General features: G+C 35.9%; 4 protein-coding genes and 1 non-coding gene across 8 annotated transcripts; 2 read left to right on the top strand and 3 right to left on the bottom strand.

Annotated features, from left to right (window-relative positions):
• Positions 1–29,654: 29,654 nt before the first annotated feature.
• On the bottom strand, positions 29,655–197,785 carry Ptx1 (pituitary homeobox homolog Ptx1). 3 transcript variants are annotated; one of them, XM_074169238.1, is made up of 5 exons: positions 197,407–197,785; positions 115,755–116,107; positions 78,005–78,124; positions 64,185–64,420; positions 29,655–38,413 (listed from the first exon to the last, which is right to left on the bottom strand). In XM_074169238.1, exons 2-5 carry the CDS (start codon positions 116,023–116,025, stop codon positions 37,823–37,825), a joined length of 1,218 nt encoding a protein of 405 aa, XP_074025339.1. In that variant the 5' UTR covers positions 116,026–116,107; positions 197,407–197,785; the 3' UTR covers positions 29,655–37,822. The 3 variants fall into 3 exon arrangements, with proteins under 3 accessions (XP_074025339.1, XP_074025338.1, XP_023019686.1); XM_074169237.1 differs by lacking the exon at positions 197,407–197,785 and adding an exon at positions 126,950–128,003; XM_023163918.2 differs by lacking the exon at positions 197,407–197,785 and adding an exon at positions 126,950–127,991 and having other exon boundaries at positions 115,758–116,107.
• LOC141479923 (uncharacterized) lies at positions 102,937–104,379 on the top strand. The gene is made up of 3 exons (XM_074169239.1): positions 102,937–103,375; positions 103,435–103,656; positions 103,714–104,379. The coding sequence occupies exons 1-3, from the start codon at positions 103,325–103,327 to the stop codon at positions 104,254–104,256; spliced, it is 816 nt and encodes a 271-aa protein (XP_074025340.1). The 5' UTR covers positions 102,937–103,324; the 3' UTR covers positions 104,257–104,379.
• TRNAQ-UUG (transfer RNA glutamine (anticodon UUG)) lies at positions 149,220–149,291 on the bottom strand. The gene has a single exon. It is a non-coding gene; the product is annotated as a tRNA-Gln (tRNA).
• Positions 197,786–198,867: 1,082 nt separating the features above from the next.
• Positions 198,868–226,600, top strand: LOC111508428 (uncharacterized). 2 transcript variants are annotated; one of them, XM_074169221.1, is made up of 19 exons: positions 198,868–199,055; positions 202,251–202,356; positions 203,631–203,778; positions 205,903–206,226; positions 208,503–208,705; positions 209,553–209,811; positions 211,441–211,698; positions 211,812–212,090; positions 212,149–212,371; positions 213,506–213,648; positions 213,833–214,016; positions 214,130–214,266; positions 214,435–214,618; positions 214,967–215,106; positions 219,723–219,917; positions 222,811–222,948; positions 224,973–225,110; positions 226,252–226,329; positions 226,386–226,600. In XM_074169221.1, the coding sequence occupies exons 1-19, from the start codon at positions 199,016–199,018 to the stop codon at positions 226,452–226,454; spliced, it is 3,246 nt and encodes a 1,081-aa protein (XP_074025322.1). In that variant the 5' UTR covers positions 198,868–199,015; the 3' UTR covers positions 226,455–226,600. The 2 variants fall into 2 exon arrangements, with proteins under 2 accessions (XP_074025322.1, XP_074025323.1); XM_074169222.1 differs by lacking the exons at positions 219,723–219,917; positions 222,811–222,948; positions 224,973–225,110; positions 226,252–226,329; positions 226,386–226,600 and adding exons at positions 217,364–217,529; positions 217,651–217,873 and having other exon boundaries at positions 198,870–199,055.
• A 395-nt stretch (positions 226,601–226,995) lies between these two features.
• LOC111514464 (saposin-C) lies at positions 226,996–231,220 on the bottom strand. Its single transcript, XM_074169223.1, has 4 exons — positions 231,060–231,220; positions 229,585–229,697; positions 229,324–229,492; positions 226,996–227,138 (listed from the first exon to the last, which is right to left on the bottom strand). The coding sequence occupies exons 1-3, from the start codon at positions 231,097–231,099 to the stop codon at positions 229,331–229,333; spliced, it is 315 nt and encodes a 104-aa protein (XP_074025324.1). The 5' UTR covers positions 231,100–231,220; the 3' UTR covers positions 226,996–227,138; positions 229,324–229,330.
• Positions 231,221–231,518: the final 298 nt, after the last annotated feature.

Here is a 231,518-nt window from a genome sequence, read left to right as displayed (position 1 = left end):
CCTCGTACGTGAGCTCTCCAGCTTTCTCAAAAACCTTTCCTCACAAGTGGCCATTGACTGAATTGTTTCGGATACCTTCATCACCAATTATGGTGTTCTTATCTCCAACCTTTTTTTTTTTACTGTAGTCCAACTGAAAACGTTCATGGAAATGAAATAATTCACTATGATAGACCTGTTTTTTCCATTACGATGCTCAAATATCAGCTGTCAATACATATTTTTGGAGAAAAGATCTTATATCTGGATGGAGATCTGGAAAAAAACAAACCCAGGCATCAGTTTTCTCTAAGGAGATGAATGTGGTGGAAAAATACATCAAAATATCAGGACACACATGTTTTCTAGCTGCTTTGGTTGATTTGTTGAGTGTCAAATTGGAAACCAAAATGTTTCGTTATGATCACGTAAGTAATTGCTTTGATATTCATCATTGTGGGTTGAATGCATTCCTCTAAACATCTGTGTATCCCGATATGTCGCATGAACCATTCGTACAATCAAATAAATACCTTTTATGGTTTTTCTGGAGTTTCAAGAGTTTAAACGGCTGCCATTAGGGCTACTAAGTGACCTTGGAAAATTCCAGAAGATGATAATGATTAAGCGTCTATTTTTTATGTGATGAATATTGGTTTTTGAAGATTTGAGAGCGACCAGGATTCAGTTGTCCAATAAACAAAACATTTCCACAAGGAGTTTGTCTTACTCAAATATTGCCTGAGCAAGGAACACATTCAAACTTGATTTACGGAAAAATTAACAATCTTAGTAGTACTTACAACGATTTACATTTACATCAAGTTCGATAGAAAAATCCACAGATATTCATTATTTGATATTTCATTTAAAATTTTCTCATAGTTCTTATAGGAATGGAACTTCTTGCTCACTTCAACAAGTGTAAGGTAACCCTAAAGACAAGAATTGGGAAATTAGTAATCGGGGAAAATGAAATGAGCTGTGAGGACTGTGAAAAAAATATATTGGTCAGATTGAGCGAGCTATTGAAAGTCGGTTGTGAAAACACATGGCACAATTGATTTCAAATACTGGAAAATCTAGTGACTGTGAAATTAATGAATTGAACGCTTAGCTTCCAACGTCCCAACGGCATTCGTTAAAATCGCAAACTGTTTCATAACATGAATATCAAATAACAATATTCTGAAAAAAAATCTGTTCTGTTTAAAATCTGTTTTTCCGTTAACCAGCTGTCGCACCCCTACGAACGACAACCCTTGGAAGTCGAAACTTGTGCGAGCTGAGGATTAACGAGGTCTTACCTTTCAACGTGTGACACAGAGGACAAATAAACTATGTCGTTACCGTCGCTAGAAAAAAAAGGAAGAAAAATAGAATACCTTCAAACACTGCTCAGATGCACTGCATGCATCGTCCTTGTTGCTCATTTTACCTCGTTTAAACTTGATAAACCACTTTTCAATGGTTGATTTTCCTGGTGCTAACTTCGAATAATGTTTATCAAGCTGAGCCTTGGCTTCAACATTATTTTTTTGGCAAAAAGCAATGCTTTTCAACACACGACATTCCTTTCTATAAATTTTCTTCAAACTAACAAAAGTTGTTCTACTCCAAATGTTCTATCCCACAAACTAATAGTCCGACAGATGTGAAACTTGTTCACGTATCTTTTGAAGGTTAGGGTTGACTAAAAATCATGTGGATTCAATACTAGTGGCACCATCTATGTCTTAGCCAACGAACTTGTCAGTCTACCTAATATATAAATTGTGGTTGAGGAAACTCCGCCTCATTAAATGAATGAAATTTATCATTATCATTATTATTGATAGTCACAAGCTGATGCTTGGTGACAAATAAAATTAGGCAAAATGGCATATTATGCTCTACTTACCGAGTCGCGTCCCTAGTTGATTTTTTTAAGAGATTGAACGGGGCGCGAGACAATTTTTTTATACTATTTTTCTCGCTACTATACACCGTATTTCACATCCTGTACGAGCGGGAAAACAACCAGATCCTCCTAATACAAAATAAAATCTCTATCTCCGTCAATATCGCCATCAAAAGCATGTAAAAAGCAAGCCGGCGTGCAGGACACAAATTTTCCTGAAGGATCAAATGACTCCGAAGTAAAGCTTCAGGCTAAGCCGAGTAATACGCCCGACGTCTCTCTCGCTCGCGTCGCGACGCCGCTATGCGTCTCGCTCCCATTCTCGATGCCTGATGCCAGGTGCCATCCTAAGCTGGCTAGATTCTTGCGGATTTATCTTGTGTCGTTACTAGATCTCGTCTCAGCCAATTGATTTAGAGGAAATGTAAAAGAACGGGGAGAAATTAACGGGGGATTAGTGACAGATACGTCGACGCAAAGTGTGGCGGACGATTAGGTCGATTTCGGTCGCGGTTTCTAGTTGGAATATGGAGATTTTTCAATTTCGTGAGATTAGAATGGAAACTTAACTGGTTCGGTTTTGGGCTAATTCATTGGTTGCACTCGGTTTATAGAGTACAGTAACTAGTATTCCTTCACTGTATGATTCAGTTGACGCATACAAAAAAAAGATTTTGAAGACAGTCATGTATAGGGTCTTTCATTGAATTGGATTTGAATGAAAGAAAGTATATGTGAGATACCATCGAGATTTATTCATTTAGAAGACCTGTTGACGCCATTAGGTGTATGATAAAACATAGTTCAAATATCAAACAACACAACTGTCAAACTAGACAAAACAATTTATATTTGACGGTGGTTTAGAAGCTTTTAAACAAGTTAGTCCAAGGGACGGCAGCCGATTTACCACGTCAAAGATATTCCTGTGGGGTAATTTTACGGCAGTAAAAATATTATCAGTGACAAATATTCATAGAGCAGATGAAACACATAATTCCATCATTTGTTTTTTTGAAAATTCCGGCTCAAACGTCCAATTTCGAAAATAAAGTTGAGTTTAATTCATGAGTTTTTCAAATTCACTTCGAAAAGTATTCAAATTGATGTTTCAAATGTTGGGTTTCAATTTTCGAAGGGATTTGTTTCTAATTCACATATTGGCAACACCGCCTATATCAAGTTACTAACCTAACCCAACCTAACCTAGATATTCTACTTTAAAAAAAGAAAATTATCTTTATAAATCAACAATTCAGGCAAAATATGAATTATAGTTCAATACCACCTCCACAAGCCACATAAACAACAGTTGTTTTGTTATTTATTCATATAGAGGAAGATAGGTTAGGTGCACAAAATGTCATATGTCACAGAATGTCTCGGAACTTGGAACACAAGTGAACAGCACAGCACACCTCTGAAATATATCATCTTTGTTTGTCTCATACAGGTAACAGATTCATTGTCCTTTATTAGCTATAACCGATTTTGCCAAATGGTGAAATAGAAACGAATCCCTTTAAATGTTGAATGCATTATTTCATTCCTCTTTTTTAAGTATTTAAATAATTTTTTAAAGAAAAAGGTTGAAATGATAAGTTTAAAATGCGTTGTTTTTGAGCTCTTTTATGAAAACTACTTGATTTTCGTCAGGAGGAACATTCCCCATTTTTTGAAATCGATAATAGCAAATATTTGAGTCAAAAATTTTAGATTATATGAGAAAACATATGTCCCAGAAGTGACGGTAGTATAATTGAAGTTATTATTTTGAAATCATCTTGGCAAAAAACACCAATTACACATCGAATTTCAATAAAACGAAATTATTTTTTATTATTCATTACCTGACAAATATCATTTAGATTTGCAATCATTTTGAGATTCGCATGTTTGATTCGAAAGGTGGGCAAAAGTTGAAAAAAAAAAGATTATTTTGTTGATCAATCTTAAACCACATCCTATTGAAATATTTTTTTCCAAGAATATATCTTTGATTCTATCATAATCTTAGGTGTACAAAGTTGAGGTCTTTTGTATTTTCAATTTCATTTTTTTTTTAACAGAATGTAGTTCTTGGGAAAGGAAGATTTTGGCTTCATACATCTCCATTTCTATACCAAAAAAGGGAGTCTTCCAAAGAAAAGAAGAAAGCAATGAACTCTTCATGAAGATTTTTAGATCATGCAAAGAAGTAACTTTTAGACACAAAACTGCAAAAACCCCTCTCAAACAACTATACTTTTGTGTAAACATTCAATAACATGAAAAAAACATTGAATTATACATAATATATTTGGAATACAAACTCAGCTTGTATTCGTAATGTCACAAATGTCACAAATGAGTTTGATATACTCATGTTATCGATGACAAAACGCTCATTTGATTAAATCCCAGCCATAGGAATCTTGTTTAAATTGAAAGGGGTATATCTTTAGGAGAGGTTTTGGCTTTCTTCTTCTTCTTCGAAAGATTACCACATTTTTTGTATAAGAATATACCCCTTTCGATTTATAAAAATTATATTTCATTTTGTAACCAGCTATTTCAGAATGTAAACCATCTATATCGTCACACGAATTTCATGACGCTCTAGATCATCAGTAAGGATCAGTGTTACTAAAATTAGCTCGTTTTGCACCGTTCAAATTATTCAAAAATATTTTTGACTTGAAGCCTTTTCAAACATAACTTTGTCGCTTCAACTGATTTAATGGACAATTAATTTGTTAAAATGCTTTTATGTTGGCACTAGCGAAAATAAATATGAAATATGACCATATATACAGGGCGTCCTGTGAAAGTCCTAGGTTGGCTTAAATGCCTTTGACACACTTAGTCTTTGTGGATAAACCTGATAGTAATGGTGAATTAAAAAAGAGTTAATTGTTGATAGAGAATGAAACAAATTTCATCAGTTATATATTAGGAACCCATTCTCAAGACTCAATACTTTAAGTTAATTCGTTATCGTTAACGTAACATTTTTTCAGCAGATTGTACAAGAAAATGAACTGTCAAACGTGAATTTTTTCAAAATGTGATAATGTTTCTTGAATTTTCTTCAACAAAAGTTCTTTCAGAATTTTATCGACACCTGAATACAGTTCTTGTTAGTGACGAAAAACCAAGCAGTTGATCTAACGCGTCTGAAGCAGCTGCAAGAATGTTAATTTCGATACTCCTTTCAAGCCATGGAACGGAGATTTGTAGTACACAAACTAATGAAAAGTTCATCATATTACTGTGAAAATATAACAAGGCAATCGATCAACTGAATATCAGGTTTGCCAGCGATGAGTTTTTGATAGTAGTTTACGTATGGGTAGGGGAAATACCTACTAATTTGATACTGAAATGAGCAATATGCCATTCTCAGCTGGGATGTCCTCCAAAGAAGAATTTTGAAAATAATCTATACCAACAAAAACCAATAACCCCTCCAATATACTATTCCAAGAAACATGTACACCCGACCTCAAACAGCTGTTTATGTATCAAATAATCATATACATACCCTTCCACGCATACCAAATCGGTTTTAGTGGAATTCATCTTGCCCTTGTTTATTGTCTGATATAACGTAACGTTCATTGTATTTTGTATTTTGAGATTACCAATTAATAATAATAATAATAATGTTCATTTCAAGAAAATGTATGAAAAGATAAATGATGAACATATAACAAGCACAGAAATAAACATGAGAAGTCACTGCAGCTCATAGAGCTTGTGCGTGACATTTATTGAGTTTACAAATATATACAAAATACAATTTAAAATTATAGAAAAATACAATTTAAAATAATTTTTTTTTCTGAATGATTGCGGTTGTAATGAACTAAATGAATACAGTTGAAGTAGTTTCTGAATAACTATTGGAATATTACTGCCTGAGAGCTGAAATTATCAAAATCGGTTGATGTCAATTTTGAGAAGTTTGTTTTTATCGGGAAGTATGTCAGAATTAGGGAAAATTAAAAACTCGGTTGGATAATGTCAATTTCGGGGTTTTATGTTCCTTTTTTCTTATAATTCATACAAATAATATTTGGCTGATGTATGTTACTCGTAGGTTAGCGTAGTAGTTTTAAGTCCACGAGATCGTTGAAAACTTTCCTATGTGTACACTACAACCACTTTTTCACATGTAGTTTATAGGATGTATACGATTTAACATTTTTTATATCATCAGGAAGTAGATTATAAACGTTTGGTGCTAAAAATTCCACTGACCTTTTACCGATAGTTTTTCCACATGTCGTTTCATTGATATATCTACTTTTTGTTCTCGTGTTGTGATGATGATCAATTGCTTGTAATTTTATTTTGTTTCTGTGGATATTGATTAGAATCTGATAAGTGAAGATTTGTCTTATATCAAAAATGCCATATTCTAGAAATAATAAATCACTGAAATAAGTAATATTTTTCCTGTAAATTATTACAGATTACATAAAGCTACGCCACCCTATCCTAATATTCCACATGATAACTGGGAGTGTATTAATGCGAGATATAATGTTTTCAAGGTCTCTGTACTCAAAAAGTCAGCAAGATATCTAAATTTGATAAGCAATCGCCTTAGCTTATTTTCAACATGATTAACGTGAAGGTCTCATCTTAAGTGCCTGTCTATAATTATTTCTAAGTACTTCGACCTATCTTTTTCTAGAATGTGTGTTATATTGCTCACCACCAAAGGACCTAATTCTGGTAAATAGTTGGCATATGAAGTGAATGGTAAATAGTATGATTTTTCATCATTCATTGTTAAACTGTTGAATTTGAACCAGTCACATATACCATGTAAGTCTTGTTCGGCTTTACTTTTTACATCTGTCCAAGTTTTGTCCTCCAGAAAGTACTGCCATATCATCAGCAAAACTGATGATTTTACCTGTAGATCGATATGTCATGAGACTGTTTATGTAAAAATTGAATAATAGACGTCCAAGAACCGTTCCCTGTGGAACTCCATCGGAAACTGCCCTTGGGGAACTCACTATTCCATCGATTTCTGTAACTTGTTTTGGTTCGTAATTAAAATTATTATTATATAATATTATATTCATTGTTACTACCGTTCATTCGGGTTTGAAGGCCATCGTGGTTTGGAAGTGTTCATTCATCTTGATGGTGAACATATCTGCCAATTTATTATTATTATTATTATTGAAAAGGGACCACTTGACAAAATCCTTGTATCAGTTTCGAAAACTTGTTTGCCGATTCAACCTGCATATATTTCGATATAATTGCCAGTAAATTACTTGGGATTCGGGTCGAGTCCGCGTAAGGCAGTTGAAATTCGGAAATTCCCGACGCATAAAGGGCCGCAGCGTTCGCCGGGGCTAAAGTGGGATTAACGAAACTCGAGCCAATCAAGACTGCCAGCGGAGGGTTGTTCGTGTGTTGTGCCTTTGATTATTCTGACAGCGAACGCTGGAAACCGCAAGGAACTTCTGATGCTGCCCCTGCCCCTCCCCTTCCTCCCCTCGTCACGTCTCAGCGACGTGTTTGCGTCACTGCAGACTGAGGGGGTTGCGGGGCGAATCTTAATCGGTTTCTTGTGGAAAGGGGCAAAGGACCTGAACGTATATAAGATGAAAAGTTTTCATATTCTTTCGAAATCACAATCACATTATACCGTGCGATGAAGGTTACTGGGAAAATTGAAAAAGAAATGACAATATAATCAAAATTGTACATCCTCCTGAGGAGTTGTTCTCCTAGGTCATCGTCCATCCTGTCCCTTCTAGGAAGGCGGACAGGTCAACTAGGAGACATCCCCTTTATATCGGCAGGTGTAGGCAAAGACTCGCCGAACACACACTCTCTTATTGACGATAACTTTGGACACTCGCATAGGACATGCCTGACAGTTTCATCTTCCTGTTCACACATCCTGCATGGAGGTGTGTCTACTAGCCCCATATTATGTAGGTGTTTCCTTAGTTGACAGTGGCCAGTCGGAAATTTTACTGTTGAGCGTAGGTCTTTCCTGGTCATCGCCATATATTTCTTCGGCGCCAGCTTCCCAGGGTCGCCCAGGGTTCAAAGTCATCAAGCTGTAAGTGTCACTGGGTCCTTAAATTCTTAGTCCAGCCGCTTCCTTGGCTGAAGAGTCGGCAAAGCAATTACCTTCACTCCTGTCATGGCCTTTAACCCACCTATCTACCGAGGCTTTGGCTAAATCTTGGTGGCACTCTAGTACTAGCTCTGAGGTAACACATTGTCTGTTTGAGGCTGATAGGGCTTGTCTGCTATCAGTGCAGATTGTTATGTTTTGCCAGATTTTTCTTTCCTGAATATCCCTTTTGTGGCAATAGAGATACCAGCCAGATGTGTTTGAACCATGCTGGTATTCTTTTCCATTTCCAACTTAATCCTTAGGTTACACTCCTGAGACTTCTTTGATTTTTAAGCCGCCTGTATATAGGGTGTTCCTTAAACACCCTATATACAGTTTTTTAATAATAACTGAGATAATTTTGTAGACATCTTTGGCATATTTGGTACATATGTTTTATGCCTCAAGGCGCATTTTCTGATGTACACAAATTTGTATTTTTTCAAACAGTGGCATCCCTACGGGTTTCGCATTGAATATTTTTGGGGAAAAAGTACTACGCCAATGCTTTCTTTTCAAAATAAAATAATTTTTGAAATCCTCATTTTTTTTGAGAAAATTTGATCTCTTGGTATTTCTTTGTCCGACGCATGATTTTCACTCAAAAAAATAAAAATCGACAGAAAGCAAATTATGAAATTAGATCAATTCTAAAATGAATGAGAATCTGAAAATTGCTTCATAACGCATTACCAATTCCCTAATAATATTTGAAAACATAATCTGCAAAAAAATAAATTTTTCACAAAAACGAGTTTAATTTTATTTTGTGACAGTAAGTCTAAACGAATAGCACAAATTTGTTAATTAGTAATAATGCCAAAACTGATTATAAAAATTGTTGGAAGTGGCCACCTGCACTTAGTATGCATGCTTCCGCCCTTCTACGCATGGAATTACGCACCCGTTCAAATATTCCCGGCGTATTTCGTATAGTTTCACACGAGGCAACTATTCGCTCTCTTAAATCTTCTAAAGTATTAACGGGAGTTTTATACACAAGAGTTTTAAGGTGACCCCATAAAAAAAATCTAAACTGTTGAGGTCGGGGGATCTTGCTGGCCATTGCTGAGGTCCTCCGCGATCTATCCAACGATTAGGATAAACTGTATTTAAATGGTTTCGGACAATTACACTGAAATGAGCAGGGGCGCCATCGTGCATGTACCAAATTCGATTCCTTAACGCAAGTGGCACATCTTCCAATAACCCAGGTAAGTCTTCTTCGAGAAAGTGTAAAAATAAGAACGACCATCGAGGCGTCCTGGTAGAAAAAATGGGCCTATTAGATGATCACCTATAATTCCTGCCCATACATTAACCGAAAATTGGTGTTGGAAATGGGTTTCGGTTATTGCATGGGGATTTTCTTCAGCCCACACATGATTGCTATGGAAATTTTGAATGGCATTCCGAGAAAAATTTGCTTCGTCTGTGAACAAAATTGTCTCAAACTGCGGATTTAGTGCAATACTTCGTAGATACCACTGACTGAAGTTCACACGCTATGGAAAATCTCTGGGGAGTAATGCCTGTACTATGAAATTTGGTATGGGTATAACAAAAAATCAACCAAAATACGCCAAACAATTTGATGACAAATATCCAGAGTTCTAGCGATTTTCCTCGTACTCGTCTCAGGATGTTCCTCAATTTCTTGCAGTACCGCTTCCTCAATTTCAGGAGTTCTTACTACACGAGGTCTACCTTCCGGAGCCCCCCTTTCTTGAAACTACCAGTTTCCCCAAGTCGACGATGAATATTTGAAAAGGTTCGGCTATCTGGTAAGGCACGATTGGGATATCTTTCCTGATAAATGCGCCTGGCTTCTGTTGCATTACCATCGGCAAGGCCATATACGTAATGCATTTGCGCCATTTCCGCATTCGTATAATTTACCATATTTACTGATATTCAGAAAAACAGCGGACTACCAAAATAACTTCAATAACGCACTTCAAAATCAATCAAACCGCGCTGTGACAGTTTTTAACACCAACACCTTACTTTAAACCAACATCAATATTAGCTACTGACGTTTGTACATACAGATAATTCGTTTTTTATTGCTATGGTGGGTACGCTGTTTTTTCTGCTTTTAATCTTTAAAAGAAATCACATATCCACAAAATCCATATTTCCAAGAGGTGCAGTAAATAAATTCTGCTACACGTCATTTATTCCAGGATAACTAAATTTATGTTTTCAAAAATTATTAAGCGGTGCTGCGTTATGACGTAATTTTAATTGAGAACAGTGCATCTGACAACAAACAAATAGCTTAGTTTGCTTTCAGTCGATGCACGATACCGCATCAGATTTTTAAGGAATTTATCCTCAAGTAAAGCGATTTTTAATTTTTTGAGCGAAAACCATGCGTCGGACAAAGAAAACCCAGCAAATCAAATGTGCTCATAAATGTATGGAGATTTTAAAAATAATTTTTAATTCAAGATAAAGCAGTGGCGTAGTATTTTTTTCGCCAAAAATATACATTTCAAAACTCGTATGTACGCCACTGGCGGAGAAAATTAAGAAAATTGTACATCAGAAAATGCGCCTTGAGGCATGGAACATATGTACCGAATATGCCAAAGATGTCTACAAAAGTATCTCAGTTATTATTAAAAAACTGATTATTTTTGAAAACTTTGCCACCCTGTATCTCAAAAGTTAAGGCGTTTAGGACATACGTCCATAGGACGTTTTTTTCTTAAAATGGGTCTAAGAATTACCTCCTTAAATATTAGCATGTGTTTAAGGAACACCCTGTATATGCGTACTGAATTTGTAGCATCTGACTCTGTGTTCTGTTTCATTTGTACTTTGTAGGGTTGATTAAACACAAACCTGGGTTTTAACTACCTGGGTAAGATGACCATAATAAAATAAATAAAACAATCAACCATAAAATATTAAACACTTTACTTTCAACAGAAACATGGAAAAGTGTCTTGTCAGAAACGGACTCTCAGCAAAGCTGTGACATATATATTAGTAAACTTGAAGATCACATAACATCATCTACATCTAAAAATAAATCAACTTTCAAACTTATCAAAACCAAACTCTGGATTACTTTAGGCCTGGCGAACTCCATAAAGCATCGTGATAATCTGAAAAAAAATTACTAAAAGGATATTCAACAGTTTTAGAAGCAGAATATAAAGGATACAGAAATAAATTGAATACCTTGTTAAAGAACACAAAGAATGATTACTACAAATCCCAAATAAATAATGCAGGTACAAACTTTAAAAAAATCTGGAATATAATAAATAATATACGAGGTGAAGATAAAAAGAAAGATATTGACATTCAACAAATTCTTTGTCGATATAGGTGAAAATATGAGCCAAAAAATACCAAAGACAAACTTACCCGAAAACTTTTTATGCGATACTAAAATTAATTAATCAATATTTTTGGAAGCAACAACTAAAAATGAAATTGTCATGATAATTGCATATCTAAAGAATAACTCCGCACCAGGACCTGATAAAATAAACTCGTAGACTCTGAAATCAATTCATACCAACATTTTAGTCCCCCTTGTCCGCATCATCAATCAAACATTCTCAACCAGCGTTATACCTTGGCAATGGAAAATCAGCAATGTAAAATCAATTTTCAAAGCAAAAAAAACCCCAAATTATTAACTAAAGACCTATATCAATCATAAATACGCTAGCCAAAATTTTTGAAAAATGTGTCAAAAAAAATAACTTGAGTTTTTAGATAAACATCATTTAATAACTGACAGGCTAATTTGGATTCGTGAAAAACTCAAACACGGAGAATGCCATAATGGATTTTCTCGAAACCACTGTGAAGGCCATGGACAGGACAAGCAAATGCGTGGCCGTTTTCCTGGACCTGGCCAAGGCCTTCGATACAGTTAACCATGAACTATTAATGAAAAAATTGAACAACTATGGTATTCGAGGCAATGTTTTGGCTTTGATGAAGAACTACTTATCAAATCGAATGCAACGAGTGAAAATTGGAAATGAAATAAGTAGCGAACTGACTGTACAAATTGGTATACCACAAGGGACCGTTTTGGGACTGATACAAAAATCAACAATTTCATAGGCGATATAATATGGCTATGCCGATGATTCGGCTCTAATTTAAACGGGAACATCTTGGGATGAAATAAGAGAGACAGTAGAAACAAATTTACAAAAAATATATATGTGACTAAATAGTACGAAACTGTCACTGAATGTAAACAAGACAAAGTATCTGACCTTTTCCCCAACCTTCGTGATCAACCCAAAAACTACAAAATAAAAATGCATATACCGCACTGTAATAATCAAAATACTTGCCACTGTCAGACCATTGAACAAGCCACATCTGTAAAATACCTCGTAGTTATTTTAGATCAGCATCTAAAATGAATTTAAAAGATATAACATCCTTCAAACTATTCAAAAAAGAGGCGAAAAAGTATATACATACTCACCCAGAAAAATTTCCAACTTCATACTGAAATAAATACTTCCTTATGTTTTGTAAATATTGTGTATATAAGCACTACACTTACACCACCGAATTTTAACAATAATACCACAATAAGCGGTTGTACCCCAATCGAAATAATTCAAATTATCCAATCTCATTTGAACCCCAATTTTAAATTCTCTCTTTTATCGTCTTTCTATAAAAAATGTAAGAAAGCTTCACTTACCATGTTAATACAATTTTACAAAGGACATACAATTGTACAAATGCCACGCTGATTTAGACATCACAAAACAGGTTATATTTGCCTAGCGTGAGTCCACTTCAGTGAGTCATTAAAAAAAAAACTCAAACAACTAATTAATATCCATTATTTTATTCATATAATTTATTTTCACATTATTGATTGTGTTGATTCTGATGATTGTATGTAAAATGGTTCTGAAAATAAAATTGAATTGAATTGAAATTGAATTACATCACTGGTTGCCTGCAGCAGAGGTTGTGCAGTAAGCATTTCTTGTCAGCCTCAATTGATCCATTCCTACTTCGAGGTTCCATTATTGTTGAGGTGATTGATCAGGGTATCCAGAACTATGTTCCAAAGAAGAGGTGATAAGACCCCTTCCTGTGGACATCCCCTCATGATCAGTCCTCTTATCGTGGTGTCTTCTACATTGATACTTATTGCTCTACTATTATATTGTGTTATTTCAAAAGGTTTATCCGTTTATATGAGTGTACTTTGAACTGTATTATCTTAGTGAATACACCTTTAATTTAATGGAAATATGCGGCATTTGAATCTGCTGTGATGCTACGCCTGCTGCTGATTCAATTTTCGGTACATTTAGTCGATTTCCCCACAATAGAACTCTGCTGTGATGGCTTGGCTAGGTTGCGGAAAGTTATAATGTTTTTAACATTTGAACTGTCTCAATCCATATCGAATCTTCACGTCCTAAATGATTGACTCATCCACATCGACAGGAGCGCTAATACAAATAAAATTTCTGTGAATTCCGAGACAGCAATTTGGAAATAACGCTGAAGAAAGACTGGATCCAGCGGAAAACAAAACGAAAAATATGTATAGGGGTAGCGTTAGTTTATTTTATATTCCTATCCAAATGTTCAGAAGGGAAGTTCGCTTACAGTCGTCCAGTTTATCCGAAGGAAATCTGCCGCTTGATACGTGGGACAGAGTCAATAAATGGATCTTGTTGATTGGCATTCTGTCATGAAGTGAAAAAACTTTTACAACGTCTAATATATGAAGAAAAAAGACGTTTTTGCTAAATGGGTGAACATGTAGAATAGAGGGTTATCGAATGCCGATGTTCTGTTTCATGAAATAGTAACAATGGAGAAACCGAAACAAAATATCAATATTGGATATACGCATGCTTTATATTCTTCTCAATTCAGAACAGAATTGTTCAAGTTCAGATTTGACAAATATATAACCATACCAACTCAAACCCACGACTATTTGAAATTTTAAAGGCTGTCGCCTCAATTGATGGCCTCGTTTATGTTTATATTCATGTTAAATTGTGTTTATAAATAAAAATAAATCCCTTAGTTTTGCCCACTCGTCTATTCCAATCAGATATTTGAAGAAATGTTTTGAAGTGAAAGAACAGTTTAGTTTTTCCACTTCCAGATAAAAATGAACTGTACTTTGCCATTCACTTCCCTTTCTTTGAAACATTTGTGTACTATGATGTTATTGAAATAATTGATGTTAATGTACTTATGATATTTTTCGAAAGTTTAGCTGGTCGTGTCCTGTCTTTGAAGCCCCAATGACCACTCCTCACACCGTAGGGTAAGTGATCATTGTGTCCGAAAATCATATGTCCTGAGCAGTCGCCATGAGCCAAGTATGACAGCCTTCTACATTTGCCATGATGGGGCATGATCCTGAGATTCGAGAGTCGTGATGCCGTATTGGTGGGACGGTAGCTTGGTGGGTTGACGAGGGTGGTTTGATCTACTCACTCAATCGACCACTGTGTGAACCGGTGGTTCGAACCGCAAGGCCTAACGATCAATTTTCACTTCTTATCGTCCGACCCGTGTCACAAGTTAAAAGGTGAGACCTCGTTAGCCCTTCGCTCGCATAAGTTTCTACTTTTGAAAGTTGTAGTTCGTAGGGGAAAGACAGTTTTTTCAACAGATTATTTCCTCAAGGACTCCAAGTCTGGATGGTCCGAGGAGTTCAAAGAGAAAATCTTGATATTTCTAACATTTTCCCCCTCTTTTCGTAAGATATTCGTCTGGCCAGGAGCTGAAAACTCCACGACGAATATCGTTTTCCTCTGTTGGCTTCAGGCTTATTAGATTGTATGAGCCTGAGGATGGAGAATGAATAGTTCCAATTAATTCAGAACTCCTCATTTCCCACATTATGATGTCTCGTATATCATCAGTGGCATAGGGAGTAATAAAGCAGCGTTTGTTGAAAACACCATCCTGGCAAGCCATGACGAATTCCCTAATTTTCGACTACAGTCCACTCGCCCTGAGGAAAACTCTGTGAGAGTTGTGATCATCTCGTGGCTCGGGTACCACCTCAAAGAGAAATGCTCGAATTCCAGCTCTCTCATAGTCTTGGACCAAACAGGGAAAAGAATGCAAACTCCTTCATATGGTCCCTCTAGTACCATTCTGTCATGTAGATTCTGTGAGCTCAAAAGTCCACGGTCAACTTTCATAATTTTCAGATCTTTACGTACGACGAGTTGATACAGCTCCTCTCGAGTTCATTCCACCATTCCAAAGGAGTAGAGTAAACGCAATACATATTTATAGCAGCTACTTTTTTTTCTGACAGTTTCGATGACCGGATCTGTCTGAGTTGGTGCGGATCATTTTATATTTGCCTCAGAAAGAGTTCCTTTCTGACCTTATCTCTTGTGAGGGTCGTTGTTCCACCACGGAGTGGGTTAAGGTTTGTCCCACATCCAGATGGTGCAGGATTTTTCGTCAACAATATCCACATATCCTCTTTGGATGTGTGGATCATACCGATAGCACAAGTGTACTCTTCCACAGCCCTCAGAGGCATAAAGTTCAAGATTATCCATATGAAATAAACGGGTAACCTCATACCTCCGGTTTTTAGGGTTGCCACAGTTGAACCCTCGAATATTTGTGAACGCAACAAATATTGGCAACAGTGAGATGCATAAGAGAAGGTGACTGAGGAATTCTCTCTGCTGTAACTAACCCACTTCATTTAGACTCTAGCCCGACCAGAATATATGGATATCACCAGAGTGGTATTAGTTTTCCAATGCAGGAGCAAATGTAGGATAAGCAGTAATCTATTGAGACCATTTTAAAATACCTATAATTTTTTGTTTTCAAAATACAGTCCAGTCAGTAACTGGAATAAATGAATTCGCGTGAGTTGAAGCCATTTCATGTTGCCTCCTTCACTCCTCTAGAGACCTTGCCCTCGTACTATTTCCGCTGCTTCCGGAAAATTCGCTTGGTCCGCTGGAAACACACCGAGAGAAATAACATAGGATTACCTCAGTGCGTTCCCCATGATTAGATTGTAAAATACTGAAAGTGACGTGTGCAAGGGTGGATAAATAAGACACATAAAACTGAAATGAAACAGATATAAAAATCGGAAGAACGCCGTCATAAAACTGTCTGTATTCTTTGTTCGTCATATTCGGATTGGAATTATTATCGACGTTTACGGCTCTGATCGGTGTCGGATGGGTACTTGATTTCTAGAATCACGAAGTGCATAACCCGACACATAAAAGGTGATTTTAGTGGTTGCGATTTGATGCTGATATTCTTAGGGACAGAAATATGTAGGACGTGAATTGGGAAAACAACTTCTTGAATTTAAATAAGAGATTGTGGCAAACTGGAAGTGTGATGTACTATGGAACATATTATTCAAGACATTTGACAAAGGGCGTTCTTTAGTGGAATAGAGAGCTGGCTAAGTTCAAGGGACAAATTGGACATGAGAGTCTTGGACAATGAGAGGGCTACAGAAAAGCTCTGACCAATTATAACGAAAAACTCGAGAGATCCAAACAGATATGTTGGAGGCAAATGCGTGTGCAGATCTCTGGATGAGCCCCTTCAAAAAGTTGTCTTGGAGAAATATTCTACTGATGAGAACTTCCAGAGACACCTTTTCCTGGCTTTGAAATGTTTCGTGAAGTGCTCCATAAGATTTAGTAGGAAAATGGCAGAAAGTATATTCATAACTCGAAGAATGAAGTATATCATTGAAAGCTCCAAACTTCTCAAAGCACTCTTTGAAGATATACTTTTTTGCACTATAGTACATGATTTGAAATAGTAGCGCCTCTACTAAAAAGTTATTTGATGTCATTTTCATCCTCGGAGTAACTCTAAAGATATGAGAGGGAGGTGTCGTGGGGGTTAATATAAAAAACTGATAGATTTTTAAAGAACGGATCAGCCTCACTTTTTTTTTTAAACAATAGATAAAATATCATACACCGTTTCAAAGCAATCAAATCCATTATGTTCAACATTGCCACGTTCAAGGCTTTGAAAAATCTTCAGTGTCAGAATCATTAGATTTCTTGAGGTATGAACAATATATCCTTCATGGATTATGTGAATCCAGTTGATGCTCAGAAGTTGACATGTTGATAAGCTCTAGGAGGACATAATTCAAGTGACTTTGTGGGGATTTTCCCAAAGAAGGAGTAGTGCCCCCCATTATATGGTCGTTGAAAACTATGATGGAACGAGTAAAGGTTATATAGAGAAAGCATGGCGTTGTTAACTGCTATCTATTTGGAGTGTCTCAAAAGAGAATCAGCAGCTCAGCAACACTGAATGCTCTGTAGAGTCAATAACTTTCTTGGGATAACTTGAGATAACTAGTAGATGGAAATGAAGTAACATGGGTATGGGTGATAAGCCATGAAGAAATAGGGAAAGTGCCAGTACCATTTTTTCAGAACAATAAGCTAGTATATTTCGCAATACTGTTGGTTGATCTATTACATCGTTCATATAATGCTACGGCTGAAAACTTCCGCTTATTGAAATAAGACTGTTTTTGAGGACAAATTTTTTGGAATTCAACTTTTTTATTATTTCACTGCTCAATCCCGTCATGTCCCGGCCTGTCCTGTCCCGTCCGCTTCGTCTCATCCCGTCAGTACCGTCACTTCCCGTTCAGTACTGTGCCATCTTGCTCGTCCCATTTCATACCGTATCTTCTCGTCTCGTCCCGTCTCGTAACATATTCTCCCCTCCCGTCTAGTCCAGTGACGTGTCGTACCGTCTCGGATGTCTTATTCGGGACTCCACGACGTCCCGTTCCGCCTCTTTACGTCTCTTATCTTTCCTTCCCCTCCTTACCTTTCCTTTCCTTTCCCTTCCTTTCCCTTCCTTTCTCTTCCTTTCCCTTTCTTTCCCTTCCTTTCCCTTCCTTTCCCTTCCTTTCCCTTCCTTTCCCTTCCTTTCCCTTCCTTTCCCTTCCTTTCCCTTCCTTTCCCTTCCTTTCCCCCCCTTTCCCTTCCTTTCCCTTCCTTTCCCTTCCTTTCCCTTCCTTTCCCTTCCTTTCCCTTCCTTTCCCTTTCCTTCAGTGCCGTCTCGTTCCGTCAAGTCCTCGTTTCGCACCTATTCTATTCCCGTCCCGTATTGTGTCCTGCCGTCCTTTTCCGTCTCGTCCCATTTCATTCCGTCCTGTCCCTTCCTTTCCGATTCTTTTCATCCTGTCCCTTTCTGTCCCGTCCCGTCCCATTCCATTCATGTAAATAAATTTTCATTGACACTTGACCCAATTAGTGCTGCATTTTTCCGCTTCATAGGTTTTTTACCCACTATATTAGCAAATCGAGACATTTTTCTGTACAATAACATATCCGTTTCAATGTCAAATCCACGATTTTGAAGATACTCTTATTAAAAATAATCTCTTCATCATGAATCTCCTCTAAGACTTTGAATCTCGTACTCCTCCCAATATGTCATTTACAGTACTGTAACAATTCAACAAGATCCCGTTAGCAAAATCTTCTCAGTTGTCTTACCTCATTGTAGACATGAATCTTGCACTTGTAAGTCATGTGCTAGTGATAAATCTTCCCACGTCGCTATATCAGTATCGATTATTTGGTCCATTTGTTTCAGACGATGCGGCAAGAAATAAATCTTTCACTTCTATTGACTAACCGTGGCACAGTTCGAGTGGCCCAAAATGAAAACTAATGTCTCTTTGGAACGAACGTGGACTGGATAGCTATAGTTTCCAGAATTTACAGTGCACGTTCGATTCGACGGAGTTGGTATTTTGCTGGTGTAGACAATTATTTCCAGAGGTTCATTCTTTCGGTCGTGTGGAAGAAATGTGACTTGAAAATGTTAGATTGGAAAGAAAACTTGATTTTGTATTTCGCTGATATTGACAAAAATGCAGTTATTGTAAGAAAAACTACATTATACCAAAAAAATAACCCAGGAATAATAATAATGATTGAAAATAATGATTTTTTTATCATCCAAGTACACATCAAAAAATTAAATACATGAATACACATAGACTCTGTAACATATTGTAATAGAAAGATTTCAAAAATCCACGGCCTTCAAACCCGAAAAATGGTAATACTGAAAACCTCGGCCACGAAGGCCTCCTTTTGACTCCAGTGGTATCTGATCCTTGGGATTACGAAGCATGGACCTTATTGTCCGTCGTTGTAGTCGAGCAAACACAGGTAGTGGCAGCAACACAGGTAAAGGGAAACATCCATCCCTATAAATTGAGACACAGAGTTCGTACTAATCAGTCTGGTTGAAAAAACCAGACATCACCAGAAGATGGCAAATGAGACTTTGCCGAAACGTTGTGAAATTAATAAAATAATCCTTATGGGGATAAAATACACAGAACACGGAGCGAAACCCGAGAAAACAGCTCATCATATATATATATATATATATATATATATATATATATATATATATATATATATATATATATATATATATATATATATATATATACAGTGTGTCAATTTGAAAACTTCCCACCCTCAATATCTCCCTTCCAGTACATAATATGAAAAAATGGTCAGACAGGTCAACTTTATTTGCAAGGGGGACACTCTGAATGAATATTTTCAACCCTCGGGGTTCAACCCCCTAGGAGGGGTGGATGTTACCCTCAGAATTTCAAATGGAAAGGGGGGTCAAGTGGCACATCATTTTGAAGGGCATTCAATTCTCTTGCCAATGATACCTTTTTCATTAGTTTTTGATGAGCAGTTTTTGAACAATAACGTTCCAAACGAACGGTGATTAGAAGTGAATAAGAATAAATGATTAAAACTCGCCCGCACTAGATGTTTGGTATTCAGGTTGGTATTCAAAACAAATGATTGTAATGGACTATTGGAAAAGGTGAGCATCGTACTAGGTAGCATCGTTCCAACCCTTGAGTAATATTCGAATTCGTGGATGTGAGAGGAATGTAGAACTACTTAGTTAACGAAATACGCATCGAGTGCAAACAAAAAATACTAAATTGCAAAAAACAAATTTCAACCATCTTGTTACGCTTTATCTGATAATATGTTCAAAATGTTGTCCATTCTGCTCTAAACAGTAATACAGTCTGTTTTCGAACTCCTCTCGAACATTTTGGAAAACTTCACCACTAATTGACCGGCATGCTGCTGTAATTCGTCCTTTGAGGTCATCCATATCAGTGGGCTGTGTTTTATAAACGACAGATTTGAGATATCCCCAAAGAAAAAAATCTAATGGAGTCAAATCCGGTGATCTCGGTGGCCACTCAATTGATCCCCTTCTGCCAATCCATCTCTCCCGGAATCGCTCGTTCAACCATTGTCGGACGAGGCGAAAATAATGAGGTGGCGCACCGTCCTGTTGGAAATGTAACAAATCTTCCTGCAACAGTAAATTACCGTGTGCATCAATTTGAGTTTCGAGCTCGTGAGTTATAAGTGGATCGATAGGTGCTTGAAGCATATCTAGGTACAGATCACCATTCAAGTTTTCTTCAAAAAATAAACGTCCGATAATGGCATTTCCAAGAATACCAGCCCAAACATTAACTTTTTGTGGGTGTTGTGTATGTCCTTCTCGATAATTGTGAGGGTTTTCGTCACTCCAATAGCGACAATTTTGCCTATTAACATTGCCATTCAGGAAAAATGAACATTCATCACTGAAACAGATATTGAACAGAAGATTAGGTAAAGCATTGATTCGAAGAGTCATGATTTCACAGAATTCTATTCTTCTGTCATAATCATCCTCATGGAGCTCGTGGAGAATCTGCATTTTATATGGATGAAATTTGTGCATTTTCAGTGCTTTCCTTACAGTCTCGTGTGACATTCCCGTCTGTTCTGCTACTGATCGTAAGGAGCTAGTCGGCTCTGCAGCAAATGTTCCCAACACCTCAATTTGAGCATCCTCATTCAGTACTCTGGGGTTATTCCTTTTTTTATTCTTCACCGAACCAGTTTCGGAAAACTTTGTCACCAAATCAAGCACATACCGGTGACTTATATTAAGATTTGGATTTCTTTCATTAAAAAGAGATGCCGCCCTTCGTGCGCACTTGCCCACCTCTCCATAAATAAAAATTATTTCAATTCGGTCTTGGATAGTGTAAACCATTCTTACAATTTATACACTTTCTAAGGTATCGCTGATCAGCTCAACAAATGAAACTGAAATGATAGTACTACCAAATGGCTTGAATGCGATGAACACTTTTGCTCAAAAAACGATACTTTTTATAGCAGAAGTAACAAAAAAGGGATAAGAGTTTTAAATCCGATAATAAACCCAAATGAAAGTCACCGAAATCAGATAACTAATTAATGTAAATTTTTTGAGGCTTGTCTAATTTTACCCCTGATGGAAAGTTGAAAAGCTGACCCGTCATCACAAGTTTTACTTATAAGAGAGTCAATAAATTGTATTTCTTTGCATACTAACTTGATAACCAGGCATTTTAGTATAGGCCAATTCTAATTACTTCTATTAGTTTAGAACTACATTTTCGGATACTGCTGATCGGAAAATAATAAATGAGGGCACCGTCGGCAAGCGAATTGAATGCCCTTCAAAATGATGTGCCACTTGACCCCCCTTTCCATTTGAAATTCTGAGGGTAACATCCACCCCTCCTAGGGGGTTGAACCCCGAGGGTTGAAAATATTCATTCAGAGTGTCCCCCTTGCAAATAAAGTTGACCTGTCTGACCATTTTTTCATATTATGTACTGGAAGGGAGATATTGAGGGTGGGAAGTTTTCAAATTGACACACTGTATATATAGAAGTTTGGCATATTCACCAATGTAATTATTTGTTGAGGAGTTCAGACGATTTGTTTTAGCCTCATTCAACTTCAAGTAATTAGCAGAGAACCAGTTTTCCGCTTTTCTCTCTACTCTCGCGATGGAAACATTTGGGCACACATCTGAAGGAGTTGAATGAATCAATGTTGAATCGTCAGCAAATAGTATGCACCTAATTGGTTGCATGTGGTAAAAGAAATCATTGATATATACAATAAACAAAAGTGGACCCAGAACGGAGCCCTGAGGAACACCATGAGTTATAGGCTCTAAGTTAAAAATACTTCCATTTGAGCTAACACATTGCTTTTTATTTTGTAGATAGTATTCAAAAAGTTTCAAAGGTACCCCTCTGATACCATAGCGATGAAGCTTTTCGATCAGCAGTTCATGTTTGACACAGTCAAAGGCCTTGCTAAGATCGCACAGGCTTATGGATGTCTGGCGACCGCTTTCAAGGCCCTGTACCTTGGGTCCAGGATATTTGGTCGAATATCCTGGGTACTTTAGAATTCAGAAGTAGTAGACTCGAGATAAACCTATCAAACAGACATACACATTAACTAACAAACATTTTTGAAATCTATAAGTTCATTCTGATTCATATAATTAACGGAAAAACAGATTTTAAACAGATTTTTAAACAGATTCACTATCCTTCTTGGCGTCTCGATCATCCATTTTTTAAATTTTCAAATTGGATTGTGGAATTCAATTGAATACCTAACTAGAAATGACTGGATATGACACCATACATATTTGGTATATTCAATGAATTCATTTTATACCAGGTGTCATACGAGGGTGACCTGTAAAGTTTCCAACCTAACTAAGTAACAACATGCAAAATAATTGTTCCCGAGGGCGATTGCCTCTTCATTTGACGCAATTTTCATTGAGTGCAATTTTCAGATCAGGTAAAAAAAAGTCGCTTGTGGCTAGATCTGGTAAGTAAGGTGGATGGTCCAGCAGTTCAAACCTCAATTCGTGGATTTTCTCCATGGCAACCGCTGAGCTGTGAGACGGGGCGTTGTCTTGGTGACACATGATTTTTTTTCTGCAAATGTGGCTGTTTTTATGCAAATATGACCGTTTCTCTGCAGACAATTATACCATACAACAAGAGAGTTGAACTTGCTGACTGCATATCTGAGAGATTTAGTCAGATTGGTAATGTGTAAGTTCCATTCAAAATGATTATCTTATACAATCCCTAGGTGTTTCATGATTTCTGAAGATTTCAATTGAATATAACCGTCATCTATTGGAACATCTATAGTATTGTAATTCTGTAGATTAGTTACGTAACTGGAAAAGGTGTAAACACAGTTTTTGCAGAACAATCGTAATTAATTTTTTGTTGAAATACTACAAGATAGCAAAACATGCATCAATAATTTTATCTTTGAAGTTATTTCAACTAATATCTTCTGCGGAACTGGTGATCTCAGTATAAATAGCTATACAGGATGATCAACATATGCCCAAGTACTGTTTCCTGAGGCACTCCGTAACTAACTACTCTGATTTTACTTATTTAAATATCGATGATGACAATGTTTTCTGTGTCTCAGGTAATTTTCCATCAGATGGTATGATATTCCGCGTAACCCAATATTATCCAAAGTTTCTAACAATTCTGGGTGGCTGATAGTTCCAAGGGTTTGGTGCGATTAACGAAGAGATATATAGCAAGTTTTTTACCAGGCATTATACTCAAGTTGACCTGCTTTGCATGAAACCAAATTGATTATCGTATACCAAGTTGAATTTTTCACAGGAAAATTTGTATAATCAATACAATATCGGCCATAATATGTTATGTTATGTTCTTTTCGTTATACAGCTGTCGCACCCCTATGAACGACAACCCTCAGAAGTCGAAACTTGTGCGAGCTAAGGATTAATGAGGTCTTACCTTTTAATGTATGATTCCTAAGACGGTTTCGACCATAGCAAGTGAATAAAATCAATGGTACTATTGGAATATTTAGGTAACACATTGTCGGTTATGTTGAATTTCACTTTTGAAGATCGATGTGGTGAAATATTTATGACGGATAATCCCAGATATGGTATTCAGATTATCAAACTGCGATAATAGATATATTATTACAGTTACATGCCGCGTTTGTATATCCATCTGTATTTGAGTGATTTATGGTAGATATCAGAGCAACGAAGATCTCATCGGCTTCCTTCAATGACAATAATGAATCGATTTTCCAAAAATGAAAGTAACATTTGAACAACCACCTTATTTTTTGAACAGCTGACGTATAGTTGCAAATTACTCACACTGCTGCTGTGGTTACTTTTTACTTTTCCTTCATCTTCGACCCGACTATCTTTCAATATTACAGATGAGTTCAGCCCTTCGGACATCAAGTATGGAGGAAGTGAAAAGGTAAATAGAAGAACACGGATTTTCTGTAGTCCGGAGTTCACTCTGAGATCGTAAGCCACACCGGAATCCGCCTAAAGCCCTTCACGGAAATAATGTGCATTCGAATAGAAAAGGTCGCTTCCTCACACTCGATCAAAATCGCATTTCGTTAACATAAACACATTTGGGACACTAGGTGGACTTTTCAAGATTCTACTGGGTCTAAGGTGGGTAGAGTTATCATTGTTCCTTTCATGAAGTATCTAATGACTGGCACCTGCTATAAACAATGATATGATTATGGGGTTTGATTGTTTAATTTTTCTTTCGAATACTTTTACTTTTGTAAGGGTTTTTGATCTGTCACCAATACCCATCAAACGAAAACTTTCCCAAAAACTAACACATTATTTTTCTGTGAAATAATTGCAAAATCCAAATCGAAAGTGTACATTGTACTTTCCTATTTTTCACAGCATCGTTCTTCAAGTTCGACCTCATTAATGTTCTAGCACAGTTACAATCAAGAAACAATTTTAACATTATTCTCTCCACCACCAATAAATATAGTCGCTTATATGGATAATACTTACCAAATATAAGATTAACCGAAAATAATGATTTTATGAAACGAAAAACTGAAAGTACGAAGAAATAACATACAAGCAACAACCAAACAAATAGAAATTGAAATATCAATGAAAGCTGAAAAAATAAAAATTGAAAATTATTATTAACAAAAAATGAAAAATAAAAATTCAAAGATTTCAAACCAAGTTATGTCACGACGTTTCGATTGTTAGTATCCACAATCGTCTTCGGGTGATACCCGTCTTCACTTTTTCCGCTTCATTGGTTTTCAACGGGAGATGACCGTTTGGCGGGAATTGGTCATTTTTCGCTTGATTAGAGGTTTCCGTATGTTACGTATCTCTACGCTAGCTTGACCAAATGCGTTGATGGACAAAATATACGCGGCTTCTTTGAATTTTCTCCTAAACCAGTGTTCCTCTTTGTGGATGATTTCAGTTTGAGCCCACTTGATGTTATGTTGATGAGCCCAAACATGCTCAGCTATTCCGGATTTGCTGGTTTCTCCTCGCTGTGTGTATTTCTTGTGCTGTACTTGGACCCAATCCTTCTTATCCTTTCCGATAATCCTCTGATGTAGGGATTCCTCTCTTAGTTGATTGATGGTGGTTGGTCTTCTGGTTCAGATACTGTCCTGTGTGAGTGGGTTTTCGATATACAGATGTTACCCATTTAGTGTCGGTTCTCTTCACTAATACGTCTAAGAAAGACAATTCGTTGTGGACTTCCTTCTCCATTGTGAAATTGATGAAAGAACTTACGTTGTTAATGTACTTCAGGAAGGGGTCTAGTTCTGCATTCCCATGGTTCCATATTATGAAGGTGTCATCTACGTATCTTAACTAGACTTGGGGCTTCTTCAATGGCCAGAGTTTCAAACCACTCCACATATATATTGGCTATAACAGGTGAAAGTGGCGATCCCATTGGCAGTCCCTCATCTTGCGTAAAGAATTCGTCCTTCAGTTGAAAGTAGCAGTTTCGTACGCAGCATCCTAGTAATTGCATTATTACTTGTATCGGTAAGTTTGTTCTATCTTTCAGGTCCCCATCTTCGTTTAATTATTGGTAGTAAAAATCTGGACAATTTTTGAGTGGCTGAATCTCTGGATCTAATGATCGGTCTGAGCGGAACATCCTTTTTGTGGATTTTGTGTAGTTCATACAGGTGAGGGGGCTTACTGTGGTGCGGTATTAGCAATGATCTCTCTTTTTCCGTAAAATAGACTTCGTGTTTTTTCAAAGTCTGGTACAACTTCCTTTTAATTGATGCAGTAGGGTCCCTTACGATCTTCGTGTATTTTTCTTTCTGAAGCACCTCTTCGATCTTCTGTTCGTAGAGATCAGTATCCTTCATAACAGTAGCGTTTCCCTTATCTGCAGGTAAGATCTTGATGGTAGCCCGATCAGAGCTCTTCGTTCTTTATTGCTGATGTTAGACGTTGGAACTGGTTCTCGATCTAGCTGTTCTCTGATTTTCCATCTGAATTCTTCTGCCTCGATCTGATCAATAAGGGAACTGGTGGATTCTACTGCAGTTATAATTTCCAAAGTGGGCACAGACGTTGGTGCAATGGCGAAGGTTAGACCTTTCTTCAGCAAAGATTTCTCTATGTCCGTGAGAGCGGGCGGGAACTCATGTTGATGACGTTGGCGGCTTCATAGCTTGCCTGTTCTCGTTCTGCATTAGGGCATTGTTTCTTTACTAAACTCCCCCACTTCCTGTTGTGGGTATTCTCCATATCTTGTCTGTCTTAATTGTTTTTTCAGGGTTTTCAAATGTTCTCATGAATGGAGCTCCGCCCTTAAGCATAACCTGAAGCTGGAAAGCTTTGTGCTCAAGCTTTGAATTTCACTAGCTATTTCTGAATTACTCAGCCTAGGTACGATAAAACAACTGAAACATGTATAATCTTATATATTTGTAGAACCAAATAACAACTTCTAATTTTCCTTCAATCTATAGGAACTATTTTTTTTGTGAAGCATAATCCCAGATGGAAAATAATTCAAAAGTTATCAGAGCCTGAATAACACTATAAATTGATGGATCTTGATGAAACAATCCGCTAGGAGTCTATCTATTTCTGCAATTGAAACTCCAACTTCCATCTCCCATACTCCCCATTCACGTCAACATTACTGCGGCCCTACCATCATTTCAATTATCTCGAACAAGCATATCTACGCGAACAAACTGTCGGTGGGGTAATGTTATTTCTTGATATTTCAATTATTACGCAAGATTTACTAACCGGATCATTCGGTTGCTTGGATACAAGCGGGTGGCGCTTTCCCTCTGCTAACGTCCTTTTAACGTTTCCATTCCGTTCTGATCTACCGCCTCCTTGCTTGTTTGCTTCAAGGTTCGCTGCGTTGATATTACAATTCACCATTTCGGCGATGTACGAGGATGAATAGTTATAACGGATACAAGACACGATCTTCTTGGTCCTTGAAAGTGGCGTTTGAATTTCGGATAGAATACAAATGTTAGATGTTACTGATAGTTAGTTTACTTGGCGTCTTTGACATTAGAGAAGTAGATTTGCGAGTGTGTGAAGATGAACTTTTTATCTTGGCAAGTAACATTTGGGCAGAGTAGTCTGTAATGTCTTCCAGAGGTCAAAGGAAGCAAGTGTCTGAAAGTTTCCTTCACCAGAAAGAGAAATCTAGATTATATAACTCTACTTTCCTCCATTGCTGAGGTTATTCCATTCGCAGTCGAAGTGGAATACATGGCTAGTATCCTCGATTGAACTCTCCTGGAACGATCACTTGGAAAAGGTTTTTCATGAAAATGTCGAAGTACCTACAGAAAATCTTGGGCTCCAGGGTTTAAATATGTGATGATTGTCAGACAAATGTTCACATCTGAGGCAATCACCTTAGGAGGTTCCTAGTGTACAGAAACAGGATTGCCTGGCTAAATATGATGCCATCTGCAAACCATCGTCTATTGTTGTAGACCTCCCTTCTTTCCACATCATTCTGACTAGAAAGGCAAGTTGAGCAACATACAGAATTATGAAAATTGCTAACTGCATAAAGGATTTGCAGAGCGTAGCAGAATCTAAACGTTACTGAAAGTCAAGGACCAAGATATACGGTCGTCTTGGTTCTTGAAACTGAATTAATTTTGGAGAGGATACAAATGTTAGATCATTCACTTATGGCCAATTTTTTGAAGCCTTTGTTACTAGAGTAGTAGCTCTACTAGCATATGAAGATGAACTTGTCATATTGGCAAGGAACATTCGGGCAGAGTAGCCTCTCTTCCTGAAGTAGCCTAATGTTTTCCAATCTGCCAGAGAAAGGAAATGTCAGATAGTTGCCTTCACCACAAAGAGAAATCTAGATTATATAACTCTTCTCCAATGCTGAGGTTATTTCATTCCCAGCCGAAGTGGAATATATCACTATTATCCTGGTTAAAACTCTCCTGGAACGCTCATTTGGAAATAGTTATTAATGAAACCAGACTAAACCTACGGAAATGACGAAGAACCGATAGAAAATCTTTGGCCTCCGTCTATTGTTGTAGACCTCCCGCCTTGCACATCATTCTGAAGAGAGAGAACAGTTGAGCAACATACATAATTATGTACGTTGGGACTTCTGGGAAACTGTTAATGCTAGATTATGAATTACTGATGAAGAGTTTGCTAGATATTCATTGATTGAAAAGAGCTAGATCTGCAAGCTCATGTAAAAAACAATGCCATCTTGGCAAGAAAAGCTAGCCTGTTTCGATCTCCAAAGGAGTTTGGAGTTTCAGTGGAAGCACATGTCTATACACCTCAGCAAAACTTTGATAGTTTGGATAATGTTCATAGTTGGTGTCAGAGGATATAGATGTCTATACACCCCAGCAAAACTTTAATAGCACCCTTCAATGGTCACCGGAAGTGAAACTGATAATGCTAGATTATGAGTACAACCCATCCAAGAGGAGTTTTACTGGCTGCAACCCCATGCCAAGGGCCTGATATAACTTGTGTACTCAACAGTAATTGCCAATTATCCTGCTTAATCAAAATTTTCGGTTGAGTGTCAACTAATGGTGGAATTGTTCTTTTTATTTACAAAACTACTTTTATGCTCCTCAATTCTTTGAGAAAACGTTCTCCCTGTTTAGCCAATATACAGTTTTGGGCAAGAGCAACCCAAATATAACAATGTCCTTGACTGACGTTATCGCATCTTGAATTTGGGTAGACCTGGTCCATGGCTTGCTCTTTTAGTTTTTTGGAAAGAGTGGAGTCTATAATATCTACCCAAAAACCGTTGTTGACCGCTACTTGTTTGAATAAACTAAGCTCTCTCTGGAAATTACTCTCAGACAGTGGAATATTCAAAAGTCTGTAGAGCATACTATTGAATGCAGCAACTTTATGCTGGTAAGGGTGTGTGGATGACTATGTATGACAAATATCCTTTGTTTAATACGTTAGTTATGGATTTTCATGAAGTAATGGCCAATTCCATCATATAACAAAATTAATACTCGACAAAGAATGATTTTCCACTTTTCAATAATATAAAAATTCACTTCATTTCAAATAAAGTTTAATTCGATTCCAAATGATATAGAAAGATGCAAACCACTATACAGTTTTTAAAAAAGCTCTGAAAAACTACTTCGTTGAATAAAATTTACAAAAAACAAAATGTTATCGTACCTGTATAGGTTTTAATAAATAAACATAAAGTTATTTGTTGTAAGGCTTTTTTTATTTTTTATGTAGTTTTATGAGGAATCCATTACGATTTTTGTATGGTCTGATGGCAAATAATCAAGGAGTGGGACAAGAAAACAAACACCTCAATATGCTGATATGGATATTTTTATTGTGACTAGACGGTTGAAAATGTTTTAACAGTTACAAACGATATGCAGAGTATAATTGAATTAAATAGGTACAACAGAATTTTAGTTTATCACTATGGGTCGCTTGTACCCACAAAAGTTCAGTTGGTACAACTGGACCTATATACACCATGTCCCTGTCAAGAAAATCACTATGCACTTCGATGTGGAAATCTTTCTCGCGTTTCAAAGTGCAAAGAGACTAATCTTGGGCGAGACCTATATACTTTCTAATTTAGATATCTTATATAAATAATCAATTAACAATTTCCATTCATTCAACTTTTACATTATTATAATTACATTGCACGTGCAGCCTTCGTACCTGAGGCCTACAAAAATGGCCCAATACAATCTCAATGAACCTGCATTTATTTATACAGAACGGCAGAGAAACCAGTTGAGGTATTGAAGAAACATGTAAGGTGTGCTGAGAAGTTCGTAGGCTAACACATAGATGACGCTACCAGTATGAAATCCATATGATTCTTAGTTAACCTCAACCTTCAAAAGACACGTGTACAAATTTCACAGCTGTCGGATTATTAGTTTGTAGGATAGAATATTTAGAGCGAAGCAACTTTTGTTAGTTCGAAGAAAATAAATTGAAAGGAATTTCGTGCGTTGATAAAGGTTTGATTTTGGAGAAAAAACACTGTTGAAGGCAACATGTTTCGCTAGAACAGTAGGTTTGAATACTTGAAGTTGTTTCTTAGTTTGATATTCATATACTACAGGTAACCGTAATTGAGACTACCTCAAAAAAATCACCTAAAGAATATTACCTCATTATCTCTATGTGCAAAATTTCGAACGTTAAAGATATGATTTCCTTTTAGAAGATGACTTGAATATGTTGAATTTGTTGTCTTATTTTCATAGCTCGTATGATGTTCCTGGATTCGATTCCTGAATATTCTGCCCGTTTGACCAATATATACCTTAGGGCACGTTCCAAACTTTAATTCATATACTCCTGATTTCTCGAATATGGATGTTTTTTCTTTATTATTTTCAACTGACATTCCCAATATATTGCTTGTTCTATATGCAATTTTAATATCTCGTTTCCTCAAAAATGAAGCCACTTTTTCCGTTTGTAAAAACAATTTTTTTACTTTGCTGGCCTATTAACTTTTCAGCACAACTGTTACATGGAATACAAAAAATGTAACACAATTTGAGATTTTGTCAATACCGACTGATGGAACTTGGAATTAAAAAAATCTAAGGGTATTCATGAATTGACAATAGTATATGAGAAGAATGCTAGCCGTTCTATATGCCCTGAAAGTTAACCAAAGTAAATAAATTGATTTGGCATAAAATCTTTGGACAATTGAATATATTTGGCACAATAACAATGGTTATTTTATATATTTGTACTCGATTAAGGTAGTACAAGAAGTTGTGACAGTTCAGTTCATGCTGAAAATATGCTCAACACCTGAAATATTGAATAAAATGGAAAAGACTGGTTGGGACAAGAATTGCAAAAAATATTTTTCCCCACGTCTGCATTGTCTGTGGTTATGAATAGTGAATTTTTTTAATGTCTAGGTCATTCTTCGAAAACCATTTTGAACAAGTGAATTCATTAAAAAATAATTGTACAAATGAATAATTTCATCTCGAAATATGTTTCTCTCCCAATTACCTACACCGTAGGTTCTGGTAAATACCTGCCTGAAACACTATTTCCCCGGCTGATACCACGCTGGATATTGAACCATTTTCGACACATATTCATGTAAGATATCCCACAAACGCTAGTATCCCATTAATAATTTTTTCATCCATAATTGAAATTCATTGAAATAAGAATAACCGATTTAAATTTTTTTATAGAGTAATAATCAGGGGTTCAGATTGAGTATTTCAGACCCACTCATTGACGGTATTTTTCAATCACGATTTCAAATATATATATTTCAACAAAATTGAAAGTTAACATGAATTCAAATAGCAAAAACATCACTTGAACTTTTTGGAAACCCTATCCGAGAAAATTCGTTTAGAAAATATTTGTTGAAGCTCAATTCATCCCAGAAATCATGTCGCAATATAGAGATATCCATTATAATTTTTTTTCTGACTGTGGAAGATGAAAATCTCCAGACAGCTCGATAAAAAACCAAAATATCCAAATCGACCCATACTAGTATCTAGCTTGCACGAATACCCAATATTAGCCACCAAAATGTGCCATAATGAACTGAATTCCAATGGTTTTTAGAAACAGTATATGGGACAAACTAGTAGATACCTGAAAACACAAGTATCTGAACATGCTACAATTTTGCTCACTTACAAATGAATATTTTCCAGAATGTATGACGTTTTGAAATAAAACGGTCAACAGCATTCTATAACTTGACAAAACAGTTACCCAAATAAACATTACAACTTCGTATTTTCTTCTCTTCAAAATTCGACAAAAGCAACGGTAGACTTTTCAGAAGGCTCACTCATTTATATCATGTTATATTTCTTGTGTACTTTACTTTTCAATTCAGGCAAAACTATGTATCTACAATATCTGCTTCTACATTGGAATTGAAACATAAAAGTTCACTTATCAAAAAATTTGACGTGAAATTGTTTTGTGCAGAAAAAATTTGAAAAAATATTGTTTTAGCGCTTTGATGATTGAATAAATGAATTCTGAAATACTTAGAATGATTTTTCTCTCAAATTGATATAGTCCCAACCAATCTTTCCACATAAGCCATGTTTGGCGAGAAAATATAACAAACTAAATTCAGTCCGTTTGAGCTATATTTCACTCAGCACATAAAAACTTCAGAACTTTTTGCATTATCTTAAATTAATAATAAATCAATTTGAGCAACTAATACTCCAAGTGAGTTAATGGGACAAAAAATCGTCTCCGCAGAGAAATATGGCACCTTATACATTGGGAACAGAAAAATAGTCGTTTGGGAAAAATATGGGGCGATTCAATTTAATTTCTACAAGGTTTTTAATAGTTTAACACACCCCAGTACTTCATCTAATTTACAGTCGACACAAAATCTATAGATTTATATACATTTTGTACAGTTTCCGACCAAGACGGATTTTTTTTTGTTGAGAACGGGTTGGATGGTTTTTATTTGTATTATTTTGTAGCGTTTTTAAACATTCAATGTATTGTTTTTCAATGAATACTAGAACTATACGTTTGGATTTTTATTTACGACAAATTCTTGTAAAACGTATCTCAGAAAACACATCATTTACAGTTGGTATGCATGAGAACAATTCAAAATTTCTAGTTTGTTCATAAATAAATCTCAAAAGGTAATTTTTTTCTATTATTTTCCACATTTATCACATTTAATGTAAGTTTTTACTATTAGGCATTGATGTTGATACTAGGTATGAACAAAATGAAAAGTTCTTAATTCAAACATTTTAGCGATCAAATCATCCACATTTCATGGAATTTTGACACTCGTAGGAATTTAGTAAGAAACAAATGCAATGATTTTAATCCTTCATTTCAATGGAAATGTGGAGAAAATCTTTTTTTATTTCGAAAATACTTAATTTGTTACTTTCCACAAAAAAATTAATTATTAATTTAATGAAATTCCCTTATTTTGGCAAAGCATTCTCCTTCATCAGAATTTCAAGAAATAATTGCTGAATGATATACGAAGTTCATCAGTTTTCTTGTCATATAATTTTGACTCCTCAGAATGTACACATTTTCTCAAGTTTATGAATTGAAACACAGAATCATTGTGTCTTTTGGGAGTCACAGATTTCATTCAATATGCATAGAAATAATAATTCATTTCAATCGATTCTGTTCACGCTGCACAAATCCTACCGACTGCGCCAATTTGCCAATTGGCTGACAAGGCCTGACAAGGCATAAATACGCTTTACGAAGCCTAAAAGGTAGTCATCGGACAGCAAGCCATGATGGTTAAACCTCTGAAGAAGCTAGCTACTCGCGCCAGTGAAACGTCAGGAAGAAATTCCAAAAATCCACGGCTTTCAAACTCGGAAGAGCAATGATACTGAAACCATAACCTGTCAATTCCTCATTAATTTCAATGAATATTCCTGAATATGCACGAAGTTTGCTCTCTGTGGATATTTGAATGTATTTTCATGATGGATAATCTGGCAATTTTGTACACATTTGAACTCAGCGTTTGTGATGATATGTTGAAAAAAGTACGACAACTGGCAACAGTACAGTCCGTGAAAATGATTATCATTAACTTATGCTTATTTATATTCCCATTAACTGATTCGATATTGTACTTTGTATCATAATCTTACATTATTCAGAATGATACAGTGTGGAAAATATACCCCATAATCCCTAAAATCCCCTAAAACTAGTTAAACAAAATCACCTCCCCTTTCTGTTTTGATTCCTCTCGAAGCGACTTAACAGAAAGTGCAGAGAATTAACAATTGAACGGGAAATCTGTTTACCCTTCTCATATGTGGAATAACCAATAAATGTAGAGTAATGGACAATTTGTGTTTTCTAAGCACCTTATCGCGAATTATTTAAATTTGGAACCTTATCTTCGTCACGTTACAAGGCTAAAAATAAATTTATCAGATAAAAACCATGACACTCGTTTCCAACAAATTACAATCGAAAATTTTGCGGCCATTTTGGAGGCTGCTTATCAGCGACGTCTGATTGGACAAATGCGGGAATATTGGTCCTTGCTCTGTATGTTGAGATCGTGAAAAGTTGAGGGCTCAGATATTTTACGATAATAACGGAAGTTTCTGGAAATTACTGCACTTTTTTTTTCATTATCCAGCGACGGCAGTTTTCAGTTGTTGTGAAACAGATTTGAAACCTACAGGGTGAATCAAATTATCTGAAAGTCTCAAATTACCAACACTGTAGGTTAATGGACTGACACCTATTAGAAAACAACTACTCCCCTGGCTAATACCACGAAGGGCGTTGGATTATATCCGACAGATGCCAGTACAGGATTCTTCACTGAAGTCATTCCTGCATATGTTGTTGGCATTACAACTTCCGGAATCGATTTTGAATTATTGGAACACACTTGCAGACCGGTTTCGGGCTGTTTGGCCACTCGTCAGCGCAAGGTAGTATCTATCGTCATCATGATGTCGATAAATGAAAATCGATTTCCTTTCGAAGTATCATTCCTCGAACTAGGCTAAAGCGAACGACAAACACCGTGTTTGTCATCGCCCCATCTGCCTGTGAACGAGGTAACAACCGCATATCCGAAATTTTTTCTGATAGATGTCAGTCCATTAATCTACAGTGTAGAACGAATTGTTCTTTCAGATATTTTGATTTACAGCCAGTCTCCAACTATGTCCACTCAATTTGTGAACCTACAGGGTGCTCCACATTTGAATTATGTTTTGGAACATTGATTACCATCAACAGTAGATCTAGCTCTCTATATTGAATCGTGCTGGGTTCAAAAAATTCAGTTTCATGATTGAAGAACAAAAGAACATTGAAATAAAAACTGAAAGAAGTTTTGGAAGTACAAGATATTCAATTGCTGGGAATGTACATATATCCGTAAGAGTATCACTGTCAAAGACATAGACATATGAAATATTTTTATTAAGACTCACTTTAAATTTAAGCAATAATGATATGCACAAACAGGTAAATTATATTTTGTCTGAAAAAATACAGAATTTGTATTTTTCAACTAAAGTTGAAAGCTGTTTCTTACGCAACTTTATGAGCCTGTTTGTATATAACAAAATAATGAAGGCTATGCTTCAGGATGAAACTAAAATCAGGAAAAAAGTTGATATAGGCAATCCAAATTCACTTTTCTGAACCACGAAATGAACATTCGTGATGGAATCAGGTTCTAGTGATCTGATGCAGTACAAAAAATGTTAAATTTTTGAATTGAACAGGGAGCATTCTGTAAATTTTGGTATCCGTATCAATATGATCGGTTTCAATAAAGAACTGAGTTATGAAAATAATTTCTAATCGAATGGTTACGTTGAATATAATTCTGTACAATAATTTCTTGAACTCACGAGATACAAATCAGTGGTGTTTTATTATTCGAATAATTTAAAATTCCTGTGGTGGTGATTCCCGACTTCTACCGATAAGAATCCAATAGAGTGATGTGATTCAATAAAAACATTCAATAATATAGTGTGGCATACTTGAGATGAAGACAATTCTGTATTTTAGTCATTTTTTAAAGCATATAATCGATTTTGGTTACAGTCGTAGACCTTTATGTGCCGCACTTTTTGTAATACTTAGCCCGAGTGACAGCCTCAAACTTGGAAATTGATTTTGACACTACATACCGAATTTCAACTGAATTTCAACCTGAAATTTGAATTATTTTTGTAATTTTCATATTCAAATCCGATTTTCAATGAATGAATGAATGTATTGAAATAATTTGGAACTCACTTCCAATATTAATGTTAATTTCTTTTCCTGTTGAATTCGCTTCATTAATTTTCATTTATTTTCAACCGATGTGTCTGTGGCTTTTTAGTATCTAAATAATCAAAATTTGAAATTTTCCATAACGAATATCGGGTTTTTCATTCTCATTCCTACATTATAACGAATTTATCCTTTTTTTATCGTCATATTTAGAACCATTAACAGAAAATCGGACATGAATATGAAAATGACAAAAAATAAATAAAATTCGAATTTTGCGTTGAAATTTGGTATGTAGGGTCAAAATAAATCTTCAAGTAACTTTTTCAAATAACTAATTTCGGTATCATCAACGCGAATTAATATACAAGGACCGAAAAACAGAAGCCACGTATCAATCTCAAATTTCTCGTTGAATTGAGAAAAACTCTAACTGAGTGCTATAATTTTCTCGTGCGCATGTTTTTGAGCGGTGTAATCGTAAGAGCCAAGAAGACCAGCGCCCAGGTCGCCCTGTCACTGCTTCAACTCCGTAAACAGTGACTAAAATCAACCAAATTGTTCGTGCAGATCGTCGATTGAGCATCCGGATGATTGTCAAGGCTGTAAACGCCGATAAAGAAACGGTTAGAAAAATTTCACGCGAGGAATTACACATGACAAAAGTCTGTGCAAATTTGGTGCCAAAAAACCTGACTCTTGCGTCAACAGGTCTGCTCAGATTTCCTTGAAAGGTTAGAAGAAGATCCCGGACTGATGAAAAACATTACTTGCGACGAAACGTGTATTATTCAATACGATGTTGGAACATTAACGGTATCGTGATGACTGAATGGGTTCCATAGGGTCAGACTGTCAACCAGACTATTTGCCAGTTTTGCCAACACTACGAGAACGAGTTCGTAAGAAACGGCCCAAGTTATGGAGGAACAACTCGTGGATTTTGCACCTGCTCATAACACGCTATCTTTTAAGCGGTATTTGGCCGATAAACTCACTCCAGTGCTCGAACACGTGCCGTACTCGCCAGATTTGGCACCGTGCGACTTTTTTTTGGTTCCTAAGATAAAATCTGATATGAAAGGGACCCGATTTGAGTCGATGGAAGCGGTAAAGCAAAAAAGAAGACTGCCAGCACTGCTTCGATCAATAGAAGAAACGTATGGCAAGGTTTTTGTCAAGGGGAGTATATTGAAGGGGAGCCTTCGAATGTAGAATCCTTTTTATGATGAAACCCTTTTTCGTAACCAGTCTCGTTATTTAATAGCAGTGAACGCAGTAGGCTAGGCTTAAGGCTGTCACTCGAGCTAAAGGATGTCTTCATTTTAAGTGTGTCACCCTGTAAATGGAAATATTGAATAAAAGTTGTCCTACAACTGTTTCTTGTTGATAAATTTACTGAAAAATTTTTGTATCACTGAAGACTAAATTCAATTTCACATAATGTTTTTTTTGTCATCGAAATGAATCTCCTACGGTTTATGAACCTATATATTAATTAGTTCTTTATGGATCTTCGAAAGTCGTCAGTGACTCTGAATTTTTTCATGAATTGTTCATTCCCAATTGCAACTATGGAGCACCGATAGAAAAAAGAAAGATCTGTACTGCCGCCCTCAAAATTCCACTACGACAGCTCCCGACCAATCTCCCTTACCTCGTCAATCGTCTTGGTCTTCGTTCTTCAGGTGCACCCCTAGGGGATGCTCCTGGTCTCAGCCAGGCCTGTCCCCCACTCCCAAGCCGCTGCTTGCGTACTGGCAAGCGGACAGCCCCGCCGAAGAGGACCTCACCGGGCTGACGCTGGAGTACCCCACGAATCCCGTGTGCTGCTTAGCCTTGAGCCTTAAAGAGGCTATACTCGAAGACATGGCCGCGCAGGGTTCAGCTGCGCTCCTGTGGTGGTACATCGAGTAGGGGTTCGCAGGGGTGGTGTACGGACACGGCTGGGCTGAAACCGCCCCAGGGGAGCTAGTCATGACGGAGCCCATGGCCCCCGGAAGCATGGAGCTCACTGCCCCAGTCATTGAAGCACCGGCTCCCGCGGCATTGAAGCAGTTCACTGGGCTCTGGTGGTGGTTGGTCGGCACCACGGGCCAGAAGGGTTTCGTACCCAGGGGGCTGGGGACTTTGGTGGCCCAGTTGTTGTACGTCGAGTAAGAGTAGAAGCTGTCATCGCTGATGGTGGGCATGAGGGTGTTGAATTGGGTGCCGAAACCTGTCTTGAATTCGGCGGCGGCGTTCATGGCGTTCATTGCGTTTCGCTCACGCTTCCGCCATTTTGCACGGCGGTTCTTGAACCAGACCTGGAACAAAGAGAAAAGAAATCAGAAAAATAGATAGATAAAGTACCAAAGAGCTATATATGAATGAACACGTAATAATTTGGGGTTTTTAAGTGAGCGCTTCCTATCATAAAATTTATATTGGGTTTGAGAACCGCTGTGGTTTCTAGCTGATTCGCAAACACCTGCGACTTCACAAGATGAAGGCTACCGTGGCAAATTGCCATGATCACGGTGGTCATTTCATATCACCTCCACGTGAGATGCAGAATATTCAACACAGCTGTGAGCTGTGAGGTACGTAGCACCATCCTATGAAACCACATGTCGCTGGTGTACATATCATCCAATTCAAGCAAAAACAAGTTGGTAATCATCAACCTATAGTTCTCGTCATTGACAGCAATGGCCTGACCAATGTCGTTCTCAAAGAAATATGGGTCAATGACGCCGCCAGCCCAAAATCAACACCAAACAGTGACTTTCTCGGGATGCATTGGGCTACATCGCTGAAAATTATTTTTTGATGAAAACTAGGCCGAGCTCTTGTGAGTAACGCAGAATCGACTGCCTTTGATTCTCCTGCACACTCTTACATACAGCGGCAGATCTTGCATTTCATTGGCGTACGGTTTGTAGACGTGTATGGGATGTACTAATTGAAGATGTATGTGTAAGGTTTCAATGTTCAAACTCTACATAAGTGTGTCTTTCATTACAGAACCCCTAAATGGTGAGGTCATTCCCTTTGGAACGGAGGTGAAATATCTTGGCTTTGTCTTTGATAAAAAACTCACCTTGAACGCTTACTTGGAAAAAGTTTTACACAAAAGCACACTGTTCTTATAGACCTGCTTAATCTGCAAGCGCGGCCATGAGAACAACAATCTTGGAAATAAGAAAGCTAACGAGGAGGCAACAAAAAGTATGAGGAACGCTGATGGGAAGTAGTGAGTAAGAATGAAGAGAGGAAGAGGATTAAAGAACGAATCAGGACAGAGTGGCAGAGGGAATGGGACACGGGAGAGACTGGGCGGCTGTTCTACATATTCTGCAGGACAGTCAAGAGTGAATCACTGAATCTGTCGCGGAAGGCCACCCAGCTGCTTACGGGACATGGTAACTTTCCGGGATACCTTGTCAGGTTTAACCTGGGCCCGGAACTACCATGTTTTTGCGGCTACGGTGAGCCCGAAACGGCGGAACACGTGATAGAAAGATGCATGGAGGGAGATAGGACTGGATGGCGTGAATGGAGAAATAGCAAGGAGCGAGAAAATGGGGAGATATCATTGAGAGAAGAGAATGGGCGAAAAGTGTGATGAGGGATGAAAGAGAAGGGTAAAGGGCAGGCTGTTAGTTTGGTGCCAAGGATCTGGAGTGCTGGCGGCGGTCTCCCCCAATGGTGGCGGCCAGGGATATTGTTCGGGCATCGGGCCATGTACACAAACAACAGAAGACATGTTTATTTATTTTGATCATTATTCTTATTTAGTATTATTGTAATTCACTACATATGTAATAGAATGTAAAGTTTTATTTTGGAAATACAGTGGTGGCGATGGATAGAGGGAAGATCCTCCATTGAAAGGTCTCCGGCCAGGACAATACCGAGCGATGGCACTATTCATGTCCTTAAGGACATGTCGAAGGTTTTGCGGTAAAACTTGAGATTTAGGTCCCAAACAAATCCATTGGATTTATGTGATGATTGTCAGACCAATGATCACTTATGGTGCAGTTGCTTGGTGGCCGAAGGCTTCACAGAAAACGGCCCAGGCGAAGCTCTCTGGCTTACACAGACATGCTTTTCTGTTCATCAGTGTTGCCTTCAGTACCACTCCGTGAGCAGCCATGGAGATCCTCTCCACATTTTTCTGGAGAGGAGGGCTAGATGGACTGCATATAGACTTATGCACATTGCCAATTGCACAAATCAATTCAATGCAGAGTGCAACGGACTGTTGGTTTGAAACTGGAAGTCGCAGCATTCTGGAAATAACCTCTGACTTACGGATCTGATGCAGGTGTTTTTATTCGCAGACCCAGGACAGAGATATCAACCTGTTTAGCAAGCTATGCGACTGTATTTCAAACGGAAATTTACGCTATTGAACTGTGTGCGGAAAGATTTGAAGAATCCAACCTCATACACAAGTCAATAAAAATATTCTCGGACAGACAAGCGGCGTTGGAGGCTCTTGGCTCCCACCAAGCAACGTCTAAATTGATAGCAAATTGCAAAAAACGACTCTCTTCAAAAGAAAGACTTAACAGATTATCTCTAGTCTGAATTCCTGGCCATACTGGCCTGGATGGCAAGAAGAATTGTAGACTTCTGGCAGAATCTTCCAGAATTCGCTCACTCCAAGGCGTTTATTCACCCTCCGAAGCTTGATAGCAAACAGTTGTTGGACTACGTTAGGGATGAACTACGATGTCTAACAGTCTAACATTTGACGTGAAAGACCATTCACCATATAAACTAATCGGCTTCGTTAAGAAGCTTGGTTCATTTGGTCGAGTGTTGTGACAAAACACATCTATTTGATTTATTTCCATTTTAACTTGTATCGTTTCGCCATCTGGTGAATTTTCTCGGTAATTTATCCACTTAACCTATCGGCCAAGGGGGCCGATAGGTTAGGTGGAGTACCAAGTCGATTCGATGACGTTTCCCCCCACTCCCAAGTGTGCCAGAATCCGCCTTGTTCATCTACTGGAGCCGATTCCTGTTGTTTACAGTTTTCTACCACTCTTAATCATAAGTAGCAACGGCTCTCATGCCCTCCGGGACAGGCAACCAATATTTCACTTTGACGGGTTTTTGCATCTGCAAAGTATTTTCAGTGTCGGGTTTTTTATGAACGACTGTCGAGATTCTTTTTTGTCTCTAGAGACCTGAGTGAAAACGTTTTTGATGCGCTATATTTGCTCGATTGTTCGAAGATTTTTCTCGCTTGCTTTTTTTAAGTGAACTTCGTTCTAAATTATCTTACTGTGGTCCTTAAGGACAAGATTCATCGTCGAGTCCCGTGCCTGTAATTATTTTAGGTGGGTAATGATTTTTATTACTATAAATGATGTAACACGTGTGTGAAGTTTTTATGAACTACTTTTAACAATTTTATTGAAACATTTATAATTATTTTAGAACTAAGTCAACAACCAAATAAGTATTCTGTCTCCCCCTCGAACCGAAAATAGACTGTTTCGCACCCTATTCTGTGTCTCATTGGATCAGCAGCAACCCCTTTCAAGAAATCCTGAGATTGAACCCTACATCGTGAATAGGTGTGAGCCGCAATAAAGCCTTGTGGGTTGCGGTGGAGGGTCGAAAAAACTCACTGACTTTGGATCTAACCTAATCTAACTTAAACATATGATTGGTTTGGAATGAATACAGTCAAATCCTTACTTTCCACTAACCTAACCTAACCTAACCTAACCTAACCTAACCTAACCTAACCTAACCTAACCTAACCTAACCTAATCTAACTTAAACATATGATTGGTTCGGAATGAATACAGTCAAATCCTTCCTTTCACTAACCTAACCTAACCTAACCTAACATAACCTAACCTAACCTAACCTAACCTAACCTAACCTAACCTAATCTAACTTAAACATATGATTGGTTCGGAATGAATACAGTCAAATCCTTCCTTTCACTAACCTAACCTAACCTAACCTAACCTAACCTAACCTAACCTAACCTAACCTAACCTAACCTAACCTAACCTAACCTAACCTAACCTAACCTAACCTAACCTAACCTAACCTTAGCTAACCTAACCTAACCTAATCTAACTTAAACATATGATTGGTTCGGAATGAATACAGTCAAATCCTTACTTTCCACTGGTTCTTCTGAGCTTACACACTATTTCCAAACCACCCCTCGTATACAGTAACGAATCATCTCCGCTTTCAATGAACGACGAATGAGTAACGAGTTCGCACACCAAAAAAGGCATAATCGCCGGTAGATGAGGCATGAGAATGCGGCAGCATAGCCAACGTGATTATCGCGGTTCGAATTGCTAGTAGAAGGCGCGTGCCTGTACGCCTATCGAATGCCTATCCCGACGAGTTTTTTGGGCTGATTGAGTCGTCGGAAAGCGGCGTTTTGTATTCCCATGAACATCCATTTGTTTACGGCTAATAAAAATAAAGTTAATGGCGCGGGATTGCAGTGTTATATGCTAATGAATTTCGATCGTGTATTTTTTGACGGAATTGATTCTGTTCGGGTATTTTGCAAACCGTGAGAGCATGGGAAGCGATATTTAGTCGACAAATGAATGTAATGTGGTACATGTTTAGGGGAGTATCTGGAAAGAAACATTTTGGCTTTTAACTTCCTCACATTCTAACAAAAAAATGTGCCAAACATTCACTTTTGAAATAAACTCTTTCTGAAGATGTAAATAGATGTGACAAAAGCTATTTATTGGCCAAACGGAACGAATGTTCTCCCAAAGAATAAAGGAACATAAAAGTGGCAGAGCTCAGCCATAACTTCAAAGTATTACATTTGAAAGAGAGAGGTTTGGAACTCAATATTTTGGAATGCTTGGAAAGTAATAGACTCGACACATCTGAAAATTCTCCGGATGATTGAACAGAGTTGAGCCTTTACTTTTTTGTACCCTCAGATGTCTAAATTGACCGTATAATAAGTTTTGAATAGGCTAGTGAATCAGCTGTTTTGGATACTGATATCAGTATTTGCCAACAGGAATAAAAACCATAATATTCTGTTCAAATTGATTTATAGTATAATCAACAAGCTCAAAAAACATGAAAAACAGAGATAAAGGTCCTAAAAATATGAGCGATAGCTCATTCGATTCGGAATCACCCCTAGAAAAATGTTTTTGGAGGATTTTGGTGCAGGTAAAAAATTACAATTATTGATAAATAAGATTTTAAAAAAATGGTATTCAGTTTTTCGTTAATAACTCAAAAAATATCAATATTTAAGCAATTTTGAAAAAAGCTCTTCAAAGAGGAGGATATTTCCGATAAAATAGGGTTACGCGCGGTTGTTACGACATAAGCGCGCTGCCGCTACAGAGAGTTTATCAAAAGAAATAATTTTTTTATAACATAAAATGTCATTTTAAAAATTTGAAAAATCTAGTATCTTCTTAGCATTTGAATGAATCAAGTCCCGTAGAAAAAAAGTTTTATCGCCATTTTTCATAAAGTTAATCAATTGTTAACTAACAAATTCTTTCCCAATCTCCACTGGCATAAATAATGGAATAGAAAGTAAAAATAATTGGCCTATAAATATTAAACTTCGTTGAGCCCTTTTGATATATATACTTCATAAGATCCTGCCATAAAAGTTCATAAAATTCTATTATTTTATTAATTATGATTTTTTATAACTATTGCAAAATGAAATATGTAAAAATTGTTGATAAATTTTTTATTTTCAATCGATATTCAGCTATGTCTGTTTTTACATTGAACAATGGCAGTTATTAACATAGGATATGAATTTTTCACGTAATTTGTTTATTAAATTGTTTTAAACAAATAGAGAAATTCAATATTTTTGAGAATTTTTTTTTGCTATTTTGTTGTCTAGAGATGATTATGATTTAAAAAATGTTTACTTAATTTTAATTTTTAATTGTTTAAAATCGATTTTTTTTATATTTCAATTGTTTAAAAGAAATAATTTTGCTTTTAAAAATCATAATTTACACTTTTAAATAGTTTGGCAAAAATCATTTTTCTAGAGGTGATTCCAAATCGAATGAGCTATCGCTTATATTTTTAGGACCTTTATCTCTATTTTTCATGTTTTTGAACTTGTTGATTAGACTATTAGAGAAAAAGTTTTCTCAAACAACGTTTACGTTCCAGGCACTCCGATCAATTAGGGGTTGTTTTCGATGTTCCACGAACGCAACGGGAGAAACAACCCCCTCATAACGTTCCACCAGTTTCCCCTCTGACATAACTTCGCGCCGTCGTGACCAATGGCGTACCTCGTCGATCTTCATTCCGCCGCCGCAATTAGATGGGTCGTTGGCCACGTCGGGGACGCACCACCCCCGGGGGCAGACGCTTGCACACCGCAGATTGAAGACGGATTTAATGGAAGATGACGGCACGAATTCGAGGATTTTTTCCGAGAGCACCGGACTGGAGAGTTCTACGAGGGCGGTTCTAGAAGAAAACACAAAAATTTTGGAAAAAAATGCATTTATTTTCCAATATAATCTCCTTGCAGCTACATACACTTCTTCCGGCAACATTTGATAAGTTCGATATCGTTTTTATAGTAAAAACTGTCTTGCTCCCCAAAATTTTATCCATTTTATTAAATTCAACGACAACATTTGCTATTTATGACTGCCAAACAAATAATAAACAACGCAGCGTCTTCAAACTTGAAACATATGCTTTATAGATTGTGTACTTTCTAACACAGTGATATTTTTTGAACAACTGCCGCCATCTCTAGGCCAGGCCGGGCATTTCCGGGATTAATCTGGGCTGCAGTAGTTGATAATGTAGCGAAATGATGAGGGTTGAAAAATAAGTATAATTTAATTGAGAAAGGAATATTTTATGAGTTTCTACTTGTCCATAATTTTAAGAAAAATGTGGGAACTTTTCAAAGACAGTAATCAATGAAGGATAAGCACAATTACAAGGAGATAATTTTTTCTCAATCAGCTAGTCATTGATTGAATTGGCCTATGCTTGAAAAGAATCCATATATAAATGAAACTTCATTGTGAGGTTTTCACGGGGTAGTTTACAAAACCACACCAAGTTACCACCTTCTCACTACTGATTAGCTGAAAAAAATATTTTTTCAGGTCCATTTTGAAATTTTCAACATTCAAAAGTAATGGAAGACTGAGGGTAGGCTATCGAAAACTTGACATGGAGGTTTTGGGTACTAATCTTGCAAATCCGAAAAAACCCTCAGACAGGTCGTTTTTTTTTGGGAGGGGAACAGTTTCTTTTCCCATTTTCCCATTTACGATAGCAACAAATTGTTGTACACCACTGCTCAGTTGGAAGGTATTTGGAACTCTTTCATTTGTTTATTACGCTCCATTTTTGTTAATTTCTTAGTTCTTCTCTGATAAGAGGACTATTACAATTGAGAAATGATTAAAAATGCTGTTTCTATTTCTCATTTTTATGTTAAAAGTGATATCTACATTATTACTAGTAGTGAGTGCCGTAAAGTGTTACTGATAAAACAATGGTTTACACAACTGTAGAGAGGGTTGAATTAATTGAACTGTACTATGGAAATAGACGTTGTGCTGCGGGAGCCGCTGAACTGTTCAATCAACAACATCGGAAGAATGTGTCGCGATTTGATTTCAAAATTTCGCGCAACTGGATCTGTAGCAAATAAAAAACAGCAAATCGAACTACCAGTAACAAATGAAGCGACACAAGTGGCAATTCTGGGCCATGTTGAGCTTGACCATACACAAGAAAGATAGTTGTTTTCGTGGTGTCACGAACTAGCATTCGGCGTATTTTAAAAACCCACAAAATACATCCTTACAGGGTTAAATTAACACAAGAACTGCATGAAGATGATTTGGATCGACGCTTGCAATTTTGCGAGTTGGTTAGTGAACGAGCGGTGGAAAATTCACATTTTGTTTTCAACATTTGCTTCAGTGTTCTTTTTTTCTAAATGGCACGGTTAATCGCCATAATTATCGCTATCGGGCTGATTCAAATCCTCACATTTTTCATGAAGTGTATACTCAACGTCCACAATAGATAGAGGTGTTCTGTGCAGAAATTAAAAACCTGAGTGATAGAAAACAGATTGTGAAAATAAAAAACCATTTTTCTACTACAAGGCAGATAAATATAGGTGTCCCACAAGGTAGTGTAATTGGACCTTTACTATTTATACTATACATGAATGACATCAACTGCTCTGTTAATTGTGAATTTATTAATCTTTATGCAGATGCAGTGGTGATTGTGTGGAGACCCCTGTTCAAAAAATGAATGAAGAATTAATTAAACTTGAAAAATAGTTGAAGGGAAATAAGTTGAAACTTAATGTACAAAAAACAAAAGCTATGATCATTTCTAATTACAATAGGATAAAAAATATAGATAAAGATAACATAACTTTAATTATAATTATAATTCAAATACCTTGGGGTTGTATTGGATGAAAATTCAACATATAAGGAACACTTTATATCAATATAGAAAAAAAAATTTAAAAAACTCTTTTTGTTCTCAAGAATAGCTGCTCACATATCGTTGAAAGCAAGATTGACAGTTTTTAATAGTATCATTAAACCACATTTTGACTATTGTTCTACAATACTATTTCTGTTAGACAATAACAGGAAATAATCCATATGTTAGAGACTTTACAGTGGCAATCAGTAACCAAAAGGTTGACTATCTTAGCAATGACCTTCATTTTTAAAATTGTCAAAGGTTTGATGCCAACTTATTTCAAACAATTCATCAAGTTTAATCATGAGGTCCACGAACACTGTGTTAGAAATACAAACAATTTTCATGCGGATAGAGGTAATACCAGAAAAGGTATGAAATCACTATTCATACGAGGTTTAGTTGAATATAATTCCCTTCCAAATGAAATTAAAAAATGTGATACACTTGTATCTTTTAAGAAAAAACTCTCAAAATATCTGTGATTGTTATGAATGTAAGTTATATTGTATTATAGATTTTTAGCTGAATTGAGTCAGTTATTGTATAGTTTTGATATTTGTATTATCTCAATCTCACGTTGTTTATTGTTAATAATGTATTTTGTTATATATTTATACATATATTCATTCATTGTATTATGTTTTGATATAGTATTTACTCAATAATCGTTTATTGTAGAATTATAACTTCGTATTGTGAATATTAAGATTATTCCTAATCAATAAAATAGTACTTTTTTACAAAAATTAAATGCATGGGCCGGTATTTTTGATGAGCGTATTGTTGGACCATTGTTTTTAGAAGGCAATTTAACCAAACAAATGTATCTGGAGCTTCTGGAAGATATTGTTAATCCCCTCCGCATTATGATCTGCCTGTTCGGCAGTATTTAGATCAGACTTTTCTCGATCACTGGATTTGGAGGCGGGGCACTATCGAATGGCCACCACGATCACCAGACCTTCCACCGTTTGATTTCTTTCTAAGGGGTCATTTGAAAAGCAGAATTTACTGTACTCCTCCTGCATCAATCGAATATTTACGGCAACGAATCACAAATGAATGTCGCCGAATCACTCCAGAAATGCTCCACAATGTTCGAGAACGTTTCCAGCAGAATCTTTATTATTGCATGGAAGCTGGAGGTGCCCATTTTGAGCATATGCTAACGTGAGAATAAAGTAAGTAACTTCAACTCTAAATTTGACATGGTTCGTCCAAATTAAAAAAAATGTACACTGTTGTTTAGAGGATTCCAAGATCTTTCAAATAATGTGCGACTCGCCTCCAGTTCCCTATTAAAATTCCAAGGGTTGTTCACCCCTCTGCTCCAGGGTTGAAGAGACGACGTTGTAAATAGGGAAAAACTGCCCCCCTCCCAATTAAAATCGACTTGTCTGAACGTTTTTTAGGATCCTCAAGATTAGTACTCAAAACCTCCATGTTATTGTTACTGTTATTATTATTGTAGAAGAAAATTCTGCGAGCAGAATATTTAATATTCTTTCAAACTAATCTAAAACTTTTCGCCAGTATAAAACTCATAATTTATTTGATGAATTGTTTTTTCACATCAGTTAGTCAGGTTTTAATAGTCGCGACATGAAATTGGTTGATTTAAATTAATTTTCAGATACACTGAATTAAATTGAAAAAAAAAGTCACTTCAATCGAAACACTGCAAGTTTCCAATTCGTTTATATCAAAAACTCCATTTTGCAATTATGAATTGTCGAATTCATATTTGACAATTTTCCTTTGTAAGATTTGCAAACAAAAGTTTGGATTTAATGTCTATTCTTTGGAGGTGCTTTCATAAATGATCTTTTATTAAAATTGAAACGGGAATGTCTTCTTTTAAAACAAACTTTTCAGCTTTCTACTTCTTCATCATCAGATAGAAAACGTGGAAAATTTCCAAAGAAAATAAGAAAGAAAATTGAAAGTAACCCTTCCAAACTGCTTTCACATGAACATTGAAACACCTACACAAAAGAAAAAAGTGATTCCATGTGAAAGCAGTTGTTTTTTTTTGAGTTTGTATCTGAAAGAAATGTCTGCATTTCATTACAAATAGTTTTTATTGTAGTTACTCTCGCGCTTCTTCCGTAATGACGCCAAAAACCTTTTTTTCCAAATAATCCCTCAATAAATTGAACCATAAGTCTGTAGCTGAATATACAAAATTGTCTGATGTGTACATTTGAATCAATTGATTGTTCCAATTGGATGATATGGTAATAGATATTGAGGATCCGAATAAACATATTCATTGTAACAAGGAAATCTGTAATGGCATGTGTGGTTCGGAAACTAAATCTCGGGTATGGTCCTCCTAATTCCATATTACATATTTGCACAACGCTTCGGCCATTTCGAAATACACTAAATCGAAAGATAAACATTCAATCCCTCTAACTACCGGATAGAATTGGTTAACGCTACCAACAATAAATGTGTCATTAGATATTGGAACTTTGCGGCAAACGCATTGTGGCTCCAAATTTTAACGAGATACGTGGTACAACTTTACGATTCGCTGTAATTTTAGTCTCTTTATTTACATTCATAAACCAAACCTACTTGACCAAAAACATTATGTAGCATCCAAGTATTGAAAAGGTTAAAAAAATCAAATATCTCGGACTGGTTTTGGACCATCACATGAGGTGGGAAGAACACATGAAAATGTATAGTCTAAGATGTGTTTTAAGAAAACAAAACTCATTAATAATATATATATATTTCACTGTTGAATCAGTCATTAGATAGTTTATTACGGTATGGGAGAGAGCGATAAAGAATATACTGCATAACATACAAAATCATTCAAAATTCTCTGATTAAAATCATTTTGAAAGAATCTAGACAGTGTGATACAAAACAGTTGTATAACGAAACCTTATTACTTGAAGCTAAACTCCTGTAAGCATACCATTGTCTTGTTTGGATATTTTCTAATAAATAAAAATATTGCCCGGCAAAATCAAAAAATACTAGATACGCCATAAATTTATCACAACTGCGATTCAAGAAAAGTCATTCATACGGAACAATGTATTATTTTGCACCGAAATTGTGTAATATACTGCCAAAAGAAGATCAAGATCTTCTGATGATGTGGTGCTGCAGGTTTTTCCGGGTTTTCCTGCAGCTGATAAAGCAAATGCGCCACTGGCATCAATGAAGTCGCCCCGGAGCGCCAATTAATTTTTATTGTTGTTTTTATTTAACAAGGGATATGTCAAACTTCAAAATATATGAAACAATTATTAAAAAATGTATCACCACAAACGATACATTTATTATGACTCTACACCAAAAGAAATATGTATAATTCTCAGAACTAATTTTATGAGATATCTAAATACTGTAAATTACTAAGTAACTATCTTGGTTCTACCGTCTTACAGTATTATATTGTCTGATCACATTATGTTTCCATGTTGATAAAATAACCTACTATCAAAAACACAACAATTTATTTCACCAACTTTCTCTGCTTTTCATGTTGTCTATCGCTTTACTCTTCTTTTTAATCAGTAGTTGATTTTTCTTTTTCCGTTTTCACATCTTTAATGAAATAATTCACATGTCATACTGTACCAGTTATTACTTAGAGTGTTCCGTGGAGAGAAAAATGAAAAGCACAACATACAACCACAAGCGCTTAGTTTGCGAACCATTTTTCTTTGAGGGGCTAAAATGAACTGACTATCAGCAATGTATCTTCCTTTTGAACCAAAATAAACTGAAACTGAACTGACACTGATTTCCTTCAAACAGATAAAATTATAAACGGAATGTTGAGGCCACCAATCGGTGTGGAATATTGAAATCGAACAGATTAGAATTTCTTAACCCTTATCTCGAAATATTAGTCAGTGGAATCATAAGAAAATCTGAATGGTTCTCAAAACCCAAAGTATCCTATAAAAAGCGTTAAATGGTGGAGGTTTCACATTTTAAGTGAAAGGCATGCATTTGGAGTCATGAAGGCTGACAGGGAGCTTTTAGATGGTTCTAGAACAATTCAGAACTTGAATGTTTGAGAGAATTCTACAATAGCTCGGAATATTCTGGAATATGGTGGAATGTTCGCGGTATATCCCAGATCGAGAAACATGCAGGGTCAAGAGCTGTTGCACTTGATATTTCAGGCCTTTAACCGTATTTTGAGGTTCAACTCAGTACACCGCAACTCAGTACACAACTCAGGTATAGTCTATCCATTCCCAATTGGAACGGCAAAAAAATAAGAGTACAGTCATAAACATTTTTTGTCTGCGGCCCCTAGTCGCCCAGATAGTTAGTAAACGTGCTATCAAATGTAGTTGAGGAGTAAAGGCTCGGCTAGCTGGACTGGCTGAATACTAATTTTTTGTCCGTTTCACAATATTTCTTCATCAGTGCCGTGTGTTCGTGGGGTTAGGTGAGGTAGTGAGTGGTTTCGCAAACCGATTTTTGAAAACTTTTTCTATAGATCAATTACCCTAACACCATACTGATATTTTTGCACTCGACGCGCGTTTCGCTAACAAGGTTAGCATCTTCAGGAGGAGCAAATTGATACTGAATCTAAAGACAAGGGTTAGCTGTTTATATACCTAGAGTTTTTGGTCCATCTCCTGTCCAAGATGGAGGATTTAGATTGTATCTAGAAAGAGCGCTTTTCAAAATATGAAGACTGGAAGTTTCGTCTACTAGAACTTTCCAGAATGAACCAGAACATTCGAGAGTAGCATGCCACAACATTTCAGAACATATCAAAATATTGTGACATCTATAAACTTTCATCGACTTATATAAGCACTACCACAACGTAGGATAATCACTCTAGTTCGGAAAGTGCAGTACGAATTTGGATAATAAGGCGATAGACATTCGAGCATTATACTGAAGTTTGGTGAGAGATTTGTCTGCTGAGATTAATTATATAGTGTGGTCAATATTTGTAGAACCCACAGTGAGATGGCATTTCTGAATGCAGCACCAATCCACGCCATTCTCGTTAGCAATAAAAATTGTATGAGTCCTCGGTCACTTCCAAGTGTCGACCTCATTGTGGAATCCCATTAATCTGGAAATCTGGTACGCGGACTTAATCTAAGTCTATTTATTGTTCGCAGGCGACGTTCGATCAGAGAGAACTACAACTTCCATGACAAATATCTCAATTTATATTCCGTTAAGCGCGGTTCATTGGCTTGCACGCTTGACCGTTCAATCAGTACGGACATGACCAAATGGCAAGTAAACGATCTCACTCGCTGCCCACCCCTCTGTTTATAGAACTGGTGTCAGTAATTGCTTTTGGAAACATGTACGAGGGTCAGCGAAAATATACATCGATTGTTTCCTTCAAACCGACGAATTGATGAAAAAATTGAAGGTCGCGCCACCAAAACAGAGTTTAATAGCGATTATTTCCTTTGAAACGATGAAATAATGAGAACATTGAGGACTTCGCCACCAAAGCAGAGTTTTACAGCGAGTATTTTCTTCATACCGATGAAATGATGGAAACATGAATACTAAGCCACTGAAACAGAGTCTTACAGTGATTGTTTCCTTCAAACTGATAGAATGATGAAGAATTGATCACTTCTCACAGAAACAGATTCTCACAGCGATTATTTTCTTCAAACCGATAAAACGATGGAAAAAATGAAGGCAAGGCCACCAAAACAGTGTTTCACTGCGGCGATTATTTTCTTTATACCGCTAAAATGATGGAAAAATATGGATGTTAATCCACTAAAACAAATTCTAACAGCGATCATTTCTTTCAAACTGATAAAATAATGAAAAATTTATCATTTCGCTACAAAAACAGAGTTTCACAGCAATTATTTCCTTCAAACCGATGAAATAATGGAAAAAATGAAGGCAAGGCCACCAAAAAAGTGTTTCACTGCGATAAACCGATGAAATGATGGAAACAATGAAGGCTAGGCCACCAAAACAGAGTTTCACTGCGATTATTTTCTTCAAACTGATGAAATTATGGAAAAATGGAAGGTTATACTACCGAAACAGAGTTTCACTGCGATTATTTACTTCAAACCAAAAATAATAATAGAAAAAATGATGCCAAGTCCCACCAAAACAGAGTTTCACAACGATTATTTCTTTTAAAACAATAAAATTATGATAACATCGAGGGTTTCGCTACAAAAACAGAGTTTCACAGCAATTATTTCCTTCAAACCGATGAAATAATGGAAAAAATGAAGACAAGGCCACCAAAAAAGTGTTTCACTGCGATAAACCGATAAAATGGTGGAAAAATTGAAAGCTAGGCCACCAAAATAGAGTTTTACTGCGATTATTTCCTTCAAACTGATGAAATTATGGAAAAATGGAAGGTTATACTACCGAAACAGAGTTTCACTGCGATTATTTACTTCAAACCAAAAAAAATAATAGAAAAAATGATGCCAAGTCCCACCAAAACAGAGTTTCACAGCGATTATTTCTTTTGAAACAATAAAATTATGATAACATCGAGGCCTTCGCTACCAAAACAGAGTTTTATAGCGATACTTTTCTTTATACCAATAAAATGATGGAAAAATGAATGCTAAGACACTGAAACAGTGTTTTACTACGATAAAATGATGAAAAAATTGAAGGCTATGCCACCAAAACAGAGTTTTACTGCGAGTATTTCCTTTAAACCGATAAAATGATGAGGACATTGAAGGTTACGCCGTTAAAATTGAGTTTTAATGAGATGAAATGATGGGAAAACTTCAAGGCTTCGCCACCAAAACAGAGGTTTACAGCGATCATTTTTTTCAAACCGATAAAATGATGAAAAAACTTAGGGCATCGCCACCGTAATAGAGATTTACAGCGATTATTTTTTGCAAACCGATGAAATGAAGGACGCTTCGCCACCGAAATAGAATTTCACAGAGATAATTTTTTTGTTCCGATAAAATGATGGAAAAATGAATGCTAAGCCACTAAAACAGAGTCTTCCACCGATCGTTTCCTCTAAACTGATGAAATAATGAAAAATTTATCACTTAGGCACCAAAACAGAGTTTCACAGCAATTATTTCCTTTAAGCTGATAAAATAATGGAAAAATTGAAGGCTACGCCACCAAAACATAGTTTCATCGCAAGTATTTCCTTCAAACCGAAGAAATTATGGAAAAATTTGAGCTTGAGGCTACCAAAACACAGTTATACAGCGATTAGTTTCTCTAAACCAAAAAAATTATGATGCCAAGACCACCAAAACAGAGTTTTCAAGCGATTATTTTCTTAAACCGAAAAAAATATGGAAAAAATTATGGCAAGACCACCAACACAGAGTTTCACTGCGATTATTTCCTTCAAACCAATGAAATGATGAAGAAAATCAAGGCTACGCCATTGAAATAGGTTTTCAATGTTGTCCTTTATTTCCTAACTCATACGTGAATTTTATTGATGGAAGTTTGTCATTAAAAAAGGAAACAAAGTCCTCAATATTAAATTCTTTGTTATCGAATATCGCAAAAAACATCATCCTCATATCTCAGCCTTATCCTAGAAAAATACTTTGACGTTTCTTTGATTTTCATTTCAAATTTGCTTATGAACAGGTTAGCCAGGTAGGGGGACAAGAGGGAAGGGACCTGCTTCTTGGAAACACAAATTAGTGAAAGGGACGAATTCATAATTTTCCTTATTAATGAAATATTTTTTCTCTAGTAATTTCGTGAAATATTGTAAGATTTGTGGAACTGGGACGCTAGGAAATAAAGAACTAACTTCAAAGCAAACCAAAATCTCACTTCCTTGCAGAACGATGTTTTTTGAACACTAGGGAGTTTTTGATACTGAAACCTGGTTCCGCAATACCCAAGCTTTCAAGTTCCTAAGTGAGCCATTTTGCTTCCGTGGTTACTTTTTTTCTAAAAAACTAATCTCTGCAAAAATATTTCTTTTTCAATTTGAATATCTTCAGTTTTTTCCGTACTGATACTGTTAACAAGAGAGGGAATTGGTAGTAAGATGGAAAAAGGTCTTCAAATCTGAACTATCAAAAATGGCCAGTAAAGCAAACCGTTTAAAATAAATTCCTCGTCACTTTAGCAAATGACAATTATCCAAACCGTATCGAAATCCTTCATTCATTATTATTCCATACACAACCTCCTGAAGATTTCCACAGCCACCACGATCGCCGTATGCACTTTGAGGTTAGAATTCGCGAAACGATTTCGCGTTCAGCGCACAGAGCTCCGGAAATGCGGATCGACCGCACTTCATTAAAAATAAATTCCGGCGAAGAGCGCGGAGGCCGTTAACGGAGGCCCGGAGGATCTAGTGGGATTTCCCGGATCTGCGAAGTAACGCCGGGACTCCGGGAGTATCGCGTTTGGCTTTCAGATGTGCTCCAACTAATATGCTCCGGTTGCTCTGGAACAAATCAGCTGCGGGATGGAAATTATTCATTTCGCAGCTGGAATGTGTCGAATGAAAGGATAGTTTTCAGTTGAAGTGCGGGGAAGTGAACCAAATTGAGGTTGGAGTAGAGAGGTTAGAGGTGGAAAGCCAAAAATTTTGCTTTCTCAAAAACTAGTCCCTCCCAGAATTATACTCCTTTCAATGTATATTTATTCGTATCATTTCAACATAATACATACGTGATAACTTCTTCAGGCATGTTCAACAAACACAAACCGATGGAAATCTCACATTGTTGTGTTACTTTTAAACGTTATCCTGGATTTTCATCGGTCAGCATAACGTTATGCACTGCTACTTGAGAATAATTTTGGAGTTATATAGTTTCTTTGAGTCCTACCCTATAAATAGATACCAAACTGATTCTGAAAGCTCTAGCACATAGAGTGCTTCGAAGGTCTATCCTGGGGCCCCAATTTATATCATTAACGTTAATAGTTAATACAGATTGATGCCGTCACACAAAACTAAACTTTTTGTTTGGTAATACTGTGTTTTGGTATCGACAGGATCAGCTTAAGAAGTAATCCAGTAATCCATAATGTATTCTCGTTTATGAAAAACTAGATCGCTATAACTGGCACATAGTCACTGCAGAATAGTAACCAACTAGTTCTAACACCGAAATCCTCATCTAATCAATCGCTATTAAATTCATCGCCCGACGCAATAACACAAGATCGCAAGGGTTGGGCGTAATGAAACCTCCACTGATTAACAAGTCATACCCCCGGCGGCCCGGGGGTGCTCATATATTGCGGCGCCCCGCGAAGGGCAATAACTGCCCGGCCGGGCCGCGGACGGCCAAATCCCGGCCGCATGCATCTAGGCGATTATGCAGCCATTCAGGCCTCCACTGATGCTGCCCGGTAAATCACTCTGCATGCTTATTTAGCAGGAATCAGTGGCGGCGGGATTTTGGGGTGCAGGGGAGGCACACTGACAGGAACTGTACGTGAACGAAACGACAAATAACCACACTGCTTCATAAATATTCCGTTGAGAACATTGATCAAACAAAATATCAGAAAGGAAGAAAGTAAGTTTAGAACCTCACATGAAATATATGGAACCAAACACTCGAATACTCCAAACCCAGTCTCAAGACATGATTAAACACTTTGCGTAATGGTTCAGGAAATGGCGAATCAACGTCAACTCCATCAAAACACAAACCATCCATTTCAACCTGACTTACTCAGCATCGGATTTTGAAATTGTTTTCGCAGATGATACAAACTTTCCTCAAAAGTCCTAACAGCTCAAAAGTGTTATACAAAGGCAAATATAAGTCCCCAAGCATTTCATGTTTATTGTCACCATCATGTTTTATTTATCTGTCCATGATATTTCATGACATTTTTTACCGAAATAACCTATTACGATCCCAGTTTAACTCTAGAAATGAAAAAAATAATTCAACAAACTGAATCAATGAAATTTTTAGGAATTTCAATAGCGCATCAACTTGGGAACCACACATTGATAAATTGGAAGCCAAATTGAGCTCTGTTTGTTTTTTATTGAAGCAATTACGAAAAACAGTTAGTTTTGTTATTTAAAAAATGGAATATCCAAACTAATCATAGATTTTGAACAGAAAGAAAAAATATCCCTAAGAATCAAAATATCCACCACCATGACACCAGAAATAACAACAAAATATATCAGTCGTTCTTCAAAATAACTCTTGGCCAAAAATAAAATAGATATTAACAAATAAAATGTTACAATATCCTGATCAAAGTACTTGAAACAAATTAAAAAGTGAACTATATGCATTAATAATGCATTTGGCAGCATGAGGATCTTACTATAAGTTACTACATAGGATTTTACTATGAGTCTCAGAAAATTTCTGAAAGATAGGCAGCTCCATTATATTTCACATGTTTTTTGTAAATATTTCTTCTTCATCACATGATTCTTTCAATATTAGAATTTTATACTAGTATGAAAATCCATATTCGACTAGTCTGATGAACATTTATGTGTTCACCTGCAATGAATTGTGAAAAAACTTACAACTACCATTACTAATAGTACTACTACCATCTCAACACGAAACTCTGAACAGAGCACAAAAGTTAATCTTCCAAAAGCAGTGAGAGATAAACTCAGACACAACACTTCAGCCAAAAAACAGCTTTGAACCAGCCCCCAAGAAGAAATTCTAAGTCACCAACTCAAGAATAGGTAGGTGGGTAGGTCCAAAGTTACTGGGGCTCTTCGAGTCTCTAATGCAACCCGCTAAGGTTTATTGTGGTCCACATCTAACCAAACTAGGAATGTTGAGCAAAGTAGGTCATCCCAGAAGTCTGAAGGTTTTCTAGCAATCTAAGGATCCAGCATTTGTTTGGAAAAGCCTAAAGTGACACCAATAACATGTTCTGGTCCTATAAAAACGACTCCAGCATTCTTAGTTGCAAGGATCTCAGTACCATTATTACTTTACAGGCAAGAGGAACATAGTGTATCATTATCATAACCTTTCGTTCACCCAGAAATAAATTGAATTAACAATTGCATCAACACTAATAACAATTTCCGAACTTTTTTCAAAACTGTCGTTGGAACTTCTTCTTTCCACGCCAATGAGATTAACTCCTGTATTGAAGAGGGAAAAATTGGCGCCGAGATTTAATTTGAAATCGACACGTGCAATTTCAGCCAGGCGACCGTAATATTTTCACTGCATTAGATCAAGAAGCAAATGATTTATCGGTTTGAGATTGGCCATTGGGGTGGAGGAAAATTAAATCACCATTTCGAAAGATCCCTACCAACTTCATTGTGACTATTTTTTATGTGACAGAAAAAATGTCATCTCTTTTTTTTATGGAATTTGCTTCCCTCATGGCGCAGTTAGGTTAGGTAGGGTTAGATTAGGTCCAAAGTGAGTGGGTCTATTCTACCCTCCGCTGCAACCCGCAAGGGTTTATTGTGGCTCACACCTATTCACACTCGACCAAATAAACCCAGATTCTTAATGAAGCCGATTAGTTTGTATGGTATTTCAGGTCATATGTTAAGAGTACGGCTCTGCCGAACTATAAAAACCTGATTCGGTCCCCAGCAGGGCAGACACAAAGTATATGCTCTGCTGTTTCATCGGTAATGAGGTAGTCGGATAGTCAAGGTGCAAGATTCTCACTTTGATACCGGCGACAACTTTTCCATATGAGGGTTTTTGCACGTCAGCTACACCTGACGATGTCTTAGATTCCACCACTTGAGTGCACATGTTTGCTAACCCGCTCATGGGAGGTTTGTTCCTCCACCTGAGACAGATTCTGCGTACGCTGCTCAAGAATTTGGTGCAATGCGGTTTCAGAAACATCACGTCGTAAGATTTGGCTCAATTTGAATTCGTAGAGAAAATAAAAAGAAAGGAAAATAAAACGAAAGGAACAGCATCAACTTTTCCCTATCGTTCTAGACTCTATTTGTGATTAACTTTATAGCATCATCTCTTGTCACACTTAGTTTTTCATCGGATCCAACATGATGAGAAAATTATCTCTCTTCATTGAAAAATAATCCACTTTTGTAACTTTTTGATTGCCAATCATGAACTCCTTGAACTTTATATTATCATTCAAATTGTTACTCAAAGAGTGAAGATCACAAAGGGTAAAATCATGTTTGCATTTATATCAGTAATATTCGACACTAAGAGGACCAATATGGGGCGATTTGGATTTCTGAAAGCTCTAGAACGTAGAAATATTTCCAAAAATCGATCTATAAAAAGGTGATCTTTTGAGCAGGACTATAAAACAACAAACTCATTTCCGTGTTCGAGTAATACGTTACCATGAAACCGTTTTTCTATTTTTACTCAGTACCTTCATTTTGGAATCTGTTAATAAAGATTGACGATGGAATAAGCAACTCATTCTGATTTAGAAACTCTCTAAATGAGACCCCTGTAATCCACTTCACAATTGTATGCTCAAGCCAGAGCAAAAATCAACACCTCCAAAACACTGCACAAGAAATCGATTTTACATAAAGCTCAAACGTGATCCTGTAGAGCTTCGCAATGGCTGAAAAGAGCATCATCTTTCACGCCAGACTAGACTTTATCCAGTGGTCAGCGTATTTATGGATTTCACTGGAGAATTTCTCTCCATTTCACTTTAAGGGACGAAGTGAATAGTGAAAATGGATATGTCCAACATTAACAGGTTTCAACCGAAAGATATCCCTTTTATTAAAATAACGATAATGTTTCTATTTCGATTTGGTTCACATCCAATCACAGGAAGTATATGATAATATATCCCTAACGGAAATATTGTCCAAGGTGTTTTTGGTGGTCAGCAGTTAGTTCCAAAAAGATATAACGTAGATAACACTGATATTAGAAGTTGTAGAGACCAGTGATAACATTTACCACAATAAGAACATGTATGTCAACACAAATCAAGGATAAAAGCGGACTCAGATTCGACTCCTACAGAATACCGAGCTCAATCTTAACTGTAGAGGATGAGCTAGTGTCCAAGACAACTTGATGGATAGATTTGGAATACTTTTTCCACACCAGAACCATATCAATGTCTGTTGACGCGAGTTCAACACGAGACATTGCTTTGTTCTAGTGTGGGAAAAAACTTAGAACTCATACCTTGAAGAAGGACTAGGTTGAAAAAAGGGCTGAAGGAAATAGCACTAGAAGCAGAAACTCAATTCCAATGAACATTCAACCATATATTTCGAAAGAGACCATCTGGGTGTTCATCATATCGTTGATAAAATTGATAAACAATAGACGTTGCTTCTGCGGTAAAGGCTTTTAATCGAGTTCAGTCAATTACGTTATCGCCTTTCACAATTCCATAAATGAGATATTAAAAAGGCTACCTCACCACGGTAATAATTTTTTGTGATTTATGGCCGTCCACATACCTCATAACTGAAATTAATATTAGGTAGCAGAGTGTTGAAGTATCTGAATGGATCTCATTTGCATAGATCTCTGGCTACCAGTTGTTTGACGGTGGGATTAGTTCCGAAATATGAGTGCAATATTGGGGTTTTTGGTTATCTGTGAATAATTACTTCCATAATAAATCAAGAGAAATTTCTGTTCTATCACATACAATCCTGATCAGTTCATCATTCACCAGTCCCTTCAAACAGGCACTCACAATGAAAATATCAGATGGTAGAGGTTGATGAGGAATCACGAAAATGATCTAGCTTTTCGCTGACCAAGTTAGCAAGTTGTCATCTTCTGATGGTCTAACTTGGTAAGGACATCTCACAAATCGGTTTTGAATACTTTGTAATCTCATCTTGTTGAAATTATAATGTGGATTATATATATTTCTCCCCAAATTCAAGTATTGAATTCATGAGGTAATCAAAAGCTCCTTATATTTTTTGTTCAATCAACTCTGTTAATCGCTGTGTACTGTGGAATTAAAGGAATTTCAATTCTGTGGATTGAAACACAAGTAAGAATTGAAGGGGTTATATTTTTAGAAGTAATTAATTTTTGGGAAAGAATGTTTTTGGATTTCTAATACTCCTTTATGATACAATAAAAGATGAGGGGGTCTTCCAAAGAAAGGAAGGAAGTAATCGATTTGAAAATAAGTAACTCTATACATGGATGTGTAGATCATGCAAAGAAGTAACTTTCAGACACAAACTGAAAGAAAGTCCTCCTGAAAAAATCGTTATTCATGAATGAATTATGTGTATTTTCTATAATGTTATCCAATTTGGTACTGACGAGCCTTAGGGCAAGCGTCTTACGGCGAATCATCGATGTATACCAGTGAGGATGACAGTGTTCCATGTAAGTGCAATTTGTTACCATTCTTTTAAAGTAGAACTCATGTGAATGATATCTGATTTTATTCCACAACGAATGTTTGAAATACAAACTGAGTAGAGAAAATTATCTTCTGTTTAATTCAGTGTTTATATAGAAGTATTTGTTTCGAAAGATTTTTTTTTTCTTGTAATTCAATGTTTATATGAAAGTAGCTGTTTCAGGAGGACTTTATTTCAGTTTGTGTCTGAAAGTTACTTCTTTACATGATCTACACATCCATGTATAGAGTTACTCATTTTCAAATTGATTACTTCCTTCCTTTCTTTGGAAGATCCCCAAAAATCAAGATGGAGTAGTAGAAAGTCGAAAACTTTCTTTCCCAGGAAACATGAGTACATTTGTTCATATCAAGTTCCAACTTGGTAAATATCGTATACTAAGGAAACCAAAGGATGTTTTTTTGAGAACCAACATTTTATTTATACCAGAAAAGTAGCCCCAGACTTCTATATTGTTGAAAAAATGGGAATGAACAACGGCACGTTCATTGGGAACTGGTTTTCAACGTCTCATTGCATACTTCCAACCACAAAATAGGGGAGTCTAATCATAACTCGCTGCTTTTCAAGGAAACAATCCATTAACACAAATATTGGCGAGTATTGCACCAGATACAGAGCCTTGGGAACACCGTATTCAACCAACTTAAGAATCAATTTTGGATCATGTAACAAAGTTTCGCTTTTCCAGAATGCTATCTCGAACTTCATTTCAATATTGGTCCTTCGAGCCGGATCCATTTGAAAGAAAGCTACAAGCATTCTCTTGTCGCTTGGGACCCCGCCAATGGGGTCGAAGCTCGGGCTTCCCGATAACTCATTCAGCATAAACACCTTCCATGCAGTAACGTGTCACTATATCATAACACATTAATGAGATATGCATGCAGGCAGGTGTGATATAGTGGCCTGCGTAATTCTGCAGGGCCAGCTAGCCAGTTACATGCACACACAGAGGGAGCGAGCGACGCTAATCCCTGCATGATTAACACCATAAATCTGACGAGGATTAGCGAGATGGCCATCGCGGACTGAGGCCTACACGGTGGGATAGAATTGTCGTGTAAATGTCAGGTGTGAGAAACTGTCGAATAAAACTACAAATATTGTCTCCATAAAAGAGTTTAGGAGTCGAAAATGAGTCGAACTACAACAGCAGCTGATCCGTGAACATTGTAATTCTTCTACGAAATTATTCGGCCACCTCATTAACCAGATTTGGCCCCCTGTAACTTTTTTCTGTTTCCTAGATTGGAGAGACCCATGAAACAATGGCGTTTTGCGTCGATTGAGAAGGTAAGAAACGAATCGCTGAGAGCGATCAAAAACATACTGAATAGTATATTTCAGAACTACTTAGAGGATTGGAAATAAATCTGGCACAAGTGTATTATTTTTGAGGAGGACTACTTTGAAGAGGACAAAATAGAAATTGATTTGTTGAGAAAAACTAAAATTCACGTTATTTTTTGAACAGAGTAGTTTATTTATAGTTTTTTTAGTATGAGTAGTATTGATAGTATTTTTATATTTTTATATTAGTGGTATTTTTATATATTTATTTCATATATTTTATATCATATATATATATATATATATATATATATATATATATATATATATATATATATATATATAAATGGATGTTTGTTGGTTGGTTGGTAAGTGATAAACTTACATGTATAAGTAATTTTTCATAAAGAAGGTTTTCAGGCTATCAATTATCCTGTAACTCGCCACTAGATGGCGCTTTAGAACAATTTTTTGAAAGCACTGTTCTATAACGCTGCGCATGCCTAAGTTCGTTGATTCTGATTCTGTCAAAACATTGAAACAGCAGCTATACAGGAACATAGTACTAGTATTTTATATATTTTATATTAGGAGTATTTTTATAAACTGTGTTTTAATGATGTTACTAATATCTAAGGTGAATAGGTGAATACATGAAAATTTAACAACGCTTCCTCTTTCAAAATGAAAAAAAATCAATATTCAACTGCATGTACAAACTAAATTATCTGCAGTACTTCGTACTTCGAGTTTTCCCAAATTCGTCTATGAACTCTGGAACATCCCCAGTTAAACGCGGTCAACTCTGTAAAGTATCATGTTGCATGTTCTTTGTAACGATAATTATAATGTTAATCGTTTTGTCCAACATATTGCCAACACAACCCAAACCCGACCTGTGTTCTTTGAAACGCAAACTGACATGTTGTCCATCTTGACCGACATACATCCTCAACCCCAATTGTTGACACACAATTTTTCCAACAATCGAATGGTCGTTATCAGAGTAAATAAACATTTCGATAACCGCTTCTTCAAAGCGAAAGCTGTAGCGATCCACTTCTCCGGTGTTGTGTTTACCCGGGCGAAGGAGCGGCGAAACGTCAAAGAAGTCGAACACATGTAAACATGTGTTGGAGAGATAACCAGTGGTTGTTAGCCCTCGTGTTGATTTTCTTGTCAGACGATAAGAAAACACGTAGTCGCATTATGTCCCCACAAAAAAATAAGTGTCTTATTTGTTATCGGTAATTTATTGAAGTTAGCCGAGGAAGCCATCGATCATTCCTAGAGGTGGATGTGATGAAATACAGATATAGATCGTAATGAGTTCATTACGATTAGAACGATCCCTTAAGATAAGGCAATGAAGACAAATGCTCTCAATTAAAATCTGCAGGTGAAGAAAAATACAGTGCATTTTTTTATGTCTCCCCCGTTTAATTTTTTGAACGAGTCAACTCAAAAAATTTAAATTTGGGATAATGAAATTGATGCATGAATACTTTATTTTGAAGTGAAATTGACAAAAATATATATGAACTTGGAATGCGCCAAGAAAACATTGAAAGCTTCCATTTCAACATTCTTCTTTTCCTATGCTGACTTGTAAACGATCTTTGTTGGATTTTCAGAACATTATTAAGGTTGAAAATGAATTATTTTCTACCTTCAATCCATGATCTTACATTTGCATATGATATGAGACAATACTTTAGCCACTTGGTTCTTAGTAACATAAATTTACAGTCTCAGGCTGAACCCTTTCAATAAAGCAATTTATTATTTCGTTCAGTGTATCAAATACATTAAAATGGAATGAAATGGTTTTTTACCGTACCACTTGTCGTTCCTCTTCATCTAAAACTCAAGCGAGCTAAGGTTCACCCGATCAACTAACTAACTAACCAGTTGCCGCCTGTTTGGTGAATAATTTCAATCTCAGGACCAATTGATCTATTTAATTTACTCACCCTGACCCGAGCCTCTGTTAGATTCGTCCACATGGCGATTTCCTCCCTGGTGCTCATATCGGGGTAGCGATTCCTCGCGAATGTAGCTTCTAGTTCTTGTAGTTGCTGACTAGTAAAATGGGTACGTTGTCTTCTTTGTCTTTTGTTTTTCTTGTCGTTTTTTCCGTCGTCTGCTTCGTTTGCCTCCACTGACACTCCAGACTCAGTCTTGATCGGGTCCGACAGAGATCTGCTTGCTGAAAGAAAAAATAAAGTAGTTTAGTTTTTCTGACGTTTGTGTCGATGAAAAACGTATTTCACCTCTTTGTACAATTACGAAAGTGGACATTTTGATCAATATGTTGTGGCATTTACCTTTAGAAACAAAAAAATTACATACTTCACATGATTTTACTAGACTATGACAAAACACAAAAAGAAGATCGATCACGTGCTATTTTTCAGGCATTAAATTAGATCAACTTTTTTTCCAATACACACTGTTGATTTTCTAAAGTGACAGCTCTGATATCATCAATCCATTATCTATGTAACTGAACTTCTAAAGATGTTGGACCCTAGTGGGTTTCTTCTAGTCGGTGGTTTAATAATAGTCTATTATTTTAATATCAAACAATGAATGAGAACATGAATTTTTTGAGTTCTTGTTACTTCATTTTGTTGAAAAATGGTTTCCTCGATATGTTTTTCCTCAAATGAGGAAAAGGATGATATGTTTAGAAGAATCAATTCAGTTTCAGTATTCAAAAACCTTAAATGATATTCAGACAATGAATATAGACAAACAAAGGAAAAGACTCAGCATCTCAAAAAGTAAAGCATCAAAAATGAAGTAACTAATCTTGATGTGAAAATGATTAATTCGAAATGAGTTCGAAAGTTATTGAAATCAAAAATAACTATTTTTTTTAATGGAAATTTTAATAACTCAACATGTCACATATAGTTTGTGTTTAGAATTAACAAAAGAATGCAACTATAGTAAAGTTTTTATTTATTTACCAATATAGGGGTTACAAATAGATTAACAAATCCAATAGAAAACCCACTTTATAATTTTAGTCCAAGTGGGCTTTGAGAAAAAAGAAATTTTTATTAAATTTTTATTTTTTGTATATTACATTGGACAATCGAAGAATAACATAATTCTTATAAGAGTGACAGAGACTACAGAAATGATCACAACTTATCAATGAAAATTTTTTTCATCCTGCGTTTAAAACAGTCTAAAGAGATTTCAAAATTTTCAATATCATTGGAAATTTCGTTGAAGGTTTTAAGCATTCTATAAAGTCGTGAATTTTGAGCAGCATTTGTCCTTGTGCAAGTTAACTTAAAGAATTCTGTACGCCTCAACGTTCTACTCTGAACATTGAACTCGATTTTGGAATAAAGCTTTGGGCAGTGGACTAATCCTTTCCTAATTGAAAAATTTAATTTGTGACTAATGTTGCTGAGAAATTTGTTTTGGATCTCTCAATACGATCTATGTTTATGTAGTACTGAGGATTCCAAGCAACCGATGCAAAGCAGAGCCTACTATGTACATATGCATAATATAAATTGAGGAGAGTTTTTGCCGTTCTGAAACTTTTACAGTTTCTTTTGAGGAATCCAATAATACTATTACATTTATTGACGGTTTTTTCTATATGTGAATTAAATGACAACTTCAATCCATAATTATTCCCGAATCTATTTTGTGGATTGAGAAACGAATCATTATCATCACAGAATTTTTTTAGCCACTTCAAGTCCTCCTGAATTTCTCCGCTGTCATACGAATACTTTACGGTGTGATAGATTTTCAAGTGATCGGCATATAGTAAAAATTTACACTAATTAAAGCAACTAGAGATTTCGTTGATGTATATAATGAAGAATAAAGGACCCAAATGGCTGCCTTGAGGAACTCCGGAGGATACCGTGAAGAAGAGTGACGTAAATCTATTTATGGCCACCATTTGTGACCTATTACTCAAATAGGACCTTATCCATCTCAATTAAGTCATTCACAGCGACTTCAGCAAGTCTCTTTAATAAAGTTTTGTGACTAATCTTATCAAAGGCCTTACTGAAGTCGTTGATTCAAGAGATCGTCTTAGATATACGGTGTCTCTTCAAAAAATAAGGTGAATGTTAATTTTTCTGAAAAAATATTCATTTATTCATCAATTTATATTTTGTTCCCTTCATAGTAGTCTCCTCAGACATAACACACTTGTTTCAGTGTTTTTTTCACTGTGTTTTCCAATTGTAGGTATTTCCTTGAAGTCTCTCAGCGAATCGCCGTCCTCTCATGGATCTCTTCAATCTTGAGAACAGGAAAAGTCGCAGGGGGGCAAATCTGGGCAGGGGGGCAAATACGGTAGCTGAGGCATGATTGCGGTGTTGTTTTTGGTCATTATTATTCGTTAATTTCATTATTATTGTTGTTGTTTCATATTTATTGTCAACTTTTCACAATTACACATTACTATGCATATGACGTATCACTCGAAACATCATACGAGGACCTGGAGTTTCGTGTACTAATTTTTAATCACATTTTGGGGTTAAAAGCAAACTCGTTGCAACGCCCTATAGATGAAAGCTTTCCAGTGCCTCACTTCCCACATCAAAGCGAGTTGTAGAACAAAGTGGAACGTTAAACTCACGCTGTCGGTTCTCGATTAATTTAAGTTTTACAAAACTTTGTCTCCTAATCCCCACATGTCAGACTAATTATTTAAGGCAGAACCGAAATAGCGCTCTTCCTCTACTTGAGGATTAACTTTATAGCATCTGTAACTTTTTCAAATGCTAGTTATGTCGAGATTCTTAGTTATAAGTTTTCTTTCCAGGCGTGGGCTACGAAATCAATTAGATAGCCACTAAAGAGTTTAATGCGGGAGTTTTGGATAATTGGTGGCATCAGCCTCTTTATGTTCATCACTATGTTTTACTTCAGAAAATTTTTGATCACCTGATATTGATGTAGTTGAAAGTTACTTATTTTATAAGTTTTATCATACTTAGAATCGGTGGACTTTGGGTATATTTCTGAAGGGAATAATGTAACAGGTGGTAGAATTGTCTGAACTTTGAACCGATACCGAATCTGTGTGTGAAGGATGAAATTTCAAAAGGGTGCCTGGGTTTTTATAGTGTGGTGATTCAAGTAAAATTTTTGAGTATCATCCATAAGAATACATTCCATTTTTTTAAAGCATTTATAGATATTGATTCAAAAGTGGATTATATAAAATCAAATTTTGAAATTGTTAATTTCAACTGATCGTAGAGTCATAAGGATTTTCTACAACAGTTTTTTTTTGTATTATAGTTCTGCCAGGCGAGATCTTGAATCATACAGAATCGTAAAATCGCTAAATCATAAAATTATCAAAGAAAATCAATTCGGATTCCAAGTTGAGAAGAACATTCCAGATGCAATTTTTCCTTTGCTGTATGAGGTTTATTGAGATATAAATGCCGGAGATATAGCAGCAGCGGTATTTTGAGGCCTCAAAAAAGCTGTCGATTGTGTAAACCACAAAATACTTTTGCGGAAACTGCATCGTTACGTCTGCGAGAGAGTTACTTTGGAGTGGTTTGAGTCCTATCTAACTGGGCGCAGTCAAGTCGTAAAAAGCGATACTATTTTAAAATATATTAATATTGACTATGGAGTGCCACAAGGATCGGTTTTAGGACCCACTCTTTTTCCAGTGTATATAAATGATTACTGAGTGGAAAAATTACTTGATTTGCAGATGACACCACCATTTTTTGGCATGATGAAACTGTTGACTATTTAAATAATAAGATAGAGGGATAAATGTAATGAAATCTTGGTTCGACTGGAATTTCCTTTCATTTAATATAAGAAAAACAAATATAGTAACTTTCAAGTGTATTCTAGAAGATATGCCTCTAGAATATGAGATGATTGAAAATAAAGGTTGCAAATTGAAGTTTGAAGCACACGTTAACCAACTGAAAAATAGAACCCCTCAGGGTGCTAAGCAATGAGAATTATTTTAAGAGAGCTTGGTACTGTCTCGGCTTCGAACGCATATTATACATTAACTGAATCTCAACTGAGATTGCCATACCTTTCTGGAGGGAATGTAACTCCAGTCTGCTAGATTCTGTACTTAAGCTACAAAAGAGAGCCATTAGGTATGTGTTCAAACAAGGACCAATCAATTCTTGTAGGTAGTTATTTGCAGAGAAAAAGATATTGATAGTTGTGGCTCTCTTTGTTATGGAAACGATGTGTCTTATAAAGAAACATAGTTCAAAATTTGAAAATATTTCTTCAATACTCTCCAAAAATCTAAAAATAACTTGAGATTATCCCTTCCTCATAAATGATAAAGAACTCAATTTTCTATAATGGCGTCTCCTTCTAGAGAAAGCCACGATAGTATTGAAAGCTTCAGAAAATAAACAAAAAAACTTCTCGTGAGCGTTTAGTTTATGCAACAACAAATTGTGGTTCACTCGGTAAAATGCCTTTGCAAGAATTTTACAATGACAACTTTTAATGAAAAATGTGAACTGTCTATTTTTTGTTATTTTATTGCTGTTATTGTGTGGGATACACGCTTAGAGCGATAACTTTTGAATTGAAAAATTGACAAATTCGTCTAATAACCTTTTAATCGATATTTCATTAATTTTTTTTAAAATTCATAACATTGAATATAATTGTATCAATACATATACACGAAATGTTCAAATAACAATTTCTATAGGTGCATATTTATTTTATTTATATTTTACATGCTTGTGTATACTTCTGCCTATATATTATTTCTGTACTGTGGAGCTTTTAGTTCGTCAACAAAACTAGACTTTTCGACAATGAAATATATGAATATAACTAAGGTTTTTCCTACATCAAACCGTTATTTTAACACCTCAACACGTGTTTCGATCACCAAGTGATCATCTTCAACAGGAAGATCAAACTGAAGTAAGAAACGTTCAGTTACACAAAAATATCAATATCTTTGAAAAATGTGCCGTTTTTTCCTTCACGAATGTTAGCACCATCAGCAATTCTAGTCTTCATCGTGAACCCAGCAGAAGCAGCGATAGCTCCTCGCTCAGTTCCACGTGCTGCAAATTATCGGGGGCCAACATTACCGAACAATTTCGCTTCAACGCCATTGGTTATCGCGACGTACGTTTTAATGGCATCCGAATTTTGCCCGGAATAATATTTGCTCTTTCCGATAAGGCGAAATCGTGTCTTTATCGACGAACGCCTTTGAAGCGGTACCGCCCCAATCGATCATCCTCCTTGTGTGACAGCTCGGCTATTTTGTTTTCGCCGACATCTTCACCTGTCAAATATTACAAAGTGATCCATTATAATCGCGCTGACGCGTTTTCCATTATTCTATTACGAAAACGATTCTGATCGATAGCTGACGTTTTTAGAGTCTGCCGATACGCGGTAACCGATAATATATCTTTGTTCGATGAGCTGCAATGATTGTTTCCAAAGAGATAAGAACGTCATATTTTTCAACTACATTCAAGTGTTTCAACTAAATTATTGACAAATATTTGTCAGACCTACAATGGAAGTGAAAAACTGTACGCTATATTGAGCATTTCAAATGTGGGCTAGGTTTACTTACTTTCCGATAATGTTCGTTATCGGTACAATTGATTTATTATCAAATTGAACTGAAACGAAAGCGGAATTTTTGAAATGATACTTCAGTGAAAAATGGTATCCATATCTGGGTTGGGTGGAAGATGTAAACTATTCCAAAATTAGCCTGATTCATTTCAAAGGATAACAAACATGTGATATGCCCAAGTCCAATTAACTCACCATAAACGGGTCACAACAACTCACGTAGGATAGGTTAGGTTAGGTCCAAAGTGATTGGGTCTATTCGACCCTCCACCGCAACCCGCAAGGGTTTATTGTGGCTCACACCTATTGACACTCGGCCAAGTAAACCCAGCTTCTTAACGAAGCCGATTATATTGTACGGTGAGTGGTCTTTCAGGTCAGATGGTAAAAGTACGGCTCTGCCGAACTCTAAAACCCTGATTCGGTCCCCAGCAGGGCAATCACAAAGTATGTGCTCTGCTGTTTCATCATTTCCCAAACAGAGGGGACACACACTATCTTCCAACAGTCCGAGTCTCTGCATATGATGTTTCAAATGACAGTGACCTATAAGAAGGCCTGTTAGGCATCGTAGTTCATCCCTACTATTTGGTATCAAGCTACGAAGGGTGAATAGACGCCTTGAAGTAAGCCAATCCTAGAATATTCTGCCAGAAGTCCATAAACCTTCTTGCCATTCAGGTGTTCAATCTTTGTTTGACAAAGCCTAAAGCGATATCAATGACAGGTTCTGGTCCGATGAAGCTGCATGCAGCCCCTGCTTTGGAGAGGAGTCAGCAGCCTCATTGCCAGGCCAATATGGCCAGGAATCCAGACCAGAGACAATCTGTTGAGTCTTTCTATCGAGGAGAGTCGTTTTTGGCAATTTGCTACCAATTTAGACGTTGCTCGGTAGGAGCCAAGACCTTTCAACACCGCTTGACTGTCCGAGAATATTTTTATTGACTTGTGTATGAGGTTGGATGCCTCCAATCTCTACGCACTCAATTACATGGGGTAAATTCCCCCTTGAAATACAGTCGCATAGGTTCCTAGGCAGGTTGATATCTCTGTCCTGGGTCTGCGACTGAAAACACCTGCACCAGAACCGGAAGGTGTTTTTGATTCATCTGTGAACCAACAACTATCTGCTCCTGATATTTCCTTCTCCTGTAGGGAGATAACGAGGGATAACCCACGTACTTTCCTGAAAGCAGGTCTAAATGGATTTGTAATTCATGAATGGTATCAAAATGACTATAGCTTTGGCATGTAGCCTACAAACAAGGTGATTTCCACCAAAGGATCAATATAGCCAGCAAACGTGGCTTCTGTTTGGAAGTTTGAGAGTTTTTGGGAACCATTCGAAAATGAAACTTGTTCTGGCAAAACAACCCCACACTTAGGAACATTTTAAGTCAATACGACTCATTGAAGAGGAATCCCAAATTCGAATTCATGTTTAGGAACCACATAGAGCCCCTACAAGTCGAATTGATTATGGAATATAACTTTCCATATTGTAGGTCAATGGATACTCAATATTTCTTCATGACAAGCCTTTCAGTAAAGTTTCAAAATGAAACCCGTCGTGCTAAAATTTCTCACTCAATAACATTGCCACTCAGCTTCTCACCTAAGCAAGTTATTACAAAAATATTCCTGGGAAATAACCTTAAACACATCACTAAGAATTATTTTAAATCGACAGAAAATACCGTCTTGAGAACAAACATGCGCCTCAGTAACCCTAGAATAAAATCATGATGAAGCTCCACACTTAGTAACACTGTTGCTGCTTAGGTCTTCAAATATATCGATTTGTTTCATGATTTCTCACGTGAGCAAATCGAGGTTAGGTTGGTATCGACCAAACTTTCCTAACAAGAAATCTGAAACCCAAGCACGTTCTTGAATCATCCCAAAAAATATGTTCAAGGAGCAATGCTCCTTGAACAGTCACTATAACAGTTGAAACTCATGATAATTTCAATGAACACACATAAGTGAGATGACATTTATTCCAAACTCGTATTCTTGTATTACGTTTTCTTACATGCAACGAAATAAAGTTACACTGGAACGCGATACAAAGAACCTCAACATGTTAAACTGATTGTTTATGGATTTGATGATTATTTCAGCAGTGCCTTCATTCCAAGTACATAAATACAAACTATTGTTTTTTTTTCAGAAAACAACTTACCTACTTTAGAATTCACTTTATCTGACACTGAATCAGTCCTATATAGATTCTAAAATATAATGACTGGTGGTTATGACCTCTTTTATAATTTTTCAGGGATTGTTTCAGAATATATTCTGAACCATTTACTATAATTCTCATGATGGGTTCACAACCCTTCTGTGGGCTGGCGAAGACGTCTATCAATTCGTGGATGCAAGACAAATCGCTAAATTGATTGGGCTTCCAGAAATGAGAAACCTTTGCCCAAATTCACCAAAACTTTAGCCGCAGTTTTATGTGGGACATTATCGGCTCATGAAATATATGAGCCCGAGTTGCCGAGGACCTTCAACTGCTCTCAGGATGAGATTCTCATCCAACGCGTTCAGTGCTGTAATATCGAAGGATTCGACGGTCCACGGGCATCGGATTAGTTATAATAAACGGTCGGAAATTGATATTTTGTTTAGTTTATTCACTGTTGTTATTATTGCTTTTAGTTTTTGTAGTTGGTTATAAGTAATTTACCACAAAATATATTATAATAACCTTAAATTTCGTTTTTATGTGAGCGAACGCCTATGATCAAAGAACAAAATTGACTCCACACTTCGTTTGGGATGATAGTAGTGGGAGTGGACTTACTGGTTGATTCTTACTATGGCTAAGGCATGAGAAATGCGGCAAACCACTTCTCAGCGGTTGATTTTCTTGGTACAAAGTCCAGTTCATCAAGCCGAGCCTTGGCCTCGACAGTATTTTTTTTTTGCCAAAAAACGAATGCTCCATTTACTCACGACATTCTTTTTTATTTTCTTCAAACTCGCCCTTCATTCAAATTGTTCTATCCCACAAACTGATAGTCCGCCAGCTGTCATATTTGTACACGTGTCTTTTGAAGGTTATGTTTAACTGAAAATCATATGGATTCGATTCTAGTAGCGCCATCTATGAGTTAGCCTACGAACGTTTCTGCCCATCTAATAGCTCAAGTATCTGTCTCTTTTTCTTTCTTTTAAAAATATTTTTCAATATAGTCTATACGAAGTCAATTCGAATTGCATAAAAACTTAATAGTTACCAAAAGTTGGCAGTTTCTTTGTATGGTATAAGCGTGGTATAATTTACGAGGTCCAATCATTAATTTTATGTAGGAGACTTTATAGTTGTTCTGTTTGACTTCGTATGGACTATATTTTTGTATATCGTTGTCAGTTTATTGTTAAACTGTTGTTATTTTTAATTTTTGTTTTGTCCTGTAATGGAGTAATCTGTAAGTCAATTAAAACATTTTCTTTTATTTATTTTATTTATTATTATCTGGTTATTACAAGATTGAGATAGAGCCCCCAGCAAATTTTCTTCAGAATATTGAAACGTTATTTTCAATAATACTTTTCATGAAATATTCATCACAGTTTTTCTTTCACTTCTACCGTGAACCGGAAAAAACAAAAAATCAACCGAGGCTTCCTCGAACTTCCGTAATTTCAGCAGCTCCACCGTGACGTCGTACTCAATACCATAATCCTTGCAACTAGGATAATCGAGTAAAAACCCGGAAAACGTATGCGGTTTTCCATCTATCTACATGTTGAATGAAAAGAAAGAAAAATAATTGCGAAATCTTCCGATCAGGTTTCGCGGCACTTTCCGGGGCTTAGCGCTGAATTTTTAATCAGTTTCTCAAACACGAACAGTTTTAGATGGGCGTCGGATATTTCCTCCATTTATTTTTCCGCTCTCGACAACGGCTGTTCAATTTTTACGTTTGCTCAACTTGAGTACGGATTACGCCCTGTAACGTAATATATACCGACATGGGAGAGTCCATAGGGATTTTCGTGGAAAAAGGAAATAGAGAGTAAACTTATTACCAGTGTAGTTGCGCAGATAATTAAAATTCAAAAAAACATTCTTGAAAAGCAGAATTTTTTAGGAAAATGCCCTGTCTCTCGAGTAACATCGATATTAATAACTTCAACCGGGCGATGAATAAACGGATTGTAATTGATGTTATCATCAGTGATATCTGAAATTAGCTCAGAGTTAAAGGTTGAAATATGAGTACCACAAGGAACGGCATTGGGTCCAATATTGTTTTTTTTTTAACATAAACGTATTGCTCTGATAAATGAATTCATGAGACATCTAATATGTTATGCAGATGACAGAGCTCTAATTATCACAGGTGGGAATTTGGAAGAAGTAAATTATAAAGCGGGGTAACTATATTGAGGCATAAATTCAACGATATATGCAATAGAAAATAAAGAGACAATTAAACACCAAATGACCCTACAAACAGCAACCCCACCAACTCAAGAATAACCGACTCAACATCCACCGACCCCTTTCAGGACTATCTGACAAACAAATGACTTTCAATTGATAAATATCAATTAATAAAAAAAATATTTGAATAAACAATAATCCTACGGCAAAAAATTGTATGGTCATTTTTATTTTCATTATAATTCTGTTTATCAACATTTTTCAAGTTAAAGTTTCACATAAAAAACATTGATAATTTTTGAAATTGAAATCTGAAATTTTTTGGAGCTATTCTTTGAAGGCTGTAGAGAAAAGATCCATGATGGATTTATGAAAAACATAAATGAACCAACATTCGCCATTAATATTTTCCAGTTGCGAGAGAAATCTGGGGCTCATGCTAGATATTCGATTTGAATTTAGTAATCATGTGTCCTTTGTCGTAAAAAAGCATTCAGTAATTTGAAACTTATTTACTCTAATAGACATTTATTAACAAGAAGAAAATGTAAGATCCTGTTATGCGAATCCCTTGTTCTGTCGTCACACCTAAACTATGCTGACTGCTTATATAGGCCTGCTTTATTGCAAACTTATAGTTGCCGACTTCAGATGATACAAAATTCATGTGTCAGGTTTATATGTGGTCTCCGTCAACGTAGTCATATTTCGTCTACATTTTCTTAATTGGGCTGCATATATATGAGAAAAATGCGTTTACTTCATTGTTGTTCTCTTATACACAAAATTTTGTTGCTCAAAACACCGCGATATCTTTACAGTAAAGTGAGATTTCGCTCACAAATCCACGATGTAAATATCCGTCTTAAAAATCAACTTACAATTCCTCGTTTCAAAACTTCTCTTATCAAGTAATCTTTTTTCTACAATATGGCTAAAGTTTATAATTGTATACCTATAGAAATCAGAAATCTTTCTCCATTTGCAGTTAAAAAATCAGTCACCACTCTTATTGCAACTGACAAACTGATTTATAGATTAGTTTGTGTGGTATGATATATTGCATTTTTCTTTATGGTAATTATAATCTTTACTAAATATATATTCTGTATCTTACATAAGGTTTTCAGTTTTCCTGTATGATCCGGGAAAACCTTTGGAAAATTATTTGTTTCCAGGTTGAGTGTAAGAGCGCGTCTTTTCGATAACTCACCTCACCGTCAAGACCGAACTCTGCCTTTTGCCGGATTACCATATAAGTTTGTATTCTATTTTGTAGTCTGGGGCAATAAAATCTATTATTATTATTAATATTTTTATTATTATCTGTTACATAATAACTGATGAACAACGAAATTCACTAGCTTTTATTTGCTAGTGCTGCTATATTCATGTTTAGGTCGGGAACTTTTTAGACCACCCTCGTAGGTATCTTTGTAAAGAGTTCATTTTGAAGTCAATTCCTTTCTCACTTTCTTTGGAAGATTCCCACTATTTTTTTTATAAAGATGGGGAAGTAGAAAGCAAATATTTCTAAAGCTCCTTCGAAAAAGTCTGCTGCTAGTAAACTATAGCCCTCAAATACCAATTTTGATTTCCAACCATGGCAAGTCGTCAAAAATTTCTGACTATAATTCTTTGTCCGTAACATCGCCAGCTAATGTTCTTGTTTTATTTACGAATACCATTCAGACATTTAACATCAAATTTATTCATGGAGCATCTGTCCCGTTAATAAATTAAATTCAAACGATGACAGAGCTTCAGGATTCGAAAATAATCTTTGTTTATATTATGTTTATTAAAAGGCTTTGCTGGATTTGCGGTCGGATAAAATTCACTTAAAGTACAAAACCCTGACTTAAATTAACACATATTTTCTATATCTGAGCTCTTGATGTTTGCGAGATCGCATCTGACTTAATAAATATTATAAATCAACTCAACGTTTCATAATAAAAACAGATGGAACTTCTCGAGTTAGTTCTTCCACACGTATAAGAGGAGTTTTTCTAGAACTCCAAAGACACCTAACCAATTCTATGTTTAAATAAACTCCTGACTGTCATAATTTAATGGTGCAAGAATGCGTGTCGAGAAAAGTGTTTCACGTTTCTGGTGTACAGCATTTTCATAAGAATTACCTAAAGTTACTGAAGTTACATGACATAATGAACAAATGACCCATTTTGTTTATTTATACTATAATTGATTCATATATTAGTTTTTCCCTTGATTATACAATCAAATATACTACTACTCTGTGATAAAGAAGATTAATTTTCGTTTTTCTCAAAATATATTCATTTATTCATCAATTTCTATTTTGTCCCTTTTAAAGTAGTCCTCCTCAAGACTTCTGCTATCGAAATTGTACAGGCACGGCTTTTCTCTGACCCTTATTCAACTTTCTATATCATATTTCACTGACAGGCGTCAGTATGTTATATTCAAAGGCTTAAAGTCTGTGGAATATGTAGCTACCTCGGGTGTTCCACAAGGAAGCCATCTCGGTCCACTTCTCTTCAACGCATTCATAAACGACATAGTTGAGGTCATTGACATCAACTGTTTAATGGCATCAAGGACTGTCTTCAACTATCCCTCGATCTGAAACGTGTTGAGCAATGGTGTTTTCGCAATAATCTTCCTTTAAACGCGAGTACATGAAATGTAATGACGTACACACTGAAAAATCATCCATTTTCATATAAATATTCAATAAACGATATTCCACTTCAACGGCCTCCCACATTCACCGATCTAGTTGTTTTGGAAAAACAAAATGCATGTCATGATACAACCGATATGATGACATCCTCAGCAACTCCTCTAATAGTAGTTTGATGATTCTACATTACAATTTTCTTCACTTTCTCAACATTTTCATTGGTTTTTATGTGCTGGAACGTCCAAGGCCGGCGTCGTTATTCATATCTTCTTGATTCATTTTGATCCATTTTTTCCAAAGCAGAAAATTGCTGTGCAAACCAGTTTTATGCCTCAGTTTTCGTTGGATGACGGTTTTGGTTAATATCTACAAGTGTGTCAACTGCAACTACGGCAGTCATTTTCAGTGCTAATGTAACATCTGGTGTTCCTCAAAGATACCATCTGGTACCATTACCAGGTTTATAACAATCATTGCAGCTGATAACTTGAAGCTACTTACAAATACTAAACTGAAGCTCAATGAACTGATAGATGTAGCCTACATAGTAGGAAATCATAATGAAGAAAAGAGAAACGTCATTTAAAATTAACTCATAATTCAACTAAGCTAATGGCGTTTTGAGAAACAAATTATTTGCGTATAAATACTTTTTTTGATTTGAGTTTGCAATATCACTCATCAAAAATATTTACTTTTCAATTGTATTATTATCTATAGACATAAAGAAACATTTTCAGTTGGTTGACAACTGATCATTGAAGAGTACTTCAGTTGGTTGGAATCGAATTTGAAGAAGCAACTTTATAATTTCTCAAATTATTTCAGGAATGAAGAGGATGAATTTTAGAATCTACAAAAACTGTAAACCAACAAATACTTATGCAAGTAGTTTAAATGTACATTCTATCCATAATAATGATAAGATGTATTTCTGGAATGAAGAAATTTGGGGCACGATGTATACGAATAATAATTAATAATTAATTAAATTAATAATAATTAAAAATGGTTTCCATTGGATAAGTCTAAATTCGTGACAATAAACACATCATCCATGATAATCTTTGAAAGTATCTCAACAAATCAATAGTAATATAATTTACCTTTCCTGTCTCTTGTTCGACTCCTGACTGAAGCAGGGAAAGGCAGCTGAGGATGGTCCAAAGTTGTCGAACCAGACATCCCAGTATGGGCGTCCCGAAAATCGCCAGTTTCTGCCCAAACTGTAACAAAATATAAAGTTGCTCGATGTTTCTGACAATCTAAAAACAACATCAATGATAAAACGATATAGGCGGCCTACCACCAGACTCTACCAGTAGACGTCTGTCTACTGAAACAGCTTTAGAAATAGTGGAAAATTGCTTATTCTATCCAATGATACTTGTAATAATGAGAAAGAGACACTAAAGGATACATACTGGTTTTCTTTGGGGAAGTTGAACGTAAGCAAAAACTTAAATCGGTCTAACATCGATGGAACAGAATAAATCAAGGACTAGGAAAGAATCATTATTCAATAATTACTCTTGTTGATCATGATCCCTTGTTGTGTGACGAGCACCTTATTTGAAATTTAGAACAAGTCATCAATTGGTGTGGATGAAGTCTCTACTATATTATTAGAAATATGTCTCCTATTATTATCAAACCGTTGCCTTTTTTTTAGATCAGTCTCTGCTCTCTGACCTCCAAAAGCAATTCTTGTGATTTCCCAATACAAAAAATTAGCTTTCATTAGACTAGAATAAAACCCTTCAAAATGGTGTCTCTTAGTTCTTAGTTTTCTGAGTTATTGATAAAAAAAAGTTCTTAAAGAAGGGTTTTTCAACAAGACAAGGTGTCACTGGAACAAATAATATGTCAGTATTTTGTGTTTTGTATGAATATTTGAGTATATCAACAAATTCATATCATTTTATATTTTGAAATGCCTCCTTTCAGTTATAACGAAGTAACAAGCAAATCCCCCTCATTTCCCCTCCCTGCAGTATGAAAGAAAGTTTTTTTTTATGAAAATAAGTGGAACAGAATCTTTTAGGACGATATCAGTTCTGAATTTCACAGATTTTCTGTTCACAAAACAGTGCTTTCTTCTTCCTGTCTCGTTTAGCATATCGAAACAGAACAAACAGGAATATTAAATCCTTCACAGCTGCCCTATCCGGTTGCAATTAAACCATTATATAACACTAGGCGTGTAAACAAAGTGGATTATTATTTATTTACTCATAGACTCATTGCTATAATATGTTAGGATTAGTCACCGATTAACTCATGATTGTTTTGGCTTAGCACTAACAATACCTTATACATAATTCGTCACAGGGAATGGCAGAGCAAGCAGCAGGTGATTCTTCTCTTCCAAAGGGTAAGATTCTTGTGAAAGGTTTTTGGGTGGTGTAGTCAGAAACAGGTTTGAAATAATAATGATAATAATAATAAATGTTCTTTATTCATCGTACAAGTTACAAGATTTCCGATGAAAGACGAAAATTAGCTTAGGCTGTTTCACAACTCAACCTATCAACTTAAAGTGAAAAAAATGATAGGTATATAAAAAGAGAAAAAAAAAAGTAAGTTAATGATTACAAATTACAAGTTAGCTCTGTAGGATATTGCTATACAGGGCTTTTCATGATGAGCGTTAATTAGCCGTTTCTGGCAAACTATTCAACGGATCAACCTGAAAATTCCACAGTATGCATAAGTCAATATGACCTACACGCCTAAAATATTTTAGACGAATAGGCGATGTCGCTTCTACTATAAAGTAGCGGCTTCTTTGATTTTTCAAATGGAACACTTCGTATATAATATCATATTATGATTCATTATCACTTTGTCAACAAATTCATATACTATTTCTCTATAGAAGATATAAATTAATTTCGATATTTTTTTACCAAACATGAACTTTTATAAATGCTGATAATCTTGAACTCTCTTGCACTAAAACGATCAAATTTGAAATGGAGTGGAGTGATACTATGAGGATCTTCACTCCGAGTCATATTTTCATTTGCCTCATACAGGGTCTTCAAAAAATGCAGATACTTTGATCTCATGAAAAAATGAGTGGAACTCAATTTTTTCAAATGGAACACCCTGTATATTTCAACATTTTTGAGCTCTACATCCAATTTTAGATTAACTTTGTTCAGATAATACTATTTCTATTTTGAACCGTTTTCGAGATAAACTGTTTCAAACGGAAACTGACGTGGTTTTCTTGCTCGTTTTTTTGAATTCATCACTTATTTTGGATATTCAACATTTTTTTTATACTTAGTAATATTTCTTTTTGATCCAGTTTTTTAACTGTCTCATATCAGTCAATTCGAAATTGGTATGTACCTACCTTAGAAAAAGTTACAATTGGTATACATTGAGGTATTGGTCTCTAACGTACAACAGTACACCTTAATATTTTTCAATAGTGTGCTTTGGAAAAATAAATAAACCAATTATTTTACGTCAGACTTTCGTTGGTGGTTTTGACTGATTGTGATAGCTATCAATTATAATAGAATGATCTCATTTCATTATAGACAGCAACAAATTCAGAAAACGATGTAAATCTTTCTCCGGACATTGATCACAGATTTATTTAGGTCTTTAGAGCATCCTGGAATGTTGGACTGAAGCACTAATAACTCTCTCAAAACTTATTGACAAAAGATAAAGTCACAAATAACATACATTCTTTTCGATATATCTTCAACAATGTTTACATTTTCGGTAAAATTGTAAACGAGGTTATCGATTCACAGTTGGGTGTTACTTTTCTTATCATTTTGCTATTTATTTCCAACTCGGTAATCGATTGGACGAATCTGAATATTCTGAACGAACTGTGAAAATGTTTCCCAAACTGTGAGATGAAATTTCTTTTTATTCTTCTTTAGGGACTTATTATTGAAAGATTTGGAGCCGTGATTTTCCTATTTAATCTATTATTATATCAAAATAGACATTGACATGAATAGACACTGATAGACAGACAGTTTAACCAAATTGGTCAAAATGAAAGTTTTTGTTGTAGCAGTCTAATGGGTCAGTTCTAAGTCTAATTCTTTGATACTCACATACGGAATGACGATTACAGATATTTTTGGTAATTTGAGACTACTTCACGACAGGTTCACACATTTTTGGAAAATTTATTGTTTCTAGTCAAAATATTTTCTACATATGTGTTTCATTGTTCACAAGTTAGTAGCTCATGAGATGGCCTAATTGTAGTTACTTGTTTTCATCATTCTAAAAGGGATTCTGTTGCTTTGGACTTTTTCAGATCAGTTGATGGAGTGAGTTTCGAAAAAACATCTTTATTTGTATTCCCATACAACATATCTCCATTGGAATTGACAAATTTAAAAAATACTAGCTGTTGCCGCGGTTTCTTTTGCGTGGGTTTCAATTTTTAGATTTTTCCAGATTTTCTATGAGCAAAAACTTCTCAAGTATTCGCCAACCTTTGATTTAAACGAAATAGTTTTACATACTGTAGTTATAGCAGGTATATGCGAATGAGCCACAGTTACACTTTTACTATACGTATCAATTGGGCTGCCTAAGAAGAATCGAAACCTTTGTCTAATAGATTAACACTAAAGATATTTTTCTCAAAGTAGTGCGAATAATTAATTGATATTTTAGAATTTTCTCCGGAAATGTTAAGCTTAAACTTAATTTCGTAGTGTTGAAATAAGTTCAATAGCTATAAATGATTTAAACTGGAATGAAAAAAAAATACGACGGTTGCCTTTCATGTTTATGACATACGCGCGCTATTTGTGTTGTTTACAGTAACTTAAAAGATTCATCCCGGCCCAAAAATGGAATTAAATCGTAAACATTTTCGTGGGTTTATTTTTTACAATTTTCGACGTGGATTAGGTCAGCAACAGTGCATGGATGAACTTAATTGAGTTTTTGGCGATGAAGCTCCATCAAGGACCATTGTTTATCGATGGTATCACTACACATCCATGTATAGAGTTACTTATTTTCAAATTGATTACTTCCTTCCTTTCTTTGGAAGATTCCCTCATCCATTTTTATATCAAGATGTATCAAGAGTAGTAGAAAGCTAAAAACGTTCATTCCCAAAAATTAATCACTCCTAAAAATATAACCCCTTCAATTCAAACCATCGATATATTGTCGTTTCATGAAAAATATCACATCCAAGGGAATATGCCCTCCTGTCCACAATATCCGACATATTCTACTTATGGATCAAAATTCCAATTGATTTTTCAACATTTTGTATTATCATGGACATCTTTAATGACTGTGAAGTTTCTATACACTTGTTCTATCCATTGATCAAAAAACGTTTCCAAATTTGATATATTTCGGAAGACGAAATCCAGCTCATTGTTCAACGAAAGCGTTGATAAAAAAACTGAGATTATGAAAGTCATAGTTACATATTTAAACGTAGAAACAAATATACCACGATAATGAGTATTTATTCAAATGTTCGTAATGTTTACAATGTGTACACTACAGCACGAGGACTCATTGTTACTCGATATTTGCTTCACTAAAACGGATCTGAACAAACACAAATTCTGGAGAAAGGACATTTTTCTCAAATACTCAGTATTTGTTCATTTTAATAAACATCGTAAAAGAATTCATCTACTTGCCCAAATACTGTAAATTAAATAGTCGTTTTACAGCACTCGCTATAAAATATCTATTTACAATTATTTCATTCCGCCATTGGTGTTTTCTTGACGAAAAATACGTTTGTTATCAGTATGTATATCAATTCAAGGATTCTATCAAGCGAGTGCTACAAATGGAAGAGATTAAAAATTCACAGAAGTTCATAAATTCATTAAAAACATTTTTACATCGGATTTAAACCACGCCCTTCAATTATTATTTATAGAATATGAAGTATCCTAACAAGAATCTGAAAAACAAAGTTCATACTTTGGTTTTTGTACTTATAATGGACCTTTGGTGTAGTAATGAATATTACTGGAGTTTTTCACAACACCAAATCGTTATTTTTAACACCTCGACACGTGTTTCGATCACCAAGTGATCATCTTCAAAGAGAAAGATTAAAACTAGAAACTAATGCGAGCTAATAAAGGTAACCCATACAGGTAAACCATCCAGGCGTACCAACCATACAGGTATACCAACCTAAATTAATTTCACAATTTTGCCTTATCTATTATTTTACAATATATGTTTATATAAAACAATTTTCAGTTATATAAAAATCAAAAATCAAAAAGAAGTAGTGACTTGTGTGTTACCACAAAAATGTGTTCTAAAGTCATCGACAGAATAGAAGCAATGCCTCAGCAAATCATTTTTCAATTTTCTCTTGTAAGTGTTCAGACTAAGTTCTTTGAAATCTTGGGGTAAAATATTGTACAGAGAGTAATCTATGAACATTTTTGCGATAAGTGAAGACGAAATCGATTTATTTTGAAGTGGTGAGTGTTTCGTGTGTTATGTTCGTTGATATGACATTGTTTCGCCAAGGATGGTTTCTTCTTATGGATTTCAATCAAAACGTAATAAAGAAATAAATTTCGCAATGGCATAATTCAGAGTTTTTTAAAATATTCTTAACAGTGATCCCTGTATCCAATATTAGCCAGCACTCTCAATGCCTCTCAATGCCATCCTAAATATTTGAATGGAATGACATGAATTTTCCCAAAGTTGTACACCATAACCAATATGAGAGTAAAACAGTGAAAAATGTGAGGTTTTCAATATATTTGCACTAGTGATGTACTTCAATTGGCGAAGAACAAATAGAGAACCCGAGAGTTTTCTCTTCAATTGAGGAATATGTGCAGACCAGTTGGGTCTATAATCTAGTAAAACGCCCAGTAATTTAACTTTATTAGTTTTACAATTAGAGATAATTTGATTATTAGCAGAAATCTAGATGTATTGTGTTTTCTGACAATTTAGTTTCAGCTTATTAGATAGAAACCACTGTTTAGCACTATTAGATATCTCGTCGAGATGAGACTGTAACATATCATTATTTTTATCCGACAGAATGAAAGTGGTATCGTCCGCAAAGAGAACCGATTTGAACGGCATCATATATTTGCACAAGTCATTCACATAAATGACAAATAAGAGCGGGCCCAAAAAAGACTCTTGCGTAACGCCATGCTTGATAATTTGAAAGTTTGATAAGGTACCGTTGAGCATCACTGCTTGTTGACGATTAGTAAGATAGCTTCTTATTAAGTGAAGCTAGACACCCTGTATGTCCTGAATCACCACCATAAAGTTGTAGACAGCTGGGAACTCCGTAAAAAAGTCTAGCAGTATCCTCCCTCAATTCTTGGACGCTCATACAAACGTCTCGACGAGCGTCGCTTTCAAAACACTAATAACGTCACGTTTTTTGAGGCGCACCTGACGCTATTCCCGTGACGGGGGTCTGAGAGGGGGTGAAGGGTAGCTGCGAGGGATGATTCTTGCCGTCAGGACCGCGACACGTCCACTAAGCTCTTAATCTGGCCTTCCTTTGGGATTTTAGGAAGTCATTTATCAGTCATATATTAGACCGCCAGGTGGCGTGCCCATAAACCTACACTCTGCGACGGATTCTCCGGATTAACGGGGAAGATTATGAAGTGTTATCGTGTTTCGGTGACTATTTTGGAGTGCGGAATGGCTGATATTCAGTTCAACCGGATGAGATGGGGCAAAATATACGATTTGATGTACAGCGTGTGTCACACAGCACAGAACGAATGTTTAATGCGAAGGTGAGTTGGATGGAAACGCTCCTTTGTCCGATCCTTATAACTCTCCAAAACCTCAAGAGCTAGTTGGACGCTGAGGGACAACAAACAAAACAAGAAAATAGAAAAAGGATAACGAATCTGATGTCGACAATCTTTCCATAAAACTAGGAAGGAAAAATTCACAATATTTTGCCGGAACTGGGTAATGACCTAGAAGCCAAACCCAAAAGCCAAAAAGAAGAAGAGACAACTGGAAAATTATTGTTTTCTGAATGTTTTCAATAAATGACGCATTTTGGCCTACCAACTTTTAAATAAAGTCAGTTATCACTGAATTCATTTCTGAAATGGAGGTGAATAATTTCAAAAAAATTCTAGATTCGACTATTACTAAAATCGGCGATAATAGTCTTTATTCGATTATTTCAGATAACATACAGTATGATAAAGGATACGCTACAAATGAAAACCATGAGATGGTAGACACATCAACAACCTATGTGTACCTATGAATGCGAAAGTCACTAACTTAAAACTAACTCATTTATCTCTGTTTTCCTGTACTGGATAGTCCTGGAAAGCTAAAATTTGGTACACAGGTCCATCTTAGGTCTTAGATACGCACTGAGAAAGGATTTTTGAATATTCCAACTGGGGAGCTTTCCGTGGGGATAAAAGGGGCGCGTTTACATATGAAAATCACCTTTTTGTCACTATTTCTCCGCAGCACTATATTTTCGGAAGCAGAAATTTTGTGTGTAGATTCGTTTCATGTTGTAGATTTGCAATGATAAAGGATTTCTAAATATTCCAGCTGGGGCGCCAGTGGGCCCAGAATCGATCCCTGAGGAACTCTCAGGTCCATCTCATCTTATTCAAATTTATGCTCTGCGATTTCAACTGATATTTTTCTGAAGCGCATGTATAACATCAACCATGGTGAGAAACGAAAACCACGGGAATACAATTTACTTTCGACTGTCTTTAGATCGATAATATCATTATTAATTAATATGCTTCACAGCAGCGGCGGCTCGTCAGAGGAGGCAAGGGAGACTTAGCCTACCCGTAAAATTTGAGGCTATTCATCGCAATAAATTAAAAGATATTGACAAGTAATTATGATTATTTTTTTCTAAAAATGCTTGGGTATCATTACTTTACCATTAATTTTTAATACAAATACATAATATGCCCGAAAAAACACTATCACTCACAAGTACGTACCACACTGTATCCTGCATCAAAAACCCTCGAACGCTCCGCCCATGAACGAATAACGAATAAACCATCAACCCGAAATAATAAATGCCATACAAGGGACTCAAGGGAGACAAGCCTCCGACCGTTTTAAAAAACACAAGCTCCAGGAGACGGATTCAACCAGCGACATAAGTTCCGATTTGTAATTTTAGTTGCAGAAATTATGGCATTAGAGGAGGCTAGCCTCCAGTTGGTCTCTGTTAGTGTGCGACTGCGTTTGTTTTTCATTTAATTATTCGGACGTGATGCCGTGACGGGCCGGGACTGAAAAATATATCGATGAATAGTTTTAGTGTTTCTGTGTGTATATAGTCTTTATGACCTCAGCCTCCCCTGTTCTCCAATGCACGAGCCGTCACTGCTTCACAGCAGGGGTCAAGAACTATCAATGGCGCTATCGATAATTATGGATAGTTTCAACTATCGAACACTATCGACTATATTTTTAGACTTTCGATGGTATTTGATAGTTGTGTTATGTGAGTGATGTCAACGTATCTTGACATTTTTTACTTGATATTGACCGTTGACATAAATGACAATGAAAGAAGTGAAAAAAAGAGTAGAAAATAATATTATTTAGAACAAAAGTGAGAAAAGAAGAGAAAGATGAAACTTCTTCCATCAGTTTCATCTGTCATTATAGGATAAGAAAAGAAAAAAAACTCAACAGTCAATCCAGTCATCGAATGTTTACATTTTATATTTTATGGTTTGTTTTGTTGTAGTTGTAGTTTTATTTTTATTCTTTTTCGGTTTTTAATTTGAACGTTTAATAAAACTGGACACATTTTTAATGATAGAATTTACATTTGTTTAATAAAAAAGTTTGAAACGTTTTCCATATTTTTGTTAGGTTAGATTTGAATGGAGACTAATTAAAACTTTTATACCAAATAAATCGTATTTTAGTTGCTTCCATAGAGTGTCTATTTCAATTTGTTTAATAATAGAAAACTTAAAAAAAAGTCAAAAGTCGAACTATCGAAAATTATCGATGTTCAAGACTAACGATAGTTCTCGACCCCTGCTTCACAGACTTCGCAATATTCCACTGTCAGAAAATTAGTTTCATGGTAGCGATAAACAGTGTTGGGATTTTTTGTTTTCCATTGTTGTTGAAATTGGAGATATTTGCCATTAAAATGGAAAACTTGGTAAGTAAAGTAGCAACAACAAAAACAAGAGAGAAAAAAGAAACTATTCGCTAATCTATCGGTCCTCGCAAATGTATTTTCCACACTCAGACGTCCATCCATCCGAATTCGTCCATAAACCACCTTACACTCCGTCATGCAACAGTGAAAACATAACGAATCTGTCACAATTACACTTGATTATCTGCCAAACAATCCACTCTCCCTCTTCGAACGTAAACAATGCCTATTAATTTCTAATGCCATATTGATGATATCCGCCGACCCTTTTGGCAGCCGATTCAAGCGTGTCTCTCACAAAACATTGAATACACCGACGGAACATTGAATACACTGACGGCTCTTTTATGTTCCGTGCAGATCAATCAACTAGTCCGCGATGATAGAACATGAACGTAGATGACGAATCGTCGGGTCGACTGTGCTTCAGGGAAGCGCTATTGTGATGGCTCTTGCGGAATAATTCGCTAATCCACCGCAGGGGGCGCTGCTGTCATAACTGAAACATCGACACTTGCTCGAATTCTCATGCATTTTTTCGATAATTCAGTGTCATTTTTCATTCAAGGAATTGTCGGGTGTTCTAAGCTATTTGAAAAAAAAGTTCAGTGAAGGAGGCTGACGAAGCTGTTCATTGATGGGCGAAAAATCTGCATTTGATGTTGAATGAGGCTACGAGAAAACTTTGGTTGGTTGGTTGAATATAAATACGTCAAGAGGCTCAGGCTGCTAGTTGGCCATTCATTTGTTTCAGTTTCACACTTCTCATAAGAAGATTCGGTTTTATGACTTCCATACATGAAAATTGTCATTTTAAAACACTCAGAGTAATAATAAGACATAGAGTTGCCATGCCTATAGCAATACAATATATACAACAATTTATTGGCGAGGGGGGTTGGCGGGTAATGAGAGGTTATGAAGACTTTGTTTACATTTGAGCTAAGTTGGACCATAAAACAGTGGCAGTTGGTTTAGTTGATAATCGGAGGGATATTATATATTTACTAAATGAATCATTTCAGGTGAAAATGTATTCTGTTTAAATAGTTTCTACAGGAAATCTGATTCTTATTAATGATTTAGGAAATGAGGCCAGTTTTTCTACCACCTACTACATTTTTATTCACGTATGGCTTCATAATGAAGCGCGTCGTTTATTGGGTTGAAATTAAATTATTTCAAATGAACTATTTGATAAATATTAATTTTAAAAGTAATGAACTCTGCTTCATATAATCAGATGAAGAAATTTGTGATTTATTCTCAGATTTGATGAACAAGCGGTACGCTTTGTGAAGTCCGATATAAAGAATTTTCGATAAGAAATCATGAATATTCATAATTACGCTCGATGTTTGATATTATTATGTGGTTTCATTCAAAATTGGTATCTAGGGGTCTTTGTAGATAGACATTATGAAAGGGGATATTTTTTATGTTTCCAATGATCATTTTTTTTAGATCTTATTCTTATAAATAATGTTTTTGAAACTATGTTCATATTATTTCATTATTTGACATATCCCAACCAAAAAAAGGTTAAAAAAGTGAAAACCGTCATTTCTCATTGAATATTGTCTGAATGCAACGCAAGAACCAGTTGCAAAGAAAATAAAACCAAAACAGAAATCATATTCTTTGTGTGACGTAAGTTAGTTGTTAAGTGAGCAATAACAGATTTATCACCGGTAGCACAAGAATAACTATTTAGTATACAAACTGAACATTGAGCAGAGAGCTTTTTAATCTGTTGATCACAGAAAGAATATGACTTATGGCACACATATGAAAAACATATTTTTCATTTTTGAATACAGTTTTTTTCATTTACATTAATGATTTTTCGTCAGCATGAATTATTAAAAAAAACATAATGTCGGTCCACAAAGACCCCTAGATACCAATTTTGAATGGAATCATGAATTCTTATCGAAAATTCTTTGTATCGGACCTCGCAAACCGTACCGCTTGTTTAAAAATTCTGAAATTTCTTCATCTGATTGTATGAAGCAAATTTCATTACTTTTGAAATTAACATTTATCATTGTTATGAATTAGTTCATTTGAAATAATTTAATTAATTTAAACCCAGTAAACCACGCGCTTTATTATAAAGCCATACATAAACATCTAGTTGATGGTAGAAACATTGGTCCCATTTCCATAATCATTAATAATAAATCAGATTTTCTGTAGGAACTATTTAAATAGATTACATTTTCACCTGAAATGATTTATTTTATAAATATATAATATCCCTCCAATTATCAACTAAACCAACCGCCACTGTTTTATGGTCCAACTTACTTCCCGTAAACAAACAAAGTTATGCTGCCTTCAATGTAAGGATGGAAAAGGTCTCTCTCTCTATGTATTTTGTCACTCTGAGATGACAGCTATCACAACTGATCTATGCTGTCATGTTCTTTGCTATCCTTTCATATCTTTCACAGATACCATTTCGTAGTCTAAATTCTTTATAAGTTCAGGAATGTTGCAAATATATACGGCCGAAACTTTTTTAATTTGGATTTCAAATCTTGATAACTAGCTACCCCGCTGATTTTTTGACAGTCAACTTTCGAATGTTTCTTTTATTTGCAATTGAATCAAGGCTTTCTTGATTATATATATTATTTTCCACTAGCACCTTTACTTAACCAGACAAATATGGGGTCTTCTAACTGAGATATCCGAAGTTTGACAACTGCCATCTCACAAACACTTTGTTTTATTTGAATTTTAAGATGGAAAGCGCTTCATGAAAGACCCTATATATTTCTGGTAAACTTGTTATCGTAATAACCAAAAAAAAATCAATCTTCATATACTCAACCATGGCTTCTTTCAGAGGGATACAATTCGAAAATTGGGGATTTGTTATTCATTCTGTGAAAAATGATATGGAGATAACTGAGTTTTATGTCAAGTTGAATATGAGTGACATTCTTGATGATTTTATGTTGATGAAAATCAATATTTTGAGTAAAACCTGAGAATTTTGAAAATGAAGCTTCTCAGCTTGGATATGTATGCAATAGAATTATGAAAAGTAGTTATTTGAACACTAATCGGGTATAACTGATGATATGTTATACAGGGCGTTCCGACGAAAATTTAACCCCTTTGTAAATCAGATTCGAAAATTTCAAAGAACACGTCAATTTTTATTTCTAGTGGGACTCATTCTGATATGGAAATCGTACCCGAAACTTCCTCCCCCCTCCTGCGGTCAGCAACTACCCCTCTATTTTTTCTTCTTCTTCTTTTGACCCTCTATTACTTCTGTAATTTTTTTCGAAATTGGTTAATTCGTTATTGTGAAATAAAATGTTGAACGTTTAATTAAGAAAAAACAGAAAATTCGCTGTCGCTTATTTTGTTGAAGAAATCAACAAAAGTAATATCAATGGCAACACAAGCAACGGATAAAGTGTTCAAAATAACCTCCATCTAGTTTCATACAATAATACAGTCTACTTTCGAAAGCGTTCCTTATATTTTTGAAGATGTCCGGAGTCAGAAATGTCACATTTGTAGAATTTATTTAATTAGAAGTAAACGTTTCAAAATGGCCGACACTGTTAGTTTTTCTGCACTGGTAGTTTTTGTTGAATCTAGTCGTCGCAGAACAAAAAGTAGATAGTTTGCCACTGTCACTTCTTCACGAATTATTATTCACTGTGTTCCAACATGGTTTATTCTATTGAAGAAAGGTTAGAAATTGTTGCAACCTATTATCGAAATAATGAAGGTGCTAAAGCTGCTGCAAGAATTTATAATATGAATCATCCAGACTACAACGTGAGCCATCAATACGTTAAACAAGTAATGGATCAGTTTCGAACTTCAGGTTCTGTTCTAACAGAAAACATGAAGTATACCGTCCTGCCAGAAATAACGTAGTTGAAGTTGCAGTTTTAGGATACTTACTTAACAATCTATCAGACAAGTAGTTAGAGCGTCTGGTGTATCAGCTACTATTGTTTCTCAGATTTTGAAAGCCTACAAATTCCATCTTTTCAAATTGAGGCTAGTTCAGGAATCAAACGAAGATGATTCTGATCGTCGACTTCAGCTTTGTGAGGTGTTCAGCGAGAAATTGACCAATAATCCAAACCTATTATACAATACATGTTTTTCAGACGAAAGTTCATTCATGTTGAATGGTGAAGTGACTAGACATAATTGTCGTTACTGAAGCGATGTGAATCCTCATTTAGTGATGGAACCACATTCACAAACTCCACAAAAATTGAATATTTGGGCCGGCATTCTTAGTAATCATATTGAAGGTAATCTCAATTGGGGTAGTTTTCGTTGAAACACCCTGTATGAATACTTCATTAGAAACTATAGATTTCTGACTGAATTTGAAATAAACCTGCATGACCCCATAAATGTCGATGATACTATAACTGAGATGTCCAAATTCACCGGAAATTTCCTAAAATCAACTCTTGTCTGTACTTGTTTTTTCAAAAGTTGTTGTTTTTCCATTCCCGTATTTTTTACGGCGATACGTGTATTTTTAGGAATTTATTTTATTGCTACCAGTCCCAACTATTATCTTAAAGCCAAGAGATGTTTATTCAAGCTCAGCAAATTATTGATGGCAATAATTCTTTGTCAACTCCTCCCACATTAATTGGTGCTAACTACCCTGTCACCAGACATGATTCTTAAAGCTAACATATGCTTCTAGAAGAAGCATCGACTACCTTGGGTTGCGTGACACTTTTACAGTCTGCGGCGACTTGATTTATAGTGGGCCACAAATAGATGCTTTACTTCCACGATGTTTGACATGTTTTCGATATAGAGGGATCATTTTACATGAATTTTGAGGTGTTAGACAGCATGATTCTAAGAAACTGGGACGAAGATTGAAAAAATTCAACATTTAAGAATTAACGCATTATAAATCGAACAATTACTTGAAATTGGGGCATGATTAATTGGAGTGATGTACAGTTTGGTCCATTTACTTTGAAACAAATAGTTATTGTTCGGAACCATTGTAAATGCACGGCTTCAGGTCAAACAGCATACAGGGCAGGTCAAAAAATAATAAATTTGTTCTCCACTACATCCCTCCAACAAACAAAGCAATCCAAACAAAGATAAATGCGTAGATGGAATGGTCTCATATAATAGCATATAACATTTATGAAAATCATAAATAGGAGCGGACCAAGGTCTGAGCCTTGTGGCACGCCTGATGCAACCATTCTATTCGTAGATTAGTGAAACTGTTTCATCCGGCGTGCCACAAGGCCCAGTCCTTGGTGGAGATGGTTATGAAACTACGCGTGAAGTGGCAGATATTTTTGAAGAACGACATCGAGAAAAACAAACTCACCCTAGAAAATAGACACAACTATTTCATGAATGAACTGGTGTCAAATAAACTTTCATGAAGCTCAATCTTGAAAAAAAATACCATATACATCGCCCACCCTGTATGTTACGTATTACTGTTCATCCATTTCAGTTTCTTCAAAAATTGACGTGTTTATGTCGTAACAAACGAAACATTTAATCATTTTCAGTTATTTGTTTTCTTAATCTTATCGTCTGTAGCAAAATACACTTAATAATAGCTGTAAATTTTATATGACAGTATGTTTACTCATTTTTGTTCTTCATTTTTAATTTTAGAAATTTCGATTTCGAAACATTTAGACATCAAGCAAACAAATTCTGACAATAATTTTTGAAATTTGTCATTGAAGTCGTTAGAAATAATTCAAAACCATTGAAAAACGATTTTTTTCATTCGAAGAAATCATTGAATATAGAAATATCTGTTTCTCTGTTTGAAATCTGTTTTTCCGTTAACCAACTGTCGCACTCCTACGAACGACAACCCTCAGAAGGCGAAACTTGTGCGAGATAAGGACTAACGAGGTCTTACCTCTTAACGTGTGATTCCTAATACGGATTGGACGATAGCAAGTGAAAATCGACGCTTCAGCCTGGGGCTTGTACCAGCGACTAACACGGCGGTTAATTTGACTGAGTGAACAAAGCACCCACGTCGAAGCGACAACCAAAACTATGTATCTATTTATCTATCTATTATGAAAGTGTATATGGTAATAAATATCAGGTGATTCAACTTCTTTCATTCGGACTACAAATTAATCGAGAATAATGAAACGTATAATATATAAACTGAAACCTAGAATAACCAGAAAGCTCACAAGTTCAAAAAATTTTCCGCAAAGATGTCAACAAAGAATCATTGAAAATGAAAGCATTGAGGAATATGGAAATGAAAATTGAACAATGCCTCATAGAGGCATTGTTCAATTTTCCACCAAAACCTTAAAAAAAATAGCAAAGTGAGATAATTAAAAAAGAATATAAGACAAAAGATGGAAAGAAAAAAGTCGTGGAGCAGATATGAATCCAACCCACCAACGGTACATATCTGCATTTTTAATATCACCAGCCTCTCTCAGTTCAAAAACAAACAGCCAATATAAACGCTCTGGTGATGAACTCTACGAATGTATCGCATCCAGTATTCTGTTATAAATATCAAACCTGTCCAAAGGACAAATTGGTCCACCGCCCATTCACCGTTTTTGCAATCATCTTCGAAATTGGAACCCGATATTTTCCGTTCGACTTGTTTTCAGTCACCGCGATATTGATTTGTTGGTTCTTCAATGAATCCAACAGAAAACACCTATTTCTATAATATCATATTACCACATCAGGAAGACATTAGTCTTAGATGACTTGTAGTTTATTGTAAACATTCGTAGCCTTTGATCCTAGCGATGTTCTTTGACCATCCCCAATTTTCGAACGTGACGGTATGATTTATCGCTAGCTCAGAGTTATTACCGACACAAATTTCCGTACTAAAGTAATATTTATATTTGACCTACTGAATATTTTCAATTTTCCATTGAAATAATAATTATTATTATATGTTATATTTTCCATACCAATCTTGATCGGGGTGCTAACATATCTAGTATTTGCGATATAAAAAGGGAATCTGTGTGTTCTTTGACGGTCTCATAAAATTCTTGGGAAAAATACACTTATAGCAGAGCATACTTGCCTTATATCTTTTTTTTCTGTCATAGTTTCGCATTAGCTTGTAGCTGGACACAAGTATTTTGCATCTATCAATTTTAAATTCGAAACCTTTGAAGTGACCCATCATGGGAAACGAAACCAATTCAATTACAACCTCTCTTCGTCAGACGTGTGGCATCGGTTTGTGAGGCCGCTTGAATTCATTTTGTTGCTTGGTCATTGCGAAAGTTCATAATAGAATCACGAGAAAAATTTGCTCCTTCCTTAAATAAAATATTTGGTGTATAGGAGGTTCCTTTTTAGAACTGTGCATACGGTTTTTGGGCCGACTTCCAGATGCAGAGCAACCTTTCTAATACTATTTGAGGGATCTTCTATCGCATCAACTATAGCTCCTTCTAGTTCAGGCGTTATTACAGTTCTGATCTTCTACCAACTGTATTTCTGTTAATTTCCCAGTTTCACATAATCTTGCTTAAAGCACTCTAAATGATTTAGCACAAGGAATTGCACTGTTAAGATCTAATCCATAAAAAAGTGGGTGTCAGCCATCTCAGCATTAGTAAAATCATTGCTAATTGACAACTCTGACTTTCACTGATATGACAACCCTATCACTGTCAGCTGGTATCCAGAGCAGGGGTTCATGATATGCAAAGTGGCTTCATGAAAACGAAGTTCGTTATGAAGAAAATACAAGCGACAAAAAGTTATGTTGTCAGTTGATTTATTTAAAAAAAGACAACAAAACGTGTCGTACTTTTTTTACAATATTATTAGCTTAAAACGGCCTAACGAATCACCAAATGTATAATGACAATATTATCGACTTGACCTAGTTATAAAACTCAGTTTTTTGAAGCTTCCCCGTTAATATTCATTATTTGTTGCTATCGTCATTTTGACTGTTCCTCATAACAAAGTCAAAAAATAATTTCAAAAAGGTCCTTTTCTTCTTCAACAGTTTTCCTTATCTTTTTTCTGCTGTTGACAGAAGAATCATCATCGTTCACATCCATATAAACCCCTAACGTTTGTACACAAAAGCTTGGATAGCCGAAAAGTCATTAATTTTGCTTTCTGTACAGACAAACAGTTTAATAGCGCGGTCAACCCCTTTTCTGACTTGAATTGTCCCCCGTAAAAGTAAGCCACATCTGTCGATATTCCCCGGATAATCTCGTTCGGAGTTTATCCGAGTAAACATCATTTAGATGTGACACTTCATAAATAATATAGGGTGCGATTTGTGTGGGGTACCTACAGAAATGTAGTCCTGTTTCCAAATTCAAAAGTATTTATCGTTTCTAAATACAAAAAAAACAGTTTTTGGTTCTGCCGGCTCTGCCGAACCCTAAAAACATGATTTGTTCCCCAGCGGGGCAGGCACAAAGTTTGTGCTCTGCTGTTTCATCATTTTCCAAACAGAGGAATATTCTGCCAGACGTCCATAAATCTTCTTGCCATCCAGGTGTTCATCCAGGTTCTGGTCCATCCAGGTTCTGGTCCGATGAAGTCCTGGGTCTGCGACTGAAAACACCTACACCAGAACCACCGGAAGGTGTTTTTGATCCATCTGTGAATCAACAACTATTTGCTCTCAATATTCCTTTCTCTCGTAGGATCCAGCCCTCTATACTCGGGAACAGTTCTTCATAAGGCAGTTCGTAGTTGACAGTTGGAGGCATACAGTCAGAGGTTATTTACAGAATGCTGCGACTTCCAGTGTCAACAGTCTGTTGCACTCTGCATTAAATTGACTGTTCATCAGGTAATGTGCACAAGTCTATATGCAGTCCATCTAGCCTCTCTCTCCAAAAAATGTGGAGAGGAGGTAGATCTAGAAGGATCTCCATGGCTGCTGATGGCTAGACAAGCCATCAGTAGTAAGCCAGAGAGTTTTACTAAAAATCCATCGACATTTCCATAGAGACAGTCTGGCTTTGTGTAAAACTTTTTCCAAGTGAGCGTTCTAGGTGAGTTTGTATCAAGGACAATGCTAAGATATTTCACCTCCGTTCCAAATGGAATGACCTCACCGTTGAGGGAAAGTGGCGTTGGATCGTCCAATTTCCTCCAACTGGTGGAGGATATTATCACAGTTTTGCTTGGTTTGTGGAGCATGTACTATATGTTGAAAAGTACCATGCTAGTGAAGAAAAATGTAAACAAAACTACTTTCCCAAAGGTTGTCGAGTTTTTTCAAAGGAAGAATGTTGGTTATAGAGTGAAGAAATCTGAAGTCATCAACAGCGTGTAGATTGACAAACTAATTCGGGAGCCAAATATTGGAGCATATCCAATAGTAATATTGACAAAAAATTGTGATTGTAGGATATAAAAGTATCAACCCAATTTACTTCGTTTTCAGGCAGCAACAATCATTTGGTGGTTAGCCGGTTCTTGATGTAGAGAAAATGTCAATTGATCTAAGAAACGATAAGAAAGATATGTTGATTGTGAATATACCAGATTCCAAAACGCATATTGAGTAATTGGGCGAGAAAACATGCTGTTGCATAGGCATTCCATACTCTACATAACAAAATTCGTGAATTACAAAAATGGAAAATGACCGATTGAGCGTGTTGGAATCCACAGCTTTGGGAATCTTCCATTAGGAATCGCAGAAGGCTATTTGAATTTTCTGATTCTATTCGAATATCTGATAATTCCAATACATGTTTTCTGGAAAATAAATGTTATTGTTATTGTTACGCCGTGTCTAAAAAACAAACTATTATAGTCACCAATCCTTCGCATTTTCGACCTTCAAAAACATGGTCGAATTACCTTTCGCAAAGACATGCCAAGAAATTTGCCCGACATTAAATTCCTCTTAGACGAAGCTTACAAGTGTAATACTTCGGATTAGAAGGATCATCAAAATTATGCCTGGGAATTATGGTATAAAACTTGATAGCGCATCGAAGATTATCCAGGATCAGCATGTTTTGAGGAAGCGTTCCTAATTTATTTTTGCGACGCTTTATTTGCTGGAGGATTTTTCCCGCTTTGTCAAGATTTGGCTTCCAATCTTGTTATCTGTAGGCTCTGAGGTTGGTTTTTATTGTTTTGTGGGAATATTTGATAAGTCAAGGCTACTGAGAAAAGATGGAATGGTGCATGGGTGAAGTTTTTCAGCTGCTATTTTCACACAGCTAAGTGCAGAGGCTTTGCAGTATTTTTTGAAGCAGAAAACATTAATAACAACATCAAAATAGTTGTATAGGAAAGAAATTAGTATGTTCTTTACGGGAAAAATAAGTTGATGTCGATCAAAGGTACGGGGGATGAAATGAAAGAAATTTCAGGGGTGGGAAATGGTTTTTCATCATTTGCACCGAAACTAGCACAACTATTAAAAAAAATACAATAGTTGTAGGAATTATAAAAATCCACAACTCTTGTACCAACGAGTTTTTCAGATAACCTGAAAGTTCCGGACCTGAAATATCAACGCACAACTCACTGTAAACTTGTTAACAAAATCATCAATTCAAATTATGCGTCAAAATTACAACGGTATGTGCCGAGATTGTGGTATAGGTTTTTCGTCGATCGTAACACATAGTTACTTTTATTATAGAACAAAGTTTTAACAAAAAATAAAAAAAAATTGTTTGTAACAATTTTTTTTTAAATAAACAATTAAAAAAAGAATAAAAAAACAGTTTTTCAAAACCTCAAAAGAACAATAGAATTTATGATTTAAAAAAAACGGTTCCTCAATTTTAATATTTAATTGCAAAAAACGATTGTTAATTAACAAACGCATTTTTCAGCAACAAAGAATTTTAAAAAAAAAACAATTTTTCTTCTAAAAATTATGATTTTTTTCCATTAACATAATGCAAAAAAAAAAATTTCGAATTGCTTATAAACAATGTATTAGTTTATAATAAATTTATTAACAATAGCTGTAAAAAAATTAAAAAAATATTAATAATTAGCTTTTAGCCATGAGACATTGAAACCATAAAAAATTAGGAAAAAAAAGTTTGTAATATATTTTTTATAAAATTATAATTTTCAATTGTCAATAAAAAAATAGAAAATAACAATTTTTTTATTTTGGCAACGGTAATCTATTTTTTTGCCTATTAAGGATAACTTCACCAAAGGAAAAAAATGCCAGAGTTTTAGTTTAATAATTATAGGGATTTTCATATTAATTTTCAATTCAGAAAAAGTTATCAATTAACAAATTTATAATTAACGTTAAAATTGGGATAAAAATTGTTTGACTGCGGATCATTGTTTATTGACGTATCCCAACATTACATGAATTTTTTCATTCTTTGATATATACATTTGATATGTTTAAATTTTTTTTTGTTTTTATGTCAGAGTGACGAAAGGCGCGCGGAAGCCAGACTACCCGCTTTTGGCTCTATTTTCAGGGCTCTGTAAAAATTATAAATAATCGAGATACTGTTTCGGGAGTTGGGACATTTTTTACGCAAATTCATCTTTTCAAATTTCCAAAATTTTTAAAATTTTCCGAGATATTAAGATAGATAGATATTTATTTAACTATGTAACTCATACATGATATGGTTTATAGCAAGTCAATCACAATTAATATATCATATTGAATGAATATATAATAACATTATTGTATACCTTCAGGTATACAACATAAAATATATCACAATCACATAAATTCTGTAATACACGTCAAAATTGAATTTTTGTCTGAATAAACTGGTCTCTAGAATAAAAACAATGTTCGAGAAGATAATTTTTTACATTAATTTTGAACAATTTCTCGTTCATGGATCTAAATTCGCTGGGCAATTTATTATATAGTTTAAAATCTAATGAATTTTTCTCAGATTTGGACAACCTGTAACGTGGCAATACTAAATCATCAGCCGTAGCAGCCCGGGTAGTGTAATGATGCAGGCCAGAAACTTTTTGTATATTCTGCCTTTCTGAATGGATTTCTAGTAAATTTTGGTATATATACACACAAGGGAGTGGTAGAATCCTCATTGTTTTGAACAGTGGTTGACAGTGGTCTCTATACCTAGCCCCAGCTAATAGTCTTATTGCGCGTTTTTGTAACCTGAATATTTTTGAGGAATCAACAGCATTACCCCACAGAATCGCACCATAGCTGATCGCAGAATGAAATAATCCAAAATAAACATTTTTTAACATGCTCGAATTGAGGCAGTACCTGAGCTGTCTAAGCAAAAATAAGAGACTGGATAGTCTCTTACTCAATATATCTATATGAGGGGTCCAGTTCAAACGATCATCTAAAACAACCCCAAGCAATTTACAATGCTTACCTAACGTGATCTGATTATTACAGGGAATTATGAGGTTTTGTGTCTTCCCTTTATTCAGTCGAAGGTTATTGGCAGAGAACCAAGCTTCCGCTTTAGTCATCAAGGTTTCAGCATTATCAAGAAGACGTGAAATGTTGCTGTTTGAACTGATGAAAGAGGTATCATCCGCAAATAGGACAATTTGACATTTCGTCCTCATGTGAAAACATAGGTCATTAATGTAGATGATAAACAACAGGGGTTCAAGAACAGAACCTTGCGGTACTCCATGTTTTATGATTTTCAGTTCTGAATCAGAACTGTTGTTAAGATGGACAAACTGTTGTCTACCTTCTAAGTAAGACTTGAACAGGTTCAACGGCGTGCCTCTAATGCCATAGAATGTAAGTTTTTCTATTAAAAGTTCGTGTGAAACACAATCAAAAGCTTTGAGAGATCACACATGGTAAGTACTGAATGACCATGTCTCTCCAAAGCACCATTTTTTTTCACTTAATTGTTTATAACTTTTGTAATTTTTATCGGCGTGTTTTCGGACCTTTCCTTAAACTTTCTAGGCAAAAATACGAATCGAATGACACCTTGGTCGTAATTTTTGGACAGGGCTGAAAAATGTTACAAAAAAAGGTACACGTGAACTAGACTATATCTACAATGTAACTTTTCCTATGATAGAGTGTTTTTACATGAATATCTATCTATCTGTGATTGAAAAATTAGCATTGTAGCCAGATTTGATTATAAACCTCCCCTGGAAAACCAATACCATCAAAAACAGGTTATTTCTAACAACAAAAGGACCTCTCCCTGACTGGGGATAAGGAAGTAGGGATTATCTGGCTAACCTGGCCATATGCGAGTGAATTTGGAGCGATATTACGGTAAGGGTTGCCAACCGAATGGCTATTTCCAAATGAACATCGCACCTTTTCCATCCTCCATTCACACAGCGGAGAGACAGAGACAGGGTGGCATAGAAGGGTTCTTTCATTTGGCAAAACGCAAGAGGTAAACGATGTCTTTTGTAATGTCATTCCGTGTAGATACTTCCCCGGAAGGTAATTACCGATCCAACTCCGGGGACCAACAAAATAATTGGAGTGGTCTCGGGAGGCTCGATTTAAATTAGGGAGAGAGTAAATCTGGTGGAGCGAGAGAATTGGACGTGTTCACCGGCAAGAATGTCTAAGCATATACAGGGCGGATGTAAATATACCTATCCCCCTTAACTTTTGGACAGGGCAAAATATATCAAAGTCGGACAGAATTTGTATGATAAGTAATCATTCTTATAGGTTGTTCACGTTAAGAAGAGAATGACGTCACAAGATGACAAGTTACGACTTTGCCAACATGTGCAATATTTCAAACTTTCAAATTTTTTTCTACTGTTGATATGTTTTATTGCTATTATCCTTACTTACTTTTAGTATTTGTTGAGACTATTTCGACAATGCTTTAGGCATAGTGAATATACGCAGGTCTTAACAAAAGAAATGATTAGCCCTGAAAAGTAAAGAAAGACTGACAGTTTTCGAGTTTTTTTCGATTCGACAACGTCTGAAATTTTACTATCAGTTGAGCAACTTACAAAATGAAATGTTACTAGTTTCATTGCTGTTGAACGCATTTCAGTGGGAATTTTAACGTTGTTGGATATACAAAATTACCAAAAATGACGTCATTCTCTTCTTAACGTGAACACCCTATAGTACTTTTTGGTGGAAAAGCCAATGGTGTCACATCACACGCCACTGACAGGGCGTTATCAACTTTTTTTTAAATAGAAAGTGGGGTTTTGTGTCTTGAAATATACTGAAAAGCCCCCAGACACAATCACTGCATACACCACAATAAATCTTCTTTCTCGTAACAGGCTCTATAACAAAATTCCAAATGATTCGAAAAATCTGTCCGTTTCTTTCTTCAAATTCAAATTAATGAGATGTCTTCTATCAGGTGAGTTATCACTGTGAATTTTTGTTAGTTGTAATCTGTAGTTTGTCATTATGCTACGTCGAAACTTCAGGGATGGTAGAATTATAGTTTAGTCTTTTATAACATGTGAATTTGCTTGTGGGCTTCAAAAAGTTAAGTTGTCACACCCTGTAATGATTTAGTTCAGTTGACTGAGTGAAGGAGAGCACTTGTCCCAGAACAACCATCTTGACAGAATGGATAGAGTCGGTGGATTTTGAAGAGAAAATCTCGATATTTTATCCGTCTTTCCTTCTCTTTTCGGAGGATGTTCGTCTCGCCAGGAGCTGAAAACTCCACGAAAAATGTAATCTTGCTCTGGTGGTTGAGAAGGACTACATCAGGCTTATTAGCTTGCATGACCCTGAGGGTGGGGAATGAATAGTTTCAATAAATTCACCATTTCTCGTTCCACACAATGGATTCAATATCCCTTGGAGCATAGGGCAACACCGGTGTCTTGTCGATACCGGAAGAGTGTCGTAGATGGTAATATAGCACTCTTAGGGCCGTGTTATGTCGGTGGATATAGCCCGAGACCATATGCTGGACATGCTGATAGCTGATGCATTAGGGTCTCGGGCGCCTCGCGGCACGCCCTACACCTTATGTCAGGAACCTCTATACCCATCACGCGACTGCGCTAGACTAAGATGTTGAAGATACCATCCTGGCAAGCTACGATTAACTCCCCAGTTTCCGACTTCAGCCCAGTCGACCTGAGGAAAACAAAAGTCAGGCGCTTTGATAAGCCAAGATCTCCATTGTTATTGAAGAAGGCCCCATGTATTGGCTTATCCTTGGGTTTCCGCAGAAGTGAGGTTATCTCTGCGGCTTTCATCTGAGCTTTTTGCTGAACTGGTTTCAACTGGGTGACACAGTTGTGGTCACCTCGTTCAGTGTCGAAAACTATACCGAGTTCATCAGGTGCTCTGGCAGCTGCCCTAAAGAGAAATGTTCCAATTCCTGCTCTCATGGTCACGGACCATGCAGAGAAGGGGATCCGAACTCCTGACGACTTTACAAGCTTTACAGTACCATTTTGTCATGTAGACACTCTAAACTAAAAAGTCCACGGCCTCCTGTTGTCGGGGAAAGTACAACCGTGGAACGGACAATTTGGGATGCAAACTCTTATAGGTATGCATAAATTTTAGGTATTTACGTCGAATTGATACAGCTTCACCCGAGTCCAATTCACTACTACAAACAAATAGGGTAAGATTGGAACGGCAATTATATTTGTTGCAGCAACTTTGTTCTTTTCCGACAGTTCTGATGACCAGATCTGTCAAAGTTCTTTCTGTAACTTACCGCAGAGAGAGTCCTTCACTACTGTCTTGTGAGTGGCGTTTTTGCACCCCGAGGTGGATACTGGATACTGGACAGAACATAGATACTGGAAACTCCCAGGATGAAAATCCTTAAACTCATAAATAGTTATTTATGTATCAAGGGAATTAGGAGGGCCTTAATTACCGATGGCAAAGTTTGCGTCCCGAGGGCCTCTGGCCCGAGGGACAGCAATTGCCTGCGGTTATTAAGGCTCATTAATTCCCGTGGTACATAGATAATTTTATTTCTGACCGATTTCAATGAAATTTTGTTCATTTTTGAAACGGAAAAATGTACCAATTCATTACCTTCCCGGTATATTTGAATCAGGTACCGTTGATTATAGTAGAGTTTTCTTGTTGCTAGGTTGTTGCTATGTTACTTGTTTATAAACAGAACTTTGTTATCAAGCTGTGTTTGCGGTGAAAACGTGTTTTCTACCCCAAATATAATGGAGGATATTTTGAAAAAAGCTGAACAAGCAAGAGAATCATTAATTCCATCGAAAAGTGAAGCCGTATACCAAAAAGAATACAAGATACCTATATCTGGACTGGCTGACACGGAAAAATGTTATGCCAAAAGATGTCACTGAAACTGTATTTCTGGCATATTTTCAAGAACTGGTAAGGAATTTTCTATGTTTTTCGGTAGATTTGGTAGTAATTGTGTTTATTCGTTTCAGTCAGAAACGTATAGTCCGAATTCTTTATGGACTAAATGGTCAATGCTAAAATCGATGGTGACTATACATGAGAAACGAGATATTACCAAGTTCAATGAACTACAGGCTTTTTTGAAACGGAAGAGTAAGAGTTATAAGCCGAAAAAGTCTGCTGTTTTATCTCCTAAAGATGTTATCAGATTCCTAAAGGACGCTCCTAATGATATTCATTTATTGCATAAGGTAATTTTTTTCTTATTTTCCTTTTTGTTTGTATTTATTTCCTTTTTTTTGTTATAGGTTGTTTTGATTATGGGTTATTTTGGAGGATGCAGAAGTCAGGAACTTTTGAATATGAAGATATCGGATATAGAGGACCGGGATTCCGTTATGGTAGTGAACGTATCGGAAAGTAAAACTGGTATATCGAAGAAATTTACAGTTGTGGATGAAAAAGAGTTCTCTGCTTTGCCTTTATTAAGACTTTATATGTCTTTGCGTCCTAAAGGTATTGAACGATTTTTTTTGAGCTTCCGACAAAATAAATGTACATCTCAGCCAATTGGAAAAAACATGTTTGGGAAAATCCCCAGCAAAATCGCAATGTATTTAGGATTGCCAAACTCATCTTCCTATACGGGACATTGCCTTCGTCGCACTTCTGCTACTGCTCTAGCCAATGCAGGAGCAACTATGACTAACTTAAAAAGACACGGAGGTTGGAAAAGTTCCACGGTGGCGGAGGGGTATTTGGAGGATAGCATCGAATTGAGAAAGAAAACGGCGCGTATGTTGTCTACTTTGTCATCAGAAGGGGCAGGTACCTCGACTGTAGTGAACTGAAGCTCCAGCCATACAAAAGAAGAAATTGTTTTCAGTGGCGGAAGTAATTTTCAGGGAACATTTCAAAATTGTACATTTATTATTTGTAATGACGTGAATAAATAAAATATGGTTCAGTTTTCATTTCTATTTATTTTTACTTGTGAAAGGTAGAGGGAATTATAAAATCTATAATGTCCCAAGGGAGTTATGACCCTCTTTATTGATAGCGTAACTATGACGATATAAGCTTATAATATCCCGGTCAGAAATAAAAGTAATTTATAAAACTCATTAATATTATTCACTGTGTATGAATATGTACGTATTGATGTGCTGTGTAAATCCATCATTAATGTATTTTTATTCGATATTCAATTAAATTAGACAATGTATTTTCGTATAAAATTGAATTATACACCTATTTGTACTTGTTATCGCCGTATGAGAATCAACAAAGAGAATGTGTACAAATGTGAAGAAAACTCATGTACAGGCCTAGCCTTCGTGAGTGTATGTAACATTTTTTTACTTCTCTCTGTGACTTATTCATTTTGTTGTTTTTAGTGAATGTATATTATTACTATCGTCAAGTCGACTTATCAATTTCTCAATCTCACACAAAAACTCGAGGAATCCTATTCGTAATTGCTCAGCCCGTTACAAAATTGTAAAGTTGTTTTGCTCAACATTGCCAACCATGGAAATCCCGGAAAATTTCCCATTTAATTTCCTCCTGTTCAAACGGAAAACTCGATAACAAAATCTAATAATCCGGCAGCGCGCAAGAGAAAGAGAAGCGTCTCGTCGCGTACGCCAACCAGAGTCGTCGGCGTCGTTTTGCGACGGCCTCCTTTATAATTCCCATTAGGAGGCCATTACTTGGAAACCCGGATCAGCCGGTAATGCCCCCGGTAAGCCCGCAGTTAATGAATCAGACACCTCCGCATCTTCATCTGTCGATGCGTGTAACGAATTTGCTATATGAAGAGTTTTTTGTCGCGTGTTAGACAAACATGTTTGCTTCTTCTCGAAATTATGATTATTCGGTAGAAGATTTTTTGGTCGATCTAGACGTCTTTTCTTGGTGAGACATCAAGAAGACGGCCTTTGGTGAGTTGCTCCACCTCTTACCCGAGCAACTGATGCAAAATCAGACCAACAGGCCCATTAGTCTGTCATCCGTACCTTCCAAAGTAATGGAATCCATCGTCGTAGAAGATATGTCAGAATTATTAACAAAAAACTCAATCGTACCACCAGAACAACATGGTTTCACCAAAGGTAGATCAACCACCAGCAATCTACTACAGTGCATGAACGATTGGACGACAGTTCACGATAGGAAAATACCAACAGATCGTGTATCTTGACTTTGCGAAGGCTTTCGACAGGGTCCCAGTGAGGAGGCTAATGCACAAACTTGACACACACACTACTCAAGGCCAACTAAACCTATGGATTGAAAATTACATGACGGAACTTCCACGGTCAAAGTGGGTCAATCTTTTTCTTCGCACAGACAAGTCACACGTGGAGTTCCCCAGGGATCTGTTCTTGGACCGTTCCTCTTCGTTGTTTATGCAAGTGATCTTGCTCTCCACATAAAGTCCAGCAAGTCGTTTTATGCCGATGATACTAAACTGTATGGAAATGCCTTAGTCGAACATCATTTCCTTTAAGAAGACCTCAACTCGATTATTCAGTGGTGCGAGGATTGACTTCTACCTCTTAACGTCGACAAATGCGTCGTACTTCATCAAGGAAAGAACAATCCACTCCATACGTACACAATAAGCGGTCAATCGTTACGTAAAGTGTCCCCACATGCAGACTTGGGAGTGACTATTAATACTGACTTGACTTGGTCCGAACATATAATATCTACATGCAAACGCGCAAACACACTGATTTACCTCATCCGCAAAACGTTTCTCCATCTATCATATTCAAGTTCCATAAAACTCTACAAAACCTACGTTCGTCCAATCATGGAGTATGCAGGTCCAGTGTGGTGTCCTGTTCTGGTGCGCCATAGGGACTTGTTGGAAAATGTACAGCGTCGAGCCACACGTATGACTTTTGTTGAAGTACGTCCAACCTATCCTGAAAGACTGAGGATGGCACAACTGCTAGCTTTTGACCAACGTCGAGTCCGTGGGGACCTCATCATATCTTTCGGTATAGCTAAGTATAACTATGCTAATCAGAAAAAACTTTTTGTTTTCAACAATGATTCGCGGTTACGTGGTCACACACTTAAAATAAAAAAGGAAAAATTCGCAACGAGGCAGAGACAATATTTTTTGGTGAATCGTATTTTCGAAACATGGAATAACCTACCCAACGATGTTATGAATTCCGAGTCAGTGAGCAGTATCAAAAACAAAATAGACATTTGCTTATTGGCTTAATCGCCTGTATGCATATACTAATTACATTTCTTTTCTTTTTGCATGCATTGTATTAACTTGTTAATATCCTTCGTTTTTAGGCTTACATAGGACTTTGTCCTCAGCCTTTATGTATATGTTATAATAATAACAGCTCTGGTTCACCCCTTAGGCAGAACTCTCTGGGCCGTGAGTATAGAGGGCTCACAAGGCCGTAGACTAGAAGCCTAGAAGGAGAGGTTTTCCAACTGACCAGCTCGGGATGGTCAAAGGCAAGGTGATGGGGTCCATAAAGGTGATTTGCAATAATCTCATACATTTTGAGCCAGAGTAGGAGCATGAGATAAAAAATAGCCTTATGCATTGTTACGACAGTAATGAGCCTGCATTGAGAGGGTGCTTTATGGTGTGAGAGATTATGCATCCCATCTCCATCAGCGAGGCTATGTAGCTCTTTTACACAACGCCTCAAAAGCGACAGAAGAGGCAGTGGATGGTGTGGATGCACAGAAGTCGCCAGTGGAGACAATCGGACACCATAGAGCTATTCACACAGCTAGGTCTCCGAAGCCACAACAACAGAGGTTCATGATGTTCTCACAGTTCCAGTACTTTCCCAAGCGGGAAAAATAATTGCGCTACGATCAAGTCTGGAAACCAACACGCGCCTCATATGCAACATATGATGGACTGAAGAGCAGCAACTAACAGACATTTCTTGCTTGCTGTGCGGTGGATAGGAAATTACGACATGTCCATCACACTTTGTGTAGAGGTGTATTGCTAACGGCCAAGCAACATTGCATTAGCTGGATACGAATGCTAGTGGCGGCAAAAAATCCAGTAGTGAGACGAGCAAGAAGTATTGCTGGACATGAAAATTCTGTAGACGGATCTCACACTCATTGTGAGATCCGCAACGTATTGAGCACTTGAAACCACTCAACTTACACACTCCAGCCCTAGCGCAACTCAAAACTGACAGTAGATAAGTTCAACAAAACATGAAATAAATGAGAGAAACAATAAACATAGAGGATGTTTGAAGGACCATTTTGTTCTTGAGAAACTTTCTGTTGGGCCAGTATTTCATAGAAGGAGAGGTATGGCTGACTGCAAAAAGAACCTACTCATTGATAGATATTTATCGAAAGAGCCAGTACATTGTAAGCGTAACTCCTCTATGGGTTGGATCGATAACTCTGCGGTACGCAACTACCTGGTGATGTGTAATTAACAACTGAACTATTCTGGAGGACTTGATTTACCTAGACATCTGGTCTAGCTTGAGTCCAAATATAGCAAGTCACCTCCAGAAGGGGTTGCGCTGAATTAACCTGGTGAAAAAGTATGACTGTAGCATTTCCGAAAACCGGAGATATGTGGCCACCTATTTGTTCCATATGGATGACCTTGCACTTTGTGTGTCTCTTTTCCAGACATTGAGGATGGTACAAGAGAACGCATGATTTCGGTGTGGAATTTGGGATAGACAAATGTGCAATGGTCCATCTGAAATGAAAATCGTATGGAGATTACGGACAGGATGTGGAGCTCAATCTGGATGTAGACTCATCTCTGCGTGGAACTCTCTCCACGAAACGTATCAGCACAAACTCCAACAGTTCTAGTGGTTGGAACTATCAGATAGAAACAAAGTTTCTGTTACAAATACGGTTGTCGAGCGGATCCAACTCCACTTCTTCGGAGAAGTCAAAGAGACTAAGGGGACCTATGTCAACTCGATGTGGAGCCACGAAAAAGTATGCACCTCCTTTTGAGGCATGGGAGGAATCACAAAACATCCGTTTTGCGGTTATATTTCTCTCAACAATAGGGAGGTAATAGATTTAGGAGTTTGGAGTGTCACATGTAAGCCGCAGAGATAAATTTTCTCCGATGGTTTCACGGAGATGACACAATAAATATGGCTTCCTTCAAAGAAAGAACGTGACTTTCTGACTTTCCTGACTCAGATCAAGTGGGTTTAGTAGCAAACCAGGGGTTTCGCCATGATCCACCAGGAGGGTGTCTTCAAAACCTTGGACTACTGTGATCTACTGATAGATATAATTGTTTCTGGTACCTATATACAGGACCTGGCGTGGAGGGATTGAGACCTTCATACATTTGCTGTCAACATGTCCAGTATAAGAGACATCACGAGTGATGTATTACTATTATTATTATTATTTATTAACTTCAGGTACAATATAAAATATAGAATATAGACAGAGTAAAAACAAGTTAATAAACTAAGAAGTCACATAAACTGTTTCCAGTTTGTGTGTGACTGTGAAAATTACAATCAAAGTTAAAATCACTTAAAGAAAACTAATAAAATAATAAAAATACAACATTCATATTCAACCCTAGATATATCCTTATTTACACTTACATTAGCTAAAATACATATATACACATATATACATATATATATACACACACATACACATATATACATACATACACATATACACATACATATGGTCAGTTTGTTTTTCGATTTAAAGATATATTTATATAATAACGGAACACTATTTGAGGTTAATAACTATATATGTATAGACACAGAAATATTATCAATACACTATTTTATGTATCTCTGTACGTGGCAAACTGGTAATGTAGTCATTTAATCGTTTTTTAAATTCATTTTGGTTTTTTGAACTTTTTATTTGATTGGGTAGCGAATTAAAAAATTTGAGGCTGAGGTAGCTGTAGCTTTTTTGTCCTACAACTTTGTTCATAAACGGCATTTTGAAGTTAAGTTGTTTTGTTCGAGTGTTGTATTCGTGTTCTATCCTGGGGTGTTTTTGTTTCGATTTGAAGCATTTTATATTAGTAATCAGAAAGAAGAGCTGCACGGGATCAAATATATTTGTTTCGTGATAAAGAACATCTGTTGGGTGATTCTTCTTTTTTTTGAAAATTATTTTAAGGATTCTTTTTTGTGTTATTATCAGTTTATTCATAGTAGTCTTTCCAGCTGATCCCCATGCCAGTATCCCGTAAGTTATATGCGTTTGGATGAGAGCGAAATATAACGTTTTGAGTGTTTTGTTGTCTAATATGTCTCTTAGGACCTTGAAACGGTGCATTAGAAATTGGAGTTTTTTTATTATATAGATTATATGGGATTCCCATTTGAGTTGGTCATCTATAACAATCCCGAGATATTTAAACTGTTTAACAGGTGTGATATTAAACAAGCTGGACACATTGAGGGAAGTAAAAGATGGTGAGGAGCGCGCAGAAGCATAAATTGGTAGGTAGTACGTTTTGCTGAAATTTATTGTGAGGAGTTTATGTGAAAACCATTTTCTGATATTTGTGAGATCAATCTCTACTTTATTTTTCAGGGAAGACCAGGTAGTGTCCTCATAAAAAATGGCTGTGTCATCAGCATATGTGAAAATTTTTCCTATTGTTGGTACTGAGAATAAGTTATTAAGGTAAATATTGAAAAGAATTGGGCCCAGGGTAGTTCCCTGAGGCACACCATATTCTATATTCTTGTATTGACTTTTGTGGTTTCCAATTTTAACGCATTGCTTTCTGTTTAGCAGGTAACTCTGAAACAGCTTTAGGGTTGTTCCTCTTATACCTATGTTTTCGAGTGATTTAAGAAGGAGTGGGTGGCTAACTGTGTCAAAAGCCTTTGACAGGTCTATGAAGACACATAGAGATGCCTTCTTGTTATCCATAGCAGAATACATTTCAGTTGTTAGGTCTAGGACAGCATCTTGGGTCGACACACCTTCTCGAAAATCATATTGTCTACAGGAGAGAATGTAATATTTCCGGCACTCCTATGGTACTGTCGAGACACCAACATCAAATCCGTTTTGCAGAGCAAAACCTTTCCAACTCTTCATGTAATTAAAGCAATCAACTTGATATAACGATATGATATGATATGAAGCTCTGCCCCCTATCATACCCTGAAGTTGCTGGATTCTATCCAGAAAAGAGCCTGATTGGAGACGCGAACATCACGTCCAACTTGACAGCCTGGAACATCTCGTCTATAGATACTTTCACGAAAGGTGTTCAAGTGACTTGGCACATTTAATTTCACCGAGAGCGGTACACATCAGAAGTACGCAACAGACTGTCGCTGCCCATCGTTTCGAGGTTCAACTCAGTACACCTCAAAGTTCGCTGTTCAAGAACTCTTTCATATGGAGAACTGCGTTTTCCCAAATGGATTTAATCTTCAGCGATTCGAATCCAATGTGAATCGTTACTTTTGCACAGACACCGCTCTAAGAGCTCCTTAAGGATTTTCCTGTAGTGCTTGTGTTTCGTCTTTTTTTAAAAACAAAAAGAAAGTGGAAAACTGTAAATCCAATTTGCAAAGAAAAATATTCTTTGCAAATTGGACATCTGAACAATTGTTATTAACATTTTTGATAAGCAATATTCTCTCATCGAATAACCTAACTTTCAACCAAATTAAGTCGGATGGAACAGTTTTAATGAACCTTGGAGACATGTTTTCTTCATGCAACCGCTTTCAAGAAAATTACTCGATGATATATCTACACAAACAATTACTCCGTCAGGATTTCTTAGTTTTCGAAGCGTAATCGTTTTCTAGATAGGTACTTACAGTCCTCATAAAATAAAATTGCCCATCGTTACCGTCCATCATAAAATTTATCATCTGATAAAAAGTAATCCCGTAATTGATAAATTTTATCGACAATTAGAATCCATAAATTTTTGACTGCGATCGTAAGGAATTTATGTCCCTTTTTCAAATTACGATGGGCTGGGTAGAGTTTTTAACAATCGCAGAACAATTGGAGAAAATGATATGATTGTAGCCGATTAATATATTTATTCTCCAGTGAGTTTAATTTGCTCAGTGATGTATCTTCCATATCTTATTCTTTCGACAGACAAACTTATATTATCTGTATTCACAAGCAGATGAAATTTCCAGATTTCATCAAGGATCAACGTGAGTGGGTCAAATAAACCTACTAACCTAACCTAACCTGAGTATCAACTAACCAAACCCCTTAAATTGAAAGAGGTCAACCCCACACAAACCATACGAATGTCCTTCAGTGTTATTCTGAATTTTCTGTGCAAGCTTAGCTTCACCCTGTACCAGAGCAGGGCCATAAATAATGTCGCAATATCAGTGTTCCACAACGTTTCGATTTGAGAATAGACCACATTATATTTGTAACCAGAAATAGCTGAGCAGTTATGTGCTTCTAGAATCTAAGATCAACGTTCAGCCATATTTCCAGATTTTTGCCACATTCGTCCCACGATACCCAAATCTCATGTTGGTTAACCCTTCAATTTCCATCTTTTTGATTTTTGATTCAAAAAATCAGTTTCCACCTGTTTCTGTTCAAAATGAGGTTGTAGGTTTAGACCAGGGGTCTCCAAACTACGGCCCGCGGGCCAAATCCGGCCCGCCAGTGTCATCAATCCGGCCCGCGACAGCCAATGATTTACTGTCATCAATCTGGCCCGCGACAGCCAATAATTACCTAATTGTTGTTACTATTGCTGTGATAAGTTGAAGAAGAAAACACAGAATGAGTCCTCGTTTCAAAGCTTCAAATTTTTCCTTCCGCAAACTTCCTGTATACTTGGAGTAACTTTGAAGATGTTTCGATTCATAGTGTCGTTTAATGTTATAGTCTTTGAGAACAGCTATGGTTTCATTACAAATTAAACATAGCGCCTTATTACTGGACTCAATCACAAAATACTGAAAGTTCCATTTTGCTTGGAACGTTCTGCATTCACTGTCGATTTTTCGCTTCTTTTCCATACTGACAAATCACACATAAAAACAATAAGTCAAATCAAAATACTTTTATTGACGGGTGTTACTTTATTTCACAATAGACAGTTTCACTTCCTTTGCCTTTCTTTCGCAGACTAACTCGCAGTTGCGCCGCTAGCCTTTTTATATGCAATTAATTATGCCTAATGCCACCTAGCGGGTAGCTGAAAAAGATAGTACATAGTACCACTACTCGCCACTAGATGTCGTTAAGTGTCACAATACACAATGATAATTGAAATGCAAAAAAAGCGTAAGTTTGCTTAGGTCACGCACTTTGCGACTATCCTAGTCTAGAAATATAGTTAAGGGCAGTAATTGGCCCTTGGAACAAACTGAAAAAATCATTATGGCCCGAAGGCTTCAAAGTTTGGAGACCCCTGGTTTAGACTGATGTTTTTGACTCTTTTTTGTCAGTTTTCACAGGTGATAATAAGTACTTAACGTAGCTGAGTATCATTAAAATAATATCGATGATCGATAATTTGATGGAAGTCACATATGTTTATAAAAAAATAATGGAGGCTAATACTGATACCTTGCGGAACCCCAAAATCCACAGGCGAAGCACAGTTATGTAACATCATAAGTTCCATCATCATTTCCAAAGAAAGGTGAGTTTTCTAGAACCTTTGGTCTGAAGTATCAAATGCCTCAGTTTAACCAAGAAGTACCATTCTAGTAAATATATTGTCATCCGTTGGTTCAAATATATCTTGATTTATTCTGATAAGACCAGAGATAGGGCTATGGTATAGTCGAAATGAAGACTGAACGTTACTATTGATACAAAAAAAAGGGATGAGGGAATCTTCCAAAGAAAAGAAGGAAGTAATCAATTTGAAAATAAGTAACTCCATACATGAATGTGTAGATCATGCAAAGAAGTAACTTTCAGACACAAACTGAAAGAAAGTCTTCCTGAAACAGCTACTTTCATATAAACATTGAATTACACGAAAGAAAAAAATTCTTTCGAAACAAATACTTCTATATGAACACTGAATTATACAGAAGATACTTTTCTCTACTCAGTTTGTATTTCAAACATTCGTTGTGGAATGAAAATCAGATATCATTCACATGAGTTCTACTTTGAATTAATGGTAATAAATTGCACTTACATGGAACACGGTCATCCTCACTGGTATACACCGATGTTTTGCCTTAAGACACTTGCCCCAAGGCTCTTCAGTACCAAATTGGATAACATTATAGAAAATACACACACTTCATTCATGAATTACGATTTTTTAATGTCACGGAATGAGCTTGATCTGCTTATGTCATCGATGACATCGTAATGACATTCATTCACCTATTTGATTTAATCCCGGCCAAGAGGAATCTTATTTGAATTGAAGGGGTTATATTTTTAGGATGATCTTCAATTCAATAGCGTCTTCTTTCCACATGAAAAAAACATTATAATATCGGAAAATGTGGGTATAGTGCCTAAAGGGATAATTTTCGGCACATATGTATAAGGGACATATTATTATGTACCAAAGCAATTAATCTTCATCTTCAGTCGAGAGCCTGTTGGTGGAATTGTTGGAGTGTGACAGAAATGAAGTTTGATGGTATTTTTTAAAGTGATATGTGGAGATCCGTTTTGATAGGAGTCGATTTCATTTGAATTGTTTGAATAATATTGTCAGACGAATATATCAATCAATACCTATTATAAAGTCCCTTGCCGTTACTGATTTAAAAAAACAGTTTAACTGGTGTTTCAATTAAGAAAAAATCAAAAGAGATCGACGGTTCATGCTTTGAAACCCCCACTAGAGAGTAGCCCATACATACAAAAAAGAACTTGAGTAGTTCACTATGACCTAAAATGTTCCGGGATATTCCCGAACTATTCCCGAACATTCCAAAAAGTTCCAAAATGTTGTGGAATGCTTTCGAATACTCTGTACTTCTGTACTGTTCGACGAGTTTCTGAAAGGCCTAATTGTACGTCTTTCAAGTGAAAACGGGAATTTTCTCATGGAAAATCTGATGTGTTTCCTGCTACTATGATTCCAGCTCAATTTTGAACGAATCAATTAAGTTTTCATTTTCAAACATCGTTGAAATAGATGAAGGCCATAAAACTAGAACATTTCGTATATACCGTTACCATCGGATTTTATCTCTCAAAAGATAACGATTAAACTTATCTCAACAGATGTTAAACATATGAAGATCAACGAAAACGAACAATTTGCTTATTTTTCCTGAAGTCAATTCCTCATGATCACAACTTGTCCTGGTAAAATAATCCGAAATGATGACTGTCAAAACCGAAACAGTGTAAATTTTTGTTTATTTTATATCGGTCATAAACTAAATCTCGAAATAATTGATATTGCACTCACAGAAGAAGGTACTTATACACTAATTATACACTGAGAATTTTTTTTATCGTCAACACAATTTACCCAGATATATATTACAATTATGCCTCTGTGGTTGTTCCAATGAAATTGATACGTTTTCAAGCTGTGAGTTGATGAAATTGTTGTAGAAAAACTGGAAAAAAGTTTCATGACGATTCATATTTTTTTGAGATGTTTTTCCTGATGATCCTCTTAACATGAATCCTCTAGGATCAAAAAAAGAGGAATAATAATTGATGTAGTACAATGAATAAAGAAGAAAGACTCCAACAGCCAACAAAAAAAGCATTGAAACAATATGAAAGTGATATAGTATTGTCAAATACAGTTCCAATCTCAATCGTTTGTTTCTGATACTGAATTATTAAAATGGAATTCGTACATTGGTGAATAGTGTTTAGAATGTTACTGAAAAAGATTAATTTGAAGTAAACCTGATTCAGTAGGTATACCTTTCGAGTTTAGAATCTTTTTCGAAACAGAATTCCAATAACAAAAAGGCTTGTGAAAATACTAAAGCATACTATGGAATAGTATAGAAGTAGATCAATAGTCTAGTTCAAATTTTTTTCGTCGAAATGAAAATGAACGAGTCGAACCCTATTTTCAGAAACGCACCTATGAGACATAAACCAGTTTCAACTCTACTGACCTTCTCATCACTCTCATCATTGTGATGAGAAATATTCCCCGTTGTTATTCTGCGCACTGAGAGGTTAATGAAATAAGGAGTTTGTCATTGACCACATCTATCGCACAAAAACGATATTGGTCCTTCGAGCCGGATCGATGTTATTTCTGCATAAAAATACTTCACAAACACTTTCAATCATCAACTCTGGCATATCATTACGAGTATTGTTTCTTGATGATAATAGCAATTATAGAGTAAGGAAAGTAAGAAAACTCAAACGAACTCACAACGTTTCAGCTTCTCCAGCGGTTCGTGGTGCAGGGACGGCGTATGGGGCACCACCCCGTGGTGATGCGACGTCTCGTGCGAAGTCACGTGGTGCCCGAGGACCGACGAAGACGCTCCGGACATGATTCCGGAGATGGCGGAACTGGCCGACACCGCCGTGTCGTGGAGGTGGTGGTGCCCATGCAGGTCGGACGCTGAGGATGTAGTCACACCGGTGACGAGATCTTGGAGGCAGAGCTGCGAGTCTGAGAGTGATTCCAAGCGCTCCATGGCGAGGTCAGTAGTTTCGTAGATTGTTGCCTTTTGCGCTTCCTAGCCGTGGTGGGTTATTTTCATATTTCTTTGGCTGAAACTGAAATAAATTCATCAGGTATGTATTCTGTTTCGCTCAGCTTGTCAATATTTTTGTTTTTGTGTTTCGACTATTCCTTTGCCTATGACATGTCTTACGGAAATAAATATTATTATTATATTATTGCTGGTGGTAGATTTCAGATGAGGAACTATGAGAAGTCAGGAAATGAGAGATGAAACAGACACACTCCAATCAACATTTTGCTTATCTACATAGCCCTCACAAATAGGTTATATTACTGCTGGTAATGGGCAGGTAATGAATTTTGACCAATGAGGAATGGAGAATCTGGCAGGTTAAATTGGCACTATAGTCTGACAATTTTCAATTGATGGTAACTCACATACAAATTGAACTGAGAGCTAACGGCAACAATGTTAAATGTTAGAACTAAATTCTTACCGGGGTCATTTTTATTGTCTATGCATCGCCATTGTGAATAATTGAAAATTAAGATGATTCCATAAAATTTCCCCCCGTAACAAGATAGCTTCTGAATATCGATAGGATGTACAAGCGAATAGGTGAACCAGTTCGTTAAATACTTTGAAACTGATCAACACTTCGCAGGTCTATTATATTTGCGTCCTAAAACTGCCATAACTAGTCATTTAGTTTCTTCATTATCAAGCGTCCTTATCTGCATAGGCGTAGTGTGTTCTGTTTCTTGTGAAGGTTACTTTGTTTTGTATTTATTAAATATATTTTATTATACACACATCGGAAAAGTCTAGGGATATTTTTATAACATACTAAATATCATAAAAATAAATGCATGACGTCGTTTAATTTCGATTAAATTGGTACACTCGACCACCCTGTAGATTTCTATGGGTTGAACAAAGCCTTCAAAAACGGTAACTAATCTTTTATCAAGTTTTTTAGAAACTGTAGGTTTTCGGCTAAAATGAATAATCTGAAAGTGTCGAGTTTGTACATTCTATGCAGTTCTTGCTCAGCAATTAAACTAGAAATATTGTGCTTTAACATGGAACGCCATCACTTACTATTGGCTGAGATGAATAGAGCTGTAGGGCTTCTTCAAGGTGGCATGCGACAAAATGATGTAGCTCTTCGTTTGGGGGTCTCCCAAAGTGTTATCAGTCGATTGTGGCGGCGTTTCCGTGAAACTGGCAGTCCAGCCGAACAACATCCAGGGCGAAGACGCGCTACAACTGCAATTCAAGACCGATTTTTGGTCTTAACTGCAAGAAGACAACCGACAATCATAGCACCTAAGTTGGTTAACGTGTTGCAGCAGACGCACCAGGTAACCATTGGTCGTGTTACTGTCAGAAATCGACTGCGTGAAGCAGATCTCCACAACAGAAGGCCACTTAGATGTCCACCTTTGTCGTGAGGCAATCGCGGTAGAAGATTAGAGTGGTGTCAAGAACATCAAAACTGGGATGCAAATGATTGGGCCACAGTTTTGTTTACAGACGAATCCAGATTTGGATTTCATCCAGATTCTCGTCGAGTAAGACTGTGGAGACGACCTGGAAATAATGAACGTTTGAGACACGTCCAGGAAGTCCACACATACAGAGGTGGTACAGTAATGCTATGGGGCGGAATCATGATCGGCGGCAGAACCGATCTCGTTTTTCCAAATCGCTCCCTCACAGCTCGACACTACCTCGACACCATTCTTCTACCTATTGTCCGTCCGTTTGCTGGTGCTGTTGGTGAAAACTTCCACCTAATGCACGATAATGCTCGTCCACATGTCGCGCGTCTAGTGACTGACTGGCTCACCAACGAAGGAGTTGATGTATTGCCATGACCAGCACAATCACCGGACCTGAATCCCATCGAGCATGTGTGGGACATGCTTCAACGAAGAATTACTTCGCATATGGGGAACATTCACACAACGTTTCAATTGAGAGAGCTTTTAATCGCTGAATGGGCAAATGTACCTCAACAAGACATTGACAATCTCATTTTGTCGATGCACGACGAAAAATTATTGCCATTTTTAAAAATATCCCTAGACTTTTCCGATGTGTGTATTTATTAAATAGACTGTTATATTTATTATCTTCAAAATATAAGATAGAGTTGGCCGATAATTGTTTTTCAAAATACATAATCATAGATTTTCATCACATTCACGCTTTATTGTGAGATAATTAGTTGACCTAGTCATTAAACTCAGGTATAAATGTTCGTTAAACTCAGGTATAACTGTCATTGATTAGTTCCTAGAACGGGGGATTATCACGAAGACGTGGACGCCCAACGCTTTGAAGGATGGTTTGAAACCCCTTCTTTCACGAGTCGAGCCAAATTCGGTAATAGTAATGGATAACGCTTCATATCACAGCCGATTAGTAGAACAGCTGCCAACCATGACCACCAGAAAAGCAGACATGCAGAGTTGGTTAGGACAAAAATTAATTCCATTTTCCAAGGACATGGTTGAGGCCGAGCTTATGAGTGTCATCAAACAGCATCGTGACAGATATCGCCAGCATGTGGTGGATACAATAGCTCGTGCTGAAGGCATCACCATTTTGAGACTCCCCTCCTTACCATTGCGAGTTAAATCCGATAGCATTAATCTGGGCTCAAATTAAGGGTTGCGTAGCTTGTGAAAACATGACATATATAATTTCTGATGTCCAACGTTTATTAGAACTCACAATGGAACGGATACGGAAAGAAGATTGGGCTAATGCTGTAGCCCATGTTATCAAGGAAGAAGAAAAAATGTGGAGATTGGACGGTATGGTAGACACTGTTTTCGACCAAATAATAATAGATTTAAGTGTGACTGGGGATTCCTCTTCGGATGAGTCAATGGATTCTGAAACTTCATAAGCATAACACAGATAATTATTCCTTTACTTTGTAGTTCTCTTTCTTCATGAAAGGAACATAATAATTATTTCGTAAATTTTTCTGTTTTTTTGAAGTACTGTATCAGGCATAATAATAAAATGTAATCAGTTTTACCATTGACACCAGGTAGCACCACCTACTATAACAATTTTTACGTAATAACATGTGTGTTTAAATAAATAAAAATATTATTTTGGTACGCCTCTGCAGAGTTGGTAAGAGGATTGTCCGTTGGTCGCTTCAAGTGCGACGTTGCTAATGAATCACCTTCAATTGAAAATTGTTATAGTATAGTTGCAACCGGGTATGATGCAGTTGTTACAAAAATTTTCATCCAAAAATTATTTCAGTTCGCATAGAACTCAAGTAAATGAAAAATATATATTTTATTGAATATGAAAATAATATTCCCAAACATTTCAATTTGTTTCAAATGCAGGTTATCAAAAGAAGTGTATGCATTGTCGTGTGATTCATGTCTGATGCTTCACATAGGTCAAACTGAAAGAACATTGTAAACACGCACAAAAGAACACATCAGCAGTCTCAGGAATGGAGAAATGAATTCAACATACCTCATTACAGAGGAATATGAGCCCAATAATGAAATCAAAACTCATTATTTCCAGAAGAAAGGTGCCAAACTTGACCTTCTAGAAAGTAGGAGAATAAATAAGTATGAAAATTTCAAATATCTAATGGATGAATGATTATTTGGTAATATTTGGTTCTCAAAAAGATTTTTCTAGTGTCTAAGTATTTACCTGCTTCTACTAATTAATTAAACTATTGAATCCGCTCTTTTCTAGTTATTGAAACAAGATTAGAGTTAATGTTTTCAGTAACATTTCATAATGGTAGTCGAAGTAAATCTCATAAGTTAGTTTTAATATGGATTTTCACCAAGTATCGGCCATTTCCATTTCCATTCACCAGATATTCATGATAATAGAGAAATGGTGTGTAAGACCATTCACTTTCACTGTACCGAACTATTTTGAATTGTGTTAATGCTAAGTCATCATTCTTTACGTAATCATCATTCTGAGAACCTTGTTTTATATCAGTTGACAGTTTAAATTGATTGACAGATGTCAATTCACGTAGATGAAGTCCTAAAAAACGGGTATTAAAATACGCCCGTAATATTGAAAAAAGTGACCTTGGTCCTTCGAGCCGGATTATAAAATAATATCGTGGAATTGAGATAACCCTTACCCTTTTTCTCCCCAAAAAAATCGAAATCACTCGCATCCACAAATCAACCGCGAAAATCACTCAACGAAAGCAAGGATCACTTGAAGAACCGCAAGCAAATCCCAGGTGCGACGCGAAAGTCGGCGAAAAAAGGTGCGGAGCTTAAAACCGGCTTCGGCCAGGTTTAGGCCGGATCAGAGAACGTCGCGGCGGAGTCGGGCGTCGGTCTGAGAGCTTTGCGAATACTAAGCTCGCGCTTTCGCCCCCCTCTCCCTTTCTCGGGCCAGGCGCCATGGCCGGCCCTCTAATTTGACACCAGAACGGCCGCCAATCACTCGACGGTATTTATTTTCTCATTAGCGGCGGTAATTGACCCGCGGTCGGAGAAGGAACACTGCGAAAAGCTGGGAAACGGGTTCTGATCAGTTTCTGATGGAACTGAAGTCACTTTGTGTGATTCAACTGACCAAAACTTGATTGATATTTATGATATTTAGTAGTTTGAAAACATTTTATTATGAGGTTTTCTACACGTGTTTCTCTACTCATTCATTTATTGATCCAAACAGGCTGGTCAACCTGATTTCATAGAAATAACAGAAAGAAAATATACAATTTCAGTTTAAACAGATATTAACATGGGAAAGTAGAATATCGTTGACATCGACATAGTTTCTGCTTGACTTTTTCAGTCTGAACCTACTGGCCCTCAAAAAATCACATGCTCTAGTCTCATAATCGTGCAAATTACAATTTCTGTTTAATGTTGGTTCATTTTTATGAATATCTATCATGAGTTGAGACAGATACGTAAAAGGTACTGTCATTATTTCCATTGAAAGGAAATGAGGTCTACAGGGGTCTAAGAAACTAGCCCCAGATAATATCTTTACGGTTTTTTTTGTAACATAAATATCCTATTTGCGTTAGTACTGTTTCCCCAAAGAATTGTTCCATATGAGATGTGAGAATGGAAAAAAGCGTAGTAAGCCGATAATAGCGCCTGTTGATTGATTACATCTTTCAATTTCCGAAGAAGAAATGTGTATTTCGACAGTTTAATGCTAAATTGTTCAATGTACTCTAACCAGTTCAAAGAAAAGAGATCATTTATATAGATTGTGAATAAAAGAGGACCCAGAACCGAGCCTTAAGAACTCCACATGTAACTGGTTTTTTTGGCAAACACATTGTTTAAGTCAATTGACACGTACTGGTATCTGTTTGTCAGATATGAAGAAATAAGTGACAGGGGGTTTCCTCTTATGCCATAGTCATCTAATTTTTTCAGTAGAATGAAATGGGAAATGCCATTGAATGCTTTTCTTAGATCACATAAAGCAGCAATAGTGTGTTCTCCTTTTTCAAAGCAAGTTATTATGTTTTCGATTACTTTCTTTACCGTTCTGGCGGATGTCAAGGATCCTAGATTGGGAGTATAACAAGTCAGAAATATCGAAAGGGTTAGTTAGTTCAGTAAAGAGAAAATGAGAACATGTAGTTTTCGACGATCTTGCATTTTTAACAATTTTGCAGATCTTTGCTTCTGAGATATTGGATCATATTATTTCCTATACAACTGATATCGTCATGAACTAAATATGGTCCATACAGAACATCACAAAAGTCAAAGTTCCTGAAGGGTATCACTTAAGGTTTTTCAAGTGATTGTGAAAGAATTTGTCTGTAGGGATAAAGCATTTTCAATGAACACTAAGTCTTTTGCAAAAAAGAGCCGATTTGTTTTCCAAACCAAAGTTTTGTATCTAAGTCTAAACTTAGATTTATATGATGTTCGTTTTCTCAAATATCATTACTTTAGAGTTGAGTGCGTTGATTTTCAACTTATGCGCTGCCAATCGGCAGCGCATAAGTCAGATATAACCTCTTGAGCCTCAAACCAATCTTCTGGAGCATATAGTTATAACATCGTGACTAAAATTGATCATATGTCACGATTGTGAGAGGTTAAAAACCTTGAAAATTAGGATACATAGTCTCCTCCACAAAAAATAGTTCTCGAAAATTATCACTATTAGTTTTGCTACTGATCCTCACTAGTTGAAAGAAGTACAGTTTTGAACAATTTAGATAATTTATTTTTGATGAATTGCAGGGAAATGTGTAAAGTCTCACACTGTCTCCTCCTATCCAGTCATAAATTCCGAATTTCCAGTTGTAAAGGATCCTTGAGGCACCTCCGTTACACCATAAACAAAAAAGCGGCTCTCCTGAGAATCGCCCACGTAATTGTTTCAATAAAAATGTGAGTCCGTTTGAAACAATGTATCCGCAAAGCCGTTCTTTCGGCTATTAAACCGATGACCAGAGCTGTGAAATCTGTCTGGATATGTAGAAAAGCAGCCCGGTAAGTCTGGAGAAATCCGGGTCGATCTGTCCGACTCATCGCAAAGCTCGAAGACTTAGCTTAACACTCCCGGACTTAAGTCGGCCTTCTGACGGTTGATAATAATAAAGTAATGAGCTTTCGAGTTTCATCTCGAGATTAGAATGAATTAATTAATGTCTCGGTTGGATTTGCTCATGAATAGAGCGGCGTTTTATGGAATTAGGAGGTTTTTGAAAGAAAGTGTGGCACAATGTTAGTTTTTTAATTGATCGAACATGTTGAAAACTTAATTATTTGGTTGAGGATAAATTTATGGAAAGTAGATTGAGTCAGTACAATCCAAGTTCAACTCTTCATCAAAATTGTTAGCTAGGTACAAAATAGTTGCTAGAGGAGCTCTGCAATCAAGGGCAGGTCAAGCTTCGTTCTAAGTAGGGGAAGGGTGACAAAAATCAATTTTGATTATGGTAGGCATTAGTAAAAGTAGGTATTTTATTATTAAGTGTAAGTACTGTACCTATGAGTAACTACAACAACATTTGAGTTTGAACACACAAACAATGGCATAATGAAGAAACTGACTGCTTGCTTCAAACATATTGAGCGATCATCAATATGGCTTTCGGAAACAAAGATCAACAGGCGGCCTTCTGTCGTATGTCACCCATATTTGGAATACCGCAATCGAAAAACATGGAGAATCAAAAGCTATTGCACTTGATATTTCTGAGGCATGAGGGTTTGCTGGCCAAACTTTCTTGCAAGTGGCTGTCGATGGATAACTCTCAAATACTTTCACCATCGACGCTGGTGTTCCCCAGGGATCCATGTGTTGGTGTCCTGTACATTCAATGGACCAATGTACCATGTACATGTCTATTCACAAGAAAATTCAAGAAGGCTGTTTATTCCAATCGTTGGTTGATGAATATCACAGAAAACTTGGTAGTATCCTTGACCATTTATCAGGAAAGGTCTCTTTGAGGAATCTGTGAAGCCTGAAGGTAGCTTACTTATAGTTATCTTCTAATAATCCTTACTTGTTTAGTGGAATGCAGTTCTAGTGAGGAACATGTGTGTGTGTGTGTGTGATTTTTGAAGTGGAAGTATAATGCAGGGTACCAAATACCTCATAAGACCGAAACTTGCTATCAAAGAGCCTTACTGCAATTCTTGTGCATCTTCAGTACAAATTCTATAATATTTTTCTTGTTTTCCTCTGTAAACTAGTTTTTTTTCGAAACTCTTTTTTGTAACAACTTCTCCCGAAAAACAAAGCTCACCGAACTTGAACATATAACAAAAAATTATTAAAAAATTTCCAAGCTGGCAACAGGTACACATTTCTGAAATTTGAAAGAGCCTTCCAAGTCTCCTTGAACCTGGTGTTTCTAATTCAACAACCGAAACAGCTGTTGAACAGGTTGCCAGATAAAATTTTTCAACGTTCAAAAACTGCAATTCAAAGTCACATCAGAAACGGGGAACGCCACTCACGAAACAAAATGGTTAGACAAATATTGGCGTACAAGATAACTTGTCAATAAACACTATGAAATATTCGTAGGCAAAATTTTATAGCACATGTGGCTCCCAGATAACGGATGATTTACAGTTGACATTCTCTCAAAAAGTGCTAATTTATAACGGCACGTCACTTTTGCGTGACTGCTCATTTCACTTCCATTAAAGTACCATATTTGGAAACGGCAGATAATGCACGATTGGTGCTTGAATCAATTGGAAATAGATCCTACGCAATATGGGGGTGTTTACAGTTCCATTATAACGTGCTAGCGATCGTACGTTAAAAGGTAAGACCTCGTAATTAAGCATCTCGCACAATTTCTGACTTTTGAGAATGTAATCTCAACAGATTACATCCGACAAGCTCGTGACCAGTTGGTAGCAGAAATGGTCATTTCTCACTAAATATCTCGAATAGTAGATATTTCATGAAGATCACTTCCTTAATTTTCGGTGATTTGTCAGACCTCTTCTGTTGACCAGTTCCGGCTGCTGCTGATGTAATTTTGATTTATTTCATCGATTTCCTCACAATAGGACTCTGCTAGGATGGTTTAGCATAGTTGCAGAAAGTAAAAAATGAATCATATCAGCCGCTGACCACCATACAGTAACCATGGTCTTTTTCAGTGGGTTTTTACGTTTCGGAAGTGTCTGAGTAGCTTATCGGTATCCAACTACTGTTCTGAACGTTTCCTCTTATTGTAAAGGATCCACTTTTCATCACGTGGTGGTCTGATCCAAAAAGGATCGTTTTCATTGCGCGTTATGAGTTATGAGAACAGACCATGGAACATGAATTTAGGAGAGTATGAAATGATTCTTTAACACATCACTATAATTGACAAGACAGACTTTGCCCTTATTGATCTTTTGGGAAGTAAAAAATCCAATATTTGATGAATGGTTGAAACTACAAATTGTTTCGAAATAATTCATCTTCAACATATATAGATTGATGCGGCAGAGTTTTATTTAAAAACTATTCAATTTTGGAGTTTTTTCCAAAATCATAGTAGCAACTGATAAAAAATTAGAAGTCCTTTCGATTTACGTGTCACTCAGTTTCAATTCATATTCAAATAAACAAACTTGACGTGTTTTAAATTTTTTTCGAATAGTTATTTTCCCAGCTGTTTAGCCTTGGGCTACGTTTATGATCGCCTACTTTCATTAATCAAAAGGTATTAACTTTTTTCAAGAATTCGCACTCATAGGATTGAATTTTAAGAGATTTCAGTCAATAGAGAAATAGGGTAATTTCTGTTGCCCGTCACTCTTTGAAAAGTAGACGGAGCATTTTATAAACCAAACAGTAAACGAGTAAATTCGTTAATTCCGTTCTCTACTGAAAATTCTATCATTGAAATGACTTCTTTGCTTTCAATTTCATGGAAAACGTCGTAACCATTCAGATTGATATACATCAGCTGACAATGCATATCTTAGCTGACAACAAAAAATTGTGTGTCTTCAGGTGTTGATGAAAATCTGAAGAAAATTTTAGCTTGACTTTATAGTAATAACGATGTCGAAGCAGAATACAGTACCAATATTTGTATCGATTAATTTTGAGTAGAAAATGGAGAGCAATATAATAAAAAATTACATATAATGCGAATTACGTGAGAACAATAATTTTTGGTTATTTTTTCCATCGAAGAAGCGAATGCTCTCAAAGTCAAAGTTCAAATGAAATCCTGTATGTTGTAGAATGTACAGTCACCTCTGTTATCAATTTCTGATGATCATTTTTTTCTAAAATCAATACTTTCATCGCTCTACAACTTAACCTCCTCTATCACTTCCGACGGTCAGATAAAAAACAGTTGGGTACAACTACAAAATATGATCATTTTCTAGGTCAGAATTGAAAAATGTTGATATAGAATGAATGTACCGGCATATGAACTATTTTTTTATAGAATTGAATAGTTATATTTGTATTAATGATGTTTCGACAAATATTCAACGTAGTGAGTATGTTTTTTATTACTCTCCTCAATATCAGTTTTTCATGGTTTTGTTTTATAGCAATTCATAGCAGAAAAATATTGAGTTCTATGGAAATAACTGAATTCCAATGATTCCACAAAATCATCATAACAAAATAGAAAAAGAAAACGCTTTCCTACTTTTGGAGAACTTCATTAGTCGATGACTAATGACATTTCCATTTAAATTTTTGTAACGTTGGTAATTAAATGATCTTTCAGCCATGTTTTTGAGCTACCACGAAAACCATCAGTTATGAGAAACCAATTTCATCAGTTACTAATGTTGCTAGAATATAGGCATCCTGCATATTCAAGACAAACACAATAGGATGTTCAATTATCATTAGTTTAGCTCAGAGTATGAATGAAGTATGAGGCTTTGATATAGGCGATGGTTTATGGCAGGCATAGGAACGTAATTCACGAAGCGACGGCATAGGTGAAGGAGTGAAGTTACTACAATGAAAAATTCACATGAAAACTATAGTTGTCATTTCTGAATCAGATGAACCACCCCAAAATGATGAGTATCAGTTTTTATTCGATTTCTCATACATATTTCATACCTGGATATTTTTATCCGACGGTAAAACTGTCGATGTCATAAAGGTTAATGAATCAATTTTTTTTCAGAAGCAAGTTTTGCTGAGGGAAACAGTATTAGCTATCTTGCTCTAGGTACCATTCAAACCAGAATAGAGAAAAAACATTACTAGGAGATAGATTATACAGTCAATAGTACTTACACTATCACTGATCCAAATTTTTTGGAAAATGGTATATAACTTATGAGAATTATTTGTTGGTATCAGAAAATTAAGGTTATTTTTGATACATGCAAAGTCCAAAAGTTGAAGTATATCAAAGTGAACGCATGCTCTTATTCCTCCCGAAGAAGCTAAACGGTGAAAATACACATACCTTTCAAGGGAAGACGTCTGCACCGGATCGTCACAAACAGAAATCACAGTCTATCACAGTGTTCGCACTACAAAAATCCGAAACACAGCCTCAGAAATCTTCGAAGACGACTCAGAATTCCCGTCATAAAGATATGTCAGTCCGGAAAGGAGACGTTATCTTACAAATCACTGCCAAGTCGCAAAACGCAGCGGTTTCCACAAAATCCTATGAAAGTATTAAAAAGTCTTAAGCGCTTAGCGTCCGTACAGGATATCGAGTTAGGACTTGATGCTGTAAAGTCTCCGTAATCTGGCCACTTCCCAACGCGGTTTAACTACTCTATATATCATCGTAGGGCTACGCTGAACCTCAGCCGAGTGAGACTGCCGATCGGCAAAGTTCGAGTCTGTCATCTCTCTCGCTCGGACCGGGTTCATCATTTCCCCTCTTCATGTGGCAGATATCGGAATATCTTGGCTACGCCCCCGTTGCTGATTTAGGGAGCATGCGTGCGTATGTCATGTTTCGAGTCGGTTTATCCTTGTCTAGTGCGTTTGACAGGTTATTTTGCATTGCTCATAGTTCTATTGACGGGAGGTGGGATCTGTATGGAAGGCGCTAAGTCAAGAGAATCATGAAACAGATAGTTGGACTGTGGTGTATTGATACAGGATTAGTTTTGTTTGTGGTTATGCGACGATTCTTAATTTTGGGACTTAATAGTTTGACGATTACAGGTTCTTGTTGTTTTGATTGAAGCTTATACAGTTATAATCGCTGAGGGATCACATATAATGTCGGCAAATAAATAATAAAATTGATGGATTGAGATCATAACTCTGAAATGCAGTTTGAGGCTAGAGAGTAACATATTTAGGTGATGTCATTACAGATTCACGCTTGGTCAATATGCAAGTATGCATCCCTGCAATCCACACAAAATATTAATTTGGAGCCCAATGATATGAACCAATCAATAATTTCATATAGACATCCAGAACAAAAATATGAAACGATGACGCCGCCAGCTCGAAATCCACACCAAACAGTGACTTTTTCGTGATGCATTGGACGCTTTCGGATCTCATGTGGATTGGTATCGTCCCAAATTCTACAATTTTGCTTGTTCACGTACCCATTCATGGAGAAATGTGCCTCATCGCTGAAGAAGCAGTTGCCAAATGCTCCAGAGCTTATTCAGCGAACATACGTCGTTGTTTATGGTTGTTCACCTTCAGTTCTTTGGTCAGTTGAATTGTGTACAGGTACAGGCTCAAATCATGACGCAAAATTTTAAAAGTTGTGGTTTGCGAAAGGTCGATTTCTTGTATGCGACACGAAATCGACTGCTTTGGATTTCCCGCACACTCTCACAAACAGCTGCATTATTTTCGGCAGATCTTGCGTTTCGTCAACGTACAGGTGTTGGTTGATCGTTTACTAAACCAGTATACTCAAATTTATGCAGCATCTCGGTAGGACGGTTATGACTACCTACTGTAAAATGGATGAAGCGCACGATACGTTGCTCGAACAGTCAATTTATGATTGCAATCTCAGATTTGGAATTTCAGGTTTGAAATGGAAATGCCGAGCTCAAAACAAGAAGTCTTACTCAAAAGTCTGTTCTTTGTTGGAATGTTGACTTCAATACAGTTCAAATTTGTTTTGTTTGGAGAGGAATTGATTCAAATGAGGGTAACTTTGTTCTTTTTCTGCCTATCAAAGTCAGTCATCAATCATTTCTTTCTATCGCTGAACCAATCACTAATATACCCGATATAAATATTTATGACTTCCACTCAGGTGTGTTTGCAAAAGAAGATATTTTCACAATCGGCTGGACCAGTTATATCGTTTTACTCATGGAATCAGTAAAACAGACCAGTGAGTCAGATGCTACAAATGCAATACGCATAGATACAGACGGCTCAAAAACCAAAGAAGGCTCAGGATGTGGAGTGTACTCCAGAACACTGAGCCTAAGGATTAAGTGGGAAATAGGAAAAAATACCAGCGTGGTCCAAACAGAACTGGCTGGTATCTCAATCGCCACTAAATAATCAGGAAAGGAATTTCTGGCAAAAACAAAACAATCTGCACTGATAGCAGACAAGCCCTATTATCCTTGAAAAGACAACGTATTTACTCAGGACTTATTCATAATTAAGTGAAATAGACGAAGGTAATTTAAATTTCAGAAAAAAAAACAAGGATCTCAACGGAAAATACAGAAATACATGTATAAAAAATCAAATGAACACCAGTCTCATATCATCATCACCAGATAAAACTCCTCCCTTTCTAGTGAAAGACTGTCTGAATGTATTATTTACATTCTCATTTTAAGAAAGTCTGTTTGTCCCGAAATCTGAAAAACTATCAAAGTTTGTCCAATACACAAAGCTCAAAATCGAAACGAAATCAGTAACCACACACCTATCTCAATCCTTAACAACTCTACCAAACTTTTAGAAACAATTCTGTATGGCCGTATCTATCGGTCCTCTCGACATTTAATGTCTGGTCATCAACATGGTTTTATGAATTCCAGATCCACAATTACGAATCTAGCTGTTCTTAAGCAATGTCTGTGTGAACCTTTAGTTTGTAGAAGGCAAGTCGATGTGGTGTACACAGACTTCTCCAAAGCATTCGGTAGGATCAGTCATAAGTTACTCATTCGTGAACTAAGACTAAGTTGTTGAAGATACCATCCTGGCAAGCCATGATGAACCCCTATTATTATTATTATTATTATTATAAAACTGCAGTTGTATCGATTATATCAGCTTCAGATGAGTTTTCATGTTCAGTACATTATAACCAAGATTTTTTTCTACATAATTCCTACATATAATGGACTGCTACAACCGCTATTGTAATTTCACACTCAAAACAGTAGTTATTTTTGCTCAAAGTTATTTTTTCTGAATTAACACACTTCTTTACAGTGTTCCGATAAAACACTTTCCTCATAATAGAACTGAGGAGATGACTGAATATCACTATGTTGTTTCTGAACTGTTATAACAACATGGAACATAAACAAAAATTAAAAGAGCGCAGAATGCATGTATTGCCTGCGGTGTATAGAGTTACTTTTTTGAAACTGACTGCTTCCTTCCTTTCTTTGAGAGATTCCCACATTTTCTTGTATCAAAAATTAATCTCTCTTAAAAATATAACCCCTTCAATTTAAACAAGATTCCTTTGGCTGGGACTTAATCAAATAAGCGAATGAATGTCATTACGATGTCATCGATGACATGAGTAGATCAAACTCGTTCCGTGACATGAAGTCGTGATTTATGACTGAATTGTGTATTTTTTTCTTATACTGTTATCCAAATTGGTACTGAGAAGCCTTAAGGCAAGTGTCTCACGGCGAAACATCGATGTCTGCCACTGAGGATGACCGTGTTCCATGTAAGTGAAGTTTTACCTCATTCATTTACTATATTGTGTAAGAATCCTGTGAATGATATCTGATTCAATTCCACAACGAATGTGTGGAATCATCCGTCTTGTCCTCTGATTTTCAAAAGCCAACCAAGTTTCCCCCATTTTTCGAAGTGACTAACAAAAATCTATATCGAAACCCTTGTCCAGAGCCAACGCGATTCAAATATAATCGCCTCGCTTCTGAGCTCACAAGTAATCACCACCTTAAGCGAAGAACGAATAACATCCGAAAAAATCCACTCCAATCAATTTCCAAAACCGAGCCGCGAAACCTCGATCCCCCTCCCGCCGGCTTCTCAATTCAATTTTCCGAATACGTTGAACTGCATTCAATAAAGAACCCGAACGGAATAGAGAGCGTCGAAAATAAAACACAGATCGAGTGCATTCTTATCAAAGTCCGCTTGTCAATCAAACGGAGCTAGGCCCCGCCCACGGAGATAACCGTGCGTCAGCCACTAGGCAGCCAAAGGAGGGGCCGTCTTCCAATATGGCGTCACGCGGCGCTTGCCGTCGCTTCGATGGTTCAGCGCTTTATCGGCCGTCGCTGGAGGGAAAGTTGAGGTTAGTTTCTGGCATGGATGGGTCGACTTTGGAGTTTGTGTGGTTTTTGTGAGTTTATCGAGAAATTGGAGTTGCAAGGATGAGTGAATGTTGGTATAGTTCAAGTAAACGATATAGTGAAACCTACCTTCCAACAGTCCCCTTTTAATTGTATAGTTAGGGAGCTAACTAATTTTGTTATTAAATTATCATTTCTGATTATATTTGAATTACTATATATATAAATATGACAACAGGATGACAAGTTCAGTTTGAGGAGTGCCTAGAAGATGACAGTACTACCAACTGTCGAAAGCGCTCGCAGATAATTAATAGAAGATATAAAGCTTCAAATCCTTTTTGTAGCTAAAAATAATAATGATAACTTTATTCACAACGTATACAAATTATAGTACAACAACAAAGTGTTTGGGCGATAAGAGCAGAGCTCTTGTTTCGCATTCTATTGGTCACCGTGACATGACTTTAACTTTGATTTAAAGACTTTCCCCCCAAGCATAAAACTCGGTTAGTAAAAATTATCCAATACGAACCGCCAATTCTTCAGTTCGTGTGGACTAATTCGCAGCGGCATTATTTCTTTCTATTGGTTTTTTGTTGTTTTGACTTTGCCAATAGCTTTAAGAATTACTGTATCGGTTACTTCGACTATACGTTTCTAACTAACTTTCATCAAACAAATTGCTGTCAAGCGGTTTTTCACAAAGTGGATATTATCGACTCCATTCATTTAGAAAAATACGAAAACAAGCTATGAACCAGGTCGATCCAACTTCGTAGGACATTGACATATTCCGCTGAAACACCAATAATATAGCTCGTTTTTTGAAAAAAGAAGACTTGAAAGTGGCTTTCAGAACAAATAATGATTGCAAGAAAATCTGCAAAAGCAATGAAGACAGAACTTTAGTGTCGGGATCAGGAGTCTTGTGGTTCTTGCCCAAAACTTCATATTGGCCAAACGGGGAGAACTGTTTCCCAAAGAATTAAAGGCCATAGAATAACTTATCTCCAAAAATTGAAACACAGAAAAAAATCCATATTTGTCTTATTTTAATACTGATATCATTGCTGGCAAAACATCGCACCATAAATTCATCAAAAATACATATTTTTTTCATGAAACCGTGCAGCGGTGACCGGCAAAAAAACTGTTACCAAGTTCCTCAAAACACCATCCCTATAATCCCATTTATCGACCCTCTCGTTCAACAAAAAAAAACGTTTCAGTCGACTGGGAATCTGAATTGAATGAGGATATAAAAAGTGTCCTTTTTCGCATAATGCCCCCCCGGCGGGTCAGTCAACACCTCAGAACGATCAATTAGGCCCATCGAACGGCGCCCCTCGATCGAAAGATGGATAGCCGTCTAAATGTTTTGCTGAGCCTGCTGCACCTGATGATGTCATTAGTCTTCATCATCATCGGAAGCGATGTATCGGCTTTGAGGGTCGGGCATTTTTAATTCTGCTCGGATTTTGTGTAGGAAAAATTATTTTTTTCGAAGAATGGACGCGGGATTGGGCTGGGGAAGGTTTTTAATTAGTGTAGGTGTAGTGTTTCGTGCTCCGTGTGAAAAACCCGTCTGAAGTGTGTAAAAGTTCTTCAAAAATTGTGAATTTTTGACTGTACATGCAATACAAGCTGCTGATTCGTAAGGTTACATCAGAAATCAAAATATTTCCGTAGAAGTACTCAAAAATAACAGTACGAGAACCAAGAGTGAGAATCACAAGGTAAATCCACTTTTTATCAATATAGAGATAACGAATTTCTCAGATATAGTCTGTGGGCAATTTAACGAAATCATTTCCAAATGAGTTTGGAAGAACTGAAATCATTCATAGCTGAGCAGAATAAGATTTTGTCAGAAAAGTTGTCAGCACAAATCACAGACCTCAAAAATACTATTAGTGTAAATGCAAAAAAGTTTGAAAAATTAGAAGAGGAGGTTGATGATTTGAAAACTAAAAATCAAATACTTGAAAAAGCAGTGAGAGAAAATAATATATTAATATTCAATTCTGGATACGTACAAGGGGATCTAACAAGGTTTACTTTAGATTTGCTTAATACCAATTTGGAAGTGCAGCTAACAGAACAAGAAATTAGTAACGTTTATATTATAGGAAAGAGTGATCTTAATAAAATCATACTCGTGAAATTTTCAAGATACCTAGTGAAACATAACATTCTGAAAAACTGTAAAAAGTTGAAAGGAAAAAAATTGTCCATTGTTGAAGACTTATCTGAAGAAGAAAGAGCAGAAAGAAAGATATTGATTAAATATTTGGTAGAAGCTAGGAACAAAAACAAAAAAGCTCACATATTTCGTAAAATATTGTTCATTGAAGGAGTAGGCTACAGTTACCAAGATCTAGTCCAAGGAGGGCAAAGAGAAGTAGGCGATGATTTCAGCGTAGAGAGTGAGACAAATCCTATAACTAAAGAAGGGACAAATACGAACACTATCAAACTACTTAGAAATTATCCTAAAAAAGGGCAGACATCACCAGCGGACATTCAAAGAGAAGAAAATATCAAGAAATCATCTAGGAAACAACTACCACGCAACAAATAATTTATATTCAACTGAAATTATTCATGATTATTTGAATTTATTTTTGCTTATATGTTTACAAATTAAAATTGTCAAAATATGGACCCGGTCGAATTCACACAAGTAAATTTTCACTGCTCTGAATTACAAATATTAGCATATGCGCTTGTACTACTAACATATTCAAATTATCACTACGCTTATTTCTTTTTATAACACTAACATAGATATTAGGCTTTTTATATTTCAAAGAAATGGATCGATATATCCGAGAATTCCAAATAAACCCAATCGAGACATACTCTCTGAATTATGATTATGAATGTAAAGACATATTAGAAGTTAACAGACAAAACATGAGCTTCAAAATCATAGAACAAAACATAAGAAGTATCCATAAAAATTTTGATGAGTTTACAATCTTCTTAAATAATTTAAATACAAAATTTGACTGTATAGTACTCACGGAAACTTGGTTAATACCAGATATAAATTCTTACAAATTACCAGGATATAGCGCTATTTACAATCAGGGGGACTTTAACCAAAACGATGGAGTAGTTATGTACATAAATAATGACCATAACTATGAATATAATATTATACAGATAGAAGACGTAAATGTTCTCGAAGCGAAAATAATTCTCGATAATCACAAAAGTGTACTAGTTACAGCTTGCTACAGGTCACCCTCAACAAATATTCCTCATTTTACAGAGATATTACAAAGATATTTCGAAAGTATTAAAATTAACAACTATTGTTATTATTTTTTCGTTGGTGATATTAACATCAATATATTAGAGCAAAATGAGAATAGTTTAGAATACTTAAACACACTGAGTGAATTTGGTTACATATCCACCATAAATAACCCTACAAGAATGACTTCCTGTCTGGATCACATTTTTATAAAATCAAAACTAAACATCTCAAACTTAGTTATACCGATTGTCGTGAAAAATAATATAACAGACCACTATTCAACTCTGTTACAAGTAGTCATAGAAACTAAAAACGATTCCAATAATAATAATAATAATAATAATAAACAAAGACAGAAAATAATTATAAACCATTCAAAACTACAACAAGTATTGCAGGAAGAAAAATGGGAATTTATATATTCAACAACTGATCCTAACGCTGCAATGAACAACTTCATAGATATTCTTATTAGATCGTTGGACGCATGCAAAAAAGTTATGAAAGTTATAAGAAAGGAGTCCAAATTTGCACCATGGCTCACAAACGGCTTATTAAAATCAATTAATAAAAAAAATTATATGTTTAAAAAATCTTTGGAAAGTCCTAATGATATCAGGTTGAAAAATGAATACAAAAGGTATAAAAATAAACTAAGCAATTTGATTGATTTGACTAAACATAAATATTATAAAAATCAAATTGAGACAAACGCGAATAATTCAAATAAAATGTGGGACGTTGTTAAAGAACTGACTGGTACCGAGAAAAAAAAGAACGACATTCTATCGATAAAGAACAATAATGGTGAGTTATTAACGAATAACAAGGAGATAGCAAATCATTTCAATGAAACATTTGCTGAAACGGGAAAAATTCTAGCTAGCCGAATAAAAGCGGTCCCTAACTATGCGCCAACAAGAACAATTTCAACCAACTCACTAGTCTTAATGCCTACGTATAAAGAGGAAATATACGCAATAATAAAAGAACTGAAATACAAGAAAGCTACGGGAAGCGATGACGTTTCAGCTGAAGTGATCAAGTCGATCACAGCTCAAATCACACAGCCGTTTACACATATTATAAATCATTGCCTTGAAAAGGGGGTGTGGCCTGAGGCATTCAAAAACACTATTGTGGTTCCTATTTTCAAAAAAGGCGATAAAAATTTGGTAAATAACTACAGACCAATTTCCCTTATCACGCATTTATCAAAAATATTTGAAAAATTGCTTAAGAATAGGTTAACATCTTTCATAAAAAAATACAAACTCCTTTCTCCAAATCAATTTGGATTTAAAGAAAACACATCTACCGAAGATGCCATTCTAAGTCTGACTAATAAAATTTATAAAGCCTTAGATGAAGGAAAACCATGCATATGCTTGTTTATCGACTTAACCAAAGCATTCGATACAGTCAGTCATCCGCGACTTCTACAAACTTTGGAGGATCTAGGTATAAGAGGAAACTGTTTGAAAATATTCAAGAGCTATCTCAGCAAGAGAACACAGGTCGTTAGAGTGGCTAACGTGCTGAGCAATCAAAAAGAGATTGAATATGGTGTTCCTCAGGGTACAGTCCTGGGTCCTATTTTGTTTAATCTATACATCAATAGCATATTCTCACTTAAATGCGAAGGGGAATTTACAGGTTATGCGGACGACACAGCAATTTTCTACAGGGGCGAAACATGGGCAGAATTGAAACTCAAAGTACAGAAAGATTTCGCTTTCATAAAAAAGCATTTCGACCACCTTCTACTAACCATGAATTTTGGGAAAACCCACTATCTACCTTTTAGTGCTACAAAGTCGGGCATGCCAACTTTTCAACAATTAGAAATAGAAACTAGTGACGGTATGCTGACTATTCAATCTGTTGATAAAATGAAATACTTGGGGTTGATTATTGACGGACATCTTAGATGGAACCTCCACATCAATTATGTGGTTAAAAAATTACAGTGCATCATATATAAATTTAAAATCCTCAAAAAATGCCTGCCATATACGCAATTGAAAATCCTGTATTATGGCCTTGTAGAGAGTCATGTGCGATATGGCATGTTAGTATGGGGTGGCGCACTTCGGATCCACATCAATCCGTTAGAGATCCTTCAAAAAAGAATATTGAAATTGATTACATCTAATAATGGCAGGTACTCCTCCAATCAATTATTCAAAGATTGTCAAGTAATGGACATCCGCCAACTATTCTACTTTCGTGTGAATCTCAAGTATCATTTCAATGATAAATATCGAGTAGAACTGCCTGAGCATAATTATAATACCCGTAATAAAAATAGTCACCCTCTCCCGCTTGTAACGAAATCACTGTGCCAAAGAGCATATTCATACATTTCCATCAAATGTTATAACAGCCTACCTGAAACAATTATAAATATTCCTAGCAAATGGAAGTTTAAAAAGAAACTTAAAGAATTCATACTGGAAAACGATCGATGTAAAATCAATTCATTAATAGAAAAACATTGAAATCCACAAAAAGCTACTAATAAACCACACTTAATTTGAAATCATGTCACGATTCATATTGTATGTCTCATGAAAGTACAATTTATGTTACATAGGAAAGAAAAAAAAAAAAAAAAAAAAAAAAAAAAAAATACTGAAATGTATATCTTAGTATCTATATAGACTTAATCTCTGTTGTCTTTTGTTTTATGTCACTTATTCATCAATTTTATATTTTATATTGTTTACATGTCAATTTTAAATTAATTGTGACAAACGGATATATCGTTTTATACCATTATTGTTATGTATATACTATTACTACTTTATTTTATTATATTATTTTACATACCTGTTATTTTCCAGAAAAAAATCGTTTGTTATTCTCTATTTATTAACGAAACAAGTGATGCATCACTTATCGTTTGCCTTACTTTATTCAATTACTTTGCAATTGTGTGTACTATTTATTCATTTTTTTATTCGTGAATAAAGTATTATTATTATTATAATTAGTCTTTTGATTGATTTGGAATGATTGGATTTCTGAAATGAGCGATGTACAGAATTAATATTGTTCTGTTTTTGGTAACTTCAACATTCTGGCTGGGATTTGGTTCACGGGATCCCAAAGCAATCTGAATATATTAGAACACATTCAAAATAATTTTTTAAGACTACTCTACTTTGAAAAATCACGTATATCACACCTACCTACCAGATAACAAGAGCCACAGCTCTAAGGGATGAATTTAAGGTATTATCTCTTGAAAATAGATGACAATACTCAGTTTTGGTATTTTTTATATAATATTATCAATAATAAAATAAATTCCCCCGAACTTTTGTCTTTGATTAGATTTAATCTGCCACCTAGATGATTGCGCACGGTTCCGATGGTTAATATTTCTCCATCTTTTAACAATTTTGGGTCATTTAATCTCTATAATATGATATATAAAAAATTTACAGTTGTTTAACTTCAGATGTTTTGCATGAAGCTCTCAAAACATCAATAGGTACGTCAATTTACGAAAGCTGTGATACATCTGTAGTTGGTAACTCTAGGCATATTTCACTCCGTATACATCTATCTGAAATGTTAAAAAACTTGCTAAAAAAAAGGATAAATTTATTTCATTCATAAATATGAGCTCATTTCGAAAAATCAATTTGGTTTCAGATGATGGCAGATAATGTCATATTGCAATTAACAGAACTAGTGCATTATTCACTGGAAAGATTTATTCCTTCCCTGTGTTTGTTTATTGTCCTTCCCAAAGCTTTCGACGCTACTGAAGGAAATGTTAGCAGGGAGAAGTGCCTTAAATTGTTCACAAGCTTTCTACAAAATAGAATGCATCTGTAAAAGTCCCCAATGAGCTAAGAGACCCGAAAGAAATAGAATATGAAGTCCCGCAATGCACAGTTTTGGGACCTATGTGGATAATTCATTTGAATCGAGTAGTGTTGACAAAGTTATCAGATATGCTGACGATACCGCAGTATTTTATGAAGCAGAAACATGGAACTTGTTTAAAACAAAGGTTGAGAATGAGACAAGTCAAAAATTGTTCGGATTATAGATTAACAACCAATAATTCAGACGAAACAAATGTTTAATCATTTCGAAGTAATACAGCTGATACCTGTTAGTTCTTCTGAAACTTTCAAAGTCAAAATTAAAGGAACAACGCTAACAATTGATTCAATAAATGACGGATTTTGGTTAATGAAAACCTGCCTACTCCAAAAAACAGCTAAAATGTGGCAGTACAATCTAGAGTCGTCAATACCTTATAAATTATTCAACGACGATTTCTGACACTGATTAGATATGTTAATTACAGTCGAAGTGAAATCATATGCAAATGAATTGCTAAAAAAATGTATAATATACAGTGTGTCCAAGATAAGGATCCTAAGCATGGGAATCTCAGTACCTGTTGGAGATACAGCTTAGGTTAAATTAGGAAAAAGTTGTGTTCTTTAAATCTTATTTACATGCCGTTTAGAAACTTGAAGGAATTTGACAATATCAATTTTATTTTTTTCTGACTTTATTTGAAAAGATATCAAAAAACGAATAACACTTTTTCATTGGCACTTTCAAGATACTACACGATGGTATTTTTAGATTGTATATCCGACGTTTCGTTTTCAAGAAACCATCATCAACTTTATTTTTTTAAATAGCCCGAAAAAAAGTACACCCTGTATCTGATTCCATTTTTTATTACGAATTCAACGATGTAACACATGCCATTGTTTTCTTTTTAGTTTAAGGGAAAATTGCATTTTTTCTATTTTTAAAATGTATTTTTAAGTAGGTTAATAATAATTTTTTTAAAGTAATGAAAACAACAAAGAAATTAACGCATTTTTTATTCAATTCAAAAGAGGTTTCCGTAATTTTCAAAACATAAGTATGATCTTCTAACTGTAGAACTTAAAACATCACGTAACATCTCTGGTGTAATACTGTTAAATGCGACAGTTACACATTCTCGTAACTGCTGTTCAGTTTCAAAAGAATGTTGGTAAAGCCGGTTTTTAACAAAACCCCATATGAAAAAGTCCAGAGGAGTTAAGTCAGGGGATCGTGCTGGCCAAAACACTTCACTGAAGGTTCCAATCCACCTTCCAGGAAATCGCTGCGAAAGATACTCTCGAACTTGTCTAGAATTATGTGCAGGAGCACCGTCTTGTTGAAACCAACAGTTATTGACCTGTGCCAGAGGTAAATTATCTAAACAGTCTTCTACATAGTTTTGCAATAAATGATGGTATCGTTCGGCGGTCAAAGAATTATAGTAAAAAAACGGACCTAGTATTTTAGTTCCTAAAATTGCACACCACATATTAAACCCAAAACGTTCTTGATGTCTTGATATTTTCTTAACACGCGGATTTTGCTGAGCCCAGTAATGCGTATTGCGGCGGTTGAAGATACCATTATTAGTGACCATACTTTCGTCGGACCATATTATTTTTGAAGGGAAATTATAATCTTCTTCACACGCGCGTGTATACCATTCGCAAAAATTTCGGCGCCGTTCGAAATCCCCTGGTTTAAGTCCTTGGCAAATCCTAAATTTATAGGGGTGATATCTATTTTTACGCAAAATAAATTGAGCTGTGGATTTGGCTACTCCTACATTATTTTCGATTTGCCTAGTTGATATTTCAGGGTTCTCAACAACTGCTTGTAAAACATTATTTTGGGCTTCTTCTGAAGATTCCTTTTTTCGAGATAAAACAGGCTTTTTAAATGAACCATATCCTTTTAAATTTCGAGCCAGCTCTAAGAAAATGGACTTACATGGCTGCTTTCTTTCTGGATATGTATTAAGATACATTGCTGCTGTATTTACAGTATTTTTGTGGCACAAAATGTAGCACGTTAGCATGTCAAACTTTTCTTCATGGCTATAATGCTCACCCGGCATATTCGACGATAATAACACAATATTATCTATTCAACAATAAACAATAATAACGACAACAGTAACAGTAACTCTAAAAACAACAACTCGACAAACAGGCTAACAACAACGACAATTACTATTTTATCGTGTAATTAAATAATATTTGACAGGCTCGGTGACAGGTATTTACGTCAAAGCATTTGTTTGCAACGCCTACTTAAAGATTTTTTAAAAAATAGAAAAAATGTAATTTTCCTTTAAACTAAAAAGAAAACAATGGCATGTGATACATCGTTGAATTCGTAATAAAAAATGGAATCAGATACAGAGTGTACTTTTGTTTCGGGTCATATAAAAAAATAAAGTTGATGATGGTTTCTTGAAAACGAAACGTCGGATATAAAATCTAAAAATACCAACGTGTAGTACCTCAAAAGTGCCAATGAAAAAGTGTTATTCGTTTTTTGATATCTTTTCAAATAAAGTCAGAAAAAAATAAAATTGATATTGTCAAATTCTCGTTTTTCCCAAATATCTCAGCAGGCCTTGAAAATTCTTCAAGTTTCTAAACGGCATGTAAATAAGCTTTAAAGAACACAACTTTTTCCTAATTTAACCTAACCTGTATCTCCAACAGGTACTGAGATTCCCATGCTTAGGATCCTTATCTTGGACACACTGTATAAAAGAATGTCTAGTAGATCTATCAAAATCTCCAACACGCTTCAATATTGCCTTCAGATCTTTCCCGACCTCTTGTATGTAAACAAATATGTTCGTCAAGCAAATATATAACTCTCAACTTTGACTGTTCACTGCCGGATTTCTGTGGCCGCCTTAAGTGGTGTTAATAAAGACGTTTCTGTACGGCCGTTTTACAATATCATCCTTTCAAAGACCCGCCGGTAAATAAAACGGTACGTGAGCTCCTGTTAGTGTTATTATCATTATCGGTTGTCAGTAGATATGCCCGAGTTAATCCTCTTTGAATAAGTATATTAGAAAATCGAACCAACCAGATGAACTGCGTGAAACGTTTAAAATTATTTATAAAAAAAAGTTTGTATGCATGGAGAAAATCGTTTCTAAGATAAAATCCAAAAATTTTCGAGTATATACGAGGGAGGTCTAAAAAGTTTCGGATATTTTTTCAGATTTTTCTCAACAGTTCTTCCAGCAAAGCTCTCACCTCTGTAACGCGTCCAAATAGTAGGTACGTTTTTCTCTGCAATGAAGAGGCAATCACGAAGGAGATTGCCTTTTCATTGATGACGTTGCATTGCTTTGCACTGTTGCCACCTTAGCCCCTTTTAGTATGGGATTCCAAATCCGGTTGAGTGTTATCGCCTCCTCTTTTCTGTTGTAGTTTTCCGTATGTTTATGGATTTCTATGGCTTCTCGTACAAGCCGACTGTGATATCCATGATCGGGTGCAAGTAGTTTCACATCTTCAAGTAATATCGTATGATTTTCTTCACTAAACGCATGTTCTGCTACTGCCGATTTTTCTATTTGACCTAATCTACAGTTTCTCCGATGTTCATTCAGCCTTGTACCCATGGATCTTTTTGTGGTATCGATATAAACTTTTCCGCAGGTATACTATATACCCCCGCAGCGATGAGAAGTCACTCAGCCCAGTGATAGCCAACTTCTTCATGGAGGAATTTGAGAAGAAAGCAATTGACGCTTTCGATTTCAAACCACACAAATCTATCAATACAAAATACAAGTTATTCTTTCGCTGCCAAACAGAAAAAAAGCTCAAAAACATCCTAGTAAACTACCAATGGCGTGTCAGGGAAGGGTTCTATCCCCTCTGTTATGGAACATAGACGAGCTATTATGTCTCTTGGACCACAATGGGTATAAAGCACTGGGCTACGCAGACGACTTAGTCATCTCAGTCCAGGGTAAATACAAATGTAGTGAAGGAATGCATGCAGCAGACCCTGAATATTATAACAAGATGGACCGAAGAAGAAGGGCTTAACATAAGCCCATCCAAATCGACCATAGTAGCATTCACCAAGAGGACTAAAACGGAGGGTTTCGTACTTCGAGGTGAAGAAATACAAGTGTCGAGGGAGGTTAAATATCTGGGAGTAATCCCAGATTCCAAACTGACCTGGAACCAACACTTGGACAGGATAAAGAGAAAAGCGGTGGGAGCATTGATGCTCGCCAGACGCACCTATGGAAAAACATGGGGGCTAAAACCAGACAAGGTATATTGGCCATACACGATGGTGGTTAAACCCATGATAACATACGCATCTCTGGTTTGGTGGCCAAAGATGAAGCAGACGACCGCTATCAACAAACTAGGCAAGGTGCAAAGACTTGCATGTTTGGGAATAACGGCAGCAATGAGAACTACCCTAACAGCTGCATTGGAGACAGTCCTGAATCTACCTCCTTTACATTTTGTGATAATGGGGGAGGCCAGGATGGGCCAATTCAGACTGGAAAACTCACCAAACTATAAAAGATCGGACCGAACAGAAGTTTCGGAACAAGTGAAGGAGCACATACTGAATATGTGCAAGGACCACATGCCACCGAAGTACACCTTTAACACAAACTACACGGCCAAAATCATGAGCTGTGAAGAGTGGAAGACCATTAGTCATTCCGAAAACATGTTTGGAAAAAACACCTGGTATACAGATGGATCGAAGACCAAACATGGAAGGGGAGCTGGAATATACAGAGCGGATAGAAATTTAAACTACAGCTATCTGCTAGGACTATACACATCCGTCTTTCAGGCGGAAGTGTATGCTATCTTGCAGTGTGCAAGGCTTATTAAATTGAGGCCTCAAAAAATGAGCGGAACAATATTCTAACAGACAGCAAGAGCGCACTAGGGGCTCTGACAAATCCGAAGGTGACATCAAAACTGGTCTGGGAATGCCATGAAGAACTGAATTAACTTGCAAACAGGAACAAATTAACTTTGTTCTGGGTGCCAGGGCATTCAGGAATCACAGGTAATGCTAAAACTGATGAATGCGCTAGACGTGGATCATCAACTTCATATATAGGTAGGTCCTGAACCAGCTCTGGGGGTACCAAAATCATTGGTAAGAAACCAGATTCGGACATGGACCAATAAGAAGCACACATAGTACTGGACAAAGGTACCTAGCAACAAACACAGTAGAACCTTCATTAGGGAACCGTCCGAGAAAAGAACCGAAGAACTACTTCAATATAGTAGGGATCGGCTCAGAATAATTACAGGGTTACTAACCGGTCATTGTCCGCTTAGAGGACACCCGAATAAAATGGGTCTGTATAATGGAGACCTCAGCTGCAGATTATGCAACGAAGGGATGGAAACAGCTCTACAAATCTTACGCGAATGTGAAGCACTGAATCACAGGAGGCAGGCAATATATGGACGTACGAAATTACCTCCAGAAGAATATGACGAACATCCAACACAGAACCTGTACAAACTAGGACAGGGAACGAGACTGATGGAATGGGTGTCATGAGAAAATGGGAGAATAAACGCAATAAGCCCAAGAGACTGCAGTGTTTTCTGGAGGCTTGGACTAAATGGACCAGTCAGACAGCTCCCAAAGTACCAAAAAAAAACCAATGGCGTGGCAATAGTCCTGCTTGCTGCTAATAATATTGAAGAAACATCTCAGTTGTCTGGTATTGAGTACATCTCGTTTTATCTCAATTTTTTTCAAAATCAAGGACACGATTTCCGCTGATCCCTTTGTATCACCTTCTTCGCCTCTAATGACATACATATTAAAAACCATCTGTTATGTATGGAATCCCTTTCAGTGGCCCAACGAAAATTATTTAAATTTATGCGTCCATTAAAAAGACCTGTATGTTTTGTGATTTTAAAATCCTATTCAGGCATTGTCAGCACACATGATGGATTGTTGATATGGCAATTAAAAGAGGATTATGAAAATTGAACAGTTTTTGGTGACATGTGCGACGAGAATTGAAATTTAAACATACTCATATTTTGGTGGTTGAAATTATTCTGCACGCATTCAAAATGATTGAACTGAAACAGGAATATGCTCCACAAATCGAATGAAAAGGATTAGCAGATTGACTACAAACTGATGGCTGGGCCTCAAATTATTGATAGCACAACAGCGTTATGTCACTTATGAATTTTTTACAAAAAAATAATTCCATAAATTGACTTTTGAATAGTACACAAAGTATAAAAAATTATGAAAACGTGTAGAACTTGACTTCTGTATCTGTAGAGTAGCAACATGTGACCCATTGTATATCCCCCCGAGGAGTTGTCCTCCTAGGTCATCGTCCATCCTGTCCTATTCAGGAAGGTGGAAAGGTATCTGGGAGACATCTCCTTTATATCGGCAGGTGTAGGCCAAGACTCGCCGAAGACACACTCTCTTATTGACGATAACTCCGGGCACTCGCACAGGACATGCCTGACAGTCTCATCTTTCTGTTCACACATCCTGCATAGGGGTGTGTCCACTAGCCCCATATTATGGAGGTGTTTCCTTAGTTGACAGTGGCTAGTCAGAAATCCTACTGATGAGCGTAGTTTTTCCTGGTCATCGCCAGATTTTTCTTCGGCGCCAGCTTCCCAGATTTGCCCAGGGTGATCCTGGCAAGACTGCATCCTTTGATTCCTTTCCATCTCTTTAGAGATTGAGCATGGGTGTAACTTTTGACTAGTTCCGCAATTGTCGAAGTCATCAGGCCGTGGGTGCCACTTGGTCCTACAATTCTTAGTCCAGCCGCTTCATTGGCGAAAGAGTCGGCAATGCGATTACCTCTACTCCTGTCATGCCCTTTAACCCACCTCAGGATAATGTTATTATCTACCGAGGCTTTGGCTGAATCTTGGTGACACTCTAGTACTAGCCCTGAGGTTACACGTTGTCTGTTCAAGACTAATAGGGCTTGTCTGTTGTAGCGATTGAGATCCCAGTCAGTTCTAAAACTCGACTGATTTATATGGCAATGCTACCACCCTGAGCATTTTCATTCAACTTCTTTTTTCAACAAAAACATTTCAGTATTTCACTGGTCGCCTCCTTTTTAGGAGTCCTTCGGATAAAAACAACATATTTACATATGTTCATACAGGCTGATTCACGGTGGATGGCACATTAGACGTTTCTGGTGAACCAGACAACGGATCACTTTGAAAATTTAATGGAGGGCATATTCGGACATTCTCTAGCCAACTAAAATATTTTCGACAATGCGGTGTTGCCGCTTCTATTAGAAAGCAGTAGCAACTTTGATTTTTCAAACGGAACACTCTGTATATAATATTACTTTTGGAATCTCCAACAATTGCCCGACAACTTTTCTTGATATTTTCCTATACCTATCTGTTACCGTTTTCGAAATAAAAATTAATTTCAATTTTTTTCTTCGAAAATCATGACTTCTAAAAATGCCAATATCTTTTAGTTAAGAAGTACTATGATATCGAAATTTGGTTTGGAGTTAGGTGATACTTGGACACTTCCCACACGTCAGCCTAATCTCCGTTACTTCAATACAGGGTGGTAAAAAAATACAGTTTTTTCGTTTGCTTGAAAAAGTTGCTGAAATTTTATTATTTTAAATGGAACACCCTGTATATTATTGAAAATTCGGAAAGCTGCTGAAATTTGCTTTCTTTCTATGTATATCATACCTATACCTAACTAGTCAAGTTTCGGACTTATGAACATTTATTTGTGAAAATGTCCCTTCAGAATGGTATTTCCATTCGGTATTTGGTAAGCAGGCCATGATTACTATTTGACAGTAGCGTTGTGACTTTCTCCTAATAATATCGACATTTTCGTCACTTCAGAAGTTGCAAATACCTTCAAAACGATAGAACAAAACTATTCAAACGAAGTTCTCATGAATTTGTTTATTATTTTTGGACAGTGTGACAAAATTATCAGCAGAACATGTAGAAAGTTCAATGAAATGTATCCGAATCTACCGCCAATGAACCTCAAGAAATTTATACGAATTCAGAACAATTTCAATGCATTTGGATCAACTTTAAAAGCACCAAGAAACTTGCCTCGACCCGTAACTTTCGAAGACAACCAGATTAATGTCTTAGCATATTTTCACGCATTTCCCGAGTCATCGATAAGAAGTGCTGAAGAAGATTTGGGTATAAAATATTCATCGGTTCAAAGAATCTTGCGAAGACATAAAATGCATGATTATAAATTCACCAAAATTCAAGCAATGAAGCCTCAAGATCCTCAACAGAGAGTAGAATTTTGTGAAATGTTGTTGACACGCATTCAAGAAGATCCACTTTTTTTAAATAAAATTATTTGGACTGATGAATCGAAATTTTCGAGAGAAGGGATTTTCAATAGAAAAAATCGTCATTATTGGTCCAGTGAAAATCCTCACGTCACAAAAGAAGCCGGATTTCAAGAAAAATTTAGTTTTAATGTCTTCTGCATGTTGATGGACAACAAATTGAGGTACGTGATATACGAGGAGTCATTAACATCCAGAAGCTACCTGAATATTTTGGAGAATACTGTAGACAGTTTCGTGGATAATCTGCCACTCGAAGATTATCGAAACTGTTGGTACCAACTAGACGGAGCTCCTGCACATTGCACAAGAGAAGTGAGCGCAGAACTGGATAGACTATTTGACGATCGGTGGATGAGGCGCTTGGGACCATGGAATTGGCCAGCGAGATCACCCGATCTTAATCCATTAGATTTTTATTTGTGGGGAATGTTTGAAGAAAAAGTTTACAAAATACCCGTGCGTTCGAGAGATGAATTATTAGAAAGGATTGCCCAAACATTTGAAGATTTGGATCCCAATGAAATCAGATCTGCCACCACGAAAGCAGTCAACACCCGCATTTTAAAGTGCTTGGAAGTGAACGGCCAGCGATTCGAACATATTTTGAAATATTCCACATGATTTTTTTACTTTTTTATAATTATTCATATCAATATTTCCAATTTCAAGTTTCTTGGTGCTTTTTTAAAGTTTATCCAAACATATTGAAATTGTTCTGAATTCGTATACATTTCTTGAGGTTCATTGGCGGTAGATTCGTATACATTTCATTGAACTTTCTACATGTTCTGCTGATAATTTTGTCACACTGTCCAAAAATAATAAACAAATTCATAAGAACTTCGTTTGAATAGTTTTGTTCCATCGTTTTGAAGGTATTTGCAACTTCTGAAGTGACGAAAATGTCGATATTATTAGGAGAATGTCACAACGCTACTGTCAAATAGTAATCATGGCCTGCTTACCAAATACCGAATGGAAATACCATTCTGAAGGGACATTTTCACAAATAAATGTTCATAAGTCCGAAACTTGACTAGTTAGGTATAGGTATGATATGCATAGAAAGAAAGCAAATTTCAGCAGCTTTCCGAATTTTTAATAATATACAGGGTATTCCATTTAAAGTAATCAAATTTCAGCAACTTTTTCAAGCAAACGAAAAAACTGTATTTTTTTACCACCCTGTATTGAAGTAACGGAGATTAGGCTGACGTGTGGAAAGTGTCCAAGTATCACCTAACTCCAAACCAAATTTCGATATCATAGTACTTCTTAACTAAAAGATATCGGCATTTTTGGAAGTCATGATTTTCGAAGAAAAAAATTGAAATTAATTTTTATTTCGAAAACGGTAACAGATAGGTATAGGGAAATATCGAGAAAAGTTGTCGGGCAATTGTTGGAGATTCCAAAAATAATATTATATACAGAGTGTTCCATTTGAAAAATCAAAGTTGCTACTGCTTGCTAATAGAAGCGGCAACACCGCATTGTCGAAAATATTTTAGTTGGCTATAGAATGTCCGAATATGCCCTCCATTAAATTTTCAAAGTGATCCGTTGTCTGGTTCACCAGAAACGTCCAATGTGCCATCCACCGTGAATCAGCCTGTATATCGTATAGAACTAATGACCTCTTCGAATCCTTCGACATCCAGCCTGGTTACTGGCGTAGGGGCCCGCCAGTCCTCTCTTATTTCACTTCAATATTTATTGAAACACATATTCATTTTAGATTACAGTTTATTTTGAGCTCACGCCTTTTGTGCTCCACTCCGACGACGACATCCACGTGTCATCTTCAAGGGCGGTCGTTATCAGCACAACTGTTCTGTGTCGCGATCGAAGAGGCAGTCCAACTTGTGTTTTCATCTGAAAAAAGGGTTTATTGTGGCTCATACCTATTCACAATCGACCGAATAAACCCAGCTTCTTAACGAAGCCGATTAGTTTGTATGGTGAGTGGTCTTTCAGGTCAGATGGTGAGGGTACGGTTCTGCCGAACTCTTTGAACCTGATTCTGTCCCCAGCTGGACAATCCTGGAAGATTCTGCCAGAAGTCCACAAATCTTCTTGTCATCCAGGTGTTCAATCTTTGTTTGGCAAAGCCTATGACAGGTTTGGCAAAACCTAAAGCGATGCCAATGTCAGGTTCTGGTCCGATGACAGGTTCTGGGTGCTTGGAGCCCCCTTCTTTGCCAAGAAGTCAGCAGCCTCGTTGCCTCTAGGCCAGTATGGCCAGGAATCCAGACCAGAGACAATCTGTTAAGTCTTTCGATCGAGGAGAGTCGTTTTTGACAATTTGCTACCGATTTAGACGTTGCTGTATAGGAGCCAAGAGCTTCCAACGCCGCATAGGTTCCTAGACAGTTGGATATCTCTGTCCTAGGTCTGCGACTGAAAACACCTGCACCAGAACGGGACGGTGTTTTTGATCCATCTGTGAACCAACAACTATCCGCTTTTTTCACAAACTATACCGGAAAAGATGTGATCTTCACAAATTTTATTTCCAAAAATATCAGAGTAGATCATTCACTACGAAAAACTACTGTGGTAGTGAAATATGTCAAAAATGTGATATTTTTTAAAATAAAGTTTGTGTAGTTTGTGAAATTACTTTGTGAACTACTCATTTCTGAAGTATGTCAAATTTCAAATGCAGGTATTAATAAAACTCTATAAAAAAATGATTAAAAAGTTAGGGAGGTTCTGTTTTACTCGAATCAATGTTTTAAAAACATGGATATTATTAAAAAAAAGTAGGTTCCACCGAGATTTGAACTCGGATCGCTGGATTCAAAGTCCAGAGTGCTAACCATTACACCATGGAACCTTACATGTGTTGTTGACGATACGACCTTGAACAGTTTACTACTATTTATAAAACTGCATTTTATACATAGTATTAAATACAGAATCATATTTTATAAAAGAAAATCATATAATTATATGACCTACCAAGAGAACTAGTAACAAATATTTCGTCCACCGATTATGACGAATCTTGTAATATTTGAGCATTTACAAATGAGTACTTCTGACGTAATAATATATAAAAAAGTCAATGCGACACAGAGGAATGTACTTGCTTGCTTCGAGTTGCTTCAAAATTCTTCATTTTTTTGTATTGGCTCATCTTGAAATGCACAAAGTTGACTGACTCTGATTAATTAGATATCATCTGCAATTGATCTGCAGAAATATAAAGTATAAGGAATGAACCAAAAACTGATCCTTTGAAAGTATAATTCATCTCCAATTACGCCAGTTGGATGGATGAAACGTGCATCGAGAAGAGTGTTGCTGTTCTGGTTTGTGCAGGCAATGTTCGTTTTGGAGTTATTCTAAGCCAAAATTCAAGTTGTAGCTTAATATTTCAACAAGATGGAGCACCTTCTCAACATACCTTTGAGGTGGATCGGTCGAGGAATGGCCGGTGCGGACACCCGATTTAGCTCAGTTATATCTTTTTTGAGGTTACTTGTAGAATACGATTTATTAAACTCAGCCATCATCCCTGTATGGTTTACTTTATCAAATTGTTGGTTAATGATGGAATAGCAATAATACTGTTAACCTGCAATGCTCCAGAACGTCCGGTTTGAACAAAACCGCTATTACCATGAAACAGAAGGACACCATTTTTATCGCATTTTAAACTGAAAAGTTTGTTACCAAAGTAGTTTGATAACGGTACTCGATCTAGGGTCTTTCTTTGGGTATTTTCATTCTAATCCACACAGAATTCAAAATTATAGGTACACACAGTACTTGTCGAATGGTTCACTTCAAAAACTGAACATAATGTTGCCACTACCGACATTTCTTGTCGTGGTACGAACATTGATGAATTAAACTAACTGCTTGACTTGAAGTGCTAACATTTGGCCAACCTGACTACAGGAAAATCTTCCTCCTAACTTTTTAGCTGACTTTAACTTCGTCTGATAGTTTTTATCATCAAATTATTTCCAGCGGGATGGTGGTTTTTACGAACAAACGGATGGTACTGCAATGGCCAGTCTATTGAGTCCAGAGATGGTAAACTTTGTCACGGAAAATTTCGAACAAAGGGCCTATTACTTCGAGAGGTAATAGAAACTCTAAAACACAGTTTTTTTTCCAAAACCTAGCCTGAATATCTTCTTCCTCTGTCACCTTTATCCTCCACTTTCTTCAGTCTCTCTTCTCCTCATTGAAATTTTCCTGAGCACTGATGATGCATGAGGTCTTGATAATTCCATGACTAAACCACATTTCAACTCATTAGCTAGATGTGATATAGTTTCATAATCCATTTGGGAGACTTTGCATTTCATCGAACTGGAATTTTGCCATCAACAATATTTAATTCCATGACATGAAGAATGTAATCCAGAATATGGTACAGAACACTACACAGTCAAGAAAACATCACCTACCACACCCCTATCAGATTCCTTCTGTTATCATCATCACTGCACTTGTTCCGAACCCCTTACACAAGCTAACGTTTCTTAATTTATTAACCCACAATTCCATTCATCGATGTAAAAAGATATCACTCATTTACGAGTATTCATATTTCACGGTGCATTAGCTTCCAAAGGGTGTTGTTCACGATAACATGTGTTCGGAATGGGGTAGCAAGAATCACCCTTGCCGTAATAGTAGCTTTATTATGCCATTGATTTAGAAATGCTTCGATTCGATGGTGATTTGCCATAGTGGGCTAATCGTTCAAATGTCTTTAGGTAGGACAGTTCAACCAAATAAATTACAGTAGTGAAATTTTTTGAAGAATCTGCTGTCTGGTTGAGTTCCCAAACTCGTCTGTATAGAAATATCGAAAGTGAGCAATTTTTTTAAAAAACGGTAGCCGTCTTGTATGACTTTGCATTCTCATGTTTTTTTGTAGAGGAAATTCAGTAATAATACACATCTTTTCTCAATTATTTTAGTTTTTAGTTTTTCGTAGGTCCTCTTCACCATCGCATCTAGAAGGGGCAATTGAGTGTGGACTTCATTCTCCATTGTTTATGTTATAGAAGATATGCTGTTGAGATGCTGCAAAAAAGTGTTCAGCTCCGTGTCTCCATGGTTTCATATACTGTGAAATATCTCAACCAAACTCGAGGCTTCTTGTGGACTTTTTCAGTAGTCCAATCTTTGAAACCATCCCACTCGTAGTCCATCCTCTTGCTCGAACATTAATTCTTCAGCTGGAAACAGTAGATCGATGATAACCACTATCTTGCACTGATGACTGGCTAATGAGCCCGAAACCGGTCTGCAAGGGTGTCCTTTTAAAAATTGAAGGTCGACTCTTTCAGTTGTATTGCCAATTGCATATGCAGGACATTTTCTGTGAAGATTCCTGCACTGACGCCTGTCGGATATAATCCAACGCCCTTCGTTGTATTAGCCAGGGGAGTAGTTGTTTTCTAATAGGCGTCAGACCATTCGACCTATACTAGATCTATAGTAATCATATGATTACTCCTATTGGTAGAAACTTCAGTATTCAGGCTTTTCGTACCAAAATAATCAGTTGATCTCGTTCTGATATTAGCTCCAGTAACTCGACAAAGTGCTCTGCACTTTGGTTAGGTAAGGTTAGGTTAGGCTAGGTTAGGTTAGGTTAGGTTAGGTTCTCTTCCTTGTAGCGGTTAGAAGTAGACATTTCGACAACTTGTTGATCTCAGAAACGGATAAATCCAAACAGAACTTCCTTCTTTTGGATTTTGGATGATCCCCGCAGGTGGAGGGGTTTCTGTGGTGAGGTATTAGCGGGAACCTGTCCTTTTCCAGAAGAAAATTTGATATTTCTTCAAGGTTTACTGTTCTTTCTATCGAAGAAGTAGAATCCCGTTCAATCTTCGTATATTGTCCCTTTTGAAGAAAGCTTTGGTCTTTTGCTCGTAGAGATTGGCATTCATCACAACGGTGTCATTTTTTTTGAAGGCAGGTAGAATCCTCATGGTTTTATCTTTTCGTAAGTAATTTAGAGGCTTTTCTTCTTTATGGTTGATACAAGATGTTGGGAGACCTTTTCTGAGCAAGGATTCCTTTATTACCATGATGTTGATGACTTAGTGGCTCTATGCTTGATTCTTAATCGGTCATTGCAATTTTTTATGTCAAATTCACTATTCATCTCTTCTCAGTTTTTGTATCATTACTTTTCCAATAAACTCATTCAGTTTCGTCGAGTTTCTTCAGTAAACATATATCTCTCCCACTCGCTCTAACTCTATCTATATTTTTCATTCCTAAATTTGAAACAGCAATATTTACATTTCGCGTCTAGAGATTCACCCCATTGGTTTCCGCTTATACGTCAATAATAGCGCGTTCCTCATGGGGAGGCAATGTTTTATTTTACAATCATTTATCTTAACCTCGCAACAATGAGTTGTCACTGGAGGGATAACGAAGACCGGGCAACCCCTAGCCGTTCGACTGTCGGTGTCTTTTAGGGCGCGAAATCAATCGCAAAATCGTATCCGACTCATATTGGAGTTTCAATTCATTTCGAATGTAACGTCACTGAAAACGCAAAATAGTTTGAAGGGTAAAAGAGCACTTTGAAATCGTATCTTCAGTTGGAAGCCTAACAAAGGGGGTGAGATTTCTCATAATTAAGTTCCGGTGTGCCTCCAGGTTCTTAATTGGGTCCTCTTGTCTCCTTCACAATGAAAGTATTGTGTCTCTTTTTTCTTTAGAATACCTCGAGGCTCTCAATCAGGTACTTCTTCTTTTCCTTTGTTACTCTTTGCTTCATTCTCAGGCTAACCGAAGAGATAATAATAATAATAATAATAATACTTTATTACCTTTTAGACAAAAATTACATGGTATGGTAATCGTCAAGCTTATATAACTACATTTACCACATGGTACTGTGTTACATGCCAACATTCAGATACTAAAATAAGATAAATAAAATGCAGAAAGGCAACGGAAATGCGTGCTGTTTTTCGAGGTAGTTCTATTATCGAAGTCAAACAACAACAAACAAGTAACAACAACAGAACATCAACATAATAAAAATATTAAGAAACCATAAAGAACATAGTACCAGTTAAAGCGGTGAAAACTATTCGAAAATTTCTGAAAGGCAGTAAAAGCAATTATTTATAAAAAAAACGTTTCAAATTCGACTTGAATATTTTTATTCTTTCGCAATTTTTTGTCATCTGGTAAGTTGTTGAAAATTTTTAAACCAAGTATACTTGGGGAATTCTTTCCAACCTCATATTTGGCAAATGGAATATGAAACAAAGAACATTGTCTTGTTGTCCTAGAGTGATAATTAAAATTCATAAGGAAGTTATTTTTGTTTTCAAATATATATATATATATACACAACTTAAAGATGAACAGTGAGGGTAAGGTTAAAATTTTGTATTTTATGAAGAGTTCTTTACAATTTTGTCTGGAAGAGACTCCTGCTATACTTCTGATAATTTTTTCTGCGCTTTAAACATTTTGTCAGCTAGCGCAGATGTTCCCCAGAAACAAAGACCGTATCTCAGTTTTGATTCAGCTAGAGCGTGACATAATTGTATTAGTTTGTGTTCATTCATTACAGTTTTAAGGTTTTTCAGTTTGTAACTTTCTGAATTCAGGTGAGAGATAATATGTTCACAATGCTTATTGAAATTTAAATGTTCATCCACATAAAGGGCTGAAAATTTTGTGTCTTGTTTTCTCGAAATATTTGTATCATTTGAGCGCAGTGATAAATCTAGATTTGTCCGTTATGAAAACGAATGAAATTGGTCTTTTCCACGTTAAGCATAAGTAATTATCAACGAACCATTCATTTATGTAATTCATAAGAATATTGCATTGTTCGTTAAGAATTGTTTCTTCTCTATTGGAAACAACTATAGATGTATCATCTGCATACAAAGTGAACGAGGCTCCATCATAACTATTTGGAAGATCGTTTGTGTAGCAAAGAAATGATATGGGTCCCAAGATGGAACCTTGAGGAACACCTATATTGATTTGGTTTTCATCAGAATTGAAGTGTTCAATGGAATTTCCATCTTGATATCTTAGACTGACATATTGCATCCTATTTCTCAAAAATGATTGTAACCACCTCAAAGGAGCATCCCGAACTCCATATCTAGATAACTTTGTTATGAGAAGGTCGTGATCAACGCAGTCGAATGCCCTGCTGAGATCACAGAAAATACCCACAGGGCACTCGCCGGCTTCGATAGATGAAATTAACTCTTTACACAAGTTATGCATGGCTGTTGATGTAGATTTGCCTGCAACAAAACCACTGTCTATTTGTTAATATATTATTCTCATTTACAAACTGAAGAAACCTGTCCAGAAAACAATACTCTATGACTTTTGAAAATGATGACGGAACTGTAATTGGCCGATAATTTTCTATCTGCGACGGACTACCTTTTTTGTGAATTGAAATCACTTTTCTTTTTTTAATATTGATGGAAATAATACATAACAGAATGAAAGATTTATTACATATACTAATGGTTTCGCAATTATTTTCAGTATCCTTCCTACTAAAAAGTTTGGAATATCGTCGGGACCTGCAGAATGTTTATTTTTCAATTTTGGATATATTGAGGATATAAGTTCATCTTCCGTGAAAGAACAAATGCTTTTGAAATTGGTGTTAACTATAGGTTCTCTGAAATTAACTGAAACTTGCTCATTTCTGCATGATATTTTTTCTAAAATATTTTGATGGATTTTCTCAGGAACTGATTTAAAAAACTCATTAAACATATTGGATACTTCTTTGGGATTCTCTATGGATCTACCATCAAACTCCTGTGCTGAGCAATTGATTTGGCCTGACAATAATTCAAATAGAAATATTAGATCAGTCTCAATCCTCCTGTTTTTCAATGTGGTTAGCTGTAAGGTAAAAAGAATCACAGGCCAACGATGAAGAAACTTTTTTACTTAAAACACCTGAGTATTCTGTTTATTAGGGTGCTAAATCCAAATATGACACTTATTAAGCCGTATTACCTACTATTTTTTCATATTTGCACATCAATATATTAAATTTTTTGATTTATTACAGAATTCAACAGCTTTTATATACTACAAATAAAATTGTGAAATAATTTGTGCTGGGATGTAGAAATGTTGGCAGCACTGCTGAAACACATTTACTGTCCAGAAGAAGGGAAATTATATTGTTCTGTTCACTGCTGATGTTTTGTTTATTGTCAACCTAACCTAACTTTCTGGTTTCCAGTACATGTGCTAATTAAAATGTCTCATCGCGGTTGTAAGAACTCTGCTGACAGTTTTTATTATATTGATGTTGAGTTTGTTATTAAAAAACATCAAAGTAGGTATGGTAGGTATGGAGGAAACCCAGAAACCATACTACTTTTGTAGTATTGATATTACTGGCCATAACTCGCAAAACAAGAAGGTAATAAGCTATCCTAACCTAATTTCCGACATTCGACCAGAAGGACACGATATAGATTTGCCGGTCTCAGAACCTCCAGATGATGTGAATTCTCTTCAAACGGAAATGTTTTCTGATGTACTGTCGGATATAGATGAACAACATGATGAAGAGTTCCATTGTGCTACACCAAATATATAGAGCCTTAACTGTTTACTTTGATTGAGCTTAACGACTTAGTTAGGGATCTTGGGTTAACAAAAGAAAAAGCTGAATTGCTTGGTTCTAGACTGAAAGAAAAGAACTTGTTGGCAGTTGGAACCAGTATGTATGTGTATAGAAAGAGAGAGCAGCAGTTTTCGAAATTTTTTGAACAAGAAGGTGATTTACTGTACTGCTCAAACATTCCAGGTCTGATCAAAGAGTTTGGTGTTGAATACAGAAAGGAAGACTGGAGGCTGTTTATTGATTCTTCCGAAACGAGTTTTAAAGATGTTACACAATAGCAACACATATGCATCTATACCTGTTGGCTATTCTGTACAAATTACTATTTCTAGAAACCTAGAAATAGTGTTGAATAAAATTGTGTATTCGACTCATGGTTTGATGATGTGTGATGACTTGAAAGTAACATGCATGCTTCTTGGTCAGCAAGGCGGTTTTACCAAATTTCCATATTTTTTTGTGTAAATGGGGCAGTAGAGCAAGGGATCTACATTGATGCAGAAAGAACTGGCCTGTGAGGGAGTCTTTAAAACCCGGCGAGAAGAACATTTTCCTAAAAAACCTTGTAGATCCTAGAAACATTCTTTTACCACCTCAAAATATAAAGTTAGGCCCCATGAAACAGTTTGTAAAGGCATTGCCTGAAGATGGACCTTGTTTCAAGTATCTCTGTCAGAAATTTCCAAGCCTTTCAGAGGCTAAACTCAAAGAAGACGTCTTTGTAGGACCCGACATTCGAAAAATGATGTTCGATGTAAACTTTGAAACCCTAATAACCATACCAGAGACACAAGCATGGGTATAATTCAAGCAAGTTGTTACAAAATTCTTAGGAAATGCAAAATACCCAGAATATCGTACCACTGTAGCTAACATGTTGAAAAATTTCAAAACGCTAGGATGTTTGATGAGCCTGAAAGTCCACTTCTTGAAGTCATCTTGATTATTTCTCGGAAAATTTGGGAGATGTTAGTGAGGAGCAGGGTGAGCGTTTTCACCAAGATATTAAATTGATGGAAACACGTTATTAGGGCTGCTGGAACATCAACATGATGAGAGACTACTGTTGGTCACTTCACCGTAAAGCTCAACAAGCGACGCATCGCAGGAAAAGCTACACAAGAAACTTCAAAGAAGAAAGAGAAAGGAAGTATAAACCAATTTCATCTGACTAGTGAAACCTACATTACAATACTGTATCATTATTTCAAGTAAACTACTGTAATCAAAAACCATGATAGTGATTCAACATAGTGTTTTAATGAGTTTACCATATATCGTACATATTTTAGATTACATATAAAAGTCAATTTCACAAAAACTATGGGTGATACAAAAAACTAAGACCAGATTTGGATTCAGCACACAAAAATCTATGAAAATCAGCTATTAAAGTAAACAAAGTTTTCAAAAACATTTTTTTGTTGGCTTGTGATCAGTGTAGTCATGTCGCTGGTCCATTTGAACGCCCATTTTGTATGCAGCACTACGCAGAAATTAATTTTGAACCTTTTCCAGTGTCGTTTTATACACTGAGTAAGAGGGACACCACAGAATGGATTATCTAAATGTAACCTAATTAATGAACAATACAGAATATTTTCATTGTGCTTGCCGATGAGTCTTTAGTGATCACCTACATATCCAAGAAGTTTCAGTCTTCATTTCCATTGATGGTCTTTTTGTACACTTTGAACATGTTGTTGAATGCTATATCCTTCCATGGTAATTTGGCAAAGCATACTGAGTAAACGACAACTACTTTGGTGAACATATTTGTTTACAAAACTATTCGGAGACACACATCATTGAGAAATTGGTAAGGTTATATCCGCTTATATCCAACACGCCGATATGCCATAGACCAATATATCAATAAGCATCTAGCCTGCAGCACAAGAACCGACTAGATCCAGAGCTGCATATATAGGGATTTCGGGGATTTCCCTTAATCCTTATCTGAGTGAGATAGGCACGAGCTTTGCCTTAGAGGTGTTCGCTGCATGCACTTCACTATTTATTGACATGTGTATCGCGAGGCTTAGCAAATAATATACGTAGCCCGGGCTTCGGTAAACATACTGTATATTCGTGTACAGGTCGTTCCGGTCGGGATTAGAGATGATGCATGAGTTACAGTGCATCGGCTGCGGTGGTTACGTCTTTTACCGGAAACTTCGCTAAACGGGGGGATTTGAAGTTTATTCCTAGTGGAATCTTACGTTCAATTTAGAGCGAACAAAGCCATCTTGAATCGACTGACTTCTGTCTTTTCACTTTTTCTTTTCAAGTTGTATCGCAAAAACTGAAGGAATAATTACATGGGGAAGTAGAAAGCCAAAAACTTCTTTTCTCAAAAATTAATATCTCCTAAAAATATACCCCTTTCAATTCAAATAAGATTCCTATGGCTGGGATTGAGTTAAAAATAAGCGAATGAATGTCATTACGTACAGTTTGGTGCTGAAGAGGCAGGTCTCTTATCCCGAAACATTGTTACGTGTTGATTTACTATTTATGATATTCGTTGAATCACATAAAAAAACCATATAAAATCTAGATGTTCATTCATTTATTGTTTTTTTCAATTAAAGAACCGGCAAATGAACTATTCCAATATCGAAATCAAATGCTTCCGCCAATCTAAAACTGCGAAATATTAATGAAACAATAACAGAACGAAATTATAAACCGGTTCGATTCCCAATCGGAATTCCGATCTGATTAACTAAATACGAAACAGATTAAAAAGCCACGGCTCGCAAAGCTCGGCTTTCGGTTCCCATTACAGGCAATAATCCTCCCATTCGAAATCAATTTCGAAGCAACTTCACTGATTTTTAATATCCGCAAAAAATTAATGCAATTCAGATTATTTACAATTCATCGATTTTAAATGAATTCCGGCTAGCTGAATCGGTGTGGTCGAGAAGGCTTAGATGGGAATATTTCGGTATGAATTGTTTCCGAAATGACGTTTGTGAATATTTATATCGGTGGTCAAATGATGGGTCATTTTCCAGGTGATTGAAAATCGTGTACTACAAATGGAATACAGATAAAAGTGTCCTTTTTCATCACATGTGTTCGAATATATAGTCGAGCTAAAATTCGCGTTCAACAGAGATAAAGCTTCTGAAAATATGAAAAGTATATAGCCCAGTCAAATTAGGAGCAAAACTTTTCACTGATAATTTTCTTCTGGAATTTTTAGGGGGAAGTCACTGGCAGTCTAAATTCAAGTTCTTGGGGTACCAGGCCCATTACGTCATCCGCCATCTTGAAATAAGGAGGCGAATTTTTGTTTGTCAATTGAATAACTATCAAAAAATAGTTATCACAAAAGTTGTTTAAAAACTGAATTTCCTACAGCATGACTTCTCATTAATGTGTATTAATTACTCTTTACTATTATAGGAAACAGAATATAGACATTTTTAGCTATAAAAATGGTGTAACTAACGTATTTTGATGATTGACTATGATTCAGTCCCTCCAGATTGATAAATCATTTTTATTATCATCTGATTATGGTTGTTTTGGTCTATGACATCTTATGAAAGCCACGGTATATCCGATATTTTCTCCGTAGATAGATAGATAGATAGATGGATAAATAGATAGACAAACTGTAGACGCGATCATTATGGTAGTAAATAATGCACAAGGAGCCGCCGTTCAACAAAACTATGTGCGTGAATCACTCTAGACGTAAAAAATACGTTCAATAGTATATCGTGGCAGGTCACTTAGGAATAAGGAAATCATAATCATACCATAATGGCATCCTATCTATCAGAAAGAAATATTCTTCTGGAAACAAAGGAAGGGACAAAAGTTGTTAGCATCAATAGCGGCGTGCCTCAGGGTTTAGTTCTTGGTCCTACTTTATGGAATATATTATACGATGGTCTATTTTCGATGAAAATGCCCGAAGGAGTCACATTGGTCGGCTTTGCTGATGATGTGACGATGACCGTTGCAGAAAAAAGAGAAGAACTTTTAATAAACACTGCAAACAGAGCACTGTTGCTGGTGGCAAACTGGATGAAAAGTAGACTTTTTAGTTTAGCTCCAAGAAAAACCGAAGCAGTATTGCTCACTAAAAAGAGAAAACTGGGACCAATAACTTTTGATCTCCAAGGCACAGAGATAGTACTGAGCAAAGCTATTAAGTATCTTGGGGTATGGCTTGACAAGAAGCTTACCTTTGCCGAACACCCAAAGTATCCTCAAGGCAGAAAAAACAGTTTTTGCGCTGGCAAATCTGATGCCCAATGTTGGGGGTCCTAGGTCTTCCAAGAGAAAGATTTTGTCTGGAGTAGTACACTCCCAGATTTTGTATGGTTCACCATAATGGCACACAGTAACGCAAAACAAAAAATTAGTCCAAAAACTAACCGGCCGACAAAATAAATCAACAATTAGAATATGTAGTGCATATAGAACTATATCTGCAGAAGCCGCATGTGTTATTGGTGGAATTCTACCAATAAAGTTCCAAGTCATCGAGAGAAAAACGCAATATGCATGCATTTCCAAGGAAATCGCTAGAGAAAATTTGATGAATAACTGAAAACGAAAATGGGACACCGGTGGATGGACACACCGGTTAATGAATCGAACATACGGAGAGGTGGACTATTACCTCACCCAGGAACTGTCGGGGCACGGTTGTTTCCTTAGGTACCGCAGAAGAGCAGAATCTCCAGATTGTCTTTACTGCAATGCAGACGATAACGTAGAACACACCCTTTTTGTCTGTATAAGATGGGAAAATGCGAGACTTCTGTATGCACGTGAAACGAACACCATATTCAGTGCGGAAAATATGATGGAAAGTCTTTTACGTGGAGAAGAGACTTGGAACAAAACATATAGGACGATTAGAGAAATCATCTAAACTAAGGAAAGAGAAAGCAGGTGACGAAAAACTCGGGTAATAAGCTCAAGAAAACTTGAGATCAGTCGGAGCACAAATCTATTACTAAATGTGATAGTTAGCTGCCAAAAGTTCGTGATAATAACAGTGATATTTTCTTTAAATGTTTTCGTAAATGTCGTATAGTTCTTAAATTTACCTTAAGTGTTTCACACAAACACTGCCCAGGGCATACGTATCGAAGTAATGCAAGAGCGGTTTCCGGTACGTATTGCTGAGCAACGGGGGAGGGGTTTTAGTCGGTAGGAATCCGGCACAGAGTCTATAAAGCTTTCTCCTCTTCCTTAAAAAAATATAGATAGGTAGATTTTATTGATCCTTTTTGCTATATAATGTGTAGATGGGATAAGTCATAATTGTTAAGTCATAAACATGCATGCAGATAAACATACAAAGTTATAAGGTCTGCTAACAATCTAGCTAGGGAAATTGATATAATTACACAGATAGGTTATAATAATGGTTTCAACGCAGATACTATCCTGAAGTTAGTCAGAAAACAAAGCCAGAAATTCACTTACAGATTAATATACCCTCAGGTCAAACAACCAGAAATCAAGAAATGGGTAACTCTGACGTATTTTGGAAAAAGAACACAGATAATTGCAGGTTTCTTCACAAAAATGTGGAAGTGGCATTCAGGCCACATGCCAGGTTATCTCATTTTCAGTGGCGTAACTATACCGTTCGAGTCCCGTGGCAAATTCATCAGATGGGCCCCCTCCATCCAATATAAAGGAGCTGAACCAACAATAATGCTATTTTTTTTTAAATATTAATACTTATTATACACTTCAACTTGTGAGAGTACAATAATAAATCACTATGTTAAATAGGTACATACAAACTTTATAATTATACTTGGGTACTTAATTTTCTGATAATTCACTTTAAATTAAAAGTACCTAATTTAAAGTACAGTTAGCATCTAATTGATATGGGCACATAGAGTGGTCAAAATGATTTGAAAAACGAAAAAGCAATTTGATATAGGCAGTCCGAATCATCATATTGTTGTAAGCACACAAGGTGTTCAAAATATAAAATGTTAATCAATAAAACTCCTTCCTTCGGACTTTTTGTTCAGCAAAAGTGGTAATGACATCATCAAAGTTCAAATTTCGGGCCATAGAATTTTCGATGGATAGAATAGCCAAGTTGCTTAACCTGTCTTGAATGTCCTGAATAGAATGTCTTGAATAAGTTTTTATCAATTTCAGTTTAGAAAATGATCGATCGGCATTAACTGTAGTCACAGGAATGGTGAGAGATAATAGGAATGCAGTGAAGACTCTAGGAAAGCTTGAAGATATAGAATGATTTTTTTATTATTAATAAGTCAGCAAGTTCTCTTATAGAAGATGAAGTTTCTATTTCGTGTCTAAAAGAGGACCAAAAACTGAGAATTTCCTTGGAAAACGAGATGGTATATCTTCTTTATATAGATGGACAAATGCTAAAACCATTTCCAATGAATCAGTATCGTTCAAATTTTGCAAAGTGGCAGGTTGCAAGACACTGAAATTGGAAACAATTTCATTCATTCCAAGGAAACGCGATTTCAGTTGATTAATGATAATGTCTAATACACTATAGAATACGTTCACTTCTAACAAGCTTTCAGGTTCTAAGAGACGTTCATCCTCACAAATCATCATAGCCTTGTATTCAAATATGTTGTATATTTTTAGATGCCTTATTTGTGAATAACCAACATGGTTCACAAAATGCTTTTTGAGGCAATAGGGAATAGTAGGGCCACGTACGTTATAACTTCACGCCAGATTTAGTAATATTGTAATAATATCTATCCAAGAAAGGTATTTTGTTTCTATCCCTTAAAAAGAAGCCTTTTGGTTCACAGGGTTGGATTTCAATCACAAACCGTTTTACTTGATCATTTCTTTGAAGTTACCTTTATCAGTAAAGTACGGTAAAGTGTCCAATTTTACTATATCCAAAAATGATCCGTTTGAAGATTTGCTCGTACCGGGTTGTGGTTGCTCTGAATCTAAATATTCACTGTTATCGGGCTCTGCGATATTGCCACTTATGACGACATCATTCTCTGCCCTTCCCATGCGCTGTTCATTTGATTCTTCTACTATACCATCTTGATTCTTAAAGTACTGATGTATTTTAGGTATCTTTTTATTTTGTTCTTTAGACTCCTTCTTTCGCTTTCATTTTTCGCTTCCACTCTGATACTTTCTAGAACAACACCGTGAACAGTTTGTGATAATACCATAGTTTTTATTAAATGAAAAATCTGATTGCTAAGAAATGCCAAAGAAGCGGCCGAAAAAATATATGTAACGAAAGTTCACCTTTTTGTTCGATGCCCAATTCAAGCGTACAATTTTATAATTATTGAAAGAACGATGAACATAGGTGAATAGTTTTGGTGGTTACATTTTGTCAAAATAGTGATTTGTGCTTTTCAAATAGGTACGACCGATACCTATCGACGATGTAAATGATTATTTTTATAGGTAGATTGAAAATTAAAATGATTGTTATCTTATAAATTATTTTAAATATCAGAATAAATTTCTAACTGAGTAGACATTGTCGACCTATTTTCACAATTGACTAATTAAATATATCCTCATTTGGAACAAACACCCAATTCTTACAACTATAAACTGCTAACTACTTGAGTGCTTGCGTAACATGTATAATAAATAATAAATGTTTGGAGTTTTCCCCTGACCGGGGGCCCCTTCCGGCTAGGGGCCCGTGGCATTTTGCCGACTTGCCACCCTGTAGTTACGCCACTGCTCATTTCCTTTTCAATGCCAAAGATAAGGTGGACAAGTTGGAGAAATCTGGAGTTTATAAGTTAGGTGTCCGGAGGGTAATAGTGATAATGTGGGACAATGTGGCCGAAATTCAAAAACGGTATGCTGAACATGAAAGGTCCTTCAGACTAGGAAAAAAATGCAACATGCAACTACAAGTTTCCGAATCTAAACGATACGGAAATTTTGCACTATGCAAGAAATGGTTATGAACTCAATTATTTAGAATCCTTGGAAATTCACAAGCATAAATATTGCAGGTGCAACCTGTTGAATGAACAAATCCATTTAGTTTACTCACCGGTTTTTAAATTGGCACATCCGCATTGTAAACTGTAAATTTAGGTACTCAATCAAGCCAAGTACCTCTATTAGTACCTACGGGGGTTGTATATAAGGGCTAATGTAATGAACCATTGTTAGTTCATTGTATAAGTTTGAAAATGTCCGTATAGGACGAAACTGCAGGAACGTTAGTTACAAATAAAAGTGGTAAAAAACAACAATTCCCCAACAACGTGTAACAACTCTCAGGCACAGCCCCGCCCAAGCCCTCGCCCGATGGCCGTTTTAATTTAAATGCTCTCCGCGCGAAAGGATTGAATTCACCTAGCGGTCAGAAGGACCTTTCTCTCACAGGTAGCTTCCAGGTCATCGTTAGAGCTCCTAAACAAATCCCGTAATCCTGGCCGGCAATTTACTTCAGCCGAGGCTTTGCTCGGCCCGGCTTAAGCGCTGAGTTTTATTATCTTGCCGGTGGCCGGACACAGCACAAACTTGCCGTCCGCAACTACCTCGGCGGGCCACTAAAGCTGTCCACTAACTTTATTACGGAATTCGGTGAAATATTCTCGCGATCCCTCGGAATGTATGTGGGAGAGCTTATTGGCGAGATTCGAATTAATGTGGCGATGGAGAGGAACCTCGATTTTCCTGGAGATTAGCACTGCGCGAAAATCGAAACAGGCGGTGTAATGTCTAATTTTTGCAGTCACTATCACTACATATCAATGGGGAATGTTACTTAATTTGGGTTATTGCAGCAAATGCAAGTTTGAACAAAATAAAGTTGAGTTTAATTCATGAGCTTTTAAATTCACTTCGAAAAGTATTCAAATTGATGTTTCAAATGTTGGGTTTCAATTTTTAAAGGGATTTGTTTCTAATTCACATATTGGCAACAGCGCCTATATCAAGTTGACATACTTTATACGTACCTAGATATTCTACTTTAAAAAAAGATAATCATCTTTATAAATCAACAATTAAGGCAAAATATTAATTATAGTTCAATACCACCTCCACAAGCCACATATACAACAGTTGTTTTGTTATTTATTTATATAGAGGAAGATAGGTTAGGTGCACAAAATGGCATATGTCACAGAATGTCTTGGAACTCGGAACATAACTAAACAGAACAGCACGCCTTTGAAATATGTCATCTTTGTTTGTCTCATACAGGTAACAGATTCATTGTCCTTTATTAGCTATAACCGATGTTTAAATGTTGAATGCAGTATTTCATTCCTCTTTTTCAAGTATTTGAATAGTTTTATAAAGAAAAGGTTGAAATGATAAGTTTAAAATGCGTTGTTTTAAGCTCTTTTATTAAAACTACTTGATTTTAGTCAGGAGGAACATTCCCCATTGAAAGGGGAGCGGTCGGTATTTGGAAAAAACATCGTTTTAGGAAGTGAGTCCAAGATTAGCTCCACATAATGTGCTTGTGTGAAAGTACACATCTGAATGCAAAAAAAACTTTTCAAAAATTCGTTTTGATTTCGTGAACTGATCTTTATGTAGTTTTTGCGCTGATTTCAAAAATGACATTTGTTGTTATCTATCACGTAAGGTTTGCCTACAAAGTAAGGATGAAATAATTGAAAAAGTACAAAAAAACGAGGAATTGTGGATTCATTTTTATTATTTTAACATGAAGTAAAAGCAAAAAAAAACAATGCTATGTAGCTAAACTAAGCATAATAGTGATACACAAGTGTTTGCAAAGTGATTATAAGTCTTCGTAAAAACGTTTCCTTTTTCCCTCAAAGCTTCCTTTATTACTTTTCCGTCTGTGTTCTTGTGAATTTTCCCTTTTTAACATCCAACAGTAGTCTGCCATCATGTTAACATTCCACCGACTTGCGTTCCATTTCTTTTATGTCTTGATGGAACCGTTCTCCTGGTTCCTGACTTACGCCCCTAGATTTTCGGGAAAATAGTCCAGATGTGAGTGAAGGAAATGGACTTTGACACTCATGTTGCAGCCACACATTTTGTAGATTTGTATCAATTCAGCAACCAAAGTTTTGTAGTTTGTGTCTTTTTTGTTTCCAAGAAAGTTTTAATGAATTCCTGGAATTTTTTTCTTTCATTTCCATCTTAATAACAAAGCTTTCATCTTTTAAAAATTTTCTTATGTCAGGCCCAACGAAGACTCCTTCTTTTAGTTTAGCATCGGATAGACCAGGAAACTTTTGAGAAAGATACTTGAAACAATCTCCTTCTTTGTCTAATGCTTTCACAAACTGTTTCATTAGCCCCAATTTAATATGGAGTGGTGGAAATAAGATTTTTTCAGGATCCACTAAACTTTGTTTTTCAATATTTTCAACTCCAGGAATAAGACCCTTTCTTATTGGCCACACCTGCTTGACATAGTGTTGTTTCCTGTCACGGCTATCCCATTCAAACATTCAGTGTAACCACTTTGTTAACCTAGTACCATTGAAATAACTTTCAAGTCACCACAAATGGTCCACAAATGACCATAAATTTCTCAAATTGATCACCGTAGCATCTTAAGTGACATTTAAATGCAGAATTGTATTGATAATGTCATGTAAACGGTTTTATTTCCACCCGAAACACAGATCTTCATAGCCACTGGTGTACCTCATTTACACGGCATTTCTTAACTTATCTTCTGTTATTATTGTCAGTTTCTGTCATAATATATTTTTTAACAAAACTGCAAGAAATTAATACCTCACTAAGGAGAATTGGTACTGTACAAAACCAAATAATAAACTGTGATTGTACAACCGAAAAATCGGAGCTTTACAACCCCATAGCTTGTGGAAGAAACTCAATTGTTTTCTTTCGTCGCACCCTGGGACACGTGTGATCACAGGCGTGTGCCTTTCGTCGACATTTGACGCTCTTTTGTTTGTTCTGCACAGCACGCCGCTCATTGAATTAACTGGATCACAGTGAACGTGCATGTCCGGTGGAATATTGTTCTAATCCATCATTTATCTGATAATTCTTTGATATCGTATTGGATTTCAATTTTGCAAAGTGGCCTGCTACTGCTGGTTTGTCTTTGGGGTAATGGGTGGCGTTTTTGTGACAATTCTCTGAAAAATAAATAAACTGTCAACTCGAAAGTGACACGTAGGAGTTTTGTTTAACATTCTGGGAAGCCCAAAACGATGTCGGAGTGCTGAATTAGACCAAAACTTCATTTTGGTCTAATTATTCTGGATGAGAGTCGTTTTCTTCATCTGTTTGTGGCAACCAGTATACTTTCATTATTCGTAGACGCTCTTCCTCTCTATTTACGCCCAGTTTTATATATAATTCAATTGAAAAATATAACTCTCTACCCAGTGAATTTAGGCACTATTCCATTTTTAATTTCAAGAATTTTTCTTAAACTGGAGGCATATTTTTTATATAGTTTTTTATTATTGATTTCCTTCAAATGAATTTATTTTCACCATTAATATGGAAGTGTCCAACCTCCATATAGTCTTTTTCAACTCAAATTACTTTTTTAGTCCATTTCTGCCAGTCTTCTTCGGTAATATTATATACTTCCCCGATTTCTATTCGTCACCGTATCATGACTTCATATTCAATTTTTTGACTCTTCAGCCAAGCATAAAACTCGGCAAATTCGCAGCCGGTTCATTTCTATGTATTGGTTTTTTTGGCCTTTGAGAGTGTCGCCAACTTTAAGTGTGCACAATATCGTTTACTTCGACTAAACAACATTCTCTATCGACCAGTAGATACCTCGACACAGTACAATGAATATTTGTTTGAAGGTGAGTGACAATGTTGCATGATGAATTTCACTAGTTCGGACTTCCATTGTCTACTACATAAAATGATTTGAAATCCCTGAAACAACTAAAAAAGAATAATTAAAAAAGAATAGCTGAAAATAACAATTATATTAAGGTGATGATCGACTGTATTGTCAAACATGCGCCAAACTAACTGACTGTTATAAGGAAACAAGTATAGCTGAGGCACCAGTCAATCTAATAATAACACTGATGATTTTCAAACAAGACTCAACCTCTAACGGAAGCAAGAAACTCTTTGGAAGGTTCGAAATAGATGAACATTTCAACCTAGCAGACCACTGTTATAATATTCATGCAGTCATTGTTCACTGTGGTTCTGGCGTTGAATGTGGTCATTATTACGCCTTGGTCAAAGAAGAAACGGACTGGTTTAAGTTTGACGATAGTCGTGACACGAAGTGTTCTGGCGATGCATTGAATTTATTGGAGCCTCTGGAGACACCCTACATTTTGTTTTATGAGAGAGAGGACATTGTTGGATCAAGATCTTCAGATGATGTGGTGCTGCAGGTTTTTCCGGGTTTTCCTGCAGCTGAAAAAGCAAATGCGCCACTGGAATCAATGAAGTCGCCCCGGAGCGCCAATTAATTTTTTTTGTTGTATTTATTTTATTTTTATCGTTGTCTTAAAATTGTGTATAATTAAATTAATATTTATTAAGCAAAATGAACCTGGCATGAGTTAATAGTAAAATACAAGTGAAAATAGAAAAATTGAATAAATAAAAATAAAGAAATGAAAATAAAAATAAAAAGTAGAGAGATTCCAAGTCACGTTAGTTTACGACGTTTCTAATGTTAGTATCTACAATCGTCTTCGGGTGATGACTGGACTGATTCCTCCGAGAGATGACTATTTATAGGTCGTTCGAGTACTTTCACTTATCCCCGCTTTCCATTTTCCGCTTCACTGGTTCCGTGGGAGATGACCGTTTTGGCGGGAGTTGGCCATTTTTCGCTTGATGATAGGTTTCCATATGTTGCGTATTTCTACACTGGCTTGGCTCAATACGTTGTTGGACAACATATCTCAGCTTGGGACCACTCGATGTTGTGTTGATGGGTCCAAACATGGTCTGCTATTCCTGATTTGCTGGTTTCCCCTCGCTGTGTGTGCTTCTTGTGCTCGGCAATGCGAACATTCAATGGTCTCTTAGTTTCACCAATATAGGATTTTCCGCACTCACAGGGTATCCGGTAAATGCAATTCTTGGAATCGCAGTCCGCGTTTGGTGGCCTGGTTTTCGTGAGGCTGCTACGGATAGTGTTACCGGATCTGAAGCAGGTTCTGATGTTGTACTTGGAACCAATTCTTCCTATCCTCTCCGATACTCCTCTGATTAAGGGAAGTGCAAGCACTGGTTGTGACGGCTTCTCTTCCTTGCGAGGCTCCTTCTGTCTTTTAGCCAAAGTCTTTTCTACCATCACTTTGGAGTAGCCATTCCGTTGAAGATAATTTTTGATGATGTCTAGTTCTTCTAGTTCCGAACTAGTGAAATTCACAATGAATATTTCTTGAGATATGGAGCTACAAAAACACATGGCATTGAAAGGACCAAACTCTTGAAACAACCCAATACTGAAAGGGGCTATCCAATTACCTAAGACCACCAGTCACTGTTTTGAGCTCAACATCCTTGGATGCTTAGATTTTTCACACCTGCATGACATCAGCACTCCTCCCGTGAGAATTGGGACGATCCTCTGGAGGACTGTTCTGATGAATCTTCTTGAAAAAAACTGACATATGAGTACGTCTGACTTCGATTTTTTGATAAGTAGTATTAACATATTCCCGAAGGTATTGATCCACTGACTCCTCATGATCACGGAACTCTAACCAAGGTTCCCACAGGACACGTGTCGGACATTTACCTCTCCATTGTATATTTCAAAAAAACAAATTCGAGTGCCTAATCCGGTCGCATTTCGACACGTTTCCATTAGCATAAACATTTTTGTGCCTCGTTTCGATAAAATAAACAGAGGGACGGTTAGCCGCGGCTTTTTATTTACACTTCGCTCGTGCGAAATATTTTAAAATTTTTAAATCACTGTCTCAAAATTAGATATTCGCTCGTCAAGGGTGTTGTTCGAGCATATGCCTTTTGGAGCGTTTCGTGGCTAGGGCCGGGAGTGGAATAATTGAATTTTGAAATCCCTTTGTTGTTCCATCTTGACGAATGTGGGTTAGAAATGAAAGGATGCGATGGGGATTCGGATGGTTTGGAAACGCGTTTTGAAAATGTGATCCCACGAAAGGATATTTCCCCCACACTACGCACCACTGGATTTATGGGGTTGTTTAAAAAGTTTTGTCCGTTTTTATGAGTTCACTTTGAACTGTAATATCTCGGTGGATACTTGTTCAATTCAATCAAACTAAGCGTCATTTCAATCAGTAGACTTTTGTCAACATAACACAATTTAATCAATTCCGTCAGGCTGAAAAGTGTGTGCTCGAAGCTCGATGAAGTCGACGAAGGCTGCTTTTGCCTGGTTATGATTGGCGAAGGTTCTACCGGTGAGAAAGTTATCGAAGTTCTTGAAAATATGGCAGTCGGTCGGCGGAAGATCTGGGACGTTCTATTCGTTTCATTTTGCCACCTATAGAACTATAGACTCATGTGCATGATATCTGATTTTCATTCCACAACGAATGTTTGAAATACAAACTGAGTAGAGAAAAGTATCTTCTGTATATTTCAGTGTTCATATAGAAGTATTTGTTTCGAAAGAATGTTTTTCTTTCGTGTAATTCAATGTTTATATAAAAGTAACTGTTTCAGGAGGACTTTCTTTCCGTTTGTGTCTGAAAATTACTTTTTTACATGATCTACACATCCATGTATAGAGTTACTTATTTTCAAATTGATTACTTCCTTCCTTTCTTTGGAAGATTCCCTCATCCCTTTTTTTTGTATCAAGATGGAGTAGTAGAAAGCCAAAAACTTTCTTTCCCAAAAAGCTAATATATAGTGTGTCAATTTTAATACTTACAATGGGCTAAGTATATCTCACGAACGAAAGCTGATATCGAAAAATGCTTGAAACCGTTTCTAGGATAGTAAGGGGGAACATAAAGTGACATGAAAGAGAATTCACCCCCATTAACCCCCTAGGCCCCATCAACCAAAACTCAAAAAGTTTAAATAGCAAACCCCTACTTGTGATACATCATTGAAAAGACTATAGAAAATGGTATCCAATGGCATAACGAATAATTGTACAGGCTGAAGCAATAATTGTAAAACATTGAGTGGAATATTTAATGAGGTTTTTGTTGAATTACAAATTTATTAAAAATGTCAATTAAGTAAATGTTCAAAGTGGGTTCTGTTGTTTTGTAAACAATAATACAGCTTATTGTCAAAGTCTGCACGAACTTTAATATAGCCTGCTTACTATGATTTTTTTAACTGAAATGCTACCTACCGGACTATTATTTTAAATGATAAGTGTTCGTCGATACTTTTTTTGCTAAGTAATAACTTAATTTGCCGTTTTTGCAAAACAAGTTGGAAAGATCCGTTTTTTGGGTTCTGTCAGTAAATAATTTTTGGTTTGTTTGAGACTTTCAAATGTCACTAGTTTTCATCATTTGTACGATCTGTACTGTCATTCAGCTGTAGTTGTCACGATGGTTTTTTTATTTTTATTTATTTATTCTAAATTCGGGACACACACAGGTAAATGAACCCAAACAAGTATCCACTAAAATACAGATTGTGCCAACAAAACTGGCGTTCAACAGGTAAATGATCTAAATGCTTAATCTAAAACATAAATGATTAAAAATTGAATATTTTCCTTATGTTACTTTCATACATTTGTGAAGACATGGAGAAAACGTCCAAATTGGAACAGTATCTGTTGAATGAGTCTGTAATTCTATTTATTGGAGAGTTTTCCCCACATTGGTGTTATATGTGGAAGTAGCTAATAAATATTTATTCCTTGTGTTTCTCTGGGGTACATGAAAGGACATCATTGCTATCAACACAGGCGAGTCAATAAGATTCGTTAAAATTTTATAGCCAAACACTAGATCCGAAGTGATTCTCCGTTGTTCTAGAGGCTGAATGTTATAATAGTTACGGATTTGATTAATACCGTGAGTTACATAGACATTTGTGATTCGGTAATGAAGATGTCTAACAAACCTATTTTGCAGTCGTTCTAAACGCAATTTGAATATATTATAGCAAGAATTCCATATAATGCTAGCGAAATTCAACTTGCTACAAACAAATGCATAATAGATAGTTTTGATAGCGGCTTCGTTGTTGAAGTCTCTGCACATTCTATTGGAGAAACCCAGTGTTCTGTTGCTTCTATTTATGACATATTCAACATGGCGATTGAAATTCAATTTTGTGTCAAAGTATACTCCAAGGTCCTTGATATATTCTACTCTATTTAATGCAATACTATTCAACAAATACTGAAACAATACGGGTGAATGATTTCTATAAAACGAAATACACGTACATTTTTCCACGTTGAGTTTCAGCTTATTCATATCACAACATATTACAAATCTAGCAAGGTCTTCCTGAATTTTTAAACAGTCTCTTATGGAGGTAATTTTTTTAAATATTTTCAAGTCGTCCGCATATTAGAATAAAGGAAACAAGACTGTATGTCATTTATGAATACTAAAAACAACAGTGGACCCAGGTGTGAGCCCTGAGGTACCCCTGAGGTAACCACGAAGGGCGTCGACTTGAATCCATTGATGCTAACAAGTTGACTACGATTAAATACATAAGAGGACAGCCACCTAAGAAGATCGCCCTGTACACCAATTCCAGCAAGTTTCGACATGAGTATGTTATGATCAACCTTGTCAAAAGCCTTGCTGAAATCAGTATACAGTGAATCAACTTGTTCACGGCTGTCCAGTGCACTCGAGATATATTCGGTGTAAATGACTAAATTTGTTTCGATGGAACGTTTAGCGAAGAAACCATGTTGAATGTCACAGAGTGAGGTCTTTAAACTATAAAATAGTGAATCATAAACTATGCTTACAGTATACCTGAGCGCGTGGAGATAATTTTCATACTTACCTCCCAGAACCAGTGTTATTTAATAACAGCTCAAATATTTCATGAAAGGCATCCGGACAAAAATGTAAGTCATGTGTACGTCCGCGATTTAGTTGAAAAGTTTAGAGAAACGGGATTAGTGTAAAATAAAAAAGGAATGCCCCAAGATTACTGAATGGAGCAACCAAAATTGGGGTCCTTGGAAATTTTGCAATGGAGCCTACTGCATCAACACGTCAAGTATCTGCAGTGAGAGGACTTTCACATGAGTCGGTTAGAAAGGTGTTGAAATTACATAAGTTTCAACCGTACGAAACACAAATTCTTCATGAACTATGCAATAATGATCCAGACTGAAGAATTGAGTTTTGTGAACTCATGACTGAAAGAATTCGCGTTGAACAAGGAAAGTTAAAAAATATTTGTTTCAGTGATGAATGTACTTTTATGCTGAATGGTAATGCAAATAAACAAATCTGTCGGTACTGGAGTGATACGATTCCGCATCGATTCAGAGAAGGTTACACTCAATATCCTGAAAAACTGAATGTTTGGGCAGGAATATTAGGCGATGCTTTAATTGGTCCCTTATTCATACCAGGCAATATAAGTGGCGACATTTACCTCCATATGCTAGAAAACACCATCGAACCTTTAATGCATGAATTAGAGAACCAAAGGACGACCAAGGCAACCAAGCTGTAGACGAAGATTTGCTGCAGTCACAACAAGATGGAGCACCTCCTCACTATGCAGCTCCAGTTAGGCACTTGATACTAATAATCCGAACAAATGGATTGAAAGGAGAGGTCCCATTGAGTGGCCACCGAGGTCACCAGACTTGGCGCCACCTGACTTTTTTCTGTGGGGTCACCCCAAGTCAGTTGTTTATAAAACTCAACCTGCGTCACTTGGGGAATTGCGAGAAAGAATTACGCAGCATGTCGCGCCATTACTAGAACAACATTTGCCAAAGTTCTTGCAGAATTTGAAAATAGGCTGTATTATTGTTTTCAAAACAACGGAACCCACTGTAAACATTTACTTAATTGACATTTTTAATAAATTTGTAGTTCAACAAAAAACCTCATTGAATATTCCATTTAAGCCAAAGTTTTGCAATTATTGCTTCACCCTGTACAATTATTATTCATACCATTGGATAGCATTTTCTATAGTCTTTTCAATGATATATTGGGTTTGCAATTTGAACTTTTTGTGTTTTGGTGGCTGGGGTCTAGGGGGTTAATGGGGGTGAGTTCTCTTTCATATCACTTTAGTTCCCCCTTACTACCCTAAAAACGGTTTCAAGTATTTTTCGATATCAGCTTTCGTTCGTGAGATATAGCCCATTGTAAGTTTTAAAATTGACATTCTGCATAATTGATATTTAACTTGATATGGCATAATATAATTGATATTTTAGCTAGTCTATCTAATTTTATATGTTCTTTCATAGATTTCGAATAATATTAGAATCATGGAATCCCGAACTAATAAAATTCAGAAACAGTATTGAGAGTAATAAAATGTTTTGATTGTATGTCTCAGCATCAGAAACTTGAAAACTATTGATCCGTGCAAAAAAATGCAAAATAAATTGTCTGAGTTTTTTTCGAAAGGTTCTAAAATTACTCCGAGTAATTAGTCGCGGTTCCTTCGCCAATTATAAAAATTTGAGAGGAAAACCGTCAACTCAATTTTGTCCTTCTGATCTTGACTTTATTCGCAAAAAAGCAACTTCTGCAATGTTGCATATCAATAAGAAACGTTTTCATCCTTCAAAATTATGAAGGAGCCAACAGAATTCTGGATAAACTGGGGTTCATGTAAAAGTAATGAATATAATTGACACTGACTGCTAGTACTAAAGTAGTATAACCTGAACACTGAGCAATATTTTTGGCACTCAGATAGAAAGCTAAATCATCTGTGAATGAAAAAATCAGTGGATTTCGAATAATATTAGAATCATGGAATTCCGAACTAATAAAATTCAGAAACGATATTGAAAATAATAAAATGGTTTGAGCATATGTATCAGTATCAGGAACTTGGAAACAATTGATTCGTGCAAAAAAAGTGCAAAAGAAATTATCTCAGTTTTTTTTTTCGAAAGGTTTCTAATACGACTCTGAGTAATTAGTCGCGGTTCCTTCACCAATTATTAAAATTTGAGAGGAAAACCGTCAACTCAATTTTGTCCTTCTGAACTTGACTTTATTCGCAAAAAAGCAACTTCTGCAATGTTGGATATCAATTAGAAACGTCTCTATCCTTCAAAATGAGAAAGGAATCAACAGAATTCTGAATAAACTGGGGTTCATGTAAAAGTAATGATAAATGTAATTGACACTGCCTGCTAGGGCTACAGTAGTATTACCTGAACACTGAGCAACATTTTTGGTACTCAGATAGAAAGCTATATCATCTATAGTCCGTTCATAATTTGTCGATAGCACAAAATGAGGGCCCAAGTCATAAAACGGTCGTAAAACTCGTAAAATCATAGGCGGAGGTTCCTGAGGTGTTTATTCATTAAATATAAAGCTTCAGTTTATATTCGAAACTTGCCTTGAAAGGGTGAAGTTGTTACGAACGAAAATAATTTTTGGTTTAGTAGATTTTTTAATCGCATTTAATTTACGGCTCGTTGGTGTTTCGGCGTCTACGGCAGTAATTAACGTCTCTAATATTTATTTTGCGAATTTTGTGCAGTGCGTGAGTAACTTTTTTTCATATTCCTACAAACATATACGTACCTTTCGTTCCTGCTTGTTTTGTTTGATTGCTTGCGATGGCTTCGTCATCATCATCAATATCATCAAGTTTTACACCGGTACTGTTGCGTACAGTCAGTAAGTCTGTCTATTCACCAAGAGAGAAGACTATTGTTTTGAACGTTCACGATGCTCTGGTTTCTCAGAATCCCACAAACACTGTTCAGAACATAATCAAGAGTTGTGTCAACATGACGGGCGTAGGGGAGTCAACAATATATAGGTTCCTATCAGAAAGAGAAAAAAAAGGTATAGCTAACCCAAATACAAACGAATACTTAAAGAGGGGGAGAAAACCTATTGAAATTGATGAATTTGCCAAAAATGGTATTCGAAGGAAAATTCACGAATTTTTTTACAAAAAAGAAATACCCAACTTAAACAAAATTTTACAAGAAGTTAGAGACGACCCGGATTTGCCTCATGTCGGACGAACCAAATTGTGGCAAGTTTTAAAAGAATTAAATTTCCGGTGGGAGAAATCAGACCGAAAATCACTTTTGTTTGACCGGGAAGAGATAATATGTTGGAGAAGAAAGTATCTAATATCTATACGAAAATTTCGGGCTGAAGGAAGGCCAATTTACTATCAGGACGAAACGTGGGTAAACGCAGGTCATACTCTCACAAAAATTTGGACAGATAAAAATATATCAAGCTCCAGGCAAGCCTTTATGGAAGGTTGGTCTACTGGTATTTCCCCACCCTCTGGTAAAGGCAGTAGATTAATAGTTTCTCACATTGGCAGTGAAAAAGGATTTGCTAAGCATGGTTTGTTGGAATTTGAATCCAGATGCACAAAAGACTATCACGAGGAGATGACAGCTGATGTTTTCGAAGAGTATTTTGAGTAGATGATTGAACATATACCACCAAACTCAATTATAGTATTAGATAATGCACCTTATCATTCACGACTAGTTGAAAGACTTCCAACGACTGCGTGGAAGAAACAGGATATCATTGACTGGCTGCGAAATAAGTCCCTGCCTTACGAAGATGGAATGGTTAAAGCAGAACTTTTAAAAATTGCCCGGCAACACAAATCTAAGTTCAAGAAATACGTAGTTGACAAAATGGCGGAAAGACGAAACATTACAGTCCTTAGACTTCCACCCTACCACTGCGAATTAAATCCAATTGAACTCATTTGGGCACAAATGAAAAGCTATGTGGCTAGAAAAAATACGTCATATAAAATACAAGCTGTACGTGAATTGTTATATGAGTCTTTACAACATATAACAGAACAAAATTGGCGAGATGCAGTAAGACATGCAATAGAAGAAGAACAAAAAATGTGGGATCTTGACAATATAATTGATGCGACTGTAGAGACACAACCGCTAATTATTAACCTGCAAGACGACTCGGATTCCGAAGATGATCCTGTTTATTTTGAATTTGAATAGTTTTGTAAGTAATCGTAGTTTATATCATTTAAAAATAGGTATTAATTAAATAAATGTATCTTTTACAAATTGCAAGTAACTTATTATTTTTGAATAAAATAAAGAAATTTTTTTAAAATAAAAATACAGTTTACAGTACCTACAGTTCAAGAATATTAATATATTTATTTATTTAAAGTAACTAATGTTTTAATCATATACTCTACGACACTGGTCACTCATTTCCACTCAAAATACCTACATAATCGGATTGAAAGTTTTATAGCTGTATTGTATTTCTTCAGATACAAGGTGGGTTAGTCGAAAACATCTTAAACTGCCAGTTTTAGTTTGGTTTTTGTTATTATATCATATTAGCTGTCCTCTCTGTATTTCAGTTCTCTAATGAGAGTCAAACTTGTAGTGAGCTATCAACAAATTATGAACGGACTATAGATCAGTGGACCCAAGATAGACCCTTGAGGAACTTCAAAATAATACTATATAGATACGAAAAAAGAATCGAAAATTTCAACTGCCGCATACAGTTGCTGTTCCCATCACTTATCCCTGACCGACGACAAATCAAACTTTTTCATCAAAATGGGCGTAAGGGCGGACTGTGTTTATTTACGTCACAACGCAAACCGGCCCACTCTACCCATTATAACCTCGATGAAGTATACATAACTGCAACTCCAAATACAATATATTACGGCGCGATCTGAATTGTATGAGGTAGAAACTCCGAACTCCACAAAGGACTCTATTGTGATGTAAATGCGGCTCTGGCCAGAATTGTATACACGCCTGGATAGCGAAAGGATCTTCGCATTGTGCGCCTGACGCCCAGGATTACCGCTGTTTATAACTGCTGCACTATTGTTCCTTTGGCTGGTATTGTGTCTTTGAGGCATTGTGTGCGAATTAATGGACATCGAATGATGTGTTTCTCGATCTATCGCATGGCTATCAGCACAATATTCATATTGGAATGGATTGAGAACGAATAGCATTCCACCTGTAAAGGGTGTTCCTTAAACACATGCTAATATTTAAGGAGGTAATTCTTAGACCCATTTTAAGAAAAAAACTTCCTATGGACGTATGTCGTAAACGCCTTAACTTTTGAGATACAGGGTGGCAAAGTTTTCAAAAATAATCAGTTTTTTAATAATAACTGAGATAATTTTGTAGACATCTTTGGCATATTTGGTACATATGTTCCATGCCTCAAGGCGCATTTTCTGATGTACACAAATTTGTATTTTTTCAAACAGTGGCATCCCTACGGGTTTCGCATTGAATATTTTTGGGAAAAAAGTACTACGCCAATGCTTTCTTTTCAAAATAAAATCATTTTTAAAATCCTCATTTATTTTTGAGAAAATTTGATCTCCTGGTATTTCTTTGTCCGACGCATGATTTTCACTCAAAAAAATAAAAATCGACAGAAAGCAAATTAAGGAATTAGATCAATTCTAAAATAAATGAGAATCTGAAAATTGTTTCATAACGCATTACCAATTCCCTAATAATATTTGAAAACATAATCTGCAAAAAAATAAATTTTTCACAAAAACGAGTTTTATTTTATTTTGTGACAGTAAGTCTAAACGAATAGCACAAATTTGTTAATTAGCAATAATACCAAAACTGATTATAAAAATTGTTGGAAGTGGCCACCTGCACTTAGTATGCATGCTTCCGCCCTTCTACGCATGGAATTACGCACCCGTTCAAATATTCCCGGCGTATTTCGTATAGTTTCACACGAGGCAACTATTCGCTCTCTTAAATCTTCTAAAGTATTAACGGGAGTTTTATACACAAGAGTTTTAAGGTGACCCCATAAAAAAAATCTAAACTGTTGAGATCGGGGGATCTTGCTGGCCATTGCTGAGGTCCTCCGCGACCTATCCAACGATTAGGATAAACTGTATTTAAATGGTTTCGGATAATTACACTGAAATGAGCAGGGGTGCCATCGTGCATGTACCATATTCGATTCCTTAACGCAAGTGGCACATCTTCCAATAACCCAGGTAAGTCTTCTTCGAGAAAGTGTAAATAAGAACGACCATCAAGGCGTCCTGGTAGAAAAAATGGGCCTATTAGATGATCACCTATAATTCCTGCCCATACATTAACCGAAAATTGGTGTTGGAAATGGGTTTCGGTTATTGCATGGGGATTTTCTTCAGCCCACACATGATTGTTATGAAAATTTTGAATGGCATTCCGAGAAAAATGTGCTTCGTCTGTGAATAAAATTTGTGTCTCAAACTGCGGATTTAGTGCAATACTTTGTAGATACCACTGACTGAAGTTCACACGCTGTGGAAAATCTCTGGGGAGTAATGCCTGCACTCTTGAAATATGGTATGGGTATAACAAAAAATCAACCAAAATACGCCAAACAATTTGATGACAGATATCCAGAGTTCTAGCGATCTTCCTCGTACTCGTCTCAGGATGTTCCTCAATTTCTTGCAGCACCGCTTCCTCAATTTCAGGAGTTCTTACTACACGAGGTCTACCTTCCGGAGTCCCTTTCTTGAAACTACCAGTTTTCCCAAGTCGACGATGAATATTTGAAAAGGTTTGGCTATCTGGTAAGGTACGATTAGGATATCTTTCCTGATAAATGCGCCTGGCTTCTGTTGCATTACCATCGGCAAGGCCATATACGTAATGCATTTGCGCCATTTCCGCATTCGTATAATTTACCATATTTACTGATATTCAGAAAAACAGCGGACTACCAAAATAACTTCAATAACATTTCAAACTCAATCAAAACGCGCTGTGACAGTTTTTAACACCAACACCTCACTTTAAACCAACATCAATATTAGCTAAATACAGAGAATTCGTTTTTTATTGCTATGGTGGGTACGCTGTTTTTTCTGCTTTTAATCTTTAAAAGAAATCACATATCGACAAACTCCATATTTCCAAGAGGTGCAGTAAATAAATGCTGCTACACGTCATTTATTCCAGGATAACTAAATTTATGTTTTCAAAAATTATTAAGCGGTGCTGCGTTATGACGTAATTTTAATTGAGAACAGTGCATCTGACAACAAACAAATACCTTTTAGATCCTCAATTATTTTGCAACAAATCTGATCTCTTAGTTTGCTTTCAGTCGATGCACGATACCGCATCATTTTTTGAGCGAAAACCATGCGTCGGACAAAGAAAACCCAGTAAATCAAATGTGCTCAAAAATGTATGGAGATTTTAAAAATAATTTTTAATTCAAGATAAAGCAGTGGCGTAGTATTTTTTCTCCAAAAATATACATTTCAAAACTCGTACGTACGCCACTGGCAGAGAAAATTAAGAAAATACGCCTTGAGGCATGGAATATATGTACCAAATATGCCAAAGATGTCTACAAAATTATCTCAGTTATTATTAAAAAACTGATTATTTTTGAAAACTTTGCCACCCTGTATCTCAAAAGTTAAGGCGTTTATTACATACGTCCATAGGACGTTTTTTCCTTAAAATGGGTCTAAGAATTACCTCCTTAAATATTAGCATGTGTTTAAGGAACACCCTGTATATTATTTACCTAATGATAATAATAATGATTTATTATCAACCATAGCATAAAATATTCTTCAGTAGATCACATAACGAGCTAAAAAAATGGATTATGGAAAATCACATATTTGATGACAGCTCGATACTCGATTTCGTCAATACGCGAATATATTGCGACCTATTATTCCTCATACGAATATCTACAGAAAATGTGTCTTGCATTTTTCTGTAAAGTCAACTGTTTTCGGACTAGAGCGCTGAGAAAGCGAACAGAATGCACTCACATAGGGTATCGTATACCATATACATATAAGGAGTCAACTCTATTGCTTTTTATCAATGTATTTAAGTTTTCTTAAAACCTCTAACTTCTACTTGGGCGTGCATCGTGTTGTATGGCAAAAAAATTATACATTCAATATTATCATCAACAAATACATTAATTATTTATGAAACAATTTTGGTCAAAATACTGTTGTCATTTTTGATGGTTACTCTGATACAAGTAAAAATATCAAAGCGATGGAACAACTAAGACGAACCGCAGCCGTTTCTACATCTTGTGAAGTGTACTTCAATGAATCGATGGAAGTTCCTATCAGTCAAGAAAAATTTTCATCTCTAATCGATTTAACAAAAGAAAATTGATTGAAATGCTCATTGAGAACTTCGAAAAAGTTGGTATTTCTACAAGACAGTCACGTGATGATGCTGACGTCTCAATAGTTGAAATAGCAATTGAAAAATCAATGAATGATACTACAATTATCGTTGGCGAAGACATAGATCTGTCGGTACTTCTCATATCACGCACTCAAATACTTGATCAACCTACATCCATTTTTTTTTAAACCAGGGAAAAACAATGTTGCAATAAAAATATACTCGACTGAGAGCCTCAACAATTATCCACACTGCAAGAAATATATTCTGTTTCTACATGCTATGACCGGATGTGACACAACTTCAACACTTTTTGGGAAAGGAAAAATCAAAGTCATGAAGATGTTTGAAAAAAGACCCGATATACACAATTCTGCAGAAATATTCCAACAAGAAAATTGCGTTCGAGATGCCCTTGTCAATGCTGGAATACATTTTCTACTAGCAATGCACGATGCTCCAAAATCAGATAATTCAATTGACAATTACAGATACTGCAGCTTTGCTAAATTAACAAGACAAAGTACAGCTGGGAAATTTCAATTATTACCACCCACTTCTTCAGCAGCTCAACAGCATATTTATCGAGTCTATTATCAAATACAAACCTGGCTAGGAAAAGAAATTGATCCAGAACAGTGGGGTTGGGAGTTGAAAAATAATATATTACAACCAATAACAACTTTATTGCCACCAGCACCTGATGATCTACTAAACACAATCTTTTTGTAATTGTACAAAGAGTTGTGGCGGCAAATGTGGATGTAAAAAAATTGGATTGAGATGTTCTAAAGCTTGTGGATATTGTCGTGGTCAGTCATGCTAGTGAAGTCCACTAGTGAAGAAAGTGATAAAGATGTTGATTTAAATACAGCAATAACTCCACTCGATGTTTTGTCAGCAACTCTTGATGAAGTTGAAATTGAGGATATCGACAACGAATGAATATGAAACAAAATTATATACAATATTTTTTCCCTATTTTTCAATGTACGAATAAAAAATTATTGAACATTAAATAAGAAACCCTCTTATTACAGTTCATGAATTATGCCTACGGTGGAAACCATGTAAAGAAAACGCGCCTTGCATTCTACTTCCAAGGTGGTGCGGAAATGAGTGCATCATCATAATGTAGTTGCTTTCTCAGCGCTCTAGTTCAAAAACGGCCGATTTTACAGAAAAATATAAGAGACATTTTTGTAGATAATCGTATGAGGAATAATTTTTATAATGACCTTTATTGACCTCCGAGCAATAGGTAGCGAGATATTCCCGAAAAACGGATTTTCGTGACCTTTTGACCCTTATAACTTTTTTAGCCGGCACGATATCAATGTCGATTTTCCACATCTTCATTAAAACGCCATAATGAAGACGTATACCAAAATTCAGCTCAGTAGGAATTTTTCCACAGATAAAACCTTAAATGACTGGACTATATTCAAGTTGAGATTGGAAACTTGTCAGAAACTTGCTGAGCTTGACAATGACCTGGCGACACTGGCCGTATTAGTATGGTCCGACTTCATGTCTACCAAACACAATGTAAAACGTTAGTATAATTTCGGTTCGTTCAGTTGAAAATATTCTCTGCGTTTGAGACACATTAAAAAGAAGTTCACAGTGCATCGGATGACGTTTTCGGCAACCCCGCTCGCCTGTCACAGCACGCCCCTGCATCAGGGTCCATATTTGAGGGTATTTTCCACCATTCCGCACCCTCCGCCGATGATTAATTACAGGCCGATGAATATGCATGAAAGCAGCGAGGCGCGTTATCTGAATACTAAATACTTGCATTTCGACGACATCGCTACACCGTTTTCATACGATTAGGGGGAAACGTACATAAGGGCGGCCGCGAACGTAAGGGGGATGAAAAACAACGACGATACGTTCCGCTGCCGCCGCGTCAAATCGATCATTATCTTTATCGGGCAATTAGCCGATTCACTTGTTCGCGTATGGCCGATGTGATGTAAGTTAATGGTATTCAAAAGGCGATTAGAAGTAACGCGGAATTTTCGTGATTCGGTATTCGTTCGATGCGTGTGACAAGAATGAATCAATTCATTGGTAATCATTCACGCTGCAGAAATTGCCGGCACATGTGAAATAAAACTTATTATGTTTTTATTCCACCTTTTGTTTTTGTAACTAACGTTACTGCAGTTTCGTCCTGTAAGGACATTTTCAGACTCATACATTAAACTAACAATGGTTTATTACATCAGCCCTTTTAAATACTCCTGTAGGCAATAATGGAGGTACTTGGCTTGATTGAGTATCGGTAATTGAACTAAATCGATTCGATCATTTAACAGGTTGCACCCGCAATGTTTATGCTTGTGAATTTCCAAGGACTCTGAATAATTGAGTTTGTAACCCTTCCTTGCATAGTTTGGTGTCCTACGTACGTAAATGCTGTCCGTCGTTGTGTTGTTTTGTCTGTTGGGGTGGCTTGATCCTCGTTCTGTATTTTTTGTTTGATTCTGTTTTCTAGTTTATCTATTGTCTTTTGGGTGTATCCGTTTTTGTTCGCTGTTTGGTATATGACTTTCTGTTCTTTCTACCATATACAACAACACAACGATGGAAGGCATATACGTACGTAGGACACCAAACCAAAAAACTAACAAACGTCTTCAAACCACTGAACATCACCATCTCATGCAAGCCAAACACGAAGATAACAAAAAAAAATGAACAAATATGAAAAAGAAGAAGACAAAGACCAAAACGGGATATACAGTATACAATGCTCGGACTGCAACAAATTCTATATCGGCCAAACCAAGAAAAAACTGATCCAAAGGTACAATGATCACAAAAAGGCATACATAAATCCAATAGTATATAAATCAAACCCCGCAACACACGCCATACAAAAGAAACATAATTTCCCCCCACCAGAGAACATAAAACTCATAAAACAAGTCAACAAGGGAAACCTGATGCAGTACAAATACAGGCAAATTTACCTAAAGTACCTGTAACACCTGAGTTGAGACGTTCGGACCGTATAAAGAGGCAGACTACAGGATGACAAGTTCAGTTTGAGGAGTGCCTAGAAGATGACAGTACTACCAACATATATACACATATACATACACACATACATACATATACAAACACAAAAATAATTAAAAAAATTATGTGTTGAGAAAAATGTGTATAAAATATGATTAAAAGGTATCGTAATAAAATTCTTGCAAACTATAATAGAGCCTCTCGCTTAGAAAATCCTTTGTAGATTTTCAGTACAGATTACTACGCATTTCAGGTAGTTTGGAAGATGATTATACATTTTGAGGCCATCATACAATACAGAATTTTTAATTAAAGTTGTGTTAGGTATGGGAAGACTTAAATTTAGTGTCTGGCGTAATGAGAGACAATTGGGTGAGTTCTGTTCTATGTTTATGCACTAAACAAACTATTTCTAAAATGAATAGAGCATACAGTGATAGAATAACCCAAGAAATTTGTTGCATGACGTGTTCTCAATCACATTCGAATTCGAAGCTAGAGGAATATTATCAAAAATGCAATTAAATGATAAAACTTTAGTTTTTGAGACATTGAAAGCTAATAAATTTGCCTTACACCAATCTGAAAGTTTGGAAATATCAGAGCAAATGGCATTATATAGATTTGTGTTGGTATTGCGCCATAATAGTGTAGTGTCGTCGGCGAATAAAGTAGATTTACCCTCAATATCAATGGTAGTCAAGTCTTTGATATAGAGTAAAAATAGGGTAGGTCTCAGTACTGATCCTTGTGGTACTCCGTTAGATATGTTAGAAACATCAGATACTGTTGTATATTTAATCCTTTGACTTCTACCCGATAGATAAGAAGCAAACCATTTATGAGTAATACCTTCAATACCATAGAGATAAAGTTTCCTGAGCAGAATTTCGTGATTAACACAGTCAAATGCTTTAGAGAAATCGCAAAAGACTGCTGCTGTAATCTCCCGTCTATTAATGTTACTATACACTTCATATATATAAACTTCATATATTTAAACTCCAGATTTCTCTAACTTGTCCACCTTATCTTTGGCATTGAAAAGGAAATCAGATAACCTGGCATGTGGTCTGAATGCCACTTCCACATTGTTTTTTCTGAAGGAACCCGCAATTATCTCTTTTTTTTCTCCAAAATATCTTAAGAGTTACCAACTAATGTTACAACATTAGTTGTCAGCATTTTTATTTAAGTTTAAAGTTCGTTAACTTCAAGTCTGACAAATTGTTAGAATAACGGAAATGCATAAAATAACAGTTTTACAAATGATTGGTTATGGAGATAAAACCCGAACACAACACAGCACAATACTGTAATTTTTTCAAACAACTACCGCCATCTCTAGGTAAGGCCAGGTACATCTGATACCACCCTGATATGAACACGCCTGTTCGGTGAAAATGTCAATGTATTTGATAGGGTTGAGTACATCTATGAGTCTATGCAGCCTCAACCCGTAGTTTTCTTTGACAGACATGCAACAGACCAACTAAAAAGTGAAAACTACATAAATTCAGTGATACATCTCTAGAGACTTCAATATCCGATAGAGCCCCAAGAGAGGTCTACCATCACCCCTGCAGCAGCATCATCGCCAAACAAAGTGTCCTTTTTAACAACAGATGCTGTTCATTACAGGGCACCAACTATAAAACCGCTTTATGTCTTGTAATGTGGCGGGAAATTGTATTGCCTTGTTTGGCTATTTATTATATTATCTGTAGGTTTTGTTTGGAGGGGCCATGATTTATGGATGGCCCGGTAAAAAGAAGAGCAATAAAACGTGTTTATTTTGTGCTTGCGCCGGGTGGGTAAATAATCGAATAATTTTTGGATTCTGGGGCGAGCTGTTTGAATAGAAGAACACGCATGGTATTTGTAGATGTTGGAAAAACATTGAATTGTGTTTCATACTATATTCGGGTTATTTATGAGGGTTTGTACTACTGCGAATTTGTGACTAAAGTACGAAAACCATGTTCTATCCAATAAAGGTTTTGCTTCTCTTCGCGTATGATTAATAACAATTCATTCAGATTACAGAGCTATAAGCCGTCAGAACTATCTGAAAAACTATTTAAAAATTATCGGAGAAGTTGACAAAAGTTTATCATCAGTATTAACAGTTTATTGTTGATTATTTCTATGAAACGATATAATGACTAAAACAGAGATTACCATAGAATAGAACTTTATTGACCACGTTCCATATCCATACAATATATTTGTAGCAAGTTAGTGTTCCACCTCTCGGAACAAGAATTGAAGTAGTGTATAATTTAAAAAGAAAGACCAATCCTTCCACTGTAAATATAGGAACATCACACATATACATGATTATACGTGTTACGTTTAAAGGTAAGACCTCGTTAATCCTTAGCTCGTACAAGTTTCGACTTCTGAGGTGTGCGACAGCACCCCTGCGGCAACGGAAAAACAGATTTTTTGAAACATATACCTCCATAGGTTCATCCTACAGACTATTAGTAAAAATACCTACAAGTATAAAAAAAGTAAATACTATAACATTTTCCGAAATAGTTTTATCAAGTGATTTGAATACTTCAAGTTGTTTCTTACACTAATATATATATATATATATATATATACTACAGGTACCTAAGGTACCTGTTGAATTATGATCACCTGAAGCATATTCCCTCACATCTACATCAATAATAATTCCTTCTCGGTTTTTAAGAAAACAAGTTCAATAATGGTGATCTATTCAAATCCATTTGGTCATTCATCAGAATGTTTATTAACTTCCATTGCTTCCAAATGATTCAGTTTCAAACCTTTATTTTCTATGTACAAAATTTTGAACTCTTCATTGAAAATGTGATTTTCTTCTAGAAGATGATTTGAATATGTTGAATTTGTTTTCTTATTCACATAACTCATCTGATGTTCCTGGATTCGATTTCGAAATGTTCAGCCAGTTTGACCAATGTATACCTTCAACTAACTTTCCCAACGTATTACTTGTTCTATGTGCAATTTTAATATTCCGTTTCCTCAAAAATGAAGCCACTTTTTCCGTTGTTTGTCCAAAATATGTTAAAGCTCTGTAATTTTGATTATCTACCTTATCAATAGAAATAACGTTTCGAATCGCTTTTGCGTAGACATTCTTTGCAAGTATTTTGTTTAATAATTCGGCATAAAACCCATTGTTGACCGCAATTTGCTTGATGATAACAATTTCTTCATTGAAATTATTTATTGAAAGAGGAACATTGACTAATCTGTCAATCACGCTATTATGAGCCGTTACTTTGTGTTGATATGGATGGGTAGAATCGTAATGTAGTAATATCGGTATAGGACGGCTTGTGATGAATTGAAAATTCATGTTTGTTCTTCATTCTACTAATTGTTAAGTCAAAGAAATTGATTGAGTCGTCTCCTTCTATTTCAATAGTGAATTTAATGTTTTCATGAACTTTGTTAATATCCCTATGAAAAGTATCTCTTAGCTTTTTAGTACCTGTAAAACATACCAAAACGTCATCATCCACATATCTATGCCAATACAAGAAATTCCTTATCAAAGGACGTTTAAAGATCGACTTCTCTAGATTATCCATGAAAATTTCCGCAAGTAAGGGGCTTAATGGATTTCTCATAATTAAACCTCTTAAGGAGGAATAAATATTGTTGTCGAATTGAAAATAATTTTGTTTGAGACATAACGACAGAAGGTGAATGATTTCTCGTTTTATGACTGGGTTCACTCTATTTTATCTAATAATTCTATCATTAGAGTAACCTTAATATCACATTGATTGATCAGAGATCAATTAAAAGTCACCATTTCAGTACTGCTTTACCAAAGTAAAGCTTTCGATTTAGTTAATTTCGATTTACTCATCAGCAAGCTCAAGTTAATAGGATTCGATGACATTTCTCTTAAATGCATGACCAGCTATCTCTCAGGCCGATCACAGAAGGTCAAGCTGGATGAGTACTCATGGTCATCCCTAAAAGAAACAATCTCAGGTGTACCGCAGGGAAGTATTTTAGGACCCTTGATGTTTTCAGTGTTTATTTTTGATTACCACACTTTCTTGTCACATTGTCAAGTACATCTATACGCAGATGATATACAGTTATATTTGTCTTCTGATAACCCCGATACAGAATGTTGCGTGGCCAATATAAACACAGATTTGCACAAAACATTCTTATACTCGGAGAATCATGGACTGAAAATCGATCCAAATAAAACTTTGGCTTTATGCATAGGGTCTCAAAGACAAATAGTAGAAACTCAGTTAGGCTCACTCTCGATAATGCAGACATTGACTGGGTAGACAGTGCTAAAAATCTTGGCGTAACCATAGATAGCTCTTTTTCTTTCCATGAACATGTGACAAACATTTTCAAAGTATCATTCTTCAAACTCAAATCGCGATACAAATTCAAGTATCAGTTATCAGAAGAAATGAAACTCAGGTTAGTTAAAACTCTTATTTACCCCCATATCGAGTATTGTTGTTCGGTGTATTACAATTTTTTGCCGCAATATAGAACAGAAGTTACAACGTATACAAAATGCTTGCATGCGATTCGTATTGTTAAAAATGAAGGAGCTGAATGTGAGGTACAGAGTCCTATATTTGATAAACATGTTTTTGTTCAAGTTGCTTCAAACTAAAATACCAGGTTATTTATATGGTTTATTAAGCAGGCATTCTGACATGCATATGGTCAATTTGAGAATTTACTCATTCAACATACCTAGCACCGTACTTCCAAATTTCAAGGATGTTTTTCTTATATATCGTATCTGAATGAAATTTTATCCTTTTTTAATCATAATAAATTTAAGAAAGAAATAAAACCACAGATACCACTCAGTGCTAATTTAAAAAAATTAAAATTCAATGTATGGTAGTGCCATGAAATTGTTAAATTGACCAAAATAATGTTAAGAATATTAAGAGTTATTAGCAACTATATGATGTATTATTTTTTGCTCTTCTCTATCACTGTTATGATAGTAAATAAGTATGTTTATAATTATTCTCTTATACTCACTGTATAAATTTTGGAAGTGGAAAAAGATAGCCTTTGGCTAACCCTTTTCTTTTTATGTATAAATGTATTTTGATGCATAATAAACGATATTATTATCATTATTATTATATGGAGTTGTCGTTCCAAGGAGTTTTGAGAAATTCATTGATGGAATAAAAACAACATTTTAATAACAGTACTTTGCATTTTATATCAAACTATAGTCCGTTCATAATTTGTTGATAGCTCACTGCAAGTTTGACCCTCATTAGAGAACTGAAATACAGAGAGGACAGCTAATATGATATAATAACAAAAACCAAACTAAAACTGGCAGTTTAGCTTTTCATTTGTGCCCAAATGAGTTCAATTGGATTTAATTCGCAGTGGTAGGGTGGGAGTCTAAGGACTGTGATGTTTCGTCTTTCCGCCATTTTGTCAACTACGTATTTCTTGAACTTAGATTTGTGTTGCCGGGCAATTTTTAAAAGTTCTGCTTTAACTATTCCATCTTTGTAAGGCAGGGACTTATTCCGCACCCAGTCAATGATATCCTGTTTCTTCCACGCAGTCGTTGGAAGTCTTTCAACTAGTCGTGAATGATAAAGTGCATTATCTAATACTATAATTGAGTTTGGTGGTATATGTTCAATCATCTGCTCAAAATACTCTTCGAAAACATCAGCTGTCATCTCCTCGTGATAGTCTTTTGTGCTTTTGGATTCAAATTCCAACAAACCATGCTTAGCAAATCCTTTTTCACTGCCAATGTGAGAAACTATTAATCTACTGCCTTTACCAGAGGGTGGGGAAATACCAGTAGACCAACCTTCCTAAAGGCTTGCCTGGAGCTTGATATATTTTTATCTGTGCAAATTTTTGTGAGAGTATGACCTGCGTTTACCCACGTTTCGTCCTGATAGTAAATTGGCCTTCCTTCAGCCCGAAATTTTCGTATAGATCTTAGATACTTTCTTCTCCAACATATTATATCTTCCCGGTCAATCAAAAGTGATTTTCGGTCTGATTTCTCCCACCGGAAATTTAATTCTTTTAAAACTTGCCACAATTTGGTTCGTCCGACATGAGGCAAATCCGGGTCCTCTCTAACTTCTTGTAAAATTTTGTTTAAGTTGGGTATTTCTTTTTTGGAAAAAAGTTCGTGAATTTTCCTTCGAATACCATTTTTGGCAAATTCATCAATTTCAATAGGTTTTCTCCCCCTCTTTAAGTATTCGTTTGTATTTGGGTTAGCTATACCTTTTTTTTTTCTTTCTGATAGGAACCTATATATTGTTGACTCCCCTACGCCCGTCATGTTGGCACAACTCTTGATTATGTTCTGAACAGTGTTTGTGGGATTCTGAGAAACCAGAGCATCGTGAACGTTCAAAACAATAGTCTTCTCTCTTGGTGAATAGACAGACTTACTGACTGTACGCAACAGTACCGGTGTAAAACTTGATGATGTTGATGATGATGACGAAGCCATCGCAAGCAATCAAACAAAACAAGCAGGAACTAAAGGTACGTATATGTTTGTAGGAATATGAAAAAAAGTTACTCACGCACAAAATTCGCAAAATAAATATTAGAGACGTTAATTACTGCCGTAGACGCCGAAACACCAACGAGCCGTAAATTAAATGCGATTAAAAAATGTACCAAACCAAAAATTATTTTCGTTCGTAACAACTTCACCCTTTCAAGGCAAGTTTCGAATATAAACTGAAGCTTTATATTTAATGAATAAACACCTCAGGAACCTCCGCCTATGATTTTACGAGTTTTACGACCGTTTTATGACTTGGGCCCTCATTTTGTGCTATCGACAAATTATGAACGGACTATAGGTGGTAACTTGTTGTATAAATGCAGTTCAGGTGAGTTATTCCTGGACACGTCAAGTCGATAAAAAGGTATTTTGTGTTAAATATTCAAGAGTTAACTGTTATTTCATTCAGCAACACCTCTAAGACAGACCCAAACAGCATCACCATTTCCCGAATATAGCATTCAAAAGTCAATTCTGTTTCAACACACAAACTTGGAATAATTCCGATAAAAGTCCCAAACTTCGGAATCAGGGGGGATTAAAAGTTGTACTACAGAGAGAGTGTACGGCACAAACCAATTTTGTTATACAACAAACATAATTGGTTTACAGAGGCATTCGATAAAAGATAAGTCGGCTTATATGTGTTCGCAAGGGGTGGCCTTTATCCGACCCGGCCCGCTAGATATATTAGCTATAAATTGCATCTGACGTAGAGGAGCGCAAGCAGCATTATCATCGAGTCAAATGCGATTTACATTCTAATACGTATGTTTCTTATTATTCGCTTCCGTGGCAATCCATCGGGGTAATCTTTGATAATTCAATGGAACTCACGTTTGGAAACATGAAAGTGGCAAAGCCATATTTAATAATAATAATAATAATAATAATAATAATCGTCTTTATTCATCGACATAATATAAAAACGAAATACAGAAATTTAGAACAATAATTAAGGGTCAATGAAAAGATACTTCACCTAGGCTGCTTTTCAACTTAACCTAGCGGAAAAAAAAATAAAAGAAAAATAAAAAAATTAAAAATATAGGTGAATTATAGAAGACTATAAAAATATAAGTGAATCATAGAAAATTATAAAAGAAAAATTTGAGTATCAGCGTATATAAAATCAAAAATACTTATTTCCAGAACAATTTATACTCGTGGGAGTATAAATCAAATTAAAATTAAATTTTTAAATGATAATTTAAATATAAAAAAAAGTAATAATTTAATTTTGAATATAAATATAAATATGTGCCTAAATTCTTGTAAAATATTTTCACCTTAGTAAACACTTATTAACAATAATTTATAACTCTAGCGTAAACAATAATCATATACAGGTCCGTCTTAAAAGCAACTCTCTAGTGACTGAAGTAAGATTTTCAATTTCTTCTTGAAATTGTATAAAGAGAAGTTCCAAAACTCCTTGGGAAGAGTGTTATAGAATTTAGGTGCAGAATATGAAAAAAAACGTTGGTACAGTGCAGTTGAGTCTAGCTGCATCAGCCTGTAGAAGTGCTGGACCATAAATAGTGTCGCAATATGATAACTTAGATATCACCAGCGATTCGCACAACTCAAGTTTCATTTTAGTAGATAGCAAATCACGACTAGGATACAGCTGTCTCAGAATATTGAACGAGCTCTGACAGAGATAGCTGACGTGCTTGGTAAATCTTATAGGTCAACATAAAACCAGATACCTAGGTTTTGCAATTCACTTACAAAGGTTAACGGCATACCTGCTAACCTGATTTGAAAATTTTGTGTTAGCTGTTCACGTTTTGATTTCGTTCCGAGAAGCATAGCTACTGATTTCGAAGGGTTAAGTGTGAGATTATGTGAGGTTGAGATATTGTATGAAGATGTGAAGCTTCTTCAATTTGAGAAGTTGCTCAAAGGATTGAATTGCTCGTAAAGTCTAGGTATAATTGAGTATCATCGGCATAGTGGTGGATAGTACAAAACTTCAGACACTCATGAAAATCCGAGATATAGATGGAAAAAATAATAGGTCCCAAGATTGATCCTTGAGGCACTCCGTAATTCACTATTTGGGCATCTGACTTTAATGAACCTACCACTAACGACTGACATCGTTCCGATAAATAGTTACGAATAAGCCCACAAGCTTCCTGAGAAAAACCGTAGTGTAGAAGTTTATCACACAAAACATTACGATCAATAGTATCGAACGCCTTACTATAGTCTAGTAGAATCAGGTAAACTAGTTGGCCTTTATCAATTGAAGTGAGAATGTCATCGGCGATATTTAGTAAAGCTGTAGTGCTGCTATGAGATTTTCGGAAACCAGATTGAACCGAAGTTATAATATTATTTGTTTCAACAAAATGACATATTTGATCTTTCAAGATTAGCTCAAACACCTTAGATAGAATCGGGAGTATGCTTATTGGCCTGAGGTGACCGAATTCAGTGGGATTAATACGCTTTGGTATGGGAATCACGTTAGCTCGCTTCCAAGCCGCAGGGAAGGTACAAGTAGAAATAGATAAATTAATAATATAAGTAATATGGTCAATAAGTTTAGTTTCTACATAACGCAACATTCGTAGAGATATTAGATCCGATCCTGTAGCATTCAGATGTGGGATTATTTAGGTTATATGGAAGTTCAGATTTTTTATCGTTCCTCAGGATATCCAGAGATCTAAGGGTATTCCATTTCGTGGGGCAGTCTATGGGAAAATGTTCCATAGCGGTTTTTTGTCGAGTTGGATGGTCGAAGGTTTGGGAATTCCTAAAATGTTTGTGTTGTTTTCAGGTTATCCAGGATGTCAGACGGAAAAGACAGAGGGTTACAAGCGATCTTTCGCAAAAATTACACCAAAGCCCTCTACTTTCATTGCTCGTCCCACAAACTGAATCCAGTTATCAATGATCTAAATTCACGTCCTGCAATCAGAAATGCCATGGGAAGCACCAAAGATACTATAAACTTTTTTCGGGAATCAGTTTCGAAGAGGAAGTTGACACCTAATATTTCCAAACTTTGCGAGACAGGATGGAGTGAGAAACACAAAACCATTAGTGTTTTTAAAGAAAATCTCACAATAATTCTGGAAGCCTTACAAACATTATCTCAGGAAGGAAATAGTGCAACTCGGAAAAGTGCCTTCCAGCTGCATGCGGCTACTTCCCGAATTTCTTTCATTCTCGGGATTATGTTGGTAGCCAAATACTCGGCTTTGATGGAACCCGTTGTCAACGTTCTCCAATCTGTAGCTTTGGACGTGGTCAAAGCCTTGGAACACGTTAGAAGGATTTTACTTTTAATCAAAAACCACCGTGAAAATCCGGAAAAAGTGACTGATAAAATTATAAAGGAAGCTACTGCTGTTGCGGAGAAAGTTGGACTGGAGGAAGATATTACATCAATGCTGCGTATTACGGGGAAACAACGTCATAGAAGCAATCATCCAGCAGAAAACTCTTCAGAATGCTGGAAGAGGTCTTTAGTAATACCATACTTGGATTCAATCATCCCTCCCTTGAAGTGCGTCTTGCTGAAAAAAACACGTCATCATTCGTATTATCTAAGTTACACCCGGCGGAGATGCAAAAGATGACAACTTAGTGATAAAGCAGTTGCTAAAAATCTCCGCAGATTGTTTCAATTAAATATTATTTTTGTTGAAATAAATAATTATTACTGTGTTTAAAAGTTTGATTTAGTTATTGTGCTGTCGAGGGCTTGTGAAGTTCTATACATTGGTATCAGAACCGTTCTTATTACAATCGTCATCGAGGCAAAGACTTCCAAAATGTAACGCTTCATGCTTTCAACTGTACCAGGCGTTCATATTTTTTATCCTCCATAATACTGCTCCATTGCCCCCCTTAGTCATAGCTGGCGACGCCCTTGTGATAGGGTAGGGACATGTCTAAACGTGGGGCTACTGAACCTCCAGTCTTGTGTAGATTTCCAAACTTCCCTTTGTGGTTTTCGGGGTATTACTATTTTGCAGGTCGGCAAACTGTTCTCAGTAGTCGTTGCTATCGACCAGATTTTTTTTTCGACAGAAAAAATTTCGAACCCCCACCCTTTGAATACGAAATATTTCAATTTTCTCATGGAATTGAGACCCGACCTGCAAGAATTTCTGCCGACCTGCAAAACGTATTTCCAATTCTTTGACAATTGTGAAATTTTTAGGTGTGGGTTCGAAATTTTTTTCTGTTCCAGCTTGAGATTTCATTCGGTTGCCAAGCTCCAGGTGTAGTTTCAGCAAGGCATTGTCCATCTCCGCTGGATGGCTCAGTTTATGGTGGATCCGTTCTCGATGGAAAGCTCTGTCACTTCCGATTTGTCTGAGCTGGTTTGAAAAACCGTTTCAGTTCACTAGTTTTCAGTACTATGTTGGAAATCCGACTTAGCCCAGAGATAGCCAACTATTTTATGGAATACTAGTACTATGTTGCTGTATCGCTGATGTTTCAATGTTTTGACAGAATCAGAATCAACGAATTTAGGCGTGCGCAGCGTTATAGAACAGTGCTTTCAAAAAAGTGTTCTACAGTGCCATCTAGTGGCACTGAGAGCCTAAAAACCTTCTCTATGAAAAACTACTTATACATGTCAAGTTTCATCACGATCGGTTGATCGATGTAGAAGTTTATCACTTACCAACCAACCAACCAACCAACAAGCATCCATTTTTATATAGTAGATTTTGAAGAGAAGGCAATCGACATCTCTGAATTGAAGCCGACCTTGTAGCTACGTTACGTGGATTACACCATCGTTATCTGGGAACATGGAAGGGACGCTCTAAACCTTTTCCTAGACCACTTGAACGCTCAACACCCCAGCACCAAATTCGCTATGGAGACTAAACAGGAACAGCGCGAGGAATATGTGAACCAGATCATTTAGAGGAAGAACTGGAATGTATCCAAGTGACCTTGACCCAAGATCAACAAGGCCATGAAACTGAAGAGTTTCACGGTTCAAAACGAGGAGGAGACTCAGATGGTTGCACAGATAGACTTGAAAAATGTTTAAGGAAGCACAACATTGAACCGGTTTTTAAACCCACCAGGAAGAAACAACAAAGTCTCAGGTCGGCTAAAGACCAAAGAGACCCAATATCAGCAGCAGGGGCATCGCATACAGTGCACTTGTGGGAAGGTATACATCGGAACCACCAAAAGATCCGTGGAGTAATACACGGATGAAATATTTGATTGAAAACATCCATTATTTTAACTAAATCTTTGCAGATATTCTCATGGAAGAATCCCTCGTTTTTATTGTGCCACAGCAATATGCTGTCATCAGCAGAAAGAATGACAAACCAGAGATACTAAGTGTGGTCAGGTCATGAATATTAAACAAAAAAACTGGAAGGGGCCTCAAACTGATCCTTGAGGAACTGTTGTTTTCTATCTTTACGAATTATGGCCGATTGGAAAGGTATAACTCAATTGATAGTTGGTTTGAATACCAATGTAGGCATATACTGGCTGAAAAATACCGGTAAAGGATAAAATGGGTGTTTTGGAGTCTTCGATAAACGGTAGTCACATTCATATTGTGATGTGGTTTATTTTCCCTCTCCTAATCCCACTTCATTACACTTTCTCCAATTAGAAGATGAAATGAACAAACCTAAGGGGTAGGAATATTCAAAATACTTTAGCGCTCCTACTGAATACGAAATGAGATGCAAAACGGGCTAAGAGCATCCGCAGAACAAAATAAGGCTTAGATGGCTTCCACGCAACTTTGTTAAATCATGAGTAATGGTGACAAAATATATAACGTTGGTAACGATGATGAAACTCTTTCAATAAATTTTGAAACATAGAGAGATACAAAGAATCATCAATGGAAATGAAGGAACAGGACAACTGTATACATAGTTGTCCTGTCGTGACCAGAAAGATAAAGGGTAATTATGAAACAAGATGTATTATTACATAAAGAACAAATATTGATCATTTTGGAAATTAGTTAACATGTTGACTGTTTCAATTGATGACCGAAGAACTGCATAACCTATTGGTGTCTTCAAGGTTGAGCAAGTAGGTACGTATAGATTATGTATGATCTTCAATGCCCTTTCTAGAATTCATATAGAGGGTATCTTTAAAGATGTTAGACATTATGTTGAAAATGCTCCAAATTCAAAAGTATCAAATAATTGCTGGTTTCACCATTTAGCACAAAATTAACAAATTTAGTGCTGTTGAGTGACAAACATATTTGTGACATTTGACATATTACTTCCTAGTCTGAAATTGACCGATTAGAAAATTGATCCGTCCACGAAGACAAACTAAAACACAAGTCTTTTAATTCTTTATTATAAAATTCATGGACGGTGTATGTTTCGCCGATTATCCAGTTGTAAAGATTCCATAAACATTTCATTGAATTGTTATCCACTCACCTTAGAGAGGGGTGACGCAAAGATTCATCTATGCCACGTTGACATCTCTCTAACCGGCGCCTTCGCCAAACTTTTGCGACCTTGTCGGCTGAATCCACAAGTACAAGGCAATTGGTATAAACGTTTTTCACTTCAGCTGCAAATGATGGAGACAAACATTCAAACACGAGTATTTGATTTGTCATTTCTTGTTTCTTCATTTGACATTTCTAGACTGGTAAACGTTTCGCAGCCGTTTGACAGTGCCACTTATTTGCTGATCACACGGTTAACCAATTCCGTGACAGACCTCTGATTTCAAAATAATAAAGTACCGAACATACTATGTCACTTTTGCCATACTTGTAATCTCACTTCAAAATTTTTGATTTGAATACAGTTTCCAACAAGGTAGTTTTTGATCAATTGGCGACATTTCTTAGACGGCAGACAAACAGTTATATGAAAGTTTACCACAGCAAATTTTATTAATTCAATAACAGATGGCAATAACATGAAAGAAAATAATGATCATTGTATGCGAGGACTTCCAATATAATTGTTATATATTATTCAAACTTCTTCCATGCACTGAGACTCTGTGATATTTTCGGAATACAATCATCATCTATCGAAATATATTATTTAAACCCTTTTATTAATTCAGTTACTATCACATTTCGTACTGGAATAAATCAAAAAGGTTTCAATGAACATTTTCGAATTTATAACATATATCAAGGGTCTAAGTCGGGAGCAAAAAATTATTTTCATAACTTGTGATCTATTACTAAATAGCTGTACTATTTTTATAATCCCCTTGACAAACAATTTTCAAACTATGTACTGCCATCTATGAAACAGCAGTTCAACATACATGAAACCAAGGAGTGATGAGGAAAATCTCTACAAGAGGGCACTAACGGTAGAAAAATGAAATATTGTCAAACCGTATATTCTTGTTTAATTTTGTGAAGATGATAATGACTGAAAAAGAATAAAAACGTTAGAATCCAAGAATTTTTCCACGACTCAAAAATACATACTTCTGAGTAGAGAATTTCAAATGGTCATCAGTCTGCCATCTGTTGACTGGTAGCCAAATTAGAACCTGTCACATTACAGTGAACTATCAAATTTTCAATTCAGTGGCTGTACATAATTTTAATTATTATCAACTCGAACGTTTGCACATACGTTTTGATTATTTTGGTAGTTTGTCCCATCTTTGTTATACATAAGAAATCTTTGTTATACAAATCTTTTACTAAAATATTTGTAACAAAGGAAGATATGAAAATCATAAGGAGTGTTTCTTTGATGTGTTCCGAACTAAACTAATGTTGATGCTGTATTTTCTGTCACGCTCATTCTCTACATTACTCCTTCTGCTATTTCTCTCTGAAAGCGGCGTATTCCTTCTCGTCTATCTAGAACTTTGCCTTTGTCTTGAAGGATAAACTTGACAACATGTCAACAAATGAGTCAGTTGAAGTTGGGACTTCACTTGGTTGGACAGGAAGAAAGAGTCGCAATTGTCAGCTGTGGTTGTGTTGTTGTATATACGTAAATAGTGATTAATGACTATTTCTCTTCATAATCCATATTAAATAAGGATTTCGAAGTTGAAATGAAGATTTATTTCATTCTTGCCCTTGTGGCAGTTTTTGGTGAGTGTTATACAGTTATTTGAAATTATTTTAGTATATTCTAAGAATCAAATTAATTTGTATTCTTCTAATGCGCAATCATTAGTGTTTAAAATGAATGTATTATCATAAGTGTTGTTTAAACTGTATATATTTCCTGAATTGTTTTCTGATGAATTGAATTCTTTGTTCTAGTAGTTTACCTAACCTATAACCTGCAGTTAATTTCATGTGACATTTTTCATCAATATTGTTTTTTTTTGATTACTCATAATATACGATAATTGAAACGGTTATATTTTAGTATCGCTTTAAAAATAAAACGACCTTTAACTTTTGGCAAGATAAGCCATAGGTCAGCTTTGTTTACTTACTAATTTGAGTTGTTTCATTGGCAACAGAATATATGCTCACCATTCCATTGTCCATTTTAATTGACAAAATATCAACATTCTCGCGTGGACGATTTCCTTTTAGAGATAATAAAAAACCTTGAATTAACAGTAAGAAATATACAGTGAATCATTAGTTTTTCTTGCCAGGGAATGGTCATTACAAATCATACAAAGAAGTAACTTTCAGACACAAACTGAAACAAAAAGCCCTCCTGCAATAACTACACAAAAGAAAATATACTTTCGAAACAATTACTTTTACATGTACATTGAATTAAGTATATGAAAAACATATTTGTTTCAAACATTCCTAATGGAATTGAATCAAATTTCATTTACAGGAATGCCATGTGAGTGAAATTCCACCTCTTTCATATACTATACTGTGTAGTATTTCTTCCAGTTGGTGTCTGGTGTATCATTTGTACATGATATAAAAAATGTATATACAACCCCAAATACGAAAATGGTTTATGCTGGAATGGCAACTGTAAATAAAATGAAAATAAAAAATGATTATCAAGCAGATGATTCTATGATTTTGTCACTAATAAAGCAATCAAAGATTGTTTTATTAGAGATAACCAGATAGAGAAAAAGTAAGATTTTTCTGGTGCAAATATTCCCTATACTTGTTATATCATTCACAACGGCAATCAAAAGTAAAGCCTCCATGTGTGAACTTATGAAATACATGTTGATAACAAGAAAAGTTGTCATTTCATTTATCATCACTGTTGGTTCATTATAGAAATTAATCGTCTTGGTGAGATTTAGTGAAAGATGTTATTTTGTTCCTTCTTATGACTTCATTCAAATTTATTATGATCCTTTGAATAATTTCAAGGCCTCTTTGAAGCTAGTGATCTGATGAATAACTTCCTCGTGAATATTAACACATTCTGTGCTGCTTGAGAAACATTTCCTATCACGAGGTATTAATCATACAAACCAATCTTTCTTTTTGGCGAGATAAATTTTTGTTTACCACACATAAAAGGTTTAGTATTGAAAAACATTTTTGTCATCTGTGGAATAGTGATTCAATTATTATCTAGTGCTTCATGAATCATTTATTGATGCAATCATTTGTATTATTGATATTTCAATGATAAAAATTCCATATTGCCATAATTAATCAACAGTGTGTTGACGAATTCAGGTTCGGTCCACGCTTTTTTCACACTTATACTAGTATTTTTCATTCGTTATTGTTTTAAGCTTATTTAAAAAAATATAGTTTGAAAAAACTGGAAAATTATTTTTAACTTTTTAGTTCAATGTTCTTTAAAAGCGTGTTTTTTAGTTTCTTCAAACTATATTTATTTTAAACTTTTTAGTTTCATATGCTATACAAGCGTGTTTTTTTAGTTTTTTAAATTATATTTATTATTTTCACTTTCTTTTGAACAACCTATCAAAGAGTTAAGTACAGCGCCACCTGCTCGCGAATAGATCAAGAAATATCAAGTAGGTTGAGTACAGCGCCATCTGCCCGCGAATAGCTCAAGAAATATCAAGTAGGTTGCGTACAGCGCCATCTGCCCGCGAATAGATCAAGCAATAATATCGATAACTCTGTCACATACAGATCCCGAGCTCAGAGTTGCAAGCAAACAAACATACATAGATACAGGTGAAGCTAATAAAAGCGTGTTAAAAACCATGTATCAATTTATTAAAAAACATTTGTAGTCTGAAATTAAATTAAATTGATGAATGGCTGGATCAGTGAGGAAATATCAATTATATATAGGGTGTATCTTGAATGATATCATTGATTTCAGGTGGTGACTACTTGGGAAAAAAGTACATATGAATGTGTTCATAACTTGCTTCGTTTTCGCCGATTTTGAGTGAACTACGTGTTTTTCATGAAATTATTTTTGGGATGTTAATTCCAGTGGCGTCACAGAGGGTTACTTTATTGATATTATAGGTAAACATAATTGTACGCCACTGTTTTCGCTGAATTTGATATTTGAAATAGCTAAACTTTATCGAATCAGAGCCAGTAGCGTAGAAATGGGGATTACGCATTATCCCTTATTTTAATATATATTCAGTTTTAGTTTCGATTCAAAAATGTATAATGATTTTGTTTTCAAAAAGAAGCGTTTATAGAAATAAAATAAAATAAAAAATCAATTCCTTTTATTATTTAATCTAGGTTATTCTGTGAATGTGCGCGGGAAGATTTTGAATGTGAGAAACATAGAAACAATGGAAATGTCGTGAAGTAGCTTGTATTGAAATATTTTTTGTAACTTATAATTTTTTTACATTTTTTTTATCATTGGCATCGACTACGTTGGTCATTAGCCCCGTTTCTTGAGTAGGCAATGTTAATAACTCTTCGAACTATTCGCAGTCAGTCAGCCATGTAATGTTGCAGAATTTTGCATTTTTTTTGTTTTCATTTCAGATTAGATAAATTTGTTTTCCTCGCAAATTAGAATTCTTGTTGGAATATCATACTCGCTGTTCCTTTTTTTATTTTTTTCTCATTTTTGAAACTAACTCCTCCTAATACAGTCCAGTTATTTTTAGTATGTATAAGATTCAATTAATTTTGTTCTTATCGAAAGTGTTGATACCTTTACAGGAAGTCCGTACCTGTAATTCTCAAGGAAATGTTGAATATTTTCAAGACTGATGACTTTCTAGCGTCTTTCATAACATCTTGTTGAAATTAACTCTTAAACCCAATCTTATGCCCTTCAAACACCAACATTATACCCTATACTTTCTTCGTTATCTTTGAAATATTCTGTCAGTATTTCTTTATGCCAACAAATTGTATACTAATGACATTTTTCAGCCTTCACGACTGGGGTATTTGTACCACCTCGTCCAGGACATAAGAAACACAATTTGGGTTCTGAAAGGTGCACATGGGGACCAGGGTATTGGTGTAAAAATTTGACGTAAGTATTCAACGCTAATATACACTAAATACAAACTATATACCTCAAAGCGGCAACTACTAATAAATATATAAATGAATATATTTTTTTCTGAAAATTCCTTCTTGTTTTTGATTTAGTTTTTAATACATCAATAACTTTATTTGTAGTTGGTCTTTTAGTCCATAGAGAATTGTGAGCTGAGCCCTGATCTCTCAAACTATTTTGGTCTGTCCGATTAGTTTCTTGAATATAAACTTGCCACTAACTGTTATTTTGTAGAGGGTGAATAATTTTTTCAACAGATAATAAAAAATTCAATTTCAACAAAAATATCGCGGCTGGCGTCAGTGTTTTGGTTGGTTTCCAGGTTTTGCCGAGGTCTTCTGAAGTTGAAGTTTCATTTCATACGTCAAGAAGAGTTCTCCACCACACCACTGAAGATGATTGCCGCAGTTGCAGTTGAAACGTTTAGGGATTGTAACCAAAGAAGATCACGGCAAAACTCGGGAACCAACCGAAACGTCAGCTAGAAACCAGGAAGACTTTTTCACGTTTCTTTTAATTTGAGTCCTATAATAAGTGTGCTTCTTCATTTATTTGATGACCACTGTTCAGGCGTTCACCCTGTATAGTCACTCCCCTCCCGGATGCCAGACACAACCCTGAAGTTTTATATTCTCGTTTTTCCAAAACTAAATGCAGTGCTACTTCATTACAATACCTAACAACTGCAGTTGTTCCACTGTTGAATCAAAGGAATGTTTCACATGTGAAGTCATCAGGATATTTTAAAATTGTCAGCAATTATGTTTATGACTCGTGAAAATATTTATTGCCCATTGTAGAAATTATTCAAGGATGAGATTCATTATCTTATAGCAATTTTTCATTTCTCTGCCTGAAGGCAACAATAATTGTGTCCTTCATTGTTCAAGAGAGAAGGAATAATGAAATTTTCAGACAAAGTATTGAAAAATGAAATCATTACCAATAAAAAATTCATACCAGATGATAAACCTAAATCATCTGAAAATATTGAGGAGCTCGACTTGAAACGTAAGAGTGGAGAAAAATAAAAATAGAATTGAACCAAAATATATATACAGAGTGACCCGTGAAGGTCGCATCATATGGGAATGGCATATAGTCGTGTGATCGGTATTACCTGTCAAAATTTAATTCTATTCCAAAAGAGTTGGGTCCCTTGAAAAATTTCTTTCAAAAACAAGTCAGGGCAAAAGGTGCTCTTTGTTTAAAAATTTCAATTTGTTTCAAACAATATTTTTTGACAGAACTGCTGGTGGTTGCCATGCAGTCCGACATTGTATCGACACTGTCTGGGTTCATCAGAAACTACCACCAGATACCAGTAGCGTCTGCCAAATATGTCTGGATATGGTCAAGGAGGCCAGAGATAATTTAGAGAGCAATGAAACACAGGTACGTAGAGAAGCGAGTAAATTAAACTGAAAGTCCATTTGATATTAATATAATTGAAAGTTTTGAACCTTTCAAATTACTCAAGTAAACGATTTCTAATTTACTTTGAATGAATAATAATAGTTATTGCTTCTATACCTTATGTGAGAGGTCATATAGAGCGAGATAAAATTATTCAAAATATAGAGTAAACATGTCATTTAGGAAGTATAAGAATTCTAGGAATGATATATTGTACTGTGAACAGAAAAATAACAATGAAGATGCCTTCAAATGTGTCATTATTCTCAAATGTCTAGAAATAGTTGTTTGTCGAAGAAAGATTTGTTCCTGGTAAAATGAGTTGATTATTTGAAATTTATATATCAAAAGTGTTAGGTTAGGTTAGAGTACTAAAACTACAACTTTTTCTGCAAAAGAAAATATAGAAAAGTTATCCTTTGACATTTCACAACGTACATCATTTCATATCTTTTAGGTCATGAACCCTCCGTTGAAACATTTACCATGATAGTATATCTTCAATTTATTTACTTGTGATAATATATAATGAGAGTATTTATTATTGAATGTATGTAGCTCATACAATTTCTTCTGGGGATTTTGAAAACCCCCTAAATAAATAATAGTTGAAAAAACTAAAAAACATGTTGCTATTAAAGCGTTTTTCCACTTGGTTTGGCTTGCTATTTCAAGCCCATTTGTTTTAATTTAAAATATACAGGGTGTAACTGAATAAGTATAAAACATAAGGAGGTGATTCCTCAACGAAAAAAAGATAGGATCTTTCATATAAAGAAACTTCATTGGAGCATCCCTTGTTGAGATACAGCCCCTTAAAGGGGGTACATAAAATTTGTATGACAATTTTTTTCACAAGCACTGAAAAAGTTACAATATTGAAATTAACCTGATGTTTTGTACTACCAAAAAGGCACTTAGCCAGTAATTTATTTGGTTTACCCCATGGTTGTAAGGGGTGGAAAACGCAACCACTAAAATTTATTTCCAATGTAACTTTTTGTCTTATTATTTGTTTACCACTTAAATTTATTGCATGAGCCTGAGGGTGGGAACGAATATTTCCAATAAATTCGGCACTTCTCGTTCCCCACAACGGATTCAATATCGCCCGGAGCGTAGGGCAACACCGGTGTTTCGTCAATAATATTATTATTAAACCAAATAATTTGAATGGGGAATGTTCCTCAATTTGGGTTATTACAGCAAATGCAAGTTTGAACAAAATGAAGTTGAGTTTAATTCATGAGTTTTTCAAATTCACTTCAAAAGTATTCAAATTGATGTTTCTAATGTTGGGTTTCAATTTTTAAAGGGATTTGTTTCTAATTCACATATTGGCAACAGCGCCTATATCAAGTTGAAATAATTTATACGTACCTAGATATTCTACTTTTAAAAAGGAAAATTAAGTTTATAAATCAACAATTAAAGCAAAATATAAATTATAGTTCAATACCACCTCCACAAGCCACATAAACAACAGTTGTTTTGTTATTTATTTATATAGAGGAATATAGGTGAGGTGCACAAAATGTCATATGTCACAGAATGTCTCGGAACTCGGAACATAAGTAAACAGAACAGCACGCCTCTGAAATATGTCATCTTTGTCTCATACAGGTAACAGATTCATTGTCCTTTATTAGCTATAACCGATGTTGCCAAATGGTGAAATAGAAACGAATCCCTTTAAATGTTGAATGCATTATTTCATTCCTCTTTTTTAAATATGTAAATAATTTTTGAAAAAAAAAGGTTGAAATGATAAGTTTAAAATGCGTTATTTTAGAGCACTTTTATGAAAACTACTTGATTTTCGTCAGGAGGAACATCCCCCATTGCCTGTGATCTTTAATAATTATGTTGTGAAAATATGCAGGTAGGAAGGAAAACGATTTTCTGAATTATGGCTGAAGAATGACGAGAGATGTGTAGGTTTTTTTGTTAAATTATTGAATAGAGGAACAGGTGTTTTAGATTTCAGTATCTGAGATGACTTCAGCCATCATAATCAAATCACTCAACATCAAATTGAAAAAAAATTCAAACTTGCCAGTGCTGTAAATGTGTCTTCTCATCATATCGTTGAAAACTTTTCAGGATCTTATCAAACAGGTATTCGAAGGTACTTGTAAACTCATCCATCTCAAACCCATCGTCAAAGAATGCGACAAAATCGCCGACAACTTCATTCCTGAACTCATCGACACTCTAGCTTCCCAAATGAATCCGCAAGTCGTGTGCTCTGTAGCTGGACTATGCAACAATCAGAGAGTGCAGGAACTTTTGGCCGAAGAGAGCTCCACGAAAGTTGCTCCCGTCGATCCTCCCAATAAATGTGATGGTTGTCACAAAGTCGTGAACGTATTGGAGGAGAATTTCAGCAAAATGACCCGGGATGAGGTTCTGCACAGTTTCTTATGGGTGAGTCGGGTCCTTTCTTTGTATTTCAGCTCTTATTTTGTGGTTTTGATCAGACACGAAACATATCTGGTAACTGTCCGGCCTATCCGGATAAATACTGGATAACTAGCTCCTGTCCAGTCAAATACCGGATTCAAAAAATATTTTCAGGTGATTAATTGATTTATTCAGTTCGTATCACTTGAGAAATCAATCAATGTGCAATGCCTATAATAATGTACAAAATGACTGTGATATTTTCTTGCAAAGTCTTAATAGTTTTAGAAATAGGTTGTATGAAATTGTATAACTCTTGTTGAATATTTTTTTTGTAACTTTTTTTTCATTTTGTTGTATGTACAAATCTATTTGTGATATTTACCTTTCCTACTCTGTGACTGGGCCATGGTCTGTAGAGTTTGTAAACAAATAAATAAATAAATAATTCCCCAACAAGATTGGATTTCAATTAATACTTGTTGATTTGTTGAAAGAGGGTGATTTGCATATTTGGTATTCATGAAATTTTCTTTATCAGTATCACTTCTCGATGTATGCTGATTTTCTTCCAGTAAACCCACAATGTTTGAAATTTTTATCATAGCCATGACGTCATTGAGTTCCTGAATCCATAATTACTGATAATGAAGTTCATAACAAACTTCACTTCATGAAATGTGTTCTACAAGTACATGAGCAGGATTTTTTGAGTCATTTATTTTTATCTTCATAAATATATAACTTCTTCGCAACCTAGAACTTTACGGATTTGCATTACTTTGGTTTGAGTTCGGCAGAATGTTCTATTAAATGGAATTTCATCAGAGGAACGTGTCATTGGCAGTGGGGTCCCACAAGGTTCCGTTTTGGGACCGGTGTTGTTTCCCATGTATGTCAATGACTTAGTCCATGTTCAGAAAGTGGTAAATTCACATATTTTGTAGACGACACCACTATCCTCTAGCATAGCAATACTGCCTCAAATTTACTTGATCAAATCATCGTCGACACATGTGGTGTGATTCCAATCTTCCATCATTCAACATCAACAAAACAAATGTGGTCACGTTTAGATGTAACATAGGGGAAGTATATTTGGAAAATGTAAAAATTGAAATTTTGGATAAAAATAAATTTTTAGGGCTCTTCATTGATGAAAATCTGAAATTTGATTCCCATGTCGACTACTTATGTAAAAGACTAGCAGCAGGATGTCATGCAGTGAGTTGTTGCAAGAGAGTTAGACACTACTATCACAAGATCAGTTTATTTTGCACAAATTGAGTCCTATTTACGTTCTAGAATTTATTTCTGGGGAAATTGTGCACAATTTCGTTTCAGTATGGTATTCTCTTTACAAAAAGTATCCATCAGATATTTATGCAAGGATTCGTGCCGTCCATTATTTGTGAAGCAAAAAATTCTGACCTTAGTATGTCTTTTCATTATGGAAACAGTGTGTCTTATCCACAAAAAATATAAAAATCAATTTAATACCACCCCAACTTATAGAACACATCAGTCTTACTTCACTTCCCTTACACAAAATTCTATTATTTTCAATAGCAAGAAGTTATTTAATTACCTTCCCATTAATTTAAGGGGAATATATAATGAAATAAAATTCAGAAAGAAAGTAAAAGAATTCCTTGTTGGGAGGCCCTATTATAGAGCCTACCAAGGCTCTATTGAGTAATTGGCATGTAGCGTTGTGTAACCAAGTTATTGAAATCAACACAAAATGGATATCAATGTTCATTACGTAGCATTATATATTTACATTTACTCGATATTCATATATTCATGTACTTATATTTGTATCTGTTCAGCTGGGCTTAATATTGTTCTGTCTCTTTTTCTTGTCTCTATAAGCATTATTTTATAGTTTATATTTGTTAATTGTCCCATATACACGTTTTACTTTACTAGACTTTGCCAATAAGATGTTCAGATCTTGGGTAATATAGCATATTTTGATTCGATTGATTTGATTTGTGATGAAATATAATAATAGCACTTTACTACTAGTATATATCATCCTCCGATGACGTCGACTGGGTTGATCAATTGCGCGTCGAGAAGAGTGTTACAGTTCTGGGAGCATGATATGTAAAGCAGCATACTGTCAGAGGATAAGGATACTTTTAATTTCCTGAATATACTACTCTGTTCAAAAAATATTCATTCACATGTTTGATAATTGGGCATTTGAACAACTATATGCAAAATAACCTAACATTTGGCAGTGATCAGTTATCCATAGCAGTTGCTAATGGGCTTGTTGAATTCTTTTTCAGTATTGTGGCAAATTTGGAAGTTTTTCGGATGGCTGCAGCAACATTGTCATAACCTATTTCACTGAGATTTACAACCATCTTCAAGAACACCTGAATCCGAACGAAGTATGTCTTTTATCTGGGGAATGCAGTGCTCAATTCCACACGCACGAGGCCAAAGTTGAAATAACGCCAATGTCCCACATCGGATATGTGCCAGTCAAGTGAGTTGCAAAAAAAAATAAGTGAATTTTTGTGAATTCATGGATAATTTTCAGTCAGTCAGTCAGGAACAGTTTTGTTTCACATTTCAAGTCCATGTATATCAAAAATCGGCACACAGTATTTCACCTATTCATTTCACAACTGTACGCCACTGGCTACCCAATGAGGCCATCTTTAGATACTCTGTGAAATTAGTTACTTAATACTCATTTTGGAAAACGTTATTTTCCATAATTTCTGAAAGCTGCTATCCTTATATCACCTCTTAGAGTGATATTGAGGGGATAGATAACTAAAAATAATCATAATGTTTATTTTCATTAGATCCAAGAGCATTTTGTGAGGCCTCGAATTTACCCGGTGTACCGCAAGGTTCAATTGTTGGACCCATATCATTTTTTTTCCATTAATAGTAACATTTGCGAATGACATAACTCTGTTGTAATAAGGAAAATATATTACAGCGCTGTATTAAAGAGTTACAACAGAAATGTCATTATATAAGGGGTGTTTTTTTTAATATACATTTTTCTTTCATACTCTAGAAGAGGCTACAATATAATATTTGAAAAAAATAAATTTAGAGAATTCAGCACACATTTTCTTTTTGAATATCTGAAAAAGTTTTTGCCACATAATCGCTATTATTATCAATAAAATCGTATTCCATTTATTAATTTTCAAAGTGTATGTATATAGTTTTTTATAGTATTTCATTCAAACCGATGACTAAGGAGTGAAATTATAATAATAATATTCCTAATCTATCGATGACAGTTCCCATAAAGTATGGTTCCTTGTATTATAACATTCAGTGGAAAATAAATTGTCTTATCTTGTACTTAGTGCTGTGAAGGAAGACTTGCCCTGTGATCTCTGCGAGCAACTCGTGAAGCACCTCAAGGACTTATTGATCGCCAACACGACGGAGCTGGAATTCAAGCAGGTCTTGGAAGGACTTTGTAAACAGACCGGGAAGTTTGCCGAAGAATGTGGCAGCCTGGTGGAGCAGTACTATTCGGAAATCTATAATTATTTGGTGAATGGGCTGGATTCCAAGGGAGTGTGTGCTGATATCGGAATTTGTAACGCCACTGGAAAAGAGGTTGGTTGCCGCTGAATTGAAATGTGATGTATTTTCGATGAGCTAATAAATTTTTGTCAGATTGTAGTGACCCGACTATCATTCGAAGTTGTTTTGAGAAAATTTTTGGCTTGAAAGAATATGATAATGTTCTAGAAATTGGGAATATTAATAATAGGTATGAAATCAGCAAAAAAAATTCAGTTTTCCACGAAAAGGGCAATCTGAAAGTTTTTTCTTCAGAAATTTTAATTGAACCAAAACATATTTTGTTCTGATAGGATCAATGATAATGACATGTACAAAAAAAGTGATATTTCTAATCCTTTTCACTTTCATATAAGGTGTGTGCCATTTTAAGGAGCTTCAGAATTCCTTTTAAAGACTCGTCACTTTTGTATGTGTGGTTTTCAGTAAATCTCTGATATTCCACAGTATTTAGTATAGAAAAAGAACACTGTTAGTTATGATTTTAAGAAATGAGTTCGGCCAATTCCCCTTTGAAGTTGTCTTGTATGGGGTTGACAGAAAACTTGTGTAACTCAACTGGGATGGAGTTAATGAGTCTCTGTCAACCTAATGCATAGATTGGAAATCTGTACAGCAAAACTCCATTTCTGCAATGAAAATGAATGGATGATTTCTTTCTCTTTCAACTCCTCTGTTCTCATTTTCTGTCTTTCCTCTCACGTTCGCCTCTTTTCTCTGTTCACTCTTCTATCAGCTTTGTTCTCTCTTCACTTTCTTCTCTCTCTTCTTCCACATCTGTTCTTTCTCTTCTTCCACCTATATTCTCTTCTTCTATTCTTCTCCACCTCTCCCTTCCGCCACCTCTGTTCTCTCTTTCCTCTTTTCTTTCAACTCTGTTCTCTCTTTCCTCTTTTCTTTCAACTCTGTTCTCTCTTCTTTTCTTCCGACTTTGTTCTATCCTTCATCTCTCTATTTTCCCACGTCTATTATCCCTCCCTTCCACCCCTGTTCTCTCCTCTTTCTTCCACCTCTGCTCTTTTTCCTCTCATTTGTCTCTCGTCATCCACCTCTGTTCTTTCTTTCCTCTTTTCTTCCACCTTTGTTCTCTTTTTCCTCTCTTCTCCCTCTTCCATATCGATTCTCTCTTTCCTCTCTTCTCTCTTTCTCTCACACATCTGTTCTCTCTTCCCTCTCTTCATCCACCTCTGTCCTCTCTTCTCTCCTCTCATATCTCACTTCCCCACTGTCCCTCCCCTTAACACGGGTATCCCACTCCCTCTCTTTACCTTTCATTATTTGTCTGTATTCTTTTCATTCTCTCTTTCCGCTATCGAATATAGTTGCCTTTATTGTTGCTGTATTCAAATAAATGATGTATTGTAGTGAGTAGTGGAAATGTTAATAGCTTCCTCAGCTAAATAGTAAACTAATATAAATGACCATATTGAAAATAATAATCTCAAAAATATGCATGTAACTGAATTGGTTAAGAAGTTGAATATTTACTCAATTTGCATAAACCTGAAGAAGAAAGCTTGTTGACTTCTACTATAAAAACTCCAGTGATGATTCATTTTTCTGGATCTGATTTTGGTAACATTCCACAACAAAAGTTATTTATTCAACTGCTACTTTAAATAGTATAAACATATAGTGACTATATTCATATGTCATTCTCAGGGCGGAATCATAGCTCCTCTGCTACCACTCAAAACGTCAAAATTAGCAGCGTCATCAAAAGAGCAACCACCTCTCGTACATGTCAAATTGAATCAGGACACTTCGTCCGTCAGAATTTTACCCAACCCACAACAGCAGCTACCCATCGACTTACTAATGCCCCCGCACACACAAATTTTGTACAACAAGGAGGTCTGCGTTTTCTGCGAATACTTCTTACATGAAGTACAGGTGGCTATCACCGACCCTAAGACAGAGGTAAGGTACTCAACAGTGTACAGTTTTCTTTCACTGTTCTTTCATACTTGTGTTCACTCATCCACCGTTTGTCCCATATTGTTCAAGCTTATCAGTTTCGTGTATTATTCTAGGAAAACATCAAGGAAGTGATAGACAAAGCCTGCGACAAACTTCCTTCTTCAATAAATGCTACTTGCGTTCAGTTCGTCGATAGCTACGAACCTGCTCTGGTTGCTCTCCTAGCTCAAGAAATCGACCCTTCTCAGATATGCCCACTCATCAAAGCATGCCCCTCTTCAGGAAACAGAGACGTGGAGATATTTATGCAAGCCGAAGGGAGCACCAAATGCCCTTTATGTCTTCTCACTGTTACGAAACTTGAGTATATGGGGAAGTCTGTGAAAACAAAGGTAGTTGAATAGTTTTGTGACTTAGTTACGGTTGAAATTCATTTTGTTTGTGTTACAGAAAAACATAGAGAACGCTCTTGATGAACTGTGTCTCGACCTGCCCAGCAATATGGTGCCTGAGTGTGAGGATTTCGTAAATACCTACACCGAAGAGTTGGTTGAATTGATCATCAGCGATTTGAAACCGGATGAAGTCTGTGTTTTCCTGAAACTGTGCCAAGATGACAAGCCTGCAAGTCCTCTGCCTCGTTTTGTTATAAAGCACCTCAGCGGAAATATAGGTGAGTGCTATTAAGAGAGATAGAGAGAGAGAGAAATACGTTTATTGTCTCAAGAAAAAGTTCCTGTTGACAAACGTTTTTGATGTTATATATATATATATATATATATATATATATATATATATATATATATATATATGATGTTATATTACAGTGAGATACTACAAGTAAATCCTGTAGTTCATAAAATGAGTGGTCATTAGTAAGAGATTTAAGCCGGTTCTAAGCCTTCCCCCACCACTATGACGTCATTAATGACTAATGGATGACAAGTGATGTAATTAGGGTGACCTTGAACAATATGTCTGGTGCATAGCTGTATTTCAGTGAATTAAACTTACAGTTTCAAGGATAAATTGAGAGATTATTGTTAGGATTCGTTGTTCAATGAATAATGGTTTACAGTGTTCTTGTCTGCAGCATGCTTTTGCTGCATACTCCCCACAAGGCAATGTCATATCTAGTATGTGCATCTAAAAAGGCAAAGTAACCATATCTTGCAAAGGTTCTACTTAGTTCTCTTGAAACTAACTTGATTATAAAAACAGCAAGATGGGAGTTTTTTATTTAGCTCAATAACATGTTCCTCGAATTTAGGTGAAGTAGTTTTGTAACGATTGTCTGTGTTAAAAAGCTTTTTTGTTTTTTTTTTTAATGCTGAAGATGGAGAAGTAGACTCTCGAGAAACTTTCAATCCAAAAATTGTTCCCCTTTCAATAAGAAAAGTGAAATCATGGAAAATTTTAAATTTCAAGGGTTTGGATAGTTTTAAGCTGTTTATCTTGATAATGGTAAATGTTATTGACTTGAAACTTTTGCCATTGTATTCTGGATGACCAGCACTATCAAAATATACATGGACTGTTAAAAAAATAAGGTGAATGTTCAAATATGATAACAGTTTCCGCTGTTTAGTATGTTTCGTTTTTTGGTGACAGGCATGAAAGTTAGAAGTGTTTTGAGAATATCGTAAAATTTGCTTCAAATTTTGGGGACTACTTTGATGGGAGCAAAATAGAACTTGATGAGTAAATTAATATTTTTTTGAGAAAAATGAAAATTCACTTTTTTTCAACAGACTTCGATATTTAAAAAAAATTGATTTAACTTATAGATCTTATTTATATCTTTCAGAAACAAATGTAATACCTGACGACACTATCAATGGACAAATTATTGGAATAGATGAACCAGTTATTCAGGATAAACCGCAATGTGTCATTTGCCAATTTGTAATGAAAGAGATTGAAGAAAAGCTGAAAGACAAGAAGACCGATGTAAGTATAAAACAAGTGTTGCAGGTACAAAACTTTTCTTTGAAACTCGAATACCACAACATCATTCTTTGGATTCGAAAGATGCAACCACTGACTTATTTAATGCATGAATCGTTGAAAGTACCACTTCTGACACGATTTAATCCATTCTGAAGCTGATACATCATACATTCTCAATTTCCAGGATGATATCGAGAACATTGTGAAGAATATCTGCAAAATTATGCCTTCGACGATAAAAACTGAATGTAACAGTCTTGTGGACGAATACGGAGATCTTATTATTCAGCTGCTGATCTCGTCTCTGGAACCGAAAGAAATATGTACCAGAATAAACTTGTGCGCTAGCTCTGTCGAAATTATACGAGGTCAGTGATATAATTAATACTTCAAAGCCTTCTTTTTGAAATGTGCCTTTTCCTAGCAAAAATCTGAATGTAATCTTCGTCGTAAAGACATTTTTGATATTCGATTGTTTCAGAACCGATTCCAAACTATACTCCCATTGGTCATCGTGTCGATATGCAGAAACCTGTTGAACAAGATGGACCACAATGTGTAGTTTGCCAGTTTATTATGAAGGAAATCCAAGATCAACTCAAAAACAATAAGACTGATGTAAGTGAATTGAAGTCTATAAGTATGAGACCTTGATCTCTATGAATAAAATGATATTTTATGGCAGTGGCAGTTATTACAGAATATAGGTAGCACGGGAAAGTAGAATATTTACCTTATTTTTTAACAGAAATGCTGAATCACTATAACCTATGTATGAATTTTCAGAATGAAATCGAGAACATTGTCAGAGAGGTTTGCCACGTGATGCCCACTTCGATAAAAACTCAATGCGACGATGTCATAGATGAATACGGTGACGCCATTATCCAGTTGTTGATTGCAGCTCTCGAACCGGATGAAATTTGCAGCATGATCAAATTGTGTTCAAGTTATTTGGAAACTGTTCGAGGTAAGTTGTAAACATTGCAAATATATTTGGTCTATCAAATTCAGGCTCCCACATTGTTTAACTTGTTCATACAATTTGGAATGGGAGAGGCCCAAAAGTGATCCCTGCGGTACCCCACATTTGCAATCAGTGCTTTTTATGGCGGTCACTGTTTTTGTCAAATTTGGAGTGTCACATTTACAAGATGACTGTCCATAGAATGTGGGATAGAAGAGGCTCAAAAGTGACCCTTGCGGTACCCCACATTTGCAGTCAGCACTTTTAGTGGCGGTCACTGTTTTTGTCAAATTTTCACGTCGGACTTGTTGAATTGACATATATATTCCGGTTTTTTATTCTAATTTTCAGTAAAAATTTTGGAGTGTCCCATTTGCGAGATGACTGTGGAGGTGATGGAGAAAATACTCAGCAATCCCAGAGCGGATCATGCAGTTGAACATGTCCTGGAGAAAACCTGCAGGGGATTGCCGATACAGTACAGAAGCAAGGTATGTGGAAACTAGTGAAGAGGGTATTTGATTTTCTTGTTTATACAATGTCGACAGTTTCAAATGATCTTTAAAATTTAAAAAAAATGTTTTAAATATATGATATTCATCATTATTCATTCAATTTATAATTAGAATGACATGTTTTTCCGGCTTGTGGAGTACCACCAGGACCTATTTTGGGGACTTTCGGCTGATCTTTACATAAAAAAGTAATCAGTTTTCTATTGAAGGTGATATTTAAACAATTCTGTCTACTGATCAAAGAGTCTTTAGTCAGAACTCACATCAGGTGATAAAAACTCGTATAATAATAATAATAATAATCAACTTTATTCATTATAAGATCGTATGCTGAGGACCTCCATTTAGCTTTTCCACAGAATAAAAAACATCTATTTCTCCATAATAATACTTTTCTTAAATTATGACCTAGAAATTTTGTTGCTTTGCTTAAGTTTTTTTTTTGTTATTTGGTAATAGTGAAGAAATAATGTTATGTTGCCAAATTTCTAAAATTTCCCTTTGCTCTTGATATAATTAAATCTAATTCCCAATCTAACCAAAGCTACTTTCAACTAGAACTTGAAAAAACTTGATAATTGTCGTAAATTTCATCTACTTCATAATGTTCATTACAATTTTATTTTGACAGGGTTACCATTCTTAGAAAAATTGTATATAACAATTTAAAAAATGTCTTGGAGTGGAACAGTTTTTTCTCCTTGGAATAAATTCTCAAATGTTAACATTCAGTTGAAATTTATGTAAGAAGATCAGAAATTAACTTTTCTGTTGTTTGAGTAGTTGTTTTTAAATCCTAAATTTGATTGATTTTTGCTTTTAATTAGACTTGGTTTTCCTGAAAAAGTTTTTATTGTGGCTTCAATACTAATTCTTTCTGGTAAGTAGATTACTCAAATAATTTTCCTAACTGCACATTTTATCTCACCCCTAATTAGTTCAACCTATTTGCTACAAATTGGAATGATTGGGTTTTGCTTTGGGTTCGTTGGTGACTTCCATTTTAGCTTGACTCTGGCTTGGTATTAGGAAAGAAGCAACATATTTGGGTTACCTGTAGATGTCAATTTGACTTGCCAGAACTTGTCGTTGATGCTATTGAAATTTATGAATGTTACATTGAGAGTTGGTGTGTCATTTTTTTTTCATTTAAATCTACCTACTGTTAGATATCACAACCCATTTGATGCTACAATCTTAATTGTTTGGTGGAATACAAGCACTACTATACTTTCACTGGGAATAAAAATCATCCACCAACAATTATTGTTGTAAAAGCATTGATGCTCTACACTCTACGATTGAATAAATCAGTGGAGATTTTTTGTGGGATACAACAATATTACTTGAACACATAATAATTCAAAGTTAAATGATTTTTTGTTGTTCCAACTAGTCATGAGCTATGCCTGCAGTTGATTCACTAGGATGTACCAGGGTCTTAGAATAATAAACATATTCCGGAGAAGTACATACAAAATGCCCAAGTTATGGTGAGAGTACCAAATCCTTGCGTCTTATGTGAGACCTACGATTTTGTAGGTACGTCTGGCAGATATCTGTGCCTACAAAATCGTAGGTCTTACATATGTTCTTCAAATATCGGCATTTATCTATCCCTAGAAATTTTGGTAGCTAGTTAGATTTAAATCTCTGTGAAACTCTAACAATGCTATATCTGCAGCATTGAATTTATCTTCAACCTCCAAGACTGTTTATTCAGATTGATTCAGAAAGAGGGACAGATAATACCTTCTAGAATTGATCCCTGGGGACACCGTGTGTCAAGATTTTAATTATTGTGTTATAATGTCATAAAAACTGCAAATCTATCACTTTTTTCAAATTGTCCTCCAGGTATGATTTCACAACCGTTTCACTTTATTTCAATGTAATTAGATCAGTGAACCTTGAAGGCAATTTAAAGAATAATAATACTTTTTTTTTGTATTTTTTTTATTAGATTTTCAAAACAGGTAATCGGGCATTTACTGTTCTTTAATTATTTATTATAACATGAATATAAATATCGATTTGTCACTCACACCTACATAAGCATGAAGAGGGAAGTATTTTGCTTTTGGTTGCGACTCAAATTATGAAAACCATCCTCACAAAATTAATCTTGCCGACTACAATAATCAAATGCGGTCTCATCTTCATGAACTAAGTGGTGGGGAGTTTATTTTAAAATCGTTTTTGTTGAAGATTGATATATTTCATTTTTTTACAGTGTGTCGAGATGATAGAAAAATATGGAGACACGATGATCAGCCTTTTGATCCACTATACAAATAGAGACACCATCTGCAAATCCATCGGATATTGCAAAACTACTCTCAATCAGATAGTCATAGATTAAATAATAAATGGATTTGTTTACACCTAGTTTTGAATAGGTAAGAAACTGTCAAAAACTGATTAGTTCCAAAATCATGAGTGTCAATAAATTATCCCACTTCTGACACCATAAACTTTTACCGTTTATTTCTCTAATCAGATCCCTCTTTTTTTTTTCAGCGCCCTCGATTTGTAAAGCAAGGTTGATTTTCACCCTCTTTGTTTATTACCAAAGCTTGAATTGATTCTACTAGTTTTACGATTTAGTTTTGAAAGGATACTCACAGTTTAGTTAGGGACCTTTAGTAATCCTTGAATTAAGGAAGGATTAGCCATGTGAATCGGAAACTGTGATAAGATTGTCTCTATGTATGTATAAGTTACTAATAAAATTTGCTTTGTATGTTGTATTTTTTTACCTAATCCTGTATTTCACTGCTACATAAAAACAAGTGAGTGATTGAAAACAGTTTAGGATTTTTTTTCTGAACCTGAAAGATGTGGAAGTATCAAAGGTAAGATCCTTAAAGGAAATATAAATACACATACTTTATTTCATAATTGGGTCACAGTATAAAAATAAAAGGATATATTTTATATATCAGTGGATACTTATTTAATTTTATTGAAAATAGGGCTCACGTAACACAAATTGATCGATTTCGACAGCATGAAAGTTGTGTGCTCCGTATTCGATAAAGTGATGAAATTCAGTTAATATTTCACAGGACCAGAGGAAAAAATGTTTATTCCTATTATTTGTCGGATTTGAGTTAATGGTGGCATTAAACCCATCTCAAACTAAATTTTTAGATCACCTCAATAATGGTTATTGAAGTTTTCATGTCCAGGGGAAGAAATGTCTAGGTACGTGATCGCCTGGAAAAGAAACCTCAATGTCCACGATACAAAGTTTCTCCCTAAATCGTACACAGTGTTAATCCGATGATTGACAAATAGCAGAGTAAAATCGTCACCTTTGTATGTACAGAATGTACAGAAAAACGTGATCCATGCGGAGTGGTCAAAATTGTCAAATACCAACCGAAGTTCATATTGCACAAGAGCTATATTTCAGTGCGTTCATTAAGAAAACGAAAGGCATCCCTGCAGCGACGACGTTGAGCCTTTCATATTCTAGCCCAATTACAATTAAGTTGGGTAAATACAGAGATCTGCAACACCTAAAGCAGTTTTTTCAAAGGGTGGATTCGGAAATTTTCTATTCCGACTTGCAAGCAGACATAGATGAACAGGATGGGAATGAGGATGACCCACCAATAGACGCTGATGAACCAAACTGCTAGGGAAGATATTGTAACGAATTTGAAGCCGCCCCTGACCGATAGGCCAGCCGACTCATCGAACAAACATATGACCTCATCTCAAAAGAATGCAGTCGGGAATCGCCGGTAAAATTCTAGAAAGGACCTTTACCGATTGAAGCCCGTCTTTCTGGTCCAAGAGGGCAGTTCAGAAAGTGAATCGAGCGGCTAAACAAGAAATTCAAATAGTGGAAATAAATTAAGTGTTAGTTCCTAACTAAATTAGGTTGTGATCAGTGAAATATTGTTGGAAATAATGTGTTTAAGACCGTTAATTCATTAATTTGTCACAATATGTTGTTGTCAAGAGGATTACTGGAAATTCACTTTTAATAAACATTATTTTGTAAGAATATCAATTTTTCTCATAACAGTATGCAATAAATAGTTTTTGAACATGGTTTTTATCTGCAAAAGATTTTACTAGCTTTTCGATGATCAACTTTATTTTTTCTCTTTTCACAAAAAACATATGGACATTTTTTCCCTGAAACCGTTATGTTGCGCATTCTTTGTATTCAAATGGACACGTTCATTAGTTTGAACTCGCATTTTCCTATTTAAAAGTGGAAAAATGATTCACAATTATACCCCTCGAACAAACTTGACATTTGACCAAAATATTCGCAATCAGAACTTCAATATGTTTCCACGAACTTACAATAAAAAATATTTCATGATTGCAAACCCAAAAAAGCCCTTGAAAATGCTAATTTTTTATTCAACAAGCACTAGAATTTTCATACTGTCTTGTAGAAATCTCGCAATAGAGTGTCACTCAAACTCTTTGTGGATTTTCATGAAGTATCGGCCGCTTCCATCACAAATGCTCGTTTCGTTTACAACAAATCTCTTCCCCCCGTTTGTTAATGACGGCACGTATATCCTCCCATACGTTGTCACACAATTTTTTTTTCAAATTTTCAGTGCAAGACAATCGTAGAAAATCATGGCAAGGAAGTCGTCAATCTCGTAACTAAACACGTAAGTTCGCACAAGATTTGTGCAAAATATCAACTGTGTTCATCCGAGATTAGAAAGGACTCTCAATTAGGAATTCATCGCTGTACTTATGGACCAAGTTACTGGTGTCAGAGTGAACAAAATGCTGATGAATGCCACGTAAGTACAGAAAGTTTTTGTAAGCAACAGAAATAACTAAGAATTTCATGGAAAATGACGTTTTCTCCCTGAGTTCGACAAAAATTGACCACACTATACTATCAAACTCGACTTCATTTCATCACTACATTGAGAATGCAACACAAAAACTCTAACTCAATGCTCACTTTATTAGTTCACTTCGAACTTCACTTCCAGAATTATACTGACTCTCCTACTGGTGGTAATGCTTATATAACTCTATTCAACTCTTTGGAAGTCTGTGGAACAAATCTCGAACAGTTGCGGCATTCCGGAAAGATCGAGAGAGAGACACACACACGTGGGTTTTAGCGGTCGTAGCGCCGTAGTCGGTCGGCGAAGACCAGCGTCTGCCAGCGTGATTTTCTTCAGGGGATAATTCATAACTATATATTTTGTTTGGGATCATGCATCTGTGAAAACCAAGTGATTATATCTGGAGACAGCGGTGGAATAAATGTACCGGAAGAATAAAGGCAGGGAATTATCTAGTCCAGGGGTCTCCAAACTACGGCCCGCGGGCCAAATCCGGCCCGCCAGTGTCATCAATCCGGCCCGCGACAGCCAATGATTTACTGTCATCAATCTGGCCCGCGACAGCCATAGATTACCTAATTGTTGTTACTATTGCTGTGATAAGTTGAAGAAGAAAACACAGAATGATAATTATTCGGTTTTATTTACTTGCAAGGTAAAACTTAACGACAGAAATTATGACAAAGAAAACTTAACTTAATTATCTGAGTTTAAGCATATAGCAAACCATCATTTTCTACAGCCTTTGACACAAGTGCAACCACTCCTTTATTTTTACCATACATATTTTTGCCTCCATCAGTTGTTATAGATTTCAAATTTCTCCATCGAAGGTTCTTTTTATTAATGGCATTTTCAACTCCCTTAAAAATATCTGCCCCAGTTGTCGTGCCATGAATTCTATGAATATCAAGAAGTTCTTCATACACTTCATAGCTTTTATCTACTCCGCGAATAAAAATCAACACCTGAGCAGTATCTGACACATCCGTTGACTCATTCAATGCTAGAGAAAACCACTCATGATGTCAATTTTTGTCAGACAGTTGAGATGATATCTTTTCTGTGATGTCTTGCACCCTCCGAGCCACGGTGTTTGCTGACAAACTGACACTTTTAAATAAATTTACCTTTTCGGGGCATATTTCTTCGACTACTGCAATCAAGCGTTCTTTTATCATTTCTCCATTGGTGAATGGTTTGCCACGTTTTCCGATTTCAAGAGCCACACGAAAGCTGGCGCGAGTTGCAGACTCTTGTTCAGTATTAGCTTTGGTGAACAAAGATTGCTGCAATTTGAGTCCGCGTTTCAAAGCTTCAGATTTTCCTTCCGTAAACTTCCTGTATACTTGGAATAACTTTGAAGATGTTTCGATTCATAGTGTCGTTAAATGTTATAGTCTTTGAGAACAGCTATGGTTTCATTACAAATTAAACATTGCGCCTTATTACTGGACTCAATCACAAAATACTGAAAGTTCCATTTTTCTTGAAACGTTCTGCATTCACTGTCGATTTTTCGCTTCTTTTCCATACTAACAAATCACACATAAAAACAATAAGTCAAATCAAAATACTTTTATTGACGGGTGTTACTTTATTTCACAATAGACAGTTTCGCTTCCTTCGTCTTTCCTACGCAGACTAACTCGCAGTTGCGCCACTAGCCTTTTTATATGCAATTATTACTGCCATCTCGAGGTGATCGGAATAAACTAGCTAGAACCAGAACTTTCTCGAACCAACGCGGTAATTCCAAAATATCCAATTACGCCTAATGCCACCTAGCGGGTAGCTGAAAAAGATAGTACATACTTCCACTACTCGCCACTAGATGTCGTTAAGTGTCACAATACACAATAATAATTGAAATGCAAAAAAGCGTAAGTTTGCTTAGGTCACGCACTTTGCGACTATCCTAGTCTAGAAATATAGTTAAGGGCAGAAATTGGCCCTTGGAACAAACTGAAAAAATCATTATGGCCCGAAGGCTTCAAAGTTTGAAGACCCCTGATCTAGTGTATATGTAGAGAAAATACAGCAGCATTGATGGACATTCGTGAGACCCCGCAAACCTTGAATTTGAAACAAACAGGCACTCTTCAACGGTCATGAGGCCTTTGGTAGTGAATAGGAACGGTTGCCTTATTGATACAATTTCACCTAGGCTTCAATCTACCGAAACAGAATGCTCTTGAATGTGTAAAGAATATGTAGGTACTAGAAAGGAGGAAAATGAGACAGATTTACCAGAATCACCTGAAGTAAATGCAATAGTTTGACAGAAACCTAACGACCTCGAATCTAAACCTAAACCTAAAGTATATGCAGTAGTTTGACAAAAACCTAACGACCGCCAATCTTCACTAATGATTACTTAAATGAATCTACCTAAAATCAGTATTACACCATACTGACTCGAAGCTTCATATAAAAGACGTCAAGTCCAAGAAGGTCCAAGAATCTTTCAGTACCAGTACCAGATATTGTAACGGGAAGAAACATTTGCAAACTCAGGAGAAATATCTTTACTACCTACATGACCCACAATCTTATGAGTCGAAACTTTGAGAAGATTTGCCACTTAGAATTATACTGAAGCAAAAGAAAGGAAGCCTGAATCATTTGGAACTGCGGTAGTGTTTTGTATTCCGACTTATTAGCTCATCAAGATTTAATTTGCCAACTTCCACCAATAGTTTACTCGTCAAAGAGATGAAGTAATATCATATCAAATCATTTTGTTTATCAAATATTAACACATACTATATAGTTGTTTTGTATTGTTGTATTATTCTAGATCAAATTTGTGGAAAAATCTTTTTTTTAATTTCAGGCCAGGTCTCACTGTCAAGCAAGAGTTTGGCTTGGACCGAAACCCAATAATACCAAACTATTGGGAGCTGATCATTGCTCTCGTGGTCCAGGATACTGGTGTCAAAGTGAGGAAACGGCAAATGAATGTGGATTTGGGGTAAGTTGACCAGTTTCTTAGGTCCATGTCGATGTATTTCAAAGCCATGTGACCCTTGAACATGTTTGATGTTCTTTCCTCACAAATTTCGAAATCCTCTTTTTCCAATCTCATGTAATTCGGAGAATTTTCCAGTTTGAGTTGTCTCACTTTCGCCTTTCCCTATATTACAAGATGTTAAGGGTGTAGATACATTGTACATCATTACTCCAAACAGGTACATCTATTGCGATATATATGTCTTGTCTGATTTCAGACCCCATTTCATCTGAGACCTAGTTTTAGAGGTCCTGAGCCCTCTGTTTATGTCCTCTTGGTAATTGCTAATATGTTTTGGATGGGATAGTATTCCCCTTCAATCGGCCCACTTATAATGTTCAGTGCTTACTTCATGTCTCCCATCACTAAGTTATTGTATTTGATCTGGACTAGAACAACTAAGTCGTATGCTTAGCCCAGTACTTGGTATTTATTAAGGTCCAGGAAATGTAGCTTGTTTATTGCAGAGTTCCATATAACAGTGGGAACAAAATACCTCCATAATAGTTGGAGCGATTGAATGAACCAAACTGATATATAATAATAATAACTTTATTCGTCTTTTCGATCATTTACATGATATAAGACATGTCATAAATAAAAATTTGAAAATTATGTAAGACAATAATAACGGTCCACAGTATAACATAGATCGGACACTTAAGACAGGTAATTAACTATATACATATATAAAAAATAAAAAAAACACATACAACTATATATATATATATATATATATATATATATATATATATATATATATATATATATATATATATATATATATATATATATATACACACACACACACACACACACACACACACACACAGAAGAACCCCACATTAATACATTTTGAGCCATATGTGAGTACGCCAATGAATAGTAAACAGTCCTGATACCATCTAAACTAAGCACATCTTTGATCTGTCGTATTGCAAATAACGCTTGACTCAATTTTTTGCAGACATGATCGATATGGGGCTCCCAAGACAAGGTTTTATCTATAAACATACCAAGCAGTTTGGCTGTTTCCGAGAGTTGGATGTTGTTGAGTTTCACTGTTTTCCTTAACGCGAAGCTTAAATGTACTGTTTTACTTTTATTCAATTTTAGTTGATATCTATCACACCAAGAAATAATGTCATCCATGTCTGAATTAATGTTGTTTTCTAGCTCGTCCACAGTATTTCCGGAAACTGTTATGGTAGTGTCATCGGCGAATAGGATAATAAAACCTTGTTTTATATACTTCGGAAGATCATTTATATAGATAGAGAAAAAGCAGTGGGCCTAAAATGGACCCCTGTGGTACCCCAAGGATAATATCTTGAATAACAGATACTGCATTATTCACAGTCACTACCATTTTCCTATCTTCCATAAAATATTTTATCCATTCCAGAAGGAACCCTCTAATGTCAGTGTTATATAACTTACTAACCATTATGTCACTATTTAATGAATCAAACGCCTTAGCCAAGTCAAATAATATTGAAACTGCGTAGGTACTTCCCCTTATCGATTTCATTGTAAATAAACTCGAATTTTCTAGCAATTGCAGTCTCAACTGATCTAGCTATTCTAAAACCATGTTGATGATCGAGAAACACAATAATTCTATTTGCTACTATATTTTCAATAAGTTCAGATGGAATACTCAGTAATGATATTTGGCGATAGTTATATATATCTTCAAGTGAACCCTTTTTATGAATAGGAAGTTTTGGCTGTTTTGAAGACACTCGGAAACACGCCTTTCATTATAGAGTGATTAATAAGATTCAATAGAATTTCAAATATAGATGGAATGACATATTTCAGAACTTTTATTGTTATATCGTCTAGGCCACTCGATTTTTTATTTTTTAGTTCGGTCATTGTTGAAACTACTTCAGATTCTAGCACTTTTTCTTGCACTCCTTCTGGAAAGTCATTTTAATGAACATATTCACAGATTCGCCTAAACATTCATTTATTTTCAGGCTAGGTCTCACTGTCAGACAAAGGTTTGGCTTAGCACAAAACCAAAAAACGCAGAACTTATTGGGGCTGACCACTGTACACGGGGTCCGGGATACTGGTGTCAAAATGAAGAAACAGCCAATGAATGTGGATTTGAAGTAAGTATCCATTTATAGGACATAAAGTAGATGATTACCATTGAAAAATCTCAGTTGCCGTCCGGTGATATTAAAAAAATTGAGTTCTTTGTCGATCCAATAGTTTGCGTCTTTGTAAGAGGAGATGGAGAAATAGCTGAAAAAAATTATGCAATAATAGCAGATTAATAGAGCAATTATGTCAAGAATAACACAAATAAGTAACGAAAACAATTATAATAAATCATTTCCATATTTCAAGTGGAACTTCTATTGATTGAATGACTATTATTAGCAATAGTAATCGTTTTTATTGACTGGAATCCTATTCATTAGCTAAGTTACATAATAAGTAAATACATTTTTGAAGATATTTGTTCTGTGGCTCGGTGGAGTTAGCGTTGATTTATATCGGATATTCAGATCATGTTCATCCGTTCTGATTCTCATTTTATGGAATAAGTAGGGAGGACATTAGTTGGTTGGAATATTTTTGAAGAAGCTCTTCTGTCAGTCACGTTCATCCAACTCAGAGATATGCGGCTTACTATGTAAGCCGCATATGAGATAAACACAAGTGTTCTGTAATCTTTGCAATCTAGTTTTATCACATTTATTAATATCACAGTGATTGCAAATTGAATTGTACATGTTGCACATTGATTTCACTGGAAACTTCAACAAAAGATGTGAGGTTTTAACGTGAATGAACTCTGTCTTCTACTTGAAAGAAACAAGTCAATACCCACTGAAATAAATCTGGTATAGCTCAAAAATAATTTGAATATTCAATTTTACAAAATTTCCCTACGTAAGGTGTCCTTTGTTGTTATTATTATTACTTTGTTCCATATATCTGCAGTTGAATAATCCAACGATAAGATAAAAGTGCTTTTCACAATTTGTCTCTCGAATTAATAATCATTGTACTTCTGTTATCTCAATAACAACGAAGTAGAACTAATCTCGAACCAAAAAATATTAGCATTAATTAAAAAAAAATGTTTAAAATATGTTCTTCCCGTTAACCGGCACCCCTACGAACGCCAACCCTCAGAAGTCGAAACTTGTACGAGCTAGAACTAACGAAGTCTTATCTTTTAACGTGTGACTCCTAACATCGAAAACACTAAAATACTCACATATTTGTATTATTTTACAGATCAAAAATTTCTGCAAAGATCTCTGGGATCAACACAGATTCAAGAAAAATTCACTCGGAGAAGAGTTTGTTAAAAAGGTAGATATTATAAACTACACCAACAAAGTTAAGAGATATGAGTTGTGAAATTTTAGGTGAGACCGGGAGCATCAACTGGTATGAACACATCATTAAAAAACCCAAGTAAGAATCGGTCGAACTGATTGCATCGTTATTAATTGGACAACTGCATTTTCAAAGTGGCTCAAGATTTGAGTGAAATTAGTTACTGCAGTTTATTAATACAGAAAATTATATTATGAATTACTTTCAATAGAATGTTCAGAATAAAGATAATCTTAGTTTGTGATTTCCTTTAATGGAACCAAATTACTCAACAAACCAACCGTTTCCTTTTTTATCTGAGAAAATGTTACAGCGTGTATTTTTTTTTATTGAATACGCATTTATTATTGAATATTATTGAAAATGGGCTGATGAATCAAGAGAATTTAACTTGATCGATTTTCAAGAGAACAAGCAAACAGTTTACATGTGTTGCGAGCTTTATGTGGTGTGTTTTCTTTATGCCTGTTGCATATTATGCAATAAAACAGACAGGTCCGTATTTGGGAAAAAAGTTGATGGTGGCCGGATTGACACGAAGTCCCTGTACATTTTTTTGGCCATTGTACTGTTCTTCACGATAGTTACATTTTTCCCATTCAACTGTGTTAACTAGGTAGTTAAATAAAAATACACATATATTATTGGGGTACTTTATTTTTTCAGAGTTTGTTAACTAAAATCCTTTCTGAAAATGTTGTATAGTGGGGCTTATTTAGTGGAAGTCATTTCGCCAAAAACTGAACGATTTTGCTTCATCTATTATAATTGGTTCAGAATACCTGAAAGAAGAGAAAATGAAAGAAATTGGAAATGAAATTTACTCTAGTACCGCATAAATTTGGATCATTTATAATGTACTCCACTTACTCAAAGAATGGGGAATGTTCCTCCTGACAAAAATCAAGTAGTTTTCAAAAAAGAGCTCTAAAACAAGGCCTTTTGAACTTATCATTTCAACCTTATTCTTTAAAAAGTTATTTCAATACTTAAAAAAGAGGAATGAAATAATGCATTCAACATTTAAAGGGATTCGTTTCTGTTTCACCATTTGGCAACATCGGTTATAGCTAATAAAGGACAATGAATCTGTTACCTGTATGAGACAAACAAAGATGACATATTTCAGAGGCGTGCTGTTCTGTTTACTTATGTTCCGAATTCCGAGACGTATGACATTTTGTGCACCTAACCTATCTTCCTCTATGTAAATAAATAACAAAACAACTGTTGTTTATGTGGCTTGTAGAGGTGGTATTGAACTATAATTTATATTTTGCCTTAAATGTTGATTTATAAAGATAATTTTCCTATTTTAAAGTAGAATATCTAGGTACGTATAAATTATTTCAACTTGATATAGGCGCTGTTGCCAATATGTGAATTAGAAACGAATCCCTTTAAAAATTAAATCCCAACATTTGAAACATCAATTTGAATACTTTTCGAAGTGAATTTGAAAAACTCATGAATTACACTCAACTTTATTTTGTTCAAACTTGCATTTGCTGTAATAAACCAAATTGAGGAAAATTCCCTATTGTGGGATAGAATTTGTTAAACTAGATTTATCTGCTACTATCTACATTGAAATAAACATCAAAACTACTGTAGAACGTAAATAAGCATTAACATTTCCCCCCACAGAAACGCCATCTTTGGGTTAGCAGGAAACTCAAACAACATAAAACGCTGAATGAGAAATCTTTTTCTGTTTTTCTATACAGCTTTTACAGTAAGGCAGAAGAGGGGACCTTCGCTCACGAATATAAAAGATGAAGAGGCTTCCCAAGAAGGTCAGTTGCAAGCTTCGACATCTTTCACCGAACAAGATTTGTTTTTCTTCTGGCAGTGCTGTTTCGACTCACTATATTTATCATCAGTGCATTGTTGGACTCAGATAACATCTTGGTGAAGCAAAATGCCTATACTTACGCTAGTGACTGGAACATAAATGATTTGTTTATGAGCTCTGGTTTTATCTGTAATGGAACAGTGGAATCTTTTCTTTAAAATCATATTCAAACTCCAAAACTTGAAATTTAATATGAAAAAAATCGAATGGCACATTGCTTCAAAACTTTGATTTTGCGTTATCTAATCAGTAACTTTGAAAAATTTAAGCAGTGCATACTTTTCAGAGAAAAGTATGCACTTTTCAGAGAAAAGTATGCACTTCTGTCGACAAACGTCCAGACCTAAATCAGTAAAAGTCGAGAATCTGAGGAGTATCAAAATTTCCAACAGTACAGCTGGATACGCAGCCTCCAACATTGCTGCTGATAAATATGCTATTTTTGTGGTTCAGAACCATCACCAAGAGACATATGAAGTCTGAATGAGAGCTAGAAATATATAGCACAGTACAACAGACAGTTGTCAACCTCTCCGATGGGACTATGTTAGAAGACAATTGCGGCATACTCGCACTATAGCTGGAAACTATAGCTATAACCCAGCCAGTGTACCCCAAGAGCATATCATTGACAATTTCGAATCAGATATTCGTACTTCACCTAACGGCATTACTGAGGAAATCCGTATAGAAACGTCGAGGATTTTAATGCTCGCAAAACCACTCAAGGTCCACTCAAGGAAAAGAGAGGCGCTGAAAAATCTTACAACTGAATCTTGGTACTGCATGATGCTGAGATAAGAAACGCTACTAGTGTATCAACACGCCTGAAGAAGCTATCGTGTAGCGAAATACTGCGTTTTTGTGAGAATGTTTAGTGAAAATTCCACAGTGAAGTGTTTCTTGGATGAATTTATTGGTGTTGACACTATCTTCCCACTGTATACAATTCACCATTACTATTTTTTTAATCATTAAGACAGTGGTAGGTGGAAATATTCCAGAAATGTCAACCCTGACTTCATCCAGAAAAAATTATTTGACTCAACCGCCAAGTGTAAAACTGTAATTCTATTTATATAATCAGTTGCTATACACTTATCCATACTCACTTAGAACTTAACAAAGTTTTATGAAGTGACAAACTTTTTCACAATCTACTTTGTTGACGAGCGAATCGATAATCTGCTTTCCGTATTCATCTACAAGTTTGTCGCACTCCTCTGCGAAAAATCCAGGTAGTTTTTCACAAATTCCATGGACAATATTTCCTATTTCTGCCTGTAAATAAAAAAGTGATTATATTCCCAATTTAGCCAACTCACCAGAACGAGTCTTAATAACTAGATACTTGAATTGCAAATTCAACCTACTTCAGTGTGGTCATTTTTCACAATTTTTTTGATTTCTTTCAACGCCATCTCGCAAATATCACATTGTACCGATTCTAAATTTGAATCTTCTTCGGCAAACACCACCATGGCTCCTGCAAAAAAAAGTGAAGTTACCCAAATTAAATGCCGATAAATCTGTTGTTATTTGTAATTCTGAAGAGTTGAAACTGGCGAATTGGTAACATTTTCACGCTTATTGAAGTACAGGAAGCAGAGAACAATTGAATGTAAAACATTTTTGACACTTTGGGCGAATTTTCTTCTCTTACTCTGGTGGTATAATAATGTATTGAAGTACCTATATATGTATTGTTGTAAATCAGGCCCTGATTTTTTGCATAAATAAAGTTCTTATTCTCGTGAAAGTAGTTGTTTAATTTTCTTTCGCGTGATTCAATGTGTACAGTTGTTTCAAAAGGGCTTTTTCTTCCACTGTGTGCCTGAAAAGTACTTCTTTACCTAATCTACAAATCTTTGTAAAGATTTCATTATGAAATTGTTTGCTTTCTTTCTTTCTTGGAAATATTCCACATTTTTGTCTTGTATAAGAATGGAGAAGTGAAAAGCCAAAACATTTCTTCCCCAAAATATAGTGTTATTAAAAGGAAATTTTAACATAAATTGTTATTTTGATTGAATTATCGTTTTCGTTTATTCCTTTGTTTATTCTTGTCAAGATTATGCATAGTCTGATCCGTTAATGGATGAAAATTAATAACGATATCCATGATAATAATTATAGCTACTAGTAATTATTATTATGGATAGTCTGATCTTCGAATTATATTACGGATAATAATTCCAGTGCCGTCACAAAGGATTGCCTGATTGATATTTATGACAAAATTCGTTGTACGCTACTGTTGATAGGAGTTGATAGGAGAGAACGTGTTTTAAGACAAACACATGTAGTTTAATCAAAATCGGCAAAATTAATATTATAAGTACAATATATTCTAAGAACAACATTTTTGTAAAACTATCACATCACGTTACTCAGAAACGAAGTAAGTTAGGGCATTTTTTTTTCATAAATGTGGCCTTAAATTGATGATATCATTCTAGCATTGCATACATACACTGTATACACTGCTGTATACATACACTGTATGTATGCAATGCCAGAATTTAATCAATTTCATATTTCTCATGTGACTTTTCGCTATCCAGTTCCGGAATCTTGATTAAAATTTTATATAATTTACCTGCCTCTCAAGTAGTATTGTAGAGTTATATTTGAATATTTTTTTAATGACTCATTTGATAACATTAATTTAAAACATCGACACTATCGTGCTGTTTCGAAAGATCGCTTTCCTTTTCCTGATGGAACAACTGCTGAATATAACGAACAAACAAAGAAGTGCATAAACTTGCACACAAAAAAAAGTGGAGCAATAAATCAAATATAAATTTACGAATAATATGAATTCAGGTTGTGGGATGATTCTTACCAAAAATGACTGCAACGATGACCAAGGAAAACTTGTTCATTTTGATTCTGATATCAACGACTTGTTGAAATAGACTGAGAAACTAATATTATATTGTCCTGCTGACAACAAAAATACTAAACTTCAGATCGTCGATTGAGAATTGCGCTTCCATTTATATCATAAATCCATCAGAACTTCAATTGCATTGAAATTTCCTTATCACGGAAGATTGATTATATCTAATTTCGAAATATATTCAGTTCTATAATGAAATTTGAATACATGTCGTTGCTTTGTTTGCGCTTTGTTTTGTTGTTATCTTTTGATAAAAAAAATGGTACTATATCAGGCAAACAGATTAATGAAACCAATATCTGCAATCGAATTTTTTTAACGACAAAACATAATCACTACAGGAAACTCATTGAGGCGTTTAAGAAAAGGAAGAATAAAAGAAAAATTTTGTTACATGATGAT

This window comes from Leptinotarsa decemlineata, unplaced genomic scaffold (assembly GCF_025532065.1).
Source record: "Leptinotarsa decemlineata unplaced genomic scaffold, Ldec_3_MD MMD2_P_RNA_scaffold_5, whole genome shotgun sequence".
NCBI classification, from domain to species: domain Eukaryota; kingdom Metazoa; phylum Arthropoda; class Insecta; order Coleoptera; family Chrysomelidae; genus Leptinotarsa; species Leptinotarsa decemlineata.
Note: the sequence above shows the minus strand (reverse complement) of the source record. Positions and strands in the feature narration are given on the sequence as shown.

What these genes read in the sequence shown, in the direction of transcription:
- LOC141479923 (XM_074169239.1), top strand. Translation starts at nt 103,325, where the DNA reads ATGCCAAAAGATGTCACTGAAACTGTATTTCTGGCATATTTTCAAGAA. An exon ending in TGGCATATTTTCAAGAACTG is followed by an intron (nt 103,376 to 103,434) that starts GTAAGGAATTTT and finishes TATTCGTTTCAG; the next exon opens with TCAGAAACGTATAGTCCGAA. An exon ending in ATATTCATTTATTGCATAAG is followed by an intron (nt 103,657 to 103,713) that starts GTAATTTTTTTC and finishes TTTTTGTTATAG; the next exon opens with GTTGTTTTGATTATGGGTTA.
- Ptx1 (XM_074169238.1), bottom strand. Translation starts at nt 116,025, where the DNA reads ATGGAGCGCTTGGAATCACTCTCAGACTCGCAGCTCTGCCTCCAAGAT. An exon ending in GCTGGAGAAGCTGAAACGTT is followed by an intron (nt 78,125 to 115,754) that starts GTGAGTTCGTTT and finishes ATTTTGTTACAG; the next exon opens with TTTGGGCAGAAACTGGCGAT. An exon ending in TCGAACAAGAGACAGGAAAG is followed by an intron (nt 64,421 to 78,004) that starts GTAAATTATATT and finishes TTTTTCTTTCAG; the next exon opens with CAAGCAGATCTCTGTCGGAC.
- LOC111508428 (XM_074169221.1), top strand. Translation starts at nt 199,016, where the DNA reads ATGAAGATTTATTTCATTCTTGCCCTTGTGGCAGTTTTTG. An exon ending in GTAACGCCACTGGAAAAGAG is followed by an intron (nt 209,812 to 211,440) that starts GTTGGTTGCCGC and finishes TGTCATTCTCAG; the next exon opens with GGCGGAATCATAGCTCCTCT. An exon ending in TCACCGACCCTAAGACAGAG is followed by an intron (nt 211,699 to 211,811) that starts GTAAGGTACTCA and finishes GTATTATTCTAG; the next exon opens with GAAAACATCAAGGAAGTGAT.
- LOC111514464 (XM_074169223.1), bottom strand. Translation starts at nt 231,099, where the DNA reads ATGAACAAGTTTTCCTTGGTCATCGTTGCAGTCATTTTTG. An exon ending in CATCGTTGCAGTCATTTTTG is followed by an intron (nt 229,698 to 231,059) that starts GTAAGAATCATC and finishes TTTTTTTTGCAG; the next exon opens with GAGCCATGGTGGTGTTTGCC. An exon ending in TGAAAAATGACCACACTGAA is followed by an intron (nt 229,493 to 229,584) that starts GTAGGTTGAATT and finishes TTTTATTTACAG; the next exon opens with GCAGAAATAGGAAATATTGT.